This window comes from Typopeltis vanoorti, chromosome 22 (genome assembly GCF_054136105.1).
Source record: "Typopeltis vanoorti isolate ZY-2024b chromosome 22, IOZ_Tvanoo_1.0, whole genome shotgun sequence".
Classification (NCBI taxonomy): Eukaryota; Metazoa; Arthropoda; class Arachnida; order Uropygi; family Thelyphonidae; genus Typopeltis; species Typopeltis vanoorti.
The window spans coordinates 57,595,463-57,883,820 of NC_143570.1; the positions used below are offsets into that span (position 1 = coordinate 57,595,463).

Sequence of the window (288,358 nt, forward strand, 5' to 3'; positions counted from 1 at the left end):
GAATTTATTGATATTTTGCTGAGAATTCTAGCCAGCATCTTCTGGCTAGAAATCCCAGAAATAAAACTCTGTTAAAGCACATAGCACTAAGCTGGAATGTACACTGATTTCTGTAAATTAAGGAACAAAGAGAAAATCTCAAAAACTGTATGACGAATTTTATGCAATTCAATGAAAAGCAGTTTGATATGAGATGTGAAAGAAATAATCCCAAACATTTTAAATAAATTGTTTAATTCTGTAACAAATGGGGGCTTGATAAGGAATGTGGTCATTCCTCACAGTAAGCCCCCATTTGTTGTCATAACAATATTTCATACATTTATAATGGTGTCCATATCAATAAATAATATAAAGGATAGGAAAATAAGAACACCATGGTGGACAAAAGAAGCAGTCTGGAAAAGAAAAACGCATATCAAATGTTTCTAGCAATTAAGTTGGCAGATGTCCAAAAAAAAAATGACAAAAAAATGTAAGTAAGTTAAGCTATGTGCAAAAGTAGCTAAACAAAAGTCATGGGAAGTCATAAGAGTATCAGGAAGGTGGCAAAATGTTCTGGAGGCTACTGAAGAAGCCTAGAAATGGAGGAAAGAGTACTGTAAAAGGAATTAGAGATGATAAAGGAGATATGAAAACTGGAGATAAAGATATTCAAGCAGTGACAATTGTACTAGAAAATTTTCAAGAAGAATGAAAAGAGAAGTACATATCAATACTTGAGGTAGAAAATACTATCAAAAACTTGAAATATGGAAAGGCAGCTGGAGTAGATGATATTTGACCAAAAATACTTAAGCATGGAGGATAAAAGTTTTGCAGTGGCTACACTGCATAATTTGGAGGACCTGGACTGAAGGTCGAATTCCTGTAGAGTTCTCATAGTACCCATCTACAAAAAAGGGAATAAAGTTGAATGTGAGAATTACAGAGAAATTTCTCTACTAAGTGTTCCAGGTAAGATTTATGCAAGTATACTTGAAAAGAAGGATTGTGGAAGAGAAACATGGAGAAGAACAAGCAGGGTTCAGGCCAAATAGAGGTTCTGAAGATCATGTTTCACTTTAAGGTGAAACATGATCTTCAGCTGACAAATTGTGGGAATATGAGAAGGATTTGTACTTAAGATTTGTAGATCTGGAAAAGGCATACGACAAGGTGCCTGGAGAAGAGCTTTTCAAAACGCTACAATTATATGGGGTGAATGGAACATGATGATACAGAGCAATACATAGTCTACATTTAAGTTGATCTAAATGTAGAATTTAAGGAAATACAGGAAAATGGTTTGATATTAAATCTGGTGTCAGACAAGGATGTACATTATTTCTATTATCATTCATCATCTATATGGATCACATTATGAAAGAAAGTGGCATCAAGCCTGATATTAGAATTAGAGATGTCAAACTTAGCTCTTTACTTTATGCAGATGATGTTGTACTCCTAAACACATCTAGTGCAAGGCTCCAGAATTCACTAACTGAGTTGAATAATAGCTATAACGAATATTTACATGAAAATCAGCCATAACAAGCCATAACTATAAACTTCAGCTGCATTATGAATGGAGATCCTACAGAACAAGTAAAATATTTCAGCTATTTAGGCACAGTTTTTAGTGAAGATGGCAGGTTAAATCTGGAGCCAGCTGAATAAATTTATATGGAATATAAATAAAATAAAAATAAGAAAGAAATTAGCCAAAACACCAAACTAGGAAATTAGCAGTATACAAGACAGTGTTCAAACCAGTTTTAAGTTATGGATCTGAAAGTTGGGTTAGTAATGAAGCACTTGATCAAAGACTAGAGGCCACAGATATGAGAGTTCTAAAAAAAAATTAAGGGAGTGATCCGATGGCATCAGTGATCAAATCATATTAATGAAGATATTAGGAAGGAACTTGACATTATTAGCATTCCAAAATGTGTTGGCAGAATGGGTGAGGAAAGGTTAGCAAAACAGGTGTTTTGCCAAGATGGCAGGAAAGAGACCCAGAAGAAGACCAAGGTTTAAGTGGATTGATAGTCAGAAGTGCTTTAGGAGAAGAAATGTTAGATATGACAATACTGGAGTGTTCAAAATTAATACTGATTTTGAGAAAAACTGTGGACAGGAGATTAATAGTAATGTAACTTAATCATGTAGTGCTGTCATAGTAACCTGAACACCCCCTTTGGGGTACATATCAGGAAATTGATGATGATATAATGGTGTCTAGGAGCTCAGTTGGTAATAAAAACCATTGCTGTTGTAAAGCTCTCCTGAGTCCCTCAAGGTGTTGGGGAAGGGAGGGAATGAGAGCAGCAACATGTCTACCAATCAAGACATGCTCAATAAAATTAAGGTCAGAAGATCTTTCTGGGAGGCCTATATGTATGATAGTCTCTTCTTGAAGATATTGGTCCATGAGCTTTGCTCAACGAGAATTATCATTTTGTAGAATGTCTCACTGATTATGCCTGCATGCTGATGAACAAAAGTTGCACTATTCATCATTCTGTAGGAAGCACATACAGGTTGATACATCCACCCAATGAGATGCCTTGTTGGATGGATGAACCTCAACCCCATCAATGCTACCTTCCCTGTAAGTGTCCCTGGTTCCACCTAGTATCGACTTGTAGAACAATTGGGACTTGTCTATAAACAAAACTGACCCATTGGTCCTGCGTCCAGTTGACGTGGAGTCTGGCACATGCAGATTGTCAGTCACCTACAAGCAGATTCCAATGTTCCTGTAGATGATTCAGGGTAGCATGCCTGTTTTGGCAAGCAGATAATTGGAGTCACAACCATATATGTTTTTGACTGCTGGAATTAGTTCCACAGTCTGTGAACCATGGAACAACTCGCATGCAATCATCTGGCTGCCTCCACCCGACTTTGGCCAGCCTCTAGTCTTATGATGGCTCATCATCTGAATTCATCAGTTAAATGTCTTGCAGCCATATCGAAGAGTTCTGATATCACAAAATATATTTTTCTCATTTCAGACACAAAATGGAAAACCACTCCAAAATGCCAGCTTTTATGCGATGGCTCATTTGAATGCGCTAACAGAGCCACTCATTTGGATACTGTCTGGTTATTACCAGACAGTGTCACTTTTTTACATAATGTATACTTTCATATCCCCCCCCCACACACACACCGAGTTATTGTGAATTTTCTCAATATCAACATAAAAACGGTTAATTCAGAGAAGATACACTAAATGTGATCTTAGAATAACTGTCATCACGTAAATCTTTGGCAAATTAATGCAGTCAAAAACTGTTGAGTTCATAGCTGATGCTGATTCCAAAAATTTAATTCTACTTGAAGTGTGAAGGCATATCCAAATCACGGATCTGCCAGTCACAAGTTGCCATACAGATGATCAAAGATGTAATTTTTATATTATTCAAAGCAGATATTAACACATCTGTCAGTGTGTCCAAAGAAGGCTACATTGCAGGTACAAGGAATTTTATTAGCATTAGGATGCATAAGATGATACAGTTGAATCTTTTGGAAAACGGGTGAAGGTCACAGGAGTGAGTGGGTTGAAAGTGGCACAGAGATTATATTTGCAAAGAACTTAACTATGATTTGGTAATATGGAATTTCTAGAAAACTAAGCACTCAACACAGCCACATACACACAAACCAACAGTTTGATTATGCTATGTAAATGATGCATTTGCTACCTGACCCCATGGTCTAGACACTTTAGATAATAGATACCTTTTTTAGCACATTTAAAGCCAATATCCAAAAAAATACACTTCATTACAGAAAAAGTAAAAATTGTCTTCCTTTCCTAGATATAAACATACTAGTTATATTTATTTATTTATATTTATTATTTTCTATTTATAAGAAATCTACACCTGATGGGTACGTACATATAAGAAGTCACCTCATCAACCATCCCAACAGTATTGTATCATCAAAATACACACAGAGATCAAATGACATAGGTCTTGCCACTGAACTCGGATATCTTCATGACACTTCTTTAGCCAATGGATATAACTCCTATAAAACAGAAAAAAATACATCCCTCCCCCTTCCTTGCATAGCATCACAGTAAAACTATTCCCACTCCCTGTATCATATATATCTGAAAAGACAACTAAAGCTTTATTACAAATACGCGCTCTGTCCCAAAAGAAACTGAACTTTTCGAAAATAGAAGGAACTAGTGCCGCCACCTGTTGTATCTTTTTGTTGTCGAAAGCGGCAACCTTCATTAGTGTTGTGTCAACTGATTATGACATTTATCTCATTAGAAGACGCATTATACTGCCAAGAGTGACAGTGTGTTTTGACGAACGGTCGAAAAATGAGTTTCAAACAGAGAGCTGCAATTGACTTTCGTGTTAAACTTGGTAAATGTTTTACTGAAATGCATCAAATGCTTCAAGAAGCATATGGTGATGAATGCTTATCCCATACTCAAGTTTATGAATGGTTTAAGCGATTTCAAAGTGGTCGAGATGCTTGAGGATGACGAAAAGCCAGGGCGTCCAAAAACTGGACTGAGCGAAGTTAACATCCAAAAAGTGCGTGATTTCATCAAAGAAAACCCGAAATCGTCTGTGAGATTGATTGAAGATGACTTGGGGATTCCAAAATCAATCGTACACAACATTTTGACCAAGAGTTTGGGCCTTCGTAAATTGAATTTGCGATTTGTCGCCCACAAGTTGACCGATGACCAAAAAATGTATCGAATTGAGCACTGCAAGGACCCCACTGTAAAACTGCTTGTAAGGACTCAAACTTCCTTGAAACGATCGTTACTGGGGATGAAAAGCGGTATTTTGAGTATGAGCCCGAAACAAAGCGCCAGAGTGCTGAGTGGAGAACACCAGAAGAGGGGTATCCGAAAAAAAGTTGCTTGGAGAAGTCAAAAGTAAAGACAATGCTGATTTGTTTCTACGATTCCAAGCGCATTATCCACAAAGAATTCGTTCCACCTGGCCAAACGGTCAATGGTAGTTTTATCTCGAAGTTTTGAAGTGATTGATAGCAAGAATTCGTTGTGTATGGCATGAATATCGTGATGCAGGTGGTCACTTTTGCACGATAATGCACCATCTCATCATTTGAACATTGTGAGGCAGTTTTTGAGCAAAAACCAAGTTTGTGTATTGGATCACTCGCCATATTCACCTGATTTAGCATCTTGTAACTTCTTTCTCTTCCCCTGACTTCATTTGCCGATGAAAGGAAAGCGATACAAAACCACTGAAATGTTCAAGCGGCAGTAACCATGACCCTCAACAGTATCCCAAAAACAGATATAAAAAACTCATTTAACAAATTAATTGACCGTGCTAAACGCTGTATCGAAGCTGAGGGAGAGTATATTGATTGAAATAAATGATCTGAATAATTATAATTGGCCTATGTTTTATTTTCTATCAAAAGTTCAGTTTCTTTTTGGACAGAGGGTGTATAATCTCCATGCCACTTTAAAACCATATATCCAGCTAGCAATCTTCATCCATTCTCGAAATGATCAGTTTCATCCTCTTGCACATCCTGAAGTATGCAAAGTTCCTTGTGTTTGCAACTTAGCTTATTTGGATAAACTGGTAAATCCATTAAACACTTTGAACAACATGAAAACTACATCTGCATGGCAAGTCAGGACTGGCAGGATATGCCTTTAAATAAGATTAAATGAAAGAAGACATCTGTTCTACAGAAAAGTTGCTATATGCCTGAGAACTATTTTTGAATTCATCATCAGCTATAAATACTTCCCATAATCTTGGCAAGTTTAGCTGTATTAATTTGCCAAAGATCTGGGAAATCACAATTAGCCTAACTTCACTTCCTTGAATTAAATGCATTTTTATCTGGCCTTAGGGATGCTTGATAGGATATTAGTCTCTTTTAAGTTACATTTTTTAATTTTTTTTAAAATAGAAATGCCACCCATTAGAAATTGGTCAACACACAGTAGGCTAGTACCATGGATGGGAAAGAAGGAGCCTGTTCACAGTTGACTTGAAAAGCTGTAATTTCATTCTTTGGGAAACAGATAAGGTAGGAGACTGTTCCAGAGGACAGCAGTAGAAGGAGTGAAACAAAGAGGAGGTGGAATATGTTTGTGGGTTTGAGATGAACTGTGAAAGTGTGTTGACTAACTGCCACATGTAGTATTTGAATGGATTTCACAGTGAGTTTTTAATTGCATTTGTGACATAGTAAAGATTATTACACACATATGCATAAGGATAAAAAATAATAATTTTTATTATTGCAAATATTTTATCAGAAATTAACGAACCATCAGCAGTGTATCAGAATACTCACAAGATGAAGCTAGAACAAAGAATGCTAACCCTATTTACAGAGCTGAACCACGTGCCTTTGTTTTAGCACATTTAAACAAAGATGTTTCACGTGTTTGTTCTAGCACCTCCCCTTGTGATTATGGTGATGCAGTGATGATAGCCTGTTAATTTCTAGCTGAAATATTTACAATAATAAAAATTATTATTCTTTATTCTTGTGAATATGTGTGTCTAGTGGTCATAGAAGTACTGTATTTGTTAAAGATGCAGTCAGCAGACACAATATACCTGTGCGAAAGCAAGTAATGCTTATTAGTGAGGGAAGGGTCATTAATCGATCTGTTCTTTTCTGTATGAAATCCAGTCTTTTTAGGGACCATCCATATGTGGGAACAATATTCAGTGGTAGGGCAAATTTGTGATTTGTATAAAGTTATAAGCTGTTTGTAGATAAAGTAATCAAGGAAAAGTGGAATATCTTGGAGGTAAAGAAGGCAATATTTGTGATACAGTAAAAACCCAAAGTTACGCAGTAGGTGGGACCAACAAAAAGCATGCAAGTCGAATTCGCATAACTCGGGGTATAATTTTGCATGTAATTTACATATACAAACATACAAAATATTAGTTAATTGGGACCAAAGGTTTACAAAAACACCTATATTTTTTAAGAAATATAATCATAATTGTAGTTTTTCATACATAAAAAAAAGAAAGTTATTTCAATGTCGATGGTTTCATAAAATGTAATCGATTCGTCTGACGGCATAATGTCGTTTTCTTGTCATGCAAAATTTCTTCATAGCAAGCCAATGATTTTTTTATTCCTTGCCTTGTGGCTACAATTCGTTCCTTGTTAGAATCTATGTCCTCTAAAATCTGTAAACCTTTCTTAATTAAGCTGAGACCTTCTGTTAATTTTGCAATTGTCATGTGCTTTTCTGGTAGAACTGGATCTGAGGTTTCAGTCTCTTCAGTAGCGCTTTGTTCACGCATTGCTATGAGCTCGTTGATTGTAAGCTCCTTGTTATGTGAGTCTAACAGCTCGCTGATACCTTCACTGTAGACTTCTAAATCTAATTGCCTGGCAAGGTTGACAACTTCTTCTATTGCCTCAGCAACTTGATCAGTTTCTGGCAACATTTTCGTTTCACATTTAAAAAAGGATGGACAAAGTTTTTTCCAGACACCATTCGAAATTTTTTGGGAAATTTCACCCCAAGAATCTCCGATAAACCTTACAGCATCTAAAAGATTAAACTGTTTTACAAAACTCTTTAACAGACAATTGCTCATTTTGCCTCTTAGCTTCATTCAGACTTGCAAACGAATGCAGCGTGCAGTAAGCTTTGAATGTTTTGATAACTTCTTAGTCCATCAGTCGAAGTGTAAGCTGGTTGTATTTGGAGGCAAGAAAACAACTTTTACATGTGGATCAAAATCAATTAAAGTTGTAGGAGGGTAACCAGTGCATTATCAATAACGAGCATAACTTTAAACGGAAATTTTTTAAACTGGCAATAACGTTCAACTTCAGGTATGAAGTGGTGACCAAACCAGTCTTCAAAAATAGAAGCTGTCACCCAAGCTTTAGAATTTGACTTCCAGATCACTGGCAAGCCAGCTTTAGATTTTTTTTTAGAGCTCTTGGATTTTCAGAGCAATAAATTAAGAGAGGTTTTAACTTACAATCACCAGCTGCATTTCCACCAAGCATATATCAACTGGTCTTTGGAAGCCTTAAAGCCAGGAAATATTTTTTCTTCATGTGCGATGAAAGTTCTCTTAGGCATCTTTTTCCTGAACAAGCAGGTCTCATCTACATTAAATATGGTTTGACTGCTATAGCTACCTTCCTTGATGATAGCCTTAAGTGTCTCAGGAAAAGAAGACCTAGCCTCTCTATCAGTGCTTGCTGCCTCTCCACTCTCCGCGATGCTGTGCCAGTTACAGCGATTTTTAAATCGGTTGAACCAACCATTACTGGCCACTTCTCCAGCTTCTACTTTTAGCCTCTCAAAAATTAGCTTGGCTTGGCTACATATTGTCTTTTGATCAACTGGAAAATTTTTTACTCTCATTTGATTATCACACCATAATTTAAGCATTGTTTCCATCTCACCAATAATCCCATGACGTTTACGAATTATGCTTGAATTCAATGATTGAGCATTTTTCACAGCAGCAAGAATTCTTTCTTTATCTTTTATGATTGTTCTTACTGTGGATTCCTGTAGATCGAACTTCTTGGTTAGCTCACAAATTTTCATTTCACCTTCAAAATCCTTAATAATGTTGAGTTTTGTTTCCAAAGTCAATGTTTTTCTTTTCTTGCTAGCTGTAGAAGAATCGGACTTGCTTCTTTTGGATGACATCATTATTTTTTATGTGATAAAATTTTTATCAAGAACATAACATTAAACAATCGCAAGGTTTGTAGACCATAAAAATCGTGTATGAATGGAGACCGCATGCAACACGTCATGCTTGTTCGCAGCATGTGCAACACTGGCGAATGTGGCCAGCACCCGAAAGATACGACTAGTGGTGAGGCGTGAAGCAGGACGGGAATACGTACACGTAAGAAACCGCGTAACTCCGGATTCACGTAAGTCGGGGTATTACCGTATATTTGTACCATGAGAGAGATTTGAGGTTAGAGTAATCACAAGAAGATAAATCTCATCTCGAAATAGATATTTGAGTGCGGGAAGAAAAGGGTTATTTTTTTGTGGGAAATATGTGGGACGATAACCTCATTTGATGAGGTTATCTAAACCCCATTGATGAATATTTTAATCAGAATTTTGAGTATTAGAGGTTAAAGATCTGGAGGATGTGATGATTTGTACACTGCAAGGCTATGTATCAAATGAAATGAAGGAGGTGCATACCATGTACTGGATTGGTGGTCAGAGCACCCAGTTGTTATATATTTGGGTGAAAGAAAGGGAGCCTTGCATGGTTAGAAGATAAGGAACCAAGCATGAGATATTTTCCTTTTGGATTTATTAATAGACCATAGTTATAGTTATTCATAAATATACAGTTGTTGACAAGTTTTGCCAACTAATTCTGTTTGGCTTCTTCAGGACAAGGAAATAGGTACACTAACGTTTACTGGTAAAAAAGAAGAATGGAGTAACAACAGTTAAATTAATTAAAATTGAAAATGACACATAACATCAAGGGCATGGAGTCCCAGTCTTTATAGTTTTCCGTGAAATTAAATTCTGCTAAGCTTAGTGAATTTATTAAGCTTTTCCAAATGTCTTTCAGTATCATGCCTTGATTTCTGTTTAGATTATCTCCTGTCCGGAGTACCACTGCAGCTTCTTTAAAGTTTCTACATCTGAAATCTTCAAAGTAAGGCATGGAGCTGTTGTCCCAATCGATGGAGTGGTTCGAAATCGAGAAATGATGGGCTAATCCTGAGATATCTGTTCTGTTGTTGTTGACATCCCCTATATGTTCTTTTTTTTTGGATTTCTAGATGTTTGGCCTATATAATTCAGTCCACAAGAACATGGGATGTTATATATATATCTGCATACTTGTAGAAGGCAAATCTAAACAGAAATCAAGGCATGATACCAAAAGACATTTGGAAAAGCTTAATAAATTCACTAAGCTTAGCAGAATTTAATTTCGTGGAAAACTATAAAACACGATCAACAAACAATGACTAAGACTCCATGCTCTTGATGTTATGCATGATTTTCAATTTTAATTAATTTAGCAGTTTGATTCCATTCTTTTTTTTACCAGTAAACGTTAGTGTACCTATTTTCTTGTCCTGAAGAAGACAGACAGAATTAGCTGGCGAAACTTGTCGACAACTGTATATTTATGAATAACTATCATCTACTAATAAATCCAAAAGGAAAATATCTCATACTTAGTGTCAAGTCACCAAATATAAAAAGTTACAATATAAGGAACCATTAAGTATCCACCATCACAAGAAATATGCATCCAATCAGAAAGCTGACAACCTAACTGTAGAAGTGATGAAAGCATTCATCCTCCAATTTACTAAAGATTCCTGCCCATTATCCTTAGTCTATGAAAAAAAAATTCAGCATATCAAAAGCTGCTTGAAACAAAAACATCAGCTTCATTCTTAGTCTATATCAAAGGCTGCAAACAGATGCAACACAACCAACAAATCCAAATTTGATTTCAAAAGAGACAAATGTAGGAATTTTGTATACATGGCAGTCATACTTTTAGCTGCAAAGTGCAATGGATACGACTTCTGCCACTTTTGTATTCCATCTCTCTCTCACTCATTTAGGTGCCACCTAAATTAGTTGCTAACAACATATAAAAACAAAGCTAATCTCCTTGCATCTCCTCAAACTCTAGTATATGACAAAGCACATCACCGCCAGAAACAGTGCACTGCATGTTTCCAAAAAGACATCAGAAAAATCTTGATTATTCTATATACATCAAATATTGTGCCCTGAAACTAATATCCATTCTATATCTTCTCTAACTCTTTCGTTTAGTTGGCTGGCATCTACCCAAACAGCACAGAAGCAAGTTTGTAATCGGCACATTCCAAAAAGAGATAAAAGTCTGACTTTCAACTCACCACCTGGAAATCATGAATAGCCACCTCACCATATGAAAGCCCAACTAATTAATCAATGCCCATCAGCATGAATTCTGTCACTGATCTCCTTTCCTATCACTCACTTCTGAACCCATGCTATGTAAAGGTTTGGAAAAATTGGTACAACTGCATGTGAGAGTTGGGAAATTCAAGGAGGAGAGCCTACATTTAGGAAACAAGATTTTCCAAAATTGTGTTCCCTATGTGCAGCAGGTCTGAATCCTTGTGGAAATCAGATCTGATTATATTTGGGAGACATAAGATCATATGAGATGAGATGTATATGTTAACTAACCTCAGAGTGATCTGCAAACAACATAATAGCAATGATATATTATAATTATTTGACAATTCCAGGGAGTCCAAAGACTCATTGAGGGAGGGCACCTGCTCTACAACTGTCTCCACAACTCACTCCACCAACTGACCACAACTACATCAATGCCATCTACCGCTGACCACCACTAGTATTTCCAAAGACAATCACAAACACTCATGCCCACGGCGGGATTCAAATCCGCAGCCTTTTGGCTGGAGAGTGGATATGCTAACCACTTGGCCAGCCAGGCTGGCTTCCACAACTACAAAACGTCCATATGCTGCACTCCACAACCATGCCTGAAATTACTTGAAGTATACAAGGTTTTCCTATTGCTTCTACCTATGCAACTAACAAAACTGGGAGGCAGTTAAAAATTTTTATTTTATAACTGTTTTTCAAGTAATATTATTAATCCTGTAATCACAATAAAGCAATAATAACTGTCACTGCTTAAAATGAAATCTTAAAAACTAAGAACAGAAATTGCATTCACTATATCAATTTTATTTGAACAATTTTTATTCATAAAATCACAGTGGTAATTTACAAATTGAAACTGCATGCCCTGAAACTTGATATTATAAAACTTGAATATTTGCATATATAAAACTATTTCATGGTTTAGATAATCTGGTAGTTAAGTCAGAACAGTGCCCCATAGCTATATAAAGGCATATGCAGTTTCACTAAAATTGTTCCCTGATTCTAAAGCACAATCTTTAAACAAATGCTCACTTTTAACCAAGTTTATCATCCAAACAACAATCTCAAAACTGGTCAATAAGTATCAGAGCCACGCAATGGAACTACTAGAGTACTTTATTAAAGCATTTTATGTGTGGATGTGTGAGTGAATTTGTGCAGATATAGATAGAAACTGCACAATTATCCCCTTTCCTCAAATTTTGTCTGTACATGGAATTTCAAAAAGTCTGCAGGCACTTCAGAATTATTACTTATCTGTAGAAAGATATATATTTTCAGACAGGCTTTTCTTCAACTTCAGTGTCTTTATCACTATGCTTCATATCTTTTCTGTCAGATGAGTTAAACCATGGTAACTGAAAAATACTGAAAGAAGATGAAAATTTAGAATATTCCATAGTTAAGAATAAATAATTTAATAAAGTAGTTTATGTCAAAATTCTATAATGGTCTTTAAAATACAGTTTGAGGGTTTTCCTGTAGCATTCTCCTTCTTCAGATGAAGCTGCTCTTTAGAAGTTATTCTACAATGAGAAGATATTGGATATGGAGATTTCTTTAGAATATGATTAATTTTTAAATACTTAATTTTCATTTCCTATGAGAATCAATAGAATCACTATGATTTGTTTCATTATAGATAATTCAAAATAAGTTTGGATTCACATAAACTGACTTACAATGGAAAACTCATTAGCTAAGCAGCTAAGAGTGCCCAATCAATCCCATGAGATGCATTTTAGACCTTGTATTATTTCTTCACTTAAATCTCATTTATGGAGTGCCACCTGCACACATAAGAAAGGCAAATGGGCAACTCCCATTTGACTTGAGCAAAATAAAAAAAAATAATACTTTAATTATTTTTATGTAATCTATATTGTCCACTTTAAAAATACCAATATGAATAAATTCTCCTGTACACCCCCTGAGGATATATGTCAGGAATTTGATGATGATGATAAATTCTAGGCAGATAAGTATAACATGGCCTGAGCTTATTGGCCATACTCTTGTTCTAAGGAAATGCCTTTATCTAGAAGTTTATTTAATTGATTAATTTAACTAGTAAGGTTTAGGATTATGGGACTATATGTTGGCAGGATTCTTATGAAGCATTATCACCTTGCTTGCTGTAGACTGATATATTTCCTACTTGCTTAAGAAACATTGGCAACATTGCTGAGTATTTCCTCCTTTGTCAGCCACAATGAAGATAAGAATACTTTTTTTGTTTTGAGACTCAGTAGTTGTTTTATTTCTTTAGGAGGTAGATAAGGAGTTGGTGACCTATCCTGGTATGTATGTGTGTATTCTTATGGCAGAGTTCAGCAATAGTTCAATGTCCAATGTCGAAGCCACTGTAGACACTTCATGTATCTTTTGCAAGTCGCTGTGGAAACAGTGAAGGGAGCAGTCACTGATGATATATAAGATAGTCTGTAGAATATGGGTGCAGTCACAGTAAGGGCTATTTGTCATATTCCATTTATGTAGGAGGTAGCAGATCTGTCCTGGTTCACCCTGATTCTGTTAATAGTTGTCCATAGCCTTCTCGGAAGGATGAATTTAAGTTGACAGTTGCAGAAGTCTTTCACAAGAGAGCCATTTATTGGCAAGTTCATAGCCAATTGTTGGTTCCACATGTTGTGAGCTGAAGATGCTGGACAAGAAAAAGCTCTGGTTATGTCCCAAAATGAGTAGCTTGAATTCAGCAGGGTTCTAGGAAGATTTATAAGGGTTAAGTGGAGAGATAGTAGGGAGTTATTTGCGATTTTCTCCAGTTCTTTAAGCGAAGCCTGCCTTCTTCGTATATTTGGTGGGGCTATGCTGTAAAGCATTGGTAGCCAAGGCAGAGGGGTGGATTTCAGGGTCCCACTAATTTTCTCCATTTTGTGATTTTCTCCAGTTCTTTAAGCGAAGCCTGCCTTCTTCGTATATTTGGTGGGGCTATGCTGTAAAGCATTGGTAGCCAAGGCAGAGGGGTGGATTTCAGGGTCCCACTAATCGTGTGCATAGTTATGTTCAGTTGGGAATCAATAATGTTTGTGTGAGCACTTCTTTCCCAGACTGGTGTGCAGCAGTGTAAACAAGGGCCAGGCCTGGGATCCTAAGTACCTTGGCTCTGCAACTCCAGCTAGTTCCACTTAGTCTTGAGATGATGTTGTTTCTCATTCTTATTTTGTTTTTTACTTCACAAATATGATTTTTGTAGGCTAGACCTCTATCCAGGATTACTTGGGTATTGCGGATAAGGATCATGCTGGACTGCGCTGCCACAGAAAATTAGGCTGAGTTGCAGTTTGCCTCCTTGTTGTTAAGATGGAAAGGTGTGGACAATATTTTGAGGAGAATTTCCAAATCTGTGTTTACCTATCCTGGTAAAGAACATGAGCTACTTCAACAAAGTTAAAAATAGTGGCCAAAAAGAAGTATATATGGTTTTCTCATGACCAAGAAGACTGTAGGTTATAAGTCTGGAAATCAGCATTTGGTTATTTTAGAAGTTTTCTTGCATTGCATAGGACAATGTACTGTCATTAGCAAAACTATGTTCTGGACTTGCTATCAGTAAACAAATAAAAGATTAAGTGAAGGAACTGCACATTCTGGTACACCTTGTATCAAGATCCATCCACATTTACAAGTAATCTGCAACTGGAAGGGAGAAAAAAACTGGGCTATAAGATAGAAGTGCCTTAGAGAAAAATCAGAGTAACAAACTGAGTTTCTTCAAACATTTTAATATTTGTCCAAAGGTGGGTGACATAAGCTAGAAGATTACATGTTAATTGACAGTGATGGAATCCATAATGTTGATCATTTTTAGTTTCCAGGTAGTTTAGAAATTGATGTTTCTCTGAGAATAAAAAGGTGGCAATTTGATTATCAAGATTTATTGTCTTTCTTAGAGAAAGACTAAATGGGAATAAATACTAGTAAAATAGAAGAATATAAAAATGCAACCCAAATCATGAGCCAACTCAGGAAACATATGCTGCACATTCCGGTGATAGACACACAAGTCATACCAGGAGGAATCTGCCAAATTTCTACACTGCTTAGAAATTGTTGCAGTTTCAAGCAAGTATAGAAAAATGGCTACTGTAAGGAAAGACTAGAGTATCATATCAGAAATTTATTTCTAAATTACAAGCTACAAAACGTATTTATATCCTGTTAAAATTAACTTTTTAAGTTACAAATTAATCACTCAAATTCTGTCTACTTAGATAACCTAGCAATAATGCTTATAACTGGTCGAAATGTAGTTTCCAATACTGTCCTATCATTAACCTTTCACGTGTACACTTACACTTTCATTTGACCCTAGATGTTACAGTTTAAAAGAGTAAAGGTATTAGCTAGCAGAGGAGAAGGGCTTCCTCAGCCAATACAAAGTTTGATTATTTGATTATTTGCTTTGGGAAAGCCACAAAGCAAATAATCAAATAACTAGAAACCTGTTGGAAAGAACTGGGTGGAACCTCATAATGATGGCAATGCATACACCGTTGCATCAATAAAGGCAAAGACCTGGCAGCTCATTTTGCAAAACTTTAAGGCATTCTTCTTCTTCCCTATCTCTGAATGCATACCCCCAATTAACTGGTTCTTTAAGATGCCAATACCATACAATTACCAAAAACAGGAAGTTCACATCAACCATTACAAGAAAATTTTCACTAGCCCATAAACATTGAGTTTCATTCATTCATGCCATTATTATGAGCAGAGATTGCTTCAGCAGTGAATACATTATATCTACACAAACACCAGGATTTGCAAGCACACAGTGGTAAAGGTTTTCTTTATAAAATAATCAGCCTCTACTAGGTGGTTTGCTTCTTGCAAACAGCATGGATGAAAATATCCTTTACTTAACTCACCTCTAAACAGTTTTTTTCAGGAATTCTGAGTCATGAGGATATTTAATATGTATTTGTACAAGGCGTGCTTAAGGGTCAAAGCTGTATAACTGAGAGGAGACCTCCACATTGCCTTTAAAGGAATGCCCAATCCTCACCTTCTCGTGGTGCACCCTGTTAGGTATCTACCTAGATACTGAACGAAAAAGGATGGGCTTGCAATTTGGGATTTAGCTAACAAAACTGTATTCTTATTGGCTTAAACCACAAATAAAATGATGTTACAACATGACAGAATTTCATGCCAGCTGGAAATCGTCCGGTAAAACAAGGCACCATGTTGTTTTCACTAGGGAACCAGGGCGAACAGTGAAAAGTCAGCTACTGGAACAAATTCTGAAACACACTCCAATTCAACATCACCAGAGTTCAAGATCAGTATATCAACATAAGAAACCTGAATGGCAAAGAAATGGAGCTAGCCGAGGAATTGGTTAAGTACCAGATTGACATGATAATGGTGAGTGAAACAAAAAAGAAAAAAACTGGTGAGATTTTTCCAAGCAATAAATACAAAATGTTATATTCATGCAATAACAATCAGGGAAAAGAAGGAATAGCTATAGTGTTCACCACACTAAATATGAGGCTAATCTTCTTGAATGGTAGGTAATATCAAATACAGTGATGTGGGCAAATATGAGAATGGGCAATTGGACAATGAGACTAATTTGTGCCTATGGTCCCACAGAAGATTCTACTAAAGGAGAAGTGGAGGAATTTTTTGAGGATTTAGAGAAAGCAACTGACAAATGAAAAAGGAAAAGTTGGTCCTTGTTGGGGATCTAAATAGCAGAGTAGGAAATGATTGTCAGACATACAAAAATATTTTAGGGAAATTTGGAGAAAAGAGCAAAGAAATCTAACAGGCAAATACCTGTTGGATTTCTGCTCTTGACATAGACTGGTTATTGCTAACACAATGCTCCAATGTGCACAAATTCACATGGAGAGAAGAGGCAAGTAATAAAAAGTCTCATTGACTTGTTGATAGTGATGTTTTCTCACTGGTGCAGGACACTAGAGTGTACAGAGGATTTCAAATTGTAAGTGATCACCATTTAGTCTTGAGCAGGATAAAACTGAATTTCATACCAAAAAGAAGACATGTAAGAAAGTTTTAAAGCAAATAAACTTTGAGCAGCTCTCAGATGTAAACTGTAGACTAAAATACACAAATATTATTCAAGAAAAAATAAAAGCATTTGAGAACAGGAACCAAACCTTGGAGATTCACTGGCAAATCCTAAAGAAAACACTGACTGATTCAGCCAGAAAGGCACGTGGTGAGGGTGTCTGCAAGGATAGAAAAATCAGAACTCCATGGTGGACACAGGAAGTTAAAGAGGCAGTGAAGGTAAAGAAGAAAGCATATCAAAAGTTCCTGGCAAATAAGCCAGCTTGTGCTCTTAGAGAATAGAGACAAATGTAAGAAAGCTAAATACTGTACAAAACTAGCTAAACAAAAGTCATGGAAAGACTTTGGTAAGAACACAGAAAATAAATATCAAGACGGTGGCAAGATATTCTGGAGATTGAGTATTTAAAAGTTTTTAAGTTTAAAGTTTGTATTTAAGTTTTGTTGAAGACGCTCAGAAATGGAGAAAAGAGTGCTGTAAAAGGAATTAGAGATGATAAAGGTAACATGAAAACTGGAGAAAAAGATATTCTTGATGTATGGAGTAATTACTTCAAAAAATTGCTAAATAAAACAAGAAGGGACAGCACAGTGGTAAAAAAAACACTCAACAGCCATGCAGTCAGGAATATATATCCATACTTGAAGTAGAAAAAGCCATCAAAGGCCTGAAATGTGGAATGATATTCGACCAGAAATGCTCAAGTACGGAGGTCTTACACTGGCTGCACTGCATAGTTCAGAAGGCCTGGACAGAGGGACGAATTCCAGATGATTACAGTAGAGCTCTCATAGTACCCATATATAAAAAGGGAAATAAAACTGAATGTGAGAATTACAGAGGTATTTCTCTACTGAGTGTTCCTGGTAAGATTTAAGCAAGTATACTTGAGAAATGGTTGAGAAGGATTGTGGAAGGGAAGCTTGGTGAAGAAGGCTGTCAGGATCAGATTTTCACTTTACAAATAGTTGAGAAATCGTAGGAATATAAGAGAGATCTGTATTTAAGTTTTGTCGACCTGCAAAAGGCGTATGACACGGTGCCAAGAGGAAAGCTATTCAAAATGCTACAGTTATATGGTGTGAATGAGGCATTATATCAAGCAATTTTTAGTTTTTGAGTTGTAAGTCAGCAGTTAGCATTGAAAGAAGTACAGGAAGATGGTTTGATGTAAAATTTGGTGTCAGACCAGGATGCACATTATAACCCCCCTGTTATTCATTATTTATATGGATCAACATTATGAAGGAAAGTGGTATTAAATCTGATGTCAAACTTGGAGATGTTAATCTCAGCTCTTTTCTTTATGCAGATGATGTTATACTTTTAAATAAATCCAGTACAAGTCTGCAAGATTCCCTGACTAAACTGAATAACTGTTGTAATATATTTGGAAATCTATGAAATATATGAAAATCAGCAGTAACAAGACAAATACACTGAAAATAGGTAACAAGAAACATCGAAAATATCAACTTCATTGTGAATGGAGAATTTATGGAACAAGAAAAAAATTGTTTCTTGTTCCATTAAAAAGAGGCAAGGAATAAGAAAAGTCTCATTGACTACATTATTGTTGATAGTGATGTTTTCTCCCTGGTGCAGGACACCAGAGTGTTCAGAGGATTTGAAATTGGAAGTGATCACTATTTAGTCTTGAACAGAATAAAATTGAAATTGATGTTGAAAAGAAGAACATGTAAGAAAGTTTTAAAGTGAATAAAAGTTGAGCAGCTCTCAGATGTGAACTGTAGACTAAATACACAAAGGTTACTGAAGAGAAAAAATGAAAGAGTTTGAGAACAGGAACCAAACCTTAGAAATTCAGTGTTAAGCTCTGAAAAAAAAACATTGATTGATTCAGCCAGAGAGGCATGTGGTGAGGTTGTCTGCAAGGATAGAACTCCATGGTGGACATAGGAAGTTAAACAGACAGTGAAGGAAAAGAAGAGAGCATATCAAAAGTTCCTGTCAAATAAGTCAGCTTGTGCTCTTAGAGAATACAGAGACAAATGTAAGAAAACTATACACTGTGTAAAACTAGCTAAACAAATGTCATGGGAAGACTTTGGTAAGAACACAGAAAATAAATATCAAGAAGGTGGCAAAATATTCTGGAGGTTGTTGAAGAAGCTTAGAAATGGAGGAAGGAGTGCTGTAAAAAGAATTAGAGATGATAAAGGTGACATGAAAACGAGAGAAAAAGATATCCTTGAAGAATGGAGTAATTACTTCGAAAAATTGCTAAATGAAACAAAAAGTGATAGCACAGTGGTAAAAAACACTCAACAAGCAGTCAGGAATACATATCCATACTTGAAGTAGAAAAAGCCATCAAAGGCTTGAAATGTAGAAAGGCAGCAGGAGTAGATGATATTCGACTGGAAATGCTGAAGTATAGTGGTATAAAAGTGTGGAATGTGGAATGTGGAATATTTGACCAGAAATGCTCAAGTACGGTGGTCTTACACTGGCTGCACTGCATGGTTCAGAAGGCCTGGACAGAGGGACGAATTCCTGATGATTGGAGTAGAGCTCTCATAGTACCCATATATAAAAAGGGAAGTAAAACCGAATGTGAGAATTACAGAGGTATTTCCCTAGTGAGTGTGTCTGGTAAGATTTATATAAGTATAATTGAGAAACGGTTGAGAAGAATTGTGGAAGAAAAGGTTGGTGAAGAACAAGCTGGATTCAAGCCAAATAGAGGCTGTCAGGATCAGATCTTCACTTTACGACAAATAGTTGAGAAATCATGATAATATAACAAAGATATGTATTTAAGTTTTGTCAATCTGGAAAAAACATACGACAAGGTGCCAAGAGAGAAAGTATTCAAGAGGCTACAGTTATATGGTGTGAATGGGGCATTATATCAAGCAATACTTAGTCTTTATTTGAGTTGTAAGTCAGCAGTTAGAATTGAAGGAAGTACAGAAAGATGGTTTAATGTTAAATCTAGTGTGAGACAAGGATGTACATTATTCCCTCTGTTATTCATTATCTATATGGATCACATTATGAAGGAAAGTGGTATTAAACATGATATCAAACTTGGAGATGTTAATTTCAGCTCTTTGCTTTATGCAGACAATGTTATACTTCTAAATAAACCTGCTACAAGTGTGCAAGATTTCCTGACTACATTGAATGAATATTGTAATAGATATGGTATGAAGGTCAGCAATAAAAAGACAAAGACAATGAAAATAGGCAGAATCGTTGAAAATTTCAACTGCGTTGTGAATGGAGAACCTGTTGAACAAGTAAAACATTTCAGCTACTTATTCAAGATTTTTAGTGAAGATGGTAGATTAACACATTCGCTGCCAACTACGAGTATACTCGTAGTTGGTATATGAGCCACACAAGCCAGCTATGAGATTACCCGTACTGACCTTGAAGAAGTGAAAATGCTTGGTTTGTGGAACTAGCTGCAAAACTGCGTATACTCGTAGAAGGTATGTGCTCTGCACAAGCCAACTACGAGTATACTCGTATGTCGCTTACCGCCGGCAACTTGATTACCCCTACTGACCTTGAAGAAGTGAAATTGCTTGGCGTATGGGAACAAACTATGACAAAATAGCGTGACAGCGAACATGTTAAAATATGGAAATAGACAACAGAATTAACAGAGCTGGTATGGTAGGAAATCAATTGAATAAATTCATATGGAATAAAAGAGAAATTATTCGGAACACTAAATTAGCTGTATACAAGACAGTGTTCAAACCAGTTTTAACTTATGGATCTGAGAGCTGGTTCAGAAGTAAAAACACTTGACCAAAGAGTAGAAACTGTAGATATGAGAGTCCTGAGAAAGATTAGAAGAGTGAAGAGATAGCATCAATGGCAATATAACATTAAAAATGAGGATATTAGGAAAGAACTTGACATTGTCAGCATCCAGGAATGCATTAGATAGAAGTTAGAGGGAGCCAAATCTGGGGAATAGGGTGGATGTTCCAACAATTCATAGTGCAGACCTCTTAATATTCCCATTGCCAAAACACTTTTGTGTGAAGGTGCATTGTCCTGGTGAAACATCATATTTTTCTTCTGCAAATCAGGTCTTTTCTCATGAAGTTTTTTGTCTAGTCTGGTTAAAAGATCGGAATAATATTCCCCGGTTATTGTTTTACCCTTTTCAAGATAATTAATAAACAATATGCCTTTAGCATCCCAAAACATCGATGCCATGACCTTTCCTGCTGATGGAACTGCCTTTGTCTTCTTTCGCGCTGAAAGAAGACAAAGTTGCCAGCTTTTATTCAGTTTTGACTGCTGTTTGGATTCTGGTGCGTGATGGTGAATCCAAGTCTCATCCATAGTAATAAATCGATGCACAAAATCAGTTTTATTCTTGTTAAAACACTCCAAGTACTGTTCAGAGATTTTCATGCAAGTGCATTTTTGATCTGCTGTGAGCAAGCGCAACACCCATCTTGCGCAAAGATTTTTCATTTGCAATTCTTCATGCAAAACATATCCTACACGTTCTTTTGAAATGCGTATAGTCTCATCAATATCACACACTTTGACTCGCCAGTCATCCAATACCATATTGTGCACTTGATCAATGATCAACACTTTCTGGATATCCTTCATGTGGATCATTTTGAAGGCTGGTAAGGCCACGTTTAAGCTCAGCAGCCCACTTCTTAATTGTCGAAAACAAAGAACAAGAGTGCCCATGAATTTTAATGAACTTCAAATTAATTTCTTTTGGCGTTAAATCTTTTTTTTACAAAGAATTTTATAACCGCACAATTTTATCCATTTCAAGGGATACTTTTGCTTCAGACAGCTGTATAAAAAACTACTTGATAGAATGACTTGCAATTTCACATAGATGCTTATGACAGATGTACCAACTTAGAAAAAAAAACTATCTTTCAGATAGTGTTGCCATCTGTGGTCAAGGCCGAGAACTTTTCAGATCACCCTTGTAACTTAGCATATTATACACATTCTTACACTCAACTGTCCCACTGATGTCTGCATCCATTCAACAAACCCTCCAAAAGCTCTAGTTTCCCTGATTCCACATCTACTTTACTTCATTTATCAACACTTTTTCCAGTCTTTGAACACAAAGTCCATTCAAATGCAAACCATCCTTCTTGTCTAAGTCCTTTCGCCCATTAAACTCACTCCACACATCAAATTTTGGTCTTTGTTTTCAAACACTTTCATCTTTTCTTGAGTAATATGTGTACAGTTGAAGTCTATATAGTTCACATGTAAAAGTTGCACAACTTTAAATTTTTTAAAGTTTTCTGATATATTTTATTTAAAGTGCGATATTCAATTTTATACTACTTATGCCTAAGTGACGATTACTTTCAAAATTCATATCCTTTGTATACTCTTGTATCCTCAACCTGAATGAAGATATCACTATCAACAATAAAGTCAATGAAGCTTTTCTTGTTTCTTGTGTCTTCTCTCCATGTGAATTTGTGCATGTTTTTATGCTGAAACATAGTGTTAGTGATGGCTAGTCTGTCCTGAGCATAAATTCAACAGGCACTTACCATTATTATTATTATTAACTCTGACCTTTGTTCCAACTTTCCTAGAACATTTCTATATGCCTGAGATTCATTTCCTACCCTGCTGTTTAGATCTCTAACAAGGACTAGCTTTTGCATTTTTTTTAATTAATGCCAGCCACTTTTTGTTTCTCTATTGACTTTCACATGAGTTTTGCTTACTGAGCTAATTTGCTAATGCATATCAATCATAACTCCTTTTGCAACTCCACTAGATATTTTGTCCTATTGACTTTTTATTTGATCTCAGACCTCTCTCTCTCTTGGATTCCTCATGTCTAAGGACTCGTGACCTTCCTGATGATGCTTCACCATTTCTTTCTCTCATATGCTTCTCTTATTGCTTATTCTAGTTTAAGTCCAGTGATTCTTGATATTTGGTCAATCCACCTGTAGGGTGTTTTCCTCTTTTTCTTTTTCCACAGGTTTACCCTGGATGATTATTCATCCAGGGTAAACCATAGGTTTTTCCACATGGTTTATCCTGGAAGGGAAGTTGCCTTCCCTTCTACATATGTGTCCAAAATATTGCACTATTCTCTTGTCAATTATGTTTATCAGTCTTGTGTGGATATTCAGTTCTTCTAGGATATTTTTGTTTGTTTGTTTGTTCATTTTTCTGTCCAAGACACTCTTAACAATCTTCTCCAGCACCAGAGCTCGAACGCCTCAATTCTTCTTCTGTCATCTTTTGTCAATGTCCAAGAATCAGAAGCATAGAGAAAGATCGAATAAACTAAAGTTTCTACAAGCTTAATTTTGGTCTTTTTGGAGATGTGCCTGTCTTTCCAGATCTTAGTTAAATCAGTCATCGCTTTCTTAGACCAAATGGCTTTAAATACACTGCCTCTCTCAACTGTAGCTTCCTAGTGAACATTACTTTTGCTAGTTGCAATTCTTCTGCTGTCATTAAACATATCCGTCCCCTAGTTCTGTTCTCTTCCTTGAAAATACAACCTCCTTTAAATTCTATCTCTATGAAAACATCTTCCTGTCAACCAAGTCCCCAAAATATTTCCGAATCTTTAAATCTGTATCTCATTCAGATTAGACCTAAGAAAGTGCATACAGCATTGTATTATTTTTCTCATTCTTACACAACTCACATAAACGGAGCCTGCACACATGCATCCTTCCTAACAGTTTTAGTTTCCTTGGTAATGAGACTATCATGATGAAGCTACTGCTGAAATTGAAACTTTGCTCCATAGACAAAAGAGAATTTCTACCAATAAGAATTACTAGCTTTATGTAAAATAGTGAATGCATACGTCTATACAGCGATCTTCAATCCTTTCAATGAATTACAGAGAAGAAAAAAAAGTGCACAGCAAATCTGATGAATGCAGTCTAGCATACAGCATTATGCACGAGTCATCAGGATTAGCAGGCACATTGTTATTTTTAATCACATCAGCTTGAACAAGAGTTCAATTGACTCGAGACCAAATAAAAAAATATATGTAATGAAATTAAATAAAACTATATAACAGTGTAAATAAAATTAAATAAATAACTATAAAACTATTTGGATCCAAGGTCTTCTAAAATAAAACTATACTTTGAGACCGCCTTATCTTTATAGGATAAAGATAATAATGTGAATAACGTTTATAATCAAATAAGTGAATAATGGTTAATGTGTCAATGTAGGGTCTCCAGCGATGAGTCTTTTGACTCCATGGAGACACCATTATAATAATAATAAATTCATTCTCACATTGACTCATTCTATTAACTGGTTTGCTTCATATATATTTAATAAGTCTAACAGGCTAAACATTTTGTTTTATAAAACAATTTCCTACAAACAATAAATATTCATCAGAGTCGGTTCTTTATCAGGCCTTCCTCAAAATCTAAAACTTATTAACTTCCACAGGACTATGCAGTTTTCTTATTTCGCACATATTTTTCTATTCATCCTCACTGTTTCACTGAAATATAAATATTCTTACCTCAGGCAATTTTATTACAAGACACACAAATCACAAATTCTTTATCACAGAAAAAGTTTTTCTCCTTTTATTACTTTATATAATTGTATCAAAGCAGATTCTCTTCATTAAAGCCATTTTACAGTTTCAGATTTTTCCAATAAAATAATTAATATCACCTGTGTTGTCCTTCAGACAGAAGAAGAAACCTTTCAATTTGAGTTTTTTTGAACACTGAAATGCAATGTCTATTTAATATCACCTTTTAATTACTGCTCACTTGTTAAGAATCTCACTTTTCAGTTAAAGGATTCACCTTGCCACGATTCCTTCTCAGAATCTTCTATTAATATATTCCAACTGTCAAATTTTCTTAAAAACTTCCTAAAACAAAATTCTTTGGTCTGCATTCTCAAACTTCCATTCTTTCTCATTTCTTCCATTACCTTGATACCAAATGCTCTCTGTCCACTGTCAATCACACATCAATCTTTTCAGTGAGCATCCGCACTTCTCCTACACGGTGAGTGAGAAGATGGATAGTAATAGCTGACATGGTGTTGTCATTAGTGAAAAGAGAATGTCTTTATGATGAATGACAGATATCACAACACTTGACAATTACAATAAATAACATCAGTGTTATCCCCAGAAATTTTTACCAACTGGATGGAATGAAGCATTAGCTGGGCTTACAAAAATTCTGAATGAGTTAAGAAAGATCCTTTTTCATAACAAATTAAAATAGTAATTTTATTAGAAATTATAACAAGACTAGGATTTTTCTTATTTTCTCATTAAGTAATGAAAAACCTTGTAATGCTCACAGCTTAAAATTCTATACATTAATTCTTCTCTTCTTAGAAGCCCAGTTGTCAGCAGCTTTTTGGTAATTAAAATCTGTTGGATCTGGTCCCTCCAGTGAAATCAGCATCAGATTATTTAGAGTGTTCCGACTAATGCGATTCCGCATACAGGTTTTTATCCTTTTTAATGCAGAGAAACCCCTTTCACATTCAGCTATGCTCACAGGTATGGCCAGCCCAAAAGCAGCTAGTTTTGCTAAATTTGGAAAAGACTCTTGGGGCTCAGATGTAGTTGTTAATTTCAGCAGTATTTGTCTTGGATCTAGATTTTTGTATTATTGTCGATTAATAATTTTTGATGCAACTACCCATTCTAGTTTAGTACTTTCATAGTTTAAAACTGCAGTACTTCCATTTCTAGAATAATAATCAAAAAGAATCTCAGAAGCCTCACGTTGATCATGACTTTCTGCATTAAAAAGTCTTGAAAAGCAGGAAATGATTGGCATATCTGGAAATCTTGCTTCTAGGTGTTTAATAACTGTGCCTATGTATTTATCATATATTGTAGTCTTAAATGTAATAACATTAGAATCTGAATAATCAATGTGAAGGTCTGACCATTCACCTGAAAGATGCTGATGAAAATTTTGAAAATGACTGCCAGGAGTGTCTTTCAATTCCATGATAGATAGTTTTCTGGCTTCTAAGACTGGCTCTATTTCAGTTAAGTCAACATCTTGCCTTTGCTATGATCTAGACAAGTTAGATAAATGCAGTAACACATCTTAAAGCATTGTTAGTGAAGCTACGAATTGTATGTTCTGATATATTTACTTAAACCTCCAGCTTTGATATCATTTTGTTCGGTGGCCTTTCTTTCCAATGCAGCTATAACACTCACCATGTATTCTCTTAGAGACTGTATTGCAGAATCATGGCACAGCCATCTAGTGTTACTAGCCATTTTAAGTTTAATCTGAGGAATGTTCAGTATATTTTAGATTTGGGTTAAACCAGCCATCCTGACTGAGGAATTTTGGACGAAGAAAAACAATTACCTTAAGATATCATTAAGCATGACTAAATAAGGCACTTCAGCAGCTGCTTGGGCACTAGCAAGAGCCAGTCGGTGGTTTATACAATGACAGTTGACCATGAGTCCATCTGTTTTATCTTTGAGCAGTTGTGCAACTCCCTTTTGCTTTCCAATCATGACAGCTGCTCCATCAGATCCTAGGCCTACCAGATTACAAGTTTTTAAGCCTACACTGTCAAGGGTTTCAATTACTTTGCTAGTTATAGTCTCAGCTTTGCCATCAATGATATTGCAAGTTGATACAAAACTAACCTCTTTTTTAAGTTGACAAACATATTTAATGTGCACAATCAGCTGTTTTAAAACTGAGATGTCTGTAGTTTCATCACATAAAACACTGAAATAATCTCCAGAGTGCATATTTTTCAGTATTTCAGATCTAATTTCTGATGCTAAAATATCAATCAACTCTTGCATTATTCTTTTTGAGGTGTAATGTGCATTTTTTACCAACGTTAAGATATTCTAAGTAGGAATAGCGAGTGGAACAGCACATAACCTTGCAATGCTCAAGCAATTTTTCAAATATTAACATTTCGCTAACAAATACATATATCTTAAAGCTCCCAGAAAAGCATCTCTCTGCAAGTTATTCAAAATTGAAATCGATTTTTCAATTTGCCCTATTCCAGTTTCTTCTAGTATATGTTTTTCAATTATATCTGAACAAGAATCAGCATGTAACTTGCTTTGTTCATGGTCAACCAAGCTTTCTTTTCGAAGTCTTGTGCATGGCATAGTTACCCAAGTCACTTCCTTGTTTGTGGGTCGTCTCTTTCCATATTTTATACATGTGGAACAGATCATTACATTATCTTTCACCACTAACCAATGCAATTTTTTAAATCACTCACTGTTAATACCCAATAAGCAGTGTTTAGATGCACATTTTACATTTGAAAGAGACTGCAGAAATCGACGATTCTGTTGTTGGTTTGGTGTCTTCACTACTATATTTATCGGTTTCATCTTTCTTAAAATAACTTAAGAGTGTGGTTTTCTGACTCGACTTTTTACTCATTATGGGGTAATTTAATAAATACAAAATATCACTGTTATTAAATTAATCAGAACAAATCACTGAATTGTGCACTGACAGTAATACCCGAGAAACATAATGCACATTATGTAGCAATTTTACTATTTATAAGTATTAATTACTAGGAATGGGAATTAGTATCACTCGAGACTGACGTCATAGTCTTCAAGAGTTTCGAGAATTCCTCGAGATCACAACCATATTTGATGCTCAGGCCTATTTTCTTTTACAAAATAAAATATTAAATACTTGACTCACGATCTTCGGACAAAAACCATTATTAAGAAAAATAAATGTAGATTTTTAACATCGATTTTTGCCTTCGATCTGAATTCGCTCAAGTTTCATAATTTCTTTCTTTCAATCATCAAAATTATGTCTCTTTCTTAAAAGATCTCCTTTGCAATCGATATTGTTGTATTCGAGATCCCGATTCTTCTGCATACGGATTGGTGTGCATCAAAGTGAATATCTGAAGTTCTCGAGATTGGCTTGCAATGCAAGAAATTGAGCTGGTCTCACGAGTATCGAGACTCTTTGGTTCGATTAATTAAAAAATCTCTTAAATTATTTTTCCATTCTTGCTCATTATTTAGCCATGTCAATTCACATCATTAATTAGCTGGGTGGTCATTATAATCAGCCGGGTAGTTTGCCCATTCAAAAGGTCCTAGGGAGAACATAGAATACTGAAATTATTACAACAATCAGATATCCGGTAAGTGCAATAAATTTAACACACTTTACATTTCCTTTTAACATATCAATATAAGACACGTTGGAAGTGCTGATTATACACATCAAGAAACCAAAACTAATAAAATACTAACGTAGAGAAAAAATTGTAAAAAGATTCAAAATTATATTCAATCCCCAATTATGACTTTTTACAACCACACAGTCAGAAGAGTGACCACGGAGAGATACAATACAGTTCTAGTGCAGTGCCAGCATCTGACTTCTGACTAGCAGAAGTCATTCCAGCTACATGTTTCAACAAGAGAGTGACAGTCCTCTTTGTGATCAGACTACAGATGATATGTAGCACTGTGTGGTCATCTTATATACCTAATACGTTGCACAGTAACCCTTCATGTAGTAGACTGCCGCTAGTGGAGGAAATAAACTTGTGTTCTTATTATCTCTGCTGATGTAGTCAGCTGTGATGAAGAATGGGATCCAAAATGATGGAATCAAAATAAAGATTACATTTGATATAAGATACAGGCACAACTAACTGATAATAATTTGCAAATAGGAATGATAGAAGGTACAGCAATTATCAAAATTTACAACAGGGTCCAGTGAATCCTGGAAAATTTACAAATAGCAACTGGAATATTATTTCACTGCCAATGAAATAAAAGAGGAAATACAGAAAAAGGCAATCCTGTAGATATCCTATGGAAAAACAACTTATGTTGTGTTGAGAGCGTTCACCACACTACACCACGTCAAGTTAATGACTCATGATAATGCAATTTAGATACTATGAGATCATTTTAACCCACATCCCACTAAATTTGTCCAAAGATTAAAATTCAATTACCATGACCCAATGACAGACCAGTCCTTGGACGAGTACCTGGAAGAGCTTTACAAACCAAGTGAAAATTGCAATCTAAAAGAAATCTTGCTAGATAGATTAATTTATGGTGTGTATCACCAGAGACTGCAACAAAGATTGTTAGCTGATACTTACCTCACATTTCGGCTTGGTTAGCCGAGTGGTTAGCGTATCTACTTTCCAGCCAAAAGGACGCAGGTTCAAATCCCGCGTGGGCATGGATGTTTGTGATTGTCTGTGAAAATACTAGTGGTGGTGGTGGTCAGCAGTAGATGGCATTGGTGTATATGCAGTTTGTTGTAGTTGGTGGATTGAGTGGTGGAGACAGGGAGTTGTGGAGCGGGTGCCCTCCCTCGATGAGTTCCATGGACTCCATGGACGTGTTACGTAATAATAATAAAATTTCAAAAAGTACATGCCACTGCTATGGCAGAAGAATTTCTAAAATAAAATCCAGTCAATCAAGAATACACAACACTGAAAAGGTGAGCAGGGAGGGAAGTTATGTCTCATAAATGAGAAACAAGCCAAAATGTTTATGACATGGTTCCTCAGATTATCTACACATGAAAGCTGCATTGGTCATAACAAACAGGACCACTTAGAGAGAACATGCTTTGTCAAGAAGAAGGAAGAAAATAAAAACAAGAGTTTGAATAAGAAGCCATCAGAGTTCAAAATCATAGGACAGAAGAACTTCAAATGGCAGATTCCTATGTTAAATATTTATAACATGTGCATTTCAATACAGCAATGGATACATACAAACAAACAGTGCTGCTAGAAGGAAAACTTACAGAGAGCGAACCACATTCGGGTGTGGCTTATTCACTGATTGGTACAGACACATTTGAAAAGTTATGAGCAGAAGGAAAACAACTCACTCTGTTAAGTGTCATCCTACAAACATGGTCCAAAGAAAACTTGTACAACAAAGGCAAGTGTGAAGTCCAGTTAGAAAGAAAGGATCATACAGCCAAATTACTTTTCCTTATCTTAAATGGGGGAAAAGCCTATTAGGGGAAAAAATGGTTTTAGGCACAGGGAATTATAACTTAGAACTACAAGAACACAAATTATCTCAAGAAGTACAGCAAATGGAAAGTGAAAGGAAAACTACTTAAACAATGAATCAAGATAGAACAAATCGTTGGTTTCAAATAGGTGATGATGATGCTTATGCATGAAACTATGGAAAAGAGAAAAAGTGGATTCCAGGGCACATCACAGAAACAGAAAGTCTACATGGAAAAAATGAAAATGGAACCAGAGAATGTGATCAGAAGATGTGCAGACATTTGCTAAGAGACCAGAGAGAAGACAACATACCAAGTTGAGAAAGAGATAGCAAACATGCAACAACAATTTGAAATGTAGGCTATGATGGAAGAAGACACCAGAGAAGATGACATAAAGGATAATGAAACAACACAAGCTACAGCAGTTCTACTGATTCCAAACAGGGAGATAGTAAGCAGTTTCAAGCCTTAGCCTCTAAGGTTACGACAATCTCAATGCACTCAATGGACACCATTAATGTTCCAGGGCTATGTAATATCTGGTCTTGGGAAAAGGGAAGGAGCTGTGATGACTGTAGTCTCAAAGCAGAACATTAAATATGAGTCCAAAGTCTGAGGAGTGAGTGACTACAGAGCAGCCAATAGTTCTAGTTCAGTGACAGCATGTGAATTCTTGTAGCAACCGCCATTCCAGTTACCATTACAGTGACAGTCCTCTCTATAATCAGACTATACACAATGTCCTAGTCTTATGTATCTGACATTATACAGTAACCCTTGATGTAGTAGACTAAATCTAGTATGTTCTTATTACCTCTGCCACAGTTGTCATAACAAAAAAATATTTTTAATGAGCCATATATCAAATTATAAATATAGCCTTCAATGTAGCAGCTGTGAACAGGTTAATTTAATTCAAGACTTTTCATAGTAAATCTTATTTTCAAATTACAACATTAAGTGAAAGAATAGTTCCATAAAAAAAAAAAAAAAAATTTTAAAAAAAATCACATTTTGTGTTAAAATTTTATTTTCCCAAATCCAATTTTTAAAACTCACCATGGCTTTAGACTGGGGAGAGGATATCCAAAGGCAATAACAGGCAATGTTTCTGAAACTTCTACGTAATGAACTAAAAAAATAAAAAATAAATCAAAATAATTTACATTTAAAAAGTTTTACACTAACTTCAATGGACTTTTTATCATTAGAGTAGAGTAACAATCTAAAATTACATGAATCCCTTCCACACTATGACTCAAATGTTGAGGTCATGTAAAAACCTTACACTAACACTGGGTCATGGTATGGAAGGAAAAGGGTTAATTAGACATGCAATAAAATTAATAGATTTATGTCATATACTAATAACTTTTTGTTTACTGCAAATATTTTGGTCTAAAGAAGACTGTGACCATTCTCAAGGTAAAATAACTCAGTAACAAAAACTAATTAGATGACAAATTACTTTATATTTGATTATCTCTCACAGATCTATAAACAGTTGCTTTGAAGTCACGCAGATCATGAAGTTAATATTATTATCAACATCACAGTTCTCCAGTGAGTCAAGGACTCATATAGAGGGAGGCCATACATCCTCCACACTGTCATACTTTCTCTTAGTCATTCACAAAAGATGTACTCACCATTTCGAAAGGTAAAGTGTTCCACTCACTGCTTTAAAAGAAAAATACACACAAACTACAATTCCATGAATGATGTCTCCCTTGTATTCTCACCTTCCATATAATGAAAAATTTCATCAACCAATATCCAATTAACACCCTTTCAGAAGTTCACAGGCCTTCATATCAATCCCTCCCCTTTCTCCCATTTACCAGTGTCTGAAATCTACACAGTATATACTCTCAGTCTCTCCTCATAATCTACATTCTATAATACCAATGTCAAGTGGTTTTCAAGTGTGGCCTGTAGACACATAAACATCAAAATTTATTTATTAAATTTTAACATTAAAAAATGAATTTATATACAACAAAATATCATATGGACTTAAAAAAAAAAAAAAGCAAGATTCAATGGTATGAGACATTACCGTTCATTCAGAGTACTGGCATTTTATTAAACATACTAGATTATTTTAAATACTAACAGAATGTGTTCAACAATCAGTACCATCAACAGGGTGTAGCATAGAGGCAGCCTGCCTCACGACGTGGCTTAATAAGGGTGCTCGTTCAGCCATGCACTAACAATTCCTGTTAGCATAGCAAGTGTGGAAGGAAGTTTTTCCAAGCTTAAACTGATTAAAAATTATTTGCGAACAGCACCTAAGAAAGACTGGTTGGTCTAGCAACTATATCGATAGAGGCAGACAGACATAGCTTATAATTTAAATTTAGAAGAGCTTATAAACAGTTACTGTGCGATATCCCGTAGAGCAAACATTTAATTAATATTATTATGTAATTGTTTTGCTTTAATGTTTCTCTTGTAATAAAAACAAGATAGCAATTGGAGATTTTCTTATATTTTTGTCTTATAATCCATCAGGGGCGATATTTAATTGTTTGCCTCAGGGCACGATCTAATCTGGCGACAGCCCTGTCAACAATGCTGATTAATGTATAATGTTATTCATTGCCAATTGGATAATCATTGCACATAAATTTTAATTAATCTATCCACTAGCAATAATTAATTCTTTCTTATTATATAAATTCAATGCATTTTTAATGGTACTCTAGCAGATGTGGATTCTGCTAAGTGCAACAAACTTCTGCCATCTGAACTTAAAAAGCTCAATTAAATCTCTTCTCTTTCTTGACCAAGTGATTTTCATGATGTAATAAATTATTAGGATGACATCCCCTCCCTAAGTGTGTGGATAAATCATGTTCTGTGGATACCTTTAATTCAGTTGTAAGTGCTCTGTTTGTTATGAAAGAGGTATGGAAGAGCTAAGATCCTCTTCCATACCTGGCCCATCCAGGGGTTTACAAAATCCAATGTACCTGCAACCTACCTTACATAGGGGAAACAGGATGCACTATCCCAATCAGAAAAGATGAACAAACGGCACATTAAATACCTCCACTATGGTAAAACAGGCCTATCAGATCACGCACTCCAAACATGCCACAGAAATGACTGGAAAGACACCAAATCCCTATACTGCACCAAAACCTGGTTTGAGAGAAAATTCAAAGAAGCTTGTGAAATGCTAAAACATTATCTAAACCTGAACAAAAATGATGGATTAATCATTCCAAGAATGTGGAGGACCCATCTGCAACCCTTATAACAGCGAACAAGCCTGGAAGAAAATCTCAATACGAGAGGGCTTGAGAAGTGTTTAATATATAGTTCCGTTTTTAATTTAATTTATTTGTATTTTATTTTAATTTAATTTAATTTAATTTATTTTTTATTTTATTTTATTTATTATTTTTTTTCCCACAAGAGGTCAGGCTAGGTTAAAAGATTAACGAGCATCTAGATTCATTTTACCTTTGAATGAACATCCCTTAACACAGATTAGGCAGAAGAAAACAAAAGTGCTATTCAGAAGTCATTACAAGTCAGAGTGACTGTTTTTGGAATCAAAAGCAGCTTTCAAACATTCGCCAAACCTCAACAAGTATGACTGCATCAATTTACCAAAAATCTGGAAGACAGTCCTTTTAAGATCGATTTAATACTTGTTAGCCTCTCTCTGTATCTAACAAAGATGGAACCAATTAGGACTTTGGTTTTCATGTTATCTGCTACAATTTTAAACTGTTCCCACTATTAACTAATTGTTGCTGTTTACATACTGTGACAAAGTGTTTGTACTCTGAAGATCCTGGGATGAAAAGTAGAATGATCCAGTGAAATATCAACAACTAAGTAAATAAATATATTAATCATTTTCTTATTAGTGTCTTGTGTTATAAATTAAACCATAATATAGCTTTAATTTCTTTTAGCTAGTGTATATTTTTATCTATTTGTGTTTGCAAATATTTTGCATTTTATGCATTAATTTCTTTTTTCCTTTCTTTTAATGTACTTTTGGGTTCTGACTCTTCATCCAATAAAAATGATTTTACTGTGAACCCTGAGTATCTGGTATGGATTGATTTGCTTCTGTCTAAAAAAAAAGATTTCTGGTGTGCAAAGCAATGTCTATGGTACTACTTTGCAAGTGCTGACTTAGGAAGAGAAGCAATGCAATGCAGTTATGTTCAACTCCATGGCAGTCATGTATGGCAACAGCATTAAGTTCTTTAAGGAAGTTAAAGAAGCACTCCACAAACAGAAGAAATCGTTTTAATAGGTCTGCTGCTAGTAAGCATGTACTCATAAAAAATGTTGGAAAGCTAGGTGTAAAATTAGTAGAACAATCATCATGTGATGATTTCGAGAAACCATTAAAAAATTAAGATATACGAGGCTATTGAGAAATGGAGGAAAGAGAGAGCACCACTAAAGGAATCAAAGATTATAAAGGTAATATAAAAACTTTGATATAAGATAAAGATATATTAAATGCTGCAGTCTTACTTTAAAAAAAATAAAGTGAGATAAGTGATAGAACAGTGATAAAAAATATTCAGAAGAAATGCAATCTAGAGTACTCATCACTACTTGAGGCAGTAAACAGCATCAAAACGTGAAATGCTGTGGTAAAACAGTTTGCAGTGGTTACTCTGCATAATTCAAAAGATGGTATCCAGAAAAATGGTGTAGAGGTGTCTAGGTCTGACCACACAAATTAATTAAAGATTTATGCAAGATACTGGAGAAAAAGTTAAGAAAAATTGAAGAACAATCTAGATTTAAGCCAAGATCATTGACTAGCTATTAATTCAGGTTACTTTACCTGGAACAATTAACCCTATATGCAAATAGACACTGCTACAATCCATTATCTTCTATTCTTGCAAACTATTATTTAGAAAATACACAAGAAAAACTATTCTGCTCAATTTTAATTCAATCTTTATTGGTTTCACCATAGTCTAGGATCCTTTAGGACAACTCAATTTACCAAGGTATCTTCAAATATAAACATTTTCTCAGAGATTTTTTTGCAACAGCAGCCTAATATAGTAGATGATCACTGTAGCAAACCCTAGGAACTAGAGATACAATTCGTTATAATACAAAGTTCATTATAGTGAATTTTGGGTAAAATTACTGCCAATGGTGGCAAAGACCATGTTGTTGGGCAATTTGAATTTGTGGGAGTTTGTGTAGTGTGTATGTGCGCGCGCGTGTGAGATGTATTCGTTGGAAAAATTAAAGAATATGTGGAAGGAAATTGAAACTGGAGAGAGAGAGTGTACTAAATGTTTCAAAAGTGAGTGCCAATTAGATGATGAGAACAAAGCAAATGCTAGTAGAGTGGACAGTATTGACAGCAGGATGTAAAATGTCAGAATTAATGTCGCATGTGCAGTGGTGAAAATAGAGGAGAATGAAATGGATACAAATAAAGAAATAGCATGCTTAAATGTCATCCTTCACAGGACAAAGCACAAAATTGAAAAGTTGCAGAAACAACAAGAGATCAGCAGGGCTGAGAAGAGAAAGAACCAGGTGGTCCAAAGTAATAATATACACTGTGTGAACAAACAAGTAAAATAAGTTCAGGAGAAAATCATGTATGGAGACTCAATGATCAGGAGAGTACTTAATGAAAGTGTAACAAAATTGTGCTTGCTTGGTGCAAAAATTCATGATATTAGTCATCTGCTATGATATGCCATCTGGATGCAAAAAGGAAAGGAGAAAGAACTAATTCTCTTGGATGGCACAAATGATCTCAGAGGCAAGAAGTAAAGGAGTTGTTAGATGAAGCAAAACTGAAGAGTGAGAAGATGAAGACTAAGTCTCCTGCCATGCTATGATAGAGGTGAACTGAGGAGAAGGGAGATGGTAGCAAATGAATCAATACATAGATTGTACAGATGGAATGATGTATAATGCTGATTTGTATAATTTGTATAATGTTGATGGACTGCATCTAAATGGTTTTGGTGTTAGGTGTCTAGAGAGAGACAGCTTTGTTCACTGAGCATGCTGAAGTGTAAATTCAAGAAAACTTAAGCAATTAGGATGGAAGCAGATGAGTTTGTGTGAAAGTACTCATGAGGCGAGTGAATGTGAGAATGACCAAATTCAGAATCTAGTTTCTGAAGAGCAAATATTGAATAGGGTAGTCAATTTAGAAAGAAAGGGTGACTGGGCCCAAAGGGATGCTGCAGTTTCTATATACTAATGCCATAAACATCAGGAGTTTTTGGCATTGGTTAGGGCAATCTCACAAAAGTTATAGGCATTAGTGAGACTTGACTAACAGCAGATGATGTAGTTACAGGGATAGAATATGAAGGCTTTAGTATTGTCAGGGAAGATAGAGAAGATAGGATGGGGTGAGGGATACTGCTGATGACAGCAGATGAATTGCAGTCAAAAACAACAGGAGATAGGCAGGAGGGTGGCAATTCATTTGAAGCAGTCTGGTGTGATATCAAGGTCAGTAAGACAAAATATACAGCTGGTTGTTGCTATAGGCCAAGGGGGTTCCACAGATGATCTGGAAGATATCAGAAATTAGCACAATGAGATTGGAAGGAAGAAAGATGACATGGCAGGAAGGAAATGGAATTTATACACCTACTGAGCGATAATTATTTGAAGCAGGCATGTGATGGAGGAGACTAATGGAGTTATAATGTTGGACCTGGTCATAAGATTAGAAGAGCTATCCATAACTAAGGTGCCATATTGCCTCCAACTGAGGAAAGTGACCATTCAGTCTTGATTTAAGAGTTTGTAAAACATGAGGAATATTCTGTCAAGAAAGGGTATATGTGGAACTATAAGGCAGGTGATCGTGACAAGCTTAAGAGGAAGCTAGAATCTGTGTCATGGCATAAAACACCGTAAGGGAAGGATGTTAGTAATGCATGGGAGATAGTTAAGGGGCATCTATAGGAAGCAATATTAAATTGTATACCTAAGATAAAGAGGGTTAATCAGGTAGGAGTTAGATGGATGAGTAATATCATCAAGCATGAGCTGCAGAGGAAAAAAATGCTATGGAGAGTATATAAGGAGAAAGGTGACTAGCAAACTTATGAACAGTACAGGGCTCAGGAAAGAAAGATGACCAGCATTGTAAGGAAGGAAAAATCAGATTACGAAAAGAATCCAGCCGAGCAGGCCAAAGAAAATCCCAAAGAGTTCTTTTGTTACGTGGCAAGTAAGAGGAAGAATGACTATGGAAGATTAACCTTAATGAGTGCTGATGGTGACGAGGTGACAGAAGCAAATAAAATAGTTAAGTTACTAGAGTGACCATTTTGCAAGGGTATATATATCATCCAAATGAGGTTACTGTTGTAACATATGTGACAGACACTGATGTGGGAACAGAGGTGGATGAATTGGAGGTTCTTAGGATATTGCAGAATCTCAAAGTAAATACAGCTATGGGATTAGATGAGATAACAGGTCAGGTTTTGCGAGAATGTATGTAAAGGAACTGGCAATACCTCTGATTAGGCTCTTTAGTTCTGGTAGAGTTCCAAAGAAGTGGAAAGAGGGCAAAATAATTCCTTTGCATAAGGGAGGTTCTAAGACTGCAGTAGAAAATTATAGACAAATCAGTTATCTCAGGCATGGTGGTAAAAGTAGTGGAAAAATTGGTCAAAACAGAATTAAAGAATGGGTGCATAAGAATATGATATTGTATGAGGGGGCAACATGGCTTTGTGAATGGGCAGTTATGCCTTAGTAATTTACTAACTTTTTATAATTGAATAACAGCTGAGATGGATAAAGTTAATGGCTACATGATGATTCTGCAGGAATTTTACAGAATAACACATGGAACTCTGTTACACAAATTAGAACAAATGGGGATGGATATGACACTGGTTATGTGGATATGAGGATGGATGCTGGACATATATCAAAAAAGTGATATATGGAAGGACAGAAGGCAAAAACAGGTGAATAGTGGTGTGGCACAAGATTTCAGTGCTAGGACCACTACTGTTTAATATGTACATAAATGATATAGGAAATAACCTAAAAGGAAATATATTCAGTTGTTTGCTGATGATGTGAAATTACTTAGATCAATATGAATTGAGAATGTGGAGAGCTTGTGGGATGACTTAAATAGGCTGTCAGTATGGGCAAAAGGTAATGGGTGTAAATTTAATGTGGTGAAATGTAACGTTATGCATTTTGGGATAAATGGATTACAAGTTGTGTACCACTTTGATGGCACTGTACTCCAGGAAGTAGATGAAGCTAGAGATTTAGGAGTGGTGGTAGACAGAGTTAAAGTTTAGAGGACATATTGCTAAGGTTTCTAAAGTAGCTGGTAAGATTACTTGGCTATTGAAGAACACACAAGTAGAGATAAGGAAGTCGTTATTCCACTTAATAAGGCCTTGATACATCCATATCTGGATTACTGTGCTCAGGTCTGGTCTCATGGGCTTCTTGGGGTTGAAGAAACAGTGGAAAGATTCAGAGGTGAGTGAAGTGGGGTGGTGAGTGGTTTGTGGAATGTTCCCTATGAAGATAGACTGAGGTAGTGTATGGATTGCAGAAGTTGGTTAATAGAAGAAAAAGAGGGGATATGATAGAAACATTTAAGTTACTTAAAGGGTTTCATAGGATTGATGTATGGGAAATGTATCAGCACTTGGCTAGAGGGACCAGAACAAGAGGTCATACCTGGAAGTTGAATAAAGGTGCAGTTAGTAGTGCGAAGAATAGATATTTTTTGCTTGAAGAGAAGAGTTGTGAATGAGTGGAATGGGTTGCCAGAGCGAGTTGTCTGTTAATGGGTTCAAGGAGAGGTATGATAGATTGTGTGGATAGTTTTGGTCGCTCGTGATGAGTTTTCAGACTCTATGGAGGTGCCTGTATAACAACAACAATAATAATAATTACTAATTTCCACACTCCATTCCCATGAAACAAAAGAAAGTGTGGTAAACAGAACAAAGGAAATTGCCAAATACAGAACAAGGGATTGCAATATTGGTAAAAACTGGTTTACCGATTTAATGGTAAACAGTGAAAAAAATCCTTCATATATTTACCACTAAATTCAGTATTTTCTACTGGTATTTCAGTAAATCAATAACAATTTAGTGCATGTTGTAATAATTTTATTGACTACTAATTTTGTAGGATATAATTTCTTGTTAGAATAAACTACTCTGACCTTAATGCATGCAATGACTGTGTGGCCACATCCTTATGTTATCCTAAGGCTGTGGCAACTGTTTGCAATAATATTATTATTATTATTATTATTAAGAGAGACCTCTAGGGAGGCAGAGACTCTTCGAGGGAGGCCACATACTACATGCACCAGCTATCATACTTATTCTTGAATTCATTCACACTGCTTGCACTCACCACATCCAATGGTAATCCATTCCAATCACACACCACCCTTTGAGAGAAAAACCTAGCCTCATCCCCTTCTTAGTGGCCTTCATTCTCAGCTTCCAAGGATGCCCTCTCGTCCTTTCCCCATCCTCCATAAATTGAAAAATTTCATCAATTGAAATCCTGTATGACCCTTTCAGAAGTTTGCAAGTCTCAATCTTATCACCCCTCTTTCTCCTGTTTGCTAGTGTCTGCAGTCTACAAATTCTCAATCTGTTTTCATAATCAGTATTCCACAATCCTGATATCATTTTTAACACTCTCCTTTGTACTCTCTCCAATATATCAGAATCACAACAGAAACCAAGAGACCAGGCCTGCATACAATAGTCCAAGTGGGGTCTTATCAAGGCCTAGTAAATAGGGAAAATGACATCCTTATCTTTACATGTGAACATTTATTTCAGCATTACAATTATCTTTTAAGTTGTATTTGCAATCTTTGCCACATGGCCTCCGAACTTCAACTTCCTATCTATTAATACTCCAAGATCCCTAGCCCCATCAGTTTCTTCTAGCCTGATCCCACCAATATAATACTACATTAGATATCTAATGACGCCAAAGTGAATGAATTTACAGTTACTAACATTGAACTGACACCCATTTTCCCATGCTTACAACTCCAGCCTATTCAAATCATCCTGCAAGTACTGCATATCAGCAGCATTCCTGATTATCCTACCTATATTTGCATCATAAGCAAATAGCTGTATGTCGCTTGTCAAATCCTTCCCAATATCATTAATATACAGATTGAATAACAGTGGATCAAGCACTGATCTTTGTGGTACACCACTAGTTACCTTAAATCTTGCAGACTCACATTCCCCATATACCACTTCTTGATCTCTGTCAGTCAGCCATCCTCTTATCCATGCTAATATAGAATATTAGCATGGATAAGAGGATGGCTAATATTCTACATTAGCATGGATATAACCCAAGCCCATTTGCTCCAATTTATGCAGCAGTCTGCCATGCTGTATTCTGTCAAAAGTCTTAGCAAAATCCAGAAGTATCATGGTCGATCCATTCCCCTTATATAGTTCAATGGTAACATTGTTATAGAATGTGAGCAAATTGCTAAAACATGACCTCCCTTAGTTATTAATTTAACTACGTAGTACTGGTAACTTGTAAAATTAATGTGTTCATAGCAGGCTGTGTCTTGTGCACATTGCCAATCAGGTGGGAATTCACTTCACCATATAACATGTCCCCTTGACTTCTGGAGGGCACATTTTTATAAGCTGTTAATTCAGTAGACTTATTTCTAATAGTAATGATTTTAAATTAAAAATAATTATTTAATAAAAATTTCTTATTTCTAAACATATCCGAGTTTTGGTATGGCCATTTAAATTAATAATAAAAAATAAAATAAAATAAAACAGTTAAAATAAAAAGAAATAGAAGCAACATAAATATCATAGGAATACTGTATATACCCCTGAAGAAGGTAGAAAAGAGAACTCTGAAACAATTTTATGAGGAACTACAAAAACAGTTAAATAAATGTAATAAAAATGACTATATATTAATAGCAGATCCATTGGCAGCCAGTGAAAATTTTAAGTGGGGGTGCTGCATATACAAAAAAAAAAAAAAATAAAAATAAAAAAAATAAAATAAAAATCTTTTCTTCCTAATCAGTAACCAATTTATTAAAAAAAAATTTTACATATTAAAAAATTGCTTTATTAAAAATATTTCACCCTCACCACGAACAAACACCAATAATAAAAGTTTTGTATCTCATAGAAATAACACGCATATGCATACAATTTATCTGTAAGCGAAACTGCCCAAATGAACAGTATCGGAATCACTTGTAACGTGCAATGACAAGCGTAAATGAATATCAGCGAGTCTAGCTGCAATTGGCGTGATAATTCTCACACTGCATTAGATTGCAGTGCATTTGTTTCGTGTAATGATAATTGAAAAAATATAATTTTCATATTTTCAACAGACACTCGTCATAATTCAACCTTGTATCTATAATAAATAAATAATATATATTATTATTTATTTATTATAGATACAAGTTAAAATAACATATAATAATAATATGTTGTTTTAACTAAATAAAATAAGATTTACAAAAAATAGTTCACCCTCACCACGAACACGCACCAATAATAAAAGTTTTGTATCTCACAGAAATAACGTGCGCAAGCATACGATAGACTGCCCAAACGAGCAGTGTCGAAATTACTTGTAACGTGCAATGAGAAGCGCAAACGAATATTGGCGAGTCTAGCTGCAATTGGCCGAATGTGATAATTCCGACACTGCATTAGATCGCAGTGCATTTGTTTCGTAATCTAAAGCGTTAATCGAACAATTCCAATTATTAACTATTCAATCAATGTCAAAACATAAGCTGTAACCTTTAACATGTTGTATTGCATTTATATAATGTTGTAAGCATTGTTATTATTTATAAACACAAACAAAATTTAATTTTTTAATTTTTTCCTTTGGGATGCTGCAGTGTGGCAGTGCTTATGTACGAGCCGCCACTGAGCAGATCTTAATGCTAGAGTTGGAAATAATCCAATCCCAATTTTCTTAAGAAAATATGGAGAACTCTGCATGAATAACAATGATCAAAATTATTAGACTTCTGTATTCAATAATTTTAAAATAACTAGTATTTTTTTTCAAAAAAAAAAAAAAAGAACATAAATAATATACTTGGAAAGGCAGAGGAACAAGGTCTATAATTGGTTACATCATTACTAATCATAAACTAGCTCCACATGCAAGAGATGTGCATGTTTACAGAGGAAATGAAATTTTTTCAGATCATTACTTAGCAGTTTATTTTTTGTTAGTATTTCTGTTTTATTTCTAAAACAGAAATACTAACAAAATGGAGAAAGGAAGTAAATAAAAAAAAACAACAATAGAACAAATATACCAAATATATCTATTACAAGATGAAAGCATTAGAATGCTATCACGATTAACATATTACCTAAAAGAAGCCAAAATCAATGAAGATATAGAAGAATTGAAAACTTTAATAAAGGTAATTTATACAGAGCAGCCTCCGAAGTACTTGGAAAGAAAAATGAAATATTAAAAATCTAGAAAAAGATATGGCATAAATACAGAGCTTTGGAAATATGGTGGAGAATATTTACACCACAGATTCTTAAAATTAAAATTAATTATCTCCATCTCTATTCAAACTATATACTGATCACATTATTAAAATATGGAAGACAACAATAAAACGTCAGTTAACCAGAAGAAATGTTATCAATGCAATGCTGTATGTAGATGATTAGATTACATTACACGACAATGAAGATGACTTTCAAAAATCAGTTTATGAATTCAACAAAATAAGCCAATAATGCAATTTAAAATTTCTCAAAAGAAAGCAAAAGTCATTATTACATATATAGGTTGAGATCATGTTAGATCAAAAATAGTCATAGAAAATAAAATAATAGAACAGGTGACACAGTTTAATTATTTAGGTTGCATAATAACATATCTAAAAGATAAAGATATAATGAAAAAATAAAGAAATTTCAGAAAATCTGTATAATGATTAAAAGGACACTGAATAAAAAATCAAGACAAGAAACTTGACTAAAATTTTATAAAGTAATGGCCACTCCCACTCTATTATATGGTTCAGAAATATGGACTGTTAAAAAGAAAGCTGAAAGTAAAATACAAGCTGCAGAAATTAGATTTTTAAGAGGATTAAAGGATGCACAAATTAGACCATACAAAAAATGAAGACATCAGACGAGAGCTAGATATTTACAATGTAAATGCAAAAATCAAGGAATATAAGGAGAAATGGAAAGAGTATCTTTTCAGGATGGAAAGATATGAGCTACCAAAAGTGGTGAATAAATATAGACAAGAGAGAGAGAGAGAGAGAGAGGAAGACCAGCTGCAAGATGGAAAGACCAGCAAAGCCAGAACAGGCAAATGCCTAAACCTTGAAGAAAAGATTTCTAACAATAGTATTCATGAATGATCTTAATGGTACATTATCATTATTAAAATGATATAACATTATATTATTTAAAAAAAAGAAAAAAGAAAAAAAAAGTAATTGCTTTTGAAAATTTGCATTATATAAATCCATTTGTTTCTGCACTTAGTGAAGTACCATGTATATGAATGAATAAATTTCCTTTAACAATTACTTTGAAATAGTTTGTTAGGAGATTGTACTTAATTTAATGCTACAATATCATTTTTACTTACGAGGGATTTCCGAAAAGAAGGTAACGTATTTTTTTTCTTCTCAAGGATGTTTAGTAATAGGAAGTGGAAATTATACACCAAGAATAAGTAAACATGCATGCACTACATCTCTGAAAAGTCTCCAAATTTACTGATGCACCTGTACCAATGACAGATCACTGTATCAATACAAATACTGAAGAAGTCCGTGCCCATATCCAGTAAATATTGCACCGCTTGATGAACCACCTGTAGTGAAATAGCTTCTGGAAAGGAGTTTCTTGAGGCCGATAAAATGGAAATCTGAAGGTGCTAAGTCTGCGCTGTTGGGGGGGGGGGGGAGTGGCAGAGTTTTCCCATGATTACCGCACAACCACTCTCATGAGTGGTGTGTGCAGTGCGTAGAGTAGCATTGTCGTGCACCAAATTAATGCTGCTCGTCAGGAGTCCTGGGTGTTTGTCCTGAATGTTGGCTTTCAGTTTGTTCAATGTTGCACAGTAAAGCACTAATTGCTCCTCCCTTTGGCAAGAAGTCTACCAACATGCCACCTTGGCAATCCTGGAACACTGCGACCATGACTTTTCGGATAATGGGAACAGTTCTGAATTTCTTGTGCACATGAGATTGTGGATGTTTCCAGATCATGGAGTCTTGTTTGCTCTCTGGGGTAAAGTGATGAAAGCCGCATTTTGTCTCCTGTGACTAGGCAAGCAAGAAAATCCTCACCTTTGTTGCTGTATTGCAACAGATTTTTCAGACATTCTCTAGCAGGAGCACACCTTTTGAAAGTCAAGGACATTGTGAACAATATTGTAAACAGTGGACTTACTCAGGTTCACCATTAGTGCAAATTCATTCACTGGTTCTTCAAGAACGATACCCTTAATATGCAAAATGATGTCTTCTGTTTTGCTTGATGAAGACTTGCCTGCCTGATCTTCAATGTCACCAAGGCCTGCTTTAATCACTCTAGTGGCCGAGGTGGATGAAATAGTGAGACCAATTTACAGAATCGTATCCAGATTTATCTGGACGTATATATTTATATGTCCTGGCCGGTTGGGGGTGTTAAATTCATTGCACCAAGAACATACTTGCTTCTTTGAAATCACCTTTTTGCTATGCACAGCAACCAGTTCACGGTGAATGGAACTTGAAGCCCCTTTTGCTAACAAAATCAAATAACTTCACAGACACCTGTTTTAGACCATATTTGCATGGTAGCTGCCATCTTGTAACTGGAATAAGCTGTGAGATAATAGTGCCATATTGCAATGGTAGTCTTTTTGAATGTTATTAATGGCTCTATCTCTCCACAGTGTTTTATCTCATTCCCTTTCAGCATTATTAAGAAAAAAGATGTGTTACCTTATTTTTTCGGAAACCTCTCGTAGATTTGTTTGTATCTGTGTAGTATGGTGACTGTGGGAAGAAAGCTATTTTTCACTATACAGTGACATAAATTCTAGTTGTCTGTAATTACACTAAATACTCTAATTATTCTAATTGTCTAAATACAATGTTTAATGTTTTTTTTTTACTGTATTTAAAACTTGCAGTTACGAAGTTTGGTACTTATTATTATTGGCTAATTTAAATACATTCTGTCAAGTGTCATCTCCATCCAGGAGGTTGAGTATTATAAATTTCTAGCTGAGATCCAAAATATGCAGTAGAAAGATAAGATGGTCAGGCTCTAATCTCTTGCATCTGTATTCTCTGCTTATAGATGTGTTCACGAGCAGGTTTGCAAGTTTCAAGGGATGAAAAGCCCGAGTTTCAGGGAGAGAAGCCTCCATCTCCATACGAGACTGGCTAACTCACCATTTGTTTGAAAATACCTGATAAAGGTTCCTCTTATCATGTTCGAATGCGAGTCTTTCCGACTAAAGGGATCATCTACATAGTTTTAAATATACAAACAAAAAATAGGATTTTCCTTTAAATACTGGTTTCTAATATATCCCAAAACAAAAAAATGACCCCCCCCCAAATTAAAGTATTCAAATATTTTGACAACATATGTTAACGACAAAATTATATTCTGTGCTAAATATTCAGAGAGCAGTGAGTAGAGCCAGTGTTTACATATTGGGTCAAACAGTGAAAAGTTAAAGGGAAGAATTAGACTATTAGATGTGACTTGATATTTGATAACAGGAGATGTTGAACAGTTTTTTTTTTTTGCAGGCAAGGATAAAAATTCACTATCCATGTAAACAGTGCTGAAAAAAAAAAAAAATCGAAGAAGTTGGTGGAAGTACTAGCAGCTTACAAACCACCTTAAAAGCTAGGTAAAATTAACTTATTAATAGGAAGTAAAGAATAATATGATGATACAGCACCTTCAATTAAAATTATCAATGTTAAAACTGATTTTGGTTCTCTATCAAAAATTAGGTCATATTTGAACAAAATAATTGATTACTATTTTTCTGTTATAGCAGCATGCATAATTGCATGGGATTGGTTCCTATTTAGTAAACATATATTTATATATTATATATTTGGTGTCTGAGGATGCTGTGACTTCAGATTCAGTACCTTCGACATCAACCGAGTAATTAATGAAGGAAAATTTCAACTGGAGATAAAGAAAAAAAAAAGCCAAAGTAGCTTGTGAAGATCTAACTCAAAATCAAAAAACATGCAAAAGACCTAACAACTTATTAGAAAGGAAGTGAAATATTTTCAAGAAGAAAAATTTATCAAATGGCTTTTGATTGCTAATGACCAGCTAACCAACAAATGTTGGATATGAGAGGGCTCTTGTTCCAGTGCAAGATTAATTTGTACAAAAAGTGAATCATCTGGAAAGGCAGCTGCTGGGAGGAAGTGTAGAGTGATGTAGGCAGGACATCAGCAGAAGATAGTGATGATGTGAATAAGCAGGAGAATGGACCAGGTGAGACCGATATGATTGTGAATGATGATAACATGAGAACAAGAATGCAAGTTGGATAGAGAAACAGGATGGGCTAGGGAGGTCAGTGAGACACAGTATAAGGAGAGTGCATTCTGAAAATAGTAATGAATGTATGTATGGGGGATGATCAGCATAGGAATGAAATGTCCTGGATTACATGCGATAGTTGAGTCTTTGAAGTGGGTGTATATAGGACAAAGGGTAAGCAGACAGGAGCAGGTGTGAAATCATAGATGAGGTGCAGCAAGAGTAGAACTCATTATAGGCCAAGAAATGAATTTTTATGCTTATTTAGGAATGCCAGGAATATCAGAAATAAGAGAGAGACGAAATTCTCCCGTTGACTGAGTTTATTTGCCCCTGAAAATAGTTTGAATAAGTGAAAAAATGGTTGGATGAGAATGATATCTTAACAGGAATGGAAATGGAAGGATATGATGTTTTTTGCAAGAAGGGAGGGGAGGGAGGAGTGCTGCTAATGGTAGCTGGGGAATTATGACTATGCAAGATTGAGATACAAGGGAGAAAAAAGTGAAGCATTATGGTGTGAGGTGAAGGTTGATGGAATGAGATATTTGGCTGGGTGTTACAACAGGCTAGGGAATGTGAAGGGTGGAGACAAAGAAATGTATAAGCAACTTGGCTTGGTAAGCATGCGAAGGGTGATCATCAGTGCACGCTATACTATTGGTACACAATGGTACAGCATACCAGCACCTTTATTAACAATGATGTGTTGTCTGTCTTTTCCCTGGTTGTCATTATATACCAGAGTTGACCTGCCTGAGTGGTTAATATCACGGATTTGGATCCAGGATATTATTATTATAATAAGTTAAGAGATTGACTGAGAGACAAAGAAAATTCAAAAACAATATCTTTATTTACAAAAATGAATATTAGTGTAGATTTATAGTATTGCCTTAACAGTTTGTGTAAAATGTTTATGTTTTACAAGTGCTATATACAAATTTGCATCATAAATGAACCTAAAGACAAAAAAGGGCCCAAAATTTTAACACAGTTAAAGAACATAAACAACACACAAGATTTCTTCTCTTCAAGATCACAGGATTTGATGAGAATAATAAGACAGAGTTTCTTCTGCTCTCAATAATAGCTATTAAAATGTAAATTACTTAGCTCATACCTGTTTTTCTTTTAAAACAAGAAAATAATTTGTGCACACCTTTTCTTAAAAAAGAACATATTTCTTCTTTCATATCTTCTCTGCAATATCAGCTCATTTTTTTTATTTCCTTGAAATACAAAGTTAATTTTAAAGTTCCCTTTTTCCTTATGGAAACTTTTTGTTATCCTTAAACACACAAAACAATTCATCTCTTTTGGGTTTACCGTGCTTAACTAAAATATTCATAGTGAAGAATTTATGGGCACACAATACACGTGTTAGAATAATTATTTTGCTTAACATTAGGCAGTAACATTCGACGTTTTAACCTCTGTATTCAGGTCATCATCAGGAAAAATACATATGTATAAGATCCAAGCTACATAACACTGCACTATACAAAGGTAAAATGAATCTAGGTGCTTGTTAATCTTTTAACCTAGCACTCTTCTGGGGAAAAAAAAAATTAAATAAATAAATAAATAAATAAACTAAAATAAAAATAAATAAATTAATTAAATTAAATTAAAATACAAATAAATTAAATTAAAAACGGAACTACATTAAACATTTCTAAAGTCCTCTTGTATTGAGATTTTCTTCCAGGCTTGTTCTGGCTATAAGGGTTGCAGATGGTTCCTCCACATTCTTGGAATGATTAATCCATCATTTTGTTCAGGTTTGGATAATGTTTTAGCATTTCACAAGCTTCTTTGAATTTTCTCTCAAACCAGGTGCAGTATAGGGACTTGGTGCCTTTCCAGTCATTTCTGTGGCATGTTTGGAGTGCGTGATCTGATAGGCCTGTTTTACCATAGTGGAGGTATTTAATGTGCCGTTTGTTCATCTTTTCTGATTGGGATAATGCATCCTGTTTCTCCTATGCAAGGTAGGTTGCGGGTACATCGGATTTTGTAAACCCCTGGATAGGCCAGGTGTGGAAGAGGATCTTTGGACGAGCTAAGTAAATTTCTTAATTTTGTTGGGGGATTTGAAGGTCATCTTAATGTTGTATTTGAGTAATGTTCTGTCTATTTTTTCCAAAATGCCTCTAATATAGGGTATATGGCTATGACATTCTTGTAATATTTTTTGTTTCTAGTGGTATTTTTATGGAGGATCTTGTGAACTGTTTTTTATTGTAGCCATTTTTTACAAGAATTTTATATGAATCTTAGCTTCATATAAAAAAAAATATGTAATAATAATATATCATAACTATTTGATTCAGACATAACCCTCTTTTTCACCTTTTTAGCTTGAGAATTCCTTTTAACTCTAGGAGGGTTGTTTGAAAAGTTTGGTAATAAAATAAGTTAAACACATTTTTTTTGGAAAAAATCACCTTTATTTCTCAACATAGTCTCCATCAAGGTGCATTTGGTCCAGCGAGTTTCCAATTTTTTCATCCTAGCTAAAAAGTAGGTTTTGTCAAATTGTGCAAAATAGTCATTGACAGCCTTGATGACATCCTCGTTTGAAGAAATTTTTTTCCCACTCAGCCAAATTTTTAAGTTTGGAAACAAAAAGAAGTCACACGTGGCCAAGTCTGGAGAATACGGTGGACGTGGAAACAATTCGAACCTCAATTTGTGCAATTTTCGCATTGCGATGGCCAATGTGTGGGATGGTGCACTGTCTTGATGAAAGAGCACTTTCTTGTGCACCAATCTTGTCCATTTTTCTTCAGTTCTTCTTTTAAACAGTCAAACAATGATGCATAATAGACTCCTGTTATTGTCCTACCCTTTTCCAAATAGTCTATCATGATAATTCCTTTGGAATCCCAAAATTTTCATGCAGGATATTATACACCCGTTCAGTTGAGATGACTACAATCTAAGCAATCTCACGCACTTTCATTTGGGGGTCTTCCTTTTCAAACAACCCTCGTATTTTTCCTCTAAACTTCCAACTTTTTTAGAACACTGTCTCTGTTCTAATCAACACCACAGCTGTTTTGTTATTCTCTCTCACTCTCTAATTCAACTACCTCTTCGGAAGTACAATCTTTGCACAAGTGCACTACTGCCTGAAGAGGTAAGTATGATGGTGAGATGAAAGTCGCTTGTTGTAAACAAGACTGCAGTTCTTCAGTGGCATGAAAACATCATCAAAAAGTGCAATATTTTCTTCTCATAAGTTTATATTGCAGAAACAAAAAAAACTAAATTAGAGGCGAGTCCTTTTTAAAAATAAATATCACAATCAAACAGTTTTTGACAGGCTGTAAGTATACAAAGATTTCTTATATGAAAATTTCTAATTATAGAAGAAATAATGAATTTTTTGTTATACATTTAAGAAATGTTTACATATATGATAAATAATAAAACCAAAAGCTATCCTTTCCTTTTTAATTATTTAATATTAAATTAAAGTCGTCCACCCCTATAAAAATAATGTAAGATAATCTGATATCGCTAAATAGAAGATATCCTACACTGACACCACATGATATATACGGATCTGGAATCCCATTTTATTCAACTCTTCCTGCTAGCAACAAATGCATACTGACACCAGTGGTTTTCCCAAAAAAAGCATTGGGATCATTATTGGATGATTTTAATTCAGGCTGTATTGAGCTGAATGAAGAGAGAGCATTAGGGAATAATAAGAATGAATTTCTAGAATTCATAATAGACAACAACAACAACAACCACCTTTGGCAATATGTAACAGAGAAATTATCTAATCTTTCCCTGGTTGGTGAGAGAAATGATGAAGTGATCACCTGGATGCTATAGCATGTGAAAAGGAGTTGAGTAGAAAGGAGACAGATGATGCTTGGCCATTGATCAAGAACTATTTAACAGCACCAATGCCTCAGTACATTCCAAAACTGAAAAGGCTAAATAATGTAGGAGTAAAATGGATGAATGAAGAAATTAAGCATGGAAGAAGAGGACACTATCGAGGCAGCACAACATGAATGTTTGTAATAATCAATTGCATGAAGAGTACAAAGAGCAGGCCAGGAAGTGACTCAGCTTGTACAGGCAGCAGAAATGCAATATAAGAAGAAATTAGCGAATCAAGCTAAGCAATATCCTAGTGAGTTCTTTCGATATGTGGCAAGTAGAAGGAAAAAAAAGACTATGGAAGGAGGGTGATGATGATAGTTGATAACACTGGCAGATTGGTAATCAGTATTGAAGTATTTGATGAGCAGTTTATCAGCTTATTTCATCCTTGTAACAGTGACATCATTAGAAACTGTAGTGTCGAGGATATGGTAGAGGAGGGACTGATGGTGAATGAGCAAGAGGTATATGAGGAATTAAGTAAACGATATTAATAAGACAGTAGGACTTGACAATATATAATCGTGTCTTGAAGGAATGCTCTGGGTCAGAGGTCGGCAACCTTTTTAATACGAAGAGCACAATATAAAATTTTAATATAAGATTTCAAATTATAGCATTATTTAACTCGCTTTTACAAGATATTTTTTGTCATATATGAATGAATATAAAATACCATAAAAAATAAAATAATAAATGAATACAAAAAATATAAATTCAATAGGATTTAATGAGAAACCTGGCCTTGTACATCATCTGCTAATTTTTTATAATCAAGCATATAGTTTGAGGTACCTGCTCTTAAACAATTATCCAAATGCGAGTCTGTAAGTTGAGATCGATATTTTGATTTCAAATATGCCATATTTGAAAACAGGGTCTCGCAGCTGCATGTAGTTGTACAATATGAATAAATTTTTAGCAGGCATTTTCTCAGAATAGGAAAAGTATTTCTATCTACTAACTTCCAGAACATTTTGTCATCAACTTTTAAAATTATGTTGTATTCAAGAAAGTCTTCTGTATTACTTAGCTCGAAGTAATTGGAAATTTTAGCAGGTATATCATCTTCAGTAACGTTGAACGGATTTAGGAAAAATCTAACAACAGGTTCTAAAGTCGCAAAATCTTGAAAGCGGGAAGAAAACTCTTCTAACAGTGTGTCTATGATTTGTATATACGATGTAGTGCTAAATGTTTCATTATTCAAACTTTCATCGGTATGTTTTACATTTGGAAAATGTGACAACGAATTTTTCATCAGATGGGATTTCAACAGTTCCAACTTATACTTGAAAGCATTGACTGCATTAATCATATCAGCAATATGGGAATTTTTCCCTTGTAATTGTAGATTTAAATTGTTAAACTTTGCCATTATATCTGTTAGAAACCCAAAATCTATTAACCAATTTTTATTTTCTAATTCTTCGTAAAAATCGCCTCTTGATGTAATAAATTATTTTATTTGTAGCAAAAGAATAATAAATAGCTCAAGTATTTTACCTCTGCTCAACCACCTCACTGAACAGTATGTAATAGTATGTCATTTTCAGCATTTTCACTTTCAAAAGTAATTTAAATAACCTATGTTGAGTTGCTTTTGATTTTATCGAATTAATAATTTTTGTTACAATTGACAGTTTTAACATATAACATTTCCTGATGAATAAGACAATGATATGCAATAAATTTAGGAAATAAAGGGTCCTGTCTGCACAAGCCAATAAATCCATTTTCCTTACCAGTCATTGCTCGTGCACTGTCAGTAGTAATTGAAGTCAATTTGTGAATTGGTAATTTTTTGTATAGTACAAAATCTTTAAAAACGGAAAATATATCCTCTCCTCTAGTGTGCCCCTTCAATGGAAGAATTTTAAGAAATTCTTCTTTTGTAGAAAAATCATCAAATACCATTTTCACTGAAATTGCTAATTGTGATGTATCTGTTATGTCTATCGATTCATTCAGCTGTAGCGAAAAGAAAACACATTTTTCCATATCATTTGCTAATTCTGTTTCTAAATAAACTGCAATTGATTCAAATCTTCTAGTTATAGTTCTTGCTGATAACTGCAATGTATTTATAGCCAAAACTATTTTGGTTTTATTTTTGAAATCTTCAAAAAGTGAATCTGCAGCTTCTAACATAGCTTCTTTAATTAAATCTCCATCTTTAAATGGTTTTTTCTTCTTAGCTAGCAAATGCGAAATTTTAAAAGATGCAACTATTGATGCTTTTGACTGGTGCAACAGTTTAGTAAAAAAACTTTGCGGTTTAGTAATGGATGATTTCAAATATAAAATCTTTTTTTTTCTTATTTCGGATTTCATGGGATAGTCAAAATTAAAATTGGTATGAATGGTTTTGTAATATATTTCTTTCTATATTAATTATTTTAGAAATAGCCACACTATTATTGCATAATAAACAAATACATTTGCCATTAAGATTGATAAAGCAATACTCTTCCTCCCAATCATCATTAAAATAGTACGTTCTTTTCCTTTCATATTTATCCATTATAAAGGGTTAAAAATATCTTTGTAAACAAAGGATTTTATATTTGCACTGATAGCGGGAGTGATTCAACAAACACACATACTAAAAAACAAAGGATTCTAACAACATTTAGAATTAGTGTGAAGGGTAGTGAGAGCGATTGCATTGATAACTAGATGACGTCAACAACTCAAACTACTTATGATCAGTGGTCTCTTGTCTTAATAGGCACAAATAAAGCAGTTTACAATAATTTCTCTGAGAGCACACTAAAATTCACTGCGGGTGCTGCAATGCCAACTCCTGCTCTAGGTAATTAATGGCACCTTTGGCACACATGTTTAACATAAGTATTGCGACAGAGAGAGTCCCAAAGGAATGGAGGGTGGGAAAAATTGTTCCACTTCACAAAGGAGGAGATAAGACTGAGGCTACAATATAGATCAATCTGAGTGCCTGGAGTTGTTAAGGTGTTAGAGAAATCAGTGAGGACTAGGATTCAGAAATGGATTAATACGAGGGTGGTCTGAAAAGTTCTTAGCCTCAACCACAGATGACAACACTATTGGCAAGATTTTTTTTTTTCTAAGTTGGTACATCTGTCATAAGCATCCATGTGAAATTGCAAGTCATTCTATCAAGTAGTTTGTTTTATATAGCTGTCTGGAGCAAAAGTATCCCTTGAAATGGATAAAATTGAGTATCGTGTGGTTATAAAATTCTTTATAAAAAAAGATTTAATGCCAAAAGAAATTCATTCGAAGTTCATAAAAGTTTATGGCCATTCTCCTTCGTTTTTGACAATTAAGAAATGGGCTGCCGAGTTTAAACGTGGCCATACCAGCCTTGAGGATGATCCACGTGAAGGTCGTCCAAAAAAGTGTAACAACACCAGAAATCATTGATCAAGTGCATGATATGGTATTGGATGACTGGCGAGTCAAAGTGAGTGAAATTGGTGAGACTATAGACATTTCAAAAGAATGTGTAGGATATATTTTGCATGAAGAATTGCAAATGAAAAAGCTTTGTACAAGATGGGTGCTGCGTTTGCTCACAGAACGCACCTGCACAATAATCTCTGAACAGTACTTGGAACGTTTTAACAAGAATAAAACTGATTTTGTGTGTTGATTTATTACTATGTATGAGACTTGGATTCACCATTACACACCAGAATCCGAACAGTAGTCAAAACAGTGGACAGAAGCCAGTTGTTCAGCACCAAAGAAGACAAAGTCGGTTCCATCAGCAGGAAAGGTCATGGCATTGGTGTTTTGGGATGCTAAAGGCATTTTGTCTATTAATTATCTTGAAAAGGGTAAAACAATAACCGGGGAATATTATTCTGATCTTTTAACCAGACTAGACAAAAAATTCAGGAGAAAAGACCCGGTTTGCAGAAGAAAAAAAATCATCTTTCATCAGGACAATACACCTGCCCACAAAGGTGTTTTTGGCATTGGGAAAATTAAGGGATCTGCACTGTGAATTTTTGGAACATATCCCTATTCACCAGATTTGGCTTCTTCTGACTTCTATCTCTTCCCAAAACTAAAACTCTTCCTCGCAGCTGTAGAGGGGTATTTTGCAGATCTTACTGAGAACTACTACAGGGACGGGATAATGGTGCGGGAGCATCGCTGGAATAAATGTATTAGTCTTAAGGGGGATTATGTTGAAAAATAAAAATTATTTTGAAATTATAAATTCATTTTTAGGCCGAGAACTTTTACTCATAATACCACTATTTTTTTATTGTCAGCATGGATTTGTTAGGAGAAGGTCATGCTTTAGTGATCTGCTTATGTATTACAACAAGATGACAAATTCACTGGATAAAGTAGATGCATATACAGTGATATACTTGGATTTTTAAAAGGCCTTTGATAGACTGCCGCATGACAAGTTGGTAGCTAAACTGAAATAGATGGGATTAGATAACAGGCTAGTTCATCGTATAGCTGACTGGCTGTCAGAGAGATATCAGCAGGTGGTATATGGAGTAGTGGTATCCCAAAAGAGGACGATCACTACATTAGTGTTTAACTTGTATGTTAATGACATTGGGACTGGCTTAACTAGAGATATGCAACCATTTGCTGATGATGCAAAGTTGATAAGAACTATGAAAAGTAGAGCAGATGTTGTGGCCTTGCAGGAGGATCTCAATAGACTATGTGAGTGGGGCTATCAGTTTAATGTTGCAAAGTGCAAGGTCTTGAAATTTGGTAAGCAAGGTTATTGGAATACAGGGTATTTAAATTGATAGGAAAATTTTGAAGGAGGCAAAAGAGAGAGATCTAGGCGTGATCGTGGAAGAGACTAGAAGTTTTAGTAGTCATACTGGTAAAACTGTAAGAATATCACAACATGGTATGGCAGTAATGAGAAAAACATTGATATGCAGAAGCAAGTAGGTGAGGAGATATGATTGAGGCATATACGTTGGTAAGGGGTTGGTACAAGATCAATGTGGAGGAGATTTTTCATAGAGTAGAGAGAGACAAAACGCTATCATCAGGCCACATATGAACTACTGTGCACCGATTTGGTCATCTGATTTTCAAGGGGATGAGGATGTTTTGAAGAGGGTCCAAAGAAGCTACTAAGTCAGTGTCAGGTCTATGGAATGTCAGATATGAGGGGATACGAGTGAGGCATATACATTGCTAAGGGTTGGTACCAGATCAATGTGGAGGAGGTTTTTCAAAGAGTAGAGAGACAAGACACTATCATCGGAGGTATGATGGTATGAGCAGGGGGAGTGAGAAGAAGGTTCTTTGCAAAGAGAGCGTTTGCAGAGTGGAATGCATTGTAAGTGGTGAGTGCAGGAGTGCAGAAACTATGAATGGATTTAAGGCAGTTTGATTATCTCTTTGCATGAGAGTATGAACCTCCCACGATGAGTCTTTTGACTCCATGAAGGTCAGATGTTAATAATAATACAAATTAGGTTTACATTAAGGGGACCATAGCCACGCAAAGTTATGTTTTTCTACATGTTCATTTTAATAAAGAGGACACTAAATGAAAAAAGTTTGTTGAGTTATGTATGTGTCTTCCAGATTTTTAATGTTTTTATGTTTTGAGGTAAAAATTTGGTTAATTTATAATTTATACTATTAATATTTTTCTTTAGAATATTTTTTTTTGTTTTTTTATGTCATTTTATGTTCAATAAAATTATTATTTAAGACCTCCAGGGGGTCAAGGACTCACTGAGAGAGGCAATACATCATCCAAACCAGATATCATACATTCCCTTAAACTCATTCACACTACATGCATTTACCACTTCAAAAGGCAAACTATTCCATCTTCTGTGGCAGAAAAATGTAGCTCTTACCCCTTTCTTAACTGCAATCAAACTTAACATATCATTCCTCTTTCTCCTGTTAACCAGAGTTTGTAGTCCACATAGACTCTATCTGTCCTCATGATCTACATTCCATAATCTCGATATTATCTTTGTAACTCTTCTTTACACCCTTTCCATAGCTTCTTTATCCCCTTGGAACCCAGGAGACCACAGTAGTCAAGGTGTGGTCTTATCAAGACTTTGTAAAGGGGCAAAATAACTTCCTTATTCTTACATGTCCAGGATCACTTTAACATTGCAATTATCCTCTGAGTTGTATTTGCAATTTTTGCTATATGACCTTTGAACGTCAAATTCCTATCCACAATTATGTCAAGATACCTCATCTAGCATAATTCTGCTAACATAATATGCCAATAGAAATCTCATCCACCAAATAGAATAACTTTACACTTACCAACTTTGAACTGACAGCCATTTTCATTTGCCTAAATTTTCAGCCTTTTCAAATCATTCTGTAAGTGCTGGATATCAGTAGCATCCCTGATTGCCATGCCTATCTTTGCATCATCAGCAAAAAATTGAACATCTCCTGTTAGATCCTTCCTAATGTCATTAATGTAAAGACTGAACAATAAGGGCCCAAGGACTGAACCCCGGGGCACACCACTGGTCACTTTAAATCAAGCAGATTCACAGCCAACACCATTTTCTGAGAAATGTCTGTCAACCATCCACTTATCCAAATCAAGAGTTTATATTCCAAGTCTGCAGTTTATGCAACAGCATTTTATGCAGTATCCTACCAAATGCCTTAGCAAAATCCAACAGCATCGTAGTGTATCCAGTCATTTATCCAACTCGGCCATAATATTGTTATAAAATATAAGCAAATTGCAAAAACATGACCTCCCTTCAGTAAACTGATGCTGTTCGTTTTAGAAATTTTGTATACCTTGCAGACAAAATATAGTTTGTCTATCCACCCATATCTGTATGCAAGTTCTTTCCAACCTTTCTAAAATATTCACTACACCAGAGATATACTGGTTTTGAACCACCCTTGTGGTGCAAAAACGTATATGTCGAACTACTGACTTATCAGTATCTAAAAAAATTACTATATTTATTTATATTTATTATCTATCAACATAATTTTTTTCAAGATATAAGAAATTACCAATAATCCAGTATTTATAAAAAATGGTAACTGGTAACTGAAAAGTTGGAAAATTTGCAGTCCCTATATAGAATAAAAGAGATCATAAGAACAGAAAGAAATTATAAGGAGCTAACATAAAAGACATTGTGGGAAATAACACAAAAGAAATCACAACAAATATAATGAAGGAAATGAAGAAAATCACGCAAAAGGAATTGTGAAAAATGAAAAAAAAAATCTCAGGAAACATAAAGGAAATCTTGAGAAATAATAAAAAAAAAAATCACAGAAAATAGAACAAAGGAAATTGCAGGACATATACAGCGTGTACATATAAAACATGAGAAACAGAATGACACAAAAAAGTACAATTACAAACAATAATGGGAGACAACAGAAAGAACTAGAACAGCTTAAAATTACAAAAATGAAAATCCAGAATTAATGCTTAAATTTCAAAATATTACATTAGCTTAAATTAATGAATATTACCTGAAATCTTCATTATAAATTATGTACAGTCTCAGATCCAAGCAAAACCTCCCCAGGACAAAACACCCTCAATTAAAGTGCAAAGTAGAACAAAAACCCCTTGTCTGTCAGGAATTAATCATGAAAAACATTATTTAATTATATTCATTAGATATTTATATTATAAATATAATATTAAATGAATATAAATAAATACATAGTTATTTACTTAAATATAATTAATATTAATTAAATATATCATTAATTATATTTAAGTAAATTTAATAATGAATTAATTCTGAGAAATATTATAATCAGTCTCAACTGTCTTAATGTCGAAATCAAGCACTATGTGTCCAATCAGAATTAACCACCTAAGTCACAGAATAACCTAAGGTTATTTGCTAGTTAAGTTGAATGAATTCAGTTCAAATGTTAATTTCTATAGTTAGTGCTTAGAAAAAAATTCTCTTTTTTCCAGGTCATTTTTCCCCTAAAAAAAGAAAAAAAAAAAAGAGGATTTTTGGATAGCTCAATCAAGTGAGGCATTCTGTATTGATAACTATAATAAGGCATGTGCCTAGCAGCAATGCTTTATCTCTGGCTGTTGTGCACATATCAACTGAGTCGTAACAAGATTGGGATCTTTACTAAAAAATTATTAAGCACTATTTTATTTTATTTTTTAAAATTTGAATAATTAAATCTGTAGACTCAAATACAGAAACATTACTGAAGAAAAAAATGAAATAAATTGAAAACAAGACACAAACCTTGGAGTCTAAGTGGCAAACTCTGAAGAAGACACTGACACTAAATGATTCAGCTAGGGAGGTATGTGGTGAAGTTGTCTGCAAGGATAAAAAATAAGAACGCCATGGTGGATACAAGAAGTTAAAAAGGCAGTCCTGGAAAAGAAGAAATCATACCAAAAGTTGCTAGCAAATAAGTCGGCAGATGCTACCCTAAAAGAATACAGGGGAAAATGTAAGAGAGCTAAGCTATGTGTGAAAGTAGTTAAATAAAAGTCATGGTAAGAGTATGGAAAATAAATATCAGGAAGGTGGTAAATTGTTCTGAAGGATATTGAAGAAGTTTATAAATGGAGGAAAGAGTACTGTAAAAGGAATCAAAGATGATAAAGGTGAAAACTGAAGATAAGGATATCCTAGATATCTGGAGTAATTACTTTGAAAAACTGTTAAACAAACTAAGTAATGACAGAATAATACTAGAAATTTTCAGAAGGAATACAAAGAGGACTACATATCGATATTTGAGATAGAAAATACCGTCTTGAAATATGGAAAGGTATCTGGAGTAGATGATATTCAACCAAAAATATTTAAATATGGAGGATAAAAGTTTTGCAGTGGCTACACAGCATAATTCAGAGATCCTGGATTCAAGGTCAAATTCCTGATGATAGGAGTAAAGTTCTCATAGTATCCATCTATAAAAAAGGGAATAATGCTGAATGTGAGAATTACAGATTAATTTCTCCACTAAATGTTTCTGGTAAGATTTATGCAAGCATACTTGAAAAGAGGTTGAGAAGGATTGTGGAAGAGAAACATGGAGAAGAACAAGCTGGGTTCAGGCCACATAGAGGTTGTCAAAATCATGTTTCACTTTAAGACAAATAGCTGACAAATTGTGGGAATATGGCAAGGATCTGTACTTAAGATTTGTAGATCTGGAAAAGGTATATGACAAGGTGCCCAGAGAAAAGCTTTTCAAACAGTATAATTATATGAAGTGAATGACACATTATACAGAGCAATACATAGTCTACATTTAAGTTGTAAATCAGCAATTAGAATTAAAGGAAATATAGGAAGATGGTTTGATGCAAAATTAGGGCTAAGACAAGTATGCTCATTATCTACACTCTTATTCATCATCTATGTGGATCACATTATAAAAGAAAGTGGCATTGGGCCTGATATTAAAATTGGACATGTCAAACTTAGCTCTTTGCTTTATGCATATGATGTTGTACTCACCTAGTGCATGCAAGTCTCCAGGATTCTCTAACTAAATTGAATAACAGCTGTAACAAATTTGGCATGAAAATCAGTAATAAAAAGACTCATATTACAAAAATAAGCACATAGAAAACCTCAGCTGCATCTTGAATGGATATCCTATAGAACAATTAAAATATTTTAGCTATTTAGACACAGTTTTTAGTAAAGATAACAGGTCAAATTGATTGGGAAATAGACAACATTGTAAGCAAAGCTGGCATGGTGGGTAGCCAGCTGAATAAATTTATATGCAATAAGAGAGAAATTAGCCAAAACAACAAACTAGTATACAAGACGGTGTTCAAACAGATTTTAAGTTATAGATCTGAGAGTTGGGTTAGAAATGAAGCATTTGATTGCCTAGAAGCCACAAATATGAGGTTTCTGAGAAAAATTTGTGCAGTGAACCGATGGCACCAGTGGCAGAATCATATTAATGAAGATATTAGGAAGGAACTTGACATTAGCATTCAAAAATGTGTCAGCAGAACTAATCTAAGGTGGTATTGGCCAGCTAAATAGAATGGGCGAGGAAAGGTTAGTAAAACAGGTATTTGATGGCAGAAAAGAGACCCAGAGAATGACCAAAATCTATGTGAATTGATTTAGTCAGAAGTGCCTTAGAATTGCAAACTTAGATATGACAATATTGGCATGCTCACAAAGTAATAGACTGATATGGAGTAAAATTGCTGATAAGATATTAATAATAATGTCACCTTAATCATGTAGTGCTGTCATATTAACTTGAATATTCCTTGGGGGTACGTATCAGGAAATCGATGATGAATAATTAAAAAGAAAACTAATACTTTTCTGTGATCCATAAGAAATTCTGTACTTCTTTTATACGTAAGACTAAAGAACTGTTCTTCAATAATCACACCCACATCAGATATACCTATGCACAGAATCCAGACATGATTCACTACAGTCTTCTTCAAGGATTAGGCATTTGCCTGTTCCAATTTCACTTGTCTTTCCATCTTGCCGCTGGTCATCCTGTCTCTCTCTTTGGTCTATATCTATCAACTTCTTTTGGTAGCCGATATCTTTTCATCCTAAACAGATGTTCTTCCCATTTCTCTCTATATTCCTTGATCTTTTCACTTTATCATTTGATCATTTACGTTATAAATATCTAGTACACCACAGTAAAAATGAATTTGATTTTACTGTGGAATTAAGATTTGAATATATTTTAAATTTATTCAAATCTTATATATTTAAAATATATTTTGAATATATTTTAAATATATATAATATTTTATTATTATCTTAAATGACAATATAATTATTGCTGGAGATCTTAATGGCAGAATAGGAATGAAATAAATTAATAATAATATTAAAAAATTTGGAGAGCCAACAGCAAACAAAAATGGAAAATGACTCAGTGATAATATAATTATCACTGAGTAGTGATAAATAAAAAATAGTATATATATTATAATATATACTAATTTTAAAATAATGAATACATTTTACAAACAAAAATATACATAAATATACATGGTGTACAGGAGAACAAAAATCAAGTATCGACTACTTTATAGCAAATGAAAAAAGTAGCAAACCTCTTCCTAAGTGTTAAAATCAGGAGAAATACAGATCATTATTTAGTGTAGCAAAATTAAGGTTTCCATCAAACTGTTCACAAAAAATACAAAACTAGAGAAACAAAAGCTAATTACAAAGTAAGCCTACTAAATGATTTGAGTATAAGAAATTTATACCAACAGAGGATTAATAACTATTTAGAAAAAATACAAGAAAATGAAAACAGAGAAAGAATGGAATAATATAAAAGTATAAAAAATAATATAAAAATATAAAAATTATTAGCAGCATTTGAAAGTCTAGGGAAACAAAAAAAAATACATATATGGGATAATGAATTACAAACAATAATTGAAAATATAAAGCTGGCCTTTAAAAGATGGTTAAGTAGCAAAAAACAAGAAGATGAAATTGAATATAAATAAAGATGAGCAATAACCAAAAGAGAAACTAGAAAGAGAGACAGAGAAAGCTTGAAAAAATTTGTCATACCTAGAAATTGATATATACAAAATAAGACCCAATGCATATAAAAGGCTAAAGCACATGACATGAATGCAAATATTAAAAAAAAAAAAAAACTGTAAATATAAATTGCAAAATAATTAAAAAAAATTCTTGGATTCCTTTATAGATCTTTGGACAGATAATATTAACATAAAAAAGCCAAAAAACTTACAAAATGCTCTAAATGACATAATAACAATGAAAGAATTACAGGACAACCCAAGTAAAATGGGAAAAAAAAGGCAAATCAGCAGAAGATAGGATAAACTCTGAACTGTATAAATTTGATGGAAAAACATTTTATCAGAGATTATTAAAATTTTAAAATAAAATATATACAAATGGACAAATAAAAAGCATTTGACCAAGTAAAAAAAAAAGATACTGTTTGATATATTATATAAAATAAATATAGCTAATATTTTATTACACACAATATTGAATATATACAAAGATAATGAAATAAACATAAAACATAACATGTCTGAAAAACAATCTATAAAGTAAGACAGGGATGTGCTCTGTCTCCAACAGTTTTTAATATTTATATAGTGGAATACCTTAAATAATCCAGATATAGAAATTTCCAAGAAATAAAATAAATATGCTATTATTTGCAGATAATCAGATAATAATATCAGATAAGGAAGACAATTTACAAAGAGAAAATTTGGAATGAAAATATCCATAGAACTAAAACAGTGGCATTGTGTGGACAAACTCCAGTTAGAAGTAAAATAGTTATTAATAATAAACTAATAAAACAGATAAATACTTTCAATTATCTTGAATGTGAAATATCACATCAAGGGGAAAAAGACAGAAAATTAAAAATGAGAAAATTTTTACAGATTATAGGCCTGATAAATAGAAAGTTCAATCCAAATATTGTATAAAAAGAAACATGCTGAAAATATACAATACTTTAGCAGCATCTACATTATTATATTGCAGCAAAATCTGGACAATAAACAGACAAGTGAAATGAAATTCATGAGAACTGCAAAATACACATTAACAGATAAAATAAGAAATGAAGATATTTTAAAAAAAATAATAAAATCAACAGAAGAAAAATCAAACAATTACAAACAAAATTGGATGGAACATGTAAACCAAATGGTCAACATCCGATATGCTCAACAATTAATAAAATATTACCAATTGGAAAGAGAAGGCTAGGTAGATCTGAAAAGAGAATATTAGATAAATAATGAGACTGGAACAGATCAACATGGTCTATATCCGTAATCAGCATTATAATTATCATAAATGTTATTAATAATTAACATTTATTTAAAAGTAAACTATTATTAAAATATTTTATATTATGTAATTTAACATGTATAGCAAGTTAATTATGTCTTACAATTACAGCATACTCACTATAAAAGACTGAAAACAGCCAGACAAAAGCCCAATAAAAACAATACTATTTTAAAGATAATTCATCATAAAAAATTGCATAATCAATAAATATCGCCATAAAAAATCTGTCGAATTCTAATTACCATCTTCTACATTAGGGAAAAAACTTTGTAATTTATTTTTTTGACCTCTTCTTTTTCCCTTAATTCCATCACCATCTTCATATCGCTTTCGTAATTTTTCTGTCATCCTTAATTCACGAATTCGCTGAATATCCCACCTATGAAAATTGAATGAATTACCATAAAAAACCTAATGAAATATTTAAGCCAATGTTTTTAAATGTTTTATATATATATATATATATGTAGAAAGTATTTTACCTTAGGTATAATAAATGTGAAAGATACCAAGCTATTTTAAACCTGGTTTTACTCCATTTCCCAAGTGAGCAAACAGACAAACAAGTCAAGTTTGCGCCTGCAAGTCTAGCTGATCCTGGGTTTTTTTTTTATTTTATTATATTTTTTTTATAAGGTTAAAACACATTATGGTAACTTGTTCTGGTAAAATACTTATAAGCTCTGTATTACTAAAATATTGGTATTTCTAGCCTGGCTTCCCACTGATGAGACCTCAATAAAGGTCGAAACCGGTCTGGGTAGTGGCCCCTTGCCTTTAATACAAAGCATCATCATACATCTCCTCCAGGAGATGTGCTTTGCATTAAGGGTAAATATTAAGATTAGTGATCAGAGCTTATTCTACTTTTACCATGAGTTGTCTGGGTCTTGCACTTCGTACAGGATCAGCTAGACTTGCAACACTTGCAGGCGCAAACTTGACTTGTTTGTCTGTTTGCTTACTTGGGAAATGGAGTAAAACCCAGGTTTAAAATAGCTTGGTATCTTTTACATATATATATATATATATATATATATATATGTGTGTGGCAAGTTTTTTACCTTGGGTATAACATATGTTAAAGATACCAAGTAATTTTATAACCTTGGTTTTAATCCTTTTTCCCAAGTAAGCAAACAGACAAGTTTGCGCCTGAACGTAGTTCAAGTCTCATGGTAGTGCAACACCAAGGCAACTCGTGGTAAAGGTGGAGCAAGATCTGATCACTATCCTCGATATTTCCTATAATGTAAAACACATCTCCTAGGAGATGTACGATGTTATACATTATGGGTGGGGGTCACTACCCAGACCGGTTTTGACCTTTTTTGAGGTCTCATCAGTGAGTAGGCAGACCCTGAAATGCCAAGGTTTTAGTAATACAGAGCTTATCAATTTTACCTATGCAAGTTGCCACGAGGTGCTTTGACCTTATTAAGTAAGAATCTCCAGATGAGAGAAAGATGTGGCAAGTTTTTTACCTTGGGTATAATATATGTTAAAGATACGAAGTAATTTTATAACCTTGGTTTTAATCCTTTTTCCCAAGTAAGCAAACAGACAAGTTTGCACCTGAATGTAGTTCAAGTCTCATGGTAGTGTAACACCAAGGCAACTCGTGGTAAAGGAGGAGTAAGTTCTGATCACTCTCCACCTTTACTGAGATGTTTCGCTAAATGATTAGAAATGAGTGAACTTGCTTTTTCTATTTTTGTAAGAAGAGATTCTTTAGGGATAAATTTTGGTGAGAGAATGAAATTGAGTCCTTTGCTTAGAATATCTTTTTCCGCATCTGTTAAAATATGAGAAGATTTGTTCACAACAACTTTGTCTGGATTAATACGTGTTGTAGTACGACCAGATGTATTTTGTATTCTCTTCAGAGTATCAAATTTCTTAATAAGGGTATACTTATTGTTTTGCATTTGAGTAGATTGTGCTTCACTATTACTGATAAAATCATGTAAGCTATCATTATCCATAATTTCTTCAAGTTTTTGAGTTAAATATCTTTTTATGCTGAACAAAGAGGCTAAACAATGTTTTGTATCTGAGATTTTTTCGCTGAGAAGATCCATTTTAGCTTTACGATAAATTCTTTTTATATATTCAAATAAATTCAGATAAATTCAAAGCACCTCAAATGTTTCTCCAATAAATCCTCATCGTTCATCAAAAACACCACAGATTTTGTTTCTCATATCAAAGATATTTCCATTAATGAAAATGACATTATAGCAAGTTTTAACATTATCTCTTTATTTACTAACGTTCCTACAGACGAAGTACTTTCATTACTAAAGGAAAAAAATTATCCAAAAAAAATGTTTGCTTTATTAAAACATTGCATTCATTCTGGTTACTTTAGATATCGGGACTCCATTTATCAACAAAAACAAGGCCTGGCAATGGGCAACCCATTGTCCCCAGTTCTAGCTAACATTTTCCTAGAATATTTTGAAACGAAAGCTATATCTTCCTTCTCATTTAAACCAAAACTTTGGAAATGTTATGTTGATGATATTTTCATTATATGGAGTCACAGACACATATCTCTCATAGATTTTCTTCATCATCTTAACAACCAACATCCTAATATAAAATTTACTGCTGATCTAGAACAAAATAACCCCTTACCATTCCTGGATGTAATAATCACACGATGCTCTAAAAGATTAAAAATCTCTATATACAGGAAACCTACTCATACCAATAGATATCTACATAGTCATTCTCATCATTTCCCACCACAGAAGCTTGGAACTATATCTACCTTAGGACACAGAGCATGCTCTCTTTTGAATGAACCAGATGAATTCCAAAAAGAAATAAATCACCTCTCTCTTATCTTTAAACAAAATGGATACTCCGAAAAAACGATTAACAAATTTCGTCTGGATCCTCCTAGGCAGTATATCACAGAAACTAATAATAATTTTAAAGGTAGCATCCCCATCCCATACATTAGCACAGTTTCTAACAAATTGGCTAAGGTCCTTAAAAAATACAACATCAGGACGTTCTTCACCACACTTCCAAAAATCCGTTCTCTTATCAGCCATCCGAAACCTATTCATCACAACCTAAAATATCCAGGTGTATATAAATTATGTTGCGATTGCAATATCCCGTATTTTGGACAAACCAACAAATCTATTGAACAACATATAGAGGAGCATAAGAGAGACATCTCCTATAAAAGATCACATGCAACTGCGTTGTCCAGTCATGTTCTTTTTTCAAATAATCCTAATGATGATCTCTAAAGTTGCTCCGTTTGCTGGGATAAATCAGAAAATATTTTTCGCTGTGGTGATGAGTTCAAAAGAAAAATTGTAGAATCCAGGGAAATCATCCTGAATCCTGAACACTTAAACAGCAATTTAAGTTATAACATCCCAGATAGCCATACTGCAGTTATTCAATATTGGCATTCACGAGAGCCTGCACGCACACACGCAATAAACAATAGTGCGCCAGTTGGAACAACTTAAAAAATGCGGTTTTTGTTTCAATTATGTGTTGCAATTTTTACCTATAATTCCCAGTTTTTTAGATACTTCAGTGTTTATTACTATTTTCTTTCTTTAATGAATACCTGATGAAGGCTGTTATAAGCTGAAACTAGTTGTATTATTCTCATTAAACTTTATAAGTTATCTCGGTTTAAGTCATTAAATCTATTTTTTAAAAATATACATATATATATATATATATATATATTTTGGATTCTACTCCAGTACAGGCTCGGTACAGAGGAACAATAACTTGCTTGTCTCTGTATATATATATATATATACTAAGCTTGGTTGACCTAGTGGTTGATGTATCCGCTCTCCAGCCAAAAGGCTGCAGGTTCAAATCCTTGTGCTGTGGGCATGGATTTTTGTGATTGTCTGTGAAAGCATTAGTGGTGGTAGTCGGTGGAGTAGTGAGACGAAGAGCTGATGCCCTCCCTCGATGAGCCTTTGGACTCCCTGGAGGTGTGATATAATAATAATAATAATATTGTGTATGTGTGTGAGAGAGAGAGAGAGAGAAAAAGAGCTGTACAAATGTTTGCAGACATTGAGATGAAAGAGAATGGGAAATATAATGACTCAAGAATTATTAAAAAATAATTAACAGCTAATACGAGGGCTGTTCAATAAGTAATAAGACTAATTTTACTGTCGCAAAACCACTCATCACAATATTAATTTCTGTGGAATAAAGAAATGTTGCTGTCTGTATTAACAAAAGAGGTTGATAGACGGCATATACAGGGTGATGTGCCAGAGTGTCACGTGACTAAACGCAAGCTTGTTTCGGCGCGCCTACGAGCCACAATCAGTCATCGAAATGGAAGCGTCCTTGGAACAGCGTTATGCGATTAAATTTTGTGTGCGTTTGCAAAAATCAGCATCGGACACTTTTAACATGATACGCAAAACTTTCCACAATGAAGCAATGTCGAAGGCAAGTGTTTTTCGCTGGCATAAAACTTTTAAGGAAGGAAGGCAAAATGTGGAAGATCTTGAACGTGAGGGAAGACCTTCAATGTCCATCACAGAGACAATGATCAACACAGCAGCGATTATCATCAAGGAGGATCGCAGAATTACAGTACGCCAGCTGCATGTTGTCCTGAATATTTCTGTGGGAAGTGTTCACTCAATCATGGCTGAACATTTGGGACTGAAACGTGTTTGCGCCCGATGGATTCCCAAACTCTTGACACCGAAGCAAATGCAGCATCGAGTGGATGTGTGCATAGAATGGAAAGAAAGACTGGAACAAGAAGGTGACAACTTCTTAAAATGCATTGTTACAGCAGATGAAGCTCGGTTGTATCACTATGACCCTACAATGAAACAACAAAGCAGTGAATGGAAGCATCCGTCTTCGCATACCCCCAAGAAAGCAAACACTGTAAAATCGACTGGTAAAGTTATGACCATAATGTTTTTTGACTACGAAGGCATTGTTTACCAACACACTGTAGAACCCGGGAATACTGTAAACAGCTCATACTATGCGGATGTTTTACGGACAATGGTACAGCACGTCAAAAGGAAGCGTCCATTGCTGAAGAATGGCTTCTTATTGCACCACGATAATGCAAGGCCACATACTGCTGGTTGAGAACAACATAGACATCCTACCACACCCTCCATACAGTCCTGATCTCGCACCGTGCGATTTCTGGCTGTTTCCTCAGCTCAAGAAACCACTAAGAGGCCGCCATTTCGAAAGCAACAAAACATGTGTAAAAGCTGCGGAGGTGGTTTTGAAAGAACTCTCAAAAAATGGACTTTCACATGTGTTTAAGAAGTGGACACAATGTCGGGACAAATGCATCGCGTCTCACGGTAGTTACTTCAAAAAAGACCATGTAAATGATGACGATTAAAGGTTATCTGTTTTCTGTATAAATACAGTCTTATTACTTATTGAACAGCCTACGTACTGAAAAAAATAAAAGATAAATAAAAAAAATCAAATTATATCATTTATGGTATAACATCAATTACATTATACTCCCACCTCAATACATGTTGGGTTATAAAACCTTAAAGAATCCTAGAGGAGCAATATGAGTGAATTGCCTCAATGTTCCACATGAGGAGATTAATCTGAATTGAAAGATTGAGAAATGACCTCTTTAAAAAAGTAGTCTGCGTGTTGTAAAACAGTGCATCAATAAAATGGCTTTGCATGCTAGCTGCCAGGTAGTACTTAGTACTGAACCTGATGGTTACGTATGTGGTGCAGCTATTGTATAATTCCACTGCCACATAATCTGATAAGTTCTGTGTAGAGGGTTGGGGGTCTCTTTGCATGGTGACATGTCCAAGATTCTGTCTCGTCTAACTGTATGTTTCCTCTCCCTGTTGAACTATTCCCAAATCTAACCATAAAAAGTACAACATATGATCATAGTGATATTACATTAAAAGAAACACACAAGGCCTGTATAGTCCTGAGGAAATAGCATTTACCTTGAAACTCGGGTTTTTTATCCTGTAAAGTCTAGAAAATTGGCTGTAGAACCTACACTAGTTCAGACAGTATATTTCATTAGTGTAAGGATCCACAGGATGGCAGCATACATCTGCCACACTCTTTTCACCATATGCTGTTAAAAAGTAGTGATAGCCTTTGGCCAGCTATCTCTGATTTGCTTTGTGATGCACAAAGTAACTTTTTTACTAAAAGTAAAGACCCCAGCTCTAACACCCTTGCTAACCACACGCTTGCCCAGCTTCCATAGATGTCCCCTAGTTCTCCCACCACCAGTCCTGATCTCAAAAATATCCTCTGAATTGATCCCATAGAACCCCTTCAGCAATTTGAATGTCTCAATCATATGTCCCCTTTTCCGCCTATCAACCAATTTCTGCAACCCACAAATCTTCAACCTGTTCTCATCAGGTTTCATTCCATAGACCTGCTATCATCTTGGTCACTCGCCTCTGGATCCTCTCCACCTCCTCCCCATCAAGAAGAAACCTAGGTGACCAAATCTGGGCACAGTAGTAGTTGAGATGAGGTCTTATCAAGGCTCAGTACAGAGGAACAATAACTTGCTTGTCTCTGCTCACCAAAGTATTTTTCAGCAACCAAGTGATTTGATGAGCTGATTTAGCCACTTTTGCAATGTGTCCCCCTAAACTCCCTATCCACCAACACTCCCAAGTCCCAGCCTCATCAATCTCCTCGAGTACAGTTTCCACCAATGTGGTATACTGCTGCTAATCTTTTCACCCCAAAATGCATAACCTTACATTTTGTCACATTAAATTGACACCCATTCTCCTTAGCCCAGAACTCCAATCTATCCAAATCATCCTGCAAGATTTTGACATCTTCTGCATTCACTATTGCCCTACCCAACTTTGCATCATCAGCAAACAAATGAACCATTCCTTTTAGATCCTTCCCTATATTGTTAATGAACAAATTAAACAGCAGTGGTCCAAGAACAGAACCCTGCAGCACACCACTAGTCACAGGCCATCTTTTAGATTCTACTCCTGTACAGGCTCGGTACAGAGGAACAATAGCATGCTTGTCTCTGCTCGTCAAAGTATTTTTCAGCAACCAAGTGATTTGATGAGCTGATTTAGCCACTTTTGCAACGTGTCCCCTAAACTTCAACTCCCTGTCCACCAACACTCCCAAGTCCTTGGCCTTATCAATCTCCTGGAGTACAGTTCCACCAATGTGGTATACTGCTGCTATACCACATTGGTGGAACTGTATATATTGTATAAATATATACAATAAAATTTATAAATTTATACAATAAAATATATTGTATAAATAAAATATCTGATGTTCACAATCAGATATTTTACCTGTTAAGAGCATGATTAGAATAGATGTTATGTTAGTTTATAGTTTTGATATTTTTGTTTCTTAATTGTCATTTGCTGTTTCTACAGTTTAAGAACATTCTGCAGTTCTATAGTTTTAGAACAAGAGGAGGGCCTTGTGAAGGTCTCCCCCTGATTCGTTATTCAAAATGAAGGAGAATTCAGTGCCAGATTCTAGCAAGTCTTGAATTCAGTGCCATGACCATGAGGAAGAAGACTTACATCGTCATTGACTCCTGCAGTTAAGCTCACTGATTGACTGATCCTTAGTGGCCCATCCACATCTGCCCATCTTACCAAATCAGTGCGTACATACCACAAGAATCTCCCCCCCCCCCAATTTCACATTACAATGCACAGCAAAAAAGGAACTCTCACCCAATGATCTCTTTGAATTATATGAACAAGAAAGAAACAAAGATAATGAATATGAGGCTTCAGCAGCCTAGAAGAAGCATTTAAATTGCTCAAAAAAACTCAAGCAATCTTTGAACCACAAGATTCAGACTTTGAATGATTTAGTAAATTTTCCTGCGAAATGAATAATGTTTCTGCTTGCTATTGAGCAATTTTAAACGAAAAGAAGCGAAAGTCAACAAACAGATGACACTCGAGGTCTTTGAAAAAAACAAACAGATGCACCAAAGCTTGCTAATATATCTCTTACTACCTCAACAGCTGCCAATTCACCCAGTGATATAGAAATGAGCTATTTTTTTTCAAAGAATCTTTTTAATTAAAAATTTTTCTTATGTTATTTTTTCAATATGTAAATCTTTGGCCAGTAAAGTCTTTTCTTATCATTTAATATTAATTTTATATTTTATAAATTCCTTCTTAAGAACGTAACCCTCACTTATAGCATTATTTCTAAGTCAAATAAACTCCCACTTTATGAATGGTCACCAGGAACTACCTGTATTTCTGTTTTCAACAAATGCACTGAAAGCATATTTTGTATCTAGATGATGTTTTGTATTTATATAATCTACAATATACTCTTTCATGAAGGTGCTGCTTACAGAAAAATAAATGATTTTATGCAACGTGCAAATTTTCCAGCATACACCAGTCTCTGGAAATAATTTTAAGATGGCAAACAAAGTGTACAAAGAAAACACTGTGGTTAAATCGTACATTGTATAATAAAAGTAAAGCATAAGATTTTGATAAGTTAGTGCATAAAATCTAAATAATTTTAAATAATTATAAAAGTTAATTTCATACCCATTTTTAGAGTCACAATATGTCAAATATTCAGCCCTAACTTACCTTTTCCTTCTCCTTTCTTCCACTTCAAGCTTAAAATGTCTCTTTGAAAATACAAAGTCATCAATATTCTAAAAGAAATGAATACATGAAATAAATTTAAGAAGGGAAATAAAGGAGTTGGCAGAATTAATTATAAATCACTGCATGGTTACATTATAAATTTTATTTTGCATTACACATTTCCATCACTCACTGATATATAATACATCAGCATCTCTCTCTCTTTCTTTTTGCATTAGCTCAAGGATGTATCAGATATTAAGATAGTCTAACATAATGCATACTTCATTACTGGTTACCTATTAGAATTTTTTTTTTTTTTAAATGGTGATCATATTCTTTTTTTTTGGTCTACACAATTACTTAACCAGATGTGAATCCATCTCATGTATTTTCTGAAAGTTCCCAAAGCCAAATGATCAATTAGTGCTCATAATATATTCCATCTGTAATATTGCATCCAGACCTAATCTGCTTCCTAATCAAGACATCTCATATTCAATATTCTTTAACAAATTTTTCTGAAAGAGAAATTCTGAACACATTCATGCCATGCTGCAACAACAACAACATGTATATTGTGCATCAGGTAGGAAAGGTCTTTTGAATAGACATAATGTCCCTTCTGGGACATTATGTCCCAGATTATGTCACTTAAACCGAAATAATCACTCGACATTTCGACCTTCACATTAAAATCATCATCTGGGGTATACACATGTATATAAAGAAACAAGCTGCACTACAATCTACATGGTATGCTAAAGTTACTGGTCAACTGTTAAAGCCATTGGCCTGACCTCTGGTGAAGAAAAAAAAAAACTTACTACATCATTGCTAGAGTCCTGTTATTATTATTATCAATTAGGTTACAAAATTAAATTAAGTTAAAGAGCAACAAACATGGTCACACAAAAAAGTTACTCATATAAGTATACATATAAATTAAAACAAACCAGTGTAGATGGTGGCCAATAAAAGCTGAAAAATTGCTTAGAGTCCTAAAGTTAGGGTTTGACAGAAAACTTGAACTAAGTGGGCTGAATGTGTGCCATCCAAATTCTTGGGATTTTTATGCCACCATTATTGTTAAGATTAGGATGATTAATCAAAATTTCACAGGCTTCTTTAAATATGAACAGAAATTTAAAGAAGCCTGTGAAATTTTGATAAGATTTCTGGTAAGATTTATGCAAGTATTCTTGAGAAACAGCTAAGAAAAATTGTGGAGGAGAAGCTTGGAGAAGAATAAGCTGGGTTCATACTGAACAGATATTGTCAGGATCAGATTTTCACTTTAACACAAATAGCTGAGAAATCATGGTAATATAAGAAGGATCTGTATTTAAGTTTTGTTCAAAACACTCCAGTTACATGGTGTAAATGAGATATTGTATCAAGCAATACACAGTCTTTGGAAATTTATTTTGCACTTGGTTAGACTATAATAAATTTAGTTTAATCCTTTATCCAAGTGTAAGCAAACAAAGTCTGCACCTGAAAATATCTTCAGGACTGAGGTAAGGTGGTGCAACACCAGGCAACTCTGAGCAAAGGTGGACCAAGCTCTCATCACTCCTTGTCTCAGTATCTCCCATGATGCAAAGCACATCTCCTTGCAGACATGTATACTGCTATGCATTAAGGGAAGGGCCACTACCCAGACCGGTTTCGACCTTTATTGAGGTCTCATCAGTGGGAGGCAGACCCAAACGTGGAGATACTAAGGCAGAAGCAATAGGAGAGGTCATATTTACCTATACGAGTTGCCAACAGGTGTACCACCTTATTATTGAATTACTCTGGATTTAGAGAAAGATGTTGGAAGTTTATATTGCTTTTTTACTTTGTTTGCTTACACTTGGATAAAGGATTAAACTAAATTTATTACAATACATAGTCTCTGTGTATTGCTTTATACAATATCTCATTAGTGGTTTGATGTTAAGTCAGATGTGCAATAAGGGTGTACATTATCTTCACTGTTATTCATCATCTATATGGATCACATTATGAAAGAAAGCGGTATCAAACCTGATATCAAGATCGGACATGTTAATCTCAGCTCTTTACTTTATGCAGATGATGTTATACTTCTAAATAAACCTAGGATGAATTTGCAGGAGTCCCTGAATTTAGTACGAAAATCAGCATTAAAAAAGACAAAGATAATGAACATAGGCAGAAACACTGAAAACATGAACTGCATCCTGAATGGAGAACCTATAGAACAAGTAATATATTTCAGCTATTTAGGCACAATTTTTAGTGAATATAGCAAAGTAAACTTGGAAATAGACAGGAAAATAGTCAACTGAATAAATTATATAGAATATGAAAGAGAGATTAGCCAAAACTAAACTAGCTGTATATAAGACAGTGTTGAGACCATTTTTAACTTATGGATTTGAGAGCTGGGTTGGAAATAAAACTCTTGATCAAAGACTGGAGACCACAGATGTGAGAGTCCTGAGAAAGATTAGAGGACTGAACAGATGGCATCAATGGCAATATCATATTAAAAATGAGGTTATTAGGAAGGAGCTTGACATTGTTGGCATTTGGGAATATCTTAGCCGAGCTGGTCTCAGGTGGTATGGCCACTTGAACAGAATGGGAGAGGAAAGATTAGCTAAACAGGAGTTCTTTGTCGGGATGGCAGGAAGGAGGCCCAGATGTAGGTGGATTGAAGCAGTAAAAAGTGCCTTAGAAGACAGAAATATAAGATCAAATAATATTGGAATGTTCACAGATAACAGGCTAATCCGGAAGAAAACTGTTCATAGGAAGTTAGTAATATGTAACTTTTATGTAGTACTATAATAAAATCCTATACACTTCTTGAGAGTATATGTCAGTAATTTGATGATGGTGATATTAACTGTACATAAAATATTTCTTCTGACATTCTTATGAAAGCATGGTATAACTTGTGTTTAAAAAAAAGTAATAAAAATGGGGGGGGGGGAATACTGTACTGATAATACAATGCAGTACTGTCTGAAAAAAAAAAGTGTGGGATCTGACATATAATAGTCTAGCTATGAAAATGATTCCCCCCCCCCACACACACACTCATATGTTCAAGAATATATTCATTCCAATCTGAATGATTTTTGGAACCACTTCTAGTAAATAAATGAAAGAAAATGGAAGTAATGTAATGCTTTCAGAGTGAAAACAAATTCTATTTTCAAATCAAAATTTTACCATACTAAAAACAGAATAGTATTACCAGGAACACTGTTGGGGGATGTATTGCTCCTGCATAAACAATATTTTTCCACCTCTTCTTTCAAGGATGCATATTATAAAAAATTGTGTTTTTATGCTTGAGATATGATGTAATATTTAAAAATATTTAATAATTTTTATGGTGAGAATGAGAACACAATATAGTTTTTAATATTTAAACAAAAAATCGAAATGCAAGTGGGTTGGAAGAACCTTCTGTCTGAATATAATGTCATAAGTCATTTCAAAACAATCAAAAAATTGGCTATCAGAATATGATTTTGCTCATGAGTGTTTTGTTTATATTATGACTGCTTTATTAAACTAATTTAAATATTTCAAATAAGAAATAAAAAAAAAAAACATAAAAGAAAGTATATCCAATAATTAATTTTTGCCCTCCAAACATGCTACTCTTAGCCATTGCCTTAGTTGCTTAGTGGGTTACCGTGGAGCTGAGTACTACATTTAACATTAAAAGTATAAACAATATAAAAAAATATTTCCCATCATTCTTCATGGCTTTAAACTTGTTACAATATACTTTATCTGGGGTTGATGATGGATAGAAACCTGAAATTCAGGGGACATATTGCAAAGGTGGTGAAGGTACACAGAGGATTGCTGCAATAATGAGAAGGACGCTGACTTGCAGAGATAAAAGAGTTATCATTCTGTTGTATAAGACCCTGTTCAGACCACACTTACACTACTGTTCTCAGATTTGGTCCCCAGGATTTGAAGGGGATAAATTAACCGTAGAAAGGGTACAAAGGCAGATAACAAAGACAGTTTCAGGACTGTACAATGTGAGTTATGAGGATCGGCTGAGGGAATGTGGACTGCAGAGTTTGGTGGATAGAAGAAGGAGAGGTGATATGAGTGAGATTTTTAAACTGTTGAGAGGTGGTTACAGGGTTGACACTGGGGAGTTCTTTCTGGAAGTTACAAAAGGAAACTGAGCAATGAGGAGTGGTTGAACCGTGGAATGGATTGCCTGATAGAGTGGTGAGAGCGAGAACGGTCAATGAGTTTAAGGAGTGTTATGATAGACTTTGTGTTTCCTAGGAGGGACCTCCCATGTTGAGTCTTGATAGACAAAGTCTATCAAGTCTCATTATTGCAGTCTCAAAAGACTGCAATGAGTCTTTTGACTCCATGACGGCCTGAATAATAATAATAATAATAATAATAACAATAACCGATACCTGATTATTATTATGAAGGTCTATCAGCACCTTCAGTGATGATACACCGAAATATGCTGCTCTGAAATTTGTAATTCAGTTATACAAGGTACGCAGTTAATTGAGGTTTGGATAACACTGAATTCGCTGTATACATGTCCAGAAGGAAGTGTGATTTGCATTATGGGATAATGAAGCAACTGATGTGAAGAACAACAAGCTATATATTTACATGCCCGTTCTTCCTACTTTCACAAAAATTGTCCTCCCCTGTCATACGTTTGGGGCATTAATATATATCCTGTTTTTCAATATGTGATTTCAAATTGAAATGTTTCAATTTGAAACATTTCAATCCATGTAAGATCCATAAAACAAAGAACTGTTACAATATTATCTTCTTGTAACTCATAACTCACATATTAATTTTTTTCTATTATGAAAATGCTTGGGCTTTTCACCTTGACCCCTACTTTATGAATAAGCCAACCAGTCAAGATGAAGAAAGTAATACTGTTTTTGGAAGGACTTTAAATCACATTCTTCCTTTATCGAAAATGTCCAAAAATATGAATTATTTTTAAAAAAATCTGCTTTTGCTTATACTAAAAGCAGATTTTTTAGTATAAGCAATGAATTTCTTAAACCACCAATGTAAACTCTTTTCATCTACAATTCAGAAAAATGAAATCCTAAAATTCATCAGCATATGAAGTCAGAGCTGAGATTGAAATCTTAAAATTAATGAAAATGAAGAATATTTACTTGCCACTGTTTATTTATTTTAATGTTGGACCCATACATGAGAGGTTGGTTTATCAACCTATAGTACATTAGTACCATATATATATATATATATATATGGGTAGTGGGTTGTGAAAGGAGAAACTTTACATTTGATTTAAAAGACTATACGAGGGTTGTTTGAAAAGTCTGGTAAATTTCCAATAGACAGGCGACACAATTCATTCATTCATACCAGTGTTGGCAGGTATCATCTTTTTCATGACCCCTGGTAAACTTTTAGCCATGTGTGATGCATAGTTCTCCTTTGGCAAACATTTAAAATGACCGTGTTCACATTTTTCATAAAAATGGAGAAAAACGAGTTTCATGCAGTGATAAAACACTTTTATTTGAAGAAGTGGACAGCCGCACAGATCAAAGCTGAGTCAGATGCAGTTCATGGGGAGTCTGCACCAGCATTATAGACTATTTTTTATATAAATGAGTTTAAACGTTGTAAGTCCATCGAAGATGAAGCATACTCTAGGCGCCTAACTGAGGTCACTATGAAGGAAATGATTGCAAAATTCATGGTATCGTTATGGAAGATGGGCGAGTGAAAGTGCATGAGATTGCTGAGATTGTAAGCAACTCAACTGAATATGTATAATATCCTGCACGAAAAATTGGACATGAAAAAGCTGTGTGTACAATGGGTGCTGCGATTGTTGACTATTGATCAAAAATGCATGCGAAAAGGCATTTCAATGCAGTGTTTGGCCGCAATTCTCAGGATTTTTTGTGTCGATTCGTAACTGTAGACTGGATCCACCACTCACCTGAGTCCAAGTAGTAGTAAAAACAGTGGACAATGCCCGATGAAAGAGCACCAAAAAAAAAAAAAAAAAAAAAAAGACCATTTTGTCAGCTGGGAAGGTGATGGCCACTATTTTTTTGGGGGATTCCCGAGGAATTATCATGACAGACGATCTGGAAAAGGGTAAGACAATAACAGGAGTCTATTATGCATCATTGTTGGACTGTTTAAAAGAACTGAAGAAAAAACGGCCAAGATTGGCCCATAAAAAAAAGTACACTTCATCAAGATAATACACCATCCCACACATCAGCTGTTGCAAAGGCAAAATTGTACGAATTAAGGTTCGAATTGGTTTCATATCCACCGTATTCTCTGGACTTGGCCACGTGTGACTTCTTGTTCCCGACATTAAAAATTTGGCTCAGTGGGAAAAAATTTTCTTCGAATGAGGATGTCATCAAGGCTGTCAATGACGATTTTGCACAATTTGACAAATCCTACTTTTTAGGTGGGATGAAAAAATTGGAAACTCGCTGGAACAAATGTGTAGACCTCAATGGCGACTATGTTGAGAAATAAAGCTGATTTTTTACAAAAAATGTGTTTAACTTATTATTTACCAAACTTTTCAAACAACCTTCGTATATTGTATTCCTTGGGAATACACAACAGTGGGAAGCTTGCTCCATAATACAGCAGTTGCAGGGATAAAGGAGGAAAAGAAACTTGTTCTGTGGGTTTCAAGGTGCACTGTGAAGGGATGTTAAGCAGCAGGACAAGTGTTCCAAGAAGCTTAGTAATAAGAGGGGGAAATTATTGATGCTATTTCAGATGAGCATTTCCCATGAAAATATTTGTAGAATACACATATTGCAGAAACCAAACGTCTGTGCGAAAGTGGGAGGAGTTAGTTGTAAGAGATGGGTCATTAATAATGGGTATTGAGTCAAGCATTTTGAGGGAGCTTTTAGGGGCCCCCACCCCATATGTGAGAGCAGTATTCAATTGCTGGGTGGATTTGTGATTTGAATAAAGTTAACAGCTGTTCAGGGATGAAGTAACATCTTGAGCGAAAGAGAAATCTTAGTTGTTTTAGAAGCTGAGGATGCAATGGTTGTGATGTATTTATGCGAAGTGAGGCTTAATGTCAGGGTAATTCCAAGATGAGAAATCTCAGATTGTCTGGAAATTTGGGTGTTTATCAAAAATAATACTGGGAGAAAGTGGTTATTTTTTTTATGAGAAATAAGACAGAACTGAGTTTTATTAGCACTGAAACTGACAAGGTTATATGAACCCCATGGGAGGATGACTTGGAGATCAGAATTGACAGGGATGATGGTTGATGTTCTTTGATGTGAGTTGTGTAGAGTAAGGTTTATTAAATGAAAGGGAGGAGTGCAGTCATCTGCAAAACTGTGTATTGGATTGGAGGTCAACTGAAGTAAGTCATTGATATACAGCAGGAAGAAGGTTAGTGAGAGGACAGAACCTTGTGGAACCTTGGCATTAGATGAATTGTGAGAGGACAAGGAACCATCTACCATCACACATAGTGTGCATCCAGACAGAAAGCTGGCAATCCAACTACAGAAGTCCTGAGATAGACCAAACGATGATAGTTTGCTTAGTAATCATTTGTGCCAGACCCGGTCAAAGGCTTTGGAGATATCGAGTGCAACCATTTGAGATTCGGCAAACTTCTCTGTGGCATTTGTCCAGAGATGGGTGACATATGTAAGCAGATCACCTGTTGATCGGCAGCGACAGAATCCATACTGCCAGTCGTTTATTAGGTGGGTGTCTTCACGGCAGTGTAGAAGCTGGGAATTGCTGATTTTTTCTATTACTTTAAACTGGACTGAGGTGAGCAAAATAGAGCGGTAGATGGACAGCACTGACACCGTCCTTCTGGGAATGGGTTGAATCTAGGTCAATTTCCAGGCTGTGGGATAGATACTAATGGAGCAAGAGAGTTTATACAGGCGACATAGGATAGGAGTCAGTTCTAGTGCACAAACTTTCAGGACAATTGGAGGAATGACATCAGGGCCAGGAGACTTTTTTTGTGTCTAATTTGGATAGTATTTTTCTGATCACTTTCTGGCAAAAGGATATCAGGGTATTGTATGTTGGGCATCTGGAATAGCTGGGGGGAATTTACCATTGTCGGTTATGCATGCATTGAAAGCAAAGGGTGAAGCCAGGAGAATGGCTTTCTCTGTGGGTGATGGATGCAATGGAGACATCTGGGTATGATAGGGGTGGGAATAGGGTTGGGTAGAAGTTACAACCAATTGCTTTGGCAAGAGACCAAAAGGCTCAGCTGCCGTTTGCATAGGCTGCTAGTTTCCTGCTTTCTGCTCTTTCCAACTCTGTTTTGGAAGCATTGATTGTTTTTTTGCATCTATTTTGGGCTTGAATATAAGCTCTAAAGGAAGATGGAGTTCTTGATTTGAGCTAGTTATGGTATGTTTGGTTTTTCATTTGTACAGCTATGGAAAACCAGGGTTCAGTTAGGGAATCGCACTTCAGAGTAGTGTTGGGAATGTATGTTTTCAAGCCAGAGGATTACTTTGGTGTTAAGTTCGGTGCATATGTTTGAGTTGGAAGGCCGGAAATAATAGTCCAACCATGGGAAGTCGCACTGTTATAATGCCAAACTACTCTTGTATGGAAGTGTCTGTGTATGCATTTTTTTGCATGGGGGAGGAGATGAGCACTAGATTGTGGTCAAAATTACCTGGGGGCCCACTACACTCACTGTGTATTTGGGGAGTGGTTTGGGTTATCTGGTTGGCATCTGAACAAGCTGCATAAGATCACTGATGGCAAATGTTTCAGCATCTCTGCCAGCAAGATTGGAGGAGGAAAGCCAGTTGGTGTTGTAGATATTAAAATCTCCTAGGACAATGATTTTGCTGTTGGGAAAGTGTGACTGGAGGAAATCAATTTTTAAGGAGAGGAAATTAAAGAGCTCAGAGTGGTTAGTTGCATTAGGGAAGTGATAGAGACAGTAAATGAATTTGACTGAGTGAGGAATGATATTTTCAACCAAAGAACATCAAAGATGGGTGTTCTCTGGCAAGATATGTCAGAACGGTTATTAAAACTAATTTAGATATTTCAAATAAAATTAAAAAAAATAAAAGAAAATTTAAATTCCACTGTTGAAAAAATTTTGCATAATTTGATTAACAATTTTTTGACATTAAAGATTTAAGTTACATGTATATGAATTGATATATACCCTCAGGGCTGTACGGGATCTTATGATAGTACTATATGAAAAGTTACATCATTACTAATTTCCTATCAACAATTTTTCTGCAGATTAGTCTGTTATCTGTCAACATTCTGATATTATCAGATTAATAGACATCAAAAGAGGATATTATATTGAATGTAAGATCAAAACAGATCATATGTTCTTATGATCTGTTTTGATCTTATATTGTTCTTATCAAAGTCTTCCCATGACTTTTGTTTAGCTAATTTTACACAATGCTTTGCTTTCTTACAAATTTCTCGGTATTCCCTAAGAGCACAAGCTGACTCACTAGCTGAGAACTTTCAATAAGCTTTCTTCTTTTCCTTGACTGCCTCTTAAACTTCCTGAGTCCACTACGGAGTTCTGATTTTTCTATACTTGCAGATTACCTCACCACATGCCTCTCTGGCTGAATCAATCGAAGTGTTCTTTAGGATTTGCCACTGTATTTCCAAGGTTTGGTTTTTGTTTCCAAACTTTTTCAGTTTTTTTTTAATAATGTTTGTATATTTGAGTTTACAGTTCACATCTGATAGCTGTTCAACTTTTGATTCATTTCAAAACATTCTTAAATACCCCTTCTTTTCAATATGAAGTTTACTTTTATCCTGCTCAACACTAAATGGTGATATACTTCTATACTCCTGTGTCCTAAACCAGTGGGAAAACATCACTTTCAACAATAGCATAGACAATGACACTTTCCTTATTCCTTGCATCTTCTCTCCATGTGAACTTTTATGTTGGATTATGGTTTTAGTAATAACTAGTCCATGTCCTGAGCAGAAATCTAGCAGGTACTTATCATTATTATTAGCTTTGCTCTTTTCTCCTGATTTTCCCAAAACATTCTTATACATCTGATAATCATTTCCTACTCTGCTGTTTAGATCTCCAACAAAGACAATGTTTTCCTTTTTCATTTGTATCAGCTGTCTTCTCTAATACCCTGAAAAATTCCTCCACTAGAAGAACCGTCTATGGGACCATAAGCACAAATGATGATGATGTATATGAATTCTATAATACAGTAATATAAAATGGGGTGCTTAAGGGTCAAAGCTGTATAACTGAGAGGAGACTTCCACATAGCCTTTAAGGAATGCAGAGAACCGACCAGGGCTTCTGACCTAATGTCCAATCCTCACCTTCTTGTGGTGCACCCTGTTGGGTATCTACTTGGATACTGAACGAACGAGGATGGGCTGGCAATTTGGGATTTAGCCGACCTAATTGTATTCTTATTGGTTAAACCAAAATAAAAAATGATGGTACAACATGACAAAATTTCATGCTGGCTGGGGTGTCGCCTGGTTAAACAAGGCCCCTGTTGTTTTTGCCAGGGAACCAGGGCGAACATCGAAAAGTCAGCTACTGGAACAAATCTGAAAACAAACCCCAACTCAACATCACCAGAGTTAAAGATCGGTACTATCAATGTAAGAAGCCTGAATGGCAAAGAAATGGAGCTAGCTGAGGAATTAGATAAGTACCAGATCGACATAATAGGGGTGACTGAAACAAAAAAGACCAAAACTGGTGATATCTTTCTGAGCAATAAATACAAAATGTTATATTCAGGCAATGACAATCAAGGAAAAGAAGGAGTAATCATAGTATTCAACACAAAATACGAGGCTAATCTTCTTGAATGGCAGTCAGTCTCAAGTAGAGTAACGTGGGCAAATATGAGAATGGGGAACTGGACAATGAGACTTATTTGTGCCAATGGTCCCACAGAAGGTTCTGCTAAGGTAGAAGTGGAGGAATTTTTTGATGCTTTAAAAAAGCAACTGACAATGATAAATGAAAGTTGGTCCTTGTTGGGGATCTAAATAGCAGAGTAGGAAATGATTGTGAGACACACAAAAATATTTTGTGAAAATTTGGAGAAAAGAGAAAAGCTAATAATAATGGCAAATATCTGATGGATTTCTGCTCAGGACATGGACTGGTTATTACTAACACCATGTTCCAACATAAAAATGTGCACAAATTCACATGGAGAGAAGAGGCTAGGAATAAGAAAAGTCTCATTGACTATGTTATTGTTGATAGTGATGTTTTCTCCCTGGTGCAGGACACCAGAGTGTACAGAGGATTTGAAATTGGAAGTGATCACTATTTAGTCTTGAGGAGGATAAAACTGAATTTCATATTGAAAAGAATAACATGTAAGAAAGTTTTAAAGCGAATAAAAGTTGAGCAGCTCTCAGATGTGAATTGTAGACTAAAATACACAAAGGTTATTGAAGAGAAAAAATGAAAGAGTTTGAGAACAGGAACCAAACTTTGGAGATTCAGTGGCAAACTCTGAAGAAAACATTGATTGATTCAGCCAGAGAGGCATGTGGTGAGGTTGTCTGCAAGGATAGAAAAATCAGAACTCCCTGGTGGACAGAGGAAGTTAAAGAGGCAGTGAAGGAAAAGAAGAAAGCATATCAAAAGTTCCTGTCAAATAAGTCAGCTTGTGCTCTTAGAGAATATAGAGACAAATGCAAGAATGCTAAACACTGTGTAAAACTAGCTAAACAAAAGTCATGGGAGGACTTTGGCAAGAATATAGAAAATAAATATCAAGACGGTGGCAAAATATTCTGGAGGTTGTTGAAGAAGCTTAGGAATGGAGGAAAGAGTGCTGTAAAAGAAGTTAGAGATGATAAAGGTGATATAAAAACTGGAATAAAAGATATCCTTGAAGTATGGAGTAATTGCTTTGAAAAACTGCTAAATGAAACAAGCTGTGATGACAGCACAGTGGTAAAAAACACTGACCAGGCATGCAGGCAGGAATACATATCCATACTTGAAGAAAAAGCCATCAAAGGCTTGAAATGTGGAAAGGCAGCAGGAGTAGATGATATTCAACCAGAAATGCTGAAGTATGGTGGTATAAGAATCTTACAGTGGCTGCACTGCATAGTTCAGAAAGCCTGGACAGAGGGACGAATTCCCGATGATTGGAGTAGAGCTCTCATAGTACCCATATATAAAAAGGGAAATAAAACTGAATGTGAGAATTACAGAGGTATTTCCCTACTGAGTGTTCCTCGCAAAATCTATGCAAGTACTTGAGAAACAGTTGAGAAGAATTGTGGAAGAAAAGCTTGGTGAAGAACAAGCTGGATTCAGGCCAAACAGAGGCTGTCAGGATCAATTCTTCACTTTACGACAAATAGTCGAGAAAGCATGGGAACATAACAAAGATCTGCATTTAAGTTTTGTCGATTTGGAAAAGGCATATGATAAGGTGCCAAGAGAGAAGCTATTCAATACGCTGCAGTTATATGGTGTCAATGGGGCATTATATCAAGCAATACTTGGTCTTTATTTCAGTTGTAAGTCAGCAGTTAGAATTGAAGGAAGTAGAGGAAGATGGTTTAATTTTAAATCTGGTGTGAGACAAGGATGTACATTATCCCCTCTGTTATTCATTATCTACATGGATCACATTATGAAGGAAAATAGGCAGAATCATTGAAAATGTCAACTGTGTTGTGAATGGAGAACCTGTGGAACAAGTAAAACATTTCAGCTACTTAGGCACGATTTTTACTGAAGATGGTAAATTAAATATAGAAATAGACAACAGAATCAGCAAAGCTGGTATGGTGGGAAGTCAATTGAATAAATTCATATGGAATAAGAGAGAAATTAGTCAGAACACTAAATTAGCTGTATACAAGACAGTGTTCAAACCAGTTTTAACTTATGGATCTGAGAGCTGGGTCAGAAGTAAAACACTTGACCAAAGACTAGAGACTGCAGATATGAGAGTCCTGAGAAAGATTATAGGCATGAACAGATGGCATCAATGGCAGTATCATATTAAAAACGAGGATATTAGGAAAGAACTTGACATTGTCAGCATCCAGGAATGCGTTAGCAGAGCTAATCTCAGGTGGTATGGTCACCTAAACAGAATGTGCGAGGAAAGATTAGCAAAACAAGTGTTCTCTGCCAGGTTGGCAGCAAAACGACCCAGAGGAAGACCAAGATATAGGTTGATTGATACGGTACAAAGTGCCTTAGACGATAGAAATATAAGATCTGATAATGTTGGAGTCTTGACAAGTAACAGACTGATTTGGAGGAAAATTGTAGATAGGAAGTTAGTAATGATATAATTTTTTCATGTAGTACTATCATATCCTGTACACCCCTTGTGGGTACATGGCAGGAATTTGATGATGATGATGAGTAATATAAAATATACAAGAATGAGTTCATTTTTACAAACAATTTAATTCTATGCCCTGGAAGTAAAGAGTAGTTTTACAAGTATTAATTCAATCTTAACATGACTGCCTCCCAGATATTTGGCAAAATGATACAGTGATACAGTCTCTCTGGCTTGTAATGACTTATATGCCCTTTGGTTAATTTTTCATCTAATTCCATGTGAAAAGACATTCAAAGCATTGTCTGCCAGTCATGAGTTGTTGTCATAATGATGGAAGCGAACATATTTCTTATGTTCTCTGAGGTGGATGTTAACAGATCTGCCTGTCTGTCTATAGCAAGTTAGGTAAGAAGTACAGAGCACTTCATATACTCCCTGAATGTGATAGAGTGCATACTTAGCAAAAGGATGAAGATTGCTAGCACAATATATGGTGTTGAGTGTAGAGCAGAGTTTATATTTATTAAGCACTCTAGATATCTTTTCAAGAAGTGCTCTTAGTATATGGCACAATAAAAGCTTTGCTGTAGTATTTGTGTATTAGCAGAGAGGAGAGGGTGGCAGTATTGTTGAAACATTTAGTATTTTATCTACATATCATGTTGAATGTAATGTGGAACTTATATTTATTAAGCATTCTAGATATCTTTTCAAGAGGTGCTTGTTTTTTGGTCTTCTTTGTTTCAGATTATGTTGATCTGGTATTTATCCAATTCTTCTGCAAGTTCCATTTCTTTTCCTTTGATGCTTCTTATGTTGATGATACCAATCTTGAACTCTGCTGATGTTGAGTTGGGATGTGTTCCAGTAGCTATCTCTGTTGTTTGTACTGGTTCACTGATGAAAACAACAGGGGCCTTGTTGTCCTAGGTGATGTCCCAGCAGGCATGAAATTCTGTCATGTTGTACCATCATTTTGCATTACAGTTTAAGCCAGTAAGAATACAATTTAGTCAGTTAAATTTCGAATAGACAGCCCATCCTCATTCATTCAGTATTCATCTGAATACTGAATGAAGAGGGTGCACCACAAGAAGGTGAGGAATGAACATTAGATCAGAAGCCCCCACTCGGTTCTCCACATTTCTTAAGGCTATGCAGAATCTCCTCCCACTTATACAGCTTTGACCCTTATTAGTGGTATATGTAATTAGTAAACTAATATTGAAGTTAATCATTACGTCTGAACTTTTTTAGGATATGGATTTCTAATATAGTTTTAAAGTGAACAGTGAATTTTTTTTTTACAAAGGAGAAAGAGTTATCAGTGAGGAGGCCAAGTGATTCTGTCAGTTGCATTGCAAGTTTTTGTATACTGGATATATACTATCTACAACTGGGCATGGGGATAGGGAATATCAGGCTTGTGAATTTGTTTTAGACTCCACATATTCTGGATGGCTTTACATGAAAAAAAAAAAAAAGGAGTCTGATGTGTCAATTTCTTTGAGCCAAGATTCTTTTGTGTAATATCTGCTTTGGTCAGAACAATATTCTTATAACAATATTCCACATAAAGAAATTACAGCCTTATTGCAACAAGAACAAACATTGTTATAACCAAAGCAGATAAAAGCAACATAACTGTTATAATGAATTAAATCTTCTACAAGATAATTCTGCATACAAAGTTACAGATTAAGATCTTAATAATACAGAAAAGAATAAAGTTCTTAAATTTCTTAAGAAAGTCACATCTTGGCTCAACTATTAACAAGTTTTTTCATGCAAAGTCACCCAGAATATGTGTAGCCCCAAAAATTAGATGATAAAATACTAAATGCCTTCCAAATCCCCCCCACCACACACACATATACTAATGCACAAAGATCACAGTGTTAAGGAAAAATCCAAAAAGATATCTATAGTGCTTAAATAAATGTAAGGTCCATAATACATTCAAACCATACATCAAACTAGCAACCCTCATCCATTTATCTAAGGACAAACTATTTGTTTCATATCTAGGAGTACATGAAGTGCCATGATCTGGCTTACCATGAACAGACAGGAAATTTTGCTAACATCCACCTTGGAGAATATATGAAATTCATCTGCCACCATCGCTATGGCATATCAGGACTGGCAGATGATATTATGGATACTACTTCACATAAGATTAGATGGGAAAAAAATAATGATTCACACAAGTCATTACAAGTTGGAGAGATTGTTTTTGGAGTCAGCAGCAGCTATGAAACATTCCACAGACCTCAACAAGTATGGATGAATCAATTTACAAAAAATCTGGGAGTCATTTTAAGATCACATTAATAATTAAAACTTCTTTATCTAACCACAGAACCCCATCCCACTATTAGTTGTTGCTGTTTGCATACTTAAACAAAATATTTGTGTTCTGAAGATGCTAGGTAGAAACAAGCAAAATATTGGCAGCTAAATAATTAAACAGAATATTTTTCTATTTATTTTCTTTCTGTAGTGATTCAAACAACATAAAATCAATGAAAACAAGCAATAAAAATATCAAAACTATCAAAATAAGCAAAAATAAGGAAAACAAAACAGAACTGCATTCTCAAGATGTCTATAACAAACAGAACATGTTAGCTAGACATGAATTTGAGAGCTGGGTTATAAATTACACAGCTGATAAATGCAGAAGACCACAGATATGAGCATTCTAAAAAAAAAAAAAAAAAGAGAGAGAGAGAAGTAAACAGATGAAATCAATGGCAGAATCATATTAAAAGTTAATTGTATTTAAAAGGAACTTTCACAAGTAAGCAAAATGGGAGAAGAATGATTAAAAAAAAAAAAAAAAATCAAGAAAAATGCCCAGTAAAGCCCTACATGTATTTTGGATTCATACCCTTAGCAATACCTTAAAAAACAGAAATGAAACAAATTAACAAAACAGGAGATCTTACATAAGACCAATCTGGCAGAAAAGTGCAGACAGGAAATTAGTAAGAATAACATTTCTATTCAAAGTTTAAAGTTGGAAAACTGCTCAAACACTTTTTAACCATATTAGGTAGTCAAAAACATAATATAAAAACTGTAAATTACCTCTGTTCCTTCCATTGAGTATCGGCTGGTTACAGGATTGTACCTCCACGATGGCACTATTAAAACGAAATAAAATGCATACACATTTTTCTGCATCTTTTTTTTTTTTTAAATCTTATTTTACACCTTTGATCAAAATTTCAATGATAGGATTATAATGATCACACCAATAGCACAGATTTATCAAAACTGCAGTAATTACAGTATATCAATGATGAGATGCAGTTTTCTTATTTTTGTTTAGTATCAGTTATCTTTTTCACCACTTTCTCAAATATACTCTCGAGGGATGCATATCAGAATATTATAATAGTGTCCAACACAACACATCATGACTAATCTCCTATCACCAACTTCCTCTCAAGGAAGTTGGTGATAGGAGATTTATCATTATTTATCATATTTATCATTTTTATCAACCTATACTTTGATTTTCTTCTATTTTTTTCCTGCTATTTTATTTATTTTTAATTCAAACACTTGCTTTTACTAATCTTTCATTACCTATTCTATTCATGTGACATTTTAGGTCAAAATGCTGTACTTACACTTTTTTAGATTTTAATAATGTCAATGTAGCTTAATATGGCTCAGACAGTAAAGAAATCTATTCGCTTCTGAAATTTCTCTCAATTCATATCTGAAGGCTTCAGTCTTATTTAAAGTTTATTTTGAACTAATCTCTCAGATCCACATGATTAAATTGGTTTAAATAAATTATAATACTGGAATAAACTCATATTATTTTTTTCTGCCTAAGTATCAACGGCATCTTCAGTATATGTAAAAAGCTAATGTAAGTTAACTATAAAAGGCCATTCAATTTCCTAACTTATTAAAAAAATAAAAAATAAATAAATATATGTGTGTGTGTGTGTGTTAAAAGATACAAGAAATTATATACTTGGTTTTTAATCCTTTTCCCAAGGAAGCAAAGCAATGTTTTGCGCATGAAATATATTCACGCCTGAGCTACTTGCATATAGAGGCAAATGACTTCATATCATTTGCCTTAGTATGTATCCCACAATGCAAAGCCCCCCCCCCCCCCCCGTTTGAATGTGTATAATGCTATCCAGACCAGTTTAGTCCTTTATTGAGGTATGTTTAAGTATGGGAATACCTCTCCAAAAACTCGTGTGATCCCTCAGATTACCCAACAATCAGTGACCCAATGGATCATTTAACTCAGCGGTAGTTCCACTCAGTGAAAGGCTCACCCTGCCACTGAGAGGAGCCCTCAGCAGTGGCCATGCCCAATAGCAGACTCGCCCCACCACTGAGCAGAGCTGCTCATATCTCAAGGAAAGCTTATCAGTGGGAGCCAAACCAGGAGAGATACCAAGGTTGAAGTAATATAGAAGTCATATATATTTCACATACAAGTAGCCAAAAGGTGCTCAACCTTATTAAAAAAATCTCTGGATGAGAGAAAAATGTTTCAAGTTTTTCACCTTGGGTTTATTATACGTTAGATACCAAGAAATTATATACTTGGTTTTTAATCTTTTTCTCAAGGAAGCAAAACAATGTTTTGTATGTGAAATATTGATTAAAAACTAAGAAGAGAGAAAGGTGGAGATTTTTCTGATGGGGCGAAAGGCAACAAAAACATTTAGTGGTTTTAAAACTTTCAATATGTGTGCACTAATGCCTTGCCGGCTAGGTTGGCTGAGTGGTTAGCGTACCGCTCTCCAGCCAAAAGGCTGCGGGTATGAATCCCACAGAGGGAATGAATGTTTGCGATTGTCTGTGAAAATACTAGTGGTGGTGGTGGGCGGTACATGGTGCTAGTGTAGTTAGTAGAGAGAGAAAGCTGTAAAGTAGGTACCCTCCCTCAATAAGTCTTTGTACTATCTGGAGTTATGTAATAATAATAATAATAATAACATAAGGGATAGGAATATGAGTTATTTCTCACTTCTCCAAAGGACAAGCTTCTGCATCTCAATTATGGGTGTCTACTAGATTCCTTGCTCTTGTGGATTATCTTATTTTGGACAAACAGGAAGATCTGCTTTTATTTGGCTAGAAGAACACAGGTGTTATATTCAATACCTTGAGCTTGAACAGTCTGGACTTGCAGAGCATACTATCAATACTACAGAGAGTTCATTGGAACAAGACAAGTCCTTCACAAAAGTCAGTTCCTCATGGTACAGCTTTATAAAGAAACATGTGAAACTTTACTTCACTCTCCTAACTATTTTTTAAATCAGCTAATCTTTCTTAACTTTATTTTATTTAATTGTGTGTGTGTGTGTGTGTGTGTGTGTGTGTGTGTGTGTGTGTGTGTGTGTGTGTGTGTGTGTGTGTGTGTGTGTGTGTATATATATATATATAAGTTAGGAAATTTAATGACCTTTTTTAGTTATCTTACATTAGCTACTTAAGTGACACCTTTTGGAACTGTCAGTTATTGTTCAATTAGCTTTTTACATGTACTGAAGATGCATTTGATACTTAGGCGAAAATTATAATAATAAAGTAATATTTTATGTGAGTTTATTCTAGTATTATAATTTATTTAAATATGCCTACTCACAGTATTTCCTTATTGAAATGGAATTAGTTACAGTATTATCTACTTCTAGGATGGTTCTTAAGCTGATTTCTTGTTTAATATAAATTTATCGAAAATGGCTTTTCATTATAGTAGCATTACTTATTCTATTATCTATTTCCACAAAAACTGGACCTAAAATAGCTGATATATATTAAACAATTAACCTATACATTAAAGACTGAGAATGCAGTTCATGATTTCTGTATTCTTTTCTATTCTCACAGTTTTTGTTTCTGCTGATTTTTATACCAAATGTGTAATTATTTAAAAGTGTCAGTTTGAAACTGAAATGTTATAGATTCTGACCAGCAGCTACTCATAATGTTAGGTAAGTGGAGAAATGGTAGTGAACAGTTCAGTGGAACAGCAGTAAGAACAGCAGTCTGTGAGAGAGGGAAATCGTATATTAAGCAAACTATCTTCTTTGGGATAACATTAAGCATTTGTAAGAAAGTTCTGGTGCACCATTCCTCATGTGAGGAGTCCTTTGAACAGAAGAGGACACTAAGAGTTTTGGAGTTGAAGGAATCAATGGATGTAATGCATTTGTCTTTAATCTAGCCAGAAAAGGTCAGAGAAGAGAAATCCATTCTTGACTAGAGATCTGAATATTACCAAGAGTAAAGGGAACTGGGATCTTTCTAATGCGTAATAAGGTAGAATTGTGTTTTGGTAGCAGTGAAGTTCACTAGATTTCCCACACACCATTAAAGAATAGTAAGGAAATCAGTTAACACTCATTTTGAAAAATTACTGAAATAATTCATATAATTCACATTGGTTTTCCATATGACAAGACTGTCCAAAGCATAAACAGCACATAATATGTGGCATGAGACAAAAACTTCAGTTTCATTCTTGGTTTATAGTGAAGCTTATAATTACTATTAAAAAAAAAAGACACTAACAAATCCAAATCTGAAAGAGCAAGATGAAAAAAAAAAAAAATTGTTTGGTATAAATAGTAATTGTGCTTTCCAAATGCACAAGCTCTTGGATGCAAATAATAGAACCTGAAGAAAAACTTCACCTTCTGCACATAATTCTCCTCTTTTAATGTCTACACTGATTACTTAGGTGGATCATCTACTACTATACCAAAAAAAAAAAAAAAAAAAAAAAAAAACAGCAAATGCAGCCTGTATTCATTGTAGATGAAGCATTAAGTCACTGTTGTCATAGAAATTTCTAGTTGCTGATGTTTAAAAAATTAAGATTTTTGGCTTACTATTGGTTTCATAAGTAAGGATTGCTATATTTGCAAAACTTATATTCACACCATATTTGTGTGCATGATCTACGATGATAGGATTTGCAGCATACAGTGGAAGAGTGGTCTCACAAAGTTCAAGCCAAAAGGATGTGTGAGATGCTGATGAAATTAGGAGGAAATACCTGGTGGCTGAAAATTCATTACGAATTCTGAACATTCTGGTTAAAAGAGTCTGGTGAGGCTGTAGCAGTTCCAGAAATCCAGTAGTGGATTTATTTATAGCTAAAGAGAAACAAAGGAATCAAAGCCAGATAGACATAACAGAAAACTACCTGGACTGGAAGGAAACTAGGAATAGGAACACTGAACATATTGATGCTTCTAGGTAAATATGAAGAGTTAGTGAATGTAACAATGGAGAAGAAATTAGATGTTTTGAGTTTTAAGTAAGACAAAATGGAAAAAAAAGGAAAGAGGAACTTTTTCTTGAAGAAAAAAGTTGATGAACAGTCAACAACTAGTGTTGTTTTTACTATTGGTAAAGAAGGAAATGACAGACTTATAATAAAGTGCGACAGAATTGGGGATAAGATATTGGAGCTTGTATCTGAAAATAGCGGACAAATCTCACTTATACAGGTACATGCACCACAAGGTACAGATATGGAGAAAAGACATTATTTGGAGAGCAGCTGAAAAAAACAACAACAACAACAACAAAAAAAAAAAACTTGCTCCTTAATGGGAGTAGGCAAGGCTTTATTTTTATCCCACACATGAGAGGTACAAGAACCTATAGTACATCAGTGCCATGTGTGAAGTGCAAATAAGGATTGAGAAAAAAGAAACCTATTGACATTCTTCTTAAAGGGCTGTGGGGGAAACATCATGGAAAGGCTTTTCCAAAGGACAGAATAAATGAGGAAGAGGAGAAGCAGGATTGATGAGTTGGTAGCTGTACTGAAAAGGGATGTTGGATAGTTGCCGCTCTTGTTTTAATAGGCCTAACAGCAAGTGGTGGAATAATGTTTGCCAATTTACTGGAGCAGTGACCATGGAAGTATCTGAAGAAGAGAACAGAGCTGAAACATTGCATTTGTGAGATAGAGATTGAAATGAGCCTGTAAGAAAAGGCTCATCTGTGAGCCAAACTGCTCTCCTCAATATTAAGAATCAAGAATTTTTAAGGAGGTTTTAGGTGCCCCCTCCCCAAATGTGTGAACAGTATTCTAAGGATGGGCAGAATTGAGATTTATATAAGGTTGGCAGCTAGGTGAGTTTACACCCACCCAGCTACTAATACTATGAGTGGAAAAGAATGCCTAGTTGTTTAGAAGCTGAAGGTAAATGTCAAGTTCGAGGAGAAAGAGGGAGAGAGTTCATCTTGTCTGGTGATGTCTGTATTACTGAGGATGAGGTAAGGTGAACAGAGATCCCTTTTTTTTGAGAAAAAAGGCAGGACTGTGTTTTGGCCTTAACACGTTCATTGCCAATCACGCGATATCGCATGATGCGAGTTCTCACCTGGCAGCCGATCACGTGTTATCGCGTGGACGTCGCTATCAGGTAAAAAAATTTGGCCACCACACGAAATTCCAATTTTCAGCTTGGCAACGAACGTGTTAAACACTGATCTCCATACCATCCTTCAGTGGGATACTGAAGAATGGTATGGAGATCAGTGTTTAAGGCACTGGTTGCAGATGATCTTGATGTAAGGGATGTCTAGGAACTACATGGATTGTCAAAGGAGTAGGATTGCCAGAAAAGCTATGAATAGGATTTGTAGTAATTGCAAGTAGGTCATTTATATATAAGAGAAAGAGGGTAGGTGAGAGAACAGAGCTCTGAGACACTCCGGCATTGGCAGCAAAGCTTGAAGAGAGGGTGCCATTTGCCATTACACACAGTGAATGACCAGAAAGAAAGTTGGCTATCCAGTTATAGTGGGTGACAGGTAGACCAAAGGAAAGAAGTTTGCAAAGCAGGCCTTGATGCCAAACACAATCAAAAGCCCTGGAAATGTCAAGGACAACAGCACACATTTCTCTGAACCTTTCCACAGCACATATCCTGGTGAGCTTCTAGGTAGTAAAGAAATTGACCATCGATAACTTTCTCCATTATTTTGGAGAAAGTTATTGATGAGGATTGAGATGATGGCAATTGGTTGGTAGTTGGACTAGGATTTTGACTCCCTTTTTTTGGGATGGGTTGGATGTAGATTATTGAATTAAATGAAGTCTGAATATAGATCTACAAATATATATGGAGAAACCAAAAATGATGTATATAGTGGAAAACTTCAGAACGAAAACAAATTGAAATAAATCAAAGACTGAAATAGTGAATTCATACAAATATCTACGACAAATCATTACAAACACCAAAATTTTATAATGAAATTTCAGCTAAACTCACAGCAGGATGGAAAGTTTTTAACCATTATAGAGAGATATTTAAAAGCAATTTACCAAACTGCATAAAAAGAAAGATCTACAGCCAGTTTACTCCCAACAATGACCTATGGTAGTGAAACCAGGAGTGTGACTAAAAATCACCTAGAGAAAGTGAAAACAACACAAAGAAACATGGGAAGAGCCATTTTGAGAATAACCCAGTTATATAAAAAGAATAACACTTGAATAAGGAAGCAAACAAAGCATTGCCTTAGTAATAAAAGGCAATAAATGGTGCCTAGACAGGACATGTGATGAGAATCTCTGACAACAGATGGACAAAGAGAACAACAGAATGGACACCAAGGACTGGTTATCGGCAACCACGTAGACCAGTAGTAAGATGGGACGATGCGATAACAAGATGTTATCGACATTTATGGTAGAGAGATGCATAAGAATGGCTAAAATGGAAGAAGCATGGAAAGGCATTTGTTCAGCAGTGGGCTGAAGAAAGCTGTTGATGATGATATGCTAGCTTCCATGAGATGGGCTAGGAGTCAGCTGAGTATAGAAGATTGTAAGAGATGACAGTGAGGTGTTAGTTCTGGAGCACAACGTTTAGCCCTAACTTTTATAGACCAGTGAACAGCTAGTCTCCACCCAATGCAAAGCACAGAATCGTTGGCACAAGAATAACAGTGATTTTAATTGGCACTCAGCAGACGACTGCATTATCTCATGTTTCCTATCCCTCACGTTATATATTACTGTCAGAATAGTGAAAGATTTACAGTCAATTTTCTTGAGTTTATGGGATAAAAAATCTGAGATTCCAGGAGGGAAAAAACCAAACTTGCCTATGCCAAAAACTGACTAACTCAGGAACCAGCCTAAATAAGGCTTGCTAGAATCAAACTTTGAACAGTTTTTCTTCAGGAAACCTAGCACTATGAATGCAAATGTCATTTAAATAGAGCTACATGATCCTTCTGGAAGAAATTATTCAAAATCAAAAAGTAATCATTTTGGGAGGTCTTAATGCATAAGCTGGAAAAGACAGAAGAGGAGGAGAAAATTCTCCTAGTGCCATTGGTTTTTGGTTAAAGAAGTGATGAATAACAAAAGTTATTAGATTTTTGCATGAGAAATTATCTCAAAATCAGAAAGAGCTGGTTAAAGAAAACATAAAGCAACAGAATTACAACATATAGTTGGGTTTAACCATCTGTCATCTTATATGGAGATCACAGGCTTCTTATATAAAATCATCTTTAAGATACATATGGAAAATTAAATGGAACAACAAAAAAAAAAAAAAGCTGAAGCAACAGTAAAACAAGAATTTGAAGTTTGGATCAGGTCCAAGTTCCATTAGTAATTACTAGGGTGACCAACTCTCCTATATTTCCCAGGAACTCCCGTATTTTGGCTAATTTTTTTGGATCATCCCAGCTCCCGTATTGATCTTCAAATACTTTCGTATTTTTCATAATCAATCATTGTAGTTAATTTTTCAATGTATATTATAACCGCCAAATACAATTTGACACTAATATCGATAGTTTGGACAATTCTAATCGATACAATTCTGTTCCGGCCAATGAATATACATGGGCGTTCCAGCAAAGATGTTATATCATTGCGTTGATCTTGTAACCTTTGGCGCCATTTTAATAATCGATACCCATTCGGAATAATCAAATCATTGAAGTAACAAGAAAAATCAATGTTCCAAATCTTGGTAAATTTTAGGCTTTGTGTTAAATATTCCAGACTCAAATGCTCACACTGAGAGAATGTTCCCAATAATGAACAATAAATGGACAGATCAGAGAAATCAAAGTAGCTTAGAATTAATAAAATTAGAACTAATGGTGGTGATCAATTTTGATTACGATTGTAAAGAGTTTTGGCAGTTTGCACAAGGAGACAAGAAAATCAAAGCTGGTGCAGCATCTGTTGATAAATATAAATAAGTTTAATCTAAGAAGTATGGATATTTTAATTGTAAGTATAAATGTTTAAAATTATATTAAATATTTTTATGTGCTATAATTTAAATTGCTATTTGTATATTTTAAATATAAACCATCCTATCAATTAACGTGGATTCACATCCCAAAAATTTCGCTGAAATTTGTTGCGACTCAATCTCCCTTATTTTCATGTTCAAAAGTTGGTCACCCTAGTAATTACCTATAATGTAAATAAACAATGGGAGAAATTTTTCAGATGGTATAGTAGGAACAGCAGGAAGGTGTGCAGAAGAACAAGTGGAAGCAGAAGAAGAAAAGACACACACCGATGGAATAAAAGAGTTAAAGAAATAGTTAACTTAAAAATTAAAGCGCTTTTAAAATTATGAAAACTAAATGAAATGATGCTTATGGAATTGTTTATAATGAGAGAAAGAACCATTTTAAAAAAAAATAATAATAAAAATAAGTAAATAATGAAAGAGAAAAATATAAAAAGGCTGGAGGGAATTTACACATAAATTGGATGAAGATATTGATGATAACAAGATGTTATGAGGATTAATGAAGCCTAGAAAAAGCAGCAATGAGGAACCTAGTTTTTAATAAATTGAGAGTAAAACTTGTGATATTGAAAGAGAGATTAAAATCATATGGCAATATTATTTTAGAGATCTGTTAAACAAAGATGAAAGCCATAGTGAAATAACTGGATTGACATAGTGGTTAGAGAGAATACAGAAAAAGGGAGATTATGTTGAAAAATAAAAATAATTTTGAAATTATAAACTCGTTTTTTCATTGTTAGTCCGAGAACTTTTCAGACCACCCTCATGCATATATATATATATATATATATATATATATATAAAACTTTTAAAAAGTTCTTAACCTTTAGCCACAAATGAATGTAAATCTAGAAATAATGAAAAATTGCAATTAGCAATGCTGATTTAAAAGTGGATGTTTATTAGACTTAAGATGTTTTGTAAGAGGGGTGTACTTCCATATCATGAAATGTACAATAGCTGAAGATCACCTAATTGAACAAGGCCACATTTACATCAGTGAATGAGAGTGCATATCAAAAAGTCAACTACTGGAACAAACTCACTGTTGGTAGAAATAAAGGCACCATCAGCGTGAGAAGCAATGCTGGAAAAGAAGTAGAACCACAAAAGAATTACAGAAGTATCATGGTGACATAACTAATGTTATCAAAAGTAAGAAAGACATGATACTACTCAAGTCTTGATCAGGGAAAGGAGAGATAGCTATAGTATTCAACACAAAATACAAAGATAACTTCTCGAATGGCAGGTCCCAAAGCAGATAAAAACAAGGCCATTATGATACAAGATGAGAAAGAATACTTTACTACAAGGAGTATGGCTTAATGCTTCAAGATAATCCTTTGCTTACCATCTTCTTTCTTCCAGTTCTACAATAAATCCAGTTGAAGAGACTTAGCGAGTTTATAGATGGTGTCTCTTGTTCGGATGATGACTTCAAGAAAAAGTTATTAAAATTTTTCAGACTTGACATCCCAAAGATCCATAAGTCGGGATTTCTTTAAGGCACATGGTTGTCTTGCTTAAATTCTCTAGGCAGTTTTCCATCTTACTTTCTGCATTTACTGTCAAGTGCGTTCTCATGTTAAGAACACTAGATTATAAAAGCAACATCAGTAGACTTTTGACCCACCTGACATAATAAACACTTTAAATATAGTTTCCCTGTTTACTAACATACCTTTCAAAGAAAGTGGATTTATTCTCAAGATTTTTCAATCTCTTTGAATTTATCATGTATTCTGCCTATCTACTCTTCAAGAAAAGTTTTACTAACAAATGGAGGGCACAGCTATGGGAAGTTCTCTTTCCCCAACACGTGCTATATGGAGCAACATTTTAAGCAGCAGAGCATATCCTATGCTTGATTGATTGTTTGTTTTTGAGTTTAATAGTACAAGGACATCTATGGTCATGCTGCAGCAGAACATATGTGATAAATAAGTGACATATATAGGTTGAAAGGCTATACATAAAAATAAAAATAACAATAATCATAAATGAAACATTTCTTAAATTTATACCAGGTAATAAATAAATAAATAAAATGGCATAAAATCCAAGTAGAGAAACAAATGTAAAAGATGAGTAAAACAGATGTAAGAAAAACTATAAAAAAGTGTTAAAATAAATCATACATAAAAACAGGTTTTAAAAGCATATTTAGAATAAGTCAAACTAATAAGTATATAATTTATATGAGATGGTAATGATTAATACTCTGTAAAAATTTAAAACCCAGAGTGACGGTCAATGAGTCTGATAAAATCTGCCTGAGTGTATAGGGCTCAGACAGATTATAAAAAGTGGCTAAAATAATGACTGTGCTCAGTGGCAAAATGAGGGCTGTTCATTAAATTTTGAGTGATGGATAGTCTGGCTACACAAAACTCAAATGTAGGCTTGTCATCACGCCTCGACAGGAGGTAGTGCATAATATGATTATGACCTATGTGGAGCCGAGCAAGAACAACGTCCTCTGTTCAAACCCTGCACAGGCTAGACTGCAATAATTTAATTTCAAATTTCATTTGGTAGAGCTTATTATTAGTCTCGATGTTTCAAGCTGCCACTGGAAAAGATGTTTTTGTCTAATAATCTGCCAGAAATCTGTTGTATGGTACAGGAAGACAGTGGATGTTTGAGAAACGAGCTGACCAAGCTGCAGTATCTTCAGTCCCATTTCCCTTAATTCACATCAGAAATGCACATCAAAATGTAACTTGGCTGGTCAGGTCAAGGCCATTCTTCCTCTTGCTTGCTACATGGCAAGCAATAAGAAGAATAATTATAGCAGGCTAACATTTAAATTATTGCAGTCTAGCCTGTGCAGGGTTTGAACAGAGGACTTTGTTCTTGCTCGGTTCCACATAGGTCATAATCATATTATGCACTACCTCCTGTTGAGACATAATGACAAGCCTACGTTTGAGTTTTGTGTAGACTATCCATCACTCAAAATTTAACGAACAGCCCTCATTTTGCCACTGAGCACAGTCATTATTTTAGTCACTTTTTATAATCTGTCTGAGCCCTATACACTCAGGCAGATTTTATCAGACTCATCAACTGTCACTCTGGTTTTTAAATTTTTACAGAGTATTAATCATTACCATCTCATATAAATTATATACTTATTAGTTTGACTTATTCTAAATATGCTTTTAAAACCTGTTTTTATGTATGATTTATTTTAACACTTTTTTTATAGTTTTTCTTACATCTGTTTTACTCATCTTTTACATTTGTTTCTCTACTTGGATTGTATTCCATTTTATTTATTTATTTATTTATTACCTGGTAAAAATTTAAGAAATGTTTCATTTATGATTATTGTTATTTTTATGTATAGTCTTTCAACCTACTAACAGCTGCAAAGGATATAGTGGAATTATTGAACAAGCATTTTATCAGTGTATATCATACTGGCGTAGATGATCCAGTGCAATATATAGAAGGGAGGAAAGTATTAGTAGAATTGGAAGTGAAAGAAACAGATGGTGTATCAGGTGTTGGTTGAGTTAGATGTGAATAAGGCTGTGGGAATGGATGGCATATCACGACGTATGCTTAAGGAATGTGCACCACAGTTGGTTATGCCCTTGACCTGGTTTTTATTTAATGAAAGTCTTGCGGTAGGTAGGGTTCCTAAGGAGTGGAAAGAAGGCAAAATAGTACCACTCCACAAGCATGGTTCTAAGACAGAAGTCTCCAACTATAGGCCAGTCTGTATAACTACAGTTGTAGTCAAAGTGTTGGAGAGATTGGTAAGGAATAGAATACAGAACTAAGTTGATGGACATGGCATTCTTTATGATGGTCAGTATGGATTTGTAAAGGATAGGTCCTGTTTCAGTAATTTACTTGCATTTTATGATAAGGTGACGAGTGTGTTAGATAAGGGAGAATCGTATACAGTAATATTCTTAGATTTTGCAAAAGCGTTTGATAGATTACCACATGATAAGTTGGTGTACAAGTTGCAGAGGATGGGAATAGATGCTTGAAAAGTACAGATGCAGTCTAATGTATTTTAGTGTAAGCTCCATCATGAGCAAGTCAACTGTCAAGTTACTCAATCTTTCTTCATGTGTGCTCCATTTTTTAATATTAGTTTTATTGGTGCCCCCCCCCCCCATTCATGTGTTGAGACACTGACAAAACCAATAAAAGTTTGCAAATAAAAAAAATAACACTAGGAATTAATTAAAATTTTTAAATATTCATACAAATTTAAATACATCATCAAATCTTTTAAAAATTGTACAGATCTGGCATCACTGCACAGACCGTTGAATCATACCGGCTTTTGGAAACATTCATGATTTCAACAAGGGAAGTCTCGAATGTTCTGGAAATGTTTCTGCGAGTATAAATAAGGCTTGAAATGGCAAGACAGCAGTAACACTGCAACAGCGACCAGCATTACTATTTTACTGCAAAACAAGATGGTTTATCACAGGGAAAATGTTTACAATGTGTTTAAGAATTCATCATCATCATCAAATTCCTGCCATTTATCCTCAAGAGGTGTACAGGATATGATAGTACTACATGAAAAAAATTACATCATTATTAATTTCCTATCTACAATTTTCCTCCAAATCAGTCTGTTACTTGTCAAGACTCCAACATTATCAGATCTTATATTTCTATCGTCTAAAGCACTTTGTACCGTATCAATCCACCTATAACTTGGTCTTCCTCTGGGTCATTTTGCTGCCAACCTGGCAAAGAACACTTGTTTTGCTAATCTTTCCTCGCCCATTCTGTTTAAGTGATCATACCACCTGAGATTAGCTCTGCTAACGCATTCCTGGATGCTGACAATGTCAAGTTCTTTCCTAATATCCTCGTTTTTAATATGATACTGCCATTGATGCCATCTGTTCATGCCTATAATCTTTCTCAGGACTCTCATATCTGTGGTCTCTAGTCTTTGGTCAAGTGTTTTACTTCTGACCCAGCTCTCAGATCCATAAGTTAAAACTGGTTTGAACACTGTCTTGTATACAGCTAATTTAGTGTTCCGACTAATTTCTCTCTTATTCCATATGAATTTATTCAATTGACTTCCCACCATACCAGCTTTGCTGATTCTGTTGTCTATTTCTCTATTTAATTTACCATCTTTGGTAAAAATCGTGCCTAAGTAGCTGAAATGTTTTATTTGTTCCACAGGTTCTCCATTCACAACACAGTTGACATTTTCAATGATTCTGCCTATTTTCATTGTCTTTGTCTTTTTATTGCTGACCTTCATACCATATCTATTACAACAGCTATTCAATTTAGTCAAAGAATCTTGCAGACTTGTAGCGGATTTATTTATTTTTAAGTATAACATCATCTGCATAAAGCAAAGAGCTGACATTAACATCTCCAATTTTGATATCATGTTTAATAGCACTTTCCTTCATAATGTGATCCACATAGATAATGAATAACAGAGGGGATAATGTACATCCTTGTCTCACACCAGATTTAACATTAAACCATCTTCCTGTACTTCCTTCAATTCTAACTGCTGACTTAAAACTCAAATAAAGACTAAGTATTGCTTGATATAATGCCCCATTGACACCATATAACTGCAGCGTATTGAATAGCTTCTCTCTTGGCACCTTGTCATATGCCTTTTCCAGATCGACAAAACTTAAATACAGATCTTTGTTATATTCCCATGCTTTCTCGACTATTTGTCGTAAAGTGAAGATCTGATCCTGACAGCCTCTGTTTGGCCTGAATCCAGCTTGTTCTTCACCAAGCTTTTCTTCCACAATTCTTCTCAACCGTTTCTCAAGTATACTGGCATAGATCTTGCCAGGAACACTCAGTAGGGAAATACCTCTGTAATTCTCACATGCAGTTTTATTTCCCTTTTTATATATGGGTACTATGAGAGCTCTACTCCAATCATCGGGAATTCGTCCCTCTGTCCAGGCTTTCTGAACTATGCAGTGCAGCCACTGTAAGATTCTTATACCACCATACTTCAGCATTTCTGGTCGAATATCATCTACTCCTGCTGCCTTTCCACATTTCAAGCCTTTGATGGCTTTTTCTACTTCAAGTATGGATATGTATTCCTGACTGCATGCCTGGTCAGTGTTTTTTACCACTGTGCTGTCATCACTGCTTGTTTTATTTAGCAGTTTTTCAAAGTAATTACTCCATACTTCAAGGATATCTTTTTCTCCCGTTTTCATGTCACCTTTATCATCTCTAATTCCTTTTACAGCACTCTTTCCTCCATTCTTAAGCTTCTTCAACAACCTCCAGAATATTTTGCCACCTTCTTGATATTTATTTTCTATATTCTTGCCAAAGTCCTCCCATGACTTTTGTTTAGCTAGTTTTACAGTGTTTAGCATTCTTGCATTTGTTTCTATATTCTCTAAGAGCACAAGCTGACTTATTTGACAGGAACCTTTGGTATGCTTTCTTCTTTTCGTTCACTGCCTCTTTAACTTCCTGTGTCCACCAGGGAGTTCTGATTTTTTTATCCTTACAGACAACCTCACCACATGCCTCTCTGGCAGAATCAATCAATGTTTTCTTCAGAGTTTGCCACTGAATCTCCAAGGTTCGATTCCTGTTCTCAAACTCTTTCATTTTTTCTTCAATAATCTTTGTGTATTTTAGTCTACAGTTCACATCTGAGAGCTGCTCAACTTTTATTCGCTTTAAAACTTTCTTACATGTTATTCTTTTCAATATGAAATTCAATTTTATCCTGCTCAAGACTAAATAGTGATCACTTCCAATTTCAAATCCTCTGTACACTCTGGTGTCCTGCACCAGGGAGAAAACAATAACATAGTCAATGAGACGTTTCTTATTCCTAGCCTCTTCTCTCCATGTGAATTTGTGCACATTTTTATGTTGGAACATGGTGTTTAAGAATTAAGAGATGAAATAGTAATCTTGTTGGAAGAGGAAAAGCATGAAGAAACAGAGAAGTTTAGAGACCACTTATTTGTGATGAAATTGAGCTACTTGGTGGACATATTTGCCACATATCTTAGAGATGAGTGGCAAAGTTAATGCTTTTTATGAAAAAACTAGAGTTATGTTATGGAACAAAAATTAGAAATGTTTGAAAATGTGGATGAATTTATCAAAACCTACAAGGCAGAAGAACAACACATCAAAGTTTTATTTGCAACTATTGAAAATCATTTAACAATGTTGAAGAAGAATTTTAGAAACTGTAATGTTCTTTTTGACCACTGATTATATACAAAAAACATATAACCTGGGTTTAACTGGTTGGAGAATTTTATTGTCAAGTAATGGCCATTGCAAAGAAATATTGTAAATAAGTCAATAGTCATCATTATTTTACTCCTATTCACAATGACTGGAGAATTGGTGATATATATGTGTGAAGATATGCAGAAACCTTTGTTGAAGCTTTGTGACCAATTATTCTCAATTCAGCTTGATGAGGCAGCAGATGGCAAAAAGGATTGTCATTTAATTGCTTATGTTCATTTTGCAATGGATTATCAGCAGTTGAAGAGTTATTGTTTTGTAAACCAATAGAAAGGAGAGACACACACTTGAATTGTTCAAAATATTGGATGACTTTATATGCAAGAAAAACATATGGAAAAATTGTGTTCAAATGTGCACTGATGGTCTCGAGTTAAATCTGGAAGGTTTAAAAGTTTTCAAGCCCTTGTGAGGGAAAAATCCCCACAATGCATTTGGACACATTGCATGATTCATAGAGAAGCTCTTGCTGCAAAGGAAATGAGTCCTGGCCTAAACATTGTGTTAACAATAGTTATAACCATGGTGAATTATATAAAAAGGAGAACCCTCATTTCAAGAGTATTTTCTGAACTTTGCAAAGACATATGGCTGGAGCGGAACATTTAGCATTACTATTTTACTGCGAGACACGATGGTTATCACAGGGAAAATGTTTACGAATTAAGAGATGAAATAGCAATCTTGTTGGAAGAGGAAAATCATGAAGAAGAAGCGGAGAAGTTTAGAGACCACTTATTTGTGATGAAATTAGAGATGAGTGGCAAAGTTAATGCTTTTTATAAAAAAACTAGAGTTAAGTTATGGAACAAAAAGGAAAAGCAACAAAAATTAGAAATGTTTGACAATGTCGATGAATTTATCAAAACCTAGAAGGCAGAAGAACAACACATCAAAGTTTTATTTGCAACTACTGAAAATCATTTAGCAATGTTGACGAAGAATTTTAGAAACTAATGTTCTTTTCGACCACTGATTATATACAAAACACATATAAACTGGGTTTAACTAGTCGGAGGTTTTTTATTGTAAAGTAATGGCCCACTAGTTTTTCTGACTTGACTGTTGGCTTCTTCTGGGCATACAAAGTGACAAAACAGCTTAAAACATAAGTGAATGTTAAATATTATCTAAATTCAAATAAAACATTACATCAGACGCTCATCTTTATAGACATCGCCTTGTAAAAATAATCATAATTAAAATTATGAATATTTTTACGTATTGTTTATGTTAAAATGTTTATTAGTTTTGTTTTCATAACACGCATTGTCGGCACTTGCGATGTGCCCGTTATGGAAATTGTTTTGTCAAAAGTGATTTGTAAAGAAGTAAAAAAATTGATGTACTTACCAGATTTGATATTTGTATTACTTACAAGAATTTTATTGTAATTTAAAATTATCAAAAGTTGTGTTTTTATGAAGACATTCTCTCTTGTAGCTAACGGAGACAACGTGCCAGCCAATACACCTAGTTTCTCGCTTGCCATTTTCAAAGAGTGCGCATGCTCACCGAGAAGTTTGATGAGTGATTGACAGCTGACAAGAAAGCGTTCGGTATCTAAGTAACGGTCGTAAACAAGAGAGCGTTCGGGAAGGAATTCAGAACACATGCCGGCTGATATTTAGGTTCGGAGGAACTTAAGTTTTTTATATGACAGTCGGAGGAAAATTAATAGTATATTCCGGAAAAGGAATTGTGGAACTATTAAGTTTCAAAGTGGAATAAGTATTGATGAATAAAAGGAAAATATTGCTATATGCATTTTAAACGGAATATTGGAGGAAACACTGATTGAAAGATTTATAGTAGATTCCAAAAAGGGAATCGTAGAACTGTAAGTTTTTTTTATTGGAAGAGTTAAGACTGTCAATAAGCATTTAGTGAATAAAAGAAGAATTTGCTATTTACGTTCTAAAGGAATGTTCGAGAAAACTCTGATTAGGAAGTTTCATCTGTATTAAGGACACCAGATCTGACTATTATTTCTACTGAAGAAAAGAGACAGAATTAAGTCAGGAAGAATTAATGTGTGTTACATAAGTGATGAGAAAGGATCCTGTAAAAATGAAGAATAGAGTCATATATCGTCGGAAAAGGGCCTTGACAGAGAAAGAAACTGGCTATGAACTTTTTGTGATTGTGCAAACAAAGTGTTTAGTCTAATCTTAAGTGTAAGTTTATTTTTAAAAGGCCTTGGATCCAATTAATTTTGTAATTAGTTATGTAATATTTGTTTAAAATATATATATATTGTTTTTGTTTTATTAAATGTGTTTATTTTGTATTTTGGTTCAGAGTCAGTGATTATTTGGATTCTGAAAGAAAGAGTTAAGATCATTGCACCAATTGGAGTGAACCCTTATATGCACAAGGGTTCACTCCAATTGGAGTGAACCCTTGTGCATATAAAAATATATAGGTACACTCAGAAATAAATAAAAAATAATTGTTAGAAACAGAGATCATCTCTATGGTAGGATAAATATTAAGATATAATATCTATGAATATCTATATATATAAAAAATAAAACCAATTATTAACAGTCTCACTTCAAATGGAATGGAAAGATCTATAAACAACTATTGGATCTTGTGATGGCCCTCCATCTCATCCATATGCTGACTTGTTTATGGAGAAGTTTGAAAAAGAGTCACAATTAGATCCCAAACCATCAGTATGGTGGAGATATGTTGATATTTTCATCATATAGAAACATACAAAAGCAGAACTACTTGAATTCCTAACTAAAATAAACTCATTTCGTCAAAATATCAAGTTTACCTTAGAACTTGAAAGGGAAAGAAAATTACCATTTCTAGACGTCTTAATCACAAAACAAACGGATGGCAATATTGACCTAAAAGTCTAATACAAAAAGACCCACACTGGCCGTTACCTGCATTTTGATTCATCACATCACATTTCACAAAAGTTCAGTATTATACATATGTTGAAAATGAGAGCAGTTTGCATCACAAGAGATGACAACTTTAAAAGATGAATTAGACCTCATCTTCGAAACTCCAACAAACAATGGCTATCCAAAAAATTTCATAAATAAGATTCTTTTCTCCAACCCCTCCCAACAACAAACTCAAGAAACCCACTACACATCTTCAATTTCCATTTCATTTGCTGGAACTGTTTCACAGAAAATTGCTAAAATGCTCAAACCTTATGAGATCTGAGTGGCCTTCAAACCAATAAAGACAATCCACAACTTGTTAAGATCACCGAAGGACAAAAATGTTTTCTATAAACATCCTAGAGTTTACAACATTCCCTGCTCTTGTGGTTTAAATTATATAGGACAAACTTCTAGAAGTCTAGAGATAAGAAAAAAAAACATATCAAAGACGTTAATAACAACAGAGAAGAAAAATTCTGGCTTTTCACTCCATTTTTCTAACACCAATCATAACATCAAATGGGATAAAAGTGCTATGCCATACTTGGAAGAAGATTTTCGTTCCTACAACGTCAAAGAAGCTATAGTAGTTATCCGTTCAAGAGGCAGCCTGAACAGAAACCAAGGGATGATCCTTGGTGACATATGGAAAAGTCTCATAAGATCACTCAACACATCAGAGTTCAATTTTGCTGCCAATTATAGGTTGTACATTTATAACAATGACTGATAACATACACGCTCCATTGGGTTTGATGTAACATTTTATTTGAATTTAGATAATATTTAACATTCACTTATGTTTTTTAACCTGATATCCTTAGCTTGTTTTTCGATCTTTTTAAAGCTGTTTTGAAACCTTGTATGCACAGATGAAGCCAAGAGTCAAGTTGGCAAAACTAGTAGGCCATTACTTTACAATAAAAAACCTCCGACAAGTTAAACCCAGTTTATATGTGTTTTGAATTTTATAAACTATTTTATAACCGATGACGACATAATGGCAATGTATGAGTGGGTCAGAAACCCATTTCAAAAATTACCCCTGAAAATAGGAACAATTTATAGACTTCACGTCAAGCGGCGAAATCAAAAAGACAATTTGCATCTAAATCGCTCTTTGAATTTAGGGCCAGTGTTGCTGAATTTTCTGCACTAAAGTCAAGAGCTTTTCGTGCGCTTTTGCCATTTCCAACATCTTTGTGAAATTAGGTTTTCTGCAGTGGCTGCCTTAAAAACAAAATATAGATCTCGGTTAAATATAGAAAGAGAACTAAGAGTGTCAATTTCCAATGTGTCACCATCATATGAAGCTTTGATCCACAAACAGGCCCAAGGAATCCATTAATATTTTGACTCATTGTTATTGTTTAGTTTTAATTAGTTACTCGGTATATTTTGCAATATTGATATGTTCTGGTAAGCATAACTAGTTTATTCAATAGTTGATTTTATACATTTTATTATTTTATTTTCAGAGTGTATTTTATAGTTTTGTTTTTGTGTCAATAAATAATTTCATTAAATGCTTGTTTCAATAAAGTAGTTTTCAGTTTTTCCTTTGATTTCCATTTTCTTTGTGTCTCCCCCTTTTAGGTATTTTGCACCCCCAAAAGGGGGCATGCCCCATAGGTTGAGAACCAATTGCTCTATTAGGATTTGTGCAGATATAATGTTCGTAAGAAAGATTCCGGTAATTGGACCACATGTTTATTACGATAAATAACATAAAAAACAAACCCGAAAAGTTTCGTAAGTCGTATGACTTACATCTTCAGGAATCAAAGGTAACTAAAAGTTTAAACACACGAAATGAGAAATTACTGAAAATAGTTCATTCTATGCAGTTGTCTAACTGTTCATTAAATTGAATATCCGAATGTAGATTCAGTGCAATGCTAAGTTTGAACAATGCTGTCACGTTGTGCTGTTAACGTTCAGATAGTCCAAGGTCTGACTTGGGTATATTTTTTATCAATGCTGACCAAACTTGATGTAGAATTAGGCCCTGTTTTTTGTTGGAATTCTAAGCATTTGCTCACTGGATCAAAAGCTTCAATGTGTGAACTTGCAAAGACAGTTTGAAGCTGTTTCAATGGAACAAGAGGAATTTTTGCATCGTTTTGTAACAGTGGACGAAACATGGATTCATCACTACCAGCCTGAGACCAAGGAACAGTCAAAACAATGGGTTGCAAGCCAGGAATCTGCACCAAAGAAAGCGAAAACCATTCCTTCAGCAAGAAAGGTTATGGCCACCATCTTCTGGGATGCTTGTGGCATAATCTTCATAGACTTCTTGGAAAAGGGCAAAACAATTACTGGAGGGTATTATGTGTCTTTGCTGAATCGTTTAAATAATGAAATAAAGGAAAAACAACCACACTTGGTGAAAAAGAAGATTCTTTTTCACCACAACAACGCATCCGCTCACTCTTCTGCAATTGTGACTGCAAAATTGTTCGATTTACGCTACAAAGTCCTTTCGCCCCCCGCTCTCCAGATTTGGCTCTCTCAGACTCCTATCTGTTTCCAAACATGAAAAAATGGCTGGCAGGAAAGAGATTTTCATCAAATGATGAGGTGATTGCCGAAATAAATGCCTATTTTGAAGAGTTGGACAAATCATACTATATGGACGGGATTAAAAAACTTGAGCATCATTGGACTAAGTGTATAGACCTCAAAGGAGACTACGTTGAAAAATAAAAAATGTTTGTCCCCAAAAAATTAAGTTTTCTTAATTTTTGCACGGACTTATCGAACAACCCTCGTATATTAATTGTTTTATGTTCATGAGGTTGGAAGCAGAGATATCAATGTTATTGGTTGATGGGCCATCTGGAGGCATTTCTTTGATTCTCAGTGGTGCACGTACCATTATTTTTTTAATAAGAGCATTTTTGTGTGGTGGGGCCTTTTTCGGCATATCTTCAGGACTGAGTCCATAATGATTTTTCTCTTTCATTTGCTCAAAGGAGATAGCGAGCAAGTCATATTTTTCAGGGATAATGTAGTTGAAGAGGCAGGATTGCCATCCTTGTCAATGTCCCAACTAACACTTTCTTTACAGCTGCCTTCTCAGCATAAGAGTTTAGAAGATGTTATTACTATTGTTGTGGTATACCCTCTTCACCTCTTGGTATGTATACATTGGTCTGTTTTTAACTTTTTTATCTCCTTTTCTTCTTTCCACCTTTAGCATGCTCAGCAGTATGCCAGGTGGTCTCCCTCACAGTCAGAGCATTTTAGTGTTTTGCTCTTATGATCTTTATTCTCAGAGCCTCCGTAGCTCAGGAGGTATAGACGAAGCCCTTTGGATGGAAAGACCTGGGTTCGATTCCCGTCCAAGACGTGAGGAACTTTTATCTAGTCTCTTTTGACTAAAGATGATTAAGTCGTTGTCTCATACGGAGGTAGGGGGGTTTCCACCCAGAAACCCGAGTTTTTTGTCCCCCAGAACAGAAAAATCAGCCTCATGAACACACACACATCTAGACATAGAACACACCAGGAGGCATAGGGCTTATCCTCGAGTTATGGTTGCAAAGTCCAAGAATATTTGGAAAGGTCGCAGGTGCTTAAGTGCCTGTTAGGACAACTGATAGATAGATAGATCTTTATTCTCATGTTCTTTACTACCACATCAAGCATAGATGGCAGAGCCATAACAAGCAATTTGAGAATGACCATATTTCTGACATTTAAAGCACTGTAAGGGATATAAAGAAGTACTGGATAGTTGAGATATCTTAGTTTGACAGATATTGGTAGTTTTGGTTTGTTGGTGGTAAAGATAATGTTTCTGGTGGGAACCAGATGCCCAATCCTGTGTATCAGGGTCCTCCTCCTCCTGGTTGTCACACCTTGGTCCTTGTGTTCAGAACATATCTCTTCATCAGATACATCAAGGAGGTCCCACTTGGATATCTAACCTTTGGAAAAGTTCCAAGTTTTGTGTGTGTGTGTGTGTGTGTGTGTGTGTGTGTGGGAGGGTTAACTGTAATCAGTATTCCTCAGATAGATGTTGTATGGAGTAATTTTATTGATTGTACCACTGTAGCTGCTTCTATATTGCCAACCCTCCAAATCCTTCTGAATGAAGAAGGATGGCATTTTTCCGATTGGACATTCACCTGTTGAGTGTAAGATTAAAAAGAGCGGTGTATTTATTGTGGATTCTGATGTTTTTTGTTTGTTGCTTTAGTTCTCTGTTGATGATAATAGGGTTTCTAAACTTGAATGGGGTTTGTTCAGATCCCCTGATATACAAGAGGATGAAGTTCATTCTCAGGATGAGTTGGATTCAGCGCTAAAGCTCCCCACCCACCATGGATAACTGCTCACCATCAAGAAATGACTTCGCTCAGGAAGGAACACTATGGCTATCCCAGACACTATACAGACACCACAGCAGGCCTTGGATCCTGTTCCCAGACCATGGGGAAAGAGATCCACTGCAACGGCCTTGACTGCAGGCAAGCCCACTAGCCAATTGATCCCAGCTGGGTCATCCAAGACTGCCTGTCTTGCCAAAGCAGAGGCCAAAGTAGTGTGAGGCTACCAGGATCGACCATTTCCAGATGTTCACAAGTTACACTGCACGGCAAACATGGTGGCAAGGCATTAGATCCCAGTGATAATGATCTGGAAGACAGAATGATGATAAAAACTCAGAAGAAGTAGAGTGAAGAATATGTGAAGAAAAGCATAGATAAAGAATAAGAACAAAAAGGCCCAGTACCATCACTGGGAGTTTCCCTCCACCACAAGCAGGTGCCTTACATTGAGGGGTTACACATCTTCTGCAATATTCTTCCTGGACCTCTAGTTTGGTATAGGTATGTTGATGATATCTTCTCTATTTAGATCAGTTCTATATCAGAGCACTACTTTTGTTAAAATGATTAATGTCTATCTAAAGATATAGTTCACTTTAGAAATAAAGGAAATTATTATTTGCAATTTTTAGATCTTCTGATTCTTCATCAACTTTATGAAAAACTGCAATTTTTCAGATCTTTCAGAAAAAAAGATCAACATTTTTTTTTATATCCATGCACAGTCTCACCATTATCCATATAAAAAATTTGGCACTGTTAAAACCTTGCTCCATCATATACACTCTTTGTACTCCACTAAGAACCTCATACATCAGAAAATACAACAAATTAAATCTATGTTTACATCTAATAGTTTCAACAAGTCCTTCATCAACAAAGACATCAAGAGGGTAAAATAGTTACTTTACATAAAGGTGGCTCCAAGAGAGAAGTAGTAAAGCACAGGCCAATCAATATATCAGGAGTGATTACTACAAATGATAAGCCAAAAGGCTATTTTACCGGCGACATAACTTAAGTTAAAGGGAGAGGGTAAATCCCGTTTTATTTTATAGCTGGGTACGAAACTTGGATCGAAATCCATCGAATCCATAGAGTTTCATGCCGAAAAAACTATCGGCGAGCTCAAGTGTAAGTAATCACTTGGGTAGTAAAACACCAGGGCAACTCCATGCAAAGGTGGAGCAAGTTTCGTCACTAACCTTAATATTCTTTCATAATGTAAAACACAGCTCCTAAGAGATGTGTGTATATATATATATATATATATACTGTTTTACATTATGAGAAGAGGTCACTACCCAGACCGGTTTCAACCCTTTTTGAGGTCTCATTAGTGAGTAGGTAGACCTGGAATATCAAGGTTTTAAGTGAACTGAACTTACATATACCTCTACTATAGAATTGCTGAACTGGTGTACTCCATTGTTATTACTACAAATAATAAGCCAAAAGGAAATTCGATGGATTTCGATCCGAGTTTCGTACCTGGCTATAAAATAAAACGGGATTTACCATCTCCCTTTAACTTAACTTATGTCGCCGGTAAAATAGCCTTTTGGCTTATTATTTGTAGTAATAACAATGGAGTACACCAGTTCAGCAATTCCATAGTAGAGGTATATGTAAGTTCGGTTCACTTAAAACCTTGATATTCCAGGTCTACCTACTCACTGATGAGACCTCAAAAAAGGTTGAAACCGGTCTGGGTAGTGACCTCTTCTCATAATGTAAAACAGTATATATACATCTCTTAGTAGCTGTGTTTTACATTATGAGAGAATATTAAGGTTAGTGATGGATCTTGCTCCACCTTTGCATGGAGTTGCCCTGGTGTTGTACTACCCAAGTGATTACTTACACTTGGGCTCGCCGATAGTTTTTTCGGCATGAAACTCTATGGATTCGATGGATTTCAATCCGAGTTTCGTACCTGGCTATAAAATAAAACGGGATTTACCATCTCCCTTTAACTTATCAGGAGTGATTGTTAAAGTATTGGAAAAGTTGGTTAAAGGTAAAATCCAACAGTGGGCAGATAGGGATATGATACTCAACAGCTGGCAACATGTCTTAGTTCTGTGCAAGGTGTCCAAAGGATACCTTGCACAGAATCAAATGGAAAGATTTGTACTGAGTTCTACAAACTTCCACCTAAAAGAACATAAGAAATTCATCTGCCACCCTAACTATGGTCAGTCTGGTCTAGATGACCATGCCTTGAATACTTTGCACAGAATCAAATGGAAAAAAAATACTATGTTTCAGTGCAACAAATAACTTGAGAGACCATTCTTAGAATCAGTAGCAGATTTGTTAAACCAGCCTCATAATCATCATGGTTTATTTACAATTTGTAAATAGGGAAACTAACTAAATAAATATGAGTAAGAAAAAGTTAATTATTATATGTTGCTTTCCAAGCTCTGTTTTGAGATAATTCAATACTCAAGAAATAACTGAACTGGATACCTTGGAAAGGTATCCAGTCGAGTTATTTCTCATGGAGAAAGAGTGTTTGTGCTGATAAGGTGGTTAATATACTGCCAGGATTGTTTAGATGGTCTTCCTCTCCATCTTTGTCCATTTGAGGGGGCGTATAAAACTAAGATGTTGAAGAATGGAGAAGGAGGATGTCTCCGTTGATGTCCAAGCCAATCAAGTTGACATCTGCATTGGGTTTCAATCAAGGTTTTTGGTTTGCTTCTTCTAAAATAGTCATCATCATCATCATCATGCATATCAAGGATTTAGGCCTAGCATGGCCTGTTCCGGCCTTGGAAGTCATCGTTGAATCTTTAAAGAGGTTTTCTGGTTTTCTTTTCCCTAATGGCTTGTACTTTAAGGCTTGTTTTGATAATCTTTCTGTTTCCATTCTTTGAACGTGTTCCATCCATTTATGTTTACATTTTTTAATTTTTTCTATTACTGATTCCTGGTTTAATTCTTTCATAATTTCTTCATTTCTTTTGTGATCAAATAGAGTACACTTTGCAGTTTTTCTCATAAACTTCATTTCTGCTGTTATTAATCTTCGTTTGTCTTTTTGTTTTATTGTCCAGATTTCAAATCCATACAATAAGACTGGTAGGGCTAATGTATTGTATACTTTTAGTCTGGTTTCTTTTTGAACTAGGTTTGGTTTAAATATAGAGTTAATTACACCTGTTATTTTTAAATATTTTGCAATTTTCAGGTTTATATCTTTTTCATTTTCATATATGATCATACATCCTAGGTAGTTAAATGAATACAACTGTTCTAAGATCTTGTCCTTTAAAGGCCATAGTTTTTGATTTTTCTGTTGATATTATCATAGCATAATCTTTGGCTATCTCATTTAGATCTAAAATAGCTTTCTGTACGTTATCTTCAGAATTTGTAATTATTATTTAGTTGTCGGCAAAGAGGAGAGAGTTTAAGTTCATAGTAGGAGAAAGTTTAATACCTTGATGGAAATTTTTATTCCATTTTATTATTATTTCATTTAGGTAAATATTAAAGAGAGTTGCTGAGAGGGGATATTGTTGTCGGACCCCTTGGTTTATCTCTCTTTTATATGATAGTTCATGATTTAATCTTATTTGTATTGGATTATTTTCATATATGTTTATGATAGCTTTTAGGATATAATTTGGCATTTGTCTTTCTTTTAATATGTTAAATAAAATGCTTTTTCAAAATCAATAAATGCAATATGTGTTTCTAAATTGTATTCTCTTCTTTTCTCTATTATTAATTTTAGGCAAAAGGCTGGATCTATACATGATAGTCATTTTGTAAACCCATTATGTACTTCTAAAATAAAGTTTTTGGAATATTTCATTAGTTTGCTATTTAAAATTCTGCTATATATTTTGTAACAGGAATTTAGTATACTTATACCTCTATAGTTTTTAGGGTTATCTCTATTAACCTTTTTAAAGTAGGAACCACAATTGCTTTTTTCCATTCTATTGGGAGGTTACCAGTTGTATAAATTTTATTTAAAAATAATAAGTGTCTTTCTTTGAATCTTGTTCCTGCATAATTATATAGTTCTGAACCTAGCTGATTTTCTCCAGGTGATTTTCCGTTTATTGTTCCTTTCAGTCCAATCCTCACCTTCTCGTGGTGCACTCTGTTGGGTATCTACTTGGATACTGAACAAACGAGGATGGGCTGGCAATTTGGGATTTAGCCGACCAAATTTTATTCTTATTGGTTAAACCAAAATATAGAATGATGGTACAACATGACAAAATTTCATGCCAGCTGGGGCGTCACCCGGTTAAACAAGGCCCCCGTTGTTTTCGCCAGGGAACCAGGGCAAACAGCGAAAAGTTAGCTACTGGAACAAATCTGAAAATAAACCCCAACTCAACATCACCAGAGTTAAAGATCGGTACTATCACTGTAAGAAGCCTGAATGGCAAAGAAATGGAGCTAGCTGAGGAATTAGATAAGTACCAGATCGACATAATAGGGGTGACTGAAACAAAAAAGACCAAAACTGGTGAGATCTTTCTGAGCAATAAATACAAAATGTTATATTCAGGCAATGACAATCAAGGAAAAGAAGGAGTAGCCATAGAATTCAACACAAAATATGAGGCTAATCTTCTTGAATGGCAATCAGTCTCAAGTAGAGTAATGTGGGCAAATATGAGAATGGGGAACTGGACAATGAGACTTATTTGTGCCTATGGTCCCACAGAAGGTTATACTAAGGTAGAAGTGGAGGAATTTTTTGAGGCTTCAGAAAAAGCAACTTACACAATGAAAAATGAAAAGTTGGTGCTTGTTGGGGATCTAAATAGCAGAGAAGCAAAGAACTGACATTAACATCTCCAATTTTGATATCAGGTTTAATACCACTTTCCTTCATAATGTGATCCATATAGATAATGAATAACAGAGGGGATAATGTACATCCTTGTCTCACACCAGATTTAACATTAAACCATTTTCCTGTACTTCCTTCAATTCTAACTGCTGACTTAAAACTCAAATAAAGACTAAGTATTGCTTGATATAATGCCCCATTGACACCATATAACTGCAGCGTATTGAATAGCTTCTCTCTTGGCACCTTATCATATGCCTTTTCCAAATCGACAAAACTTAAATACAGATCTTTGTTATATTCCCATGCTTTCTCGACTATTTGTCGTAAAGTGAAGATCTGATCCTGACAGCCTCTATTTGGCCTGAATCCAGCTTGTTCTTCACCAAACTTTTCTTCCACAATTCTTCTCAACCGTTTCTCAAGTATACTTGCGTAGATCTTGCCAGGAACACTCAGTAGGGAAATACCTCTGTAATTCTCACATTCAGTTTTATTTCCCTTTTTATATATGGGTACTATGAGAGCTCTACTCCAATCATCGGCAATTCGTCCCTCTGTCCAGGCTTTCTGAACTATGCAGTGCAGCCACTGTAAGACTTTTATACCGCCATACTTCAGCATTTCTGGTCGAATATCATCTACTCCTGCTGCCTTTCCACATTTCAAGCCTTTGATGGCTTTTTCTACTTCAAATATGGATATGTATTCCTGACTGCATGCCTGGTCAGTGTTTTTTATCACTGTGCTATCATCACTGCTTGTTTCATTTAGCAGTTTTTCAAAGTAATTACTCCATACTTCAAGGATATCTTTTTCTCTTGTTTTCATGTCACCTTTATCATCTCTAACTCCTTTTACAGCACTTCTTCCTCCATTCCTAAGCTTCTTCAACAACCTCCAGAATATTTTACCACCTTCTTGATATTTATTTTCTATATTCTTGCCAAAGTCCTCCCATGACTTTTGTTTAGCTAGTTTTACACAATGTTTAGCTTTCTTACATTTGTCTCTGTATTCTGTAAGAGTAAAAGCTGACTTATTTGACAGGAACTTTTGATATGCTTTCTTCTTTTCCTTCACTGCCTCTTTAACTTCCTGTGTCCACCAGGGAGTTCTGATTTTTTTTCCTTGCACACAACCTCGCCACATGCCTCTCTGGCAGAATCAATCAATGTTTTCTTCAGAGTTTGCCACTGAATCTCCAATGTTTGATTCCTGTTCTCAAACTCTTTCATTTTCTTTTCAATAATCTTTCTATATTTTAGTCTACAGTTAACATCTAAGAGCTGCTCAACTTTTATTTGCTTTAAAACTTTCTTACATGTTATTCTTTTCAATATGAAATTCAATTTTATCCTGCTCAAGACTAAATAGTGATCACTTCCAATTTCAAATCCTCTGTACACTCTGGTGTCCTGCACCAGGGAGAAAACATCACTATCAACAATAACATAGTCAATGAGACTTATCTTATTCCTAGTCTCTTCTTTCCATGTGAATTTGTGCACATTTTTATGTTGGAACATGGTGTTAGTAATAACCAGTCCATGTCCTGAGCAGAAATCCAACAGATATTTGCCATTATTATTAGCTTTGCTCTTTTCTCCAAATTTTCCCAAAATATTTTTGTATGTCTCACAATCATTTCCTACTCTGGTATTTAGATCCCCAACAAGGACCAACTTTTCCTTTTTCATTGTGTCAGTTGCTTTTTCTAGAGCGTCAAAAAATTCCTCCACTTCTACCTTAGTAGAACCTTCTGTGGGACCATAGGCACAAATAAGTCTCATTGTCCAGTTCCACATTCTCATATTTGCCCACATTACTCTACTTGAGACTGACTATAAACCAATTATTGTTAAATAACCTCTATCTATTTTTATTCTAGCTTCTATTATTCTTTCATTCCATAATTTATAATGTTTTAACTGTTTTGAAAGGGAGTTATGAAAACAAATCACGACTCTTGCTTGTGCTCTTTGGTCTCTGTCAACTCTACTGTATATCACATTAAAATTTTCGATTCTCATGGTTCCTTTTAATTTCTATTTGGTCTAATTCTATTTCTGTATATGCTATTCCTCTTACATTCCAGTTTGCTATATGTATTATATTTTGTTGTTTTCATTTTCGTTTTCCCTTTTCCATTCCAGGGTCATAGATTTCCATAGATTCATTCCGATTGTCAGCTTAAAAGTAGAATTATGTTATCCATGTCATGTGACTACCCTGACGATGGATAGTTCAGTGGTAGGACTGCTACCTTAAGGCTACTGAACTAGCTTTCTTTGGAAGAAGGCTACTTATTTAACCCCATAGGAGGAATTAGGTATACTGAAGGAGAAAGAGTAGCTTATAGTAGAATTATAGTAAAGGTTTATAAAGGGGACAAGGTTACAAGGCCAGAAATCCAAAGACCCCATGGCCCACGAGTACTCTAATAGCATAAGGGTCATAAAATAAGAAGAGTTGGCTGATAAGGCTTTATAGGAAAGATTAAAATGAGTGGATCTTCCTCAAAGTAGAAGAAGAAGTAGATAGATCCAGCTAGGGGACCACAGGAGTGCCACTTCCCTTACAATCAAGATGATTGCCCCTTTTGGTCCACGAGTCCTTATTCAGTATATTCGGACCGCCCCATCATATATACACACACACACACACACACACAAACTCACACACATGATGGGCTCCCCTATCCGCCACCCAGGAGATGCGCTCTCTAGGGGTTACAGGGTCTCCCGAAATTCTAAAATAGTAGAATTACGAATAGATCCTTCCAGGAGTAACCAAGTAATTATCTTAAATAGGTTCTATTGAAGCTATTAATGGTTTATTGTTGCTTTTTTGGGCAGAAACGTTTCAAGTTTCTCCATCATATAAGAAGTTAGCTTGAGAGGTTGCTTTGTAAAGCATAATTTTTGTTTCCAAGGTTATGGGGGGTTATTTCCATATAATTCGTAGATTCCTGTGTTGATTGAGTGCTTTATATTTTCTTAGTATTATGTCATTTGTAGTATTATTTATATTTGAATCTAAGTATTGGAAGTCTTCTACTTTTTTTTAAAGTTAGTCGTGTTCTGTAATGATGGAACCCTGTACTCTATTTGTGAGTATTTTGGTTTTATTTGAGTTAATTGTCAATCCAAATATTACTGCAGCTTGGCATAGTTTGTCAAAATGTTGTTGCACCTTGGATAAAGATGAATCTATTAATACTATATCGTATGCACAGCTAATGTCACCGAGACAGAGTTGTTTATTCTAGGATTATTATAAAGAGGAAGGGAGCCAAGTTGTCTTCTTGTAGAATTCCTGTTGTCCAATTCTCTACTGACAAGAACACGGGTGTGAAAATCTTGATAAGGTGCTACCCAATTATTTACTTGTAAATATTTCATCCTAAGTATCTTAGGACATCATCAGTATAGTAGTTTAAACAATAATAGGAATAACATACATTTAGGGCACATGAATCTCATTAAACGTGCATAACGTGTTACAGAAGTAACACATAACGTGTTCATCTTTTTAAACCACAGAAATCTGGCCTCTCTCTCAGCATGGAATTGAAAATCCAAGCCATAGGATCCATTGGGAAAAGTCTAAACTTTTACACAGATCTTTATAGAAACATGAACGTTTATATAAAGAGAGTTCTGAAGCCCTACTACACAGACCAAATTTAAACCGCAACGACATTCTTACTATTCCTCAAGTATGAGAAATTGTCATACAAAATTGTGTAAAATAATTATTATTAGTTTTTTTTTTTTTTTTTAACTTCTGTAACACGTTACGCACATTTAATGAGATTCTATTGTAATCATGCGCCCTAACTGTATGTTATTCCTATTATTGTTTAAACTACTGTACTGATGATGTCCTAAGATACTTAGGATGAAATATTTACAAGTAAATAATTTTCACTGTGGTTAATACGTGTGTTTCTTTTAATTATGATCTCACCACAGGTTTCGTTATTTAAAAAAGGAAGAACTGTGGACATCCGCCTCAATGAACACAAAAAATGCATCCAGCACTTTTGCTATGGCAAGTTGGGTCTGGCAGACCATGCTTTGGATACCCCTGCACACAGAATCAATTGGGAAAAAGCAAAAGTACTAGTACTGCACAGAAGCTTTTACAAGTCAGAGAGGTTCCTGGAATCAACAGAAGCCTTGAAACATACTCCAAACCTCAAGAAGTATGGCTGTATAAATCTACCAAAGATTTGGGAGACAGTCATCCTAAGACCGAATTAATATCTTTTTTTTTTAAAACTTAGATGCCGCCTAATCAGGACTTTTGTCTTTGTGTTGCACACTACAATTACTCATATGAGTCCCACTGTTACACCACATTGCAGTTGTCTCGCTACTGTAATAAACTGTGTTTGTGTGCTCTGAAGATGCTGGATATAATACCAGTGAAATATTAGCATTTAAGTTAATAAATAGTTATTTTCTTATCAATCTGTGTTCGCATCTATACTGCTACTAAAATCTAATCAATATATACGACAAACACATAAGCCTTCCCACACGGTTAAGGTAATAGAATTATTCCACGGTAGTTTTGCAGTTTATTTAAGCTTTTTTCATATCAGTATAATTTAATTATACCTTCTTTCCACTGGGGAAGTATTTCCTCTGTCCTGAGAGCATTATTGCATATATATTGAGGAAAATATTATGTAGTTGGTCGGCGCTGTGGAGCATGGCTTCAACTGTGATTCCATCAGTCCCCGCAGCTTTACCTGTGTTTTGCTTGCTGAGTGCTGTTTTGAGTTCATCAAGAGTGAAGTTGTTGTAGTTTATAGGTATTTCTTCACTTATTTTGATCCTGGATTTTTTAATGTTAAGTAAACTTTTAAAATGGTTTTTCCATTCTGATAATTCTTTATCTTCTATAGTTTTGCCATCTTTATCTTTAATTCTTAATTTTTTGGGTTTCTTTTTTTTATTAGTAAGATATTTCACAATCTGAAAAGCTTCTTTAGTCTTATGGTTTCTATGATAATCCTCCAAAGTTTGACATATATTTTGTATGTGGGATTCTTTATCACTTTTTAGGGACTCACGTACTTGGTTGTTTATTATCTCAAAGTTTTGCTTTATCTGCTCACTGTTTAGTTGTCTCATTCTTTGCTTGAGTATGTTACTGTAATTATTAAGTTTTATGGAATTCTGAGAGACCCAATTTTCTGATAATTTAGGAATATGTTTATCCAGTGATTCTATTGCAGCTTCTTTGATTAAATTATTAAAGTTATTATTTTCAGTGTTATTACTCGTAAGCACTAGGTTTATTAGTTGTTTGCCAATGGCTTCTTTATATTTATTGTGGGTTGAGGGATCTTTTAAATTGTTCCATTTTATATGTCTTGTTGCTATTTTCTTTGAGTTGGCAACTGTCAGCCAAAGCTTGATATGAGCACTAATGATTCTGTGACCATTAAGAAAGAGGGTGTTGTAGGCTCTGCAGTTCTGTATTGATCTAAACCCATTTGCCATTTATATTAAACCAGCCTAATCTTAATAAATATAGTTGTGTTAAACATCTCAAAATTTGGGATACTTAAATTCTTAGGCCTACTGCCCAATATCTAAGGCTAACCAACAGTACCAGAGGGTGTCCTCCATAGGACTTGGGCTTTTAGTTTAATTTTTTCCTAATTATCATTTTGAGTGTTTTTGAGTGTGCTTTTACAATTTTAACATTGTAACCCTGACAATGTCTGAGGTGAGATGAAATATAAGATCCAATAAACCTGCTGTATTCATTCTATTAAACATAATAATGAGTTGTTGGAATCAAATTTTCTCCTTAAGACAAAAGGGTGAGAAACTATGAGAGTATAATAAGGATCTGTAGATATGGAAAAGGCATATGATGAGGCACAAAGAGAAAAGCTGTTCAAAGCACTACAATTTTATGTAGTGTAAATGGGGCATTATATTGAGCAATACAGTCCATAATGGATTAACTCATAATAGTAACTATTATGAGTTAATCTTAATATAGTTGTGTTAAACATCTCAAAATTTGGGATACTTAAATTCTTAGGCCTACTGCCCAATATCTAAGACTAGCCAACAGCACCTGAGGGTGCTGTTAACTCATAATAGTAACTATAGTTACTATTATGAGTTAATTCACTGAAGGGTTCTCCTGAGTGTGAAGTCAACCTCTTAATGGAGATAATTGATAGCTAGCAGTTCTTTTTCCAACTCTATTGTATACTTCACATTTTGGTGGCTATGAAACGCATCATAGCAGTAGGGAAGTTAAACAGAATAGTAGAGGAAAGGTTAGAAAAACAAGTGTTTCTTGCCAGGATGACAAGCAAAATACCCCAGAGGAAGATCAAGATCTAGATGGATTGATATAGTAAGAAATGCCTTACTGGTATTTCTTACTTACTGGAATTGATATAGTAAGAAATATTGGAGCCCTGATAGATAAGATTAATTTGGAGGAAAATTGTGGAAAGGAAGTTGGTAATGAAGTAAATAACCTTTTCATGTAGCACTATTATAATATCCCACTCACCCCCTGAAGATACATATCAGGAATTTGATGATTCAAAATCTATATATTTGTTTTTCTTCTGTCAGTTGATCTACATACTATTTTAAATTAACCTGCTGTCTCATTTATTCTTTTAAATTTGCAAATTGCCCAAATTTCTTAAAAAAATTTTTTTGTTACATCTTTAACTCTATGAAATGCATGTATCAAGAATAGGTATAAATCAGTCCAAGAAAAGATATGAGACCTTGCTTTGGATCAAACATGGAAGGTGGGTGAATTGTGATCATTCTTGTGAGAGATAAGGCAAAAATGATTTTTAAGATCATCAACATTCAAGTTGAACTATGCCACAGTTGAAGTGAAATATGATAAGATATGTTTATAACACTTCAAAGTTTGTCAAATGAAAACAAGAAAAGGAATGTACTGTCATCAGCAAAACTACAGTAAATCTGAAGAGAGGAAATCATTCTTCATTACAAGCAGTGGTGAACAACAAAACCTTAATATCAGACCCAATCAAAGACTCTGGAAATGTCAAGACCAATCACAATTTTTTTTTCCAACCCTGACCATGGCTTATGTGTAAAGGTGAGTGAAAATGACTGAGAGTGGCAGAATTCATACTGATGGCCAATGATTATAATTCTTATAGATAAACTTACATGCACATGACTTTAAATTTTTCAGAAAATGACAATGTATACTAAAATATTAATTAAAAAACTTGAATCAATATCTTCCAATATTTTGGAAATCTTACATTGCCATCTTCTGGGAACATAAAACTACGATATGTGCATGCAGGCACTAACAATGAGCAAACGAGCCAATGAGTTGAGTGCACATATCATAGTTTTATGTTCCCAGAAGATGGCATTATAGACTAATCCTTATTTCAGGAATAGTGGTGGTAAAGGTATTGGACAAGTTGGTCAAAGACAAAATTCCATAATGGGTAAATAAGAAGTGACTCTGTGGAGTGCAGCATGGCTTTGTGAAGGATAGGTCGTGCCTTAGTAATTTACTTACTTTTCACAATAGAGTAACAGTTCAGTTGGATAAACGAATGGCTACACAATAACATTCCTGGATTTGCAAATGCATTTGACAGATACAATGTGGAATTCTGTTACACAGACTGGAGCAAATAGGGATGAATTTGAAGCTGGTGATATGGACACAAGGATGGCTCATACAGATAACAAGTAGTAGTACAGTAAAACCCCGAAGTTACGCGGTAGGTGAGACCAACAAAAAACGCATAAGTCGAATTCGCGTAACTCGGGGGTATAATTTTGAATGTAATTTATATATACAAACATATAATTGGGACCAAAGTTTACAAAAACACCTATATTTTTTAAGAAATATAATCATAACTGTAGTTTTTCGTACATAAAAAAAAGCAAGTTATTTCGATGTCAACGGTTTCAAAAAATCTAATAAATTCGTCTGACAGCATAATGTCTTTTTCTTGTCACGCAAAATTTCTTCATAGCAAGCTAATGATTTTTTTATTCCTTGCCTTTTGCCTTGTGGCTACAGTTCATTCCTCGTTAGAATCTATGTCCTCCAAAATCTGTAAACCTTTCTTTTATGATTGTTCTTACTGTGGATTCCTGTAGATCGAACTTCTTTGCTAGCTCACAAATTTTCATCCCGCCTTCAAAATCCTTAATAATGTTGAGTTTTGTTTCCAAAGTCAATGTTTTTCTTTTCTTGCTAACTGTAGAAGAATCGGACTTGCTTCTTTTGGATGACATTATTATTTTTTATGTGATAAAATGTTTATCAAGAACATAACATTAAACAATCACAAAGTTTGTAGACTATAAAAATCATGTATGAATGGAGACCTCGCGAAACACATCAGTGCTTGTTCACAGCATGTCCGACACTGGAGAATGCGGCCGAGGCCTGAAAGATACGACTAGTGGTGAGGCGTGAAGCGGGACAGGAATACGTACACATAAGAAACCATGTAACTCAGGATTCGCGTAAGTCGGGATATGACTGTATATGGAAGAGTAGAATTCAGGAGGAGGTAGGTGACTAGCAGTGTATCACAGGGCTCTATGCTTGGACCACTGCTATTTAATTCAAACATCAGTGAGAGAGAAAATGATTTAAAGGGAAATACTGAGTTGACTGCTGATGATGCAAAATTGGATAGTGTAATAGTGATTCAATGCAATGTAGTGAGTTTGAAGGATTTAAACAGGCTGATGGTATGGCAAAAGTTAATGGGTGTCAGTTTAATGCGAAAAAATGTAGTCATTCATTTTGAGATGAAAGATTAAAGTTGCACAACTGTGCTCCAGGAAATTGATAAAGCATGAATTGGGATGCTGGTGTGTAGGGAATTGAAGTTCAGAGGAGGAATACTGCAAAAATGGCCAAGGTAACTCATAATTACTTGGTTATGGAAACATACTAACATGCAGGGAAAAGAAAGTTATAATTTCCTTTTATAAGACTTTGATATGGCCACATCCGGATTGTATTGCAGGTCTGATCACCAAGTGTTTCTTGGGAAAAAAGAACTGGTGGAGAGGATCCAGATGGTGAGTGGCTTGTGGAATGTTCCTTATGAAACAGAGTTTGTAGGTTGCTGAGGCTGGTTGACAGGCAGATATGAGAGAATATGACAGAAACATTCAAGTTGTTAAAAAGGATTTTATAGGACTGATACAGATGAAATTTTTCAGCACTTTGCTAGTAGGAGAGCAGAACAAGGGATCACCGCAGGAAAATGAATAAGAGTGAGTGAGTGAGTGTGTGCAGTTAGTAAGAGCCTCGGAAGTAGATTTTTCACCTGGAAAGTGGCAAATGAGAAATGGACTACCAGATCTGTTGTTAGTGCTTTGTTGATAGAATGCCATCTAGAAGACATTTTTGTGTATAGAGTGTGAACCAACAATGATAAGAATTTGGACTCTATGTAGATACCCAGGCAATAATAATAATGATAAACTGCATATATTTATATTAAATATAAGATAAAATACTACAATCTTGCCTTTTATGGTATCTTCTATTTTATCAATGTCACATTCCTGTCTTATAGGTAAATAATAAAGTTCACTGGTCCGCAAAATGTTCTCCTTTTTCCTTCTCCTTCTCCTCCTTCGCTTCTCTTTATATAACTTATGATGTATGCTGTCCTTGCATTTCACACTTTGTGTTATCTCTTGTACACTGCCTTCATTTTCATCTATTTGAGCCTGTTGCAAAAATGATGCTTCATGTATTGAATGATTTTTTGCTTCTTTCTTCACATATTTAAAACCACAAATTGGAAACTTCCTGCAGAAAAAAATGTAAAAATCATAACATCTTTTTTCCCATTTAAAATATGATTTTCATAAAACAAAAATAAAAAAGAAATTATAAGTTACATTTTTATATGTTATTTAAGCTATTCACAAGAGTTTGAAAAGATGCATGTAAATATACAGTATGGTGTATAAATACAGTGTCAACTACCAGATACTAAGCACAGTTTCAGGAAAGTGGGCAAGCTTTTTAGGTTAACCTACCTTAACATCAAACTTACAGTATATTCCACTGGATTCAAAAGTAACCATAACACAGAAGATGTAACCTTCAACAATATTCAGAGGCACCTCTGTTTGTTATACTAATGTAATTAATCGACTCATTAATTAGGTAGAAGCCATAAGAGCAGGAAGAAAAAAGTATTCCAGAAATAAAAAATTTCAAAACAGAACATTCATTGAAAGATATGAAAAATGCCAGGAGAAGATGGAATTACAATAGTAATGATGAAAGCAGCAAGAGAAATCTTAAAAGAACTAAAAAAATCTACTTAATAAATATTTAAAAGATAAACATATACACAGCAATCCCTTGATTAATGTGCCTAATGTGTTCTTTAAAACAGGCGCATTAATCAAAAACGCACTAATCGAATATAGTAACCTATAGGAAAATGCATAATTCGTTTCATTCCTCAGATTGCATTTTTTTGACCCTTAAGTTTTTTTTTATAAAAGAATTAGGGTATATCTCAGGGCCTAGTTAAAGGAAAACCATGAAGCTGAAAGACAATAAAACATATTCAGAATATAAATTTATTATTCTGCTCCTTAACAGAGAATTGAGCTAATGTAGTTTGGCAGGCATTCTGTTTCTTTTTTTCATACAACTGAAAACTAAAAAAGATAAAACTTCTGCAAATTTTACTGTTCTCTCTTCACCAGGGTCAGTCTCTAAGCATTGCTGCTTAAAAACTTCGATTGTACGAAAAATATTTTCAAATTGTTTCTGTGAAACCTCTTTGGGTTTGTCAGTGATTAAATTTTCTTCATATTCTTCAGGATCTTCCTGCCGTGCATCTAAATTTAGCAGGTTGGAATCACTCAACTTCTCAGAATGAGATTTAATTAACTTGATTCATTTGAAAAGTCTCTAAAATCATTTGCACAATGTGGAAGAATGTGGTTCCAAACGACTCGCATATTGCTCGCAGTAATTTTATTTGACTTTGTGACTTTATAACCAGGCTGAGATTTCTCTGATTTGGTTAGAAAAGTCTTGGAAGGCATTCACTTCCAATAAAAGGCCGGTTTCATCGACATTAAATATTTGTTGATCACAATAGTTCCCTTCTTACACAATTTTCTTCAAAATCTCTGGATATCTCCTTATCTGCAATTGCAGCTTCGCCTGTGGTTAGAACATTATGTAGGTTATTTCTCTTTTTGAAATGCTCAAATCACTTAGCTAATGTGAAATTCTTCTTCTTTTCCATCAGTGATAGCCCTTTCTTTTCAGGTTACAAAGAGACAATGCTTTTGATTTAAGAAGTCTCTCTAATTCAATCATTATAATACTTTGATTTCGAGTGCATCCATGATGAACTTGAAGCAGTCTTACCTTTATCTTTATATTCAGCAGTTGATTCACCCATTTTTGTGTTCTTGTCCTATCTTTGCTCTGGACTTGCCTTGGTCATTCATTTTTCTTTATTATTTCAAGTTTTTCTTCCAATCAGATTACTTTTCGAATCATTTTAACACTTCGAGTTTTTTGCTCATTAATTCTTTTACTCATGATTAAAGGTTAGGAAAATAATTTAAAATAAAAAAGGAAAACAATTGCACGAGATATGATCAGCAAAATGCTACGTAAAGCAGATGACATAAATTTTGGAGATAAATTTGGAACATAGCGTACATGGAAATAGTATAGTATGCCATTAAAAAATAACTTTGTAAAATAATTTTTAGTGGAACCTGTGGCATAGTAATTAAATAATAAAGTAACACGTTAAAAACATTTTACTTTGTAAAATGCTTCAAATCGGTAACCAAATTATTTCATCCTGGTGAGTGATTTTTTAAAATAGTTAGCCATAAAAAATGTATAGATTGAAAATTTTTAAAATCTGTAACATTTATTTTTAAGATGTATATAGGCGCACTAATAGAATTCAGTTATCGAAAAAAATGACGTACTAATCTAAAAGGCACTACTCGGGGGCGCATTAATCGAGGGATTGCTATACCAGACAGTTGGAACAATGCTATTATGATACTATCATGTTCAAAAGATAAAAAGGCAGTAAATTACAGACCTATAAGCTTGCTGTCAGAAGTATATACACTGTTTATAAAAATAATAAACAGAATTACCAGATCATTAGATGAAGCTCAGAATAATGAACAAGCCAGATTCAGAAAGTGGTTAGGACAATCAACCATCTGCAAACATAATCAGCTAAGAGAAAAATGCAGAGAATGCAACTTAGGTTATACAGACTTGTAAAAAAAGCATTTGATTCAGATGAAAAACATGCAATCCTAATAGCAATGAAGAAATATGAAATAAGCCAAAATTATATACAGCAAATGAACAAAATATATAAAAATGCAGCCAGTAGTATCCTTATATATGAACAAAGCAGCCCATTGCAAATAAACAAAGAATATGCCCTGAGTGAACCAGACTGGAGAAACAAGGGAATCAATATCAACAGTAAAAAACTAAATAATTTATAATATGCTGATGATATGATTGTAGTGATAGCAAACAACAAAACAGAACTAGAAGAAACAATTAATGAATTAAACAGTGCCAAATAAAGTAGGATTACACATAAACTATGAAAAAACTAAAATAATGACAAAAATTGAAGGAAAGCAGATAACTGAACAAATAATAATAGACAATAACAAAACAGAGCAAGTACAAGAATACAAATGCCTTGAAAGAACTTTTACATTAGGAAAAAGAAGCCTTTATGAAGAAATAAAAAACATTCAGCTAGGCTGGTGGTTTTTGACAAACTGAAAAGATTCCTGTGCAGTAAAATAAAACCAGAAAATAGAACCAAACTTTTCAATCAATGTGTCATCCCAGTTATGACATGGATCACACATGGCCAATAACCAAACAAATACTGGATGAGGAAAACTGCGTGCAGAATGGAGAAAGCCATGCAAAACATCAGACTACAAGACAAAATAAAGAATGAAGATATAAGAAAAGAAACAAAATTGTTGAAGATAGAGATTTTAAAATTAAAATAGAGGTGGGCAGAACATATTCCACAGATGAAAAGTGATAGATGGACAAAAACAATCACCCAGTGGCATCCATAAAAAGGAAGATGAATGCCTGGATGACCTAGTGAAAATGGCTGGAGAATGTTGATATTCAGAAGCCTTCAGCAGAGAAAGATGGAAACAAATGGATGAGGCCTATAACCAAAAATAGTCATAACAAGGGCTCAAAAGAAGATGAATTAACAGACATTAAAAAAATTAATGAAAAGACTATATATGTAAAATTAGATAAGGAACTCTTATTTTAATTTTAAAATCTCTATTTTCCTCTATATTCAACAATTTTGTTTCTTTTCTTATATCTTCATTCTTTATTTTGTCTTGTAGTCTGATGTTTTGCATGGCTTTCTCCATTCTGCACTCAGTTTTCCTCATCCAGTAAAAGTACAAAAAATATATAAAATTGATAAAAATAGAAAGAAAATACTTAACCCACTCACAGTACAAAATGTACTATAGATTTGCAAATAACCTTTTGTGGGTGGAAGCAATATTAAAAAAATCAAAAAACACCACACAAATATTTGTATTCTGTGATTAGTATTTCATCACTTCTCACTGCAATGAGGTACAAAGGCTCAGAGAGAGTGCGTGTGTGTGTGTGGGGGGGGGGTGTTTTTTCATTTTTTTAATATTGCTTCCACCCACAAAAGGTTATTTGCAAACCTATATATTTTTGTACTTTTAATTACCATGCCCATGATAGGATTCAAATCTTAAGCCTGTTAGAAAGTGGATATGATTACCACTTTGTCAACTAGGTTGGCAACATTAAATTAATACCTTACATTAATAACAGTTTATAACTATAAATTCACACATATGCAACAGTAATTAACTTTTTAATAACATGTAAATATTTCGTCTTAAGTATTATAAGACATCATCAGTACAGTTATTAAACAACAATAGGAATTACATCAAAAAAACACAATATGCATCCTTACATTGAAATCCCTCAATGTATACAGTAGCATGTTTAAGGACTAAATACTATTGGGCTGTAATTTAATTAAATTAAAATATAAGAACTGATACATTTATTTTTATACAGTTGAAGATAATTGACTGTCCTCACTATCCCAGACTTCTGGGATAGTGAGGACAGTCATTGGGCTGTAATTTAATTAAATTAAAATATAAGAACTGATACATTTATTTTTATACAGTTGAAGATAATTGACTGTCCTCACTATCCCAGACTTCTGGGATAGTGAGGACAGTCATTACTGTTAAGATTGGGTCTTGCCATAAGGCTTCAGCACTTTCTTTATACAAACGCTCATGTGTACATATGATGTAATAGCTTGGTGTTGCCACTGGATTCTGTGGTTGGCATATTTAACTCCATGTTGCACGAAACCAGATTTGTGAGGTTTGATAAGACGGATGTGATCTTGATGTTCAGAGATGCGTTTATTTACAGATCTTCCTGTTTGTCCATGGTAAGAAAAGTTACAAAAACATGCCTCTTTGTATATGCCAGGTAGCATCAGTGATGAGTTTGTGTTTTGGAGAAGGTAGAAAATTGTGAATTTGGTTTATAGGTAGCAGCGAATTTGTGTTTCTTCAAAATTTTTGATAACTGTTCAGAGATGCCTTTGATATATGGTATAGAAGTCCTGTGGGCTTCTTTGTGTCTAGGTTGATGTTTTGGAGGCTGGCTAATAATGTTTTGAGTTGTTATTGGATTGAATCCATTTAGTAAGGCTGTATCTTTAATAATTTCCAATTCTTGTTTTAAAGTTTCTTCAGAGGAACAAGATTTGTGTGTTCTAGATACCAAAGATTTTATGATGCCGTATATTTGAGATGGATGGTGAGCTGATGTATTGTGGATATAACGACCTGAAAAAAGTTGGTTTTCGATAGACAGAAGTGGAAATGGAACCATGGAATCATTGCAAAAAGTATTTCCTTCCTCGATTACGTTGGATGTGTACATCAAGGAAGGAAATACTTTGTGACGATTACTTTTCTAGTGTGAATTTGATGCGAAGATGTATGTTGTTGATATTATTTAGAAACGAGTAAAGTTCTTGTTCCATGTGACTCCAGACTGCAAAGACGTCATCAACATATTGTAGCCATATCGTAGCTCACCATCCATCTCAAAAATACAGCATCATGAAATCTTTGACATCCAGAGCACACACATTTTGTTCCTCTGAAGAATCTTTAAAACAAGAATTGGAAATTATTAAAGATACAGCCTTACTAAATGGATTTAAACTAATAACAGCTGTCAAGATCCCAGGTCTAATTCTTGTGTGTTATAACTGCCATTGCAAGCATGGCCTGGCAACCTACATCCAGCCTGGTCTCAAGGACATAACCCAACGTGTGCCTGAAGCAGAATATTCCATAGGTATTAAAATTCAAAATACCACCATCTACAACATCTACAAACAACCATCGCAATCCTGGCCTGACCAGATGGACCAGCCACCAACCTGCTATCTATGTTGGTGACTTCAACTCTCATTACACCATGTGGGGCTATTCCTCTAACAACCAAGATGGTGATAATCTAGTTAACTTGATGGATACATATAATCTGTATTTGATCTACGATGCCAAGCAAGAAGGCACTCTTCACTCAGCCAGATGGAACAGAACCTACATCCCAGATCTGTGTAGTCTCTAAAGACCATCCTCTGCAAACAACCAGAACCATCCTCAACAGATTCCCTAACAGCCAGCATTGTCCTACACTAATAGAGACAGGTACATTAATCCCAATCATCAGCTGAACACCAATCGCTAGATGGAACCTTCACAGATCTAACTGGAATGTATTTGAAAAGCAAACTGAGTAAATCATTATAGCAATATCACCTGTCCTTAATTGCTAATACAGATTTGTCCAACTAATCAAAACTGCAGCCAAAGCCTCTATTCCTAGAGGCTACAGAAAACAATACATCCCATGCTGGAGTAGGGATACCGAGGAACTTTTAGCCAAATATGAAAAAGCAGAAGACCCAACTATTGCTAAGGAGCTCATAGCAATGCTTGACAAAAACAGAAAGGAAAGATGGATCTCAACCATTCATGAACTTGACTTCACCAAATCTAGCCAGAAAAGCTGGTCACTTCTGAGAAAATTGGTGGTGGTGGGGGGGGGGCAGAACCAACAACATACAAACCACCAGAGATAACTCCTGATCAAATGGCTAATCATTTACTGTAAACCTCCAGGATTTACAGTAAACCCAGCTCTACCAGGAAAATAACTGTGCAATCTTCCATCAGAAAAAATCTGAAGATGGCCTCCGAGCTTCCTGAACTTGTACAGCCAGTTTCTCTTGAAGAGGTGCAGGAAGCCTTAAAACTCACCAAGAATGGAAAGGAGTGGATGGTATCCTCCCCGAGTTTCTAAAACATCTCAGCCGACAAGGTCAAATATGGCTGGTGCCCTTTTCTCAAATATTATAACTGGAAAACTAACAAAACTATAGTGGAAAGCCAAAATAATTGCTGTGCCCAAACCAGGGAAAGATCCAAATAATGTCAAAAATCTATGATCTATTTCCTTGCTTTGCTCCACCTTTGAGCTCTTTGAATAAATTCTGCTTAAAATAATTTAACCACTCATTGAAAGAGAACTCCCGATTGAACAAGCTGGCTTCAGGCCAAGAAGAAGTTGCTGTGACCAGGTCCAGGTCCTGACAACACAGATTGATTTCTTGAAGAAACTTAAATCTGGAGTCACTTTCATCGACATAACATCAGCTTATGACACAGTCTGGATCAGGGGCTTCCTCCTAAAGCTAAGCAATATCATAAGGTGCAAAAGAACTTTCCAGCTTTATGAATCCATTCTCTCCAACAGAAAGATCTGGGTCCATATTGGTGGAAAAAAGAGCAGGCCCAGATTCCTCCACAATGGCCTTCCACAAGGCTCTGTGTTATCCCCTTTACTATTTAACATTTACATGTCTGACTTACCACATACCAGCTTAAGCAAATATATATATATATACACGCCAATGATCTCGCTATCCTACAACAGTCTACCTCCTTTGCCAACTTGGAAACAACCTTGAACACAGACCTGAACATCCTGGGGGTGTACTTCAATCAGGTACCTGAAGCCAAATCCAACAAAAACTGTGTCTACGACATTCTACCTGAACAATGCAGAGGCAAATCGACAAAATAGTAGAACATAAGCTTACCTGGATTGAGCCTGGATAGAAGCCTAACCTATAAAAGGCACATCACCAACCTGTCCAACAAAGTTAAAATGGGAAATAATATCATCTCACGGCTTGCTGGAACAACCTGGGATTTGGCGCTGATGTCTTAAGGTCACCTGCACTAGCCTTAGCATTTTCTGCAGCAGAATACTGTGCCGCTGTCTGGGAAAGAAGTGCGCACACTAACATTACAGACACCCAGCTAAAATCTACCATGTGCACAATTAGTGGGACACTGAGAAGCATCCCTCTCCCCTGGCTGCCTGTCATATCTAACATTGCTCCACCAAATATACGGAGAAGACAAGCCTCGATTAAAGTATTTAATACAATAATGAGCAACCAGCTCCTGTCCCTGCACCAGAAACTCATAAATCCACCTAGTATTCACCTAAAATCAAGAAACTCTTTCTGGTCCATGGATGAACTCTCTTCAGCTGCCTTACTATCAACACCTGACATGTGGATAGAACACTAGTTCAACAATCTTCCAACAAATGGCTTCCTGGTTGAAGATCCCTGTGTTCTACTGCCTGGTTTTGCCCTTCCTAGGAAGGTTTGGTCATCTATCAACAGGATCAGAACAAACCAGGGCAGATGTGGCTACCAGCTGCATAAATGGAGACTATCAGACCACGCTTATTGTGACTGTTTCCCTGTGGTCCAGACGATCACTCATATTGTGAATGACCCCAAGGCACCATGAAATTGGTGCCTTGGGGTCATTCATCCTCGTGGATGTCCTGGAGGTCACCAGGACATCCACGAGGTGACAGATGAGGCCCTGGATTCGCTTTCTGGTCTGGACATTGACCTGTAGCTGCTTTTGCCATAAGAATAAATAAATAAAATCCAATAACAACTCAAAAAATTATTAGCAAGCCTCCAAAACATCAACCTAGACAAGAAGAAGCCTACAGGACTCATATACCAAATGCATGTCTGAATGTTTATCTGAATAAAATCCAATAACAACTCAAAAAATTATTAGCAAGCCTCCAAAACATCAACCTAGACAAGAAGAAGCCTACAGGACTCATATACCAAATGCATGTCTGAATGTTTATCAAAAATTTTGAAGAAATACAAACTCGCTGCTACCAATAAACCAAATTCACAATTTGTTACCTTCTCCAAAAGAACAAACTCTCATCACTGATGCTACCTGGCATATGAGAGTTTGTTCTTTTGGAGAAGGTAACAAATTGTGAATTTGCCATATTCCTGTAACTATGTTACTATGGACAAACAGGAAGATCTGTAAATAAATGCATCTCCGAACATCAAGATCACATCCATCTTATCAAACCTCACAAATCTGGTGTTCACAACATGGAGTTGAAAATGCCAACCACAGGATCCAATGGCAACACACCAAGCTACTACATCATATGTACACATGCCATTTGTATAAAGAAAGTACTGAAGCCTTACGGCACAGACCCAATCTTAACCGGAACTGTTTCACTGTCCCAACTGTATAAAATAAATGTATCAGTTCTTATATTTTAAGTTAATTTAATTACAGTGTAATAGCATTTAGTGCATAAGCACGCTACAGTATACATCGAGGGATTCCAATGTAAGTATGCACACTAATGTGTTTTTTTAATGTAATTGTTATTGTTGTTTAATAACTGTACTGATGATGTCTTATGTCTTATCTTAAGTAATACTTAAGATAAAATATTTACATATTATTAAAAAGTTAATTACTCCACAGGTTTCTTTATATAAGAAAATACCAGTTTCTGAAATTTTGTGATACTTAAACCTCTCACTGCAGTTCAAATTAGGTCAGCCCACTCACATAACTAATGCACTATAGGCTCACACTATTAGCTATAGGCCTTTCATGAGTGGGAGTTATGAAAAAAAATTAATATAAAATAAAAATACTTTAAAAAGTACTTTATTAAAAAAAAAAAAAAGGACTTGAAAACATTCTAAATTTAAATTTTTCAAAATTCTAAATATGACACAAAGAACTGCAAGCCAACCTTTAGATGCTAACACACTAGAAGTTCAGGATTTTTCATAAAAGAGCACTATAATGCCTTTCATAAAAATTTGAGCCCAGTGGTAGACTGTACTGGCTAATTAAAAACAACACATCTTCCTGTTTATATGGGAAGAGAATTATTTTCAATTTCAAATTATTTGCCAAATCCAAGATCTACTAAAGCACAGCACCCATTTCCTATTATGAGTTGGCACCAGCTTTGTTTTAATACCTTAACATATCAACATTTTACTTGATGGTAACATATAAAAATATTACCATTAAATAATCCTTGCTGGTTCAATATACCTGGATATCTGAATCCTATCTACGACATCAGGAATCTTTTATAGGGTTTTCAAATGTAGACATAGAGGAGGTGACAAGGGTTTTCATTGCAGAATATTTTTACCACTGATAAACATATATAAGAGTCAAAAAATACAATATGCACTGACATAATAGACCATGGCAATAGAATTAACTGCATTATCATATTATAAATTATTCATTTGCTTAAAAGAAGAAACTGATGAGTATTAATTAACTTTTATTTGATATGTCCATGTGCTGAAGACATAACAGTAGGAAAGCAACTCTATGTTCCTAACCATCATTCTGAGTGTGGCGAGTGGATCCAGATCATGAAACTATTAGTGAAATGATTAGGATCCTCTCACCACACCCATAGAGGATGATGGTCAGGACAATACATTTGCTTCATTTTCAACTCAAACTGTGCTTTTCTACTCTTATGTCGCCTGCATATGGACATCTCAAACAAAAGTAAGTCAATTAATACTTCTTGATGCCTGTTTCTTCTTTTAAGCAAATATATAATTTATATTATGTTTATGTAGCTTAGAATAATGATGTGGAGTAATGCTGAGAAAATCCAAAATAGTTTCTTAGATTTATGTTTACATCCCTATAAATAATACCCCCGCCCCATACTGAATCTAATGATCTATGTCAATGCAAGATCTACAATTCCAGATCAATCATCATCATCAAATTCCTGCCATGCACCCTCAAGGGGGTACAGGATATGATAATACTACATGAAAAAAATTACATCATTACTGACTTCCTATCTACAATTTTCCTCCAAATCAGTCTGTAACTTGTCACGACTCCAACATTATCAGATCTTATATTTCTATCGTCTAAGGCACTTTGTACCGCATCAATCCACCTATATCTTCGTCTTTTTGGGTCGTTTTGCTAATCTTTCTTTACCCATTTTTAAGTGACCATACCACCTGAGATTAGCTCTGCTAACGCATTCCTGGATTCTGACAATGTCAAGTTCTTTCCTAATATCCTCGTTTTTAATATGATACTGCCATTGATGCCATCTGTTCATGCCTATAATCTTTCTCAGGACTCTCATATCTGCAGTCTCTAGTCTTTGGTCAAGTGTTTTACTTCTGACCCAGCTCTCAGATCCATAAGTTAAAACTGGTTTGAACACTGTCTTGTATACAGCTAATTTAGTGTTCCGACTAATTTCTCTCTTATTCCATATGAATTTATTCAATTGACTTCCCCCCATACCAGCTTTGCTGATTCTGTTGTCTATTTCTATATTTAATTTACCATCTTCAGTAAAAATCGTGCCTAAGTAGCCGAAATGTTTTACTTGTTCCACAGGTTCTCCATTCACAACACAGTTGACATTTTCAATGATTCTGCCTATTTTCATTGTCTTTGTCTTTTTATTGCTGACCTTCATACAATATCTATTACAAGAGCTATTCAATTTAGTCAGAGAATCTTGCAGACTTGTAGCGGATTTATTTAGAAGTATAACATCATCCGCATAAAGAAAAGAGCTGACATGAACATCTCCAATTTTGATATCATGTTTAATACCACTTTCCTTCATAATGTGATCCATATAGATAATGAATAACAGAGGGGATAATGTACATCCTTGTCTCACACCAGATTTAACATTAAACCATCTTCCTCTACTTCCTTCAATTCTAACTGTTGACTTACTACTCAAATAAAGACGAAGTACTGCTTGATATAATGTCCTATTGACACCATATAACTGCAGCGTATTGAATAGCTTCTCTCTTGGCACCTTGTCATATGCCTTTTCCAAATCGACAAAACTTAAATACAGATCTTTGTTATATTCCCATGCTTTCTCGACTATTTGTCGTAAAGTGAAGATCTGATCCTGACAGCCTCTATTTAGCCTGAATCCAGCTTTTCTTCCACAATTCCTCTCAACCATTTCTCAAGTATACTTGCGTAGATCTTGCCAGGAACACTCAGTAGGGAAAAACCTCTGTAATTCTCACATTCAGTTTTATTTCCCTTTTTATATATTGGTACTATGAGAGCTCTACTCCAATCATCAGGAATTCATCCCTCTGTCCAGGTTTTCTGAACTATGCAGTGCAGTCACTGTAAGACTCTTATACCACCATACTTCAGCATTTCTGGTCAAATATCATCTACTCCTGCTGCCTTTCCACATTTCAAGCCTTTGATGGCTTTTTCTAGTTCAAGTATGGTTATGTATTCCTGACTGCATGCCTGGTCAGTGTTTTTTACCACTATGCTATCATCACTGCTTGTTTCATTTAGCAGTTTTTCAAAGTAATTACTCCATACTTCAAGGATATCTTTTTCTCCCGTTTCCATGTCACCTTTATCATCTCTAACTCCTTTTACAGCACTCTTTCCTCCATTCCTAAGCTTCTTCAACAACCTTCAGAATATTTTGCCACCTTCTTGATATTTATTTTCTATATTCTTGCCAAAGTCCTCCCATGACTTTTGTTTAGCTAGTTTTACACAGTGTTTAGCATTCTTTCATTTGTCTCTATATTCTCTAAGAGCACAAGCTGACTTATTTGACAGGAACTTTTGATATGCTTTCTTCTTTTCCTTCACTGCCTCTTTACCTTCCTGTGTCCACCAGGGAGTTCTGATTTTTTTTATCCTTGCAGACAACCTCACCACATGCCTCTCTGGCAAAATCAATCAATGTTTTCTTCAGAGTTTGCCACTGAATTTCCAGGGTTAGATTCCTGTTCTCAAACTCTTTCATTTTTTTTCCAATAATCTTTGTGTATTTTAGTCTACAGTTCACATCTGAGAGCTGCTCAACTTTTATTCGCTTTAAAACTTTCTTACATGTTATTCTTTTCAATATGAAATTCAATTTTATCCTGCTCAAGACTAAATAGTGATCACTTCCAATTTCAAATCCTCTATACACTCTGGTGTCCTGTGCCATGGAGAAAACTTCACTATCAACAATAACATAGTCAATGAAACTTTTCTTATTCCTAGCCTCTTCTCTCCATGTGAATTTGTGCACATTTTTATGTTGAAACATGGTGTTAGTAATAACCAGTCCATGTCTTGAGCAGAAATCCAACAGATATTTGCCATTATTATTATTAGCTTTGCTCTTTTCTCCAAATTTTCCCAAAATATTTTTGTATGTCTCACAATCATTTCCTATTCTGCTATTTAGATCCTCAACAAGGACCAACTTTTCCTTTTTCATTGTGTCAGTTGCTTTTTCTAAAGCCTCAAAAATTCCTCCACTTCTACCTTAGTAGAACCTTCTGTGGGACCATAGGCACAAATAAGTCTCATTGTCCAGTTCCCCATTCTCATATTTGCCTACATTACTCTACTTGAGACTGATTGCCATTCAAGAAGATTAGCCTCATATTTTGTGTTGAATACTATGGCTACTCCTTCTTTTCCTTGATTGTCATTGCCTGAATATAACATTTTGTATTTATTGCTCAGAAAGATCTCACCAGTTTTGGTCTTTTTTGTTTCAGTCACCCCTATTATGTCGATCTGGTACTTATCTAATTCCTCAGCTAGCTCCATTTCTTTGCCATTCAGGCTTCTTACAGTGATAGTACCGATCTTTAACTCTGGTGATGTTGAGTTGGGGTTTATTTTCAGATTTGTTCCAGTAGCTAACTTTTCGCTGTTTGCCCTGGTTCCCTGGCGAAAACAACGGGGTCCTTGTTTAACTAGGTGACGCCCCAGCCGGCATGAAATTTTGTCATGTTGTACCATCATTTTTTATTTTTTTATTTTGGTTTAACCAATAAAAATATAATTTGGTCGGTTAAATCCGAAATTGCCAGCCCATTCTCCTTTGTTCAATATCCAAGTAGATACCCAACAGAGTGCACCACAAGAAAGTGAGGATTGGACATTAGGTCAGAAGCCCTGGTCGGTTCTCCGCATTACATTAAAGGCTATGTGGAGGTCTCCTCTCAGTTATACAGCTTTGACCCTTTGTCGTGTAAATATTGGATGTATTTTCTATGTTTATCGATTCAAATATGACACCCTCTGTCCAAAAAGAAACCGAACTTTTCAAAAATAGAAGAAACTAGTGGCGCCACCTGTTGTATCTTTTTGTTGTCGAAAGCAGCAACCTTCATTAGTGTTGTGTCAACTGTTTATGCCATTTATTTCATTAGAAGCCAAGTTATAGTGCCAAGAATGACAGTATGTTTTGATGAACAGTCAGAAAATGAATTTCAAACAGAGAGCTGTGATTGACTTTTGTGTTAAACTTAGTAAATGTTTTACTGAAATGCATCGTAGTTTAAGCGATTTCAAAGTGGTCATAGGATGCTTAAGGACGACGAAAAGCTGGGCCATCCAAAAACTGGACTGAGCGAAGTTAACATCCAAAAAGTGCATGATTTCATCAAAGAAATCACGAAATAGTCCGTGTGATTGATTAAGATGACTTGGGGATTCCAAAATCAACTGTGCACAACATTTTGATTGAGAGTTTGGGCCTTCATAATTGAATTTGCGATTTGTTCCCCAAAGTTCACTGATGACCAAAAAATGTACCGAATTGCACACTGGAAGAACCTCATTGTAAAACCACTTGTAAGGACTCAAACTTCCTTGAAACAATCGAAATGTGGTGTTTTAAGTATGAGCCCGAAACAAAGCACCAGAGTGCTGAGTGAAGACCACCAGAAGAGGGGCATCCGAAAAAAAAGTTGCTTGGAGAAGTCAAAAGTAAAGACAATGCTGATTTGTTTCTACGATTCCAAGGGTATTATCCACATAGAATTTGTTCTGCCTGGCCAAACAGTCAATGGTGAGTTTTATCTCGAAGTTTTGAAGCGACTGAAAGCGAGAATTTGTCACATATGGCATGAATATCGTGATGCAGGTGGTCACATTTGCACAATGCTCCATCTCATATCGTTTGAACATTGTGAGACAGTTTGTGAGCAAAAACCAAGTTTGTGTATTGGATCACTCGCTGTATTCACCTGATTTAGCACCCTGTGACTTCTTTCTCTTCCCCCGACTTCATTTGCCAATGAAAGGAAAGCGATACAACACCACTGAAATGTTCAAGCGGCAGTAACCACAACCCTCAACAGTATCCCAAAAACAGATATAAAAAACCTCATTTAACGAATTAATTGACCATGCCAAATGCTGTATCGAAGCTGAGGGAGAGTATATTGATTAAAATAAATGATTTGATTTGAATAATTATAATTGGCCTGTGTTTTATTTTCTATCAAAAGTTTGGTTTCTTTTTTTGGACAGAGGGTGTTACTTTGACCAAAATGTGTCAGTTCACAGGATCAAGGAATAATGTGATGACAGGCTGATCTAGGTGATGCGTTTGGTGAATCGATAAGGATAGTTGATTTTTGGTAAGTGAAATAATTTGAATATAATATCTTTTGAGCACATGTGAAATTTTTTTCTGAAGTGCCTTGGATGTAATGAATGGCAATGAATATTTTGTGATCAGGATTTTGGTCACAAACATATACCTTCGTTCATTTTGTACAATCAAATGGGTAAAAAATTCTCAGCTGTGATTGAAATTACTACATCAAACAGATGGTTCTAGCTCTATTTTTTTTTAGTTTTAATAACCCCATAATGTTGGGGGGGGGGGGGCTGTGGTGTGAAAGATGATTGATATAACTACCAGTGTGAGTAGGTTTCCTGTAGATGAAAAAAGTCAGCTAGCTAGAATATCAAGAAAGGGCAAACAGTGATTGTTTTATTTTTCGATTGCAAAACAAATCCTGGTGTGATAGTGTTTAAGTGGGCTAAAAACATTTCTGCATATCCAAGACATAAGACCAAATAATCAACAAGTCAATGTAGCATAGCTGTAAACTCAAGCCACACTGTGGGTTTGAGTTTGGAGTGGAGTCTAGGGATGGCAATGTTTTCAGTGTGCCATGAAAAGACTGATTGGGGGGGGGGGCATAGCTGTGGTTTTAATCTGTTTGCATATGTAAAATAACCAGAATGAAAAGTAAAGGGAGACAGCAGAGGGAGGAAGGGAAAGAGAGTCTGAATAAGTTCTGAGATTTCTTTTAGGAGACCACCAGAAAAAAGGGAGGCTGCATCAGAAGTGACAACAATGTCAAGATCTTTGAGGATTAAGTCTAACAAGCAAGATTTGAAATGCATAGAGTTTTTAATATGGGAAGCAGTGTAGCAACAAGTAATACAAGAGAGAAAGCACTTGGGAAAAATATTTGATGTTAACTTTTGCACTATCTGAAAGTCAGAGATAATCAGTGAGAGCTAGAACCTATTCCATTACAAATTCTCATCTAAAATTTATTACTGCTAGAGTCACCACCCACTTTATGAGCTCACTTCTTGTGAGAATGAGAGAGGAGAACCTGAGGTACTGATGCTAGACCAGGTCTTACTTCACATAATGTACTTCTGTTATTACTAAAATAAACAGCCAAAACGCTTTAGTTCGGCGATGCAAAATTATATAAGCAAAGTGGATATTAGATCCAGCATTATTTCAAAGCCAAATATAGAAACTATGAAAGTTTCGTCAGTTGACCAGAGAGCTTGAGGGAATTCATCAGCATTCACAAGTTGCATTAGTATGGTCTACTTAAAGTACATAGGAACTGCCCAAGTGTATATATATTCCCCTTTCATTAGCTCATTTTGATAAGGTTTCATTGTCCTGACAGCTGTTTCGAACTGGTTGGTTCTCTTCAGAGACCAGACAGAAACCTTAAGAGAGCAAAACCTCTCATTTAGTACTAAGGAACTTTAAATGTCAGGGAAATGTATTTTTTGTAAACGAACTCCCAGTCAGTGTGTAAAAGTAATTACTAAAATAAAGAGCCAAAAGGCTTCAGTTTGGCGAAGCAAAATTGCATAAGCAAAGTGGGTGGATATTACATCCAGCAATATTTCAAAGCTGAATGTAGAAACTATGAAAGTTTCATAAGTAAGTCGACCAGAGAGCTTGCAGGAATACATTCCTCGGCACTTACGAAACTGTCATAGTTTTTACATTTGGCTTTCAAATATGCTGAATCTAATATCCACTTTGCTTATCTAATTTTGCTTTGCTGAACTGAAACCTTTTGGTTCTTTATTTTAGTAATTACTTTTATGCACCAACCGAGAATTCGCTTGTGAAAAATACACTTCCTTGACATTTAAAGTTTCTTAGTACTGAACGAGAGTTTTTGCTTTCTCAAGGTTTCTGCCTGGTCTCTGAAGAGAACCAACCAGTTCAAAAGCAGCTGTCAGGCCAGTGAAACCTTATCAAAATGGACTAATAAGAGGTAAATACGAGGGAAGTCCAGAAAGTAAGTTCCGATGGGCTGTCAGAGAAACAAAAATATACTTACAAAAAAAAAACCTTTATTGGAAATTAAAGTGGACATCTTTCACTACTTTTCTACATAATTTCCACCATTGTTCAGGCGCTTATCATAAGGTGGCACCAAGAGTTGTATACCTCTGTGGTAGAAGGTTGCCACCTGTGACACAAACCACGTATTGACGGCTTCTTTGACCTTGTCGTCATCTTAAAACTACCGGCCACCAAGGAAAGATTTCAGATGTTTGAACAGGTGCAAGTCTCTTGGCGCAAGGTCAGGACTATATGGGGGATGATGGAATTGTTTCCAGCAGAAGGTGGCAAGAAGTTGTGTTATGCCGTCCATGTGTGGGCAGGTGTTATCATGAATCAAAACAATGCCCCTTGTCCCTGGTAAGCATGCCATGTTGTTTATTTTGGACTGAATGATGCAGTTTCTTAAGGGTTTGGCAGTACATACTCGCGTTGATTGTGGAGTCTTGACCAAGAAGTCTACCAGCAAAATTCCTTGTCTGTCCCAAAACACAGTGCACATGATTTTCCAAGTGGAAACCATTGTCTTCAATTTCGTCTTGACTGGTGTTGAGATGTGCCTCCACTACATAGACTGTTGTTTGGATTCAGGGGTTGTGTGCAACACCCAAGTCTCGTCCCCAGTGACAAGTCTGCTCAGAAAAGCATCGCCATCCAGATGGTAGAGTGTCAAGAATTCCAACACACTCACTACTCAGCCGAGTCACTTTGTGTTATTCTGTAAGCAACTTCGGGACCCAGTATGCACACAACTTCCGATAATTCAGTTTCTCCGACACAATTTCAGTGCATTCAGTTGAAGAGAAGACATGAATGTGAAACTTCTGGAAATTGCAGCAAGAGTGAAGTCATTGTGAATCCCCTATTCTGTCAAATCTTCTCTTCAATGGAACACACCAAATCATCAGTCACTAAAGATGGTCGCCTGCTCTTCATCATCATGCACACCTGTCCTTCCTTCATTAAAAAGTCTTATCCATCTTCGTACCACTGAATTGCTCATTGCGTGTTCTCCATAAACCTCAATAATTTGCCGATGAATTTCAGCTGCTTTAACATTCCCCGCATTCAAGAAATGGAGAGCTGACCTAATTTCACATGTGGCGGGCGATTCGATTTTCTTAGACATTATAAACACACACTAAGAAGCGTATGCACTGTGAGGATGTCTGAATATGGCACCAATGCCTTGCTAAGGAAACATGCGCACCATTGCGATTGCAGGGTTGCAGTGAAAATATTTAAAAACAGAACTTACTTTCTGGACGTCCGTCGTGTGTGTGTATATATATATATATATATACACACACACACACACACACACACACACACACACACACACACACACACACACACACAAACTTGGGCGATGCCTATGTCTTCTAAGTAGTCCACAATAAGGCAACTCATGAATGCTACTGAGAATATATTCCCACAAGCTCTCTGGTCAACTTACTTACAAAACTTTCATAGTTTCTAAAACATTCGGCTTTGAAATAATGCTGGATCAAATATTCACTTTACTTATATACTTCTGTTATATTATCTGTTGATTGATCCCTCCTCTTCTTTCTGTCTCCTTTCTTTTCATCTTACTCCTTACCCCAATGCTATTAGAGTATTCAAGAGCTAGAGGCATATCTTTCCTGTCTTATTCTGAAGAAGAAACCCTTAAATTTCTTCTTCACTGCAGTGAGAATCTGTCTCCTCTCCCAGATATATAAAACTTACTAATTATATGAAGAGCCAAAGGCTTCAATTCGGCGACATGAACTTATTTAAGTTAAGGGATATTACACCCCATATTGTTTCTTAGCCGAATATAGAAACTGTATAAAGTTCAGCGATTCCAAGCGTAAGCAAATAACTGGATAGTGCAGCACCTGACCCATTTGGTAGAGCAAAACGAGGCAACTCATAGTAAGGGTGGAGCAAGCTCTGATCACTATTCTTGATGTTTACCCATAATGTGAACTTAGCTCTTAATAGCTGTATTACTGTTCTACATTATGAGAGAAGGTTACTACCCAGACCGGTTTCAATCTTTATTGAGGTCTCATCAGTGAGTAGGTAGACCTAGTTAATACCAAGTTTGTAGCGAACAGAACTTACATCCCTTCTAATAACTAATAAATTACTAATTATATGAAGAGCAAAGGCTTCAATTCGGCGACATGAACTTATTTGAGTTAAGGGATATTACATATTGTTTCTTAGCCGAAAAAGAAACTCAAAGAGTTTCATGCCGAATACAGAAACTGTATAAAGTTTGGAGATTCCAAGCGTAAGCAAATACCTGGATAGTGCAGCACCTGACATTTGCTTAGGCTTGGAATTGCTGAACTTTATATAGTTTCTATATTTGGCTAAGAAACAATATGGGATGTAATATCCCTTAACTTAAATAAGTTCATGTCGCCGAATTGAAGCCTTTGGCTCTTCATATAATTAGTAATTTATTAGGACACCTTGTTGGCAATTCTCATAGAAGGGATGTAAGTTCTGTTTGCTACAAACTTGGTATTAACTAGGCCTACCTACTCACTGATGAGACCTCAATAAAGGTTGAAACCGGTCTGGGTAGTGACCTTCTCTTATAATGTAGAACAGTAATACAGTTCCTAGGAGCTAAGTTCACATTATGAGTAAATAACAAGAATGGTGATCGGAGCTTGCTTCACCCTCACTATGAGTTGCCTCAGTATGTACTACCAAATGGGTCAGGTGCTGCACTATAGGTATTTGCATACGCTTGGAATCGCCGAACTTTATATAGTTTCTATATTCGGCATGAAACTTTTTGAGTTTCTTATTCGGCTAAGAAACAATATGGGATGTAATATCCCTTAACTTAAATATATACCTTACCCAAGTAGACAAATGTAGGAGAAGAATGGCAGGCCAGTTATATTAAATTTAACTGACTCAAACCCATATGGATTATATTGCTAAAAGAAGTATCGATAATGCTACTGCATACAAGGATGCCGATGCACCAAATCTTATGCCACAGAGATATGGTGAGAAATCGGTTATGTGGTCAGTGAAATCTATTCACTACATACTTACTGTAAATATTTGAACATTGTGCAAACCTGGAAAGATGTATTTGATGGAGAAAAGTTGAAGAGATTTAAATGGAGTGTTGTGGGTCTTTTGGAAACACACTGGACTGGACAATGCCATATAAATCAATATTATAACATTCGATACATTCAATTTTCAATATTATACTACTCATGCAGGAATGATTTGACACACAAGAGAAGGAATAGCTGTCATAGTCCATAGAACACTTTCCCACAGTGATATAGAAGTTAAACCCATCTCATCCGGAATCATAGCCATTAGCAAAAATAGACTACAAGCAAAAGAAAGAAAAACTTTTATTAAAATAATACAAGCACATACGCTTGAATTTTCACATCCAGAGGAAGATCATATTGATTTCTATGAACTATAAGAGGAGATTGAGAGAACATACAAAAAAGATCTGATTTTAATCTGTCTTTTTAAAGTTGGACAATATTCAGACAACTTGCATGATGTGCTGGGTAAATTTGGAATCAACACAGAAAATAAGAGAGGACAGTATCCGCTTGATTTCTGTAGAGAAAATAATCTCATAGTTGCAAACACCATATTTTACTATAGACCTACCCACAAATACACTCGGAGTTATCAGAAACTCAAATACTAAAAACTGCATAGATCACTTCCTAATTTGCAAAACTGTAAAAATCCTGTTTAGAATGTCAAACCCTTCATAGTGCTGAACTGAACTGAATACAGATCATGAATGTTTATCTGCCAAGATCCAATTAAAATTTCACAAAAAAAGAAAAAAGTAGAGTACTTTAAACTAAATCTGGTTTAAAGTACTGGTCAACAGCATATCAAAATGCGATCAGTCAACGTATAAAAGGAAGACAAAACTAGAAAGAGGTTAATATTGAAAATGAATAGAACTTTCTGAAAAATATTATAATCAGTTTCATAGGGGTGCAATTCTAGCTCACCTCCTCGTGGTGCACCCTGTGTCATGCTAAAGAGCTAGGGAGACTGGTGGCCAGATCATTGTGCAATCTCCTGACCATACCTACCTATGGAAACTCAAAACTTTCACAACGGTTCTTCTTCGAACCAGCTGATAAGGAATATTGGACATAATATCCGTATCTTCCAGTTAAATGTTGAGGGTATTAGCGCATCAAAATGTCAATGTCTTTCTAAACTTCTACGAGAAAAAAAACGTTTTTCGTGTTTTCTCTTCAAAAACAGCTTGATTTTACCATTACAGCGCATATCGGCTGTTACTCTGCTTATAACGATACGAAACGTAAATGCAACTAAATACTAAACATAAATGTAAATGTTGGTCTTTAATAGTAATGATGTAAATTTTTCATGTAGTACTATCATATCCTGTACACCCCTTGAGGATACAATGCAGGAATTTGATGATGATGGTGTTGGCCATTCGGTTTACATATCAGCTCACCATCAGCTACCTTGTCAATGGATCGTACTCTAAAAGTGACATTCTCTGAAATAACTCCTGAGGAATTTTGGATTTTTGTCTAAGCCGAATACCCAGCTCTCTCTCCACAAGGGCATTGAAAATATGTCAGAAAGGGTTCACAGGAGATTCACAAAGATGGTCAGGAATGGTCTCAGGAATGTGGAGTATGAGGACAGATTGAGAGAATGCAAGTTGCAAAGCCTTGTGAATAGGAGGAAGATGAAGGGGGGGGGGGTTTATATGATTGAGATATATAAGCTAGTCAGGGGTTGTTATCAGGTTGAAATTAAGGAATATTGGGCATAATATCCGTATCTTCCAGTTAAATGTTGAGGAAATTTAATGCTAAAGAGCTAGAGCGACTGGCGGCCAGACCATTGTGCAATCTCCTGACCATACCTACCTACACATGGAAACTCAAAACTTTCACAATGGTTCTTCTTCGAGCCAGCTGATAAGGAATATTGGACATAATATCTGTATCTTCCAGTTAAATGTTGAGGGTATTAGCACATCAAAATGTCAACGTCTTTCTAAACTTCTATGAGAAAAAAACGTAGATCTACTTCTCATTCAAGAATCACATATCGAAACTGAAGATCAAGTTAAATCTAGAGCAATAATCCATAGCTACGACATTCTCGGGATTACTTACAGTCGTAGCTACAGCAACATAAAATATGTCCAAAATGGTATTGAGAATGCTGTGTTGATATCTTCTTCAACTGATGATGAAATCCATAAGATCACTGTTAAAATAGCGGACATTATGATTGTGAATGTATATAAACCACCTGCAACCGTTTGACCAAATGATGTTCTACAGACATACTCCCACCCCAACGGTGTACTCTGGGGACTTCAACAGTCATCATACTTCTTAGAAATACGATCAGAATGATCAAAACAGGGAAATATTAGCTGAATGGGCAGATCAACACCGTCTTCACTTGGTTTTTGATGCCAAGGAAAAAGGCTCCTTTAAATCAAGAGCCTGGAATAAGGAATATAACCCAGATTTGACATTCGTCTCCACTGATAGTGAAAATCAGCCTCTACAGACTTTCAGACATATTCTTGAGGTTTTTCCAAATAGCCAGCACCGTCCCATCTTTATGGAATTAGGAGCCCAAATTCCAGTGATAACATCATTTCCTAGACCAAGATGAAATTTCCAAAAAGCCAACTGGGAAAACTTCACTGCGGATCTAGACACACGCCTCAGAAGAATTCCCCCAACTATCCCTTACAAAAACTATACACGGTTCACTGGTGTAGTTATAGCGGTGGCAAAAATACACATTCCTCAAGACTACCGAAAAGAATATGTGCCTGGATGGACCAATGAAAGTGAATCCCTGTGTCGGGAATTCCTTGAAAGCAAAGATCCTGAGATAGGAGAAGAACTGCTCCATAGTCTCAATGCTGCTCGTAGGGAAAAGTGGATTCAAATAACTGAAAACATAGATTTCAAACACTCTAGTAGAAAAGCCTGGTCGCTACTTAAAAAGCTTGGTTCAAGCTCCTCTGCACCAAAGAAATCTCCTCTTGTCGATCCGAATCAGATAGCTGCTCATATTGTTTCGCTTTCTAGAGCTCCGATAGATAAAGAACATACTAAAGAGGTAAAACGTAAACTAAAGGCTATGAAGTCTGTAACTCAAAATAATCAACAATTCTCTTTGCCTTTTTCCCGTGAGGAAATATCCTTGGCGCTTCAAAATATCAAAATGGGGAAGGCTCCTGGATTTGACAATGTTCATAATGAATTCCTGATGCACTGTGGACCTTATGCAAGATCATGGCTGGCTAAGTTCTTTAACGATATACTCGAAAGTGGCTGCGTTCCCAAAGAATTTAAAAGGACAAAAATCATTGCTGTGTTAAAATCAGGTAAGCCAGCAGACAGAACTGAAAGCTATTGCCGCATAGCCCTTTTAAGTGCAACCTACAAATTGTTGCAGAGACTAATATTGAACACGATCAGTGATAAAATTTTGGAATGTGTTCCAACAGAACAAGCAGGGTTCAGAAGAGATCGCAGCTGCACAGATCAAGTTCTCAGCTTAACAACCTACATTGAAGCAGGATTTCAAAGATGCCTGAAGACTACTGCAGTCTTTATTGACCTAACAGCGGCTTACTATACTGTTTGGAGGGAGGGACTCATATATAAATTCTTAAGATCATCCCATGTAAAATATTGGGTCATCTCCTACACAACTTACTGTGTGATCGATATTTCAGGGTAGTCACCGGAGGAAGCATCAGTAAACAGAGAGTGCTTAAGAATGGATTACCTCAGGGCTCAGTGCTTGCAGCACTGCTTTTTAGCTTTTACATCACAGATATTCATGAAACAGCCAGCAGGAAGTTTGCTTATGCAGATGATCTGGCTTTGGCGATCAGCGACAAATCTATCAAAAGAACTGAAGAAATATTGACAAATGATCTGTCGGCTTTATGGCAGTTCTATAAAAAATGGAGATTAACACCAAATTCTGGTAAAACTGAATGTTCTTGCTTTCACCTGAACAATAGTCTTGTATATAAAAAACCAGAGATATATATGCTGATGGAACATTAATTTCGTTTAATCTGACACCTAAATATCTGGGAATAACAGTGGATAGAACTCTGGACATATAAACAGCATATGATTAATATCACTGCTAAAGTTCGCACCAGAAATAACATAGTTCAGAAGCTTTGTGGTACTATAAAAAACATTTAAATTACTGAAAGGTTTTTATAGGATTGATGCAGGGGAAATGTTTCAGCTGCGTGATAGTGATGGAAGAACAAGAGGTCATCCCTGGAAATTAAAGAAGAGTGTGGTTAACAAAGGTGTCAGAACAAGGTTTTTTGCCTGGAGAGTGGTGAATGAGTGGAATTCATTGCTGACTTAGTTGTGAGCTCTTTGTCTGTAAATGAATTCAAGAAGAGATATGACAGATATTGTTTTGCTGGTTTGGGTCCCCCGCGATTAGTCTACTGACTCCATGGAGATACCCATAATAAGAATAATAATAATATATGGGGCTCAAGTGCCACAACTCTGCGGTGCACTGCAATGGGCCTAGTTTACAGTGCAGCAGAGTATGGTGCTCCTGTCTGGCTCAATAGTTACCATGTCAATAAACTAGATACTCAACTTAACTCTACTCTGCATTTAATAACAGGTTGCATTAGGAGTACACCCTTACAATGGCTTCCCACTTTGAGCCATATTGCTCCTCTGGAACTGCTATGACAGGAAGCCTTGCTTCATGAATATAAAAGAATTTTAAATAACCAAAATCTCCTAATACATGAATTTCCAGATGCTTTATCCAATAGACTAAAATCCAGAAGACCTGCCATAAAAACCACCCATAATCTTCTTAGCCAGAATGACAGTATGGTGAGTATGTGGGATGTACTGTGGTGCCAAGCAGTATCACCTGAAGTTCGCAATCACATAAACATCTTCCAATAACCATCTGCATTTGACCTGCCCAGGAATATATGAACGACGGCTAATAGGATTTGTACAGGCCATGGTGTATGTGGAGAGCTTACTTTCAAAGTGGGGTAAGATACCAAATCCCCACTGTCCCTGTGGAGCCAAGACCCAAACCATTTACCATATAGTATAGGAATGCGAGCTGACAGCATATCCAGGTGACTTTAAGGACATCTTTGACCTATCCCCAGAGGCGATCAACTGGATCAAAAACCTAAATGTTAAAACATGACTAATCTTCTGTCTGATGCTGGTCATAAATTTCATATTTGTATTTGCCTGAATGTAGACTTTTTTTTTAATCATCTATGTGTATCTTATCTATACTCATGTGTGTATTATATCTTATTGTCTTTTAACCATGCGTACAAGCCATATGATAAATAAATCAGTTTCATAATCAGTTAAAAAAATTATAACTATTTTTCGTTATAATGAAAAATAGAATATATTACAGAACCTACAAAACCAGATAGACGGGGTGTGCCAAAATGCACAAATAGATTGTCTGAATGATAGAGCAGACAACGTAGAGAAGCTTATTTACATCATGACTCCAAATTTCTCTACTCTACAGTTAATTACCAAAGACTACATTCTTTCATTTCTCATCATGAAAGATTTGCAAGACTGGAAATATTAGAGAAATGGAACACATCTTCAATATCTTTAACGATAAAAGCTTGCACCCATATATACAAACCGGTCAGAAAGATAGAGCACCCATAATCCGAAAGGAAGAAGTAATCCTTTGACTTAATCAAATGAAATATCAAAAACAACTGGAACTGATGAAATAGCCTCAGAGCTCTATAACAATGGTGAAGCTGATCTAATTAAACAACTAACTAAACTTTTCAATAATATTCTTTTCACTGGGACTATCCCAAATGATTGGAAAATAGAAAAAATCTTGACTATATATAAAAAAGGTGATGTTCAAAAATGTAACAATTACAGACCAATTACTCTTCTTTGCCACTCTTACAAAATCTTTGTAAAAATAATATAGAATCATCTAAAAAAACATTTACACACAGTTAATAGAAGAAGCTAGCTAGTTTAAGAAAAATAGGTCAACAATTGATCTATTTTTGACATATTTTTTTAATACAATTCTTGCATTCAGTCAAGTTCCTAAGGAGTGAAAGGAGGGCAAGTTTGTGGCACTTCATAAAGGATGTGATAGAACTCAAGCATCAAACTATAGGCTATCTGCGTGTCAGGTGTTGTAGTTAAGTTGATGGAGAAGCTTGTGAGAACTAGGATCCAGAACTGGGTTGACAACAATGGTATTATCTTTGATGGACAGCATGGATTTGCTAAAGGGAAGTCATATTTTAGTAATCTACTTGCTTATTACAATAAGGCGACTGCTTCCATGGACAGAGGAAAAGGATCACAGTAATATACTTAGATTTTGCAAAGGCTTTTGATAGATTACCACATGATAAGTTGATAGTCAAACTGGAGTGGATGGGGTTGAATATTAGATTGGTGCATTGGATTGGAGACTGGCTATCTGATAGGTATCAACAAGTTGTGTATGGGGGAGCGATATCTAGGAAAAGGAAAGTTACTAGTGGTGTGCCTCAGGGGTCTGTTCTAGGGCCATTGCTGTTTAACTTGTAAATTAATGACATTGATGGAGATATTCAGTTGTTTGCAGATGATGCAAAGTTGGGACGAACCATGAAGAGTAGAGAAGATGTTGTGGCCTTACAAGAAGACTTGAATAAATTGAGTGATTGGGCACGGGAATAGGAAAGTGAGTTCAATGTTGCAAAATGTAAGGTTTTAAAATTTGGAAAACAAAAATGATATGCAGAATTTATGCTTGGTGAGGATTATTGTCGGAGGTGGAGGAAATAATAGATCTGGGGATGACAGTAGATAAGGATTTGAAATTTAGGGGACACATAACCAAAATTGTGAAGACAATACAAAGGCTTCTGGGAATGATGTCGAGGACACTGACTTGTAGAAGTAGGGAGATTCTTGTTCCATTGTATAAGGCTTTGATTAGGCCACATGGACTATTGTGCCCAGATCTGGTCACCTGGTTTTCAGAACAATGAAGAGATGTTGGAGAGGATCCAGAGGAGACTGACTAAGGTAGTTTCTAACCTCTGGAATGTCGAGTATGAGGAAAGATTGAGAAGATGCAACTTGCAGAATCTGGTGGACAGGAGGAGGAGGGGATATGATAGAGACCTACAAGTTATTAAGGGGTTGTTATAGGATCAATGCTGGAGAGGTTCTATAGAAAATAGTGGGAGATCAGGGGGAGAACCAGAAGTCACCCCTGGAAGCTGTATAAGGAGGGTGTGAGTAGGGGAGTGAGAAGCAGGTTTTTTTCATGCAGAGTTGTGAATGATTGGAATGCCTTGCCTGAGAGTGTGGTGTCTTTGATAAAAGGGCCTCCTAGATGAGTCTTTGACTCCACGCGGTCTTGGGTAATAATAATAAAATACTTGAAATCAAATAAGGAGTTATGCAAGGATGCCCACTCACCCATGCCTTTTTAACATTTTTATCCAAGAACTCATTAAAGAAGCATTGTCCTCAACAAAAGGAATAAACATCAATGGAAGACCAATCCCACACATATTATATATGCAGATGATGTAGGATGCTAACAGGAGGTAAATCTCCAATACCAGCTTGCAAATTTACAAGAATCCTGCAAAAATCATAATATGATTATAAATTCAAATAAAACTAAGATAATGAAATTTGGAAGATACCCGGAAAATATACAGATAACACTTAATCAGGAAACCATAGAGCAAGTTAATGGTTTTAATTACCTAGGAACATATTTGACTTCAAATTTAAATGACATAACAACAATAAAATACACTCTCCATAGCATGGTCAATGAATAAACTGAATAAAATTTGGAGAAACAACAAAATTCTTACAACTAAAAATAAAATTATACAAAAGTATAATACTACCAACAGCTCTCTAAGGTGTAGAAATTTGGACATTAAAATAAGAAGCAGAGAGGAAACTATTGGCCCTTGAAATGAAATACTTCCGAAAAATTGAACAGAACATAAGACAAATGCACAAGTGCTGGAAGATTTGAATATGCCTTACTCAACAATTCTTAACATAGTTAAAAAGCATAACCTCTGTTGTATGGTAACACTGTAAATGGAACTAAACAGATATCCTCACCAGGTATTTAAGGACACAGGAGAAGATCAAGATTAACATGGCATAAAGTCCTTAGAACTGCAATGGACTTTCAAAGCTGTTGGCATATGAAAGAGCTTCTCTGGACAGTGGAAGACGCTTATCTACATGGGACTCAACCTATCTTGAGGACGGAAGAGAAGAAGAGTCACCAACTCTTCAAAAAGTTCAAAAAAATCAAAGCTGCTGCACCTGATATATCCAGAGCAAATTCATTCACAAACAGATGCATGCAAGTCATCCATCATTAACATATAGATATTCACATATGCAAAAAGAAAAGAACACAAAAAAATTAATAACAGTTTCTACTTGATTTGGAAAAAACAAGTAGAAACTATTATTAACCCCCCCCCCCCCATTTTGAATATATGTAGTTTTAGCAGCATTATCATAGGATGACAGATACATAATGTTTGTTACCCTCTGATGAAAAGTAATACAGTTATGTGGCCATCAAGTGTAAGTTAAGTGTTCACAGAGTAAGTTAAATCATTAAAAATAATAATTGCATAAGAATTTTTTCTTTTAAGCTTACACAGTGATACGAATGCATTTTTGAAAATTATGGAGACATGTTTTTGGAGAGATGGTTTAAAGGCGGCATGCCACCTTTAAACCATCCACTAAACTTAAAACCATATTCGACTCCTCTAAGGATCCTCTCCTCCCATTAGCACATCCTGGAGTTCTATTGCATCCGCTGCACCTGTAACTTACCGTACATTGGTGAAACAGGACGGACAATCCCTATACGCAAGAAAGAACACAGTAAACACATTATATATAACCATTATGGTGAAGCAGGCCTCTCAGACCACACGCTCAACACCTTACACCAAACCAACTGGAAAAGCACCCGCTCCTCACACCACACAAAAACCTGGTATGAAAGGAAATTTAAGGAAGCCTGCGAAATCCTGATAAACCACCCAAATATCAACAACAAAGATGGCATGAAAATTCCAAGGATCTGGATGATACACATTCAGCCTATCTAATATATAAGATCCAGCATAAGTCAGGACTCTAGCCAATCTTCAGCTACTATTAGAAACCATTCCATACCAACTGGCTGGAATGTACAAGTATAATCATGATGTTAATATATGTATATAGATAGATACTTTTTGTTACGCCCAATGTATTCCTACAACCAACAGGTAACACTAATAATAGGACTCTAGCGTTGATGTATAATTTTTTTTTTTCCACCAGAGGTCAGGCCAACAATTGTTGCAGTGGTTGGTCAGTATCTTTAACAAACCAGTTTGATTGTAGTGTAGCTTGTTTTTTGTGTATAGTTGTATGCTCCAGAAGATGACCTTGACATAAAGGTCGAAATGTCGAATGTAGATTTTAGTTATATTAAACTAAAGTTTTTATTCAAACATGGTAGTTGTCTCCATAATTTTTAAAAATGCATACATAAGAATTTCTTCACCTTTTTTCGAATGGCTTTGGACTCCAGAACAGGATATACTGATTATGTGATCCTTGGCCTGCCTACAGTACTAATGAATTATAAGTTTACAACCTTTTGCAGGTGGGATTTGCATTAAAAAAAAAAAAAAAAAATAGTGCATAACATATATTACATTAAGTATTAAGTGTGCTATTAGCAGTTGAGAACAAAGTAGGAGTCTACTGACATTTTTCTAAAATAACAAGTTGCTCAAAAAAAAAAAAAAAACATTCAAGAATTACTCTGACAATGACAAAAGGAATGACATTATTAGAAAAAAATTAAGAAGTCTTAGAATTTGGAAAAATTCTAAATTAACTGGGAAAGCTCTGCTGATTGCTTGAAAAGCAATTCAAACTGAAATCAGTGTCTGTGAATTATCAATGTTATTCTTTTTTCAACTTAATTTTGCATAAGTAGAAAAGCTTTGATACTTAACTAAAAATCATTCTGAGGAATCGTGATGTCTGCGTGTTCTTCAAAAGAGACACAGAATGCAGTAAAAGTTTTAAGGAAACAGCTTTCCTTATTAAAATGCTCATATTTTTTTTTTTTTTTTTTTTTTTTTTTTTTTGGCTCCTGACAAGAAGTATGACTTTTTTTATTCCATTCTAATCTAAACCTATTCAGACAGGAACAAAAGGTTATTTCTGAATATTAATAATGCTGTAGTAATAAATTGATACCAATGAAAATTATTTAGTTTCTGAACATGAAGTTCATGTTACTTCTAGTTGATTCTATATAATTATATAGCAAGCTTAATATTTTTTTGGAGCACCCTTAAGAATACTTTCAAGAAGACATGATTAAGGAGTACGTTATAGATGAGTATTAATAAGTATATATTAAGTAGGAATGGTTAAATAATTGACATATATATATATATATATGGTGGATGGCCACTTTATTAGGAACAGCTCCTCATTTTCTTAAATGGAAAAGTGTTCCTAATAAAGTGGCCACTCAGTATATGTATGTATGTATGTGCATGTGCACACACGTGTACACACACACACACTCTGATATATATATATATATATATATATATATATATATATATATATATCATAGGATAATAGAAGAAAAGGGACTATCCTCACAAACTATAGTTAGTGTAATCATTGGCCTTATGGGTGAAATATGTGGATGAAATATAACAAATAATTTATGCTTCATATGCATGTTATTCTAACAGCATCCACATATTTATTGATGTAAGCAGGCAAACCAGCCCTGTGAACACATAGGCTACAGTCATAGGATACCTCCAGGAATAAGGAGAACCAACCTATTCCGTAGAATTTCGATTCTGAATGCCTACACGGTAAAAAGTGTAGGTCTACATGCGAGCATAAATTAGTATTAGGATACATGTTTAAAATAGTATTTGATATTGTTTATTGAACTTAGGTTTATTCTACTTTATACTGTTTATTTTACATTACCTCATTTATATAACTGTATGGTTTTTATGTTCATGGCTGTTTATTACTATCCAGTTTTAAACAGAAGAAACAATAAGGCTAATGATCATACTAATGACAATATCTGAGTTCTTTCTTTTTCCATTCTTTTTTAATATCCTGTATTAATAACATTCAGTTGCTCAGTGTTACTCAGAAACTGCATTGTCAAAAGCTTTAGCAAAGTTCAAAAGTACCATGGTGTATCCCTTGTCTAACCGAACTGTAACTTGATTATAAAATGTGAGCAAGTTACTCAAACATGACCTTTACTTAGTAAATCCACGCTGTTCATTGGAAAGGACGGATTCCCTATCCACTCATTCCTGTATGCAGGCTCTTGCCAAATTTTCCAAAAGCTTCACTACCACTTAGTGATACTGATAGGTCAACTACACATATCAGTCCATCACCCTTGTGATATCATACATTCTTTCCACTTCTATGGAAAAGAATATATGATAGTTAATGAGCATCTGAGGTTGGAAATGTTTTAAATCACTGATGTTTATCAGAGAATATTCATAAAAATTATGTCACCATTCCAACCTCAGATGCTCATTAATTATCATATATTCTTTCCATAGGAGTGGTGAAATAATTTTTATTAATATCCTTTGATAAACATCAATGATTTAAAACCATTTCAACCTCAGATACTCATTAACTATCATATAGAAAGCAAGTTACTTAAATATGACTTTTTCTTAGTAAACCCATACTGTACTTTCAAAAAATATAGATTCCCTGTCAACTCATTCCTATATGCGAGCTCTTACCAAATTTTCCAAAACTTCAACTATTGGCCTGTCAGTATCTCAAAATTATAATGAAGTTTAAGAATATTTTATATGTGGCAGTTATTTTAGAAACTAATCTGTTAATATAGTTTTTTTTTAAATTTATGATATCTTCTAGCTGAACTATGCAACGTTCATAACCGTGTCAATTTACAGGACAAATTTCCACACAAACCTTGAAGAAAGATCTGGGAACATCAGGCAAGAGCAGCTCAAAATTGCAGAGTTACAATAGTGTAGAACTAAATTCCAACTACAGAATAGAAAATATAAAGCTTCGTCTCAGCAATTTAAACTTAAAACAAAAATAACAAATATCGCTGAAATGATCCAACTCTTCCTACCACACAAACCCAGTATAAAGAATCACTAAAAAACAAACTAAAGGAAGGTCCCATGTCTGAAGAGTCATCCCAGAGCTTTATTTATATTGCACAATCCATCCATGAAGATCAGCAACAAAAACTTTTATCACAAAAACTTCATCTTCTCAAAGGAACTAGGTAACACAAACCACTGGAGAACTGATAAAGAAATGTAATGGCATTAAATAGCAAGACAGAAGTCAGAGGACAACACCATCTACATACTCAGCTAAATGAACTAAATAATCAAGTAGCCTTCTGACCACATCTATGTTCTCTGTCAGAAATTATAACTATATCAAAATACCCATAAAACCAAGGAAATGTTCTAGATAACTAATTCTTTATGCACCAAAGAAAGGAAACCCAAAAGACTAAGAATAAAGGGTAAAAATAGTAGGATACCCTACCCAAAAGACAAAAATGAACTCCTTTGTTTGAAAGAACTACTTCAAAAAACTGTTGCATAATTCATGAGTGAACTTCACTACAGGTGCTTTGTTAGAAATAATAATAATAAAAAAAGCAACCCATTATGTCTAATCTTTAAAGGCACCTGTGGCATAACTATAAACAGTAAATTACACGATAACTACAGTAATTAACTTTAATGAAATGAAAGTACAGATATTTCATACTAAACAAGCAAATCAAAGAAGCAGGAATACATGGTACATAGAACAATCGGTTTACCAATTAAAAATGGTTGCTGCATGCTAGAAATTAATTATTAATAAATAATATTATTAAAACTATTTTTGATGCTTACATAAAATGAGAATCTCCCAAACAATTTTACTATGAAGAGTTTGAAACTGCACTAAAAACACAAAACAAAGAAAAAGCACCTGGACTGGATGGTATAACAAGGGGCCTGTTTTGGGACCATTGTTTAATTTGTATGTAAATGACATTGGGAAGGGCTTCTGAAACAGTTGTTTGCAGATGATAGAAAGCTGGGGTGAGTTATAAGTAGAGCAGATATTGCAGCTTTGCAAGAGGACCTAAATACACTGTCTGAATGGGCAAGTGTGTGGGGGGGATGTCAGTTTAATGTTACAAACCGCAAAGTTTTAAAATTTGGGAAGAAAAGATGGGATGCAGAGTATAAGACTGGTGGAGATATTTTGGAGGAGGTGGAGGAGATAAAGGATTTGGGGGGGTTGTGGTGAACAGAGAAAATTTCATGGACATTTTAAAATTGTGAGGACAACACAGTGGATTATGAGAATGATGCAGAGAACACTGACATGTAGAAGTAAGGATGTTTTGATTCCATTGTACAAGACCCTGATCATGCTGCATATGGATTACTGTGCACAGATTTAGTCACGAGGTTTTCAAAAGAATGCACAGATGTTGGAGATAATTCAGAGACAATTGACTAAATTGGTTTCTGGTCTCTGGAATGTGGAATATGAGGACAAATTGAGAGAATGCAAATTACAGAGCCACCTAGTGGGAGGAAGAGGGGAAGACATAATTGAGATGTGTAGGTAGGTAAGGGGTAATTACCAGATCAGCATGGTTGAGATTTTTCAAAGAATATCTGGAGACAGGGAAAGAATGACAGGCCATCCCTGGAAGCTGTATAAGGTGGGTGTGAGCAAGGAGGTGAGGAGTAGATTTTTTGCATGGAGAGTGGTGAGTGATTGGAATGCATAGCCTGAGAATGTGGTGAGTGCAGGGACAGTGAATGCATTTAAGTTGAGGTGCAATGAGCTGTGCAAGTGAGAGTGGGACCTACCATGATGAGTCTCTCGACTCCATGGAGGTCTGTAAATCCAAATCATCCTGTAAAATTTTGACATCCTGTGCACTCACAATTGCTCTACCCAACTTTGCATCATCAGCAATGGATTGGTGGTTGAAGGAGAGATACCAGAGAGTGGTTTATTCAGGAGTGGAGTCAAAAAGACGGCTTGTGGCTAGTGGAGTGCCGCAGGGCTCTGTTCTTGGACCACTGCTTTTCAATTTGTTCATCAATGATATTGGAAAGGATTCGAGAGGAAGTGTTCACTTGTTTGCTGATGATGCAAAGTTGGGTAGAGCAATTGTGAGTGCACAGGATGTCAAAATTTTACAGGATGATTTGGATAGTTTGGAGGACTGGGCTAGGAAAAATGGATGTCAGTTTAATGTGGCAAAGTGTAAGGTTATGCACTTTGGGGTGAAAAGAATAGTAGCAGTATATCGCATTGGTGGAACCGTACTCCAGGAGATTGATGAGGCCAGGGATTTGGGAGTACTGGTGGATAGGGAGTTGAAGTTTAGGGAGCACATTGCAAAAGTGACTAAAACAGCTCACCAAATCACTTGGCTTCTGAAAAATACTTTAACATGCAGAGACAAACAAGTTGTTGTTCCTCTGTATCGAGCCTTGATAAGACCCCATCTGGACTTCTGTGCCCAGTTATGGGCACCAGGGTTTCTTCGTGATGGAGAGGAAGTGGAGAGGGTCCAGAGACGAGTGACCAAGATGATAGCAGGTCTGTGGAATGAACCTTATGAGAATAGGTTGAAGATTTGTGGGTTGCAGAAATTGGACAATAGGCGAAGGAGGGGTGATATGATTGAGACATTCAAATTACTGAAGGGTTTTTATAAGATTGATCCAGAGGACTAGGAGCCATGCATGGAAGCTGGGCAAGAGCATGTTTGACAAGGGTGTTAGTGCTAGGTTTTTTACTTGGAGAGTGGTGAATGATTGGAATAAGCTTCCAGAGTCTGTTGTGGGTGCTATGACCGTGAATGAGTTCAAGGCAAGATATGATAGATACTGTGTGAATGTTGAATAGTTGTTCCAGACATGATGTTAGGTCCTCCCTCGATGAGTCTGTCGACTCCTTGGAGTTTCCTGGAACAACAATAATAATAATAATAATAATAATAATACTAACAACAGAGGCTATTATACATGGAGTAAAAGAGCTTTAGAAAAACTACTAAATATGTGTAATACAGATCTAGCTACACCCAACATTCTATCATAATGGAGAGAAGGATTAATAATAATTTTTATTATTAAAATACACAAAAAATGCAATCTAGACAACCCAGAAAATTAAAGAGGCATCACACTACTTCCTATTACACCAAAAATAACAGAATGCTTTTAAAACACTGAACCACAAGTAAGTCTGATTCAATCAATAGACAAAAGATGTTCAAAATTCTCAGTAACCCTTGAAAATAATCAAGCAATAGCAGAATCGTACCAGAATTAACATGTAAAGTTTAAGTCATTAATCAAAATTAAGTCAGCAGCAGCAGTAAAACTGAAGTCCTAAAGAACAGAATAGAAGGAAATATTAGGCTAAATGACCAAACTTTTGAAGAATGCTTCTGTTATTTATATTTTATTCTGAAGTAGACTGCATAAGAATGAAATGCAATAAACTTGCCTCCTGCTCAACTTGCAGTCAAGCCTCTGGTGTCTTGCTAAGGATTCTTGGGCATAACTTCTGCCCTTCCCTGTTCCCACTTCTTTTGCATACTGATTGCACAATTGTAATCTCACCCAAGGGAAAGGTGGACATTTTGGCATCCATGTTTCCCTCCAACTCTTGCCTGCATGACCAAAGCAAATAACCTCCTGTACGACCACAAACTGTCCACTGTGCCTCTACCCTTGAATTTTGCCAAAAGGACATCAGGAAAACCCTGATTAATCTTGATACTAATAAGGCTCCTGGTCCAGATGGTATTTTCTTCAGCTGTGTTAAAGACTTGTGCTCCAAAAATGACACCCATCGTGTATATAAATTATCATTCTTTGGATATCTACCAAAACAGCATGGAAGTAAGCCCACATCCAGCCTGTACCCAAAAAAGGAAGACAAAAGTCAGCCATCTAACTATTGACCCATTGCTCTCACCTCAATACTTTAAAAAGTAATGGAGAAGGTCATCAACAACTAACGTTTTCATTATCCAGAGACTCAACACTTAATTAGCAATCATCAATATGGATTCTGCAATTCTTGTTCTTCAGCTGACCTTTTAGTTAATCTCACCCACCTTTGGACATGGAAAATTTGGAGAAACCCATTTTATCACTCTTGATATTTAAAAGGCATTCAAATTGATGACACCAAGGCCTCCTGAACAAGCTGCTGAGAACTAGAACAGCCACTGGCCAACATCTATATGCTGTCCAGCTCTAAACACACCAAACTAACTTCTCATCATCTTTCTTCATTCCATTCACTTCTATTCTTTGGAACAATCTCTCCCATACTGTGTTTTTTGGAACAATCTCTCCCATATGTTTCTTAAAGAGTGGGAGGTTGTACTCCACTGAGTACAACCTCCCACTCTTTAAGAAACATATCAAGAGACTACACTTTTCTTCTTAATGACTTGCCCACATGTGGCAATGTGGTGTTCTAGGTCCTGTGACCCTTCATGTATGGGGGGGGGGGGTTATCATATAAAAAAAATATACCATAACCCTGGTTTCTACATCAATATTCTAACTTACATAGTGAAAGAAAGCACAAAGCTCTTCAGTTCCATAAATACCCCCCCCCCTCTCTCTCTCTCTTTAAAGCTTGACTTTCTGCAGTTGAAATATCCCCATCATGAGGGCATCCTTCTCGGGGACTTCAATGTCCACAACTCACATTGGTACACCCTTCTCCAGTTTCATTGATCAAGCAGGCAGGGATGCTGAGGTGTTTGCCATCAGCAATGACCTATCTCAGATCATCAATCTTCCTACTAGAATACCTGACAAGCTCCTCCAATTTGCCAACACACTTGACCTCTTCATAATAATTCCCCTTCCATGTATGCTGTGGTTGTCGGTTCTCTTGGTAACTCGGACCACAACTTCATACAAGTCTCTTTTGCCACAGAACAACTTCCAACCACCAGTTCACAGTCTCGTGTCCTTTGACACTACAAGGGTGCTAACTGAGATGACCTCCTGACTTCTGTTCCTCCTTCCCATGGTCCGACTACTGCTTCAGTTCTTCCGATCCAAACACCTGCCCAGAGTAAATAACAGAAATTATCTTCACAGAATGAAGGCTTTCATCCCTTATTCCACTTCAAATTCTCAGCCACCATCAAAATTGTTTCTCAAAAAAGTGTGCCAATGCTGAATAAGAAAAAACCTCTACTCACCATAAATGGCTAAACCAAAACTCCAGCTGCCCGCTCTGCAGTTGCAACTATTGTAAAAGAATCATCACCAAGTCCGGCTTTGAAAGGGCCAAATGCTGCAAACTCACCTCCTGCCCAAATGGCAGTCGCTCCTTCTAGTCCCTTGGCAAGGCAACTGGGTGCAACTTCTGCCCACTGAGGTTTTCACCACTCTCACAACCACATGGAACTGCAGTTACCTCACCAAAAGACAAGGTCAGCTTACTTGCATCGGTCTTCTCTTTAAAGTTCCCCCCACCTATCAAGAATGGCTACCTTCATGTTGTCCATAGTCTTCTAACAAAATGAAATCCAAAGGATCCTCAATAACCTGAACACAAACAAGGCATCTGGTCCTGATGGTATTCTGCCTATTGTATTAAAAAATTGTGCCCCAGAACTAACAGCCATCCTGTATCACCTCTTCAATCTATTCTATTCAACTGGCATCTACCCTACAACATGGAGGCAGGTCCACATTCAGCCCATCCCAAAGAAAGGTGATAAAAGTTAACTAATGAACTACCATCCAATTGTACTCACTTCTGTTCTCTCTAAAATTATGGAGAAGGTCATCAGCAACCAACTCTTGAACCACCTAGAATAATACCAACTAACCAGTGACCAGCAGTATTGATTCTGCCACTTGTGATCTACAGTTGATCTTCTAGCCTTCACTACCCACCTCTGGCCATGATCAAGTCATGGAAAAATTTGGAGAAATTCATGTGGTTGTTCTTGACATTTCAAAGGCATTTGATCAGGTTTAGCACAGGGCCTACTTCACAAAGCCATCCTATGGTCTGCCTTCCTCACTCTGCATCTGGATTACCAACTTTCTCACTGGTCGCTGACCACATATCATAGTGGATGATTTACTCTCCTCAGATTTCCCCACCAATCCAGGAGTAAGTATCCCAGGATTCTTTTCTTTCACCCACTCTCTTCCTCTTGGATATAAATGACTTGCTCTCTCAGACTTCCAATCCTATCCATAGCTTTGCCAATGACAGTACACTCCATTCCTCCTTTTCATTTGACAAACCATGTAGTGTTCAAGTATTAGAATTTTCAAGTTCTACCATGACCAGTGACCTGAACTCAGATTTCCTAGTTATATCCCAGTGGGGCAAGAACAACCTTGTAAACTTCAATGCCACCAAAACTCAATCATGTCTGATCTCTTGCAAAAAAGAGCTCAGTGATACTGAGGTATCCAAACATGAGCAGATTTCTCTGCTCGGACTGACCTGCACCTCCGATCTTTCCTGGCACAACCACATTTCAACTATAGCTCCTGCAGCTGCCAAAAAACTTCATGTACTTTCTTGCACAAGACACCTTCACAGCTGCTAACATACAAAGCCCAAATCCACCCAGCACTGGAATATTGCTCCCATATTTGGGGTGGAGCACCAAAATCCACTCTAAGCTTGCTTGATTCTATTCAGAAGGAGGCAATCTAGCTAATTAATGATCACTCTCTCAAAGATGTTCAGTTTCTGCCTTGGGTCTCTTCCAGAGAGAATTTCATGGACGGTGCTCTACCAAATTGGCCACTATTATTCCTCAACTCTCCTCCAAAATCATTAAAACCAGAGCCACTGCTAACCAACACCCTTTTACAATTCATCTTGAAACTCACTGAACCAACTTCACTGCCCCCTCCTTCATCCCATCTACTTCTGTCCTTTAGAAGAAGACTGCAACCCTCAGTTGTTCAAAGCAAAATGTGAACAGATTCCTCCTTTCTTCTATTCCTCTTGTCTGCACATGGCACTAATATGCTATAGGTCTGGTGGCCTTTAGTGTATGGATCAGATAGATATATATATAAAATTAATATCTGGAAATCCAATGTCATTACCACAAATATCAAAATTCCAACACATTTCAATGTCTGGTATTCATTTCCTACTCTGCTGTTTAAGTTTCCTACAAAGAACAACTTTTCTTTTATTTCAGCTGTTTTCTTTAATGACACAAAAACTTCCTGCACTTCTTTGGGACCATAATAGATATGTCTCTTTGTACAATCCCCATTTTAATGCTTGTACATATCACTCTACTTGAGAATGCCTACCATTCACGATTGTTTTTCTAATTAGTGTTGAATACTATAGCTGCTCCTTTCTTTTCTTTGATCGTTATTGCCCAAATATCACATCTTGTGAAAATTTTACTGATATAAAATTTCAACCGCAGTATCAAAGTCATCTTCAGTACAATGACAGTGAGCAATGGAACACAAAATATAAATAACAGAAGCATTTTAAAAAGTGCCATCATGCTGTAAGATGATGACTGGTCAATAAAAATTCTAATTTAATTAAAGTGTGTGTGTGTGTGCGTGCATGTAAAAGAGAGAGAGAGAGAGAAATAATAATTAGGAATTAATAGAATACTGATACAATAATATTTCCCATTAAGGGGATAACAAAAACTATCAGATCTGTTTAAATATAGAGGATATAAAAAGCACTCACAGCTCTCTTTAAATAAATGTTCATAAGAATGTTCTAATCTTGTGTAAGAATTTAATTTTCTTCCAAATGACTATGCTTAGTAGACATGGTATTGTTACACCTGATATCTTAAGAATGTAAAATTCTAGCTATCATGGTGTAACATGAAGAATAAATAAATTAAAAACCCTGCATAAAAGATAATAGATGAATTAATTAAAAGAAAAAGAAATATTCTTGCATCCAATAAAATATATAAAATATAAAGGTGTTTGTTGAACTAACTAACAAAAAGAAAGAATATATTAATGTTGTAATATGATATAAAAGAGAAAATTTAACTAAATAAGACAGAAAAGGATTAGTCATAAGAGATGGTATGTGAGAGGCTAGAGATTAAAATATTAAGTAAGTTCATAGAGAAATTTTGGAAAGGGAATTAAGTTAGAGGCTAGCAAAAGAAAAACAACAGACTATCGCTCAGGGCCAATTCCTGGATTGAGACATCATTACGGGCTCGCCGACCAAACGACGTTCGCCACCCTAATTGGTCGGTGAAGTAAAATCAAGTAGGGGGCGGAGAAAAGAAGTTAAGGAAGGTGCCGTTAGGAGAGCAAGTATATGTGGGGGGGGGGGGGGGCACAGGAGAAGTAGGCTTTTAGACCCTTTTGGCTTTTCGTTCTGTTCCAGGAGAGTTCTTCGCAAGCTCCTTCGTATGGGTTTCACGGTGGTTTCCTGAGTGGCGAGATTGGAGTTATATCTCCATCGTCACAACACGGAAACAAAAGTGAACGGAATTTCAGTTCCGTATTTCCTATGTAAGAAGTGAAGAATGCCATATAGTCGAGGAAAAGAAAGCATATTCTTTGTGTTTCAACTTCAGTGACAACCACGAAAAAGGGAAAGCTGTAAAGAAATCGATATCCACGTCGTGAATTGCACAGCGTTATTTAGATGATTCAAAGTGTGTCCTGAATAACGAAAGGTAAAGACCACGTAGGCATAGTTCAATTCAAAAGGGAACTTAGGAGAAGCAGATTATCGTAGAGGTTATACCAGGATACTTCAATCAGAAAAAGATAGAGGCCCATATGGAAAACTCAGGAAAGAAAGGTACTGTAAATTATATCTCATGTTAACTAAGATTCGTCTGTATTAGTTATCATTATTCTAATACTGAACTGTTGAAGTGACCAAGAAAACAATACTAGGACTTTAGTATCTGACAGAATATATTGAAAGTAAGCTGGCTAGTGTTAATGTTATATGAGTAATTAAATGTCCTGAGAATTTTGCATGTCTTTTATATTGTATAAGAAAGTTTAAAATGTCATAGTTATGTGTTAGTGCAGTAAATGGTTTAGTTAAGCTACTTAAGTTTGGATAGTTAAATAGTGTGAATTAATCTTATATGTCCATGTCATATGAAGTTATGTGTTGAATGTGTATGGCGGCATGATCATAACACTCATTATAGGATCATAGCTTAATTATTTACGATAAGCTAATGTCAGTTTGTAAATATTTAGTATAACATTGAATTGAGTAATAACTAAAATTTGAATTGTACCATGTTAAGGAATTTAATAAACTTTTTGTCCAATGATAAAACAGTTGTCTGAAATTGCTGTCCAATGCACCACTTGAAAAATTATGAACCCAATCACGGGAAATTAATGTGTTAAGAAACGAGATAAAGTGTCACGACTGCAACATAGTTACACTTTCTGACATATTTTAGTTCTTTCTCCTTGTTTTTGTATAATATCTCAAACTAAATATCCCAAAAGGGCAGTATAATACAAATATTAGGGGTACTAAGAGGAGAAATAACTTAAGTATTAGTAAATTTTTTGGTGATATCTCGAGCATAGATAATAGTAGAACATAGATAAGCGGAAATTATTAGATAGAAAAAAAAAAATCGTAAAATGGGACACAACAGTATGTTTAGCTAAGCCAGACTGGTCAGATTCATGGTAACAGATAAAAGATTTATGTTCTTCACAGTAGACAGAAGCAGATGTACCTAATTATGTGAAATACAACAAGGTACAGGAACATGGGATATGGTAGATCCGAAAGTTAAGTGGAGAAAGTCACTTAACTTTAGGTGAAGAAAAGAAGGCTGAAATCATCCTGACAGGACAAAAGGAAACAACAATATTTAGAGGTCTCAGAACTTTAGCAATACGTTCAGATATTCCATTAACTTAAGGAAGAGGAATTCCGAGAAATTTCTTACTGAGGCATAGAGATTGGGAACCTAAAACTGTTAAATGCTTTGATGATGATGGACTTGCTGAAACCATCATTTTTCATCATCATCATCATGCGTATCAAGGATTTAGGCCTAGCATGGCCTGTTCTGGCCTTAGAAGTCATCCTTTTTCCTAATGGCTTGTACGTTAAGGCTTGTTTTGGTAATCTTTCTGTTTTCATTCTTTGAACATGTTCCATCCATTTATGTTTATATTTTTAAATTTTTTCTATTACTGGTTCTTGGTTTAATTCTTTCATAATTTCTTCATTTCTTTTTTGATCAAATAGGGTATACTTTGCAGTTTTCTCATAAACTTCATTTCTGCTGTTGTTAATGTTTGTTTGTCTTTTTGTTTAATTGTCCAGATTTCGCTTCCATACATTAAGACCGGTAGGGCTAATGTATTGTATACTTTCAGTCTGGTTTGTTTTTGAACTAGGTTTGGTTTAAATATAGAGTTAATTACACCTATTTTTTTTAAATATTTTGCAATTTTTACGTTTATATCTTTTTCATTTTCATATGTGATCACACATCCTAAGTAGTTTTTGATTTTTTCGTTGATATTATCATACCATAATCTTTGGATATCTCATTTAGATCTAAAATAGCTTTCTGTAAGTTATCTTCAGAATTTGTAATTATTATTTGGTCGTCGGCAAAGAGGAGAGTGTTTAAGTTTACTGTAGGAGAAAGTTTAATTCCTTGATGTAAATTTTTATTCCATTTTATTATTATTTCATTTAAGTAGGTATTAAAAAGAGTTGCCGAGAGGGGACATCCCTGTCGGACCCCTTGGTTTATCTCTCTCGTATATGATAGCTCGTGATTTAATCTTATTTGTATTTGATTATTTTCATATATACTTGTGATAGCTTTTAAGGTATTATTTGGTATTTGTCTTTCTTTTAATATGTTAAATAATATGTTTCTTTTAACTTTGTCAAATGCTTTTTCAAAGTCAATAAATGCAATATGTGTTTCTAAATTGTATTCTCTTCTTTTCTCTATTATTAATTTTAGGCAAAAGGCTGGGTCTATACATGATCGTCCTTTTCTAAATCCATTCTGTACTTCTAAAATAAAGTTTTCAGAATATTTCATTAGTTTTCTATTTAAGATTCTGCTATATATTTTGTAACAGGAATTTAGTATACTGATACCTCTATAGTTTTTAGGGTCATCTCTATTACCTTTTTTAAAGATAGGAATCACAATTGCTTTTTTCCATTCTATTGGGAGGATACCAGTTGAATAAATTTTATTTAAAAATAATAAGAGTCTTTCTTTGAATCTTGTTCTGCATATTTATATAGTTCTGAACCTAGCTTATCTTCTCCAGGTGATTTTCCATTTCTTGTTTCTTTCAGGCTGATTTCTAATTCTTCTTGAGTTATTTCCTTTTTATTTTCGTTAAATGTTTGCCAGTTGTCTTTTTTAAAATATTTGTCTGTCCACAGTTCTGTGTAGTAATTTAGAAATTCTTCTAATTTCAATTCAGTGTTTAATTTTATGTTTTCTTTGGTATCTGCATTTAAGTGTTTCAAAATCTTACATACATTGGGTCTTATTTTATATAAATCATGTTCTAAATTAGAAACAAATTTGTTCCATGATTCTCTGTCTTTTTCTGACTTCTCTTTTAGCTATGGCTCTTATTCTTTTATATTCTATTTCATCTTCTAATCTTTTACTGCTTAACCATTTGTGATAGGCTTCTTTTTTCTTTTTGATTATTTCTTTGATCGTATCATCCCAGATCGTCAGTTTTTTCCTTTTATTGAATTTTTTCCTAAACTTTCCTAAGCTTTCATTTGCTGCTGCATTTAGTATCGTTTTTATATTAAGCCATTCTATTTCTATTTCTTCATTTTGTTTTATCTAGATATTGGTTAATTCTTTGTTCATATAGCCATTGTACATTTGTGTCATTCACTGAAGGCTGTCTCAATCCCCCCAATATAATATCATTTCAAGCCTTGCTGGAACAGCCTGAGGTTGTAGTGCAGATGTCCTAAGATCGGCTGCACTAGCCCTCGCATTCTATGCAGCAGAATATTGTTCCCCTGTCTGGGAAAGAAGTACACACACTAACATTATAGACATCCAGCTAAACTCTACCATGTGCACAATTAGTGGGACAGTGAGAAGCACCCCCCCCCCTCTCTCCTGGCTGCCTGTTCTATCTAACATTGCTCCAACACACATATGGAGAAGACAAACCTCGATTAAGGAATTTAATAAAGCAATGAGCAACCCACTCCTGCCCCTACGCCAGACTCTCATAAACTCACCTAATCTTCACCTCAAATCTAGAAAGCCTCTTCAGCTGCACTGCCATCAATATCTGACATATGGAGAAGATACTGGTTCAACAACCTCCCAACAAACAGCTTCCTGGTAGACGATCCCTGTGCTGCGCATCCTGGTTTTGATCTTCCTAGGAAGATTTGGTCTCAATAAACAGGATCAGAACTAGTCAGGCAAGATGTGGCTACCTTCTACACAAATGGGGGCTGCCATATCACCCTTATTGTGATTGTTCTCCCATGGCCCAGACAATTACTCATATTGTGTACTTGATTATATTGACTGCCCAAGGTGCCAATTTCACGGTGGTGGCCTACAGGACATCCACAAGGTGACACATGAGGCCTTGAATTGGCTTTCCAACCTGGAAATTGACCTGTAGTTGGTATGGTGGCGGTGGTTATGGAGGAAACAGAAGATCACGGTCCCGTCTCACCACGAAAACGTTATTCTCGTAGTCACTCTCATAGTCCTCATCATAGTATCAGCAGAACTCCTCCTCATGTTAGAAGATGATGATACAACGTGAAATGGGCCTCCTCTAATGGATTAAGTTTTCTCACACAAGACACAACTGCTCTCTAATTAAACCTCAGATACAGCTACATTTATGTTGTGAAGTGTTGTGAGAACATGCAGCCTTGTCATACTTTTTGTAGCAGGACGATAATTTCCCTGGCTTGATTATGACAAGTTACTTTTGCTTTATTTTTTTAAAAAAAGGAAAGACTTAGAAAGCAAGTTGTGCATTTTTATGTAATGAACTTTTATATGTTAAGATTTTCATCATTTGTTTCTGGAAATTGTGATTGCACTTTTAACTTACCAGTTTCATGTAGCCATAAGCATAAATAAATAAATAACACGATTCCTTAACTAAACTGAATAACTGAATTGCCTCCGTAGCGCAATTGGAAGAATGACGGTACATTGCGCCCTTCGATTGGAATAGGCCTAAGTTCGATTCTCGTTGTGTGGGTTAGACGGAGGTAGCAGGGTTTTTCCCTCCCGGAAACTCGGGTTTTTCATCCCGCATACAAGCAAATCGGCCCTTCAGAACACATGCAATTTATAGACATAGAACACCAGTTGTGGTGGAGGTGGGTGGTAGATGGCATTGATTCATAGTAGAGGTTCGGTGTAGTGGTTGAGACAGTTGTAGGTGTCCTCCCACAATGAATCTTCGGACTCCTTGGAGGCGTCAGGAATAATAATAATAATAATAATAACTCCTGCAACAGAATAAGTAAAGCTGGTACAGCAGGAGGTGAACTGAAAAAAAAATTACATGAAATAAGAAAGAAATTAGTCAAACAATAAACTAGCTGTATAAGAGACAGTATTCAAACAAATATGAACTTGTGGATCTGATAGTGGGATTAGAAATAATAAAGCAGTTGATCAAAGACTACAGACCATAGATATGAGGGTTCTGAGAAAAATTAGGGAAGTGAAAACAGATGGCATCAATCGTAGAATTATATTAAAATTAAGATATTAGAAAGGAACTTGACATTGTTACATTTCAGGAATGAACTGAACTCGGGGGGGGGGGGGGGGTAGTCAATAAATAGAAAAAGAGAGGAAAGCCTAGTAAAACTGATGTTTGATGACAGGAAGGAGATCCAGAGTAAACCCAAGATCTAGGTGGAATGATCAATTAAAAGTGCCTTAGAAGACTGAAATAAAATATTTGACATTGTTGGAGTTGCTGACAAATAACAGACTAATTTGGAGGAATATTGCTGATAGAATGTTAGCAATCATGTAGTACTATCTTAGTATTCAGCATACTTTTGAAGGTACATATATCAGGAATTTTTATTATTATTATTACATGATGTCCGTGCGGTTAGCCTAGTGGCTTTGTGCTTCGCAACCATATGCCTGGGGAAGGAATGTCCTAGGTTCGATTCTTGTCAACGACGTGAGGAACTGAAGGATCTTCCTCAGTCATAGCCAAGTTAGCTAGTCTTGGGCATGGACAGGAGGGTTTTTTCGGCCAGTTTATCTGGTGTTTTTCATCCTGCAAGCAGGCAAACTGGTCTGAAGACATATGGATTACAGTCAGCAATACTGACCCAGCTATAGGTCTGATTCATCAGCCTATGCCAGTTCTGGAGCCCGGATAAAATTTGGGGGGGACTAGATGGTACCATGAACTCCCGTAAAAAAAGGGGGGAACGCAGTATCATCACATGGAATTTATTTATTACATGATACCTCCAGGGAGTCCAAAGACTCATCGAGGGAGAGTACCTACTCCACAACTTTCCGTCTCCACCACTCAATCCACCAACTACAATGAACCACAACTACTTTCATCATATACACCACTGCCATCTACTGCCGACCACCACCACCAGTATTTTCACAGGCAATCACAAACATCCATGCCCACGGCAGGATTCAGACATGCAGCCTTTTGGCTGGAGAGCAGATATTCTAACCACTTGGCCAACCAGGCCGGCAGCAATGATCAGCTCCTCAACTGAAATAGGCACAGTTATATCGTGATATCTATGAAATAAAAAGATGTTCAGAGGTAAGTATTTAAGACTGCATTGAGATTGTAAAACTGACAAAAACTGAACAGACAAGTATGAACTGCAAATTATAGAGGAGTGGTGATGGAAGCTCACTAGATCACAAGAGAAGCTTGTCATAAAGATGAATGTAAGATTTTTTAGGGTTGTAGAAGAACAAGATATCATTTCTAGAAGCTGTTTAAGGTTATTGCCAGCAAAAGAATGAGAAACAAATATCTAAATTGAGTGTGGTTGGTGAATGTCAAGTGTCATCAGAGGGGGTGGTAAGTGTATCAATGCTGAATGAATATGAAGTGAGTTATGACAGGCACTGTCTGCAGTATAAACTGTCACTCTACGTGGACAATAATGCTCCTTCTCATCAATCTAAGACTTTGTGGAGATATACAATAACACAGCAGTAATCTACACTAATATATTGCAGTTATGTACTTAGGTTCCATAATCTTCATAAATGTTGTATGAATGCTCAAGGTAATTACATTTTGAAGTGCATTTCATAAAATGCACAGTACACACCAGATTCATTTTGTCTATTCATATAGCCTGGATGGATTTTACTAAATTTCAGTATTCTGAATTCTTACTGAAATTTGCTATCTAAATTGTGGTTTACATCAAACTATTTAAGAGTGAGTTAGTGTGTGTGGCAAATTACAACATTTGCCACACACACACACGTACACAAATGTGTAATTGATTGAGTCATACAAATTGAACCTTTGTATGACTCTCAATCAATTCCACACTTATTCTGCATTGTATTCTAAAATCTGCTTTTTTTATGTTTTAAGACATTCACAATATATATTTTAAGATTATTCAAGATTATTTAAATTCTAGATCAAATATACAAAAAGTGTTGAACATACTAAAATAAATTGCTAAAGGTTAAAACTGGTTAAGATTTATTTAAAGGGATGAATGTATGAATTTAAAAATTATTTACCCTTTAAACCTCTGAACAGTTGATTTCTGTACTGATGGTGATTCAGAATGAGCAAATGATGTGTTCTCAGATGACTGAGAATTTGTATCATCATCAATTAGTAATGTATCTAGCTCAGATAAGTCTGATAAACCTTTAACAGGAGTTAATATTTTATCATCTTCATAATTTTGATCAGGAAATACTGACAGCTGCTTTCCCACTTGGTGAAGTTGTTCTTTAAGCTGTTACAAAAATGGAAACAGATGAAGGATATTATAATTCATTTGATGTCAACTTTACCTTTTGAATTAAACATAGTGGTAATTTTTTTTTTAAAAAAAAAGGTAGGTGATCAAGTTAGAGTATGAATAAAAAAAAAATAAATATTCTGAGTCAAAATCCACTGAAGAAATTAACAGCAGCATGTAAACAGGTGTTAAAATCAAATAGTAATTTGGGCGGGTGAAAAAGATTTGCCAATTCTCTGCATATTATCTGAAATAAGTTTTACTTGGCTTTAGTTTAGATATTTAAAGTAAAGCTCTTTCTTCTTCAAAATGCACAAATTTTGAGAATGTGAGCAACTGACAGACACAGGAAGGTTATTATTATTATTTTGGTGGTATCTTCATGCAGTCAAAGACTCGTCATGGGAGACCCACTCTAACCACTGTTCAAGACAATACTTATCATACCTCTTCTTGAACTCATTCTCTGATTACACAGCACTCCGAACCACCTTTGACAGCCCATTCTACCCATTCACTTCTATCAGAAGAAAAAAATTAAAAATTACAGATACCAAGCAATTTTAAACCTGGTTTTACTCCATTTTTCCCAAGTAAGCAAACAGACAAAAATGTCAAATTTGCGCCTGCAATTTATGCAAGACTAGCTGATCCTACAGGTAGTGCAAGACCAAGGCAACTCGTGGTAAAGGTGGAGCGAGCTCCGATCACTAATCTTAATATTTACCCTTAATGCCAAAACACATCTCCAAGAAGGAGATGTATGATGTTTTGTATTAAAGGCAAGGGGCCACTACCCAGACCGGTTTCGACCTTTATTGAGGTCTCATCAGTGGGAGCCAGGCTAGAAATACCAAGATTTAGTAATGCAGAGCTCGTAAGTACTTTACCAAAACAAGTTACCATAAGGTGTTATAACCTTATTAAATAAAAATCTCAGGAGGAGATATAAATGTAGAAAGTATTTTTAACTTGGGTATAGTTAAAACTATACCTTGGGTATAGTTTTATTGGGTGTAGTAAACTATACTTGGGTATAGTTATAACTATACCCAAGTTAAAAATACTTTCTACATATATATATATATATATATGTTTGTTTTTTTTTTTGCTCCTAAAAATCAAGATGTAAGAGGAAGAATAATTCAGTACAAAATATTATTTATTGGAATCGCGTTTAATTTAAATGTCTATTAGTAAAATTTTCGGCTAAGTTTCATAGCTATTGTGAATACAATTATAGGAAATCACAAGAAAGAGAGAACAACAATTCAATTGAAAGTGCGTGATATTATGTACATTATTGGCTGTAGGAGAATAGCACCTTCTGCATTAATATTCAAAATAAATTACAATAAAATAATTTAGTTAATTATTTTTGAACATAAACCAAAAAAATCAATTGCAAATTAAGGAACCAAGCTTCCTAAAATTGTGAAAGTTTTAGGCAATAGTTTTTGTTAGTGTTTAGCTGCGAAGCACACCTTTTCTTGTACAGTCTTTCCAGAAGAAAATAACTTTTGTGCAACACTTTGGTTTTGTTCTGCTGAATCCTGTGTTTGTGGATAATGCATGAATTGCTAAACTGGATTTGTTGAGATCTTTAAGCCACAAGAAGAGAGGATTCTGTAAACTCCAGTATAAGAAAGAGGAAGATATTTGTCTTTAGATATGATAAGGAAGGTACACCTATTAAATTTGCGAAGTGGGCAGAAAGAGACTTGGAAGTTAATTTTTTGAAGTAGTCTTGCTATTTTTTTTTATTAAAGTTCTTTAACATATGGGACACAAATTCTGGTAATTTCTTCTTGAGGCAGGTGACAACTATAATTATTGATTAATTTTTTAATAGCTTTTGCATTATAATCATTAGAGATAAAGGTAGTTCTGATAATAAACAGTTCCTTAAGTTTTAAAAGAGGTATACCGTGAGTAGACACATCGATAACACTGAATATTTTTGTTACCTTTCGACCGTTCAGCAAAACTCCACCTTTCTCACTTCTCCTAAGGACAAGGTTCCACACCTTAATTATCCAGGTGTCTATCAGATTCCGTGCTCTTGTGGATTATCTTATTTCAGACAAACAAAAAGATCTGCCTCTATTCGACTAGAAGAACACCAATCTTATATTAAATACTTTAAAACTGAAAAGCAACTGACACAATGAAAAAGGAAAAGTTGGTCCTTGTTGGGGATCTAAATAGCAGAGTAGGAAATGATTGTGAGACATACAAAAATATTTTGGGAAAATTTGGAGAAAAGAGCAAAGCTAATAATAATGGCAAATATCTGTTGGATTTCTGCTCAGGGCATGGACTGGTTATTACTAACACCATGTTCCAACATAAAAATGTGCACAAATTCACAAGGAAAAAAGAGGCTAGGAATAAGAAAAGTTTCATTGACTATGTTATTGTTGATAGTGAAGTTTCCTCCCTGGTGCAGGACACCAGAGTGTACAGAGGATTTGAAATTAGAAGTGATCACTATTTAGTCTTGAGCAGGATAAAATTGAATTTCATATTGAAAAGAATAACATGTAAGAAAGTTTTAAAGTGAATAAAAGTTGAGCAGCTCTCAGATGTGAACTGTAGACTAAAATACAGAAAGATTATTGAAAAGAAAATGAAAGAGTTTGAGAACAGGAATCAAACCTTGGACATTCAGTGGCAAACTCTGAAGAAAACATTGATTGATTCTGCCAGAGAGGCATGTGGTGAGGTTGTGTGCAAGGATAAAAAAATCAGAACTCCCTGGTGGACACAGGAAGTTAAAGAGGCAGTGAAGGAAAAGAAGAAAGCATATCAAAAGTTCCTGGCAAATAAGTCAGCTTTTACTCTTACAGAATACAGAGACAAATGTAAGAAAGCTAAACAGTGTGTAAAACTAGCTAAACAAAAGTCATGGGAGGACTTTGGCAAGAATATAGAAAATAAATATCAAGAAGATGGCAAACTATTCTGGAGGTTGTTGAAGAAGCTTAGGAATAGAGGAAAGAGTGCTGTAAAAGGAGTTAGAGATGATAAAGGTGACATGAAAACAGGAGAAAAAGATATCCTTGAAGTATGGAGTAATTACTTTGAAAAACTGCTAAATGAAACAAGCAGTGATGACAGCACAGTGATAAAAAACACTGACCAGGCATGCAGTCAGGAATACATATCCATACTTGAAGTAGAAAAAGCCATCAAAGGCTTGAAATGTGGAAAGGCAGCAGGAGTGGATGATATTCGACCAGAAATGCTGAAGTATGGTGGTATAAAAGTCTTACAGTGGCAGCACTGCATAGTTCAGAAAGCCTGGACAGAGGGACGAATTGCCGATGATTGGAGTAGAGCTCTCATAGTACCCATATATAAAAAGGGAAATAAAACTGAATGTGAGAATTACAGAGGTATTTCCCTACTGAGTGTTCCTGGCAAGATCTATGCAAGTATATTTGAGAAACGGTTGAGAAGAATTGTGGAAGAAAAGCTTGGTGAAGAACAAGCTGTATTCAAGCCAAATAGAGGCTGTCAGGATCAGATCTTCACTTTACGACAAATAGTCGAGATAGCATGGGAATATAACAAAGATTTGTATTTAAGTTTTGTCGATCTGGAAAAGGCATATGACAAGGTGCCAAGAAAGAAGCTATTCAATACGCTGCAGTTATATGGTGTCAACGGGGCATTATATCAAGCAATACTTAGTCTTTATTTGAGTAGTAAGTCAGCAGTTAGAATTGAAGGAAGTACAGGAAGATGGTTTAATGTTAAATCTGGTGTGAGACAAGGATGTACATTATCCCCTCTGTTATTTATTATCTATATAGATCACATTATGAAGGAAAGTGGTATTAAACCTGATATCAAAATTGGAGATGTTAATGTCAGCTCTTTGCTTTATGCGGATGATGTTATACTTCTAAATAAATCCGCTACAAGTCTGCAAGATTCTCTGACTAAATTGAATAGCTGTTGTAATAGATATGGTATGAAGGTCAGCAATAAAAAGACAAAGACAATGAAAATAGGCAGAATCATTGAAAATGTCAACTGTGTTGTGAATGGAGAACCTGTGGAACAAGTAAAACATTTCAGCTACTTAGGCATGATTTTTACTGAAGATGGTAAATTAAATATAGAAATAGACAACAGAATCAGCAAAGTTGGTATGGTGGGAAGTCAACTGAATAAATTCATATGGAATAATAGAGAAATTAGTCGGAACACTAAATTAGCTGTATACAAGACAGTGTTCAAACCAGTTTTAACTTATGGATCTGAGAACTGGGTCAGAAGTAAAACACTTGATCAAAGACTAGAGACCGCAGATATGAGAGTCATGAGAAAGATTAGAGGCGTGAACAGATGGCATTAATGGCAATATCATATTAAAAATGAGGATATTAGGAAAGAACTTGACATTGTCAGCATCCAGGAATGCATTAGCAGAGCTAATCTCAGGTGGTATGGTGACTTAAACAGAATGGGAGAGGAAAGATTAGCAAAACAAGTGTTCTCTGCCAGGTTGCCAGGAAAACGACCCAGAGGAAGACCAAGATATAGGTGGGAGTGATACGGTACAAAGTGCCTTAGATGATAGAAATATAAAATCTGATAATGTTGGAGTCTTGACAAGTAACAGACTGATTTGGAGGAAAATTGTAGATAGGAAGTTAGTAATGATGTAATTTTTTCATGTAGTACTGTCATATCCTGTACACCCCTTGAGGGTACATGGCAGGAATTTGATGATGAAGTCTGGACTTGCAGAACATGCCATCTTCACTAGACATAGAGTTCATTGGAGAAAGACAAGAGTCCTTCACAAAAGTCGGTTCCTCATGGAACACCTTTATAAAGAAACGTGAAACTTTACTTCATTCTCCTAACTTAAACAGATCCAACAGCTTATGTCTATCCCCTTTATGGGAGATAGTACTTTATAAATCAGCTAATCTTTCCTAACTTTTTATTGAATACATATTATTATTTTTTTTTTTTTTGTTAGGAAATTTATTGATCATACTATTAAATAATCTTTTTACGTGAGTTTTCCATTATTAATTTTAAACAGTTCTTTGTTTAGAAGAGAATCTGTAGAACATATTTTATGAGCTCTGTTGACTAAGGATTTGATTACACCATAGTTTCCAGAAAAGGAACACAATTGTTATCTTCTACTTCAAGGGTAAATTTGATTCTTGGTTTTATTGAATTAATTTTTTCAAGAAATTCATGAAAATCAGACAAGGAGGCGTTCCATATAGCAAACACATCATCAACATATCTGTATCAAATCGATGGTTTAGGTGGAAACACGTCCATAACATGTTGTTTGAAATGTTCCATAAAGTAATTAGTTCGAGTTGGGGAACCCTCTATCTGTTTGTGCAGTTTGTTCTGGCTCCTAAAGTCCTGAATTAATGACAAAGTCAAATAATTTTACATCAGGAGGAAATCATTATGAAGTAATTCAATTGTATCAGTCAGAGGGGTATTTGTAAAGAGCGAGACGACATCACACTTACCAGAAGATCTGTGGGTTGTAAGGATAATCCCGAAATTTCATTTTTAAAACTATTAAATTTTTTTATAAAGGAAATAGAATTTCCCATAAATGCAGAAAAATTGGATAGGTATTTTGAGACTTTATGTGTTGGCCATTCTAAGAAGCTCACAATAGGTCTTAATGGCACATTTTCATTATGCAATTAGGAAGGCCATACAGTTTTGGAGCAAAAGCATGATGAACGTTTAGAATTTTTACATTTTCTTCATCCGAAGAATGAACTTCTCTCAAGAGGCTGTTAAGTTTATTGATTTGTGATTGAGTTGGGTCTCTATCAATGCTTCTGTACATAGAATGATATCAAAGTAGAAGATTGTTTTCTAAAATAATTGTTCTCATTATGAACTGCAACTGCTCGACCTTTTTCTGCCTTAGAAATAATTTACATTTTAGAGAAGATAAGACTTGAAATTCTTTTTTTAGATAGATTACATTAAGAAATATGACAATAAATAAATAACATAATATCACATGCTTTCAATTGAATTGTTATATTTTTTGTGTTTTCCTATAATTGTACTGACAATGGCTATGAAACTTAGCTGAAAATTTTACAAATAAAGACATTTAAATTAAATGTGATTCTGGTAATAATATTTTATGAGCAAAAAATATAGTCCTAGCACCCTTGCTAACCACACACTTATACAATTTCTTGGGGGTGACTCCTTGTTCTCTCCTGCTATGTTATAAAAAAAAAAGTTTCAGTGTTAATCTTATAATACCTCTTTAATAAGTTATATGTTTCTATCATGTTTCTCCTTTTTGTTTATTTCTAAAGTCCAGTATGGTCTTTGGAGCACACAGACCTTTAATTTATCCATATAAGGAGCATTCCATAGACCTATCACAATATTGGTCACTCAATTCTGGATCCTCTCCACAACTTCTTCATCTACATGGAATACAGGTGACCAGGTCTGTGTACCCAAATGTGGCCTTATTAAAACCTTAAAAATTGGAATAATAATCCTATCTCTGCTTGTCAGTGTGTTCTTCAAAGGCCATGTAATTCAATGAGCTATTTTGGCCACCTTTGCAATATGTCCTTTAAACTTCAACCTCCTGCAGCTAGCTACATCAATGTAGTGCACAGCTTGTAATCTCCTCATCCCAAAGTGCATGAACTTACACACGGTCACATAAAACTATCACTTTTCCAAGCTTTGCACCATTGGTAACCAAATGAATATTTCCCTATAAATCATTTCTTATATCAATGATGTACCAGCAAACCAAGTACTGAAACAGCAGTAGACCAAGTAATGAGCTAGTACATCACTTGTCATCTACCTTCTCCCAGACTCAACATCATCACCTTTTCTCCACTTCAAGCTTCATATCTACCCCCATTTGCTCCCAATTTATGCAACAGAGTTCTACATGGTATCCTATCAAATTCATCTGTGAAATATCAATGAGTAGCCATTTCTTTTATCCAACTCAACTGTCACTTTATTAAAAATGTAAGCAAAATTTAAAAAGCTAGACTTATCATCACAAACCATGCTGGTCCCTGTAAAGTATTCCAATCCTTGTCCTTTCAGCCCTCAATCTTGTCTTTTAACAACTTCTCCAATACCTTAATCCCCACTCCTGAGATATTAACTGCCTATAATTTGCTACCTTTTTCTTAGAGACTCCTTTATGCAGTGGAATTTTGCCTGCTTTTCACTTCCTAGGCTCTTTCCCAAACTGAGACTTAAGTGGCTTAGTCAGAGAATATGCTAATTCCCTTGCACATTCTCATAATACACAGCTGATATGCCATCTAATTCCATGGCTATGTTGCATTAAGGTTCTGCAGTATTGTAAGCACTTCCAATTCACCAACCTCTATTTCACAATGGGAGAGTGGTACTGTAATATCCCACCATCCCTTAGATGGCACATCCTTGCAAAATGATCATTCAGTAACTGTACTATTGCATGTGCTTCTGTTATATCCCTACCATCAGAACTGGTTGATGTCATCCTTCCAGTCATTCTTCCTTTTACTTACTATCCTTGGTATTTCCTTTAGCCTCATTAGCCAGCTTCTTTTCATAATTTGCTTTGGCTTTCCTTACCATACAGGTCATCTTTCTTGCCCATGCCTTGTACTACTTATGGGGTTTCTAATCACCTTTTTCTGCACTTCAATGATGCTGTTCATCCCATTTAACACTTACTAGATTTATGCTCCTGACTGAATATACAGTCTGATACTACTTTTCTCTAACAACCATGATCAGTGGTGCACCCAGGGAGGGGGGCCAAAAATCGTTTCCTAATTAAAATTATTATTTTTATTTATATTGTGTCATGTCTTCTATTTCTATACTACTTATGAATTAGCGGTCACATAAGGTGGGAATACCCTATAGCTCTCGGAAATCACGGCCACTGATGAATGCAAGGCGAACGAAGTATTGCTCCGTCGACCAAGCGCTACTTCGTTTGCCCGAGCCGGGCCAAAGGAGATCATGGGTATCATGTATTGTCGATCACTGCATATGCTGTCATAGGTTGTACGCAATGCATAGTGTGTATTCTCAAATCATATACTTAACTCGGCTCCCCCTCCCCAAGATTAAATCTTGAGTGCTCGGCACCCCCAAGATTAAATCCCGAGTGTGCCACTGACCATGATAATATCTTTTACTTCCAAATTCTTATATGGCAGAGCTCCAACTCCTCAGTTAGCCTTATAATTCCACATAGACCTCTACTAGACATGCAGAATTTTCTTATGAAATCTTTCAGGTCAAGACCACATGACTGCTCTCCACATGTGGAAGTATAGTATGGCTATATTAGTTAACACTAAGTTCTTTGGTGCCATGACCAGATCAAGCATTTTCAAAACTTGTGACACAATCGTTGTCTCAAATAATTATTTCTTGGTAGCTATATAAATTCCATTTCTTTCCCTCCCTGTGACTGTTCCTGCTTCCAATTTATGTCCTCATAGTTGAAGTCTCCCATAATAATTACTCATCCTACATGCATTGTGCCAAAGCATGCCATCCACATTCTCCCTTTTATCGCCTGGCTTATAGCAGCAACCAAGTATATATTTCAGTGTGTGCATGTGTATATTTGCAATAATAAAATTATTTCTTTTTCTTGTGAATATGTTTCTAATAATCATTACTATGTCACAAGAGCCATTAAACACTTGAAAAAACTCAAATATATATATTTCATCCTGCTGGTCTCTACTAACACCAGACAGTCTCAAATCGACTGATCTATGCCTCCCTGTACTGGTGAACTTCACTTTTGGGCTTCGATTCATCTGCTATTATTATCTCCTCTCACATTCCGAAAATACTACATTTCTTGCATTCTATCTCTTATGATTACATCATCTCTACCAACCGAATCATATTAATGCCTGTAACTTCTGGCTAAGTTGAATTAACCAATGCCAAAATTTCCTTTCTCTTCATCTAGATACTTCCAAGCATTAGTATACATAAATTGCAATGTCCCATTTATCTCATAATCTTCCTTACACCTTGTGTTAATTATCCAAATAATGTTAAGAACCTGAGCTACATTCAACAACATGTGATCACAGTCTCACTCACTCATTCAACTCTAGGATGTCACACCCACATTAACCAAACACCCCTATTTCTCTGGCTCTGTACTTGTGAACTCTCAATGAACAACAGTCCCTCAAAACACCTAACACCAAATCCATTCAAATGCCAGCATCTGCCTTTTATAAGTTCCATCATCTACATCCACAAACTCCATACCATTCCTCCTGTACACTTGTTCATAATTGTAGTCCTCTCAGCTCACCTCTATCATACTGTGGCAGCAGATTCAAAATCTTTACACACACACACTCTCTCTCTCTCTCTCCTTCCTTATTCACTTATCACAATAACTCTTTCTTATTTTCTCACATATCACTTTTCACCTGCTGGAGCATTAATACCCACCAAAATCATAATCTCTTTAATTTTCCCTCTCCGCATCTCTACAACATCGATAACAATCTTAATCTTGGCCTATGAAAAACAATTTTGTCATACTCTCCTCAAGCGCTCCTCTTATCATTGAATCTCCAAACAAAACTCATACTATACATTCTCTCCCTTTGCATCTTTCCCCCCCTTTCTCTCCTTCTGTTTCTTTGAGTCTTCCCTTACTGCCAACAGACCACTTGCATTTTTTTTTAATGGAAATAAAAAATTTATTCTATCAAAAACTAGTTACAGATGCACAATGACTATAATTAAGCAAAATGAAGTCAGTTTACATTTACAACTGGTTTGATTTAGATTTAATAGGACACAGTGTTCTTAGTTCAACATCTAGCTCTATTTTTCAACTCTCATAAGAAGCATAAAAAAAGTGCAAGAAAAAACACAGGCAGAATTAACAACTTTATGAACCACTAAATAAACCTGCTGTAAATTACAGCTGGTTTACTCACAAATTCACAGCTTTATTTTCACTAATAAAGAATACTGCTTTCTTATTACAACTCACGAGATTCATACTTTTAGCATTTAACACTGACAAATAAATTCACATCAAGAGGCTCTTATCACCATTGGTTGATGAGCTACAAGAGTCAAGAATCACTTTCCAGACTAGCAATGATGGTGAACCAAATATGCCATAAGGTATATAAGATAATATTTGCTAGCAAGTCATCAAATACAAATACTACAACCAATACTCATCTTCTATCACTGATTTAAACTAAAAAATCACACATCTAAAAGAGATCTTCTGTTCTTAACAGTATCCCTAACAACTAATAGATCATACTATTCACTCAGTCCCAAATCATATACCTTCTTCACAAAGAAATATCAAAATCCCATATAGTCTTAAAATTCCTAACATTGATTTAAACATTTATAAACCATAAAATGCATCTTCAATTATTGAAATTATAAAATTGTCTTCACTACCAGCTGGTTGGCCAAGTGGCTAGCATATCCACTCTCCGGCCAAGAGGCTGTGGATTCGAATCCTGCACAGATGTTTGTGATTGTCATACTAACCAATTACTGCTGTGACCTGTGTCCTGGTGCAGTATGACCTTTTCATGTCTTTGTGCCATACTGAAATTAATCTGGAGGATTTGCATCAGCAACAGTGGTTCGAAAAAGGAAAGAACATCAAATTAAAAAAAAAAAAAAACAGTAACAAACTACAAAATTTCCTAAAACACATAAGACTGATGTGTTATTATGGAATAATGTAGTTCATAAGTTTAACTGCTAGTCAGGATGCAATACCTATTATAATGGATCCACCATTTGTTTCCTAACTGAATATTATTGAGATTGCAATATTTCCATAGCAGACTACTTCCATTCCACCACTAAGAAAAGAAAAAAAAAAAAAAATACCAGCAACAGGTGGGATTTCATGCATGCAATATAATGCAATACAAGCTAAATACACCCCTGAACTGAAGGTCACCATTATCAATTTCCAAGAAAACGAAACCAAATTAAATTGCTCTGAATCACTAACGATAAGAACTATCCAATATGTCAGAAACACAACACTATTTACTCTCGCCCTCATGGTAATTAAATAAATTACTCCACATGACTCTCAAACCAATCAAATGCTCCAACACTTTCTCAAACCAGTCACACTCTCCAATACTTTCCAACTTCTACTCTTCTTAATACATCATCTCACTAAACCATGTGATGAGCTCACAGCTAGTGATCTTTCTGATCTACATCTGGTAATGGTTTAAAATGAAATGGCCAAAACATTGTTATTCTGCTGCCTTTTCATGCATGCATATAACAGGTTTTATGTTCCTTTTGTTCATTATTTTCAGCTCTTTTAAATTCTTACTTTAATTAATTTTTATCAGTATTGGTTTATTTGTGTTTTTTGGCTATCTGATAAGCATCTCTAGGCTCAATTATTGGCTCATCTTCAACACCTAATTACATATCATCTCAGTTCTGATCAAGTCCTGTTGCAAGAACTATCTCATCCTTACCTTCAAAAATGCACACAGGTATGTCAAATTAATTCTTCTTTAATATAATCCCATTTAATAACTTTAATAGAACATGTGCACTAGACAAATTAAAGTAAGTGTCATGGATTACACATGCAACAAAAATTATATAGAATTTATTCAAAAACTCCATAAAAAAAAAAATCACATTTAATTAGTATCTCTGAAACCTAGTTGGATGGAAAAAAAGGGGAGGGGAGGCTTTTATGTTTTTTTTTTTAATGTTGAGCTTACGCAAGCCAGATTGGTTAATCAACCTGTAGTACTGACTTACTATGGTTGGGAAAGGAGAAACTTGTTTACATTTGATTCAAAAGCCTGTATATTGTATTCCTTGGGAAACACATCGGGGAAAGACTGTTCCACGATGCAGCGGTAGTAGGGATGAAGGAAGAGGAGGAAAAGAAACTTGTTCTGTGGGTTTTTTATTTGATAGCAAGGTATACTGTGAAGGGATATTGGGCCGCAGCTACACATGTTCCAACAGACTTAGTACTGAGTGGGAGAATTATTGATGCTATTTCAGATGAACATTTGCCATGGAAATACAGTATTTCCAGAATACACATAATGCAGAAACCAAATGTCTGTGTGAAAGTGGGAGGATCGAGTTGGTAAGATGCAAGTTACTAATCAATCTAATTGCTCTCCTCTGTATTGAGTCAAGCATTTTGAGAGAGCTCTTAGGGGGTTCCCCACTCCAAATGTGAGTGGCAGTATTCAATAGCTGGGCAGATTTGTGATTTGTATAAGGTTAACAGCAGTTCAGAGGAGAAATAACATCTTGAGCGAAAGAGAAATCCTAGTTATTTATAGCTGAGGATGCAATGGTTGTGATGTGTTTATGACAGGAGAGGCTTGATGTCAGAGTGATTCCAAGAAGAGAAATCTTGTCTCGTGTGGAAATTTGTGTGTTGTAAAAATAACAATAGAAGAAAATGGTTCTTTTTTTTTTTGTGAGAAATAAGACAGACCTGGGTTTTTCTAGCATTGAAATTGACGAAGTTATCTGAACCAACATTAGAGGATGGTTTGGAGATCAGAATTGAGGGCAGTGGTGGTTGATGCTCTATAGCTTGAGGTGAGTTGTGTAGAGTAAGGTTTATCAAATGAAAGGGAGGAATGCAATGTGCTGTCATCTGCAAAACTATGTATTGGGTTGGAGGCCAACTGAAGTAGGTCACTGATATATAGAAAAAAGAGAGTTTATGAGAGAACAGAACCTTGTGAAACCCCAGCATTAGTTGAATGGTGAGAGGATAAGGAACCATCCACTATCACACACAGTGTGTCTTGAGAGAAAGTTGGCAATCCAACTGCAGAAGTCCTGAGTCAGACCAAATGATGGGAGTTTGCTTAGTAAACCTTTGTGCCAGACCTAGTGAAAAACATTGGAGATATTAAATGCAATCACTTGTGATTCACCAAACTTCTCCATGACGTTTGCCCAGAGATGGGTGACATACAATATGTGAGTAGATCTCGTGTTGATCGGCAGTGGCAGAATCTATACTGGTGATCGTTTATTAGCTGGGCCTTCGAGGTAGTGTAGGAGCTGGGAATTGATGGTTCTCTCCATTACTTTAGATAGGACTGAGGTGAGTGAGATAAGGCAGTAGTTTGATAGCAGTGATTTGTTGCTCTTTTTGGGAATGGATTGAATATAAGCCAACTTCCAGGCTGTTGGATAGATACCAGTGGAGTAAGAGAGTATATACAGGCAACATAGGATAGGAGTCAGTTCTGGTGCACAAACTTCCAGGATAATTGGAGGAATGCTATCAGGGTCAGGAGACTTTTTTGTGTCTAATTTGGACAATATTTTTCTGATCTTTTTCTGGCAAAAGGATATAGGGGCATTGTATATTGGGCATCTGGAATGGCTGGGTGTGTGTGTGTGGGGGGGGGGGTGATTTACCATTGTCAGTTATGAGGCAAAGTGTGGAGCTAGGAGATTGGCTTTTTCTGTGGGTGTTGATGTAATAGAGCCATCTGGGTATGATAGGGATGGGAATAGTGTTGAGCAAAAGTTACGACCAATTGCTTTGGCAAGAAACCAAAAGGCTCAGCCACTGGATAGGTTACAAGTTTCCTGCTTTTTGCTCTTTCAAACTCTGTTTTGGAAGCACTGATAGTTTTCTTGCAGCTATTTCAGGCTTGAGTATAAGCACTAAAGAAGGATGGAATTCTTGATGTGAGCCAGTTGTGGTGTGCTTGATTTTTTATTTGTACAGCCTTGGCATATCTTTTGGAGAACAAAGGTTTAGTTATGGGACAGCAGTTCAGAGCAGTGTGGGAACTCAAACAATTGCTTGCATGAATTTTTACGCTAACGGGACTCAATGCTCCCTCTCCTCCTGCCTCTTCTTTCAGAACTTGCAATACTGAAATAGTTCACTCATGATAAACATGAAAGGAAATTTATTGAACTGTTGAAAGACCCTTTTCTCAAGTAGCATGAGTAGAACTTTAAGTCAAATAGTTAAATTTTATCATAGCATCAGAAGAAGTTTTACCACTAGTTTGTGTTATCATGCCATACTGACCTGAGAAGTTTCAATTATGAAAGAATGCATGCTGAATTACAAAGCTGGAAATATGACAAACTCTGGAGAAATACATAATTTGGTCCCATGACTACTTAAGTTAACTTGTTAAGCTACTGAGCTGGTTTTATAATTTGAGCCTTAGCTCAGGAAAAAAATTAACCCATCAGTATAACTGGAGTTCAAGTAAAGATTTTAGTGCAGTTGCTAAGAACTTGCATACAGAAACAGTTCACAAACTATACTTTGTAAGGAAAGCATAAGTTCATCAAGAGGAGGCAGGTGTGGGCAATTTGCTGATATATTTTATAATAATGTTATGGCTGAGTTGGATAAAGGGAATGAATATACTATGATACTGTTGGATAAATTAATGATGCAGAATTGGAATATAAATATAAACTTAAAAATTTATATTCTAGTCCTGTATCCTCTTTCTGATATTCATCCATCAGCTGATAGACAGATATCAGAAAGTGGTATCTGGGAGGAAGGAGTCTACCAGATTTACAGTGACCAATGGTTTTTCTCAGGGATCAGTCACTGGAACACCGTTCTTCAACCTGAACATTAATGATACTGGGAAGGACTTGACAGAAGATCCTGTTCAACTATTTTGCTCATGATGCAAAGATGGGCAGAGCAATCAGGAATTCTACTAACGTGGAGCACTTAACAGCATGACTCGAATAGCCTAGAACTGTCAGCAAATGATAATGGTTTCAATTCAGTGAGAAATTAGTAAATGTCAAGTATGTACTTTGGCATGATGAGATTTCTGATGGCTTATTATATTGCTAGGATTATACTTGTGTGTGTGTGGATTCTAGATGCTGATAAGCAGGTCCTCTCAGAAGTTTATAGAGAACTATGAATTTCTCAAAGGGTTTAATGGGATGCCAATTGATGAAAATTTACTTAGAAAGACATGGCTTCAAATCCGCCCTGATAAATATTCTTCCAGGGTGAGAAGAACTTTATCGGGGCTTTTCAACTAAAGGTAGAAGCATTCCCACCCCCCGGAAACTAAAATTTTTCATCCTGCGAAACAAGCAACCTGGACAGGAGAATAAACTCAATCTACATACATAGCAGACAAAACAGTAGGATTAACAGCCCCATCGTAAGAAGTAATCATGTTTCTAATAAGTCAAGTTACTTGGCCATGACAGGCCACTGATCCTAACAGGGAAGATGAAGATAATTTGTTCTGAGGGACATTACCTTAATGGACTTGTGTTTCATTCAAGAATTCTCCATGAGTACAGGTCACAAAGATACTTGCAACGATTTCGATCGTCTCTCTTCCATGTTATACCCATTGAATTCACTAATGGGTCTTCTCATCTTATAGATGGTCTTCATGGTTTTCTCTTTAATCTAGGTTGGCAATTAAGTATTCTATATCCATCTGTTATCCCTGAGTCTTGATAGGTGGCATGTTCATCTCATCACGTTTTTGTATACTGCCGTTACTATTATTTATTATTATTATCTGAGATATCCATTGAGTCAAGAACTCATCGAGAGTTACTCATACCAGTTGTCATACCTTCTGTTGAATTCATTCAGACTAGATGCACTCACTCACTCACTGCTCTATGAGAGAAAAACCTAGCTCTTACCCCTTTCCTGACTGTGAACAAACTTACTTCCATGCCCTTGTGTTCTCTCCCCACACCTTTCATATAAACAAAAAATTTCATCAAACAATATCCTATAACACCCATTCAAAACTTTATAGATCTCTATCATATCACTTCTATTTCTTCTGTTAACTAGTCTGTAATCTACATACTAACAATCTGTCCTCATAAGCTAAATTACATAATCCAGATATAATCTCCATAATTGGAATCCAGGAGACCAAATCTGTGCACAATAATCCAAGTGTAGTCATATGAGGCAAAATGACTTCCTTATATGTCAAGGTTCACATCAACACTGCAATTATCCTTGAATTGTATTTGCAACTTTTGCTATGTGACCTGCTAATATAATATGCTGCTGGAAATCTCATCATGCCAAAGTGCATAACTTTACACTTACTAACATTAATTACACCACACCACACATTTACCTTGGGAATGTCATGCACGTGTTCCATGACACAGTGGGGATTCTCACACCCCCTCTTTTGAATAGGCTGAAAAGTAGCATCCTTGATTGCCCTGCCTATGTTTGCATCATCTGCAAACAATTCACATCTGATGTTAGACCCTGCCTGATGTCATTAATGTATAGGTTGAACAATAATGGCCCAAGGACTGAACCCTGAGGTACACCACTGGTCACGTTACATCTGGCAGATTCACACCCACTGTATATCACTTTTTGATATCTGTCTGTCAACCATCTCCTGATCCAAGTCACCAGTTCATATCCCAATCTCACATTCTCCAGTTTACGCAACAGCCTTTCGTGTAGTATCCTATAAGATGCCTTTGAAAAATTCAACGTTAACATTATCTATTCCCTTTATCCAACCTCGGCCATAAGATTGTTAAAAAATATGAGCAAATTGCTAAAACAAGACCTTCCTTTAGTAAACCCATGCTGCTCCGTGCAGAGTATAGCTTGTTTGTCTACCCATTTCCGTATGCGAGTTCTTACCAACTTTTCTAAAATCATCACCACCACACCAGAGATGCTGATAGGTCAGTAGTTAGACACACCAGTTTTTGCACCACTCTTGTACAATGGAACTATCATACATTCCTTTCATTCCTGTGGTATCATTCCTGAGCTAGAGCCTCCATAGCTCAGTCAGTATAGATGAAGCACTTTGGTTGGAAAGACCTGGGTTCGATTTCGTCCATGACATGAGGAACTGGTCTCTTTCAACAAAAGGTGAGTTAGCAGGTCTCATACAGAGGTAGAGGGTTTCTTCACCCAGAAACTTGGGTTTTTCATCCCTCAGAACAGGCAAACCGGTCCTGTGAACATACATGGATCTACAGTCATAAATACATACTTCATCCCTTACTAGGAGGGCTCAACCAGTCCTAAGGGACGGTTGAACCCCATATGAATAAATAAAAAATTCCTGAGCTGAGACTCAAGTTATACAAACATGTGAAAGGCATAGCCAATTTGGTTGAACATTCCTTTAGCAAATGTGCTGATATTCCATCTGTCCCTATAGACAAATTTTTATCCAAGTTATGCAACAGCTCTTCAACCTCATTTTCATGCACCTCTAACTCTTCATCCAATGTAGCAGTAGCACTGTACACCATGTTACATCCTATCCTATTCCCTCAGCCATATGGCTGGTGAGGGTAGCTATATCTTTTAAATGCTACTACCATACCAGGAAGATGATTACGAGCAAGGTGGTTTCCCGTTGCCTTCCTTGCCATAGTATATTTTATGACTGTAGCTGTGTGTGTTAATGGGACTGGTTTGCCTGTTTTGAGGGATAAAAAACCCTCCATTTCCATATGAGACCAGTTAACTCATCTTCAGTCAAAAGAGACCAGATAAAGGTTCCTCACATCACCGACGGGAATTGAACGCAGGTCTTTCCAACCAAAGGGCTTCATTTATACTGACTGAGCTACGGAGGCTCCCCTGTTACATACACCTGTAATAAATTTAGTTTAATCCTTTATCCAAGTGTGAGCAAACAAAGTTTGCACCTGAAAATATCTTCAGGACTGGGGTAAGGTAGTACAACACCGGGCAACTCATAGCAAAGGTGGACCAAGCTAACATCACTCCTATCCCAGTATCTCCCATAATGCAAAACACATCTCCTTGCAGATATGTATAATGTTATGCATTAAGGGAAGGGCCACTACCCAGACTAGTTTCGACCTTTATTGAGGTCTCTTCAGTGTGTTTTGCATTATGGGAGATACTGGGATAGGAGTGATGTTAGCTTGGTCCACCATTGCTATGAGTTACCCAGTGTTGTACTACCTTACCCCAGTCCTGAAGATATTTTCAGGTGCAAACTTTATTTGCTCACACTTGGATAAAGGATTAAACTAAATTTATTATAGTCTAATCAAGTGAAAAATAAACTTTTACATACACCTGGTTAATATCTAAGCAAAGAGAGTGCTCATTAATTGAACAATCTCATTAGCCTCTGACACTAGAATATTCTCTGCATTCAATAAAGTGTTATTCTTCCACATTCAATTCTTTCTTCCGCTATAATGATAAAATTCTTTTGGATTGCCTTTGGCTTGCATGGCCAATTTCTTTTCATATTCCAATTTAGTTTTCCACACAATTCTCATTACTTTTCTGACCAAAGTTTCACATATTTCATAACTCCTCTCACTCTTATTCTCATGATATTCTTTCCACAACATCATCTTCTTCTTGTGGATCTTTTGCTAAATAAGGTTGCACATCCATTTCACTCCCAATTTATTTATTCTTTGAACACTAGGGATATTCAGATACCGACTCATTTAAGCACTTTTTCAAAGATTCCCATGCATTGCTGACATTTTCCCAATTCAGTAACTGATACCATGCGCTTCCCATTCCCTCAAGGGCTCAACTTTAGTGAGTATGAATGCAGCAAACACGAGGCACATGATGCTGGACCATGCCGTACTTCATGATATACATCTGTTATATTATCTGTAGACTGGTTTTTCCCCTTTTTTCTTTCTTCTATTCTCACTGCTCCCTCTCCCCAATGCTATCAGAGTATTCGAGGGCTAAGGGTGAATCTTTCCTATTCTGCTGTTTCATTTCGTCTTATGCAGCCACCGAAGGGGGGAAAGCTAGCCCCAATATGTGCTGGCCCAAACCCAGACAAATGGTGAGGATTGATGTCAGAAAGGGCATTCAGTCATAAAATTTCACTGCCATCTCTAACTAATTGAGTCAAATGAGTCAAGAAAGTGATACTGAGGCTAGGGCATACCCCTTAGGTGACAAGCAGCTACGACGCCGAGCTGCGAGAAGTGGATGAGGACTACTGCATCAGGGGCGGATGCAGCTAAAGAAGCAAGCTCAGTGGGTGGAGAGAATGTTGCGAGTGGGAGCAATGAATGTTGGAAGAATGACTGGAAGGGATGTGGCAGACATGATGAGGAAGAGGAAGCTGGACATTTTGTGTGTGCAGGTGACAAGGTGGAAGGGAGAAAAGGTGAAGGAACTGGGAGACAGGTATAAATTGTTCTACTCTGGAGCGAATAAAGAGGGAAGAAATGGTGTCGGAATTGTGGTATGTGGCAGAATGAAGGGCAAAGTACTGGAAGTGGGTATGAGGAATGATAGGATCATAGGATCATGCGATGGAAACTAGGTATTGGAGAAGAGCAAGTGGTCATCTTATGTGCATACACTCAACAAGTTGGCTACAGAAGAGGAGAAAGATGAGTTCTGGAATGTGTTAGATGAAGAAATTAGGGAATTGGACGAAAACGAGTCGGTGATTGTCAGATGAGACTTGAATGGACACATAAGAAGACAGAATAGAGACTGTGAAAGGTTGTATAGTGGCCATGGAGAGGAACGATGAAGAAAGGAGAGAGGATTGTGGACTTTGCGGTAGTGTCTGATCCAGCTATTGTGAACTCGTTTTTCTGCAAGAGGGAAGAACATTTGATAACATTTAAAAGTGGTAACAACAGTTCACAGATTGACTTCATCTTGACTAGAAGAAAACATCTTAAGACAGTAACAAATTGTAAGATAATCGTAATAGATCAAGTGGCGAAGCAAATTCAGCTGCTGTGCACTGACTTTTTTAAAATAAAGTCGAAGATAAGGACTTTTGGAAGCCATGGGATGAAAACAAGGTTTTCACTTAAAAGAAGAGAGCATGAGGAACCTTTTTAAGGAGAGGGTGTTAGAGAGGATTTTGGATAGACTAGAAAATGCACATGTTTGGTGGAGACACAATTCAAAAGCAACTCTGAGCTGTGCAATTGAGGTGCGTGGTGGTGAAATAATAATGTGCAAGAAGCAGTGAAGGCTAAGAAGGAGGCAAAGAAGAAGTGGGATGAGTCAAGAGTGAAAGAGAACAGAAAGGAGTACAGAGAGAGAAAGTGAGAAGCCAAGAGAACTGTTGCGCAGGCAATGGTGTATCAAAATCTTTATGATCAATCAGAAACAAAGAAAGGACAGAGAAATATTTATCGACTGGCAAAATGTAGAAATAAAGCATTAAAGGACATCTTATGTGAGGCAGATCAAAGACTCTGAAGGAAGAGTGTTAAGGAGGGATGTGGATATAAGAAACAGATGGAGAATATACTTTGAAGAGCTCTGGAACGAGGAAATTGTGAGGATTCACTGGTGATGGGCAGCCTTATGAGGGGATGGTGCAGAACATCAGTAGAATGGAAATTGAGGAGGCTGTAAAAAGAGGATAAAGAATGGAAAATCGGTGGGCCCTGACAGAATCCCAGTGGAGGCATGGTAGGTACTGGGGGAAGAGAGCATTGACTTGCTGTGGGGTCTGTTCATAAAAGTTTCCCAATAGGAAAAAATACTTGAGTGGAGGGAAAGTACTTGTCCCTATTTACAAGGGTAAAGGAGATGTACAAGACTGTAAGAATTACAAAGCAATAAAGTTGATGTCCCACACAATGAAAATCCTAGAAAGGGTTCTTGATGGAGACTGAGGGAGGAGGTGGAGAATGCAAAGGAGCAGTTTGGCTTCATGCCTGGTTGATCAACAGCACATGATGGAAAAGTTTCGAGAGAAACAACAGGAGCTACATCTAGTGTTTATTGATCTGGAGAAAGCATATGATAGAATGCCAAGGCAAGAAGCCTGGGGTGTCTGAGGGAGAAGAAGGTACCAGAGAAATATGTCAGATTAGTGCAGGAGATGTACAGAAATGTTAAGACAAGAGTTCCGACCTGCCTGGGAGAGACAGAAAGCTTTCAAGTGACAGTTGGTTTGCATCAAGGGTCAGCATTAAGTACATTCTGTTTAATATTGTGATGGAGGTGGTGAGGGAAGAGGTGAGAGAAGACAATGTTGTGTGTGGATGACTTCATGCTGTGTGCAGAATCAAGAGAAGAAGTGGCAGGTAAATTGGAAAGATGGAGGAGAGTACTGGAAGAGAGAGGTATGAGGCTGAGCAGAAGTAAGACAGAGTACATGTGTTGCAAAGGGAATGGCAGCCAAGAGACAGATCTGGAAGGAAATGTCATCAGGAAAGTTAGTGACTTTAGATACTTAGGTTCAACAATGAAAGAGGATGGAGAAGCTGAGAAGGAAATGGGATGCAGGATACAAGCTGGATGGAGGAACTGGAGAGAGATGGCTGGAGTGTTATGTGATAAGAAGGGTGCTGGTCAATCTAAAGGGAAAAATCTAGAGGACAGTGGTGAGACCAACTATGATGTATGCTATGGAAACTGGTGGCCCCGAGGAAAAATAACATCAGCAGGATGTTATTTTTCAGTTGTGTAAATTATGCGATTGCTGGAAGTTTATTTTGCACTTGGTTAGACTATAATAAATTTAGTTTAATCCTTTATCCAAGTGTAAGCAAACAAAGTTTGCACCTGAGAATATCTTTAGAACCGAGGTAAGGTGGTGCAACACTAGGCAATTACAAGCAAAGGTGGACAAAGATCTCATCACGCCTCATCTCAGTATCTCCCATAATGCAAAGCACATCTCCTTGCGGACATGTATACTGCTATGTATTAAGGGAAGAGCCACTACCCAGACCAGTTTTGACCTAATACCCTTAACACTTCCCTTAATGCATAGCAGTATACATGTCCACAAGTAGATGTGCTTTGCATTATGGGAGATACTGAGACAAGGAGTGATGAGAGCTTGGTCCACCTTTGCTCATAGTTGTCTGGTGTTGCACCACCTTACCTCAGTCCTGAAGATATTTTCAGACGCAAACTCTTTGTTTGCTTACACTTGGATAAAGGATTAAACTAAATTTATTATGTGATTGCTGGCATAGGAGAGGTCATCAATGTTACACATAGTAATTAATAACTTCCAAATGCTTAGGTGGATGTGTAGTGTGATCAGAAAGGATTGTCTGAGAAATGACTATGTAAGGGGGAATGGTGAAAGTTATGAACTCAGGAGCAAAGTACAGGAGGCAAGGTTGAAATTAATTGGTCATGTGATGAGGAGGGAGGACGAGTATGTGGGAAGAAAGGTCATGCAGATGGATGTGCAGGGGAGGAGGAAGCACAGGCGGCCAAAGAAGAGATGGAGGGAGCTGATGGAGGAGGACCTGAGGATGAAGAACTTAGATGTGGTTACTGCCCAAGACAGGAGGAGGAGACTCATTAAAAATAATGACCCTACTTAAGTGGTATAAGCTGAAGAAGAAGTAACTGATACCGTGGGACCAAAGATAGTATTCTCCTAAGTTGATCATAATTTCCAGCTTTGTAGTTCAATGTAACCTGTTCTAATCGGAGCATCAATACAATTAGATATTTCCCAAGAAAGCATAGCATGATCACTGTCACCAACTGGTGGTAAAAAGCCATATTCTTAACAGAGACCCCTTCTGATGCTATGAGCAAATCCAACACTCTTTGACCTCGAGTTTCTTCTTTCCACATCTTTTACATGTGATCTCTCTCTCTCTTAGTTCCCTATTTCTAACATGTTCCATTTTGCTGATGTTACAATTCCTGCAATCTATTGTATGCTGAATTATCCCGAGTCTCTTCTTCTTCTTGTCTTGTTATGTTCCAGGTTTCTGATTTGTATGTGAGTGATGGAAGAATGTCACTATTAAATAGGTTTGCCTTTGCAGAGACGTAAAGATTTGAATCAGTAAGTGTGTCTTTTAGTCTGTTGATGATAGTCATGTGGCTTTCTTTCGTTTTACTAGCTATTCAGATAAATTACTATTCAGTTTTATTGTTGTCTTAAGTAATTGGAAGAGTTAATCTTTTGTATAGGGATGTTATTAATACATAGGTTGCTGTCACTTGTGTAGATGTTTTGAATACATTTTGTTTTTTCTAGATTAATTTCTAAGTCTATCTCACTGCGGTTTGTGTATATTTTTTGTCCATTTCTTCTAGGTCTTTTGGATTTTGAGATATTAGTACTAGATCATTAGCAAAGATAAGGATTTGTAATTTTTTGCCATTATATTTATTCCTCTATTTAGGTCTATTTTTCTCAGAATATATTCTAAAGTCCTGTAAATAGATTTGAGATCATATCACCTTGTCAGACCCCTCTCTTTATATCTATATTTATAAGTTGATCAAACAGGATTATATTTGTGGTCAGATTTTTGTTAATTTCCTTTATCATATGGATGTAAGCAAGATCCATGTTTATTTCCAGTAAGGAAAAGATGACTGCATTGTGTTGTATGGTATCTAAGCTATGGTTTTTTTTTTTTTTTTTGAAATCAATAAAGAGGAAACATTGAGGGATTCGGTATTCTCTGCATTTTTCTGTTAATTGCAAAATGACCTGGATATGATCCATTGTGGAGAAGCCTCTTCTGAATCCTGCTTGCTCTCTGCTAAAGTTGTCTTTTGAGAGTAGTTTGGATCTGGTTCAGTATTACCCTGGTCATGACTTTATATATGTTAGAGAGTAGGCAGACTGGATGATAATTTTTTATATCTTCTTTATTCCCTTTTTTTGAGGTCTTCCATTCCTCTGGAATCTTTCCTTCTTTCAAGCACCATGTGAATCTGGTAGCCAGGGCTTTGAATATAGTGGGTCCACTTTGTTGGATTTCTTCAGCCTTAACATTATCAAGTACTTTTTTTTTGTCAGTTTTTTACTATGTTGAGCAAACTCAGCTTTACCTTTATTCATTTTCTTAAGGGAGTGTTCTACTTCATCAGAAAGTACACCCTAGTATATTGCTTGGTTTTGGAATAATAGGTTCAGATACTTGGCATTTAGTTGCATAAAGGTCATTACAGTAATTCTGCACAATTTTTTCTATCTTTTTTTTTTCTGTTAGTATGTATTTCTCATTTTAATCCTGTAGAGCAGATGGAATTGACTGTTTAAAATTTAAGTCTTTCTCCATTTTTTTCAGGCTGGGGTTTTGCCTGTGTTACTTCTCTTACATTTTGGATTCTGCAAGCTTTGTAGTCTTCTGGAATTGTTTACAGATAATTTTATATTCTAGAAATTTTTCTTGGGATTTCTTTAGTTCTTTTCTCTTTTTCAGTGGTTCTATGGCTTGAGGTGCAAGTTGTTCTCTTTTCTTTTGTTTTTTCACAGGAGTTTCAATTTTTTTTTTTTTTTTTGCACTCATTGAATTTATTAATAAATTCAGTATAGTCATCATCTATGTAGCAGTTTTTAACAGTCTATTCGGTCCCTTCTATGTACTTCGTGTGTGATAGTCTTTTTGGGCTGTCTTTTGTGGTTTGATGTAGCCCTGATAACTTACAGAAAGCTATTTTAAATCTAAATGAGATAGCCAAAGATTATGGTATGATAATATCAACAGAAAAATCAATAACTATGGCCTTTAAAGGACAAGATCCAGTAAGAACTAAAATAGTAATAGATAACAAGATTTTAGAACAGGTGAATTCATTTGACTACCTAGGTTATATGATTACATATGAAAATGAAAAAGATATAAACCTAAAAATTGCAAAATATTTAAAAATATTTTTCTCCATTTTGAGGTGTGATATTTAAACCAAACCTAGTTCAAAAACAAACCAGACTAAAAGTATACAATACATTATCTCTACCAGTCCTAATGTATGGAAGTGAAATCTGGACAATAAAACAAAAAGACAAACAAAGATTAATAACAGCTGAAATGAAGTTTATGAGAAAAACTGCAAAGTATACTCTATCTCAGCGATTTTCAACCGGTGTGCCACGAGATTTATGAAAACAAATTAATTGAAAGAAATAATATCATAATTTGTGCATTTATTTATTAGTGTCTGGTCTTCCATCTTCTTGTGTGTGTAAATCAATCAAAATTATGTTTATTTTTTGCCAGATCATCAAAAAAAAAAATAAAAGAATATATTTTTAGTGGGCCGCAGAATTTTAATAATTAGTCTAGGTGTGCCGTGTTATGAAAAAGGTTGAAAATCATTGCTCTATCTGATCACAAAAGAAATTATGAAAGAATTAAACCAGGAATCAGTAACAGAAAAAATTAAAATGATTAAAAATTAAAAACATAAATGGATGGAGCATGTTCAAAGAATGAAAACATAAAGATTACCAAAACAAAGCCTTAAAATACCAGCCATTAGGAAAAAGAAAACCAGGACATCCTCTTAAATGATTCAACAATGACTTCTAAGGCCGGGCCACTCTAGGCCTAAATCCTTGATATGCATGATGATGATTATGCAGCCCTGATATGTTCTTTTTTATGGTCTTTCTTATAATGACTCTGAGAAGTCTGTGGTCAGAATCTATGTTGAAATATGTTTTGCCTATTGTATCAGTCTTCTACAGTCTATTAAAATGTAGCCTATTTCATTTTTTGTGTCTCCATTCAGTGACTGCCAAGTTCATCTTCCAGAGTGTTTGTTGAAAAAAGTATTCATATAAAGAGTTGTTCAGCTGCAGTGAACTCAGCTAATCTCTCTCTCACACCATTTAGACCTATAAACTTTTCAATTTGTTTTCTGTGCCCTATTTTGTCATTAACATCTCCACCAATGAATGTGTATATCAACTGGGAAACATGTTTGATTAAGTTGAATTTTGTGGAGTTTATTATGTCTAATTTGTAAATGATGATGGATTCAACTTCGAGTAGATTTGATTGAATAATAGATAACCAGGTTTTCACTTATGTTTTTTATTTATACTAGATATATTTCCTCAACATGTTTCTCTGTCTATATACCTCATAGGCATCTTCAGAAGTTTTTTACTATGCTGAGTTTGCTCAACATAGTAAAAAACTGACAAAAAAAGTTTTCCAACAGCCACTAATATCTATAAACTGAAAAACTGGAATGATAGTTTAATCAGAAGTATCATTAGGCATAGCGCATTCATAGCTAAGTCAGCATAGACGAAACCTTTTGTTTGGAAAGACCTGGGTTCGATTCTCATCAGTGATGTGAGGAGTCTTTATCTGGTCTCTTTCAACAAAAGGTGAGTAGACAGTCTCATACAGCGGTAGGTTTTAAAAGCGGTATACCGTGAGTAGACATATCGATACAAAATTAATAATGGAAAAAACTCACGTACAAAGATTTTTAATAGTATAATTTTCGCCTGTGTGTCACAGGCATCTTCAGTACATTAAACTCAAATTAAACAATAACTGACAATTCCAAAAAGCGCCACCTAAGTAGCTGGTGTAAGATAACTAAAAAGGTCAATAACTTTCCTAAAAATAAAAAAAAATAAAAATAAAAAATAAATAAAATAAAAAATAATAAAATAAATTAAAAAAATAATAATAAAAAAAAAGGAAAAAAATCAATGCAATAAAAAGTTAGGAAAGATTAGCTGATTTGTAACGTACTATCTCCCATAAAGGGGATAGATGTAAGCCGTCGGATCTGTTTAAGTTAGGAGAATGAAGTAGAGTTTCATGTTTCTTTATAAAGGCATTCGATGAGAAACTGACTTTTGTGAAGACCTCTTGTCTTTCTCCAATGAACTCTGTGTCTAGTGAAGATGGCATGTTCTGCAAGTCCAGACTTTTCGGGTTTAAAGTATTCAATATAAGATTGGTGTTCTTCTAGCTGAATAGAGGCAGATCTTCCCGTTTGTCCGAAATAAGATAATCTACAAGAGCACGGAATCTGGTAGACATCTTGTGGATTATCTTATTTCGGACAAATAAGATAATCCACAAGATGTTTTTTTTTTGGGGGGGGGGGAAGCAATGGTGACCTACCTTGCAAAATTCTCACCAGAAACACTTTGTGGACAATGCCTACAAAGTCACCTAGGGTCAGAAACAACTGAAAGGAAAAACCACCACCATCATTAGGCACGTTGCATGCAATCCCTACATTGTTGTGTAAACTATGTGACTGCTGGCATAGGAGAGGTCATCAATGCTACACATAATAATTAATGACTTCCAAATGACTGTGATGGATTGTTCCTTGGTTTCTATTTGGTGTGTCTTTTGAGTGAATCACCTGGGAGGACTCCTTGAATGACCTGTTGAAGTAATTTTCTTCTAAGTAGGGCATGTAGGATGCTTGCCAATTTACTGTGTGCTACAAAAGTCTGCTTTTTTCTTCTCTTTTGTTTTCAACATCACCTATATGTTCTTTGTTGCAGATTTCAAAACTTCTCCCGGCTTGACCTACATATATCTTTCCATAAAAACACAAAATCTTGTATACACTAGGGATTTATAAAATAGAACTTTGTCTTTAGGAAAGCATAGAAAGTTTCATATAGTGTTGACTGGTTTGAAGGCTGTTCTGATGTTTACTGTCTTTAATATTTTGCCTATTTTTCTTGATGCACTGTCAATGTATGGTACAGATGCCATGCCCTTGTAATTAATTTTTGAATTATTATAGGATAGTTTGTTGGCATATAAAAGTTTCTTTAGTACCTTTTTTGAGTAGCTATTTTGATTAAATAGGATTTGAAGTTCTTGTTTTCATCCTTTTTTAGTATGTTTAAAGCTCCATTTTTCAAAGTTTTGATTATACCTAATTTTTGTTGAGGGTGATAGAACGAGCTTGCTTGTAGATACCTGTCTGTGCAGGTTTCTTTCCTATAATTTGACCTCTAATGATAATCCTCCAGCAATGTTTTTGTTGACAAGGATGTCTAGGAATGGTAATTTTCCATTTTCTACTTCTAATGTAAATTTTATTTTTCGATATTTTTATATACTGATCCCATACATGAGGGGTCAAAGGAGCTACAGGCACATCAGTGCCGTATGTGGAGTGATGGAAGTTTACTGATGTTTTTGTTTTGTCAGTTTAGTTGTTTGGGAATAGTTCTTGAGGAAGGCTGTCAGAGAACAGAGGTGGAAAGAATAAAAGAGGATGAATAGAAGCAGGCTCAGTATGTTTGCAGTTGCACAGTAAAGGGGTGCTGAGTAGCTGCAGCTCTTGTATTAACAGGTGCAACAGAAAGTGGACAAACTAATTAATTGGAGCAGTGACCGTGGAAGTACCTGTAAAATAGACAGTGCTGAAACACTGCACCTGTGAGACAGAGGTTGAATTGAGTCTGTAAGAGAGGAATCATCTATGAACATAATTGCATGCCACTGGATGACATCAAGGATTTTAAGGGAAGTTTTAAGTGCACCACCCCAAACATGTGAGAAGTATTCTAAACGTTGAATTTGAGATTTGTATAAGTGAAGAGTTGGTTGAGTGTACAACAGGCTCTTGAATGGAAGAGAATGGAAAGTTTATTGGATTCTGAGGAGCCTATTGATGTGATATGTTTATGCCAGGAAAGACTGGAGGTAAACATTACTCCAAGCAAAGAGATCTAATCGTGTTTGGTGATCCATGTATTAATGAGGGTAAGGGTAGGTGAGATGGAATCTCTTTTTTGCAAGAAAAGGGAAAGATTGTGTTTTGGTTGCACTGAACATAACAAGGTTGTCCTCAACCCCACTGGAGGATAGTATGTAGATCAATGTTTAAGACACTACAGATGATCTTGTAGCCTGGAATGTCTGCATGGTTTGTCAAAATAGTAGGATGAGTGGAGAGTACTATCATCTATAAAGCTGTGGATGGGATTAGTGGTTTCTGTGAGTAGATCATTTGTGTACAGAAGAAAGAGAGTAGGTGATAGGATAGATCCTTGAGGCACTCCCACATTGGTGGTGAAGCTTGAAGAGATGGAGCCATCTACCTTGATTTGCAGAGAAAAACAGGTGAGGAAACTGGCTACCCAATTAAAAAGGATGGTAGGGAGACCAAATGGTGGCAATTTGTTTAGTAGGCCTCAATGCCACACATGGTCGAAAGCATTGGAAATGTCAAAGGTGACAGCACAAGTTTCTCCAAACCTTTCTATGGTACATGTCCAGTGGCGGATGATATAAGCTACAAGGTCAGCTGTGGATCTTGAATGGCATAATCTGTACTAGTGGTAAATGATTAATTCAAGTGCTTTAGTGGAGGAGTTGGCTATTAATGACTTTCTCCATTATTTTTGAGAGAACAGAGGTGATTGCAATTAATCGATAATTTGACCGTAGACATCTATCACCCTTTTTCGGAACAGGATAGATATGAGATTGCTTCCATGCAATGGGATAAGCACCAGATATGTATAATAAATTATAGAGATGATGCAGGATGGGTGTTAGCTCTGGAGCACAATGTTTGAGAGCAATTGGAGAGATGCCATCAGGATCAGAAGACTCTTTAGTATTCAAGTTCTTTAGTAGTTTTCTGATGAATGTTGAAACTATAGGAGGCATAAGGTGCTTGGATTCTGGTATGGTAGGAGGTGATTTCCCTTGGTCATCTATGCAGGAGTTTGAGAAAAAGAGCAATGCCAAGAGGTCAGCTTTATATTTTGGTGAAGTAACAGTGGTGCCATTAAGATGAGACAGAGGGAGGAAGCACAGGAGGGCAGAAGTTGCATTCAATGTCCTTATCAAAAGACCAGAAGACACAGCTTCCATTGGACAGAAGCGAGTTATCTGCTGGTGACCTTTATAAAATCAGACTTGGATAAACTGATTTGCATATGTTACATGCTTTGGTATAGGCAGAGTATAAAGCTGGAGTTCTTGATGCAAGCCACATGTGATAAGCTGAATTTTTTTTCTTCGACTGTTTTGGCACATTTTCTGTTGAACTGGTGAGTGGAAAGTGGATGTGGATTATGGGTTGAATGGGGATCAGTGAGAATAATTTCCGTTTCATTCACAGACAGTGTTAGGGTCACAGTGGAAGCAATAGTCAGACCGAGGAAGGGAGGAGAGGTAGAAATTTCAGGCCATCCCAAGTGCCTCCTTTGTAGTAAAAGAGGTTGCAAGGTCAGGAGTGGTTTGAGGAGGGGGCATTCTATGAGAGAGGAGACTTCCCTGAGATTATGGTCTGAGTTGTCGAGAGGAGAGGTGACATCTATGGAATATCTGGAAGGAGAACTGGTCAAAAAAGAGATGCAGAGTATTTGTAGAGTGAAGAGGGTTATCAAGGATTTGAATGGGTAAATGTAGAGTTTGTGTTAGGTCATTACTTATAGCAAAATCTTCTGCTTCTCATCCTGCTTGGTGGGTGGTGTCGGAGTAGGGGAGCCAGTTGGAATTGTGGATGTTGAGGTTGCCTTGGAAGATGACCTCACTATTATTTGGATAGCTAGATTGGATTGCAGGTAGTCAAGTTTCATAGAAAGGAATGTAAAGAGATGATCTGAGTGGTTATCAGTGTTTGGAGATCAGTAAATGCAACAAATGAATTTTACTAAATATGGCAAGGAAACCATAAGCCAGAGAAGGTCAAAAGCAGGGGATTCTAAATTAACTATTCTCTTGCAGGCTATGTCAGATTTCACAAAGGCAAAAAGAACATGTACCACCCTTGGTGGTGAAAAGAAAATTGTGAAGTGCAGTTTGGGCACTGGAGGTGGACATTAATAGATGTAGCTGTGATCTCGGTTTCTGTCAGAAATAAGATGTCTAGTCTGGAAGACTGAAAGTGATGGTGGACGTCATTTATGTTTATATTAATACCACAGATGTTAGTAAAGTGAGATGTGAAAGTGAATTTTTAGTGAAGAGATTCTGGTATGGTTTGTACGGGTTTGTATGTTGTGGCTGGTTGTGATGACTTTTTGGATAGGATTAGTTTATGAGAGAGATTTGCTTTGGTTGCAGTGTCACTGTTGTTGTTTGCGAGAGTCTTAATAGGTTTGATCATAAGTTTCATCAGGTGAAAGGATTAGGTGGGACATGCAGTAAGAGAAGATAGACTCTTGGGCATACTTCCATACAGACAGAAACAAATGTCTGTGCCATGATGCAGCCTCGACAGTATCCCCCCCCTCATATACACCACTACTTAGACTTTCTCTCAAGGGATGGACCGACTGAGTATGTGGCAGAAGAATTATGCATCAGCTAATCAGAAAACCTTCTGACTCATTACTGACTGGTTTGGGCCTGTGTACTCACTTGCAGCCAACCTGTGGCACCACTGTTTTAATTGCTGTACCCTCAAAATGGAAGAGTTTATGGGTCTCTAAGTATGTTTGCTATAGCCTTGAAGGGTATCATTCACAATGCATGGAGAGGGGAAGGGGGGAACAGAAACTAGAATCTCTGGTCTGGAGACCAAACATGGCATTTGCCACTTCAGACCTCCAATAAGCTGGGAAGTGGTATTTCACTGGGTGATGAAGAACATCTACCACCTAGTACGAGTGGAAAGACTTATGTGTTCACAGTACAAGTTATTTATTTCCTCGGTATTGATGACAACACAGAATGATAAGAAAATAATATTTATTAACTTAATTTGCTGATATTTCGCTGGTATTATATCCAGCATATTCAGAGCACAAAAACAGTTTCACAGTACGCAAAACAACAATTTGGCACAACAGTGGGACTAATTTTTAAAAATTGTAACGAACAACACAAGGAACTAAAGTCCTAATTAGGTGCCATCTTAAGATTTTTAAGATCTAATATTTGTTTTCTCTCTTTTTCCAACATAGACTGTGCCATAGCCCCTGCTGTGGAAACAGGCCACACAGGAAGGGGCTGTATTTTGAGCATCCCTGACCATTGGTCCACTGTTATTCAATCTATACATTAATGATATTTGGAAGGATTTGACAAGCAGCATACAGCTATCTGCTGATGATGCAAAAATAGGTAGGGTAATCAGGAATGCTACTGATATGCAGTACTTGCAGAATGATTTGAATAGGCTGCAGTTGTGGGCATGGGAAAATGGATGTCAATTCAATGTCAGTAAATGTAACGTCATTCACTTCGGCATGATTAGATATCCAATGTCGTGTTATATTGGTGGGATTATGCTTGAAGAAACTGAGGCTAAGGATCATGGAGTGTTAGTAGATAAGAAGTTGAAGTTCAGGGGCCACATAGCAAAGGGTGCAAATACAACTCAAAAGATAATCGCAATGCTGAAACGAACATTCACACGTAAAGATATGGATGTCATTTTGCCTCTTTACAAGGCCTTGATAAGACCTCACTTGGACTACTGTGCGTGTGTGTGTGTGTCCTGGTTTCTGTTGTGATTCTGATATATTGGAAAGAGTGCAAAGGAGAGTGTTAAAAATTATATCAGGATTATGGAATACTGATTATGAAGACATATTGAAAATTTGTAGACTGCAGACACTAGCAAACAGGAGAAAAAGGAGTGATATGATTGAGACTTACAAACTTCTGAAAGAATCATATAGGATTTCGATTGATGGAATTTTTTAATTTATGGCCGGTGGGGGAAGGACAAGAGGGCATCCTTGGAAGCTGAGAATGAATGCCACACCACTAAGAAGGGTATTTTGTATATTTTGTATAGTTGATATATTGAATGTTGTGAGGCAAGCAGTGTGATGAATTCAAGAATAAGTATGATAGCTGGTGCGTGTAGTATATGTGGCCTTCCTCGATGAGTCCTTGACTTCCTGAAGTTCTCTCTTAATAATAAGTTGGCAATTGGAGGCAACAGAGGTGAGCCCATAGCAAGACCATATATTTGGTAGTAATTTCCTTTCGGAGTGAGGAATGAAGATTTTAGGCAATTTTGGAAGAGACGTGATGTCCAGAAGAAATAAGCTTTTATATACATCTATTGATTCTTCAACAAAAACGCTGGTAAAGAACAAAACTACATCTAAACTAGCTAATATATCTAGTGGAGAAATTTTAATGCTTGAAAGGTTATCTATAAAATGGATTAAGTTTTTCAAGTAGGAGTTAGTATGTCTGATATGAGGCTTGAGGAGGTTAGATAAGTATTTAGAGAGAGAAGATATGTTGGAGAGCTTCTGCCATCAACTATTGGATGTAGAGGAATGTCTGTCTTATGAACTTCAGGTACATCGTATAATCTTGGAGTAATGAGGTGTTTCGATTTCAGTTGTTTTTTAAAGTATTTTGTAAATTCAAAAGTACTATGACCACCAAGTGGGATCATGGTGGTGATCTTGGTGTTGTAGTCTGCACTATCTATCTAAAATGACTGTTGAGTTCCTTTTGTCTGCTTTAAGTATAATAATGAAATCATTGTCATGTAAATTTCTCAAAACATCTTTCTCTAAAACTGTGAAATTATTATTTTTTAACTGTTTAATAAAAATGAAGCTCTAATTAGTAATCTTGTGGATAATGCCTCTTCACAAGATGACAGAAATTTAGTAGCATTTAACACTGGTCATAATGTCCACTTTTGGAATGTATCTAGCAGTGATGGCATAATTAAAGTCTTTGTTTAGAACTGAAGCTTCTATATTAGTAAGATTATAATTTGTAAGATTATTATATAGTTGCTTGAATTTATCCAACAGGCTGTTTGCAATCTTTGTCTATTCTTGAGATCTACTCTGAATGCATGCTATCTATATGTTAGGGGATATTGAATTAGCTAGAGTGCAATGTAGGTGATATGATTTTGGTTCAGCTGAGAAAAAATTTGAACTAGTTTTTTTTGTATTTTGGAGTGAAAAAAAAAAAAAAAGTACTTTATATATTATTAATATAGAAGCTTTAGTTCTAAACAAAGACACATTCCAAAAGTGGACATTTTGACCAGTGTTTAAAAAGCTATTAAATTTCTGTCATCTTGTGAAGAGGCAATATCCACAAGATTACTTAGATCTTCAGTTTTATTAAACAATTGCACACCAAAAAATAATTTCACAGCTTCAGAGAAAGATGCTATGAGAAGTTTATGTAAAATTGATGAAATCATTATATTTAAGGCAGACAAAGGAAATTCAACAGTCATTAAAAAAAAGTGCAGACTATGTAACCAAGATCACCTCCATGTTATTGGACTCTTGCACTTATTAAGAAATGGACCATAATCCTACTTGGTCATCACATATAAAAACTAATGATTTTACCTCAGTACTTTTGAATTTACAGAAGGCCTTCATTCTTCATTTATGTATTGTCAAAACTGTTTTCTTGGTCTTCCTCTGTGTCCATTAGTTGGCCTGTATGAAGTAAGAGCAATGAACGTAGGTGAAGATGAATGTCTAAGCTGATGTCCCAACCATCTCAATTGACTTTTTGAATTGTTTTTATTGGGAGGCTTTATTAGCTTTCTTCACGAAAAAGTGTTAGGAATGTGATCTTGCCATGTATATCCTGGTATTGTTCAAAGGCATGTTGTCCCAAAGCTACTGATGACATTAACTACTTAATGAGTAGTGATGTTCCATGTTTAGCCACCATATGTACATATGGCCTGACTGGCAGTTTTGTACCAACAAATTTTGGTATTTGTAGTGATTAGATTGGATTTTCAGAAATTAGTTAGACTTTTATGGAACTGAAGAGCTTTGTGCATTCTTTTCACTATGTCAGTACAGTATTGATGTAGGAACCAAGGTACTGAAAATCATTTACTTCTTCAAGAATGTAGTCATTTTGCTTAGTATTTCCTTCTATTCTGTTCTTTAGTTTTACTTCTATTGACTGCCAGCCCATCAGTGATGCATTTTTACATAAGCCAGCCTGGTTGGCATAGTGGTTAGCGTATCTGCTCTCCAGTCAAAAGGCTGGAGATTCGAATCCCGCCGTGGGTTGGGATGTTTGTGCTCATCTGTGAAAATACTAGTGGTGGTGGTGGTGGTTGGTGCCATTGGTATCTACCGCCGATATTGGAGTAGATCAGTGGTTATCAAAGGGTGCGCCCTGTGGTATTCCAGAGAAATATGTGTCCAGATATAAAAATAAATATAGTTACTCTATTATACCTTTTCATTACGGATATACCGCTCTTTTTGTCAACACATCATTATTATGTTAATTAACATCGGTTTTTCTTGCAAAGAGAAAACAAGAATATGGTTTATTCTTGTTGTGTATATTACTTATTTTCAGATAAATACACCCAAATAAAATGGATAGATTTCCAAAAAGAAGCGTGATATTGAAGAATCAGATTCTGGACGTGAGCAAAAGTTAAGTGCAAGTAAGAAAACAAAATCGCGGCCTACGTGCAAATATAATGAAAGTTATTTAAGCTTTGGTTTCACTTGGACCAGAAGTGAAGATCATCCTTTGCCGCTATGTTTAGTATGTTGGATGTAAAATGGCAAATGAATCATTGCTTCCTAGTAAATTGAGTAAACATTTTAAAACTATACACTCTAATTTACAAGATAAATCTGTAAGTTTTTTCAAGAGATTGTCTGAACCGCAAACAAAAGCGGCAAATTCTTTTAAAAGTATAATGACTGTTTTTGATAAAACTCAAATCGCTTCTTATCAAGTCTCAGAACTGATAGCAAAAAATATGAAAGATCATACTTTAGGTGAGTCACTTATTTTGCCTGCATGCAAAAAAATGGTTATGACAATGCTAGGAAATGAAGCAGCAATGAAAATAAGCAAGATTCCTCTGTCCAATGATACAGTTCGCAGGCGTATTATAGAAATGTCTTCTGATATCAAGAAAAATGTATACAGTAATAAACTTCAGTATTCAAATTTTGCATTGTAAGTTGATGAGTCAACAGACATTACCAACAAGGCACAACTCTTAGCATTCGTCCGTTTTATTAATGAAGATCAAATAGTAAATCAGTTTTTTTTTTTTTTTGCAAAGAATTAAGTGTGTCTACGAAAGGTGAGGACGTTTTTAACATTTTGGATAGCTATCTTGATAAATGGCAGTTAACATGGAAGTTGTGTGTAGGCATTTGTACAGATGGAGCCCCTTCCATGGTAAGCTGTGTTAAGAGCCTTACATCTTTTGTAAAAAAACAAAACAAGACTCTTGTTTTAAATCAAGTTGTTCAGATGGTAAACTTTATTAAAACAAGACCTGTCAAATTGTGTTTATTCGAAAAGCTTTGTATCGATATGGATTCACAACACAGACGGCTGCTTTTACACACTGAGGTGAGGTGGCTATCAAGGGGGGGGAAGTACTTACCCGTGTACACGAGCTACGACAAGAACTTCTTGCGTTTTTTGAAGAGATGAAACAATTACATTTTTGTAACCTCCTTCTGTGTGAATTTTGGATTGCCAGGTTACAGTATTTGGCCGATATATTTCAGCAGCTCAATATTTTGAATACTAGCATGCAAGGGAAAGAAGAAAATATTCTCACATCCACTGACAAAATGAAAGCATTTCAGAGAAAACTACAGATCTGGAAAAGAAACGCTGTTGAAGGTAATTTGGAAATGTTTTCATTGGTAAGTAACACTTGCATAAATGAAACACTTCCAATAATAGCTGAACATTTAACAAGTTTAGAAGAAAAATCGAGTTCTTATTTTCCATCACTTAACACTGAACAATATGATTGGATTAGAAACCCATTTATGGAAACTTCAAGTGATTTTGGTTTAACATTAACAGAAGAAGAAGAACTGGCAGCTATATCCACTGATCGTGGATTGATTGATTAAACATAAGGAAATGTCTCTTGAAGCGTTTTGGATTTCTATAAAAGAAGAATATGTGTCAATATCTAAAAAAGCTTTGATCATTTTACTACAATTTTCAACATCATATTTATGTGAATTAAGATTTTCTACCCTCACCACAATTAAGTGTAAAAAGAGAGGAACTCTACAATTTTATTTATGTTTCATTTTATTTTTTTTTTATCAGATTATTTTTTTCTGTAATATTTGACTTAATTATTATAACATATTTCTATATACAAATTTCAGAAATTTGTATATAGTGTGCCTACAATTATTTGTAGGATTTTAAATGCACCCCGACTTCAAAAAGTTTGAGAACCACTGGTGTAGATGATGAAAGTAGTAGTACTTGATGGATTGAGTTGTGGAGACAGAGAGTTGTAGAGTAGGTGCCTTCCTTTGATGAGTCTTTGGACACCCTGGAGGCATCATGTAATAATAATAATAATAATCTAAGTGGTTTGGGACAGTTTGAATGTTAAAGTCAATCAGTACATCATCTGCAAAACAGACTGCTCATGTGGGTATATATGTAATAAGATATAGTCCCCTGAAGAACTCCGGTAGAAATAGGAAAGCTGTCATTCATTTCTCCATTAATCATTACTCTTGTGTGATAATTCTGATACAGTTCTATTGCTTTAATTATTTTCAAGAGTATGCTGTTAATTATATATTGGGTTTTATCCTTTATCCAAGTGTTAGCAAACAAAGTTTGTGCCTGAAGTACCTTCAGGACTGGGCAACTCGTGGTAAAGTTAGTATAAGTTCTCATCACTTCCCTTAGTATTTCCATAATGCAAAGTACATCTCCTTGTAGACATGTATAATGCTATGCATTAAGGGAAGGGCCACTACCCATACTGGTTTCAACCTTTATATTGAGGTATCATCAGTGGGAGCCAGACCCAGAGGTGGTGATACTAAGGTGAAAGTAATGGAGAAGTCATGTTTACCTATACAAGTTGCCAAAGGGTGTCACAACCTATTATTACAATTCTCTGGATTAGAGATAAGTTTATGGAATTTTTTCCCTTGGCTATGCTACTAATTATATATTGGATTTTATCCTTTATCCAAGTGCTAGCAAACAAAGTTTGTACCTGAAGTACTTTCAGGACTGGGGCAACTCGTAGTAAAGGTGGTATAAGTTCTCATCACTTGTCTTAGTATCTCCCATAATGCAAAGCATATCTCCTTGCAGACATGTAGAGGTAAATATGACTTCTCCATTACTTCCACCTTACTATCACCACCTCTGGGTCTGGCTCCCACTGATGAAACCTCAATAAAGGTCAAAACCGGTCTGAGTAATGGCCCTTCCCTTAATGCATAGATTTATACATGTCCGCAAGGAGATGTGCTTTGCATTATGGGAGATACTAAGGCAAGTGATGAGCACTTATACCATCTTTACCACAAGTTGCCCCAGTCCTGAAAGTACTTCAGGAGCAAACTTTGTTTGCTAACACTTGGATAAAGGATAAAACCCAATACACCTAAACCTCTTTTTATGCGAATTTTTTTTACGCACATTGGGATATCAATAATATATATATTTTTTTAATGCAATTTTTATTCACTTTTACGCGCCCAACCTAAAGTCTAAGTTAGGAAAAAATTCGTAATTCAAGAAAATTCTGAGAATTTTGTAGAATTGCATTCTCGTTTCAATTAAGAAAATTCTAAATTCTTACGAATTTCATTTATTGGGAATTCCCCGAATTACATAACTGACTGCGCATAAAAAAGCAGTTCTTAGCAGTTTGAATTTGGTGTTTGAGTAGACAACACAGTTACCGCATTTTTTGTATTTGCATTTTTTAAGTGAAATCAAAATAAAAATCGCATTATAAAATTAATAATTTTCCCAAGAAATAATAAATGGTAAGCTATATGTAATTTTCAAACTTTCATTTCATTAAAAGAAGATTTTAATCCAGCCCTCACATGATGTTGCCGATAACAAAAAAAAAAAAAAAAAAAAAAAGGAACGCCGTTTCCTTGGATATAAAAATTCAAATTTTAGATCGTCTTCAAACCGGGGAAGATGCGACGGCTGTGGGTAAGCATTTTGGGGTCCGTGAATCAACTGTCAGATCTATAAAGAGGCTATTAGAAAAGCAGTATGTTCTGGTACAAAATCGAGTGCAAAATTATCATCATACACAAGAGATGTTGTTCTAGAAAAGGCCGAAAAAGCTTTAGTAATGTGGATAGAAGATAATGTACAAAAAAGAATGCCAGTTGACGGAAATTCCATCAAGCAATCAGCAATGAGATTTTATGAACAGATTAAAAAACTGCAGCCAGATACTTTATCGCAATCAAGGAAAAAATATGAATTTCATGCAAGCAATGGTTGGCTGGCTAAGTTTATTAAAAGACATGCTCTTCATAATATAAAAATTAAAGGTGAAACGGTTTCTGCTGATGAAACAGCTGCTAAAGCATTTCTACAAAAACTTGCTAAAATAATTGAAGATGGAGGTTACACTCGTAAACAAGTTTGGAATATGGATGAAACCGGCCTTTTCTGGAAAAAAATGCCAAACAGAACTTGCGTATCAAAAATGCAAAAAAACTGTTGGTGGGTTCAAAGCAGCAAAGGATCGCATAACACTCCTATTTTGTTCGAAGCTTTAGGAGATCAGATGTTAAAACCACTGCTCCTAAATCGATTATTAAGACCACGGCCAATTTTCACTGAGTGGTTCGACAAACATTTTGTGTCAGAAGTTAGACACTATTTGAATGACAAGGGTCTCGAATTTAAAGTGATTTTAATTCTTGACACTACTATATACATAACACTCCTATAACATAGGAGTGTTATGTATATCGATTCTTGACACTCCTATATACATAGGAGTGTTATGGATCGCATAACACTCCTATTTGATTCTTGACATTCCTATATACATAACACTCCTATAACATAGGAGTGTGTTATGGATCGCATAAAACACTCCTATTTTGTTCGAACGCTCTAGGAGATCGGATGTTAAAACCACGAAGTTAGACGCTATTTGAATGACAAAGGTCTCGAATTTAAAGTGATTTTGATTCTTGACACTCCTATATACATAACACTCCTATAACATAGGAGTGTTATGGATTGCATAACACTCCTATTTTGTTCGAACGCTTTAGGAGATCGGATGTTAAAACCACTGCTCATAAATCGATCATTAAGACTATGGCCAATGAAAGGCGTAGATTTTCAAAAATTGCCAGTTCATTGGATGGCCAACAAAAAAGCTTGGGTGACCATTGATATATTCACTGAGTGGTTCCACAAACATTTTGTGCCAGAAGTTAGATGCTATCTGAATGACAAGGGTCTCGAATTTAAAGTGATTTTGATTCTTGATAATGCACCCGGTCATCCTGCCATAGAACACCCAAATGTGCAATTTTTTTTCTGCCGCCCAATACCACATCATTGCTACAACCTCTAGATCAAGGTATAATTGCGACTTTTAAAACATATTATGTCAGATGAACAAGTTAAATGATGATGAAACACTGTCAGTTATGGATGTGTGGAAAAAATTTTCAATTATGGATTGTATTGATCAGGTTCGATTATCGTTATCTGAATTGAGACCCGAAACTATGAATGCATGCTGGGAAGCTATTTGGCCTGCATGCGTTACAGAGAATGCTCTTGTTCCCTTCGATCATACTGCAGAATTCCTCAATATAATAAGTTTGGCATGTGAAATTGGCAGAGAAGGATTCGATGATCTTATGTCGGCAGATATCGAAAAATTGTTAATTGATAAACCTCTTATATAGTGGAGATTGTTTCTGAGACTCCTGAAAGCGAAGAAGTCAATGATAATGATCAAGATAATCCTACTTTTACTGCTGATATTATTAAAGAAGGTCTTAAATTGGCCAGTAATTTAGGCAATGATTTTGCCTGACATGATCCAAATGAAGAACGTACTGGGAAGTTTTCATGTGAGCTTAAGTTGTTAATGTCTTCATACAGAGAATTATATCGCGACTTATCTAAAGCATGAACACAGCGATTAATAACTGAGTTCATGCCTAAAACTACTGAAACAACGTGGTACTTTTGTTCAAGACATAACAAGAATTCCACAAGTTGAGGTGGAAGTCGATGATGATAATACCATATCTAGGTTCTAGTGATATTAGTCTCACGAAAACGAAAGCTTTTGTGTTTATTGTCAGAAACTGATAGCGAATAATATAATTTTTTTATAGAATCCTTAGCAAACAACTGAAATGAATATATATTTTTAAAGTTATTAAAATTCATTATATGTATGTGTGTTCTCCATGAAATGTAAATAAAAATTTTATGATCCTAACGAATTTAATGTTTGTTTTTTTCATTATTTTGCTTATATTTCAGGTTTGGAATAGATATGTTCCTAAAAATTACGCATAAATAGAATTCGCATAAAAAGAACTACTGATTCCATAGAAAAAGTGAAAATTGGAGTCAGTAGTTATTTTTATGCGAATTCTATTTATGCGGAATTTTTAGGAACAAATCTATCGCGTAAAAAGAAGTTTAGGTGTATATAATTAGTAGCATATCCAAGTGAAAAAACTTCCATAAAAATAAAAAAAAGGGTATGCTGTGATAACTGAACATTTTGAACATACTTTGTCCATTGATTGAATCAAGCACTGAATTGCATTTTTAAGATTCACTAGTGTAGCATAGAGGTATAGTGTGTGGCCACCTGAGGTAGATTAATGTAGTATGGAATAGTGGAGTGTTCCCCTGCAATAAGTAGTGAGACTCTATGGAGGTGCCATAATAATAATATGTATTACATTATGAAAGAAAGGTGCACCCCAACATCAAAATCGGAGCCTGCTCTTTCCAAGTTTTGACAATTTGTCAACAATATCCATCCCAAATTACCTTTACTGTTGAAAAAGCAAAAGAAGGGGCTCTGACCTTCTTGGATACCTTAGTAACAAGGCTAATCAGATGGGTCTCTAATGTGCTCAGTCTATCAGAAGCCCACACACACACAGGCAGATACTTATATGCCATTTCACATTGCCATCCAGCCCAGAAACTCGAGTTTTTCAAAACTTTATCTTCCAGTACAAAAAATTTCATCCTCAGGACATGCAATTAAATTGCAATTAAAAATGACAAATAATCCCATTTCCCCAACCAGAGTGCACACACACACACACACACACTGCTTGAAAAGAAATCAACAAACACCACAGTGAGAAAGAAACAGCCATGGAGCCCACATTAATAAGATGTAGGACCTCCTTTTGTAGCGATGACTGCAGCAATCTTATAGGCATACTTTCCATAAGCATACAATAGAGATCAATGGGAATTTTGGACCATTCTTCCTGTAGGCATATAATGAGGTCCTGGACTGTTATGGGGTGGACGACCCTTGACCTCACAAGATGCTCCAGTTCATCTCACAAATATTCAATAGAGTCAGAAAAAGGGCTCTGTGAAGACCTGTCAAGTGTGGTGATGTTCACATCCACAAACCACCATTGAAGTTGCAACAGCTGAAAGAGACAATGGTCAGTTCTGTAGAAAACACTACAAAGTAGAAAACAGTGCATCATCCAGAATGTCCAGATACCTCTAGGAGTTCAATGTTCATGGCATCACCAACAGAGGCCAAACCAGGACCATATAATCAACCACTACCTCCAAATTTCATAGTTGGGGCTACGCACTCTGGTAAAAGACGTTCACCAGGCATCCGCCACATCTGTCCATCTGCTCGGTAGAGGGTGTAGCATGATTCATTGCTCCATAACACAGTTTTCCAATCTTCCACATTTTATAGTACATGTGCTTTGCACCACTGAAGACATTACCCATGTTGGTTCAGGTAATGTGGGGCTTGCATATTGCAGTCCAACCATCAAAACCCATGTTGTGAGCCCTCAGTTCTGAATGTTTTTGTGAAGATTCATATTCCAGTCAATGTCTGGAACTCTGTATTCAACGTGCCAGCCAACGAATGGCAGTTTTTATATATTATCCTTCGTGACCATATAGCACCTTATGGTCATGTTTAGTGAGTGTGGAGTTGCCATTGATTCCCTCCACTTCCATCTCAGTATAGTATCATTCCTATTGCAAAGCCGCTTTCAAACTCCATCAGTTCTCTTGTCGCACCCATTTCACCTGGACACAGTTGAACTGACTTGGGATTATGATATTTTTCTAATTTGTACTGGCTACAAACAAATGACTCATTAGGTGGCATTATGCACCTTGCTAATGGGGGTGTTCATTGACTTCTTTGCTATGAACCTTTGTACAAAGTCTCCACTTTCCTTAGACAAATTAAAGACTACTAAGATTCTCTCCTTCCCAGGTCTACAGTACACCCTGTCAATGTGGGCTCTAGTACTTTGGACAGACACCACCATAAGAATAAAACATAAAAAAATATTCAGTATAGACAACCAAAAAGTGAACTTGTTCAACATGCCTTGGATAAATACTATTTCATTGAGTGGGAAAAAGGGAAGGTACTACAGATTCCAGTTTAAATCATAGAGACTGTTCCAAGAAGCGATTCATGCTACAGAATCCATTGAACTGTATAGAAATGCTGGTTGAATTCTACATAGATTTTGGAGCACTGTTCTATCTGCCTATCAGCAATCATCATAGATCACCACCACATCTGACTGTCCTTGCTCCAGAGCTAATTTTAATTTTAATCTTTGAGCATGTATCTTTAATGTGAACTTTGATAATGCAAGCCTGAGCTGGCAAACATCAGGTTGTAAATATTTATTTTATTTAGTAAATTATCTATTTCATTCCTCTTTCTATATAGTTTTTACTCCAGAAACTTCAATATAAACATAGAATAAACAAACATACAAAGTTTGATACCAATCAAAATAAGGTATCAAACTTTCTCCTAAATAAATCCATTTCCCAAGATATAACTAAATGGAATAACTACTTAAATTTTTATATGAAAATCAGAAATAAAAAATCACTACTACAGGAAATATTAATTACATACATCATGCAGATTTAATAAAAATGTGCAGTACTGAGGAATAAAACTGAACCACAGTTTAATGATTCCAATATTTCATTTCTTTCACAGAGGCATTATCAAAAAGGAATAATAATCTAAAGCTGTATAACATACATGCAGGCAAAATAAAGATTGTGGGGATGAAATCATTGAAAGCACTCTATCAAAACACCAAAACAAGAATTAGGAGGAGAGGAAAGTGATGAAGATAGCACATCTGAATTTGAATGAGTGACTACACAGGATGGAAGGAAATTTAGTGATCAATTATGACGATACTTCATGCAAGAAGGCAATGAAGGCAGTCCACTGCCTGTTCTTCTAAATGTATGTGCTGATTTTGTGCACTTGCAGACAATCAAAAGAACATGGCAGGGTACACTGGACAAATTCTTCTGGCAAATAATTATTTGGAACTAAAAGTTGAAAAGTAAGTATGTATAAATTTGTTATATAGATTACAAGAATTATAAATTAAATGTCTTGTGTATTTTGTTTTAATAAGATTACAAAGGACTTAAAGGACAATATATAAGTAATTACCTATGTTGATATTGATGAAAGAAATTTAAACACATATTTTGCAATTGTAATTCATTTGAATAAATTATTTGTTGCTCAATGAAATGTTAGTCTTTTTATATCTTTTTAACTATTAACATGAAACTTTGCATAATTGAGGTAGCCACTTAATTTGGCCAAAATGCTCTATTCTCAATGTGTCCTAATTAACTAGAATCTACTGTACATTGTAATAAGGGATCCACTGGGAGATAAACAGCTATGGCCTCCAGGGTGAGCTGGACATGCTGGAACAGGGCATACTGCACACAAACATGAAGGCCTCCTTGAGCTGGCCCATCTCAAGTTCTGTGATTATGAATAACAGTAAAATATCACAAGGTGGGGGGATCCTCATTGGGTTTTAGATATCCCCCAGTGGACACAAACAGAAAGGTATATGTTTCTGCATAACGTTTTCTGCCTTGACACTATTGATAATGTGTAGAATCTAAATAGTTCCACTACAAGAATTTATCTATTATTCTGGCTTTGTAGTCCTTATAAAGATAAGTCCTTAGCCTCTCAGAAATGAAAATTTCTGAGAGGCTAAGGACTTATCTTTATAAGGATAAGCCTTATCTTTGTCTGGCTTGTGCTATCATTTGATTTTGGGAAATGTAAATAGATAGTGGGGTGCTTAAGGGTCAAAGCTGTATAACTGAGAGGAGACCTCCACATAGCCTTTAAAGGAATGCGGAGAACCGACCAGGGCTTCTGACCTAATGTCCAATCCTCACCTTCTCGTGGTGCACCCTGTTGGGTATCTACTTGGATACTGAACGGACGAGGATGGGCTGGCAATTTGGGATTTAGCCGACCAAATTGTATTCTTATTGGTTAAACCAAAATATAGAATGATGGTACAACATGACAAAATTTCATGCCGGCTGGGGCGTCGCCCGGTTAAACAAGGCCCCCGTTGTTTCCGCCAGGGAACCAGGGCGAACAGCGAAAAGTCAGCTACTGGAACAAATCTGAAAATAAACCCCAACTCAACATCACCAGAGTTAAAGATCGGTACTATCAACGTAAGAAGCCTGAATGGCAAAGAAATGGAGCTAGCTGAGGAATTAGATAAGTACCAGATCGACATAATAGGGGTGACTGAAACAAAAAAGACCAAAACTGGTGAGATCTTTCTGAGCAATAAATACAAATTGTTATATTCAGTCAATGACAATCAAGGAAAAGAAGGAGTAGCCATAGTATTCAACACAAAATACGAGGCTAATCTTCTTGAATGGCAGTCAGTCTCAAGTAGAGTAATGTGGGCAAATATGAGAATGGGGAACTGGACAATGAGACTTATTTGTGCCTATGGTCCCACAGAAGGTTCTACTAAGGTAGAAGTGGAGGAATTTTTTGAGGCTTTAGAAAAAGCAACTGACACAATGAAAAATGAAAAGTTGGTCCTTGTTGGGGATCTAAATAGCAGAGTAGGAAATGATTGTGAGACATACAAAAATATTTTGGGAAAATTTGGAGAAAAGAGCAAAGCTAATAATAATGGCAAATATCTGTTGGATTTCTGCTCAGGACATGGACTGGTTATTACTAACACCATGTTCCAACATAAAAATGTGCACAAATTCACATGGAGAGAAGAGGCTATGAATAAGAAAAGTCTCATTGACTATGTTATTGTTGATAGTGATGTTTTCTTTCTGGTGCAGGACACCAGAGTGTACAGAGGATTTGAAATTGGAAGTGATCACTATTTAGTCTTGAGCAGGATAAAATTGAATTTCATATTGAAAAGAATAACATGTAAGAAAGTTTTAAAGCGAATAAAAGTTGAGCAGCTCTCAGATGTGAGCTGTAGACTAAAATACACAAAGATTATTGAAGGAAAAATGAAAGAGTTTGAGAACAGGAATCAAACCTTGGAGATTCGGTGGCAAACTCTGAAGAAAACATTGATTGATTCTGCCAGAGAGGCATGTGGTGAGGTTGTTTGTAAGGATAAAAAAATCAGAACTCCCTGGTGGACACAGGAGGTTAAAGAGGCAGTGAAGGAAAAGAAGAAAGCATACCAAAAGTTCCTGTCAAATAAGTCAGCTTGTGCTCTTAGAGAATATAGAGACAAATGCAAGAATGCTAAACACTGTGTAAAACTAGCTAAACAAAAGTCATGGGAGGACTTTGGCAAGAATATAGAAAATAAATATCAAGAAGGTGGCAAAATATTCTGGAGGTTGTTGAAGAAGCTTAAGAATGGAGGAAAGAGTGCTATAAAAGGAATTAGAGATGATAAAGGTGACATGAAAACAGGAGAAAAAGATATCCTTGAAGTATGGAGTAATTACTTTGAAAAACTGCTAAATGAAACAAGCAGTGATGACAGCATAGTGGTAAAAAAGACTGACAAGGCATGCAGTCAGGAATACATATCCATACTTGAAGTAGAAAAAGCCATCAAAGGCTTGAAATGTGGAAAGGCAGCAGGAGTAGATGATATTCGACCAGAAATGCTGAAGTATGGTGGTATAAGAGTCTTACAGTGGCTGCACTGCATAGTTCAGAAAGCCTGGACAGAGGGACGAATTCCCGATGATTGGAGTAGAGCTCTCATAGTACCCATATATAAAAAGGGAAATAAAACTGCATGTGAGAATTACAGAGGTATTTCCCTACTGAGTGTTCCTGGCAAGATCTATGCAAGTATACTTGAGAAACGGTTGAGAAGAATTGTGGAAGAAAAGCTTGGTGAAGAACAAGCTGGATTCAGGCCAAATAGAGGCTGTCAGGATCAGATCTTCACTTTACGACAAATAGTCGAGAAAGCATGGGAATATAACAAAGATCTGTATTTAAGTTTTGTCGATCTGGAAAAGGCATATGACAAGGTGCCAAGAGAGAAGCTATTCAATACGCTGCAGTTATATGGTGTCAATGGGACATTATATCAAGCAATACTTAGTCTTTATTTGAGTTGTAAGTCAGCAGTTAGAATTGAAGGAAGTACAGGAAGATGGTTTAATGTTAAATCTGGTGTGAGACAAGGATGTACATTATCCCCTCTGTTATTCATTATCTATATGGATCACATTATGAAGGAAAGTGGTATTAAACATGATATCAAAATTGGAGATGTTAATGTCAGCTCTTTGCTTTATGCGGATGATGTTATACTTCTAAATAAATCCACTACAAGTCTGCAAGATTCTCTGACTAAATTGAATAGCTCTTGTAATAGATATGGTATGAAGGTCAGCAATAAAAAGACAAAGACAATGAAAATAGGCAGAATCATTGAAAATGTCAACTGTGTTGTGAATGGAGAACCTGTGGAACAAGTAAAACATTTCAGCTATTTAGGCACGATTTTTACTGAAGATGGTAAATTAAATATAGAAATAGACAACAGAATCAGCAAAGCTGGTATGGTGGGAAGTCAATTGAATAAATTCATATGGAATAAGAGAGAAATTAGTCGGAACACTAAATTAGCTGTATACAAGACAGTGTTCAAACCAGTTTTAACTTATGGATCTGAGAGCTGGATCAGAAGTAAAACACTTGACCAAAGACTAGAGACTTCAGATATGAGAGTCCTGAGAAAGATTATAGGCGTGAACAGATGGCATCAATGGCAGTATCATATTAAAAACGAGGATATTAGGAAAGAACTTGACATTGTCAGCATCCAGGAATGCGTTAGCAGAGCTAATCTCAGGTGGCATGGTCACTTAAACAGAATGGGCGAGGAAAGATTAGCAAAACAAGTGTTCTCTGCCATGTTGGCAGGAAAACGACCGAGAGGAAGACCAAGATATATGTGGATTGATACGGTACAAAGTGCTTTAGACGATAGAAATATAAGATCTGATAATATTGGAGTGTTGACAAGTAACAGACTGATTTGGAGGAAAATTGTAGATAGGAAATTAATAATGATGTAATTTTTTTCATGTAGTACTATCATATCCTGTACACCCCTTGAGGGTACATGGCAGGAATTTGATGATGATGATGATGATGATGATAAATAGATAGTGCCTACTGCCTACCTCCTCCCTTAGAATATAAGTTAAAGATGCCAAGAAATTATATTCTTTGTTTCATCCTTTATCCAAGTGTAAGCACAAAGTTTGTGCATGAAGTAACTTGAAGACTGGGCTACTTGTATATAGAAGCTAATGACTTCACATCAGTTGCCTATGTATACAAGTAGCCCAGTCATGAAGCTACTTCACATGCAAACTTTGCTTGCTTGCTTCTTCATGTAGCGTCCTCAGTGAGAGGGTGCAGCACCATGTCCTTCCTGTTCTCTCTATTGGTGGCTTTCCTTTTTGTTTCTGCATAGCCATGTAATCCTGTCCACAATCTTATATCTTCAAGCCATATCCCTCGTTTTTGCCTCTTGATCTTTTCCCCATAATTTTTCCTTCTAGAACTGTTAGTATCCTCTATCCTGCTGAACCTCTCAGTACATATCCTGCCAATCTCATCTTTGTCTGGATCATTTCCTGTAATAAAGATCTCTGTGTTTTCATTCTCTGTAGGACATCTGTATTTGTCACATGTTCCGTCCATGAGATTTTCAGAGCTCTCATTAAGCACCACATTTCAAAGGCCATTTTCTGTTGTCTTACTCTCTTCTTGAATATCCAGGTTTCACTTCCATATGTGAAAACTGACCACACTAACGTTATTACCATTCTTTTCTTTGTCTCAATACCCACAGATCTTTATAGTAGATCTTTATTTTTCCAGAAGGCATCGTCAGCTATGGTTGTTCTTATTTTTATTTCTTTATCTTGCTTTCCATTCCTAAATATTTGCATTCTGTTGTATGTTCAATTTTCATATTGTTTATGAATATTTCTGCTCAGATCTGTTATCTTTTGAGATTTTCATAAATTTGGTCTTTTTTGCATTTATATCTAATTCAAACTCTTTACCTTCTTCAATTAGTAGCTGCAGTAATTTGATTAATTTGTTTCCGTTTTCTGCTATTAGAATGGTATCATCAGCATATCTAAGATTGTTGTATTTTATACCATTGATACTAATTCCAATTTTTTGGTTTTCAATCTTTTTTTATCACTGCCTCATTATAGATATTAAATAGATTTGGTGAAAGGATTAAACCTTGTCTAACTCCTCTTTTTATTTTCACTACAGAAGCCTCAGAGTTAATCAGCTGCATTATCTGTTTCATGTAAATCATTTTTATAATCTTAAGTACATGATCTTATATGTCTAATTTATCTAATATATATTGAACATTTTATTACGTTTTACCCGGTCAAAGGCCCTCTGAAAGTCTATGAAGCATATAAATGTCCCTATTTCTTTCAAGTGATCTTTCTATTAGTATTTATAGTCCCAAGATAGCATTAATGGTTCCCATTCCTCTTCTGAAGCCTTTCTGTTGTTCACTCAATTCACCGATTAAGGCTCTTTCAATTTCTTTGTTAACAATTGTTAAAATAATTTTAGATGCATGGGATATTAGGCTCACAGTTCTGCAATCCTCGCAATTTTGTGCATTATGTTTCTTTGGAATTGATATGCAGATAGATGTTGTAAAAACTTCAGGTAATTTTATTGTTTTATAGATGTCCTGAATGGTTTTTCCACTAAATAGTTGTTATTATTGCCAGTCAAAGCTTTCAGCAGCTCAGCCAGGATATCATCACACCCAGATTTATTATTAGGATATTAGAATAATAATTATTATTATTTGTTTGCTTGGATAAAAAAATTACACTTGGGTAAAGGATGAAAACAAGAATATAATTTCTTGGCATCTTTCATTTATAGTACAAACCAAGTGAAAAAACTTTCAACTCCTCCCTTAGAAAAATGACCATGAAATCATCTAATACATTGCAGTCTCTTTTAGTTCAGGGATAATACCAAGGTGTCCAATTTTTCTACAGAGGTATAGATCTAGGCTTTTCTTTAACTGATACTCTTACTCTTATTTTTATTTATTTATTTTCTTTTTACTAGAAAGGTCTCATTAAGCAGGATCATTGTAGAAAATGTTTCAGGAGTGATGCTATATTGGCTGATACTATTACTGCATTTCGAACAGAAGCAAAGGAAATCATAACATTCAGTTATGGTGTAATTGTGGGAGGGTGGGACAGTCATACCGGTTTATGTTTCCATTTCGGTATTTTTTACTGTCGCTTTCTCAACAGTTATTCTGAGTGTTGTGATGGTAAGCTTCCTTCTTTGCTGTTAAGAGGTATTCTTCTTGGTCTCAATCTTTTGTATATCTCGTTTTCATCCTTCCACCTTTGGCACACTTGAGAGCAGACATGATATTCTCCTTTGCAGCATAAGCATTTTAGTTGAGCATGATTATTATCATACTCTTAACAACAAAACTGGCACACATGGAAGAACTACGAATGGCAGTTTGGGTATGTTCTTACTTCTGAACATTCAAAATCTTTTAGTGGATTGGGGGGGGGGGGGGTAGTCTCATTAGGAGGTTCTTATATTCTGCTTTTACCAATGTTGGAGGTTTAAAAGCATCAAAAATAAGGATTATATCCTCGCTGGTACCAGACGATCATGTATCAGGACAGGCTTTATAGCTGCTGCTTATTAGTCTTCAGGCTTTGATCATATCTTCTCATCTGGAATGGTACAAAGAGGTCTAAACACTGATATAACTTCTGAGTGTTGCTGATATGTTTTTCCAAGAATATCACTGGAATGACTGTTTTGGGAGATCTGCTATTCCCTTTAAACCCTTTCTGTATAAAGAATTTTCTCCATTGGTTGTTCACTTGTTACATGGATGATGAGGAAGGAATGGTATGTTTACATGTGTCAGATGTTTTCTGCTTTGCTGGGTAGGCCTTCAGCACTGCCCAGTAGTCTTTTTTTTTTTTTTTTAATGTGATGGGAACTCATGAAAGGTTTTTTTGTATGCCTATAATACATTTGTAGAGTGAGTGGGCTAAGGATTTTTTCCTTCTATTTGTATTAATTTTATCTTTGTTTTCTTGTGTATTTTTGACATAGCCTGGAAACCCTACTCCAGAAACTAAAGCTTTTCAAGTCACTTCAGGCCTACAATAAGTGGGGTGGTGAGCTCACACTGGGTGTTAAATTCATCTTCCACCTAAAGACAATTACAAATATCCATACCCATGGTGGGATCTTACCCTGCAGTCTGTTGTGGTTCATCACAATTTTGAATTGTCTTCCACAATTACTTCATTACATTGCCTTATGTTCTTTAATAAGTGCTCCAGGGATGCTTTAAAATCTAGCTATGTATCATCAGCTTAACAAATCATCATCACACCCTCTATGGAGTCAGCACTAATCATGAGCAGATATACTAACGACTCAGCCAACCAGGCTGGCCACCAATCCTGGCAAGGCCATCCAGGAACCTATCTTGCTGAAACAGAGGGCTAAAGCAGTGAATGTATATCATTAGGATTCCCCTTTTATTGCTTCATTTTGCTCGTATTCTATTTATTCATTTAACTCTTGGTATGCATTGCTTGTGTCAGATACTGACTTATGAATTCCCATGCCCTGTCAACATCTTTTTTGCACAATGTTTGGTCACCAGGATTTTATGGTGACAAGGATATGTTGGAAAGGATCCAGAGAAGATTCACAAAGGTGGTCAGTGGTCTTTGGAATGTGGAATACAAGGACAGACTGAGAGAATGTAAATTGCAGAGCCTAGTGAATAGGAGGAAGAGGGGAGATATGACTAAGACATATTAAGATGGTCAGGGGTTGTTATCAGGTTGACATAGAAGAGATTTTCATAAGAATGAGGGAGGGAGGGAGGGAGTTAGAATAACAGGCCATCCCTGGAAAATGTATAAGGAGGGGTATAAACAGAGGAGTGAGGAGCAAGTTCTTTACATGGAGAGTGGCTGGTGAGTGGAATGCATGGCCTGAGTATGTTATGAATGTACACACATTGAATCAGTTTAGGGCATGGTTGGATGATCATTGTATGCAATAGCGTGTACCACTCACAATGTTTCTGACTCCATGGAAGTCAGATGTTAACAACAATAATAACACATCAACTCAATGTATTGATGTTAATTGATGAAGTGTTGGCTTCTTCTCCTTTTGATTCCATGAAAGGCAGAATTATGTTCATGTGAAGTGGTGTTTCTCTATGAAGGTTTTTCGAAAATGATGCTGTAGTTACAAGTACAAGGCATTCAGGGATTGATGCTAATCGACTACAGAGCATTCCATAATCACCCACGTTATAATTCCACATATATCCTTTTTTTGGCAGTAATCTTTCCTTCTTTCACCACTTCCCAAACAAGTATCTCATGATCACTCTCACCAACTGATGGCAGTGTCAATATCTCATTAACAATTATATCTTGCGAGGATATCACCAAATCAAACACTCCAAAACGTCGAGTTGCTTCCGTTACATGCTAATGAAGATAGTTATCCCTTGGAAATTTAAAAATTCACTCTCCTTGTTTCCATATACTATCTCTTCCTTCCAACCTACATTCCTATAATTAAAATCTCTCATTAGAATCACCTTTTTACATGCCCAACCAATTTGAATAAATATTTTGCAATCAGTATTATTACATTCCCTGGCCTTTTGCAAGGAATATCCTGACAGAATACTATTCTGTCAATTTTAACTTTACACTACACAGATTCAAACTTTTCACATGTTCTACCATTTTCAACTTCTACTCTTGATGGACACAATTCCTCTGCTTTAATTAACAGTACTTTCCCTCCTCTTTTCACCTCCCTAGTCTTCTGAAAATTTATACATCCTTCCATTTTTATTCCTGACAGTATGTCACCCTCAGATAACCAAGTTTCACTTACATCAATTATCTTCGGGAGTACTGACTCATTCAATGCAACAAACTCAGCTCTTTTGTTTTACTTACATTAGTAAACGAATATAACAATTCCCGGTCTTTCAGGCTCATCCCACTAGTGCCATCATCCCTTGCTTTAGCACCTCTACTACACCTCTCTCTCTTCAGTTGGGGTACACCTGTTTCCACTATCCTGACAGAATATATTATTATCATTAATTATTTTGCTCTTATGTGGTGTTGTGAGTGAACATTATAAAAACTTAACATAAATAGGTGTCCAGATGGTTTTTTAAGCTTCTCCTTTTTAGAAAATCCACTTTTATATGATAATATCTACAGAGATGGGTAACACCCAAACAGTTAAAAGCTTGAAATTATCAAGATTCTACCTCATGGTGTTAACATTATTTTCTCTAAAAGTAATTTCTGATTGCAAGAATATGACCACATTCAGGCAGTTTTTTTCTTATAATGGTTTTAGTCCAAAATACAGTCTATAAAAATACTTCCCAACCTGAAGAAACTGAATGTAACCCATGCCATTACTACAGGACACGTGCAATTTAGTGAAATCAATTTTAGTGAAACAATATACTCAGTGTTTGTGAATGAATTCATTTTATGCCAATCTCAGGCATATGCAGTTCTAAACAGGAATATTCAAAATTAACAATTATTTATTTTCCATAATACTTTATGAATTCTAAGATTAGTAAATATATTTGGTAAATATTAGATTTTAGATTATTAATAATTTTTGCTGACATCATCTATTCCAGTGTATGCATGTTCTTTTATGAGCCTCATAAAAGTCAGTATAGACAATGCCCTTTGGTTGTAAAGACCTGAGTTCAATTCTCGTCCACGTCATTTATCTGGTCTCTTTCAACTAAAGGTGAGTTAGCTGTCATGAGTCACGACACATGATGACGATGACATATGTTCTTTTAATTGTTCCAACTGTTTTTGTATTTGCATGTTAAAGATGTTAGCTTAATGTTATAGCTAACAAAATATTAGAGTAATCAAGTTATTTACTAAGATGGCAATTTTTGTCTATTCCATTAAGCATTATGCCATAACAGACATGCAATCTTCTAAGTAATTCTATATATTTCAAGAACCAGGCAGAAAATAAAGTTCAAGTGAAATTGATAAACACTGAAATTAGGTAAGTGGCATCTACAAACATTGTTATGGAGGAGGTATAAAACAGCAAGATGCATGCATATTATAGTCCATGTGTATTCTAATAGGCCACCCTATAGTATGCCATAGAAAGACCCATCTTTGGGAAGAAATTGCATACTTCTTTTTTATAACATCACCAAATTTTTTTTATTAATTCTGAAAAACCATATCATGTAAATGCTTTCCATTTTTGGCTTCACAAAGATGGGCCCTTTCTGTGAAATGTTCCACGACTTATGGGCCATCATGTATAAGATGGAGGGTTTAAAAAAGTGACAAGCATAGAAGGTGGAAGAATTATTACTAAATGATGATATTAGTGAATACAGATGAGCCAAAGAAGCTGCAGAGTGTAGTGGAATTATTCAATAAGCATTTTATCAGTGTATTCCTACCTAACAACTCTAGCAGATGCACAAAACAACCAACTCAATAATACACAAATACAACCTAATCAAAATTGAGTGAAAGCAAGAGAGAGAGAATGGCAGTTGTAAAATGTCTTATATGTAGAATTTTGGCCTCTTTCCTTGGCATTACTACAAAGTTACTGTCTGTCGTGGGAAATTTAGACATGGTTGGTTGATTTGGATTTACTGAGAGAGAGAGAGAGAGAGTGTGTGTGTGTGTGCGCGTGCATGTTTTCCCTCTAATGCCCAGCTTATCTGTTTTGTAGATGGAAAAACCCAAATTTCTGGAAAACAAAAACTCCCTGCCATTCCCATCTTTCATTATGGAATGAATATTCTAGCGAGAAATCATAGCCTTTGTTAAGAAATAATTATTTCTTGTCATGCATATAGTGTATGTCACAATATCTCAGAAAAGAGATGCACAACTGAACTTTTATGTATTGTTATATTCCAGATGTTTATTCATATAAGTCTATTAATCTCCAAAGTGGAAAACCAGTGTAAAGAACTTTATAAAATGCAAACCATTTCAACATTAAGCGCCTCCACAGTGCAATTGCAAGAAGGACGGTACGTTGCGTCCTTCGATTAGAAAAGGCCTAAGTTCGATTCTTGTCATGACAGGACGAATCTTTATATGGACTTTTTCAATTGAAGGTGAGTTAGCCGATCTCATACAAAGGTAGCAGGGTTTTTTCTTCCAGAAACTCGGGTTTTTCATCCAGCATACAGACAAATCTACCCTTCAGAACACGTGCAATTTACAGACAAAAAAAATACTATGGTGGTGGTTGTGGCCAGTGGATGGCATTGATGTAGGTGATTGGTAGTAAAGGTTCTGTGTAATAGTGGAGACGGAGAGTTGTACAGTAGGTGTCCACGCGCGATGTCTTCGGACTCCTTGGAGGTGACACGAATAATAACAACAATAATAACTGCAGTAAAGAGATTTGGCACTAAACACAAGCTATGAAACATGTAACAACAGGAGGTTGCTCCTGCCTGACATTACTTAAGAAATACTCAGCAAAATTTAAGATGCAAGCACATCAAAAATGAATCAAGCACACAGTTATCTCTACAGCCACCAACTGCCAATATGGTAAATTGCCAATAAGGTATTTGAAATTGTCCCGATTGATGAGTGGCTCAATGCATACAGTGTTGTGAACATCTCCAGAAATGTTTCATACCCATAACAATCAGAAAGGTGAAGAAGAGTAACAAGATTTATCAAAAATTTTCAGATTGTAATGATAAATCAAAATTTATCATTACAATCTGAAACAGATCACATCATTCTTTGACAATGTATGTTTTGAAACAGTTAATTACTATCAATTAAACCTATACCTCTGAGGTCTATACAACAATTTAGCCTGAAACAAAAAACAGTACAATCAATGGAAGGACGAAGCTATATCTAAAGACTGCACTGCAGCATAGCTGCTGGTAAAAAGTATATACACTGATAAGGAATTTGATAAAAAAAAAAGTACAGATAACTTTCTGCTTAGCCTAAATATTTTGTAATCAATTCCAGTTATGGTAAAAAATATCAAATGCATATTCTCAGTGATAGCCTATTTGTATAAATCTATTGGTATCCATAATCCACAAAACTATAAATTAAAGATGCCAAGAAATTATATTCTTGGTTTCATCCTTTATCCAAGTGTAAGCAAAAAAAGTTTGCGCATGAAGTAACAAATGAAGTTTTATGGTAAAAAATATCAAATGCATATTCTCAGTGATAGCCTATTTGTATAAATCCATTGGTATCCATAATCCACAAAACTATAAATTAAAGATGCCAAGAAATTATATTCTTGGTTTCATCCTTTATCCAAGTGTAAGCAAAAAAAGTTTGAGCATGAAGTAACTTCATGATGGACTACTTTATATAGAGGCTAATGACTGCACATTAATTGGCTTAGTATCCCATTATGCAATGCACATATCCTTACAGACATGTATAATGCTATGCACTATTGGAATGACCACTGCCCACCAGTTTCGACCTTTACTGAAGTCTAATCAGTGGGAGCCAGACCGAGAGGTGATATCAAGGTTGCAGTAGTGCAGAAGTCATATTTCATATACAAGTAGTCAAAAGGTAGTAATTACACCTTATTACTAAAATACTCTGGATTAGAGATAGCTGTTGAAAGTTTTTCACTTGGTTATACTATTCTTGGTATCTTTAAACCAAGTGAAAAAAATTTTCCACATCTATTCACAAAACAACTTAAGTGTAGTGTGACTCAGAATAAAATAAAATAAAAGTAGTCATTTGACTGGTCTGGTGATAAGGCTTTTATGTTGCCTATTCATAACTATTTTTAAGGAAATTACATCATCATCATCATCATCATCATCAAATTCCTGCCATGTACCCTCAAGGGGTGTACAGGATATGATAGTATTACATGAAAAAAATTACATCATTATTAATTTCCTATCTACAATTTTCCTCCAAATCAGTCTGTTACTTGTCAACACTCCAATATTATCAGATCTTATATTTCTATCTTCTAAAGCACTTTGTACCGTATCAATCCACCTATATCTTGGTCTTCCTCTCGGTCGTTTTCCTGCCAAACTGGCAGAGAACACTTGTTTTGCTAATCTTTCCTCGCCCATTCTGTTTAAGTGACCATACCACCTGAGATTAGCTCTGTTAACGGATTCCTGGATGCTGACAATGTCAAGTTCTTTCCTAATATCCTCGTTTTTAATATGATACTGCCATTGAAGCCATTTGTTCACGCCTATAATCTTTCTCAGGACTCTCATATCTGAAGTCTCTAGTCTTTGGTCAAGTGTTTTACTTCTGATCCAGCTCTCAGATCCATAAGTTAAAACTGGTTTGAACACTGTCTTGTATACAGCTAATTTAGTGTTCCGACTTATTTCTCTCTTATTCCATATGAATTTATTCAGTTGACTCCCCACCATACCAGCTTTGTTGATTCTGTTGTCTATTTCTATATTTAATTTACCATCTTCAGTAAAAATCGTGCCTAAATAGCTGAAATGTTTTACTTGTTCCACAGGTTCTCCATTCACAACACAGTTGACATTTTCAATGATTCTGCCTATTTTCATTGTCTTTGTCTTTTTATTGCTGACCTTCATACCATATCTATTACAAGAGCTATTCAATTTAGTCAGAGAGTCTTGCAGACTTGTAGCGGATTTATTTAGAAGTATAACATCATCCGCATAAAGCAAAGAGCTGACATTAACATCTCCAATTTTGATATCATGTTTAATACCACTTTCCTTCATAATGTGATCCATATAGATAATGAATAACAGAGGAGATAATGTACATCCTTGTCTCACACCAGATTTAACATTAAACCATCTTCCCGTACTTCCTTCAATTCTAACTGCTGACTTACAACTGAAATAAATACTAAGTATTGCTTGATATAATGTCCCATTGACACCATATAACTGCAGCGTATTGAATAGCTTCTCTCTTGGCACCTTGTCATATGCCTTTTCCAGATCGACAAAACTTAAATACAGATCTTTGTTATATTCCCATGCTTTCTCGACTATTTGTCGTAAAGTGAAGATCTGATCCTGATAGCCTCTATTTGGCCTGAATCCAGCTTGTTCTTCACCAAGCTTTTCTTCCACAATTCTTCTCAAACGTTTCTCAAGTATACTTGTATAGATCTTGCCAGGAACACTCAGTAGGGAAATACCTCTGTAATTCTCACATGCAGTTTTATTTCCCTTTTTATATATGGGTACTATGAGAGCTCTACTCCAATCATCAGGAATTCGTCCCTCTGTCCAGGCTTTCTGAACTATGCAGTGCAGCCACTGTAAGACTCTTATACCACCATACTTCAGCATTTCTGGTCGAATATCATCTACTCCTGCTGCCTTTCCACATTTCAAGCCTTTGATGGCTTTTTCTACTTCAAGTATGGATATGTATTCCTGACTGCATGCCTGGTCAGTGTTTTTTACCACTGTGCTGTCATCACTGCTTGTTTCATTTAGCAGTTTTTCAAAGTAATTACTCCATACTTCAAGGATATCTTTTTCTCCCGTTTTCATGTCACCTTTATCATCTCTAATTCCTTTTATAGCACTCTTTCCTCCATTCTTAAGCTTCTTCAACAACCTCCAGAATATTTTGCCACCTTCTTGATATTTATTTTCTATATTCTTGCCAAAGTCCTCCCATGACTTTTGTTTAGCTAGTTTTACACAGTGTTTAGCATTCTTGCATTTGTCTCTATATTCTCTAAGAGCACAAGCTGACTTATTTCACAGGAACTTTTGGTATGCTTTCTTCTTTTCCTTCGCTGCCTCTTTAACCTCCTGTGTCCACCAGGGAGTTCTGATTTTTTTATCCTTACAAACAACCTCACCACATGCCTCTCTGGCAGAATCAATCAATGTTTTCTTCAGAGTTTGCCACTGAATCTCCAAGGTTTGATTCCTGTTCTCAAACTCTTTCATTTTTCCTTCAATAATCTTTGTGTATTTTAGTCTACAGCTCACCTCTGAGAGCTGCTCAACTTTTATTCACTTTAAAACTTTCTTACATGTTATTCTTTTCAATATGAAATTCAATTTTATCCTGCTCAAGACTAAATAGTGATCACTTCCAATTTCAAATCCTCTGTACACTCTGGTGTCCTGCACCAGGGAGAAAACATCACTATCAACAATAACATAGTCAATGAGACTTTTCTTATTCCTTGCCTCTTCTCTCCATGTGAATTTGTGCACATTTTTATGTTGGAACATGGTGTTAGTAATAACCAGTCCATGTCCTGAGCAGAAATCCAACAGATATTTGCCATTATTATTAGCTTTGCTCTTTTCTCCAAATTTTCCCAAAATATTTTTGTATGTCTCACAATCATTTCCTACTCTGCTATTTAGATCTCCAACAAGGACCAACTTTTCATTTTTCATTGTGTCAGTTGCTTTTTCTAAAGCCTGAAAAAATTCTTCCACTTCTACCTTAGTAGAACCTTCTGTGGGACCATAGGCACAAATACGTCTCATTGTCCAGTTCCCCATTCTTATATTTGCCCACATTACTCTACTTGAGACCGACTGCCATTCAAGAAGATTAGCCTCGTATTTTGTGTTGAATACTATGGCTACTCCTTCTTTTCCTTGATTGTCATTGCCTGAATATAACATTTTGTATTTATTGCTCAGAAAGATCTCACCAGTTTTCGTATTTTTTGTTTCAGTCACCCCTATTATGTCGATCTGGTACTTATCTAATTCCTCAGCTAGCTCCATTTCTTTGCCATTCAGGCTTCTTACGTTGATAGTACTGATCTTTAACTGTGGTGATGTTGAGTTGGGGTTTATTTTCAGATTTGTTCCAGTAGCTGTCTTTTCGCTGTTTGCCCTGGTTCCCTGGCGAAAACAACGGGGGCCTTGTTTAACCGGGCGACGCCCCAGCCGGCATGAAATTTTGTCATGTTGTACCATCATTCTATATTTTGGTTTAACCAATAAGAATACAATTTGGTCGGCTAAATCCCAAATTGCCAGCCCATCCTCGTCCGTTCAGTATCCAAGTAGATACCCAACAGGGTGCACCACGAGAAGGTGAGGATTGGACATTAGGTCAGAAGCCCTGGTCGGTTCTCCGCATTCCTTTAAAGGCTATGTGGAGGTCTCCTCTCAGTTATACAGCTTTGACCCTTAAGCACCCCTTATGTTGTAATTTCCTTACTATAAGGAAATTACAACATAGACTAATACATTGACTAATAATAATACATTAACTAAAATAACTTTAATGAACTACTTCCAATATTTTGGTTAAAGTCAAATATTAAATATTCTATCATTAAATTATTAAATAATTATAAAAATATTAAAACTCCAAATCCACACATTCTCTTCCCCCCTCTTGGGAACAGAGACCACACCAAAGCCAACACTATTCCATATATCCAAGGAACATTTGAAAAGCTAACAAAAATCTTTAAAAAATACAACCTTTCGGCCATATAACATAAAAAATTAGCATCCCTTTTCTGCTCCACCAAAAACCAGCCACAGTTCCCAGACCTGCAAGGTGTTTACCAGATCCCTTGTGGTATTAAACTATCTCCCACTATGGCCAAACAGGCAGGACAGCCAACATTAGAATTGCTGAACATAAAAACTATATCTGTATATATATATATATATATATATATATATATATATATATATATAGATGAAAAACTATATACAGATGAACATGCTTTAGACACCCATCATAGAATATGCTGAAAGAAGGCCACTCTACTCCATTGCAGCAATATAAATAAGAAAGACTTTTCCATGAATCTGTTTCTGCTTAATTAAGTAACTACCCTAACCTCAACAAATTTGGTTGCATGAAACTGTCCCAAATTTGGGAAGCTCTCATCCTCCACACTTCAACCTAACAGCTGAGGATGCCCAACTTAGGACTTTATGAACACTATTTACAACTTTAATCCTACTTTCAGTTGACATGGTTCAGCTTCATTATATTATATCTTATTAAGCATGTACACACAAGAAAGATATTTAATTAGCCAAATATTTCGGTCTGAAAATTGCAGACCATCTTCAGTGGCAATATAAGAACAGTTTTAAAAATACAAGGTGGAATACTAACAATAGGTCATTTATAAATAGAACAAGTCGCGTGATGTTATATCACTAAGTATTATAGAGAAATATTTTAAAGCGGAGACATGATTGAATTACAGATATTAATTAATAATTTCAATAATTTTAAATAACAAAATTAATATGAATTAATGAGTTATCCTGATTAGACTTTCCCAGATTTTTGATACGGATATATATACAGTCATTCCGATTCAGGTAAGGATGATGGAGTAAGGCCATTATGCTTTCTTTGAATACACGTTCAAATTTATAGCACGATCTATGTAAGAGGCGAGTTTTTGACCAAAGGATGTTGTGGTTAGTTTCTATCCCGTGCTGAGCCAATCCAGATTTTTCAGGCTTGTTGTGATGAATGGAGAATTGATGTTCTTGGATTCTTTTTTCTAGAGAGCATCCAGTTTGTCCAAAATAGGAGAGATCACAGTTGCAGGGAATTTGATAAACTCCAGGAAGAGACATAGTTGAGCATTTGTCTTTAGAAGAAGGAAAATGGGAAGATAATTTGTTAATAGGTGAATAAGTAGCTGTTAACTCATATTTCTTCAGAATTCTTGAAATAGGTTCTGAAATCCCGGAGATGTATGGAATTGGAACTCGATGTATTGAATCTTTGTTGTTTAGTGGTGGATTATAAGAATCGAGAAGATGTGTAATCTTTTCGGAAAAGCCATCGAGTTTCATGTGCTGTTGGATAGTAGAAAGTTCTTTCTGTAGAAAATTAGAAGTAGAACAATTAGTTTGGGCTCTTCTGATTAGATATTTTATGATTCCTGGCTAATTAAATATCTTTCTTGTGTATACGTGCTTATATTACACAATCTTTATGTCACAAGTATCCTTAAAATATCAAATTTATATCTTGTTAAATTATAAAATTATAAATTATTAAATATTATATCTTATAATATTTTATTCCCTGATGATGAAATACTGGAAGTATTGATTAAATGGATTTTAGTTAATATATCAGTCTGTGTTGAAATTTCCTTAAAAAATACAGTTAGTCATTCGACTACATACAACTGTTCGACTTCAAGGTCACACACACACATATATATAATTGTACTTAAAGGCTAATTGAGCATGCCACATCAAAGATAAAAAATACTGATAAAATTAATATGAACATAGAATTGCAATTAAATACAATTCAGTGTGCTGTTACAAGAATATTTTCCGAAAACGTGAGTAGAATGAGTAGTGACAGTAAATCTTTCTTCTTCTTTTTTTTCTTTTCTTCTGCAGCTTTTCCCACTTAAGTAGGGTCACTGTTTGTGGTGAGTCTCCTCCACAACTTCCTGTCTTGGGCTGTAGCCAGATCAACGTTCTTCATCCTCAAGTCCTCCTCCAGCATCTCCCTCCATTTCTTCTTGGGCCGTCTGCGCTTCCTCTTCCCTCTGCACATCCATCTGCATGACCTTTCTTCCCACACACTCTTCTTCCCTCCTAATCACATGGCCAAGCATCTCAACCTTACCTCCTGTATCTTTGCTCCTAAGTTTGTAACTTTCACCGTTCCCCTTACATAGTCATTTCTCAGATGATCCTTTCTCTGGTCACACCGCACATCCACCTGAGCATTCTCATATCTGCTACCTCCATCCAGCTGATGTTATTTTTCCTCAGGGCCACAGTTTCCAAAGCATACATCATAGTTGGTCTCACTACTGTCCTCTAAATTTTGCCTTTTAGATTGATCAAAATATCTTATCACATAGCACTCCAGCCATCTCTCTCCAGTTCCTCCATCCTGCTTGTATCCTGCATCCAACTTCCTTCTGAGCCTCACCATCCTCTTTTATTGTTGAACCTAAGTATCTAAAGTCACCGACCTTCCTGATGGCATTTCCTTCCAGCTCCAGATCTGTCTCCTGGCTGCCATCCACTTTGCAACACATATGCTCAGTCTCATACCTCTCTCTTCCAGTATTTTCCTCCAACTTTCCAGTTTGGCTGCCACTTCTTCTCTGGATTCTGCACACAGCACGATGTCATCTGCATACAACATAGTCCAAGGCGCATCTTCTCTCACTTCCTCCGTCACCACCTCCATCACAATATTAAACAGGAACGGACTTAATACACACCCTTGATGCAAGCCAACTGTCACTGGAAAACTTTCTGTCACTCCCAGGCAGGTTTGTACACTTATCTTCACATTTCTGTACATCTCCTGCACCAACTTAACATATTTTTCCAGTACTTTCTTCTCCCTCAGACACCTCCAGACTTCTTGCCTTGGCACACTATCATACGCTTTCTCCAGATCAATAAATACCAGATGTAGCTCCCATTGCTTCTCTCTAAACTATTCCATCATCTGTCATACCCCAAAGATAGCATCTGTGGCTGATCAACCAGACATGAAGCTAAATTGTTCCTTTGCAATCTCCACCTCCTTCAGTCTTCCATCAAGAACCCTTTCTAGGATTTTCATTGTGTGGGACATCAACTTTATTCCTCTATAATTCTTAGAGTCTTGTGCATCCCCTTTACCCTTGTAGATTGGGACAAGAGTACTTTTCCTCCATTCCTCAGGTATATTTTCCTGTTGGCAAACTTTCATGAACAGGTCCCACAGCAGGTCAATTCCCTCTTCCCCCAGAGCCTTCCATGCTTCCACTGGAATCCTGTCTGCGCCCACCAATTTTCCATTCTTCATCCTCTTCATGACCTCCTTCACTTCCACTCTACTGATGTTCTGCACCATCCCCTCAGAAGGCTGCCCATCTTCTATGTGAGTCCTCGCATTTTCTTCATTCAGAAGTCCCTCAAAGTACATTCTCCATCTGTTTCTTATGTTCACATTCCTCCATAATATTCTTCCTTCAGCGTCTTTGATCAGCCTCACATGTACGATGTCCTTTGAAGCCTTATTTCTACATTTTGTCAATCGATAAATCTTTCTCTGTCCTTCCTTTGTTTTTAATTGATCATAAAGGTCTTGATATGCATAAAGGAAATGCTTCTAAATCATTAGGAAGATATATCTGAATTGAAATACTTTAAAAATTATCAGTAAGGGATATAAACTAGAAAAGTGAAATCTAGCAATATTATCATACAACCTCCATGGAATTCACAAAAACTGCAGGTGCTTGGTTCAAAATTTTTCACTATCTGTATCATGTTGAATTGCAAGAATTCGGGAATGGGTAGATAGAAATATGATACACAATCAGGGACAGCACTTGTTTGTGAAGGGAGAACTCTTGCATTAGGAATTTATTCTCCATATTGTGCAGTCTAGTTGGAAATGACTATACTGTTGGACTTCATAAAAGCACATGACAAAATACATGATAATCCATTAAGTAAACTGGAGCAAATGGAAATGGCTAAGAAGCTGGTGCCATGGATAAGTGGATAAAGTGGCTGACAAAAAGACAGGTGTTATGGAGTACTGTATGGTAAAGCAGAATCAAAGAGAGGGCAGGTAGCTACTGTACGCCCACAGATGCAAGACCCTTCGACACTTCTGCGCATGTCAGAAGAAGGGGAATCCATTCCGATATTAGGGTAATCAATGCATTTCGTGGGATGAGTGTTTATTATTATACGTCAGAAAATTAGCTTTTCTTTTATGAAAATTCTAGTTCTTAAAGTGGTAACTATTTTGCTTGTACAAAAGTTGGAAAATTTATGTATAAAGCACACGATTTCACGTATTGGTGGCTAATTCGTACATCCTTTATTTCTTTCTCTCCTTCAGCATGAATTGACTATTCTTGGCATATTGCCAAGCTCAGTTCTATGAAGTGTGGGCATACAATAGTGGAGTATTACGAGGCTGTGTATTTTATCCACTGCTATTCACACTGTACATTAATTACTAGAAATGATCCAGTTGTATGGTGATGGATGCTAAATTAGGGCAGATACTAGTAAATAAAGATGATCAGATGCAGGAACTGACACTGGCAAAGGATAATGCTAACCAGTTCAACATGGCAATTCCTAAGGAGCATGTTTTCCTTAGCAGCGCCAAAAAGGATACATCGAAAAGTCAGAGCATTCGAAATGAAATGTTTAAGAAAAATAATTAAGACTCGCTGGTCAGAATACAAATCTATTTCAAGAAGAAAAAAAAAGACTCCAAGCAATCTGTTATACAGATGGAAATGAACTGCTAGAAATTAGTTAAAAGGGCACATGGAAAAATGAGCAAAACAGCATGGAGGATCATTTCCATGTGTTGAAAAACATACAAGTACATAGGGAAGTTATTATTTTAAAAGGATTTGATACTTCCACATCTGGACTACCATATTTGATCACTTGTTCATTGGGGATGAGAAAATGGCCACCCAGAAGATTCAGATTCAGAGCCAGATAAAGAAGACAGTGTAAGGATTATGGAATGCACCTTATGAGGCTGGATCCAATGTTTGTGGATGGCAAAAATTTCTTGAGGGATGGAAGATAAAAATATGATCACAAAAATCTATTATGATAAAAACAAGTTAAGGGGCTATATAGAACAGATGCTAAGAAATTTTTTGAAGTTCAATAAAAGTGTGGTAACCAATAATATATATAAGGACTAGTTTTTTAATTTTTAATTTTGAATTTTTTTACTTGGAGAGTGTTGGATGAGTGGAATGGATTGCCAGAGGTGGCTATGAACGTAATATACTGTCAAAGAGTCGTAGAAGAGGTGTCATAGACTGTGAGAATAATAGTCTGCAATTCCCATGATAAGCTTTCAGACTACACAGAGTCGCCTGGTTAATAATAATTTATAGAACCATGTAATCAATTCTTCAATGAACTGAAAATATGAACTAAAACTAAAAATGATATCAGGATCATGGAATACTGATTATAAAGAGAGACTGAGAATTTTTAGCCTACAGACACTAGCAAACAGGAGAAAGAGGGGTGTTATGATTGAGACTTCTGAAAGGGTCATACAGAATTTCAGTTGATGGAATTTTTCATTTTATGGAGGGTGGGGAAAGGACGAGAGGGCATCGTTGGAAGCTGAGAATGAATGCCACTAAGAAGAGGGTTAGGGCTAGATTTTTCACTTGTAGAGTGGTGCGTGATTGGAATGGACTGCCATTGGATGTTGTGTGTGTGCAAGCAGTGTGAATGAATTCAAGAATAAGTGTGATAGCTGGTGCATGTAGTATGTGACATCCCTTGATGAGTCCCTGACTCCCTGGAGGTCTCTCTTAATAATAACTAAGCCAGAACAACTGACTTTCATTTATTATGAAGAAAAACACAATGCAATAAATTGTTTCATATATGTTGTCAGTTGAATGAATCGCCCATCTGCTGACTCCATGGAGGGTATAATAATAATAATAATAATACATAAACAATAACAATAATTTGTCTGAAACTTTTTTTTTAGTCTATGTGTATTCCTATTAAACATGAACTACAGAGAGGTTTATAGTAGCAATAGTGTACCAGACCTTGAAACAATGATGGAGTGGGGATAATTAAATCACTTCTAATCATAGCAGAGTCTTCAATTCAATGTCAGATTATTTTAAACATTTCATTAGTAGTGTGTGTGTCAGGAGAGGAGGGATAATTCTATATTAATTAATTACTAAGATTAAAAATTCAATTTGAAAATAATCACATATTATTACTATTACTATTACCTGACACCTCCAGGGAGTCCAAGGACTCATCATGGGAGGGCACATTACTCTACTTCACTAAATACATCTCATCCTCTCCACATATCCACAATATCTCACTAGTATTTGTAACAGAGGAAGATGGATTTTATGGTATGAAATTATACTGCATATTTTATACAATTCAGCAATTAAGTAAAATTATGAAATCCCAGAGGCAGGGGTAATATTTTCATCATTCAAAAATAAATTAGCCAACAAAAATAAATATCGAGCTTTCCATCTTTATAATTTCTTAGTATATTAGTTAACTGTTAACTTGCATGCTGATAAATGAATACTATTCATATACTGGTGTTCCTTGTCTTAACATTAAAACAAGGAACAATACTTATGAACATCTTACTTACTGAGTCCCTTTCTTGTTTTAAAGTCTGTAGCTGTTTGTCTTTCTTTCGGAGCTGTTCCCGTTGGTGCTGTATTAAATCTAACTGTAACAATAACATATCTTTTAAATGCTGAATTTGCTGATCAGTATTGGACAAGTTACTTCTCATATCTGTACAATTTGCATATATGTGATCAGTAACGCAAGGTAATACCATTGCTTCTTTACGTACAGAAACCTTACACAGATCATTTGCTTTCGTACATGAAATATGGTCATGAATTGCCGCTACTAAACTTGCCTCTCGAACTGTATTTTCATCATTCGTCTCGCTCGGATCAATCCCATTGACAGTAAAATTTTTAGCCATTTTTACAACACAAGCAAAAAGATGAGTTACTTCAGTTGATTTACTTTCCAAAAGTCTTGGTTTCATATTATATGCAGTTGAAATACACCATTTTTAAAACGTTCAGAGCCATATTATTATCATATAGATTTTTCTAGCCAACCAAATATTTTTTTAATATTCATTGTTATTGTTTTCACTAAAGATCCTAAGGTGTCATGGCCCACCATATGTGTGGAAGTGACGTCATATGGAGTGTTTCCGATGTTCTTGTAGAACTTCCGAAAAATAATTACGGATATATATATACACACACACACACACATCACTCAACTTGTACGGTGCCTCTTGTTCTCCCCGTCTTCCAAATTTAAGAAAAATTCTGCCAATCGGTTCCCATAGCATCCTTATAGGCTTTTCTACTCCTCTCGTTAATATTTACCAGTATCCGCAGTCCAGGTATGCTCACTCTATCCTCATGATCCATTTTCCGTAATTCCGATATCATATTTGTAACTCTTCTCTGCATCATTTCTTCTTTATCTCCTCTGAGAACACGAAACCAATCTGGATAGTAGTCCAGTTGTAGCTGTATCAAGGCTCTGTAAAAAGACAAAATGACTTCCATCTCCTTACATGTCAACGTTCGTTTAACATTGCAATTACCCTCAGAGGTGAATTTGCAATTTTGCATATGGGCATTGAACTTTAGCTTCCCATTCACCATAAATCAAGTTCCCTAGTCTCATAAGTTTCTCCAAGAATAATCCCAGAAATTTATTTTTATTATTATTATTATTATTATTGGTAATTCCAAGGAGTCCTTAGACTCATCGAGGGAGGCCTAAACATCATATCAAGAACAACTATTCGGCATTCACGCAGTATCTATCATACTTTGCTTTGAACTAATTTACAGTCATGGCACCCACAACAACCTTGCTAACCACACTCTTGCTCAGTTCCCATGGATGTCCCCATTGCTCCCATCACCAACCTGTTCTGAAAAATTTCCTCTGAATTAATCTTGTAAAAACCCTTCAGTAATTTGAATGTCTCAATCATATCACCCCTTTTCTGCCTATCAACCAATTTCTGCATTCCATACACCAGCTATCATCTTGGTCACTCGTCTCTGGATTCTCTCTATCTCCTCCCATTCAAGAAGAACCCCAGGTGCTCAGATCTGGGAACAACAGTGAAGATGGTGCGGGGGTTCTTATCAAGGCTCGATAAAGAGGAACAATAACTTGCTTATCTCTGCACATCAAAGTATTCTTCAGTAACCAATTGATCTGATGAGCTGATTTAGCCACTTTTTCTATGTGTCGCCTAAACTTCAACTCCCTATCCACTAACACACCCAAATCTCTGGCGTTGTCTACCTCCTGGAGTACAGTTCCACCAATGTGATATACTAATTTTTTCACCCCAAAATGCACAACTTTACACTTTGTTATATTAAACTGATATCCATTCTCATTAGTCCAGACTGCCAATCTATCCAAATCATCCTACAAAATTTTGACATCGTGTGCATTCACTATTGCTCTACCCAACTTTGCATTATCAACAAATAAATGAACAGTTCCTCTCAGATCCTTTCATATATCATTAATGAACAAATTAAGTAGCAGTGGTCCAAGAACAGAACTATGTGGCACACCACTAGTAACAGGCTTTCTTTTGGACTCCACTCCTGAATAAACTACTCTCTGATATCTCTCTCCATCAGCCACCCTCCTATCCATATCATCCATCCCCATGGCCTGCAGTTTACTGATTAGAATTCCATGTGATGTCAGACAGCCTTAGCAAAGTCCAGCAGTATCACTGTAAATCCATTACATTTATCCTGTTCAACCGCCACTGTATTATAAAACGTGATCAAGTTAGCGAGGCATGATCTACTTTCACAAAACCATGCTGTCTTCCATACAGTATCCCATTTTCATCTATCCATTCCTGTATTTTGCTCTTGACTAATATCTCCAAACCCTTGACAACGATTCCTGATATGCTGATCGGTCGGTAATTTGCAACAGCAATCTTGGAACCCCCCCCCCCTCAAGGCTAACCCAGAGCTGAGACTTAAATTACACAATATGATCAAGCAAACTGATAATTTCTTTGCCTCTTCACGTAGGACTCGATCTGGTATACCATCCAATCCAACAGATGTATTTACATTAAGGTTCTGTAATATACTACTCACCTCCATTTCATTCACTTCAATTCCTGTATCAGCCATTCGTTCTCTCATTCCTGCAATATCACAGCCTGGATGAAAACTCATGCAAAATGTTTGCTTTGTAATTCTACTATTTCAGATAAGTCAGTTACCTCCCTGCCATCAGCATTCCTTAGAGTCATTTTACTTGCAGCATATCGAAAGAATTGTTTGGGATTCACTTTATTTTGCATTGCTAATTTCCTTTCATAATCTGTTGCTTTTCTTTCCACACTAGTTACCCTTCTGGCCTGTGCTTCGCACTGTTCGTCTGCTTGCAGGTCACCTTCCTCCTTAAATTTCATACACAATTGTTTCTCTCTTTTTTTTTTGCAGTTCCAGCTTAATGGTACTATTCATCCATTTAACTCTCACTAGATTTACTCTCTGGACTCTAGGTATGCAGTCAGCCATTACCTCCCTCAAACGCTCCTTAACCATTTCCCATGCACTATCAATATTCAGCCCTTGCAGTTTAACATGCCATGACACTGATCCAAGCAATCTCCTAAGCTTGTCATGCTTACCAGCCCGGTAATTCCACATGTACCCTGTCTTAATTGAAAATTAAGATCCCTATGATCCCTCTCACCAATTGGTGGAAATATGGTCATATTCATAATAGTCAATTTCTCAGATTCAATTACTAGGTCAAGCACCCTCGAACCCCTAGTATATTCCATTACATGCTCTCTCTCAGGTAGTTATCCTTTAGTAACTGCATAAAATTCATTTCCTTCCTCCCATTGGTCCTTCCTCCCCATTGGTCCTCTCCCTCCAATCAATGTTACCATAGTTGAAATCCCCCACAATAATTACCTGTCCTCCACTCATTGAGTCTATTTGCCTATGCATACTGTCTCAATCATCTATTCCATCACCTGGTCTATAGCAGCACCCAACTGTATATTTTGTTCGACTGACCTCAATCTCACAGCGTCAAATGTGCTATTTTCACTATCCTAAAGTTGAACTTCTATTCTCTTTGGCTGTAGTTCATCAGCTATCATCGATAACACTCCTCCCCCATTCTTTTTCTTTCTGTCTTTCCCGAACAAATTAATAACCTGTGGCCAGGAAGAACTAACCAAGGCCAAAACTTCCTCCTTATTCCGAATACTCTTGGCATTAGTGTACATAAAGTGCAGAAGTCAACTCGCCTCTCCCCTATTTGGACGCCTTATACTAACTGTCCCATTTTGGTATGTTATCCTTCGTCCTAACATTCTTATACTCGACTGCCACACTGATCTGTAGTCAAGGTGAGGTGGTATCAAGGCCTTGTAAACAGTCAAAACTATACCCTAATCCTTAAATATCAATATTCTCTCAGCATTGCAATTATGCTTTCTGATTTGCATTTACAGTCTTTGCTATGTGGCTCTTAATCATCACCTTCCTGTCTATTAAAATTCCAAGACACTGAGACTGATCAGTTTCTTCTTGCTTGATCCTACAAGTATTACATTCTGCCGGATACAATCTCACACCAAGTGTATAAATTTACACGTACTAGCATTGAACTAAAAATCATTTTCTCACCTGCAATTCCAGGTTATTCAAATAATTCCGCAAGTGATGTATGCCAGTCTAAATCCTGTCTGTGAACATATTTTTGTATGCAAGCTCGTCTCATTTTTTTCAAAATCTTCCCACCACTCCAGAGATACTGATTGACAGATAGAAAATAGATAGAAAAATCAGTCTTGCACTACAGTCCTGCAAAGAAATTTTCACACATTCTTTATACTCCTCTTCAATATTCCATGTAAGGAGAGTCAAATTATACACCAACTGGAAGTAGAGCCAGTTCAAAGGAACACTATTTTAGCATCCATGCTAAGTATCACATCAGATCCTATTGTTAAATAGCTATGCAGTTTGTTCAACAGCTGTTATATCACTTACTCATGCATCCGTATTTTCATTCAGTAGAGGGAAGTTGACCTCCATGTTGAACACACCAAGTTGGTTACTCCTGAATAAAAATGAGCACTTATTCGTCGAACAATCGCTTTCTGATTATACCACCTGCATACATTCTGAGTTCATTCTTTCATTTACTGGCAGCATATCGATAGAATTCCTTTGAATTGTACTCAGCTGGCAAAACCACTTTCTTTTCCTACTCAGAATTAACTTTTTGAACAATACTTGTAACATTTAAAAAGCGCCTCCATAGCGCAATTGGAAGAACGATGGTACATTGCGCCCTTCGATTGGAATAGCCTAAGTTCGATTCTCGTCGCGACGGGAGGAATCTTTATCTGGCGATTTCAATCGAAGGTGAGTTAGCCGATCTCATACGGAGCCAGCAGGGTTTTTTCTCCCGGAACCTCGGGTTTTTCATCCCACATACAGACAAATCGGCCCTTCGGAATACACGCAATTTACAGACAAAAAATATTAGTTGTGGTAGTGGTGGAAGTAGGCGGCAGATGGCATTGATTCGTAGTAGAGGTTTGGTGTAGTAGTTGAGACAGTTGTAGGTGTCCTCCCGCGATGAGTCTTCGGACTCCTTTGAGGTATCAGGAATAATAATTATAATAATTTCTGGCCTGAATCTTATAATTTTCATAACTGACGTCCTCGTTATGCACATGGTATTCCTTTCATATAATGCTTTCTTTACGAATCTCTTGCTTAATACGAAAACATGTCCCTTTCTTCTCTTCTCGTTCCCCTTCCTATAACCTAAAGGCCAAATTAAACTGTGGTCTCTTGGATGTGTCTCAACTAACCCTAGCTGTCTGAAACCTTTCTTCACTATGAATTTTGATGTCATATGATGCCTGTACACCAAGAAACAAAGTTGTGGTTATTTTATATACAGTACAAGAACAATATATACAAATAAAACTGTGGTATTCTGGTTGTATATGAAGAAACCAGAATTTATACAGTGGTTTAAGTGTGTCATAACTTTTCTTGACAGTCTATCTCTTCAGCGGGAATATTTGTAATGTAGATAAATGATAAAAAATGCATAAAAGGTGAAATCAAAGCTTTTCTCTCTCTCCTGCACATAAGTTCCATTACAACCAATTTAACAAAAATTTTTATGAAGGATAAAATTCGATTCAGATTCATAACTCTGACCAAACAGTCGTCCTTGCTTTTTCTAATAAAAACAAATCATGCAGATAAAATGTTTGGAGGTTAATCTCCTTTTGTGTGTTTGTAATGTCTCATTATTTTTCATGTTTAAAGTGCTTGCTATTTAAATGTTGCTTTTATTCATGTCGAAGTTTCTGAAACGGAAAACTATGTAGATACTAGAATGCAAATAAATAATTTACTAGCTAAAGGCCTGTGTAGTTCAGTGGAAGTGGTGCTTGCGTCCTCTGCGCTTGGCCGCTTGAAGTTAGACCTAGGTTCTAGTCTAGTCGCTGACTGGAGGAACTTTTTCTAAGCCTATCTTCGACCGGTTCCCGAGTTAGTCGATCTCTGGCACAGGCAAGCGGGTTTTTCCTCCCGGAAACTCGGGTTTTTCGTCCCGTAAACTCAAGAAAATCGACCGTAGTACCCACATTATTTCAGACAGTGACCTATCTTGTTAGGGTTAGGTACCAAGAGATGGCAGCACTTGTTTGCCAGCCTCTTCATCGGCGGCTGCTATAATTAGTGATAGCCATGGGCCAGCTATCTCTGATTGGCTACCGGTGGAGATTGAACTGCCCACTCAGTCTCCAAAAGCTAGATAGGGTATAAAGATCTCGCCTACTCCCTATTAGGAAATAAAAGGCGTTAGTTGATTTCTTTTAATTAATTATTTACAGCTAAGGAATTAACAACAATATTTACCATGAAGAGCGCTATTGTCACGCTGCATGCACGTGACTGTTCTTGGTATCCAGGTCATTTTAGTTTGTCTACACTGAGTGTTTATTGTTAAACTACTTTTGATAAAGCTAGAGAAATATCGGCTGTAAATAATTAATTTTAGCGGTTAATTATTTATTTATATTCAAGGGACGATGTAGTTTTCTGTTCCAGAAACTGCGACAGGAATAATCCCTTATTAACCACAAACGGAAAAATCCATAGAAACTGTGAATGAATGGTTACAGATATCGCTTATCAAAAATCCAGTGCATCAGTTGTGTCTAATCATGTCCTGAATTCCGAAGATCCTAAGGATGAACAATGAACTAGACATCTAGTAAAATGGGATATATGTCAGAGATTTGATATGATACTCAAGCCCAATGTCCTTGGAGGGACAAAAAGTAATTGTTCTGTCTTTTTTTATTATGCTTATTTTGTTTCGTCTTAAAACAATCATAAAATGTGCAACATGCAATATGTAAAAAAAAAAAAAAAAAAAAAAATCAGCTAACGCCTTTTTATTCCCATATATAAGGGAGTAGGCGAGGCCATTTAGCCCTATCTAACTTTTGGAGACTGAGTGGGCAATTCAATCTCCACTGGTACCCAATCAGAGACAGATGGCCCAAGGCTATCACTAATTAAGCGGTACGCAGTGAAGAGAGACGGCTCAAATGTGCCGCCATCTCGTGGTCTCTAACCCTAACACAATATATTTAATGTCTGAAATAATGTGGGTTCTACGGTCGATTTTCTTGAGTTTACAGGACGAAAAACCCGAGTTTCCGGGAGGAAAAACCTGCTTGCCCGTGCCAGAGATCGACTAACTCGGGAACCGGTCGAAAAAAGGCTTAGAAAAATTTCCTCTAGTCGCCGACTAGACTCGAAACCAAGACATCCTTCGTGCGGCCTAGCGCGGTGGTGTGCAAAAGCCACATCCACTGAGCTACACAGGCTCCTCATGCAATATGTAATATATATATATATATATATTATATATATATATAAAATCGGCAACGCCTTTTATTCCCGTATAGGGAGCAGACCAAGCCTTTATAGCCCATATCTAACTTTCTGATTGAGTGGGCAGTTCAATCTCCACTGGTAGCCAATTAGAGATAGCTGCCCAAGACTATGACTAATTTAAACAGCACGCAATGAAGAGACGGATAACAAGTACCGCCATTTCGTGGTCCCTAACTATGACACAATATTTTAATGACTGTAAATAGGGCAGGTTCGACTGTCGATTTTCTTGAGTTCACGGGATGAAAATCCTGAGTTTCCGGGAGAAAAAAAAACAGCTTGCCCGTGCCAAAGAGAGAATAATTAGGGAATCGGTCGAAAAAAAAAGCTTAGAAAACGTTCTTTTAGTTGGAAACTAGATTTGAACCCAAGTTTTCCTTTGTGCAATCAAGCGTCATGGAGTGCAAACGTCACTTTCCACTGAGCTATACAGAACCCCTATGTAATACATAAAATGTAATATCTAGGATGAGTATTTCGACTCCGTGGAGGTTATCAATTAATAATAATAAGAAGAAAATTTGTATATTTTTATATAAGGAGCTGTACAAGAAGAGAAATAGTAAATTATAGGCCAATCAGTATATCAGAAGGATATCAGTAACTGAGGAAAGTTCATAGTAAATGAAGATGATAAAGAGATTCTGCAGGATGACTTAAACAGACTGGCAGTATAGGCAAAGGTAAAATAATTGGCAATTTAAAATGGCCAAGTGTAAGGGATTGCACTCTGTGTACTATATTAATGAAACTAAATTGCAGGAAACCGAAGAAGCCAGAACTTGGAGGTAATTGAGGAAATAGAGTTGCATAGAGACATGTTGTACATAGAGTACATATTGTATAGAAGAGATATATTGCAAAGATGCTCAAAGAAAGCATTCTCAGTTCGAATCTAGTCGGAGACTAAAGGAACTATATCCAACCATTTCTTTAACTAGTACCGGAGTTAGTAGATATTGAACACGAACAAGCGGGTTTTTATTCCCCGTAACGCTGCTTTTTCGTCCTGTAAACTAAAGAAAATCGACTGTGGAACCACACTCATTCAGATAATAAATGCATTGTTTTAGGGCCAGGGATCACGCAATGGAGACGCTGTCTTTCATCTCTTCAGCTTATGTCCTTTATAATTAGTGATAGTCTTGGTCAGGTTTTTTTCTGATGGTCTATCTGTGGAGGCAGAACTTCCCCCTTAGTCGCCAGAAAACAAGGCTAAATGGACCTAGTTTTCGAGGACTAAGGGGGGAGTACTCCCTATACAAGAATAAAAGGAGTTCGCTGATTTATTTATAAGTTAGTAACGGTTTTCCCCAAAGTAGCCAAAACAACACATCACACTACATGATTGTTGAAGAACACACTCACAAGCAAAGGATAGGGAGGTTATTGTGTACTTTTATGAACTTTAATAAGGCCACCTCTGGACTATTGTGTGCAGATCTGGTCACCTAGATTCTGTGGGGATGAAGAGATGAGACAGATAGGAACCAGAGGTGATTGACAAAATTTGTGGCAGATTCTATGATAATCCCTTATAATTGATTCCTTATTATGATAATCCCTTATGACAGATTGAAGGTCTATTGGATTCAAAAACTAGCTGATAGGCAAAAAAAAAGAGGAGACTGTGGTAAAAGCATTTATGTTATTAAAGGGATTTTAGGAGATTATACATAAGACATTTTTTCAGCACAATAAATCAACAGAAACAATAGTGAAAAACAACTCTGAAAAAAATTGAATGTGCTTATCAAAGGTGTTGAGACTAGATTCTATGCATGAATAGAGAAAACTGGGTGGAATGGGGCGCCAGAAGTGATTGTGAGTCCTCATACGTTCGTATTCATCATATATTTCAATGTAATATCAATGATATTACAATTTTAATATGCACTTCGCATCCATGATAACTTGGACGTATTTATACGTCCTAGCCGGTAGTGTGGTTAAGGAAGTTCGATGGGTATTATGAGAAAGACGGCCAGTGTGTGAATAATGGATGTCCTGCGATGAGTTTTCTGATTCCATGGAGATTCCTGTATATGTGTGTGTGTGTGTGTGTGTGTGTGTGTGTGTGTGTGTGTTAGAGAGGTCAAATGAATGATCTGAAAGGTCTGATCAAAGTGAAATTGCCGATATATGCTGTGTTATTACATCTGTCTTGATGGTTTCCATTCATTTATGTTGTGGTCTTCTTTTTGAACTAATTATGAGACTTTTTTCACTGTGGCAGCCTTTTTATGCCTTCTGAGCTTTTGATTTGTATCGGCTTTGAAGTTTGTGACTTCCTCAAGAATATCTTGGCACCTCTGTTCCACAAAATTTGGTAATTTTTTTCTGTTTTTGCTTTTCTTGTTTCGTTCTAGATTCTGGTTGAATGGTGTTAAATATTCAGATAGGAAGATTGGTGTGTTGTCTTGCAATGCTTTCAAGTCCTTGGCAACTGGTTTTTTCTGTCTGCTGGCTTTTATGAGATTGTCTCCGTGGACCTGCTTGTAAGACGAACTGTGACTGTGCAGGTTGTGGCAAGCCTTGTTTTTTGCTCTTCGTGGAAATTCGATTTACGGTCTGAATGTCATTATGCTGTAGAGGGATGTCGATTGCATAGCCCAATTTTAAAACTACATCTCTGAGGTTTTCTGTAAGAGCGTTTATGACAAGATCTTATTTATATCGTTGCTGATTTCAACTTTTGTATTGTAGTTTTAGGTAATTAAGTTCTTGACAAAATTCGGATGTCTCTTTCATCAAATTGTGTTGCCTATCAGTTAGTGCGTTAATTTTGATTTTAATGTCTTTTACCGTTTATAGGACTTCTTGCACTGCTAAATTATTGCTTAACCAAATCCTCATATTCGCTAGATTTTTTTATTTTTTCATTCTGTTTATCAAAGAGTCCTTGCATAAGATCTACTGACTTTTATAGTCTATAGACCGTTTTCTGTTAGTATATTTAAGGAGTTCAAGTTATAGGACTCACCTGTATTTTTTTGTCTGTTCAGTTCGTCGTCTGTTTTTGCCTCCGGTATAATCGGCTGCGCCGTAGGTTGTTACCTGGGGTGCATTTCTTTGTTCTCCTTGCAGCGTAGTCACTTCCATTCCTCAGGTGTTGTATTGGATTTACATTGTCAAGTTGTTTCTGAAAGGCCAGAACATGTAAAGTGTAGATGCCTATGGCATTTCTTACAGCTTATATGATTTCTCTCGGATGATAAATCCTTCAGGCATTTTGATGCAACTCATGACTAGCCTTTCTTCTCTTGAGCAACTATAGTGTGATTGGAAAGATGGTGACGGCCTTTGTTCTTCGCTCGTTGTTGACCATGTTCCTCTATGTTCAAATTTCAGCACTCAAAATTTGGTTTCTTCTTAGCTGATTTCGGTGAATTTTATATCATTGTCTTCGGCGTGACAAGTAGAGTTACTTGGGAACACTTTCAAATTAAAAACAGGCGTCAGAATCACTTTAAAAATATAAAAAACAGGAGTAGCGATATCACCGTGTGCCGTCCATATGCCTACACAGCGCTCTCTGATATAATAATAATAATAATAATATTTTTTTAAACACTTTATTATGTCATGCATACATATAATAATTACATTATAAGATTATATACATTACAAAATTTAAAAATTCTAAAAATTACATACATATTTCTTTTTATTGATCTGTTAAAATATATATATATATATATTTTTTTTCTTTTTTTTCCCAATTTTTTTCAATTTACACGTACAATAAACATCTTGAGTGCCATTGCAACTTATAGTTTTACAGAATTCAGCACAAGGTGCTACATTTTCTACATTGGATTTCAATTAAAATTTTTAAAAATACTTTTTGCCTCTGTATTGTGTATTTACAACACATGTTCTTGTAATATTTACAATAAAGATTATACAGAATTTTTGAATATAGAATATACATAATAATAATAATAATAATACTTTTTTTTTTCATAGTAATCGTGTTTATTATTAATGACTCACAAGTTAAACAATATTACTTATGTTGCATTTTACATAATAATACTTTTTTAAAATTTAAATTGTAAATTAAATATATAATTTTAAACTTAAATATATAACTGAAGTATTACTATCACATTTTCTGTTTACTACTAGAATTCGTTACAGAATGTTAAGTGAATAATTTTAGATAAATACTACTACTGGGATGTAACTCAACTGCACCCTCGAAGCTTTGTAATTAGCTTATCTGAGGGTGATACTGGTTATATATACATATATTTGTTATTGATTTGGTTGCTGTGTTGGAAGTAGGCAGATCTTTGGGTGGTCAAATGAATGATCTGAAAGGTCGGATCAAAGTGAAATTGTTATTATTATTATTATTATTATTATTATTATTATTATTATTATTATTATTATTATTATTATTATAGATAGAGGGCGCTGTGTAGGCATACGAACGGTCGCACGGTGATATCGCTGCTCCAGTTTTTTATAGTTTTAAAGTGGTTCCAGCTCCTGTTTTAGGTTGAAAGTGCTCCCAAGTAACCCTACTTATCACGCCGAAGACATGATATAAATTTCAACGAAATCCTAATAATAATAATAATAATAATAATAATAATAATAATAATAATAATAATAATAATAATAATAATAATAATAATAATAATAATAATAATAATAATAATAATAATAATAATAATTTATTTATTTATTATTATTTTTTTATGTGTCAGATAAACTGCATACATAGATGCTGTAATAAAAAAAGCCTGTGTAGCTCAGTGCATGTGGCGTTTGTACACCACCGCGCTAGGCCGCACGAAGGAAGTCTTGGTTTCGAGTCTAGTCGGCGACTAGAGGAAATTTTTCTAAGCCTTTTTTCGACCGGTTCCCGAGTTAGTCGATCTCTGGCACGGGCAAACAGGTTTTTCCTCCCGGAAACTCGGGTTTTTCGTCCTGTAAACTCAAGAAAATCGACCGTAGAACCCACATTATTTCAGACATTAAATATATTGTGTTAGGGTTAGAGACCACGAGATGGCGGCACATTTGAGCCGTCTCTCTTCACTGCGTACCGCTTAATTAGTGATAGCCTTGGGCCATCTGTCTCTGATTGGGTACCAGTGGAGATTGAATTGCCCATTCAGTCTCCAAAAGTTAGATAGGGGTAAATGGCCTCGCCTACTCCCGTATATACGGGAATAAAAAAAAAAAAGGCGTTAGCTGATTTTTTTTTTTTATATATATATATATAATATTTATAACACATTACAATTGTGAATAACAGATACTTGCAAGTTAATAATTTTCTTCCTCGAAGCTTAGCAGAGCTTATCTGAGGAAGATAATAAGTGATAGATGGTGGTGGTTTCTTGGTTATGTTCCTATACTGGTCACAAGCCAGGTGTTGATTTTACTGTTAGTTGGTACGTGCTTGGAAGACTTCAACTGCTATTGCAGTTTTACTTCTTTTTTTTGTGTGCAGATAGGGTTGGATTTAGACATGGCATATTTGTTTCTTTGTGTTCTTGTAGTGATGGTTTTTTGAGAGGGGCTTTGTCATAGGTTTGTGTGTGTGTGTGCGTGTGTGTGGGTGAGAGAGAAACAGGAATTGCTCTAATTTTCATTCTCACTATAATGTTTATATAGCGCCTGTTTCAGCTCGCTGTGTGTTCCTAGGTTTCTGTTGTCGAACGGCAGTTTGTTTATCATGTCAGGTACATAGAAGTTTCGGATGGCTTTGCTGTGATGATTGTTGTACTTGTATGTTATGTAATTTGTTGACTTGTCTTGTTATTTGATATGTTGTTCTGGTTACTCTATATGTTGGGCTGTAGTAATGTTTTAACATGACTGTGTAGTGGCATAAGTGTTTCACCTTAAATATTTTGTGTTTTGTCCGTGCTTCCTGCATAAGAGTGGGTTGTTCTCAGAATATCAGTTTTACCATTTTATCTTGCAACCATTGTAGCCTGTTAAGTCTGTAGTCTGCGCAGAATGTGTATGATGTGATTGCATATCTTAATTTCATATAATGCTTTATAGATTAGTATAAAGCATTATAAAGCATTATAAAGTATAAAGTACAAATAATAATAATAATAATAGTGGTAATAGTAATTGTTAATACAAGAAAGAAATCATCCGTACTGGATCGATCGTCACTCTGCCCAACAAGGACTGCGTTTGCTGCTACAGCTCCTGGTCATTAGACAATAAATGGGATAAGGGTTCAGAGTCTTTTTCTGGGCAACCAGGGAAAAGAACTGAAATGTGACTGGAAGAAGCAAAAATAAAACAAAAGAAATGGACTTTATATGAAAACATGATGATAATATGCACGTTTATTATTAATCATATTCAGCATCAAGAGAATACCAAAAGCGAATGCATGAAATTTAGAAACAAAAATTTCCTGACACAAGAGTCACTGAGTACCGATTAATGGACCAATGAAGAAAGACTTGAAGAAATTTGTTGAATACAAATAATCCAAATAAGAAATAGCAGGATCATTTGAATGCCACACATCAAGAACTGAGACAAGATTGTCAAACAAATGCAGAACGCCAGACAAAAGCAGCGATTAACAGCACTAAAACGAAGTCGAAGACAAGATCCACCTGTAATTGAACAACATCAAGTTGGTAATAGAAACATTTCCTACAAATAACTTGGCAAAACAAATCAGCTGATCTAGAGTGCCAGTTGTAATTACAACAGAACCTAGTTATCCAACAAACAGATGAAAAAACCAAAAAGGAAAAACGTAAAATTTAAATTATATTTAGAAAGGAAATTAAACAAACTTCTAGCAGATGTTAGCAATTTAAAGAATTTAAAACAGGAAAAATTAAACAGAAAAAGATCAAGAATGGTATAGTAAAGCAATACAAACATGAAACAAATTGATAACTGAAGTATCAAAAGAATCGTGACCACATCAAAAAAGATTATTCGCTATGAAAGAAGAATAAATAATACAGGCAAAACATTCAGTTCAGAACTAACCAGCACCAGTTTTATGAAAATATTGATGAGAAATCTGAACACCACGCTGGACACCTAAAACGCCAAAGACTCAAGTTCTAGACGCAACTCTCTAATAATCCAAAAGACCATAATAAAAGTGCTAACTGGATAAAATACGCTGAAAAACAATTGAACAACACTCAAATCGAAGCCATGGTCATAACCTCAGAAATGATCCAAAGACACTCAAAGAAAAGGAAGAACTGGAGTGCACAAAACAAAGTTGAACTGCATGGATTTCGGCTCAAATACTTGTCCAGTACTCATGCTCGATTGGCTCAACAATTTAACAACCTATTGCAAATAGACATTGAAGAGAGAACACCTGGAAGAAAAATTCTGATTTTGAAAAACAAAGAAAAAAGGAACAGTTCCCAGTAATTACTGTCCAGTAACTTGCTTGCCAACAACATTTAAGTTCTGAACTTCTAGCAACGTCGTTAGTCACTATTTATCACAGCGCCTATTGAATAAAAGAGGTGTTGCAGAAAATCCAGAACAACAAAAGACCAACTGTTACTTTACAAAACGATTTAAAACATTTCGAAAAGCCAACTCATTAAGGCATGGGTTGGAGAAAGCATTCATCTCTTTGCCACACAGTTGCATTAGAAATTTTTGGAGTGAGTAAAAACATCACAAATTCCTAACAGTTGTCATGAAAATGTGAAAAACTCAGTTAGTAATCAATGGAGATAATCTAGATACAGTGAATATTAAGAGAGGAATTATCCTGGTGACTTACTGTCACCTGTATTGTTCATCCTACTACTGATTCCTCTAACATTAATTCTAACGAAAAGCATGTTTCGATATGAAACATGAATGCAAGCAGGAAAAATATCATATTTGTTATATACGGATATCTTATCCTATACGGAAAATCATTCAGAGAAATTTAGTCACTGCTTAATACAGTCGGAAGCTTCAGTAAAGACATTAATTCGGAATTTGGATTTGAGATATGTGCAACACTCTCCATAGTTCGAGGAAAAAATAGGCAAAAAAGGAATTACATTTGCAGATGGAAGTAAAATGAAAAACTTGTTACATTTCAAATTCTGTAAATACCTACGAATTTTTGATTACGTTTTGAAGCCGGAAGTCAAAACGAAAATTAGCATCTAAATATCTGAAAAGTTAGAAAAGTTCTCAAGTTCAAACTGAATAGAGGCAACAATGTAACAGCAATCAATATATGGTCCAATCCAGTAATCAGATAGAAAGCAAGGTTAATTGACTTCACACCACCCGATTTCGATGCACTTGATCATAAAACATAAAACGAAATGGCACTAAATCATGCCTTGCACCCACAGTGATGTGGATTGGTTATACACAGCCAGGAAAATTAGAGGACGCTGTCCAAGTCAACCAAATAACAGAAGAAGAAAAGTGGGCGTTTCGAATGATTACAACAAGGAAAGCACAGAAAAGATGCTACTTGAAGCTTGCAAAGGATGAGTATTCAATATAGGAGAGTAGCATAGGGACCACTCTGAACAAGATCAAGATCAAGAAAATATAAGGAATCGTGACGTCACTGGTTGATAAGATCATTGACGTCATTGTGTGTGATGGTGGGCATGACGCAATGGGTTCGGAATGTTTGGAATTTTCCTGGGGGTATACGTGTCAGTTACTTCACGTCGTGTGTTTTTGTTCATGTATGGAATTGTGAGTGATGTTCAGAGATAAGATCGAGTATGTAATCTTTGGAGTTTCCCAGGGTTATACCCATCTGCATCAGTTATTACCGTCACCTTTTGTGTTTGGTTCGAGTGATGTTTAAAGTAAATAATTCTGGGGATAAATGGTCATGTGTTGGGGTATTTGGTCGATTGTGGAAGTGTTGGGAAATATTTGTCTATACGTGGCACCACAAGATTGTGGTATTTCGTTCCTGTTTTTAAGTATGGGAATTTTTAGTATAGGATCAAGAGATCACTGCAGCAATTAGACATTTTCTGAATAATTAATTACAGAGTATCATTGCTGTCCCCCCTCAAGCACGTACGCACGCACGCGCACGCGCACGCACACACACACACACACACACACACACACACACACACACACACACACACACACACACACACACACACACACACACACACACACACACACACACACACACACACACACACACACACACACACACTTTTTTCTTTCACATGTTCACATTTCTAAAATAATTAATTAGTGGCTATCACTGGTGTCCCTCACACTCAAGCACACACATATACATAACTCATCCGAATATTTTGATTTCTCTAAAATTTTGAGACCTTAAAGTTCATTACCGTTTTCTAATTAAATGTTATCCTTTTTACAAAGTTTTTGGCTATTAGAATTTTTAGTTTAGAGTCAAAAGATAGCGCAGTGTTTAGAGATAAAAATTAGTTCTTTTTTTAATGAAAAACCAAATGGTGTATTTTAAAAAAATAAATGAAGATAAAAATGGATTACAAGAACTTTTGTATGTAGGCTAGAAAAAATTCTAATGATAATTTACATTACTTTCTGTCCAGAATGGGTATTCTTGGAACTAATGAATTTCTGAATGCAAATAGATATTCCAAAATAGTTGAATTATAACCATATATTCACAGCGCAACACACACAAACACAAGGCCTGAAAGAACGAAATTGCTGTTAGTAACCTGAAAATGCAGTTGATTGACACTTGTTCCTTATAGGTTTCAGTCTGTTTTTTTTAATATCATTCGCACTCTAGTTCACGGTTATGTTTTTTCCCACGGATGCCAATGTGTCATTCACGTGATTTTCTCCAATGTGACACACACACCTGCAAAACTTTATTCATTCTAATTGTGGGAAATTTTTACTGTAGTAAAATTAATGCTTACATTTTTATTTTTTTAAAACCAATACATTTAATTCTGATCATTCATATAAGTTGATACAGTTTATTTGACTGAAATATTATTTACAATATTGTATTTTGTCAATCTAACATACAATCCGCCTCTCTTCAACAGATTCCTTTTATAATTGGTTGTAGTCTTGGACTAGAGACTGCATCTCTGACAGTTCAATCTCCACCTGACTAAAGTTGGAGATTGAACTATCCTCTCACTCTCCAAAAAGTTAGATATGGCTAAACAACCTTGCCTACTCCCTATGGGAAAATAAAACGTATGAGTAGATTTTTTTAAGGGAAAGTCGATAGACGTTTAAATTGGCAATGATTTCAGCAGGGCAGCATCAAGAAAGAGACAGAAGGTCTAATACTTGCTGTTGAAGAACGAGAAATGCAAAGAAATGCAATAAAGGCAAAGAGAAAAATAAAATATAGCAGACCATCTAATTAGTTCTTGCAGCAAGATTGTCCATAAAGATTGTAAAGAAAGGCATAATTGAGTAGCAAAAGCTGTATACTGCAGCTTACACAGGAAATATGGTTTCTCAACCTGCAAAAGAAAAGACAGAAGATTTAAGCACCATAGTGCAACTCACTGGCACCAAAATTGGCATTCCAGTCACAATCACAGACATTGTTCACAGAACTGTACAAAAACAAACTCTTTTCGAACATGTGAAAACACTAATTGTTGAAATCAAAAATAGCATCACATACGCAATAAGCATAATATACAGATTCCTAGATAATAATGCACTCAGCTTTCTTCATGAATTAGAATCATGGCTAAGTGACATTGAACCCTGTACAACACCTCAGCTCCTCCTAATAGGAGACATTAACATAAATACTCTTGACCATGCTTCTTCAACCACTAACACATAGCTTGATATACTAAATCAGTACAACATAAACCCTACCATAAACTCCTCAACAAGAGAAGAAATATTGAACAATTCACTAACAGAATCATGAGAAATCATTAGTATGAAATTTGACCATATCAACATACAGGCTCCCATCCATACATATACATCATCAATAATTAACGTCAAAATTGCTGATCACTACTTTCTCAACTTCATTTCATTATGCGACCTTCCCCACTCCAAAGACCGCAAAACTCGACAAACACCCGATCATATTAAAGAGTATGGTCGACAACCTTGTGAAAAATACAGACTGGAATTGCCTATTTAAAATAAATGATCCTATAAGCGCCTCCGTAGCACAATTGGAAGAACGACGGTACATTGTGCCCTTCGATTGGAATAGGCCTAAGTTCGATTCTTGTCACGACGGGAGGAATCTTTTTGTGGACTTTTTCAATCGAAGATGAGTTAGCCGATCTCATACGGAGGTATCAGGGTTTTTTCTACCGGAAACTCGGGTTTTTCGTCCCGTATACAGACAAATCAACCCTTCAGAACACATGCAAATTACTGACAAAAAAATATATTTCTGGTAGTGGTGGTGGGCAGTAGATGGCATTGATGGAGATGATTGGTAGTAGAGGTTCGGTGTAGTGGTGGAGACAGTTGTATAGTAGGTGTCCTCCCATGATGAGTCTTCAGACTGTTTGGAGGTGTCATGAATAATAATAATAATAACTTTATATGAGCCCTTCTAACTAATGTTAACCGAAATATACAAAAAAGCAACAAAGCCTACACAAATGACACGACAAACGAATAATATTCCATGCATAAATTGCGACATTTGAAATAGTATTACTGTAAAAGAAAATCTATGGAAAACACTAAAAAAATCACCGAGCAACGCTCATCTACAAACATTATATAAAAACAAGAAATCAACTAACAACAAAAATTCGAATGGCAAAAATTAAAAATTTATGGAATATAATGAAATTATGAAGCAAACATGGGATTTTATATCAAAAAGCTTTCGTCAGGATATGAACCACTAGGAAGTAGTAGTTCATATTACAGACCTATTCAACTATTCCTTCACAAACAATATCATATTACTCAAAAAAGATAATCAATCAACAATCAATAAAAAACTACCAACACAAAATCAATAGCAAACCATGTATTTTCTACCAGTAACAAAACAGGAACTGGAGGAAGCACTCTTACAGATAAAAACAAACACTAGTAGTATGGATGTCACTATAAACCAGATCAAGATCAAGATAAGATAAGGATTCATGAGGTAATTGGCTGATAAGATCAGTAACGTCATTGTATGATTCGATAAGTGACGTCATGAGCATGGAATGCTTGGAATTTCCCTGGGGAACACATCACTCTGATGCCATGTTGTGTCATTTGGTTTGTATATGGAATTCTTGGTAATGGTTAGTGTATGGAATTCTGGGTGATGATTGGAGATAAGATTAGGATAAGTGATGTCATTCATTTTTTTGTTTGGGTATGAAATTCTGGGTACTTGTTTACATATGGAATTGTGGGTGATGGTTAGAGATAAGATAAGGATCCCATCTCTCTGTGATGTCATGTTGTGTCTTTGGGTTCTAGTATGGAATTCTTGGTGATGGTTAGAGTATGGAATGCTTGGAATTTCCCTGGGTGACACATCTGTCAATGATGTCATGTGGTGTCTTTGGTTCGAGTGTCGAATTGTGGGTAAAGGTTCGAGTATGGAATTCTGACAAGATTGAGATGTTGATAAGATAAGAATTAGATAAGTGACATCATGTTGTGTCTTTGATTCGAGTGTGGAATTGTGGGTAAAGGTTCAAGTATGGAATTCTGACAAGATTGAGATGTTGATAAGATAAGAATTAGATAAGTGACATCATGTTGTGTCTTTGGTTAAAGCGTAGAATTATGGGTAACGGTCAGAGTGTGGAATCTTGGGTAATGGTTAGAGCAGCGTTTCCCAAACTTTTCCTACAATGGAACACTTCACAAATCCTGAAATGTTCAATGAACACCTTGGTAATTCTGTAATGTATTTATTAATAATTAATTGTTAATTTAGCTAATTTTTCATTATTAATTAATAATTGATCCTTAATTAATTAAACATTAATGGCCTGTGTAGCTCAGTGGAAGTGGCGCTTGCATCCTCTGCGCTTGGTCGCTTGAAGTCAGACTTAAGTTCAAGTCTAGTCTCCGACTGGAGGAACTTTTTCTAAGCCTTTCTTCGACCGATTCCCGAGTTAGTCGATCTCTGGCACGGGCAAACGGGTTTTTCCTCCCGGAAACTCGGGTTTTTCATCCCGTAAACTCAAGAAAATCGACTCTTAGTACCCACATTATGTCAGACAGTAACATATCTTTTAGGATTAGGTACCAAGAGATGGCAGCACTTGTTTGCCAGCCTCTTCATCGGTGGCTGCTATAATTAGTGATAGACATGAGCCAGCTATCTCTGATTGGTTACCAGTGGAGATTGAACTGCCCACTCAGTCTCCAAAAGCTAGATAAGGTAAAAAGGCCTCACCTACTCCCTATAAGGGAATAGAAGGCGTTAGCTGATTTATTTTTATTTATTTATTAAACATCAATTAAACATAAACATCATTAAATTAATTTCTGCTGATTTTCATTAACATATCCCATTCTGATCACCAAAAATTTATAATATTATTATAAGTACTTAAGAGTGAATGCAGACTTTTTCTCCAGTGTGCTGGTAGTTTTCCCCTCCTTTTGTACATCCTAGAGATCAGGTTGTAGGCTGGAGGTGGATGAATCACTATCTGTTGCATCACAAACACCTTTAATAAGAGATTTCTTAACACAAAAATTAAACAAAGTCCCTTGTGTTCTTATTCATATTGATATTTAAATCTGCAGGAATATTACTTCTAAAAAATCACGGCACAAGGTTTCGAAACTTTCATCCTACAATATGAACTTGCAAAAAAAGTATTCAGTATTACTGGATTTGAGAACCGGATACAGACTACCTTGATCTTCAATTTTAGTGGAAAAATTTTCTTTATACTTCCTTGCTGATTGGTCACTAACATTTGCAACACATATGTTATTTCTTTTAGTTTTGAGAATAGAGGATACGCCGCCATTTGTTGTAATCAGCTTGCAAGCAATTTTTATGATTGGTCATAAACAGCAGTAATCTCTTTCCCGATTGTTGAAAGATTTCGATGTGTGAAAATTATCGATAATTCATGAATATTTCCATGTTTAAAAATATGCTTCTTGGTCACTGACATTTGCTATGCAGATGCCATTTCCTTCAGTTTTGAAAACAGAGGATATACCGCCCATTATTATAATCCACTTGCAGGCAATTTTTATAACTGGTCATAAACAGCGGTATTCCCTTTCCCAAATGTTGAAAGGTTTTGATGTGTGAAAATTAACGATACACAGATATTATTAGGCGTTCTGAGTCTGAGCTTTTGACATATTTACGAATATTATTCTCCTCAGAATATTTCCACTATAAAATATTTATAGTGGAAATGCTTAGAAAACTAAAATGACAAATTCCAGAAGAACTCGCAGAACACTTATTCACCTTCTGCAGAATACTAGTGTTTCGTGGAACACAGTTTGGAAACCCTGGGTTAGAGTATGGAATTCTGACAAGATTGAGATGTTGATAAGATAAGAATTAGATAAGTGACATCACGTTATGTCTTTGGTTCGAGTATGGAATTGTATGTAATGGTCAGAGCATGGAATTCTGGGATGTGTCGGTATTTGTCAGCGATGTGAGTTGAGTTTTTTGTATACATGTAACATTATAGGTAATGATTAAATATTGGAATTCTGGGAGGTTATTTCATCAAGTGTTGGGGTCTTTGGCTCGAATGTCGAACTATTGGAAAATATTTGTCAATAGATAGCAGTAGACATTTTCTAAAATAATTAGCTACGGGATATTAATGTCCCACTCCCAACCCCCAAACACACACAAACATTTGTTTTCTTTCACGTTTTTCTTGTGATTAGATAGCAGTAGACATTTTATAAAATAATTAACTACTGGATTTCAGTGGTGTCCATCCCACCCCCAAGCACACACACACATTTTTTTTTCCTTTCATGTTCGTATTTTCTAAAATAATTAATAACTGGAATCTCAGTTTTACTGCGATTCCAGTATTTCTATATTATGTTGGAGATCTTAAAAACTTCATTACTTTTCTAATTAAATATCAACTTTATTACAAATTCTAAGCAGAATAAATATTCTTAAATATGGAGAACACGTCAACGACACCTAAATTTGTTCATTTAAGTTTACGAATACATATTTATTTGACTGAAATATTATTTACAAGTATATTCACAATGGAAAATTCAAACATGTAATTAACTAGAAAAATTTCACAAGATTTGTCTCTCTTACTATTTTCTTGAAGAAAGAAAAAGTTCAAAGGGTTTTGGGTTAACTCATTTTTTTTCCTTTTATTACTTTATGGAATACACAAAACAGTACAGTACAGCACAACACACACAAAACGATCGGCGGCCTGAAAGAACGAATTGCAGTAAATAAACTGAAAATGCACTCAATTCTTGTTCCTCATAGGTTTCTGACCATTTCCTTAATTGGAAATGGTCAGAATTCGTACTGTGGCTCATGGCGATGTTTTCCCACAGTTATGGATGTGACCTCAAAGCAACGTACTCTTCAAAGTGACATCATCTGGGCAGAGAAATTTAGAAATTTCTCTGAATTTACAACATCCCTTGTTCCTGTGGTCTTACTTACATTGGTCAGACATCTAGAACTTCGAAATGAGATAAATGGAACACACTGGTTATGTAAGAAATAACAGACAAGATATATCTGACCTTTCTTCCCACTTCTCTACAACCAACCACATTATTGAATGGAATAAAAATTATATGCTTTATATAGAAAAAAAAAACTACCGTTCCAGAATCTTCAAAGAAGCAGCTACAGTCACCTGTTCCACAAAAAACTCAACAGGAATCAATGTTTAATTCTACCTGATATATGGAAGACCTTAATCAGATCACTAAACACATGAAATGAACTTCAGTGCCAACTACAAAATGTTTCTCAACAAGTAAATCATGTATCCGCGACAAGTGTATTGTTTCACGCTCAGTACTATTTTGGTATTGAATTAGAATTGTCAGTTATCATCTAGCTTGTAATTTACTTTGCCCCTTATTTGTATCCTGAAGATGCCTACAGCAATAGCCGACGAAACTAGTTGGTTATTAAATAGTTTATTAACACTTGACCAATACTTATAAATAAGAGATAGTTATTCATTAAATTATGAATTCCTTCTAACTACTTAACATTCTAAGGTAATCATTTACCAAATCTTGGTCTCAGGAACTATCTGACCATAACAAAACAACATATTCAATCACAACACTTCACAAGTCCTCATACACAGAGCTACAACATTCTACTTGTGGATCAGATTCTAAAGTTCTATTATACTTCGAAAGTCCAATAACTTACCAGTTCCTATCTTCGTGACAATCTAACATTCCTGTATATACAAAAGATAGAAAGTTCTTACATTACCGGGGCATTAGGATCTCTCTGGCTTTCTCTTTTGATCATCTGTTATATTCTTATGGCTCTTTGTTTCTTCCTTCGGTTTACTGCTTTCAGTAAAGAATGGCTAGCGAATACGTTCACAATTCACTTCCTTCGATGTGGGCGAAGCTGGTCTGTGGGGATCGGTCCACGTGGTTCCGCATATCATCTCGGTCTACGCTGATTGTACCGCTGTGCCAAGGCCTATGCTCGCTCTGGATCTCTGTCTGACCGCATAGCTGCCTATGGACATCGTCCTTCTCGACTGCACTCAAACTTCCTTCTCCAGGAACGACAGGAACAAGATGGAAAAAGTCTCGAGTTGCCGTTGTCAAGCTCTATATATTCACTGCTGTGATATTCTCCGTACTATGTTATTGTGTTTACCCGACACCTAATTCTACTGCACTCCGTGCCGTCGCTCCTCCTTGCATGTCCACGGGAACTTCCTGCGCACCTTTTTAGACTTTGCGTACATGCCTGCCTCCAGACATGTTCTTAATTCGCTTATCACGTCTGTAACTTTGATCTAAACTTTCACATACTAACATTTTTTTACCTATTATCAACCTCTGTTATACAGTAGTTACAAAGACACTTAACATTATAATACATAAGGAGAATTTTAAATCATGGACTTTATCGTTATTTTATAATCAATTTCACCTTTACCAATATACAAGTATTTCTCCGAAAATTTTGATACTTGTTAAATCTGAATGAAATGTAGTACAATAAATTTCTCCTTCATTCAAGATTTAATAACAGTGACATTCCATCCTCTCTCCTTTACCCTTACACCTATTTGGTTCTTAGTGCCAGAATTGTATTAAAGGATAAAATTATGAATTGATACATCAACTTCTAAGCAGAATAATCGACTAAAAATCTTAAATATTTTTTGCATGCATAATTCAGCAGAAATCTATGTTTCCAAGAATATTTTTACATATATAACTCAACCAAAATGAACTTTATTTAAAAAAAGAAGAAGTGTGTCATTTTTATCAGTTCATAGAACTCCGAGCAATTCACAATTGAATTCACTTATTTGAAGGTGATGATTAGTGTTGTCAGTTAAAAAGCAAAATAATTAATACTAGATATTAGTTTTCCCCTCTTTTTTTCCCTTTCATTGCCTGCATTAATTTCACAGTAGTGATAACACATGGCAGTACAATTTGGTAATTTTAGTGTGTGTGATATTTCATATCTACATCTGATAAGAACAGACAGGGATGACAGTGACATTCCATCCCCACTCCTTTACCCTTACTCCTATTTGGTTCTTAGTGCCAGAACTGTATTAAGCGATAAAATTATGAATTGATATATCAACTTCTAAGCAGAATAACCGAGTAAAAATATTGTAAAGAAAAATTAAATGTTCACCTTACAATAAATATTTATTCACTTTAATTGTACCATTCATATTTTTCAGAGAACATTGTTTTTTTTTTGTTTTTTTTAAGTGTGTCATTTTTATCACTTCATAGAACTCTGAGCAATTCCCAATTGAACTCACTTACTTGAAGGAGACGATTAGCATTTTCAGTTAAAAAGACTGTTTCGATCAGCAGACCAAACATTGTTCATCAGAGAAAAACGCTTCCAACTGCCACTGTCGAGCACGGCAAGCAATAGATGAACCCCCATCACCTTTTCAAAGTTTTGACATTCAATCCCATTTTGGTGGACACTATATCTTCATATTTGGTCAAAGAAGAGAGGGAACCAATGTTCCATTTCAGTTAGTGATTTTATTTAATTAACCAAGAATTCTGTTTATTAACTTTTCGAGTAATTCATTCCATTTAATTTCTTCTGCTAGTGTGACAGATGGCACATTGATAATTTGCACTCGCAAATAGCCGTCTCTCTTCACTGTGTACCGCTTAATTAGTGATAGCCTTGGGCCATCTATCTCTGATTGGTACCAGTGGAGATTGAACTGCCCACTCAGTCTCCAAAAGTTAGATAGGGCTAAATGGCCTCGCCTACTCCCCGTATATGGGAATAAAAAGGCGTTAGCTGATTTTTTTTTTAGAATATTTTTTGCATTCATAATTAAACAGAAATTAAGACTTTAAACTTAACCAGTGTCTGAAAGTAGGTTACCACATTTCTTGAAAACAATACATCAATGTCGACCATAAAAAAAAATTGTAAAGAAAAATAAAATGGCTACCTTCAAATAAATATTTATTCACTTTAACTGTACCATCCATATTTTTCAGAGGAATAAACTTTCTTTAAAAAAAATGTGTCATTTTTATAATTTCATAGAAATCCGAGCAATTCACATCTGAATTCACTTTTATTTGAAGGAGACGTTTAGTGTTTTAGTTAAAAGTCAGTTTCGATCAGCACACCAAGCATTGTTCATCTGAGAAAAAACTCTTTCAACTGGCGCTGTTGATCACGGCAAGCATGAAATTCATCAGCTTTTCAAAGTTTTAACATTCACACCCGTATTGTTTTCATCGTTTGGAATACTGCAAACCCAAAAATTCGCATCACTCGATGAGGCTTTTGATATGCTTCTGATTGCTTGTTTTTCTCTACATTCTTTTAAATCTTGCAGTAGTAATTTTATAATTTAAACTTCAGCAAAGAGATTGTCTATTTCAACAACTGATTTTTCGGAAGTAGAGATATGGAATTAACAAATTCTGAGGATGAATGAACATCTGGCCACTGAAGCTCAAAATCCTAACCTTCATTGTAATCATGAAAACTGCTCTGCAGCTTTGAGCCTGCTTTCCCACATTTCTTAATAACAGATACATTTCTCATAAAATTTCAAAATATGCTTTTCAAAATCTACTTTTTATGTCTCCTTCGTTGACATGCAGAAACTGCTTTTGCTTGCAAAATTATGGGGATGAACTTGTTGTCACTTCTGGCTATTAATTTTACCTTCGATTCCCTGTGCTTCAAGTCTACTTTTGTGGCGGAAATTTAAATTTTTTTTCAAAAAGTTGAAGCAGTTTCTTGAAATATTTGAAGGTTGGCATGAACAAATGAGACTAATAATTCACTGAGTGGATTTTCAAAAAAGGCTCTAATTAGTTTGTGGCAAGAAGTTTAACACTGTGAAAGGAAATAAGATTTAAATTCTACCCAAATCAAATAAGACTTAAACATCTCATAGTACTGTGTGACAAAACTTTTATACTGATTGTCTTCAAACTCGTAAATTTCTTTTGGTTTTCTTCTCTTACTGTAAAAATGCAAGAGCCATTTCTTGTAACTTTGTACGAACATTAGCTTCCCCTCTCTTCTCATTCCCCTAAAATTTGAACTTGTCTTATCTGCAGAGTACGATGCATTTTGTTATATTTTCTATACCAAACTTTTTAAGAGTTTTAATCACGTGTTGGGTTAAATATCTGCTCTCTCTTTCTCTCTCTGTTAAATCACCAAATTCTTACAGTCGAACTTTAATTTCAAACTGTGGAACAAATATTCTAGTCTGTTGGAGACACCTACAGATATAGTAACAAAATTGTCACTATTTAATTCATTTTGTGCTTCATCCATTAAATAAAGCCACAGTTACGTTATTAGCTATTACCTCTGTCTTTTTTGTTCTGCGTGTCGAATAGTAGGGGTCGTAAAGTTTTAAAATAACTTTCGACTGGCAGCCACACGGTTTTAAACTTTTATCATGTACAACTGTGTGAAAAGAAAAAAAAATGTACCTGCTCTTTATTTTTGAAAACAGCATCGAGAGTTCCTAATATTACTTGCTCTTACACCTTTTGATGTTTTGAATGTCTAGTTCTATCACTCATATGTCAAAAATTTTTGGGAGGGAAAAAAAAAAGGAAGTTCATAGGAAATGAGACTTAGTTAATCTATTTCTAAGAGTTTTTTTGCATTTGCGACTGTTTGGTTTGATTAAAAGTCATAGAGTCTGCTATATGATATAAGTGATAAATTGTCGTAGATATATAATTAATGAAGAATTTCATATGATTGCTCATTCCTTTCTGTTCCATTTTTACAGTTATCACCGACTTGTAATGAGCGGAGGAACCAAACTCGATTAGATGGATGAGGGTGAAGGGGTAGTTGACAGGGTGACGTCACCCTTCCCTACAATGATAGCCCCCCTCCCCCTCCACAAGATGTCTGCTCAGTGAAGGGAGATCAGTGATGTCACGAGTTTAGTAACAATACGCAAGCACAGCGTCCAATCCCTTGTTTGTCTCTTTTCCTTTAGTCAATACTTACCAATGCAAAAGAAAACAAAATGGCAGTATAAAGTATAATATTATTTATTTTTGAAACCACCATCTAGAGTTACTAATATTACTTGCTCAAACAGCGTTTTTGATGTAAGAGCAAGTGTTAGTTCTATCACTCATATGTCCGAAATTGTTGGGATGGAAAATAAAAATATAGCATCAGGTGGCGATGGTGATGGGGTAGTCGAACAGTCCACCGCAAACCAATACACACTGAACGCTACCTTCATTTCAAATCAACTCATCATATTTCCCAGAAGCTCAGCATAATACATATGCTCAAAAATAGAGCCATTAACATCATCTCAGAAGAAAAAGAACGCTATAATGAAGTTACTCATATAATCAGAGACATTAATAAACAATGGCTCTCCAATGAATTTAATCAATAGAAATCTTTATAGCAACCCCCGACAACAACAATCTGCCATCACTCAATACATATCATCCATAATTATTCTGTATGCAGGTACAGTGTCGAAAAAGATCGCAGAACTTCTAAGACTTTCAACATCAGAGTTGCATTCAAACCTGTCAAGACTGTCCTCCACATTTTAAGATCGCCAAAAGACATTAATGCTTTCTTCAAAGATGCTAGAGTGTACAACATCCCATGCTCTTGTGGTCTAAACTATATAGTTTAGACCACAAGAGCAAAGGCAGATGTCGAGAAGCCTCGAAATCCGAAAAAAAGAACATGTAGGAGATGTTAATAACAACAGGACACACAATTCAGGTCTAGCCAATCATTTCGCAATTACTAACAACACCATTGCTTGGGATAAGAGCTCCATGCCTTATGTAGAAGAAGACTTCCGTTGTAGAAACTTCAAGGAAGCCGCAGTAGTCCTCCGATCTGGAGAAAATCTTGACAGAAACCAGGGAATAATAATAGCTAACATATAGAAAACCTTAATAAGATCGCCCAGTTTGCCAGAATTTCATTTTGCTCAAAACTACATAGCGTGCTCACACAACAGTAACTAATGCAACACGCTCCATGCATGTAATGTTACGATCTGTTTCAATTTTTACTTTACACGATAGTGTTAGTCCAATTTCTCTGTACTAGCCACTTTGAGTTTACTCTTACCGTTAGAAGCCCTGAAGAAGCCAAACAGCTCCGTTGGCGAAACTTGTTGTCGTTGTATGTTTATAAAACACTGGTCAATTAAAAATCAATATATAGTTCAGTTTAAATTGTCCTTATACTTATTGAACTAACTAAAGCTTTTGACTTGAACATGACATACTGCTGACCAAACTACACCATCAGAATAAGAGGAACACTACATACCAGGTTCTGGAACTATCTCTCAAACAGAACACAAGTAACAAAGGCACACATTACAGTCAGGTTATACAGATATTTGTGAATACGGAATCACACAAGATGCCATATATTATCACCCACCATGTTCAACATATACATTAGCAACGTTCACAACTTGCCCACACGAAGTAAAATATGTCAGTACGCGCTACTAGCAATCCAAAAAGACATCACACTGCTGTTTCCACAGCACAAGACCTAAATGAAATCACAACTTACTTCTACAAAAACTCAATTATAATGAATAGCATCAAAAGCAGATGTGAATTATACATAATCAGAGAATGATGTACCCCGCACCAGTATCGTTACACTGTCACACATACCGCTGCATAAACAACAAAAACAGCTGCCAATGTCTTGAAATCAACACATGCAAAATACCTTGGCCTTTACATAGATTGCCACTACAAATGGAATACTTACATACTAAACTCCGCAACATTGCAGCAAAACTTTTCCAAGTAAAATACATGATTCCATATAACGTAAAAAAACTCCTATATCACGGTATCTGCAAATCATTACTCAGGTATGTAACAATCATAACAATTTATGCTAACACATCAAATAGCCATCTAGCGAAAATAGAAACATTACATCGGAAAATTATTTCAACAGTAATTTGGAGGCCTCACATACAACAGTCAATAACCGAACCCTATATGGCGATGCACAAAATCCTGAGAATAAAAATTCTGAAATACTAATGTTACTAAGGAATTACTTTAAAAACACCTATCATAACAACAGAGACACGTATCGCATAACACGACCCACCACAACTCTTTACATCCAAAGATCCTTCAACAACTCATACGGTTCTGCAGTGAGATCACATCTCATATCCACGCTACTCAACAACCTACCACAAATTTAAAACACATAGATATGTGTTTTAAATTTTGGAAGCTATACCAACACAATTAATATAGCACTTATACAACACAACTAATATATTTCAAACTGTTTAAGCAATACCAACACAATTAATATAGCACTCAGAATTATTTTTCATTTCATAAACCACAAGCATCCAATGCAACTCCTGCTCTCTACCCATAAAAATACCAAACATAAATATTGTGTGCTAATCCCACTCTCTTCATAAAAGCTAACCCTAGATTCGAAGTAGGTGGGATTAGCACGACTTAATCAAATAATTCTCATTAGCCAATCACTACAATTTACTTCAAAGTCACAATACCTTAGCCGATAATAATAAGGATGATAATTATTATTGTTGTTGTTATTGTTATTATTATTATATAGTATTCTGTACTAAACCGAAAAATATATGTGAATAGTCTAAATGTAAATAGCCGTATGATAAAGATAACATTTTGTCAAATAAAAAAACGAAACATATATATATATATACATGTGATACCAAGCTATTTTAAATATAAACCTATTGTTGTTGTTGTTTTTTATTTTTTATTTTATTTATTTATTTTACTCCATTTCCCAAGTAAGCAAACAGACAAGTGAGTCAAGTTTGCGCCTGCAAGCGTTGCAAGTCTAGTTGACCCTGCACGTAGTGCAAGTCCAAAGCAACTCGTGGTAAAGGTAGAATAAGCTCTGATCACTATTTTTTTAATATTTACCCTTAATATATAATGGCCTATATATATAATGGCCTGTGTAGCTCAGAAGAAGTGGCGTTTGCACTCTACAGCGCTTGACCGCACGAAGAAAGGGTTTGGTGGTTCAAATCTAGTCGCCGACTAGAGGAAATTTTTCTAAGCCTTCTTTCGACCGGTTCCCGAGTTAGTCGATCTCTGGCACGGGCAAGCGGGTTTTTCCTCCCGGAAACTCGGGTTTTTCATCCCATAAACTCAAGAAAATCGACCGCAGAACCCACATTATTTTCAGACATTAAATATATTGTGTTAAGGTTAGGGACCACGAGATGGCGGCACATTTGAGCCGTCTCTCTTCACTGTGTACCGCTTAATTAGTGATAGCCTTGGGCCATCTATCTCCGATTGGTACCAGTGGAGATTGAACTGCCCACTCAGTCTCCAAAAGTTAGATAGGGCTAAATGGCCTCGCCTACTCCCGTATACGGGAATAAAAAGGCGTTAGCTGATTTTTTTGATTTATATATATATATATATATATATATATATATATATATATCCAATGCAACTCCTATATATATTTCTATATATACAGTATATTTCTATACATATATTTCTATATATATATATATAAATATATATATATATTTCTATATATATATAAAATAGGAAATTTTTCTAAGCCTTTTTTCTGCCGGTTCCCGAGTTAGTCGATCTCTGGTACGGGCTAGTGGGTTTTTTCTCCCGGAAACTCAGGTTTTTCGTCTCGTAAACTTAAGAAAATCGACCGTAGAACCCACACTATTTTCAGACATTAAAAATATTGTGTTAGGGTTAGAGACCACGAGATGGCGGCACTATCTTTCCGCCTTCTTCACTACGTACCGATGAATCAGTGATAGCCTTGGGCCAGATATCTCTGTGATTGGCTACCAGTGGAGATTAAACTGCCCACTCAGTCTCCTAAAGTTAGATAGGGTAAATGGCCCCGCCTACTCCCTATACGGGAACAACATAGGCGTTAGCTGATTTTTTTTTCTGATTTAAAATAGCTTGGTATCTTTAACATATATTATACCCAAGTTAAAAAAAAAACTTTCTACATCTATCTCTCATCCTGAGATTTTTATTTAATAAGGTCAAAGCACCTTATGGTCACTTGTGTTGGTAAAATATTTATAAGCTCTGTATTGCTTAAAACTTAGTATTTCTTAGCCTGGCTTCGACTGACAAGACCTCAATAAAGGTCGAAACCGGACTGGGTAGTGGCCCCTTGCCTTTAATACATAGCATCATACATCTCCTCTAGGAGATGTGCTTTGCATTAAGGGTAAATATTAAGAATAGTGATCAGAGCTTATTCTACCTTTACCACGAGTTGTCTTGGACTTGCACTACGTGCAGGGTCAGCTAGACTTGCAACACTTGCAGGCGCAAACTTGACTGACGTATCTGTTTGCTTACTTGGGAAATGGAGTAAAAAAAACCAGGTTTATATTTAAAATAGCTTGGTATCTTTAACATATATTATACCCAAGGTAAAAAACTTTCTACATATATATATATATAATAAAATGTAAAATGCAGCATGTAATCCTATCAACCACCTTGTGTAACTGTGAACTATATTTGCAAACGATTACTGTGGTCGTTATTATTCTGTTACATGAATCCCACATTATGCAATTATAAATATATTAAGAGTGAAATGTGTAACGTAAGAAATTATAGCACCTTTGCCTAAATATTATAAAATATATGTCATTCTGAGAGGTAATGAAAAGGGAAAGTAAAGTGATATACCGAATTGTACACATGGTTGGTATGGAATTGTAAAGTTTTAAAATGTAAAGTCTCTTATTGTGAAAAGTGAAATGAATGCATATAGCATTATCTATTGGATGCTAAAAAAAAAAAAAGTAATTGTTAATGTGAATTGTGAATAAAAATTAATTGTAAAATTAAAATGGAAATGGAAAAAAAATGAAAAAATAGCTATTTAAGTGTTTTAATGTAAAACTGTAAATTGTTTTTGTTAGGATTACTATTAATTTTAACATTAATTATAATATTATATTGTCCTAATCATAATAATTTTAATAACATGTAACAAAATGTATCCTACACTCATGTAATTTCTTTGAAAGATAATAAACTGTGTGTGTGTGTGTGTGTGTGTGTGTATTAAAAACTATTATTAAACATGAGCCTCCATAGCTCTGGCGGTATAGATGAAGCCGTTTGGTCGGAAAGCCCTGGGTTCGATTCTCGTCCGAAATGTGAGGAACCTTTATCTGGTCTCTTTCGTCTAAAAGTGAGTTAGCCGGTCTCATATGGTGGTAGGGGGTTTTTTTTTCACCCAGAAACCTCCTACAACATTTTATCACCAAAAACGTCTGTCAAGAAAATAACTGCAAGGAATTCGCAGAATCATTTAACTATGTCTTCACAAACACTGTCACAACTCAAAAAGATACTTTTCCCTTTAGACCCAACATATAATTATTAATCCAAAGTCAACAGCAGACCACGTATTTTCCTCCAGTATCCAAATGGGTAATGAAAGATGATTTCTCACAATTCAAGCGAAAGACAAGTCCAGGAATTGATAAAATCAGACTCACAGACTTCTTAATACATTTTAAAGAAATAAACTCTGTACTTCTGAAATCGTGAAAATGATATTTGACACCAATTCCATTCCCAAACAACTAAAAACTGCAAAAGTTTACACTTATTTAAACACTGGGAAAAAGAAATGCCATTCAGAATACAGACCTATAGCTAACTTGCTTGGCATTTTTAAACACAGACTACAAAACTGCTTACAGAAATCCATCATCTCACAGAAGCAGTAAGGGGTCCAGAAAACGGAAAGCACAACCATGTTATTAGAGGACATTACAAACGAACTAAACGAAGCTCTTCATTAAAAACAAACTGTCTATCCTCTTACTTCTTGATCCAGCCAAAGCATTTGACACCCTTGACCATGAAATACTGCTCATCAAACTGTACTCAGTCGAAAAAAAGAGTGACACTACATGCCTGATTTAGGAATTATCTCACAGACAGAAGACAGTTAAGAAAAATAGACACACGGAGTCCCTCAAGGAGTCATATTATCACCCACACTGTTCAACATATACATACATGACATTCAAAACGCGGCCATACAAAGTCAAATATATAAATACACATATGATGCAACACTACTAACAGTCTACGCAGATATTAACACTGCTCTCTCTAAATCACAACATGACCGAAACCAAATAACTACCTACTTCTACGACAATTCACTTATAGTAAACAACAATAAAACCAAATGCTAATCATAAAGAACCCAAAAATCATGCACCCTACACCACTAACGATATATAGTCACACATACTATTGCATTAAACATGGAAGCTGCCGCTGTTCTAAAACTTATAACATACGCTAAATACTTCGATTTATACATAAACGACCATCTTAATTGGACTAATTCTATTTGATTAGTCCAATTAAAGTGGTCGTGCATACCAAACTATGCATTATTGCTATAAAACTCTTTCAAGCAAAAGACATGATGCTAGCCAATATAAAACAACTCATATATCACGGAAGTTGTCAAACAATACTAAGGTATGGTATAGCTACTCTATCTAGATAAACACAGCAATCACTTATTAAATTTAGAGAAACTTCAACAAAGAATCGTTCCAACTGTGCTTTGGTGACCCAATACACACCAGACAATAACCGAACCTCTAATGGCAAAACACAAAAATCCTGAGCATAATAGAATCTAAGACACTATTTCCATAACGCTTACCGTAATAATAGATAAACGAATCGCATAACAAGACTAAGCACAACTCTTAATACAGCCATGCGCAATTTCATTGGTATGGAATAGGCATAAGGGAACATCTTATTTCCCACCGCTCAACAACTTGCCATATAATGTAAAACATCCCAACAGTTACAGAACATTAATACGCGAACTGGGGAAATTGTATCAGCACACTTAGTAGTGCAAAACTGCCACACGTGTTTCATAAGATGTGGTAACCATAGCAACAAACATTAACAACAACAACAACAGCAAAATGTTAACTAATCGCACTGTCTGCAGAAAAGCTAACTCTAGCTCTGAAATCAGTGGGATTAATCCTTCCCATCATCCTTTTACTGCTGCATACTAGCACCCAAGCTATTTTCATAAATATATCATTTCCATTCCTTTGCATTATCATATGCATAAGGTACACACACATACACAAAAATTATTCAAAAATACTTCAGCCATTTCTCAACACAAACACTTGTCAGAATGGGCTGTGTCGCATTGTGCTCATATAAAGTACATACACCTAGCGCCTCTATCTGTCAAGAGTGGCACCTGAGTTACCAACTACATCCCCTGACAGTCTTGCGACTACTTTATTTACAACCCTCGTAATATATGAATATTACTAGGCATAATGTAAAAATATTACTATAATATATGAATAGTACTATGTAAAATGTAATAATATAATAATATTACGATGTAACATATAAAATATAATGTAATAATATGATGATATTACTATGTAATATATGAAAATATAATACAATAAAATATTATTATCACTAAAATTATGTAAATAATGAATTTACTTGGTACTGTATGTTTGTACGAAATAAGAAATATAATATATTAATTGTATGTGTGTAAATACTGTGTATAATCAAACTTTGAAAAAAAATATGAACTGCAACATGTAATATTACTTAAATTGTGTAACTGTAAATTAAATAATAAATAATAATAATCATCATCGAATGTCGTTTATTCCCTTATAGGGAGTAGACGAGGCCTTTTAACCCTATCTAGTTTTTGGAGACTGAGTGAGCAGTTCAATCTCTACTGGTAGAAAATCAGAGATGGCTGGCCCATGATTATCACTAATTATAAGTGGCACCGATGAAGAGACGGCAAAAGTGCTACCATCTCTTGGTAACTAACTCTAAGAGGATATGTTATTATGTGCCTTGTAAACACAATTCAAGATTCTGGAGGTGGTGTGGGGCATGCTCTGTTGCTAAGGGACGAGTCCTCTGATATTGCTGGAAGATCAGTGTTCTTCAAAGAATATCTAAACATTGTTGCTAATCAAGTTCATCCTGCAATGTTGACTTTTTATCCAGTAGGTAACGGTTCTTCTGCTATGGGAATTGTTGTCTGTGAAACAACCGTTACCTACTGGATAAAAGGTGAACATTGCAGGATGGACTTGATCGGCAACAACGTTCAGATATTCCTTGAAGAACCCCCAATCTTCCAGCAATATCAGGGAACCCGTTCCTCAGCAACAGAGCATACCTCCACACCACCACCCGAACCTCCAGTTGTGTTTACAAGGCAAGCTCAGTCTATTGCTTCATAGGGCTCTCTACAAACTCTCTGCCTAACTTTGGTACAGTACAAGGTGTACTGTGACTAGTCGGACCATGTCACTTTTTTCCAGCGTTCCATTCACGGCATTCCTTTGTGATGGGCAAGGCAATCGCCGTAATACTCACAGCAGTGGTTCAGTGAGTATTACGGTGATTTCCTTGGCCACCACAATGCCTCGGATCTCAACCCCATTGAGAATGTATCGGATATGCTAGACAAACAGATCCCTGAGCAACCTCTTCGGTCAAATCTGAATCATTTAAAGGACTGTGTGGTGAGCGCTTGGTATGTTGTAGACGTAGACGCAGTTCAACATCTTTTTTTAATTTATCCTAAATTACAGAACATATGCCAAACAGCATATGTTCTGTAATTCAGGATAAAGGAGGTCCGACATGATATTAAATAAATGTTTCTAATTCAATGGTCGGTGTGCATATAAGGGGTCATTCTAGTCACAAATAGTAATGTAAAAAAAAGTATATTTTCCAAAAAATCGAATCGATGTTGTTTTTACTGTTCTTCCTTTTCTTATTATTTATTGACTTCTCATTCTTGGAATATTTTTGTCATACAATGAAAATGTGTCCTAAACAAGAACACAACACCACTAATTATTTTATGGAACCCTTATTGACTTATTTGGAAATATCAGTTAAAAAAACTGAGGGAGAGTAGGGTCTTGGTCGAGTACATTATTTTCGTTGCGAGTAGGATTTTGCACAATCTGTCTAGCCCTGAATATTATTATTATTATTATTATTATTATTATTATTATTATTATTATTATTATTATTATTATTATTATTATTATTATTATTATTAAAGCTGCAGGATAAAAAAACCAATAGTCAAGGATCTGAAAGGAGACCATGAAAATACCCCAATATACTTGTCCGAATACTTAACGCCATATTATCAGAAACTATTTTACCAAGCAAGGAAAGTAAAAACAGAAAACAATTACCAGTTTATATGGATAAGAGACAGCAAAATATTCCTTAGAAAGACACAAGACGCAAAACCAATCGAAATAAAATCCGTAGAAGACATCAACAGACTGTCACATTGAAAAGAATATTGACAACTCGTAAAGAAGGAACAGCACACCAACCAACATGAATACAGACCATCAAGCAAACGTAATCACCCTGGAACATGATAACTGCCATATTCTGAAATCAATAACAGAATGGAAACAAAGTGACAATCCCCAAGAAAGGACTATCCATTCTCTACATCAGCATCAGAAGCATTCAAAAATACTGGCTGATCCTGCAAGCTTATCTGAAGGAAGATATTATTATTATTTCGGGCGACTCCAGGGAGTCCTTAGACTCATCGAGGATGCTGCGACCCCAAATATAGACGACATAGACATTTTAATACTGACTGAAATATCTACGACAAACGAAGAGGCATCCACCTACCAAATGCCACACTTTCAACAACACAAACACTGCAGACAAACAAAACGAGGCTGTGGTATAATAATATTTACCAAACATATACTAGAAGTAACAGAAATAAACTATAAGTCAGAATACGCAGAAAACATATGCATCGAAATTAAAAACATCAAACAAGAAAACTTGATATTAAACGCAATATACAGACCACCCAACTTAAGCACCACAAAATTCCTAGAAGAACTAAACAGATGGCTTTCAGCCACGGAAGTAGGCACCTCAGAATACTTGATAATAATAGGAGACATGAATATAAATATTAGGAACATAAATAACAATACACAGAACAATACCTAGACCTCTTATCGGCATATAACATAACCGAAATACAACATATATAACTGCACTGATCACATAAATATAAGGGTCCCTCCAAACAGCCACACTGCAGCCGTCATAACATGCAAACTGGCAGACCATTATTTCACAGCATTACAGTTACACACTGAGACTACAAAACAGTATTATAGCATTCTAAACGAAACAATGGCAATCGATGAAATCAGAAAAACAGACTGGATGCAGATAGCATCTTTATACTCTGCTGAAGTATATAATTATCTTAAACTTGCATTTAACAAAATATATAACAAAGCATTAACAAAAATAAAAATTTGCCCCCAAACGAAACAAAATCCATGGATAACAGACAACATATTAACAGACATACAAAGAAAATATGCCCTATGGAAACAACTTAAGAAGTCGCCGAACAATATCGCTTTAAAAGAAGCTGAATACAAAAGAAAACGAAATCTCCTAACAACACAGATTAGAACGGCAAAAATAAACTATTACATCATCAAATTAAAAACAGCTCAGAATGATATAAAGGAAACCTGGTACCTGATTAATGAAATGCTGGACAATATACACACAGAACCACTGCCTCAGATACAATAAAACACAGCTTTGCCTGCGACCCCAAATCCCTCAAACAGTTGACAAACAATTTTAATCAACACTTCGTGAACTCTGTCCCAAAACTACAAGAATACATATTAACATATTAACAGATACCTCTGTTAATATGTTAATATGGGGAACCACATCTCCCAGTCGATGTCGTTCCCCACAGTAACAAAAGAAGAACTATCACTGGCAATTCAACAAATTAACCCTAACAAAGACCGGGGATAGAGACGGAATCAGACCAAAAGACACCAAGAAACACTCAACTTCCAGTTATACAAAAAACTGTTAAATAAAATCTTCGAAATGGGATACATACCTGAAACACTAAAGACTGCATTAATCACACCCATACACAAACATGGAAAAAGAAACATTATAAGTATTTACAGACCCAACGCGACGTTGTCTGTAATCATCCAAATCATGGAGCTCATCGTGCATCACAAACTCTCCACATACGTTGAAAATTTTCAAATTATACCCAAAACACAATATGGCTTTCAAAAAAATAAAGGAACAGCAACACTCCTGGAAGATTTCACAAACCTAATAAACGCTGCATTGGTTAAAAACAGAATAATATTAGTAGTATTCATTGACCTAACAAAAGCATTTGACACACTAACACACAAAACCTTGTTAACGAAACTAACGCATATCGGAATTGGAGGTCGTCTACTCCAGTGGTTTAAAGTATACATGAAAAACAGAAAGCACACCACACGTATAGGATCAGCGTACAGCAAAGAGGTACGTGTAACCTGTGGAGTATCGCAAGGAGCTATCCTATCTCCCATTCTATTTAACATATACACACACGACATAAGCCAACTTCCCCTAAAAAGTAAAATCTTCCAGTACGCATACGACACGACCATAGCATCCATTCACCACAACGCAAATATCGCTTACACAAATATGCAACACGACATCAATCAAATCACTAACTGGTTAACTGAAAACGGCATATATATAAACTCTGGAAAAAACAAAGCTAATGATATTCAAAACCTCCCAAACCCTGCCCATAGAAACTAAATATCTCGCTATCCGACATTCATCCTCCTATACACAAAGCGCAGAACCTAAAACCACAACCATCACACAGGTGAAAACAACACGCTATCTCGGACTTCACTTCGATGCTGATCAAAGTTGGAATAGCCATACAAACTACCTACATACCAAGCTTAGGATAATAGCAAGCAAACTATACATATTAAAATACATTGCCCCAACCCACATAAAAATACTAATCTATAAACAACTGTAGACTATAAAAAACTGTGGAGGGAATTTAAAGAGAAAGGTGACCTGCAGGCACACGAACGGTATAAAGCCCAGGCCAGAAGGGTAACGAGTGTGGTAAGAAAAGTAAAAGTGGATTATGAAAGGAAACTAGCTACGCAAACTAAAGAGAATCGCAAACAGTTCTTTCAATATCCTACAAGCAAAAAAAAAAAAAAAAAAAACTGTACATGACAGAATGATTTTAAGGAATGCCTGTGGTAAGGAGGTCACTGAAACAGTCGATATAGCGGAATTACTGAGTGAGCACTTTTCAAGAGTATATCATCCAGGTGGTGACGTTGAAAGAATGAAGGAACCATTAGTTTATACGGGAATTGTGATGAATGAAGTGGAGATGAATAGTCTATTACAGAACCTTAATGTGAATACATCTGTGGGATTGGATGGTATACCGTCACGGGTCTTACGTGAAGCGGCTAAAGAATTATCAATGCCCTTAACCATGTTGTTTAATCTGAGTCTCGGGTCTGGTTTAATCCCGAAGGTATGGAAAGAGGGAAAAACAGTTCCACTACATAAAGGAGGATCCAAGACTACTGTTGCAAATTACCGATCAATCAGCATATCAGGAGTCGTTGTCAAGGTCTTGGAGAAAGTAGTCAAGGGAAAAATACAGGAATGGATTGATGAAAATGAGATACTGTACGGGGGATAGCATGGCTTTGTGAAGGGTAGATCATGCCTCAGTAACTTGCTCAAGTTTTATAACACAGTGACGGCTGAACTGGATAATGGTAATGGGTTTACAGTGATACTGCTGGACCTGGCTCATGCCTTTGACAGGATACCACATGGAATTCTAATCCGTAAACTGCAACATATGGGAATGGATATAGGGTTGGTGAGATGGATAGGTGAGTGGTTGATGGAGAGATATCAGAGAGTAGTTTATTCAGGAGTAGAGTCCAAAAGACGGCCTGTGATTAGTAGTGTGCTGAGGGTTCTGTTTTTGGACCACTGCTGTTTAATTAGTTCATTAACGATATAGGGAAGGATCTAAGAGGAACAGTTCATTTGTTCACTGATGTTGCAAAGTTGGTAGGGAAATAGTGAATGCAGACGATGTCAACATTTTCCAGGATGATTTGGATAGATTGGAGTTCTGGCCTAAGGAGAATGGATGTCAATTTAATGTGACAAAATGTTAGGTAATGAATTATGGGTGAAAAGATTAGCAGCAGTATATCACATTGGTGGAACTGTACTCCAGGAGATTGATGAGGCCACGGACATGGGAGTGTTGGTGGATAGGGAGATGAACTTCAGAGGGCACATTGCAAAAGTGGCTAAATCAGCTCATCAACTCACTTGGTTGTTGAGAAAATAGAGACAAGCAGAGACAAGCAAGTTATTGTTCCTCTGTACTGAGCCTTGATAAGACCTCATCTCGACTACTCTGCCCAGATTTGGTCACCTAGGCTTCTTCTTGATGGGGAGGAGGTGGAAAGGATCCAGAGGCGATGACCAAGATGATAGCAGGTCTATGGAATGAACCTTATGAGAAGAGGTTGAAGATTTGTGGGTTGCAGAAATTGGTTGATAGGCGGAAGAGGGGAGATATGATTGAGACATTCAAATTGCAGAAGGGTTTCTATAGGATTAATTCAGAGGAGGTCAGATTAATTGAGATCAGGACTGGTGGTGGGAGAACTAGGGGACATCTATGGAAGCTGGGAAAGAGTGTGGTTAGCAAGGGTGTGAGAGCTGGTTTCTTTACTTTTAGAGTGCTAAATGAGTGGAATAAGCTGCCAGAGTCTGTTGTGAGTGCTATGACAGTGAGTGAGTTCAAGGAAAGGTATGATAGATACTGTGAGAATGTCAAATAGTTGTGTGGACATGATGTTCAGGGCCTCCCTCGATGAGTCTGACTCCCTGGAGTCGCCCGTAATAATAGTAATAGTAATAGTAATAATAATAAAGCATTATGTGAAAACATTTTAAGATATGCAATCACAACATACGCATTCTGCGGAGACTACAGACTTAACAGGTTACAATGGTTGCAAGATAAAATGGTAAAACTGATATTCTGAGAACAACCCACACTTATGCAGGAAGCATGGACAAAACACAAAATATTTAATGTGAAACACTTATGCCACTACATAGTCATGTTAAAACATTACTACAGCCCAACCTATAGAGTAACCAGAACAACATATCAAATAACAAGACCACAGTCAACAAACTACATAACATATAAGTACAACAATCATCACGGCAAAGCCACCCAAAACTTCTACGTATCTGACATGATAAACAAACTGCCGTTCGACGACAGAAACCTAGGAACATACAGAGAGCTGAAACAGGCGCTATATAAACATTATAGCGAGAATGAAAATTAGAGCAATTCCTGTTTCTCTCTCTCTCTCTCTCTCTCCCCCCACAACCTATGACAAACCCCCCTCTCAAAAACCATCACTACAAGAACACAATGAAACAAACACACCATGTCTAAATCCAACCCTACTTGCAAAAAAAAGAAAAAAAAAAGTTAAACTGTAATAGCAGTTGAAGTCTTCCAAGCATGTACCAACAAACAGTAAAATGAACACCTGCCATGCGATCAGTACAGAAACATAACCATGAAACCACCGCCATCTATGATCTATTATCTTCCTCAGATAAGCTCTGCTAAGCTTCGAGGAAGACATCAGAAATGCCTCCCAAAGAAAGAATATAATACATTATACAGAAAAAAAAATTATTATTATTATTATTATTTAAAAATATTATAAACTTGCAGGTATTTGTTATTTACAATTGTAATGTATTATAATTATTACTGTATCTATGTATGTAATTTATCTAAGACATAATAAAACGTTTAAACGCGAAAAAAATTATTATTATTATTGTTATTGTTGTATGTATGTATGTATGTATGTAATTTATCTGAGATATAATAAAACAAAATTATTATTATTATTATTATTATCCAGTCAGACAATATAAATTTCAAGGTCTTTGACTCTTTGAAAAAATGATAAACAGCATTTCCGCCAATACTAACTTCACTATCATACACACAAACATAAGAAGTATGAAAAAACATTGGCTTACATTCATAACACTGCTCAACTACACTTTGACAAATATAGATGCTAATACTGACCGAAGTTGCAATAAACAACACAGAAATTTATGCATACAACATTAATAATTACCAAACCTACAACTTATGTAGACCAAACAAAAGAGGAGGTGGTATCGTGGCATTTATCAAAGAAAAATACAATGTGACTGAAAAACATATTTCGACTCATTTCGAACATGCGGAAATACTAATTTTGGAAATCACAAATAGCGACAAACATAGTATCAAATACACAATGAACATAATATACAGATCTTGGATGATAATCCACTCAGCTATCTGAATGAGTTAGAAGCATGGCTAAGCGGTATCAAACCCCGTACAACACATAGGCTCATCCTAATAGGAGACATTAATATAAATAATCTTGAACATGCTTCTTCAACTACTAACACATATCTTGATATACTAAGTCAGTACAACATAAACCCTACCATTAACTCCGCAACAAGAGAAGAAATACTCAACACTTCACTAACACAATCTTGAATTGATCATATCAACATACGGGCTCCCATCCATACATATACATCATCAGTAATTAACGTCAAAATTGCCGATCACTACTTTGTCTCAACTTCGTTTATTACGTTCCCTACCCCCCCCCCTTCTCTCTCACCACCACAAAAGTCAACAAAACTCGATCATATTAAAGAGCATTGTCGACAACCTTGTAAAAAATACAGACTGGAATTGCCTACTTAAAATAAATGATCCTGTAACATTATATAAGAATTTGCAACTAAAGTTCACAGAAATATAAAAAAAAGCAACAAAGCCTACACAAACGAAGCGACAAACAGACAATAATCGATGGATAAATGGCGATATACTAAATAGTATTACTGTAAAAGAAAATTTATGGAAAAAACTAAAAAAGTCACCAAGTAACACACATTTACAAACATTATACAAAAACACAAGAAATCAACTAACAGCAAAAATTCGTAAATTAGGCAAAAAGACATTACTACTTCCAAAAATTCATGGAATATAAAAACATGAAGCAAACATGAGCTACACTCAACGAATTAGTAACTCGAAAAAAGAAAACTTCAGCACAACATTTTATTGCAAAACGTTTCGGTCGGGATACAAACCAAGAGGAACTAACAGAATCATTCAACCATGGCTTCACAAACAATATCGCACAACTCAAAAAAGACAATCTACCAAGGATCAACAAAAAAGTACCGACACAAAGTCAACAACAAACTACGTATTTTCCACCTTATTAGACAAAATAAGACTCACAGACCTTTTAACACACTTTGAACAAATAAATCCAATACTTTTGAAACCCATGAATATAATATTCGACAGTGGCATTATTCCACAACAACTAAAAACCGCGATAATTACGCCAATTTACAAACATGGTAAAAGAAACGATACCCAGAACTACAGACCAATAGTATTTCCATAGTCATTTCAAAAATTCTAGAAAAAATAACACACACCAGACTACAGAACTATCTACAGAAGTACAACATCATCTCACAAACCAATACGGCTTTCAGAAAACAAAATGCACCATCACTTTACTAGAAGACATCGCCGACGCAATAAACAAAGCTCTCGACAAAAACAAGTACGCCGTCCATATACTGCTTGACTTAACCAAAGCATTTGATACACTTGTACATGACACACTACTCACCAAACTATACTCAATAGGTATAAGAGGAACACTGCATACCTGGTTCAGGAACTATCACTCAAACAGAACAAAGTAACAAAAATAGGTACATGTCACAGCCGGGGTATACAAATGAAACACGGTGTCCCTGAAGGCGCCATATTATCACCCACTCTGTTCAACATATACATTAACGATGTTCATAACCTGGCCATAAGAAGTCAAATATTTCAGTACGCAGATGACACCGCACTACTAGCAATCCACACAGACATCAACACGGCTCTCTCCAAAGCACAACAAGACCTAAATGAAATCACAACATACTTCTACCAAAACGCAATTGTAATCAACGGCACCCAAACACAGATGTTGATAATACACAACCCGAGAACCAAGTCGCCCCGCACCACTATCGATACACTGTCACACATACCGCTGCATTAACAACAAAAAAAAACAGCCAATATCCGGAAATCAAATCTGTAACACATGCAAAATACCTTGGTCTTTACATAGATTGCCACCATAAATGGACAAAATATATAGAATACCTACGTACCAAACTCTGCATCATCGCAGCGAAACTATTCCATCTAACATAAAAAAAAAACTTCTATATCACGGTATCTGCAAATCCCTACTCAGATACGATATAACAGTCTATGCAAACACATCAAACAGCCACCTAACAAAATTAGAAATATTACATAGGAAAATTGTGCCAACAGTGATTTGGACACATTATATGCAACAGCCAATATCCGACAAGCACATGGCGATACACAGAATCCTGAGCACTAAAAATCTGAAACACTACATAATATTACTAAGGAATTACTTCAAGATCACCTATCAAAACAACAGAAACACGTATCGTATAACACGACTCACAACAACTCTCTACATCCTTACATCATCCAACAACTCATATGGTCCTTTGGTGAGATCACACAGAAACTCACGCTACTCAACAACCTACCAAGAAATTTAAAACACATACACAACATTAAAACACGAACTCTGGAAATTATACCAACAAAGCTAATATACCATTCACACTAATATACACATCACAGATCACTAGCATCCAATGCCTACATCCCATCCATAAACAGTAACAACAACATAGTGAAGGTTAACCCAAGCTTTGAAGTAGGTGGGATTAATTCGCCTCATTCATCCACACGCAATCCTCACAATCAAAGACTGCAAATTATGTAACAAAGCAGGCAGTATATGTGTGTGTGTGTGTGTGTGTGTGTGTGTGTGTGTGTGTGTGTGTGTGTGTGTGTGTGTGTGTGTGTGTGTGTGTGTGTGTGTGTGTGTGTGTGTGTGTGTGTGTGTGGGTGTGTGGGTGTGTGTGTGGGTGTGTGGGTGTGTATGTGTGTGTGAAGTATATGAATTTGTATCCAAAGAAAAATTATTGAAAAGAAATAATGTGCCTTAAATTACGTACATAATGTACAGGGCATGAAGTGTAATATGCATTAATTGTAAATATGTAAATACTCTGTACGATGAAAATAGAAAAATTGTTATTTTATAAATAATGTGTAAACATGCAAAAAAGTCTGTAATAATCATATGTATGTAATTCATCTGAGATATTATCATATTATTATTATTATCATCCATTATTTAAAAATTCCATGTAATCTTCATTGTTAATATTAGAACACCTGTTGTAAATATAGATGCAAAAAAGTATTATTACCAAAATTTTAATTGAAATGTAATGTAGAAAATGAATCACATATGTAGCACTTAGTGATGAATTTTGTAAAAATTACAAGCTGGAATGTTACTAAAGACAATTATTGATAATTGTGTAAATATTTTAGAAACCAATAAAAATAGTAATAAATAAAAT

General features: G+C 35.6%; 1 protein-coding gene across 1 annotated transcript; it reads right to left on the minus strand.

Moving 5' to 3' along the window:
• Positions 1–11,757: 11,757 nt before the first annotated feature.
• LOC150094437 (uncharacterized) lies at positions 11,758–242,193 on the minus strand. Its single transcript, XM_090412231.1, has 8 exons — positions 241,645–242,193; positions 174,095–174,318; positions 125,628–125,914; positions 88,477–88,532; positions 72,023–72,090; positions 63,632–63,768; positions 31,100–31,172; positions 11,758–12,313 (listed from the first exon to the last, which is right to left on the minus strand). The coding sequence occupies exons 1-8, from the start codon at positions 242,056–242,058 to the stop codon at positions 12,223–12,225; spliced, it is 1,350 nt and encodes a 449-aa protein (XP_090268357.1). The 5' UTR covers positions 242,059–242,193; the 3' UTR covers positions 11,758–12,222.
• Positions 242,194–288,358: the final 46,165 nt, after the last annotated feature.

What these genes read in the sequence shown, in the direction of transcription:
- LOC150094437 (XM_090412231.1), bottom strand. Translation starts at nt 242,058, where the DNA reads ATGAAACCAAGACTTTTGGAAAGTAAATCAACTGAAGTAACTCATCTT. An exon ending in TAAAACAAGAAAGGGACTCA is followed by an intron (nt 174,319 to 241,644) that starts GTAAGTAAGATG and finishes TTTTTGTAACAG; the next exon opens with CTTAAAGAACAACTTCACCA. An exon ending in AATAGAAGATACCATAAAAG is followed by an intron (nt 88,533 to 125,627) that starts GCAAGATTGTAG and finishes TCGTTTTAATAG; the next exon opens with TGCCATCGTGGAGGTACAAT.